The sequence below is a fragment of the Callospermophilus lateralis genome, chromosome 9 (assembly GCF_048772815.1).
Source record: "Callospermophilus lateralis isolate mCalLat2 chromosome 9, mCalLat2.hap1, whole genome shotgun sequence".
NCBI classification, from domain to species: Eukaryota; Metazoa; Chordata; class Mammalia; order Rodentia; family Sciuridae; genus Callospermophilus; species Callospermophilus lateralis.
In genome coordinates, this window is record NC_135313.1 from 108,918,729 (window position 1) to 109,207,086 (window position 288,358).

A 288,358-nucleotide genomic window follows, 5' to 3' on the forward strand; every position below is an offset into this window, starting at 1 on the left:
CCTTCAGCTGCAATGGAAAACCTGCCCATGATGGCAAGCCCTGATTTTGTTGGTGTCGCATGATGACGACTCTCAAAGACTGCCTCGCCGTGCCGTACAAAACAGGTAAAGATCTTTATTGGGCAGACAGTGCTGTGAGAGGTACAGAACACTGCAGGGTAAGGGGAATGGAGTCTACAGAATCTATACCTAACGTTACATAAACGGAGAACATCTTGTTCCTTACAGAGGAGTAAACCATCTCTCACAGTCTGTAATGTATCATTACCACTTGACACAGCATATAGATATATGCATATACGGATAGATTATATAATTATTTATTACAAATAAACTAGTTTCACATCTCTCAAAAATGGATCCTGTTTTACATGGATGTGCAGGTTCTGAGTGTATGAGAAAGGGTCATGTGCTTATTTAGCTCGTCCATGCAAAGCTCATACATATGTCACTAAGTACTTTAAAAAATAGAATGGTCTTCTTTAGAACAAATCTGTTTAGATTTAGGATTAGTAAAACAGTATGAAACTAATGAAACACACTGATAGAAATTAGTGATTCACTGATGGTTCTGGTTACGTAAGGGGATGAGGGACTAAAGGGCCCAGTCTTCCCTTAAAACCTGCCAGGAGAGAAGAATCCTTGGAACTAGGAGGCGGCTGGGGCCACACACAGTCCAGAGGAGAGGGACCTGCTTGCTATCTGTTTCAGGCTTAGAGCACCACAGTTGGGCTTTCTGCCAAGCAGAGATCTTATCCTACCCCCAAGAACGGTTTTACTCCAGAAAACAGAAAATGTCAGTTCCGGCTTGAGATGGGGAAGTGTGTCCCCTCCTGCAGGCATTGTCCTAAGTGTGTGATGGGGGGCAGCGGAGTGAGGGTACAGGGCAGATGCACCCACTGGGCAGACCTTGTCCTGTGATGACAAACTGTATGAAAGAAGACTTTCCAAAAAAAGAAACTGATGTTCCGTTAAATATTGGCACCGTCTGCCTACGTGGAAACTTTTCGTCGTCCTGACGGTCTTCATGCGGAGCAGCCCTCCCGGGTCCCCAGGGCCACCTTCACTCAAACATCTCATAGTGACGCGTCTGCCTCACCCTTGGCACCATGTCGATGAGAAGCCTGCAACGAGGAAGACGGACACCGTCACCGCAACACCGGGCCCACTGCAGTTTGGGGAAGCACAGAAGAGACTCATTTTCTGAGGTCATTCATGTACCATAGGTGTCCAGTCAGTGGTTTCTAATATGTCCATGAATTCGTGTAATCATCCCCATTACCTTAATTCCAGAATGTTTTTATCCCAAAAAGAAACCCATTCCCACTAGCAGTCCTTCACCCCATTAGCAACCAATACTCCACTTCGGCCTGAAATATCCAGAGTAGGCAAATCCAAAGAAATCATCATATAGTATATGGCCACCTTTATCTGGCTTCTCTCATTTGGTATAATGTTTAAAGTTCATCTAAGTCATACTGTGTACCAGTTCTCCATTCCCTTTTAGGGATAAATAATAGCCCCCTGTATTTATTCTTCAGGTAATGGGTGGTTTCTACTTGTGCCCATTATGAAAAACACTGCCATGAACATTTGGGTACAAGTTCTGGCATGGATTTGGCTTCAGTCTTCCAGAGCACATCCCAAGGAGCAGAATTTCGGGGTCGAGTGATAGCTCCATGTTTAACATTTTGAAGAACTGCCAAATTACTCTTCAAAGCAGGCTCACCATTCATGTTCCCATCCTCCCGCTCCTCACCAACACTTGTAACTGCTCCTGGTTTTGAGTATAGGGGTCCTAGTGGGAGCTGGTAAGGGTTTTAACATTTAAAAGCACAATGCCTTTCAGAAACAGATGCTGAATCCAGAGTTGGCCATGCCAGTGTGCCACTTCTTCAGTGAGTGCCCTCCATGTGGGTTTTTCCTCAGCATGCACTGACCATCCCTTTTTACAAAGGGTTCTCCAAATCTACAGCCCAGCCTCTGGCCCAATGGTGCTACCTGGCCTCTCCCAACTCATTTAGAGCATTACCCATGGGTGGCAGGAGGCTGCATGGGTAAGGAAGCCACCCCAAGATGCTAGCCTGGGCATCCTGAAGATCAGCATTATAGAGAAAGAAAGTCTCTATTTCCAAGTCATGAAGGACCATAAAGACATCAGACAAAAGAAAAGGAGACCCTTTGTGGTTTAAACACTTTAATACTCTCGTTGCGATCTTTGCCTCCTGTGCCAACCCCTAGGAAAACTGATCCCTGGTAGGGGCTTTTCCGACCACTTGACAGTTCAGGATCAGGAGAAGCCTGATCTATCATTTTCTGGCTAGGGAAGCAGGTGGCAAGAGTGGCTCTCCTCCTGGCCACCAGGAAAACAAATATGAAAGAAAAAACATACTTGACCCCGTAGGCAAATATGGTGAGGCCGATCAGCACGCCTATGCTGCCATCCAGGTACCAGACCGCCGCATTGTGCTTGAACACCTCCGCACTCAGAAGAATGGAGAAGCCCATCACACCACCCACGAGGGAGTTAAACCCTGCAAAAGGAGGAGAGATGCTGGACGGTGGTGCTCAGAGATCTGTCTTAGCCACTAGCCTGCCTCAATATCCTGGAGTACACGCAGAAAGGATGCGGCCCAGAGCTCTCTCATCACCTAGGACACCAACATGGCTCAAGTCCCTCCTCAATTGTCACCAGGGACCTCCCTGGAGACAGCCATCCCCAGTGTCCACCCTTAACCTGCTTTCACTCTAAGTGCTTTCACTCTAAGCACTTATGCCCATATGAGATGGTGAGTAGGGGAGTGGGGCTCAGCATTGGTACCTACTAGAATGCAGACCTCAGGAGAAAAGCAGGAGCTCAGTTCCCTGTTGAATCCACAGAGCCCAAGACAATGCCTGGCACACAATAGACATTCAAATCCTGGCTTAAACACACATCTGTTGAGCATATGCTGAGCCAGGTACCCATCTGGGTGTTATAGATACATACAAACTTTGTCAATTTGAGGGTATATATATATATGCACTTTACTGATGAAATCACTAAGTAAGGGGGGTTCAATAATTAAACCAAAGTTATCTAGAGCAAGAAAATCAGGGATGGATTCTATCTGAGGCTGTCTGTTCCCTCCAGCATCTGCACTAACATCCCAGAAGAGGAATGCAAAGTTTTGAACTGATGACATAACTGAAGAAATGTCAATAAAAACAGGAAAGGGAAGAAACACAACTTTTACAACTTGAACATCACACTTCCATTTTACCTATGAGTTGTCACAAGCCACACAGAAAGGGAATGGCTTAGGGCAGTTTCTGGAATTTCCCCATGACATAAACCACAAGGGTCCTCACCTGTTTTACCATCATGGTATCCCTGAGAGGAGCTCCAAGCTCCACCTCCTTCCTGGGGTAGCCTCCCCCCAACCCCGTCGTGTAACAGAGCCATGTGTCAAAAGCCCTCATTCTGGCTAGAAAATTGAGATAATACATTCATGCAGTCTGTACTCCTAGGAAAGAGGAGGCAGGTGGGGGACAGGGATGATCTGAGCAAAGCCTGGGTCAGTCCTATTCATGGGCCCCTAGGACAGACCTCCAGGAGCTGCTCCCCATTCATGAGAATGAGACAGCTAAACCTGAGGCCTGCAAGGGCCTCTCAAGGACTGGCCTGGGACACACTGCAATGACCTTACCATCACTCAAAGCGTCAGCTGGTGACTCAGCTGAGCACACAGATTTAGACAAGAATACCTCATCTCACCAGCACCAAGCCCGACACTCACCTGGAACAGCAGCTTCTCTGTGAAAGGCCCACCCCCATCCACCTGGGTCACTATGGCTGGGGTGAACCCCATTCATACCCCCCCCCACCCAACCTCTTCCTTGATTCCCATTTATGTCCCCCTCCTCAACCTCCATGAATTATTGCCCTTTATGAAATCTGCTCAAAGTTGCCTTCTTAAGCCAGTTTCATTTTTGTGCCTCCTATTCTGCTCATAAAACCCTTGCTGAGATCATCCGTGGCTCCATATTGTCACATAGATAGGTAAGTCCCCCTCCCTCTGTAAACTGCCTTCTTCAGCCTCCGTCTCCTGGTTCTCCTGCTTCCTCTCCAGCAATTCCTTCTCCGCTTCCTTTGCTGCTCCTCCTCCACATGCCCACTGGAGTCATTTGGGCTCTTCCTCCTAACTCTCCCTCCATCTAAACTCTCCTCCTATCTCCTAGGCCAGTTCTCTTAAAAGTTCTATTTTTTTTTTTTTAACAACCCTTCCCTTCAGCTACAGACACACATGCTTCTCAAACTGAAAATGCACACATCTCAATTCTTGCCCCTAAACATCTCACCCTCCAACCACCACCTTCTCTGTGTTCAGTGCCACCCTCTTTCCAGGTAAGGAGAACAGAAATTCCAAGAGCCCATTCTTGACCTGTCCCACACCTAAAGTCCAACCATCAGGTGGGTCTTGCTGTTACCTCCCCAGTGGATTTTCAAATCACCCGGCCTCTTGCCACCCCCAAACTCATCGGCACCCACTCCCCTCCTGCCCAGAGTTCCCATAAGCCATGGTCCTGCCAGCAACCACTTGGAGAAGTGGACAAAGCTGAAACTTTCTAAGGAAAGCCAACCATTGCCTATTTCAAATCTCACCCAAACTTTTCACAGCTGACACCATCAGCCCCCTCCTGCCTGTCCCATGCCACCTCTACTGCTCCTCTCTCACTTCACTCTAGCCACCCTGGTCCCCTCAGTGTCTTAGAACTCACTGAGACCCCTTATCTTTGGGGCTCCTTCCCAGGTAGCCACTCAGAGCCCCTAAAGTACTTTGTCTACCCACTGTGCCCACTTACCTCTTCACCCAGGCCTGGTATTTTCTCATAATCCTTGACCACCTGCTATTTTTGCCATTTTTCTTTTACCATCTTTCTCTCTTCACTAAAAACTACTCTTAAGGACAGGAAATTTGTCCTTCAAACTTGCTATCTATATTCCAATAGAGTCTGGCATTTATCAGAGGTGCAAATGAGAGCTGCATTAATTAATTATCAGGGAAGGTGTGGAGGATGACGGTAGCTTTGCTGTCCCCTGTGTGAAGGAGCCAGCCCTTGCCTAGACCAGTCACCTGTGGTCCTGACAATTTGAACCCCAATGGTGCTTAGAAAAGATGCAGAGGCCTGAGGTTCCCCAGATGGCCACTAGATGTCCACTTAGCTCCACCAAGTCAGCCCTGCTCTGCCCACCAGCATCAAGAACCGCCCAGGGGCCAGGGTGTGACCACAGGTATCGGATTCACGCTGAGGATTTCACCTCCTTTGCCCACATCTTCTAGGAAGGAGCTGCTCTCTGCTCTGTTTGGCCCACTGTTTTGTGATTACAAAGCCTCACATCTTAGGATCCTGCAGGAGAACACTGGGACAGGCACACAGGAACTGGGGACAGATTCCATGTCTGCTGCCACATCCCTTAATCTTGGAGGCTTCCCATTCACCCCAAGGGAAGAGCCTGGGCACCAGCCCTCTCACCAACAGCAGCACACCAGGCTCTAGCAGTCACTCACTTGAGCTTGGCCCTGTCCCCTCAGAGCTGTTTTAAAGAATTCTGCTAAAGATGTAGAGTGGCACAAACAATGGTGGGGACCATCTTGATTAGAAGCTTTAATAACAAGATCAGAATCTGTAATTAGGCACATTAACTTGATGCAGGATATTCTAATAGTTTTCCATATGCTTGAAAAATTATCAGAGACTCTTGTTAAGAGTTGGAAGAAAACAGTCACTAGAGGCCCCCTAGGTCAGAGGGGTTTCCTGACTTGCCACAACTGCTCCTATGGACAGGACCAAAGCTGGGGCTCTTGTTCAGAGTTTTCCCCCAGGTGCCCACTCACAGTCTTCCTCCATCTGATTTGGCTACAAACCCATTTTACTCCTAGTCCTGATAGGCACCATATGCATGTTGACTAAATATCAAGCACCAAAACCAGACAAGACCAGAGCTAGTCTGGAACTTACCATGGTCTCCCTCATCCACACCCTGCAGTCCCCTTTCCCTAAAGACCCACTTCCAGGTGTAAAAGAATGTGCGGGTCACAAAGGACCTGGCAGAGTCAGTCTGACCCAGTTCACACAGCTTCAGCACAGGATCCAGACACCCACCAGGTGACAGGTAAGGGCCACCCTCCCTCTCTCCCTGCAAGGAAAGCAGTTTGCCAACTTGCTTCCCCTGGAGAGAAAGTGCTGGGCTCAGCTCTGACAGGGTAGCAGTCCTGGGGTATGTGTTCCAGACCCATCCTTCAGGGAATACCCAACATTAATGATAGCCATGGCTCCCCACACCCACCCTGCCCACCTCCCAAAGGGAGGGAAGAACAGAGAGGAGGTAATTACAGATTGCTCTCCAGTTCTGCTAATCAACAAATGAGTAAAGCCCAGATCCCAGACAATACAATTAGCCAGAGGCTGTAATTACTACTGCATATTTTGCCAGAGACACCTACTCCCACCAAGCAGGGGGCCCCTTCTGGTTAATAGCTTGGACAGCTTCTGGGACAGCACTCATCTCTCTGTATCTTCTCTTGTAAAACCCCCATGGCCATTTATTCCCAAGCCCTACCCATTTTAAACCACTTTCCTCTACCAGGGCCAAGGTCTCATCTCTGCAGAGACTTTCCTGCTTCCATCTCACCTCCTTCCATTGTTCTCCACCACAGACATCCAGAGGGCTCTTTAGAACATGCCAGTGATGTCACGCCCTGTGCCTTAAAGACCTGGGCCAGCACTATGTCCTTCAGAGAGACATAAAGGGACTGCAACAGAGACTGGAAAATCCAAACCCAGACATATGGCCACGCCCACTCATTCTTCCACTGGCTCACAAGCCCCTCTGTGCTGTTCCTTCTTAAGAAAAGCGGGACTCTGCAGCAGAGGGAGGCATTTTCTTTTTCACATTATAAAACTCCAGACCACAAAAATCACCCTTGGGTGAACACTTGACCCAAGTTCTGGATTTGCCTCAGGTAGGAAAGGGCACAGTTCATCCCAGGTCTTATAGGACACTGTATATTAAGGTCAACTTGATACCATTAATGCCATGATGTCTGGGTGGGTGACAGACCTCCTGGGTCTGCTTCTGTCCTTCTCATGAAATGAGAACCATAGGGGTTATTTAACTAGGTTGCAACCCTAGTTGGAGTCCAGGGAAGGACACCTGAAGGGCAGACACCTGAAAGGCATGACTCTGCATGGCGAGCTGGTCTCCCCAGCTCACACAGCACCTAGCAGAGCTCCAGACGCAAGACACGGGACCATAAAACCCACCGATTCAGGGTTCATCGCCATCTCACTCCATCGGCGTTGATCCTCAGGATTCTCACTCCTTCCCACCCTATGGCTGATGAAGGCAGTATCGGGGGCTCATCTGGGCACAGGGAGAACCTGAGGGTCCCCTCCCTGCTCCTCAAACAAGGCCTTCATGCTACTTCAAAGAAGAGCAGGAAGAGCAGGGTTCAGTCCAGGCAGCCAGTTCTGTTACCATTCACACAGTTTTCATGGATTGAAAAGCTTTGGCTGCATACAGGCCAAAGGCCTCCCCAGCCCAGGCTGTATAAGGGCAGAAGCGAACAGAGCACCGGCTGGAGTGGTCCCTTCAAAACTGATTCTGAGAGCTGAGGGCCCAATGGCACACAGGAGCACTGGGCACTGCAGGGTTCACCTTTCCTGGGGTGACACTGTACCTGGCCCCTTGATATGACCATGGAGACAGCACCAAACCTCAGTGTGCCCACATGGGTTGGGACACTGCTGTGAAATGACCATTCCTGGGCCCCAGTCAAGGTCCTGGAACCAGAAACGTCAGGAACCTGATTTTAACAAATATCCCAAGAAAGTTTGATGCCATAAGCTTAATGGTAGTCAGCTGCCTAGCATCTGATCTGGGGGCCTCAGGTTTTGAAGTCAGAACCTCAGATCACATAACTCCCACCTGCATCTATCCATATAGGTGATGCTCTTTCCAGGGCAGCTGTGGCTGTACAGCCTGGGCCTTCTCTTGCCTTCCCAAGAGAAAATGCTGCAGATACAAAAAGTGGAGGGTGAGGAGCCAGTGGTGGGGACTGGGACCATACAGATTCCTGGACTTGAACTGAGTCCCTGAGTGGAAACAGCCCTTCAGTTTCATGTCCCTGTGTCCCACCCCGTGCATCCAAAGCCCAGCTCCACATGGAGCAAAGCATCAATGTGGAACAGGAGGAGGAGTCACAGCCCACACTGTGTCCCCATGCTCCATCACTTGGGCAAGAAGGGCTCTCTGCAGTGCCATCCTCCCAGTCTAAAACCACAATGCAGCCAGCCACCCACATCCCTCTGCATTAATGCATTTCAATTATAACCGCAAGAGTTTCAGAGGATGGAATGTTTCTTGCCTTAAGGAAAAAAAAAAATATCCCAGTTATTTCTGCTCTATTTTGTACAGATACACACCAAGCCTTTGCCCTTTGCCCTCCCTTGCTTTACCCTGACCTCCTAGACTCTATGTGTGCTCAGGAGTGAATAAAAATAAAATGGACATGAAGAATTGCATGTCAAATCTTATTTATATGCCAGTGCTAGTTTGGGATCTGAAATGCACTTTTCCTGCATTCACACACCAGATTCTCTGCATCTCAGAAGTCCACATAGGAAGCTCCTCCTGACCCATGAGGATACACATGGACATTTCTAGCTGGTTTGGCTTTTAAGCAGAGAAATCATGGATGGTTTCCTCAGTGCAAGCACCTGATGACTTTGACCTGAACTCCTGAGTGCAGGCTCACTAGCTGGAGAAAAAGAAACATGGCAAGTACAGAGAGGAAATGCTTGTAGAATGCAGAAAACACAGTTCCTTTTTACTTGAAATAGTGCATCAAACCTAAGACTCCAGGAAACTTTTGTGCTTCCTGATTAAGAGGCTGAGAGGCCCAAGTCTCTCTGTTAAGGGGTCAGGAGTGATTCACAAAGAGTTTATTAAATTTCAGGGCATGAGACATCTGTGCTGATACAAGGGCCAGGAGAGTCATCAAAAGTTTGGGGAGAAAAGGATGGGGACACGTGAATTCCAAATTGTTGAGCTCTCCTGCAAGACAAGCATCTAAAAGTAATCCAAACAGCACCTTTCCTTGCTGTGAGCTCAGCCCCAGAGATCAGGACACAGTGGCCTTACTCACCATCTGTTATGAGTGCTCTGCTGGTCAGAACTTTTCCCAGCATAAACTTCAACACAGCCAGGATGCTGCAAAGGATCCCACTTAAAATGGAGACACTGAACAGGAAATCATCCTAGAAAAGAAAATGCCAGATTTCAACAGTTCATCTCCTGATAGAACAGTTCATTTGCAAACCACTTACATTGAAGATCAGCTTTGCTCCAAGTACAAATAATCAGTCAGTTATGCTGCCACCAACTCGGGGTGTACACTGTGCTTTCCTCTTCAGTTATGTCACTGGAATTTAGAAAAGATAACCAAACGTAGATATCCATGTGTATATTTACTTAGAAATTCATTATGTATTTATTTCCCCATAGGAGATTCACCTTTTCACTACTCTGCTAAAATGAGTGGCAATCATTGATCAATAACAGAGTTGGTTAGAATGCTAATGGCATCTAAGTAGAGTTTTCCACAGATAACTCCCAAAGCAGCTGATTGAAAAATTTGGAACACATCACAGGCCTAAGTATCTTTCAACACAGAGCCACCTGAAATAACCACAGGGTTAATTATGACCAGAGTTCCTTAAAACCTCTTTTTTTTTTCTCTTCTTCAATTCACACAATTGAGAGTTGAAATAAAGCCTTCCGGGTGGGGAAAAATAGCATCTAAAAATACAGTCTGCTATTGACGTTACCTTAACACTTCCTATGAGTTTGTTACCTTACGTTTGCAAGCAAATGAGTGAGTCACCCACACACCACCACCTCCTGACATCAGCCCCAGTGAGTTCAGCTTTGAGCTCCCATGAGACCCAGCCTCCAGATTCTCCAGTATTAAAATGCAGCTGCCAGCAGAAATAGGATATGGCATCACACATCCACAAAGAAATAGGATTCTCCTTAAGCATTTTATTAATAAATTCACTAGCTTTAGTGACAGAAACTGAGAAAAGGGACACATCCTGGGCTCAAAACTGAACAGATCATTTGAAAGAAATATCAATGTCGCATCACGGTGGTACCTCTCCCAAAATACAGGTCAATGGCCTTGCAGTAGTTTTAACCATGTGTGTTGGGGAATTCTCTGCTACTCCTTCCTTCCAACTGTGGAAATCAATCCCCCCTCCCCACTATCTTCCCTTGAGCATGACCTAGACATGGTGACTCAAATCTAACAAAATAGGGCTGGAAAGGGAAAATGATTAGCACCTTTACAGTGGAGAAGCCCAGGACACCCCCTCACTAAGGGACCAAGGCTAATGTCACCATTCTTAAGTTGTGTTGATATGAGTCCTGCAATGTGATGTGACAGGAGGGGCCCTTCACCTCCATGATGTTCTACCCAAAAAAAAAAAAAAAAAAAAAGCCTCAAGTTTAATTGTGAGAAACACTGAAGCAAGTCTGACACAATACCTGACCAGATGTCAAGGTCAGGAAGATGCAGAAGGACCCAGAAACTGTCCTAGACAAGAGTCGGAGGAGATGGGACAACCAAACACAACATGGTGCCCTGAATGAGATCCAGAAAAAGACCTTCAGTGGAAATACAGGGAAATTACAATCAAGTCCCCAGCTTTGTCAATAGCATTGTGGATATGGCGTTGTCCATGCCATAGGAGACATCTGAGTTATCACTGTGCTACCTAGGCTGGAAGCCTTTCTGGCTCTATTCAGTCTCTCTCCAAGCAAAGCCTGACTCGTCCCTACATTTCTAGAGATGGATCAATTCTGCTCACCCCATATAAGCTCTGGGAACTGGGACTTGGTGTGCCCTCCTCGCCCCACCCCCCCAGACACATTTCAAGAAGAGTCACCCATGGCTCTGGTCCTGTCTTGGGGCTGCCAATTCAGGCAGCTCACTGCTGATGGGCAGGCCTGGACACCCACAGCACAGGGATGTGCCTGGGAGATCTGCTCAGCTTCAGACTTCCCCTTACTAGGATTTCGGAGTCCAGCTCTGTACTCTCAGTCCTCTCTTCCATAAGGGGCAGGGAAATACTGCTAAGCAGCTGACTTGCAATAAAAGTAGTGATTCTTGTTGAAGATCCACACACATTATCCACACACTTCTTCCACCAAAGGCTAAATTAAGTACTCTCGGGGAGCTGGAAAAAAGTACAGTAAGCATTCCTATAAAAGGAACACAGGCAACTTATTACCTAGAAAAATATACTCCAGATAGAATGCAAAGACCTGTCAGAGAGTCTGGGAATTAGGATCCACAGTGGCCTATCAAGGGGGATGGGGTCTTGAGGTCCTTCCTTCTCCCGAGAAATAACCTCTCAGAAAAGCCCTCCATGGACTGGGCAACTCTGAGGTCCACTCCTGGAGGACAGGGAGTGGGTTCCTGATGTCATAAAGTGGGAGTGTTGGGCAGTCGTTCCAGGCACCAACTTATTACCTGTGCAATTGTGAGCAAGTCAGCTCCCCTCCCCATTTTCGCCTCTCAGTGTCCCTCTCTACAAAAAGGAAATAAATCCTAGTATCCCTTGTGACCACATACCACGTGCACAGAGCTTGGCTACATGCCTCAGAATTTTCTTCCTAAATGTTTCCAAGTTCAAGTTGGTCCCAGGGACATCTGTGTGACAAGAGGGAAGTAAAAGGGGAATGGCAGCCATCAATCCCTGAAGGTCATGAGGGCATCCAGTCACTGCTGCAGCTCAGGTTTGTGCTGATGGCAGGCTCACCTGGGAGAGCAGCAGCCAGCCCACTGCCCTCTTCCACTTTCTTGGAAGACCTTCTGAAGCTTCCCCCAGGCCTAAGCCAGGCCCCACTGGCAGCTTCACAGCAAGAGCTCCCAGCTTCTTCTGCAGGTTCTCTGTGCTTAGAAGCTGAGAGAGTAAAGGTCAGGCGCGGTTCCAGGCTGGCTTTCCCAGCACCAGTTTGTGCTTGCCCACTCACTGCACGTCTAGGTCTTTTCTGACCACCAGCTTGCTGATTTCAGGCCCAACTTCATCCTCAGGAGAGTTGGCAGCCCTATAGGGACTACTCACCAGCAACCGCCACCATATAAAGTCTCATTCCTCCTGCAAGTGCTTTATTCTGTATCACTTTTAGTAGTCGCCCTTCTCTGCTTGAATCCTGACATAGCCTTCAAAGGGCTATTTCAAAAGACCTCATGCCTGGCACAGAGTGAGTGTCATATAAGTATTTGAAAGCTAAAAATGTGGACAGACAATATGAAGAAGGCAGGTTTTCCTGTCTATAGATTATTTCTACCAACAACCCTCTGTTCCCAGGCCTGGCCCTGAAGGAACAATCCCCTCTGGGGAGACCTTGGCCATCTTTGAGTTTCTCCAAAAGCTCCAGAGTATGGCTCACCACTGCTGAACTAATATGTCTTTGAAAAAAATAAACTCTGCAGCAGAACCCAAGGAGGGCCCGACAGGTGTATACCTGCCAAAGTCTCCCTCCCCAAACCAGCTTGCAAATTTCTAGCAGTTCTGTGGTATTGGGGAAGGCCAAAAATGGCTATAGTTACATTCCCTCACCAAGACATTTAGTGGGTTATGTTATGTTTTTAGTGTGTAGCCAGGGCTGGTAACGACTATGTTATGGTTAGTAAAGGCCAGAAACACTGTGATTCAGATACACACTCAAGTCAGAAACACTGACTTGTGAGCATGTGCCCCTTATGTAACCCATTGGCAGTGTGCCTTCTTTGTTTGGCCTGCATAATAAAATGGGCCTACGGAAAAGACTTGGGGGGCAAGAGGGGCTAAAAATGGAACTGGCTGGGGGCTAGTTAATAGCCATGGCCACCACTGAATAAAGCATGTCCTCTATCCTAACTATGTCTTGCATCTCCTTCCACCTGCCAATCTTCCACCTGAAACCTGTTTCCTGGTTCAGAGCCACTAATCCCCATCCCACAACTTGTGGTTTCCATACCCAGAGCCCGAGGAATCTTCTCAGGGGAAAGTGCTCTTCTCTCCACCCTGCAGCCTCACTGAATACTCATTAGCATGAGCATAATGCCAAGGAAACAGAACCATTAGCCTGATCCAGACACCAGCCCATTAGGGATCCATAGGTTGAAACCCTAGCTCTTAGTGTGGTGGGTTTTGGAGATGGGGCCATTTAGGAGGTGATTAGGGTTAAATTAGATCATGAGGGTTGGCTCCAAATAATGGGATTAGTACCCTTATAAAAAGAAAACAGATGAAATTTTCCTTCCCTACCCACACCAGGGAAAGACCAAGTGTAACCCGAAGATCCCCCACCAGTTTCTGACTGTGCTACCATCATGATCTTGAGCTTTGAGTCTCCAGAATTGTAAGGAATAAATTCCTCTCCTTTAAGCCACCCAGTTGATGACATTTGGTTATGGAAGCACAAGTCAAGACAAGTGTCTTCAAATTTAAAAAAAGAAGGCATTTCTGAGAAGAAGATGCCTTCCTGAATGCCAGAAGCCAGAGCAGGCACGACGAATGGTGAGGACCTGTAGCCTGTGCAGGAATGCACTGCTGGTGATTCTCGCAAAGGACAGCCATGACTGTCATCTCAATTCTCACAGCTGGGCTGTTGGGCACCTGACAAGATGCAAAAACAGACACAAGAAGGTAAATGACTTGCCCAGGATCACTCAGCTGGTGGCAGGACCTGGAAGTACATCTTGTACCAGGATGCTTCATTTATAGCCTCATAATCACCTTGCCTGTCCCTGAACTATGGACTCCATGAAAACAAGGACACCCATTTCCGCCTATGCATTCGGTTCCCACTGTTACCAGTGACTAGCTGCTATAATTTCTCACACTTGAATCTTCACTACCCAATGGAAGATTAGGACAAAAATGTTTATGGAAATTAGCCACCCATTCAGAGCCAAGGATAAGTGTTCGTTAAAGGCAAACCCTACATAAATTATGTTCCCCTTTTTGACCTTGGACTGGTGACAGACTTTTTTTTTTTATAATCAATTCAAAACCATAAAAAAATTGATCTATTTGACTATATGAAAATTAAAACATACAGGGAATGTCATATTCAAATACAAACTGAGAAACATCACATAGGGTTAATCTTAACCTATAAAGCATTCACAGTAGTTCATAAGAAAAAGACCAATGAAATAACATAAAGCAGAAAACACACATGGGCAAAAGACAATTTAACTAGGCACAGTGATACACGCCTGTAATCCCAGCAGTTTGGGAGGCTGAGACAGGAGGATCATGAGTTCAAAGTCAGCCTCAACAAAAGCGAGGCACTAGCAACTCAGTGAGACCCTGTCACTAAATAAAATACAAAAAAGGGTTGGGAATATGGCTCAGTGGTTGAGTGCTCCTGAGTTCAATACCCAGTACCGCCCACCCCCAAAAAAGACAATTTAAATTAATATGAATTTTGAACATATGAAAGATGTTCAAACTCACTTATAAAAGCAATGAAAAAATCAAAACTACAATAAGATATCATTTTTTACCTAAACAAAACTATTGCAAGACTATGGAAAACAGGCTCTCATACAACTCTGATGTCAGTGCAAAATGGTTGAATCTATCAAGTAAACAATTTGGCAATTTCTCTGAAAAGTTCAAGTATATCTACCTTTTGACCAAGCCATCCATATAAGTGAGTTTATCTTACTACTATTTGCATGTATGAAAAATACAATATATACAGCAGCATTCACTGACAGAACTGAAGAGAAAATGGAAAATTTCAAAATTAATTGTTTCACCACTTAGCCACATCAATGGTAGCATGCTTGCCTCTAGATAGAGATGAAGATTCTAATGCTTCACTCTGAGTAATTGATGAAGTAAATAAACAGAAAATCGGTAAGCACACAACACTGTGGAACAATTTGACCTGACAAAGGATCCGTCTTCCCTACCAGAGCAAAATACACATTTGTTTCAACAGCACATGGAATATTAATAAATGGAAACCACATTCTGTTCCAGAAAACAGAACACAGCCAATGAAAAAATTCAAATTATATGAAGTATATTCTCTGACAATATTGGAATTAAGCTAGAAATTAGCAACAGAATCATATACATAATAGCACCATATTTAGAAATATAGAACAAAACAACACACTTTTTAGAAGCTCATAATTCAAAGAAGGAAGAACCAACTTTCTAGAAAGTTATAAAATATTCTAAAGTAAAAGAAAAAACAGCATATTAAAATTAGTGGGGCAAAGCAAAAGCATTTGGCTTAGAGGGAAGTTTATAGTAAATAGTTCATAAGAAAATATTCAAAGGCCCCAAATAAATGATCTAAGCTTTCCCTCTAAGAAAGGATTAAAAGAAAGTCAACTAAATCCCAAAATAAGAGCAGAAATCAATGAAACAGAGCTGAAGGTATAGCTCAATGGTAGACATCTGCTTAGCATGAACAAGACCCTGGATTTGATCCCAGGAAATAAGGAAGGAGAAAAAGAAATAACTGACACAGAAAATGGATAAACAATAGAAAAAAAATCAATAATACAAAATTTGATACTTTGTAAAGACCAATGTATAAATGTTTATTCATAGAATAATCTGTCATCTTGATCCTTATCTTTGTCCATTCGGTTGTTATAACAACATACAAGCTAGGTGGCTTATCAACAATAGAAATTTATCGCTCAGCTCATGGTTCTGGAAACTGGACTGTCCAAGGGGGCAGCAGATTCAGTGTCTGGTAAGGGCCCATCTTCTTCTCAGAGACAAATGTTCTAGCTGTGTGGTAGAAAGGGCAAGGAGCACTATCCCCCTCACAAGAGCTCTGCCCTCACAATCTCCCACCTCTTAGTGACATCATGCTGCAGGTTAGGATTGCAACTGATGCATTTGGGGACATAAGCATTCAGAGCATAGAATGCCCAGTAGAAGTTAGGATTCTAAGGTTGCACACCTACCTCAGGAAAAGCTCATAGGGGCAGGGAAAGGAGAGGCCTCACTTGTACCTCAAGATACCAGACAAGAGCTGGGTATGAACATGTCCCTCCCCTCCCCTCTCTGCCAGTCAAGACATGGGCAGACAAGGCTTGACAGCAACAGCCCTCCCCATGCCCATCACAGGGCTGCTGAGCTCCCCATGCCCTTTGTGGACAGCAGTCCAAGGTCCCTGCTAGAGAGTCAAAGCCCAAAATTCATTTCTTAAACCAGGCTCAGTGGCACACATCTAGAATCCCAACTACTTGAGAGATTGGGGCAGGATCATAAGTTTGAGACCAGCATGGGCAACTCAGTAAAAACCTTGTCTCAAAATTAAATTTTGCAAAGGGCTGGGGGTATGGCTCAGTGGTAGAGTGCTTGCCTAGCACATGCAAGGACCTGGGTTTGATACCAGGAAGGAAGGAAGGAAGAAAGGAAGGAAGGAAGGAAGGAAGGAAGGAAGGAAGGACTTCCTATGTTGAAGCCTAATACCCAAGGCAATTTGATACAAGGAGGGAGAGTACCTGAGAGGTGACTAGGTCATGCAGATAGAACCCTAATGAATGCAATTAGAGACCTTCCTTATAAGGTCTCCTTCCCCATGTGAGGACACAGCAAGAAGACGGCCATTTATGAACCAGAAAACTGACCCTCAAAAACACCAAACCCACTGAAGCCTTGACCTTGGACTTCCCCAACTCCAGAACTGTGAGAATGCCTGTTGTTTAGGAGCCCCCTCAGTTTATGGGATTCAGTTACACCTCGAACGCTCTAAGATGGTCCCCCCAACCCAAACCTGAGGACATAGAAGTAGCCACCTCACCTACTCCCAATCTGCTTTCTACTTTACAGATGGCAAGTGACAGGGGCCACTGATAAGTCCACCTATGAACTAAGGAAGCTTGGACTCCAATTTCCCAACTTCATTGGTCCATATGAAAAACAAAACCCTATCCTGATGGAATAAATTGTTCATGAAGGAATGCCAAGAACCTGACGGACCCCAGTGGTACAAAAAATTTCACATCCCAAAATCTTTGGTCTAGGTCAAGGATAATCCTGTCTTACCTTGGAGAATAAGTCACAGAGACACACTTCTGGGACTCTGAATCTGACTACCACCAAACAAGGAAGAGCATAGCTTCTGCATAAACACAGGGCGATCTTAAAATCACCTAAGATTAAAGTGGGGAAAAGGCTTAGGAAGCATCTAGTTGATGCTTCAATTAGGAAAGTAAACCTTTGAAAGAGACCACGTCTCCCCAGAAAGCAAAGAGATATATGATGGCAGGGCCATATTCCAAGCCAAGGATCCTGTCCCCTCCAGCTCTGCTGTGAAGCCTGACAGTATCCATCCTTTCCAGTTCTCTCAGCCCAGGCTGGAACGTGGTGAGAACCAGAGGCTAATTTTAGAACTCAAAGGCAATTAGGGGAGAGCTGACAAAACCTGATCTGGGTGAGGATTCTTGTGCTGATGTGTGGTATTTGTTGTTGTAAGCTAGCTCAGGAGACCTTGGTCAGCCAGACCAGGGCCTCTGTCAGCTTTTCTCCTGGAAGATGGAAGACACATGACCTATGCACTGTCCCATATACAGTCTAGTGAGCTGGTGAAGAGTTCCCATGACCTGTTACACAACAATAGGATGATATCTTTTCCAGTTTTCCACAGAATAGTCAAACCCAACCAATCTGACTGGATGTCCTTTGTGTCTTATCACTATACCCCTCATTTATTCTGCTTCAGCTATCCTGGTCTCTTCCCTGATCCTCAATAATGACTGGCATGCTCCTACCTCAGGGCCTTTGCATGTGCTATATTCCCTGTCTCTGGAGTCTCTATACATCTACATGGCTTACTACCTTGCCTCTGCTAACTTTTTCTGCTCAAATATCAGCTTCTCAGGGAGAAGCATAAACCCCCTTCATACCCTGATTTTTTAAAAAGTATGCTTAAATTTAAAATGAACTAGAATTAAAAATTAATGCAAGTGAAAACTCAGTTCCTCATTTGACTAATCACATTCAAATATTTAACATGGCTCTGGGCTATCATGTCAGAGTGCAGTTCTAGAACTTTTCTATTGTCACTGAAGGTCCCATTGGATACTGCTAATTCAGAAACAAGCTGGGCTTCCCTCAGAACCTGACATAAAGCAAAGCAAAGCGGTAAGTAGCCAGAGAGAGGTGCAGAAAAGAGCAGGACAGGAGCAGTTAGTGATCATGACCTGGGAAGTGGCCAAAAAGCAGCAAACAAGATAGGTCCTTAAATTCAGCAAACCACAGGGCTAACCTCATCCTGACAGAACAGCACCACAGACGGTTTACTCATTCCTTCTCAGCCTTCTTGCAACCACTTTCTGACTTCAATAACCATGGGTTCCTTTCTCCACAAGGTATGTATTGGTTTTTTAAACCTGGCTTCTTTGGGAATATGTTCTGAAATTCATCCATGATGGTGCAGGTATCAATGGTTTGTTCTGTGTGGTCCTGGGGTCTAACTCTAGTGATTTGTTTCACAGCCCTCCCCATGAAAGGCTTCTCATCATTCAATCTAAATGCCCTCTGCTGACACAGGGCCTTTATTATTTAGGTTCCCAATGGAGTTAGGCAATCATAGGGGCAGGAAATGAAATAGGAGGGAGGCTGCTAGGGTCTAATTTTTTTCCCCTGATTTGGGAGACCATCTGCCTTCAGAAGAGATGTACCTTCAGGTCAAAAGAGTGAAATGAGAGGAGGTGAAGAATCCGCTAGAACAACCTCCCATCCGGGCCTGCAGCAGTCTCTAAAAGGGCCAGTCCAGATCACTGAGGAAGACCTCAGCTCTCAGGACATCTCAATGCAATCCCTCTCCCCTTTCCAACCTGCTCTGCCCATCACTCCCACCCCATCCCCTCTACACCCACAAAGAGGTGGGGGTGTGAGTTAATATCTGTAAAGCTGATTCATCTTCTCATCCATTATCACCCTCATGCAGAGCAGGGGGGGGTCTTTGTTTCTAGCCAGTCTGCATTAGTTTCTAACATAGTAGAGTTTCTCTGTCCTACTGGCTTCCACTCTCATCTTCCCATACAGCCTCATCTTAAAACATTCGTATTCATGGTATTGCTCACTGGAAAACCTGGGATAGATTTTTTTTTTTTCCCCCATCAGTACCAGTTGTCACCTCCTACGTTGAGCTTAAGTTGCAATTCCAGATCACAATGAACTGTGGCCTCTGACACCAGACAGAGACCAAGAATGAAAAAACAACCGGCCTTTCGTCCACACACACCCACATGTTCCTTTTCATAAGATGTGAGACAGCAGGCGGGTAGTTCGGAGGGCTCACTTGCTTATGCCTGCAAAAAGGCATCCTTTACCTTCCTAATGAGAACAAATTTCAAACCATCCTGACACTACATGTGCTTGAGTATCATCCAGGGAAATGCTAGTGCTGGCTGAATAATAAATGAATATTGATTTACAGCCCCAGGTGAAATTAAAACAGTCACTCTCGTCCCTGCATCTTTTCATCACCCCGCTGTCCCACCCCCATCCATGAGAAAAGCTGGCAGATGTAGAGAAAATTATACCAAGCACCAGCCCCCAATTTCCCCTGGTAATTAAATTATATGGACAAATTGCAATGGACTCATATTCAATGACTTCAAAATTTTGAATTAGCATCAGACCATTTGGATGAAGGGGATGGCAAGCACTGATGTTTAGACAAGCAGGTATGCAGACTGGTCACTGGGTAGGGGGGTGGCTCATGGGCAAACTGGGGAGCCCCAGCCCCATGTATCCTGCCAGCTGGCCAACCTGAGAGGTGAGGCCCTGCACAGTGTCAGGAAAGGAGCAGATGCCAGCTCTCCGGGCACCACAAAGCTGAGGTTGATGGTAAGGTCACGGGAAGCCACAAGGAAGGGTGCAGCACTGTCAGCCATGCCCTGACTGGCCAGGGACATGGAGGGCACCTTGAGGCACATGGCTGCTACTCCAAGATGCAGCCTGACTTCTGTCAAATAAGGCATTTGTCAGATTGCTGTTTTCTAACACAGGATAAGTACTGCAGGAGTCTCTGAGGTGAGTGCTCTGATCCCTGAATGTGGCCAGCGAATCTGAGCTGAGCCACGCTGGTGATCCCACCTTCCTCCCCTTTAAATGACCATAGGTATTTAAAGGAAGTGTTACCTTTTGGGTTCACTGAAACCAAGACATCCCCTCAGCAAAGCCCTCATTAACACAGAGGCACTGCCATCCCTGAATAATTCTGCTCTGCGACAAAGTGGAACCTCCTGGCTGTTGGTACGAACACCACGTGGATGCCCCTGTATCAAACTAGAGGATTCCTTAAGTAACAGTAATAACAAGATAATGCCATCTGTTAATTCCCATTACAAATGGGGCTCTTTTCCAAATGCTCAATGCACAATTCAATTTTATTTTTATCTAACCATCGCAAGATCCCTGTTAGGTGGAAACGATGGACCTTAAACAGAGCGGTTCAGTAATCTTCTCCAGGGTCAGGTCCCACAGCTAGCCAGGGATGTTGAAGGCATTTAAAGCCCTATCTACCCAATCTAAAATCCACAGCCCTTTAAACCTTAAAAAAAAAAAAAAAAAAAAAGGATTTTTTTTTTTTGCTCTAACATGGCCAACAGGGCTGAATTTCAGTTTTAGCCAAATAAAAGAAACTCAATCTACAACGTTAGAACATTTGAAAGTGCATGTGCATTCAGCTTTTGCAAGTCGATTAAATGATAGCAGTGTTTGTTGTTCGTTTGTTTGGTTGGTTTTGATTTTTTTTTTTTTTAAGGGATGAACCCACAAGGACAAAGAAAACAAGAGAAGGACAACAGCCACAAAATGATGTGAGGCAGGAAGGCAGATAGCAAGAGTGGTAGCTGCCTTCATGGAGCAGGGCAGAGAGGGGTGGTCAAGAAGCACCATGTCAAAGCCTACCCCAAAACTCCCTGAGGCTCGGGAAGGGATGCCACCAGTCATTCCCTAAATGAGGAAGGCACTAAAAGCCAAAGGATTTATTGACAAAATCTTAAGAAGCCCAGACCTGCTCCACCACTACTCAGGGTATATTTATGCTGGTCTCAGCAGAGGAGAGAGCACACTCATCACAGAGAGAAAAAGAAAGACACCCCCACCCCTACCCAGTCCCCTACCCTCTGCTCACCCCCACACAGGACATATTAGGTTCAGCTGAGGGTGGGGTTACTGCCTGGTATAGAGGGGGGACCAGGGGATTCCTCTAACTTGAGAGAACAAAAAAAATAAAATAAAAATAACTGAGAGTATAAAATACATAGATTCTCAAAGAAAACCAATTATATTAACATACAGTTAATAAAACATAAAAAATTGTGCCTTAGTAACTAAGTATTTCTAGATGTCTAAATTGTAAAATCTAATAGCAGATCTAATAAGTTCGTAATTTTAAGTTATAACCAGCACAAATATTTTGAGATATCCACCAAAACTATTTTCAGATGAAGATTCATAATTTATTAGTGACAAATAACAATGCTCTAGTATATTACTGTGTTTTATTGTCTATTTTTAGGACTGAAGAGATTGCTAAATTTCCAATAGAGGTTAAATGAAAGTAAAGACATTTTGTTCTCTATTCAAATTCACATATCTCTAAATTCCATCCAAATCCAAATGCCAGCTTAAAAACCCTGCCCTAAAATTAAGATCACATTTAAAAAGCATCACCCATACACACACAATATAATCAAATAATAATATAATCAAAATAATAATCTAAATATATTAGCAGGATGGAATAACACACTAGATTATATACACACACACACACACACACATACACACACACACACACATATTCATCCATTTCCAATAATTCCTAGAATTTGGGAAGTCATCTAATATGGAAAAAAAAGAGAGACCAAAACAAATAGAAAAATGTCACCAGGTAAAAGTGATATCCAGGAGAAGAAAATGTTTTAAAATATTATCATTAAACATCATCAGATATAGGTGATATTCTAAATATCAGGAAAATTTAAAATATTTTTAATATTATTTTGAAAATACTATTTTAAAAAAGAATAAACACAAAATAAAGTTCTTAGAATTTAAAAACAACAGAAATAAACAATTCAATAAAAGCATCAAAAAAACCAGCTGGGTTTTGTTTTAAATAAAGTATTAGTTATTGAAATAGCATTAGACATCGCTAAAGTCACAGTGGAAATGAAACAACAACATATGAAAGACCTTAAAATTCTAAGAGTAAATCCATTTCCACCCAAACTTCTACATAAAATATGAGAACAGAACATTTTCAGATATTCAAAGTTGAATTAAAAAAATTGTTTTCTTGTATCTGTTCCCAGGAAGCTACCGGAGGGTATGTTCCTTCAAAACAAGGGAGTAAATCATGAAAGACAATAACACAGGATTGAGTGAGACACATCCCAAGAGAAAAGTAAAATGAATCCCCAGGATTGGAATGGATGGGATCCCAAGATGACAACCGTGGAGTTGATTGGAACATGCCCAGCTCAGACAGGAACACCCATTTATATCACATACTTCTTTATTAGTACCAGGAAACACAAAACAGAATGCAAGAAAGGAATAAAAGACTTCAGAGCTCAGCTATGAATAATATTTATAGTCATAATAACAACATTGAATGCTGATATAATCAAAATAATAATCTAAATACACCAGGAGGATGGAATAATTAGGCAATAGGGGGCTGGTTAAAGGGCCAGCCAGAGTAGATAGTCAATAAATCATGCTTATAACTGAAAAATCAAGAAGCAGAAACGTCTACATGTTGCTGAGAAATTCAGAGGTTGAGGGAGCTAGGGTTAAAGGCTTAGTGGTAGAGAGCTTGCCTAGCACAGGTGAAGCCCTGAGCTCAATCCCCACTATGTTTTTTTTTTTTTTTTTTTTTTTTTTTTGTAAATTAAAACAAGGGATGTGGAGGTTGAAAAGTTTTAAGTGGTTGCCCTGAAGAGGGTTTTTTTTTTTTTTTTTTTTAATATGCGCCTTGAAGAACAATTGGCTATTTAAATTATATACATGTCAAACAAGCAAAATTAAAAGCAAACAACATACTTCAGGGCAGTAATTTCTGGTATATCTGTCAGGTTCAAGCAGAGAAAAAAAAATCATGGGAGATATATATTTATAGCAAGGAAGTGGTCAATGTGATCACTCGGCTCACCAGGCGACAGCTGGATGCTCAAGCCCTAACAAAGGGCAAGGCTAACTTCACCAGGGCTGCTTGCTTCACCCAGCAGGAAGGAGAACTGTCAAACACCCAGCTCCTCAAGGCTGTTTCCTCTTCTAACCTTCCCTGGAGACAACCCACCTCTTTCAAACAGTCAACTTTCCAGAAAATAAAGAGGATGGAGACGCCTCCTCACACAGCTCACCTTCACAAGCACCCACAGCCACCCTGGTTTCATGTTCAACCTGTACTTGGAAAGTTCTTGGGGGAAAAGAGGCTGTATTTAGCCATGCTGGTCTCAGAATTTCTTTATCCCCAACCCCCAACCCCCACCCCAAGGAACCAGAATGATCAAAAAGCTCACTTTAAGAGGATTATTCAAGGCTTAAGAAATTCTACTCAGTGCCTCAAAACAATATCTCCTAAACATATCCAGTGTTTCCCTATCGACCCAGTAACAAATATTTACATGTTGATCACCAGGCGGAACATTCCAAAGTAACATCAGAAAGGAGGATGGAGCGCAAGTCACTTATAGGAGGAGCCCTTGTCACGGGGAAGAACCTATTCTCCACCACTGTGCTGTACTAGGATGTATTGTGTGCACCATATACACAGGCATATTTTAGTCTGAGTTTGGGAAATAAAAAAAGCATTCACTATGATTTCTTCAGTAGCCAAACAATAAACAAAAAGTCTAGAACTATTATGAGGATGGTGTTCTTCATTATATTTAGAGAAGTGAATGGAAAAAAAAAAAAACATTTACATTAAACTGTTAAATAAATACCCTTTGAAATAATTTCTTTTTCTTCTCCAAAAGAAAGCACTCTCAAAACCTCACACAGAAGGGAAAAAAAAAAGTGCTACATTAGTTTGTTCTCACATTCCAGATGGGAGAAAAAGTACCAAGAGATTAAAGAAGTTTCCCAAGGTCAAGTACAGAGGTATTTGAATAGCAAAGTACTCAACCTTCATACAGCAACACCCATCTTTGATAAACACTCCTGTCCTTAAATACACAGATGCCCCTAGTATAGGCTGGGGGTGGAGAGAGAGAGAGCAGAGTTATTATTGTAATGATACTTTCACACCCATGCTTTGTGCAAACTTAGAGGCAGGAGGACAAGACTCCCTCCTCCATTTTGTTCCCCTCTCCTTGAAGCCCCCTAAGATGGATCTTCATGGTACCAGCCAAGGCAGAACCACCATAGCTGCTGTAAATAGGAGGGTTCAGGGGGCTCATTCCCATAGAGTAGAATGTAGGAAAGTCCTGGGCTTGTAATGTATTCAGAATCTTCTGTGAGGCTAAGTGTCTAGGCTGTATTTCCTCCATTGGAAAACAGTGGTAAAAGCTTTTCATGAAGGCTCAAATTCTGTGGTAATACAGGAGGGCAATTTGTAGACCAGAAAGAACCCTCAACTACTTATCAAGAGATCTAATCCCACCTGCCATGTATCTCTGACACTGGTATTATGTAGTCTAGACCGAGATGTTTTCTTTCTTTATCTGAGGATTTGTTTCCTTGTTATAAAATGGCGGTGGGTCTAACGCCTCTGCCTACTTCAGAAACATCATGGATGGCATTAGAGCAGATTATGCTAAGTGAAGCTAGCCAATCCCTTAAAAACAAATGCCAAATGTCTTCTTTGATATAAGGAGAGTAACTAAGAACAGAGTAGGGACAAAGAGCATGAGAAGAAGATTAACATTAAACAGGGATGAGAGGTGGGAGGGAAAGGGAGAGAGAAGGGAAATTGCATGGAAATGGAAGGAGACCCTCAGGGGTATACAAAATTACATACAAGAGGAAGTGAGGGGAAAGGGAAAAAAATATAAGGGGGAGAAATGAATTACAGTAGAGGGGGTAGAGAGAGAAGACGGGAGGGGAGGGGGGGAAGGGGGATAGTAGAGGATAGGAAAGGCAGCAGAATACAACAGACACTAGTATGGCAATATGTAAATCAATGGATGTGTAACTGATGTGATTCTGCAATCTGTATACGGGGTAAAAATGGGAGGTCATATCCCACTTGAATCAAAGTGTGAAATATGATATATCAAGAACTATGTAATGTTTTGAACAACCAACAATAAAAATTAATAATAAAAAAAAGAAACATCATGAAGGTCTAATGGGACATCAAACAAAATGTTTAAAAAAGACACTTTTTTGAGGTGGAAAATACAAAGAGGTATAACAGACAGAATTAAGCAGCATAGCAGACTTTTTATAGACAATATATCCTGATTATAATCCAAGCTTTCTAGAGGGAGGAAAAGAACCAATCAATCAGACTCCTGTACAGTCATGTGCTAGGTAACACTTAACTGATGAACATATTGTACGCAAGAGGCCAAAAGGATTAACTGCCCATGCTTCTTGAGGTTTACTAGGGTTAATGGCCTCAGGAGCCTGAACCACCCACAGGCACTTCATGGGTGTTTCTGGCAACTGGGTGGATCAGTCATGTTTTCACAAAAGCTCCTGTTAATATCTGCCTCTGGTGACAGCTATTATATTTAGCCTACTATTTACATTTGCCCCTATAATTGTACACTTTGTCTTCTTATATTTTCTATTTATAATATAACTTAACAGTGCTGTCAACATCCCAGGTACTAAATGTTCAGATCACACTCAGGAAAATAAAACCTTCCTTCACAGCAAATAATAGGACTCTCCACGGGATTCCTATCTGGCTTAGCAACATAAGGTTCTTTGGGGCCAGGCACAGCCCCCGGATGTACTTGAATGGAAAGTATTTAAAGTGCATGCTTTGATCAACATTAACATATTTTATACCTGTAAAATTATGACCCAAACCAAATATTTCCATCACTCCTAAAGTATCCTTGTGATTCCTTAATAATTCCTCCCTTACTCTACCTATATCCTCAGACAACTGCTATCTGCTTTCTGTCATACAGATAAACTTGTATCTAAAATTTTTTTGCTGGCGCATATTTATCCATACTAGTGAGATTATTATACTATATTCATAATGCAGCTAACTTGTTCACTCTCCTTCCTCAGTGACTTTTCTTTGCTCCCCCATCCACTTTTTCTACTGATTTGCTTTCTATTATTGTTTTATTCCTTTTTCTTATTCCTTCTCTCTCTCTCTCTCTCTCTCTCTCTCTCTCTCTCTCTCTCAGAGAAAACATTCCATCCTTGACTTTCCGAGTCTGGCTTATTTCACTTAGCATGATGTTTTCTAGTTCCATTTACCAGCAGATGACATAATTTCATTCTATTTTATGGCTGAGTAAAATTCCATTGTGTTTACATACCATATTTTGTTTATCCATTCATCTGTTGAAAGGCACCTATGTTGGTTACACAACTTGGCTCTTGGGAATTGTGCTGATATAAAAATGGGTATGACGGTATTATTACAGTATTCACTGGGATAAATACCAAGGACTGAGATGGCTGGGACATACATGGTGGTTCATTCCTAGTCTTCAGAGGAATCTCCATAGTGTTTTCCAGAATGGTTGTACTAATTGGTCCCCCCAACGATGTATAAATGTACCATTTTTTCCTATACCTTCACCAGCATTTATTATTATTTGTATTCTCAGTGATTGTTATTTTAAATGGAGATGAAATCTCAGTATAGATTTGATTTGCATTTCGCTGCTAAGGATGTTGAACATTTTTTCGTGTTTGTTGGTCATTTGTATTTCTTCTGCTCATTTGCCTAACTATTGATTGGATATTCTGGGATTTTTTTTTTTTTTTGGTATTAAGTTTTTTGAGTTCTTGATATATTATGGATATTAATCCCCTGAAGGAAGAGTAGCAGACAAAGATTCTCTCTCATTCTATTGTCTTTTTCTTCACTTCCTTATTGTTTCCTTTATTGTGCAGAAGCTTTTTAATTTGATGCCATCCCACTTACTGATTTTTGGTTTTATTTCTTGAGCTTTAGGGGTTTTGTTAAGGAAGTTGGTGTCTGTGCCAATATTTTGGAATCTTGACCCTATATTTTCTTCTAGCAGTTAGTGTTTTTGGTCTAATTCCTAGGTCTTAGATCCATGGAGTTGACTTTTAGGCAGAGTGAGAGAAAGAGATCTAGTTTCACTCTTCTACATATGAATATCCAGTTTGCCCAGCATATTTGCTAAAAAGGCTATCTTCTCCAACGTATCTTTTTGGCACCCTTGTCAAGGATAAGATGACTGTGCTTACATGGCTTTGTCTCTGTGTCTTCCTTTTCATGCCACTGTCTTTGGGTCTGTGTTTATTCCAGTACCACACTATTTCTGTGACCATAGCTTTGTAGCTTAATTTGAGATTAGGTATTGTAATGTCCCCAGCATAGTTCTTATTACTCAGACTTGCTTTGGCTATTCTGGGTTTTTTATTCTTCCATATGAATTTTAGGACTTATTTATGCTAGTTTTGTGAAGAATGACATTGTCACTGGTATTCTGATATTGCATTGACTCTGTAGCTTACTTTTGGTAATACAGCCATTTTGACAATATTAATTCTGCCTATCCAAGAACATGGAAAGTCTTTCCATCTTCTAGTGTCTTCTACAATTTCTTTCTTCATTGTCCTATAATTTTCATTGTAGAGGTCTTTTACTTCTTCGGATTCATTCCCAAATGTTTTTGAGATTATTGATAATTGTTTTAAATAAATGGAGTCACATAGTATTTACTTTTTTTGCTTGCCTGGATACCCTCATTAATTATTTTGAGATTCACCTGTGCTGATTCATTCAATAGTAGTGCCTTTTTATTGCCAAGTAGCCCATGGTACAGATATACTACAATTGGCTTGTCCATTCACCTGTTGATAAACCTCTAGGTTGTTTCCAACTTTTGACATAAATAAAACTACAACACACATCTGTGCAGTCTTTGTGCAGATATATTTTCATTTCACTTGCATAAATATCTAAAGATGGGATGGGATGACTAGGCCAGGCAGAAAATGGTTAGCTTTTAAAGAAAAATCTGAATTGTTTTCCAAACTGGTTGTACCATTTTAATCTCTTACCATCAGTTTCTGAGAAGTCTAGATGCCCCACACATATTTGGTCTCTGGGAATTTTTGTTTTGTTTTGTTTTAGACATTCTGAATACATAGTGCTTTTTAATTTGTAATTCCATGATGACTAATAATGTTGAACATGTTTATGTGGCTTATTAGACATTCATCTGTCTATTCTTATGAACTATTTGTTTACCTATTTTTCCAATTTTCTTATTGGTTAGTTATCTTCTTATAAAGTGGTTCTCCATAGACATATATGTTGTTTGTGCTACCTTGCTATCTTCTTCCTGGTGTTTGGAAGAACAAAGATTTCTGATTTTTAAGAAGTACAATTTTCATTGTTTTATTTATGTTCATGCTTTGGGGGCCATATCTAAGAAACTTTTGCCTAGCCCAGGATTGTACCAATTTTCTCTTTTTTTATAGATATTTTACAGCTTCAGGTTTTACATTAAGGCTTATACTTTTGTGTAAGAGTTAAAGTCCTTTTTTGTCCATATGGCTATCCAGTTGGTCCAGGACTATGTGTCAAAGAGACTTTCCTTTCCCCCATTGAGTTACCTTGGCACCTTGCCGAAAAACAGTTGACCAGATATGTGTGGGTTTATTTCTGGGCTTTGTGCTCTCCATGAATTAATTCAAGCCAATAATGATCTGCCTTCATCAGTGCTCAGTTCTCTTCTCTCAGAAGTTTCTTGATTCTTGACTCTAAGACAAATAAGAGGCCAATCTTGCTGAGGTGATGGAATTATTCTGTCTGAAGCAACAGGAATGGGAGATGCTGCTGACATTCTGATACCACAAATTGCTGCCTTTCTTTATGCAGTGATGGAAAGATAGAGGCAGGAGCATGCTAAGGGCCTTGTTAAGTACTTGTTAATAATATTTTTCATAAGTACTAGTCAATACCACTCCTAAATTCAATTTAGAGTTATGCGCGATAGCATATCATACTGAAAAATAAGTCTCTATTGCTGATGGAGGATCCAGGAATTATAGGTTACTGCACCAGAAAGCATCTATAACATCACCAACCTGGGCTGAAAAGAGCATCAGTGAAGGCATTTCCTGGATGGCTCAATACAGCCTAATCTTGCAGCACTAAAGACATCAAAAAAGGTCAGCCAGGTTTCTTAGAATCCTCTTCTCTAGCGCAACAATAATTTTAGCCAACACTCATTCAATAGTTATATGCTGAGCAAATCCCTGTTATCTTTTTAATTTTGTTAACAATTGTACCATGAAGGTACCATTCTTTGCATTTTACAACAGACAAACTGAGGTAGAGAAAAATCAAACAACCTGCCCAGGTTCCTTCAGGCAGAAAGTGGCTAAGTTGGTATCTGCCTTCCTGCCTTCAGCTCCCACTGGATTAAGAAATCCCAGTGCTATATAGCCTCAGAGCACTCACTTCGTATACAGCCTTTAGAAACTCAATCCAGGGATGAGGCACTCACTTCAGAAAACCCAGGGATGACAAGCTGACTGAGCAGGAAGCATGCCAGGAAAACACTCACTTTGCCCAAACCTTTACTGCCCTCTCCCTCGTTTCCTTTTTTTCTGTTAAATGTTTCCTCTCTCCAAAGGGATGCCATGAAGATCCACTGGCAGGGGCAGGCTGAGGGGAGGCAGAGTTGGAACTAGAAAAGAATGTGAAGACGGGAGTGTCTGCGGATAAACCACTTTAAGAGTGGTCAAGGAGCTTGAAAGTCAACACCTAGGTAGGAAGTAGCAAGTAAAAAGTAACTGAAGATAGCAGGAAGAGAATGGATGAGTATAAGAGGGAGATTTCCAAGGACATGGGCAAGGAGAGACCTCAGAAGGCTGACTGTGTGGAGGGGAGAAGCCCTGTGTTCAAGAGATGGACCAGAGGGAGAAAGCAAGTGGAACCTTGCACTAAAGACAGGGGCGTGGAAAAGAGGCAGGACAAGCCATTTCCATCCCCCTGCAAGCTGAAGAGTCACTAATAGCCAAGGTAATAATGGCTGAAGAACATAAAAAGAACTCCTACAAACCTGAGTTACAGGCCCAAACACCTGCAAACACAAGAGCCTATAAATCTAAGATTGACTGCCACTTCTACAGCCAGGAAGATCCTTGAGGAAAGTTTTTGGCTACAGACTTACAGACCTAAAACACCTTTATAAGAGTTCTATTTCCTCCTTTGTTCATGAGAGTACAATTCCATCTCAGAGTCTTATGGGAGCACATCCATCCCCACAGGATCAATGGAGAGCTCCCCAGTCTTCAAGAGTGGGACACTTCAGCAAGACTTGTCGGACAAGTCACCCCTGATAGAAAACTACTGCCCTGCTAGACACCACCCTCCCAGTCTACAGGGCCTGGACACAATATGAAGCTAATGTCAGCTGCCTGTAAGAAAATGAGCAATCAAGGGGCTCCCTGTTATTGCTGGAGTGAAGCTGCTTTGCTCTGGTGGGTGGGATGCATTATTAGGCCAAAACAGTGGGGAGACAAACAAAGGGCAGCTTGCAGGGCTCTCCTGGTATTCAAGGGAGAAGAAACAAAATTTTGCTAAGGAATTGTCCCTGATTTACAACACAGTTATTTTGCCTCTTGCTTCCTCTTCTTTTACTCCCCCCCCCCTTCTCTCTGTATACTTCTTATACTCTGAGGCTCTTGTGTAAACAGAGAACAAAGATATGGGAGAAACAAGAGGTTCACCAGAAACCAGTGGCTCCTGCAGCCATTCTGCCTGGAATGGCCACCACCTCCCCCTCCTCCTGCTCCTGCTCCTTCCTCCCACCCTGCTATCACTGGTCTTGCCAACACCCACTTGTCCTTCAGAAGAATGGAGATTCTGCCCTCCGGGAAGTTCCCAGCACAAATCCCCGCGTCCCAGCTGATAGAAAGTCTTCTCTCTGTTCTCATGTGACAGTCTCTATCAAGAGACTTTTCATCTCAAACAGACTATATCAGCTTTGGGGGCTCTCCCCAACTGTGAGCTCCTTGGGAGCAAAATGCAAGTCTTCTGAGAAGTACTCCACAGAGCAATGTAAAATCTTTAGCCATTACTGCTATTTGACTCTGTATCTCCAGTGCCAAGAGACAAAGAGACATTCAAGTAGCAATTATTATTAGTAGCAACATGTGGCCATGTAGGACTACGGTAATCATCATGGGAATCAGCATAATTGACAACATGACCACTTCAGGAGGTTAGGCCCAGACACTGGCCAAGAGCTCAAGGCAAAGAAGTCACGGTCCTCCAAAGGCCGAAGAAGATAACAGGGTGGTCACAGATCAGAACAGTGAGCTCACAAGCAACAACTTGGATTCTAGAGCCTTGGAATCAAATACTACCATCTCCTTCCTGTGCAAAACATGTGACAGTTTATAAGGCAATACCACATTCATTACGTCATTTGCTTTCTACAATCTCTGCTGTGACGTTGGTGGTACTATACCTATTTAACAAGTGAGGAAATGATTCTTACAGAGGAGAAATGGTTTCCTAAAAGTCACCCAGCTAAGGAGTGGTTGGTTAGGTTTCAAAGTCAGGTATTCTGATAGTGCATTCTATGTTCAGTGAGTGTGGCCCAGAGTTAGCTACGGCCACCTGAAGACTGCAGGAGAGCACTATCAACCCATCCCGGAAACCACAGCAAGATCCCCAAGAGTCAGGGGTTCACCAAAGTCAAGCATCAGAGTAGCTGCCAGTGGACAGTGTGGGGTCCTGAATAAGAGGAAGACCAGGAGACAAGAAAAAGGGGCTGAGAGGCCCAGCCTGAAATTACCACACATCTCAAAAGTTGGAGTAACTTTGATTAGCAATTCAGAAACCTCAAAAAGCAGAACCTGAAGAGCCAATTACAGAAGAAATGTCTCCCAGTGGCAGTTATTTCTAATTGCTCATCTGATCCTTATTATAAATCTCTAACCTAAGTATTATGTTAAACATAAGGAAACGAGGGTTCATGGAGGGCATGTGATATGCCTGTGATCATGCAGTAAACAGGGGAAAAGCAGAGAGGAGAGTCACACCTGGACAGGTTCTCAGCAGCCCTGGTGGCTGTGCCTTCCACAGGGTCCAAGTTTCCTATGGCCCCCTGTTCCATACTTGTCCTGCTGAATGTTCTAAGACTTCTTGGTTCACCCCAAGTGGGTCTTTTAAGAGACAAGGTAGCAGAGGTACCTTGGTCCGTGGTCTAGAGTGCAGGGGGTGTTGCTGTGGGGTAAGGGGCAGGGGTGGCAAGAATAGCCAGAAAGACAGGGAAAGTATAGCTAGGGGCCTAGGCACCCTCCCTGTAGCATAACCCTTGGCAGCATGGCCCTCTGGGAGCATAAGGAGGAAGAGAACAGACAGGAGGACCAGGCCCCCAAAAGTACCAGGAGCCAAGACAGCCCTGGACCAGGGTTCAAATCCAGGCTGCCTCCAGTCAGCTGATAACCTCAGAAAGATCACTTCAGCTTTCAAAACCTGTGTGCTAGCAAAAAAGAGAAGTATAACCACCTGCCAGTTCTTATGAAAACAAGGCAGTATCGAGGTAAAAACAGGAAGAGCACCATGCTTCTTTTAAAGCAATCCGTATTTGACATCCACAACCTAGACTCATCAAAACAGCATGTTATGTAACAAGTTTTACTTGTCAATAAATAAATGAAATAAATAAGGTGCAGTAGGTAAGGCAGTCAGAGGGTACCTGCTCATTTTGCTCATTTTTGTTTAGAAGTTGTTCTCTTTCATGCTACAAATAAATAAATAGGAATCCATTAACATAAGGCAAGTATTGACTACTCTATCACAGAACTGCCCAACTTCCGACTTCCAGAAGAACTACAGTCTGGGCATTTTTAGAAGCGGCTCTTTTGGAATCTGTTCCATTAACCAAACAAGGCACTGACTGCAGGAGGTAAGGCTTATCTTACTTGCTTATGAAGGCTCCCAGCTGATTCCCCAGAGTCTGGTTTGGGGTTCCCCAGAGAGCCAGGATGACCTGATTCCTCCCCCAGCAAAGCCCTGAGGGGCTGGCATGGCTGTCAATGCCACAGAGGCTCAGAGCCAGCTGACTTCATGGTTGGGTAATTCCCAACTGCACAGCTCTCTTATTCAAAACTGACCCATTCTTCCATTTACTCTCAGAAAATTGTGCAGCTGAATTAAAAAGAAAGCAGCCCAGGGAACAGGGTTATGGGAGGGAAAACATGGCTTCAGAATAAATAGAAATCAAATGTAAAACTACAGCTCCACAGCTGGGGCAAAGGCCACAGATATAACTGAGAAGGGAGTTCATGACATTAAGGCCCTAAGATCCTGCAGCCTGGTTTCATCCAGATCCTACTTACAGCCTGGCATCCAGGAGAAGTAGCAAACTCCCTGCATTCAGGCAAGAGCCATGTTTTATTTGACCTGCATGAAAGTATCCTCCCACTCCCAGGCAGGGTTTTCATTTTTATTTTTTTAATTAGTTGCCAATTTATTTCACAGTAGACACAGGTTTCTATTTTTTTCCTCAAACCTTGCTGCTAGACCTGACAACACTGGCCCATATTCTGATATAAAAACTCAGGGGGAGGACAGAAACTTCATATCTCCGGTAGCTACAGATCTGGTTGGCTTCTCCTGTTCTTGTTTCAGGACTGGCTTCTGCAGCATCTGAGTGTATGAATCTTAATTTACATAAAGCATTATGGAATAAATGCTCACTCTGATTTACGGCGGGCCAGAGGTTGGGGGCTTGTTGATAGCCTCTTGGAATCCAGAAGCTTCTTGCACAGAGCAAAGAAATCAGAAGACCTGGTATTGAAAAACCTTTGGCCATGACCTGCATTTTATCTGGTCCCTGTGTGCCACTCAAATAGGAGGTCTCCCACTATGCAGGAGGGAGCTTGTGCAGTTTGAAAGCCCCTTTTTAAACTGTTTATAGTGCTGAAGGATCAAATAGATAAATATATATGTATATAATATATAAATGAAATAATATATATGTGTATATATACACACATATATGTATGTATATATGTATATATAAATGTATATATGAATATATACATATATATGCATATAAATGTATATATGTATATATACATATATATGTATGTGTGTGTGTGTATATATATATATATATGAGACATGTTCATAATGTATAAAACACTGCAGTAAGTATGGGTTCCCCAAGGAAGGATTCGTTTTGGGCACAACCATGGAGCTCTTCACCCCCTGTGAACTCTACCTGGAGCAGGACATCACTGTAGATATTTCTACCATGACGTGGAATTTAAGTTGGTTAGCTTTGCTTAAGAGTACACACATGGGCCTGGCATTGTGGTACATACTTGTAATCCCAGTAGGACAGGAGGCTGAGGCAGGAGGATCACGAGTTCAAAGCCAGCCTCAGCAATGGAAAGGTGCTAAGCAATTCAGTGAGACTCTGTCTCTAACAAAATTCAAAATAGGGCTGGGAATGTGGCCCTCTGGTTGAGCACCCCATAGTTCAATCCCCAGTACCTGCCCCCCCAAAAGAAGAGTTGTACACATGGGATAATAAGAGACTGTTCCCTGTGAAAAGTGGTTCACCTACCAAGAAAAACACAAAGAGGCCCTCTACAAGAGCTGTGAACACAGTCATCCATCCAACATCAAGTTAGCCCTGCTGGAAATTGACTTTTAATGCCTAAGTGAATGAATGTGCTGACTGGTTAATGCTGAAAATTTCCACCTATAAACATTTCTTAAAGTTGAAGCATATTTCCCTGCCCTGAAAAATGCAAAAATGTTATCAGTCATTCAACATGTAAAGGTACCCTCAGTGACTTCATAACTTAGATTCAGAAAGACTGGAAAATGGGATAGCAAGCTTGATAGAGGAAAAAGATGGAAGAGTCCAAGGCCCTGGGCAACCAGAAGATCAGAGTGAGAGAATTCACTAATTAGGAGGTGAAGAGCACAAGAGTATTACACTAATATCTGCTTCAGCCAGCTCTATTCTGAGAAAGACTGACTAACCTAAGTGTGCATTCCTACCCTGGCATCCATCTTTCCTCCCTGTCACTGAGTTATTAGAGAATAAGCCTTGGGCCAACTGTGGTAATGAATAATAGTTAAAAGGGATGCTGTTATCTCAGCCTGAGAAGGAGGGAGACAATAACTGAATGCAGCCATGTCAGTGTCTCTACTGAATCCAATAGAATTTTCCTGCTTCATTTACACCATCCCCATCAACACACATGTACACACACATACACACACACACACACACACACACACACAAATGCAATAGATCACCCCAAAAGGATTAGCATGTTCTTCCAAAAGTGAAATAAATGTCTGTCTGGGCCTCATATAAGATGGTACATGTGGCCAAGTTCAAATCAAATCACATCCTGAGGAAAGAGCTGTATTTTGCATTCAAATTGCTTTGAACTTGTACACAGAGAATTATTGTAATGGCAGCATCTTCATCTCCTGGAAACCAAATTGGTTGCCTTCTATGAACATTGCCTGATAGAAGACTCTAAAAATATTTCTTTTCTTAGCATTCAAAAGGGGAGAAGGAAAAAAATGTCAAGGGTTTGGGTAATGACTCTCACCTAGAGGACAAAGCAGTCAAGACACATTTAAATATGAAATTGTATCCTCCAGTTTCTATATTCAAATATCAGCTGTGCTAGAAAAACTCACGTGAACAGATTTATGCAATGAATTGAAGTGCAAAGGAAAAAATAAATAACTCTTATTGCAGAAATCGTTGAATGAATACAGAACAACAGATATAAACAATACCGATTGGATCCCTCTGCTACACAAAATAACCCAATTTTTCTTTATTAAAACAAAGACATCTTATCTTAAAACTAATCAGAAGACCTAAGGAGAAGAACATAGACCCAGTACCAGCTCAATTATTTGGAGTTTCTTCCTCCTGCCCAGTGCTTTGCTCTGCCAACTCATCTGCATCCCCGCCACGAGTTCTTCCAGACCCCCCCAAAATGTTGTACATTATCTCTGAACCTGCCAACCCCCACCAGTAAATCTGTGGTGAGAGGCAGCACAGGAGCTGGTACTGCTGGGAAAAACTGTTAAGGAAGAAGAAGGACCTTACCACTTCTGGGAGCAGCCTCGTTGAGAGGTCATGGATGGCTTTGACCACTATACATATGGATGACAGAAGGAATATCACCCCCAAGATGACACAGGCTCTGCAAAAAAACAAAACATTGAGAGTCTTAACGGGGAGAACTCCACACTGCTGAAGAGTTGGCACAGTTGACCACGAGGAGCACACCATCTGAAAAGTGGATTTTGCCATGATTCACTGCACACTCCCCCCCCCACCCCGAGTCCCAGAATGGACACCAAGTTACTCTGGGAGAACACAGTTCAGGATTTTATCAACAAAGGCAACCTCACAGGTAAGGGGTTCACCATCCTACATCATCTTGCAGTATTCCATGAATGCTGGCAACCGAAGGGTCTGCCATAAAAGCGTCATGAAAAAGCCATCTCCCTTGCCTGGCAAACATGCTGCTTCAATCCTGCTCAGGCTAAAGGATGAAGAGTTTAGTACCAGAATGGAGACTGGCACGGGACATCCCAAGCTCGGCCATTTAACTTGTTGCAGGTTCTTGGTCAAGGAACTGAAACTCTTTTTAGCTTGTATTTTCTCACCTTTTGGATAGGAATAATATGTCCTCCCTGAAGAAGGAAACGAAATGATGAAGTAAACTGTTGATGATTATAAGCTGAGACAAAGGAAGGCAGCTCCCGATGCCTCTTCTGGAGATGACTCTATAAAATACAAACCTTTGGATTTTCCCAGCCAAAAGAAGGAGGAATGATTTGACAATTAGAAAAGACAGAGTGTTTATGGTAAGAGAGAGGAAGGAAAGAAGGACAGAAAGGAGAGGACAGAGCGGATGACAAGAAAGAGAGAAGGAAAAATAAAAAAGGAAAAATAGAAGAAAGGATGAGGTCAAGCAAAATACCCAGCACAGGAGGAGGCAGGAGCAAGTTAGGATGAGGCCAATGATAAGAGTAGATGATACACAACTGGGAAGGTCAGCGGGGAGAGGACTGATAAGAAAATCTATGGGGTTCATGACAGAATCTGGCAATCCAGATACAACAAATCTCAGGAGACAGAAAATGAAAGTAAATAAGAGGAAATGCTAATCCTGATACAAGGGTCAAAATACCAAAATGGAGAGAAAGAATACAAGGACAACTACAATTAGTTTTAGATCATTCCTATCCCAACATGGTGCCTCCATCATTTGGAAACCTCTTCCACCAGGTAGCAAATAAAAATCAATTTTCAGGGCTGGGGTTGTGGCTCAGTGATAGAGCACTTGCCTAGCATGTGTGAGGCCATGGGTTCAATTCTCAGCACCACATATAGATAAATAAACTAGAAAATCAAGGTCCATTGACAACTAAAAATATATCTTTTAAAAAATGTTTTTTCATTATTCTTCTTGGATTCCCTCTTCTAGACTAACAGCACATTCCCAAACTGTTCACCTAATTTTGAAGTGGAACCTACGTACAATCCTAATAAATCCGTGGATAGATACAACCCCCCCTAATTTAGAAGTGAGGAATACAAGCAGGTGAACCCACGGCATGGAATGCACTTAGGAGTCTTCTTACCCACCCTCTAGTGGTAGGTTTTATCCTTTCAAAGACACAGAATGAATCATTGCAGGCTGGAGCAAAAACACACAAAAAATGAACACATAGATAGAGGAAACGGTAATGAATGGGCTAGGATCTTGGTGGAGACTTGAGCAAATGGATGAGTCACCATCAGTGCCATGCATTCTTGTAATGAGCCCCCACGGAAAAACATATGCTCGAGAGGGAGAAAAGAGAATGTGGGCAGTAAAAACACATGGCCATGGCTGACCAGCTCAGTTGAGATGGTGCACCTGGGGCAGGTGACCAAGTGCTCTCAGGCCCTTACTGGAAGGTCCTTTAGTAACTAGGGACTGGAACAAAGGCAGGGATTCCCCGAGTTTCAGGATCAGTTTGAAGCAAATACCAAGCACCTCCTTGGAAGATGGCCAGCTGTACTCAGTGCTTGGAATAACCATTTATACCTGAGAGCAAAGGGGCTGGAAGGGGTCCCAGTACAGACAAAAAGATTAAAGTCAATTAGGCCTCCAACATAAGTTTTTTTTTTTTTTTTTTTGGGGGGGGGTTACTAGGAAAAGAACCCAGGGCCTTGCACGTGTAAGCTAGTGCTGTACCACTGAGCTACATCAGCAGCCTGCAAAATTTTCATTTGTTTTTCCAAGAGTGGAAAAAAAAAGTAGGATTTATTCAAGTGAAAAATAGAAACAGAAGTCTTGCAAGAGCAAGAGGTCAGTTTTGCAATGTGGTTTTTTTCCCCTCCATTCACAAAACTCCTGGGTGACTGGAAAAGACTCCTTTTTAGGTAAATTCAATCACAAACTAAGCACCTCCCAGCCACTGCACTCTTCCAGGGAACTTTTTTTTTTGCTGCCTGACAAACACCCCAGTTCGATATATCAGACTCTCTAGGGTAAACCTAGACCTCTGCATTTTTTTATAAAAGCTTCCGGGCAATTCTAATGTGTACTGGCCTAGTTTAATTTTAATCTAATACTAATGCAAGGCCCAGACCCAAGCGAAGCTCTGTCACCAGGGAGCTCATTCTATGAGGCAAAGCCCATGACTCCCTGGAACAGAGGCAGGGAGAGAGTGGTCACTCAAGCAAGGAGGGAAAGACTGGTCTCATGGCCTTTCCAGGCCCCAGGCCCCACAGAACATGTGTTTACTGATTAGCTTTTTCTCCCTGAGAAACAAATAGGACAGCTAGACCTTCTCTAGGTGATTTGTCCACTATATCCTCTTCTCCATTCTCCTGGGGGGAAAAGGAAACAAATAGCCTCGGCTTCTTCCGGATAGGGAGCAGTGATACACAGGAAATCTACTTCTGTGAGATCACTGCAGGCATGGCTTGATCATGCACAAAAAGTGGGTTTTCATTTTATTAAATTACTTAATATATGTATATTAGTTAAAGCATATATATATTTTAATTTCATTACATTACTCAAGTATATATGCTTAAGACAAGTTTAAACACAGCAAGAGCCTCGAGACATAATTTCTTGCTTACTTATCGTTAAGCAAAGCTACACTATGAATTCCTTAGGTCAAAAAAACATTTTAAAATAAAATTTAAAAATGGACATTTAAAAACACATTTCTATTTCCTAATATCTATAGTAGCATGTGGCAGGATGTCTCCAATGTATCTGTAGAGTGGATATAAACATCAATGGATTGATTAATCACTAACTGATCTGTAAGTTACTCCCTATAGATTCTAAGGGGCATCAACTGTTAGGAAGAAAGAGACTCTTAACCCTTCAGTCAAATGCACATGGAGTAGCCCACACTGTGAAGTAATTCTGAAATATAACAAAAGTCAAAAGAAAATGTGTGATCTGGTTTATTAGACTTGAGTTTCACAGAACTTTAATCATTATTTTCTTCACCGAGACACCTGTGAAAATGCCCAAAAATGTTTCAAGAACTCACTGTCAATTTCTTTTAAATGTGTTACAAATTCAAAAACCACAGTCGCCCCTCCTTCAACACTGCTGGAGCCTGTGTCTTAGGACCCAGCCACTCTGACAGCCCAAAGCAGCTATTAATAGCAGAGGGTGTGATGCTATTTTTTATGGCTTATTAATAATATATTGTGTTTACACAGCAGCTTTCTCCTCAGGCACTCAGAGTTCTGCACATCAGCTCACAAATCCCCTGGAGGCAACTCACCAGACCTAGGTTTTTGTTTTTCTCCTATTTTATTAATGAGGAGGGAGAAAGGTATGTTTCATAAATACAAGGAGTCAAAATCGCATGTTGAGGACTAAGAGGCCTACCCAAGGTCACCCAAGGAGTTTGAAGTCTACTCAGAAATAGAACCCAAGTCAACTAATGCCCTCCCAGTGGCCACTCCCAGTCAATCATTCAACCACTGAAAGACTCTGGATGTTCAAATCACATGCTCAAACCAATAAAGATTCAGGTCAGGAGCAAACATGGCTGCTTCTGCATCTGTGTGAGCTACTTCCAAGCTTAAGGACAGATGGCAGAGGGTGGAAAAGGATACCTACTCCCCTAGCACATGTGGCCTTCACCTGGATAGGCTGGCAAGACAAGAGGACACTGAGGAGCCAGGTCATCAGAAAGCACATCAATATAGTCCCCCGATGGACCCAGACTGAAACTGATCTTAAATTCCCACTGGACCACATCAATGTTTATAGCAGCTCAATTTACAATAGCTGAACTGTGGAACCAATCTAGGTGCTCTTCAACAGATGAACGGATAAAGAAAATGTGGCACATAAACCCAATGGAATATTATTCAGCCTTAAAGAAGATCGAAATTATGGCATTTGCCACTAAATGGGTGGAGCTAGAGAATATCATGCTAACAGAAATAGACCAATCCCCCAAAATCAAAGGCCAAATGTTTTCTCTGATAAGTGGATGCTATTTCACAATAAGGGGACTTGGGGCTAGGGAAGAATAGAGGTCCTTTGGATTAGATAGGGAGAGTCAAGGGACAGGATGGGGTAGAGGGGTAGGAAAGATAACAGAATGAATCAGACCTTATGACGCTATGTGCATATGTGATTACATAAACAGTGTAATCCTACATCATGTACAACAAGAAGAATGAGAAGTTATACTCCATTTATGTATGATGTGTCAAAATGTATTCTATTGTCATATGTAACTAATTAAAACAAATTAAAAAAAATTCCCAAGGGACCAGCAGTTATCACAGTGTGAGCCACAGATCAGTAGCATTCACACCACCTAGGAACTTGATAGAGAAACAAATTCTGAGTAAATCCTCCCCAGCCCTACTGAAGCAGAAGCTCTAGGATAGGGCCTTCCAGTTGATTCTAATGTGTGTTCAAATTTAAGGAACTATATTAAGACACAAAGTTCAAAAGAAACCCTAGTGAAATCCAAAGAGATGGCCAAAGCCATTACAAAGAAATGATTAAAGGGGGTTAAACTCACCTTTTATTTTCCAGCTAAAAACTACGAATTGCTAACTGTGCATAACATTGGAAATCTAGGAATAATCTAGAATCATTTACTTTTTGCCTTTGAAATTATAAGGGCAAAAACCTACTGACAGGTATTCACATCCAAACAGAGGTCAGACTGAAAATTTGGTCCCGTGTCAATTGCAGGTTGAAAGGTCTATAGCTCCTACTCATGAGGCCTAAGTCCTGTCATGCCAATTCTAAGTAACTTCCCCTCAGATCAAAGGAGCCACGCACCAGAAGCTTCTCCCATCACTCTAATTTACAACAAGCCTAAAACACCGTGTAGCCCTGGCAATTAACCAATCCAGGTCACAGTTTAAAGCACAATTATTTTGGTGATCATGTTTTATCATAGTCTCCAAAGCACTTGTAATCTGCGGCACTGTTCAAATGTCAAACAAATAATGAAAAATAAAAGACAGCCAAGTGGTATGAGCATGTTTAGCACTTAGGACTCCACCATTGCGAATGTTCATTTATTCATAGCTCTTTCTCTCCATGAGTTCTGCCATTTCAAAAAAAGCCACAAACCAAAATTGGTTTGGAGGCAGTATAAAAGGAAGGAGAAAGTCAGTAATGAATGGTGGTAAGACAGTCCCCCATTCTCTATGAGAGCTATGCCCAACAAGCACCATTTTGCTTGAGATTCTGCCCCTCCCCTCACTCCATCATTATCACCTCCTGCCTCCTCTCTTCTTCAGCAGCTCCCTCTCTTCTCCTAATATTTTTATATCATCTTCATCTCTTTTCTTGACTCTCCTGGGCTCTAGGTCTCATTTCCTTTCTCTGTTCATGTTCCCATCTCCCCCTCTTCAACTTCATCCACCGGCTGTTTTGTGAATGGGTTACAGCTAGGGTGAGGTTGAACTGGGTTGGGTATGGTCCCTCAGAACAGAGCTCTCCAGGCAAGAGGTCCATACCCCTGTTCATAGTTAGACCATCCGTATCTTCAACATGCAGCCACTAAAGATCTCTCCTTTCTCAACAAGTGGCCATTTGCTTTTATCTGTAATAATACACAAGCTGAACTGAACCAATAGAAATCCCATTCCCCACCCCCCCCACACACCTCCAGGGATAGAAACTAGAGCTTCTTACATACTAGGTCTTTTCCTTAAGAAGTAGGGAGAGGAAGCTTTTAAATCACACAGAAATCTTTCCAGAGGAGCTCTGAGTTGACTTTGAATGAAGTCAAAAGTCAATCCAAAGGAGCTGACTTGGTAAAGAGGGATAAAAAGCAGATTCAAAGGCATATCAGATTCCTTTGTTCAGCACATTTATACTGTGCAACTACTTTGTGCCAAGCACCATTCTAGTGAGCAGGCCATGAAGATATCTGGTGGAAGAACCCTCCAGGCAGAGAGAAGAGCAAGACTCTGAGGCAGAAGGTCTGCCTGACATGAGGGAGATACATCAAGGCAACCACAAAGGGTATGAGAAAGAGGGAAAATGGTAGAGGTGAACTCAGACAGTGAGGATCCTATAAGGTCTTGGAGCCATTACAAGGATGTAGGCATTTACAAAGATGGAAAGCCACAGGGGACTAGAACTTGGAAATAACACTGTGTGGCACATTTTAACCAGATCACTGCTGCTTGGCAACAGCAGAAATGAAGAGAAGAAACTGTTACAGTATTCAGGTCAGCTGAGAGCATGACAAAGGATGTCTTAGGTCAGGATAATCATACTGAAGGAGTGAGGTTTTTGGAGATGGTCTGATTCTGAGTCTTGGTTTGTTCAGGGATATATTCCATTTTATTAATGCATGATATTAAACAACAACAAAAAAGAGTCCAGATGATGCAAGCCTTGGGACCTAAGAAAAGGGAAAGATGGAGCTGCCATTTCCTGAGGTAGGAAGAATGTGGGAAAAGCACGTATTGAAGGGGAAAGATCAGAAGTTCAGTTTTGGACATGCTAGATTTGATATGTCTGTTAGACATCTGTTATGGTTTAGATGGGAGATGTTTCTCAAAAACTCATGTGTGAGACAAGGCAAGGAAGTTTAGAGGTGAAATGATTGGGTTTTGAGGGCCTTCACCCAATCAGCGAATTAATTCCCTGATAGGGATTAACTGAGTGATAACTGAAGGCAGGTCAGGTGTGGCTGAAGGAGGTGGGTCACTGAGGGAGTGCCTTAGGGGTTTATATTTTGTCCCTGGAGAATGGAGTCTCTGTCTCTCTCTTCTTCCTGGTGCCAGGCTGCTTTCCTCCACACTTTTCCACCATGATATTCTGCCCCACCTCAGGCCCAGAGGAAAGAAGCTAGCCCTCTATGCACTAAGACCTCTGAAACTATAAGCCCCCAAATAAACTTCTTCTCTTCTAATTGTTCTTGTCAGGTATTTTTGGTCACAGCAATGAAAAAGCTGATAAAATAACATCCAAGTGGAAGTGTTGAAAAGACAATTGGAGATGGGCACTTAGATTCAGAGATAAGTTTAAGTGGAGGACATAAATTGGGAGTCATCAGCACAAAGACTGCATTTAAGTCTCCGAAGTGGGTAAGATCATTACCCACTGCCAAGAAACCACAAATTCCCTAGTAAAGCTGGAGGACAGGTTTCATGAAGAGTCCCTGCTGGAAAGCTGAGTAGAAAGGTGGGAGTGGGCCATCCCTGAGAAGCCTCATGTGCTTAGCTGAGCTGCTTTAGCTTTCTTACAAAAACCAGAGCTCCAGACAGCTTTGAAAATGATGATGATTAGATTTGCATTTTTTAAAGCTAACTCGGGCAAAAATATATTTTGTGAGCAACTGCAGGGCCTGCTTCCTCCTCTCCATTCTTCTTTCAGGCTCTACTCCCAAGGGTAGGATTGACAGCCACTTCACCCTACCTTGAACCAAGGCACCTGACCCAAACTGAGGTGATCAGTCCCATTCCATGGACTTTGAGACCAAGATGAATGATAGTAAGGACTGAAAACCAAGATGATTCATCTCGTAACAAGGATGAGAGAAGTCCGAGTTTGGCCAAGCTTTCCAACCCGAGTGCTTAACCAATATTCCTTGGGGAAGTTGGGCTTACCACGTGGTGGCTGATTCCCTCTTGAGCTAGTTAGGAAATCTCCCCAAATGAGGCAGAAGTTGCAAGGTCTTGGAAATCATACAGCATCCCACCAGACTATTCTGCTGTCTGGGAGTCACAGGCTTACTGAGATCAAAGTGGGGGAGGAATGAGATATCACTTTTGATGAGTGAGTGACAGGGTAAACATGTAGAAGAGCATATGAGAGGGAGGGATGATATTGCTGTGGTCATCCTCAGAAAACACCATCTGCCACAGCAATGAAGAGGCCCCAGTCTGCATCAGCCATGCGCTAGTTTGGCAAACCTTTGTTTCCAGGTGCTCTTTCCCACAAGGGTCAAAGCAGCTTAGACACAGCCTGGTGCTGAGGCTTCCGTGTTGCAGTAGACAAGGGGATGGACAGATGTCAGGGGGAAACAAGGAGGCCATTTCCCAATAGGCCACGGGATAAAGACATACAAGAACTGAAGCCCCCTTGTGATTTCTGGGACTGCCACGCTGGGTGGAGGAACCAGCACCAGCTGTATGGGAAACAATGAGCTTCAGCACTTTCCACAAGGACTTCTTGGCATGACTTGGTTAATTTAGTCTATTATTTCTTTTTATCTCTACAAAAATATTCTAGCATTACCTTAGTAACCTATTCTCCAGTGTTTCAACCTAGTTGATTCCAGCATTTTAAGTAATTGGCTTAAATTGTTCATTTGCTTTGATCCACTTCTGGGAATCTATCCCTAAAGGAAAAGCTTCTTCTGCAGAAGAATGTTCACAGCAGCATTATTTATACTTACAGATGGGAATTATCAATGTGCCACAAAAAGAGTGTTTAAGTTACTGTGATACATCAATTCAGTTGACAATTGGGTAACATTTAAATTGTTTCCAATAGATCACAAAAATAACTGCCTAAAAATAAAAATAAAAAGTGAAAAAAACAGGATTAAAATTATATCTACAGATTATAAATATGTACAAATAAATGTAAATCTGGGAGGAAATTTGGGGAAGGAAATAAACTTTAAAGTAAGAATGGTAAAAAGATAAACTTTTTCCCTTCTATTTTTCTGAATGCTGAATTTTTTTTTCTTTCTCGCCTTCACCCCAGTACTGGAGACTGAACCCAGCTCTATCACTGAACTACTTCCCCAGTCCTTTTTACATTTTTTTAACATCATTTTAAGTTGCCAAGGCTGTCCCCGAATCTGCAATACTCCTGCCTCAGCCTCCCGAGGGGTTGGAAATACAGACATGTGCTACCACATGTGGCCTAAATGCTGTATTTTTTGATAAAAGTTTCTAGAATGCCTTCTCTAGCTACATCTCTTTTTAACATTTCCATTTATTTATGTTCTCACGTGACAGAAAATGGTGGTCTTTATTAAGTCTCAAACCTGAAAACGTAAAATAATCAGGTTCTGTGAGCACCTATGAAATTGAGCGAGGGGCTCAAGTGTGTACGGTATGGTTTTGTGGATTGTCATACTGTTTCTGGGTAATATGCAGTTGTTCCCCAGTATCTACAGTGAGTTGCAGCAGCCCATCATCTGTGCATGCTCAAGTCCTTTAAGCAAAATAGTATAGTGTTTGCATGGAATCTATGTACATCTTACTGTATACTTTATCTTATCTCTAGATTATTTATAATACCTAATATGATGTAAATGCTATGTAAACAGTTGTTTACTGTATTGTTTAGGGAATAATGACAAGAAAAACATCTGTACATGTTCAGTACACTTTCTTTACCAAATATTTTCAATTCATAGGTTAGTAGATACAGAATTTGTGGGTAGGAAGGCCAAGTGCAGCAAGCATTCACCCAAGCTCAACTGTTCATGTCTCCTTTCCCAAGAACGGGTTTCTGGGCTGGGACTGTAGCTTAGTGGTAGAGCACTCACCTTGCATGCATAAGACCCTGAGTTTGATCCCCAACACCACATAAAAATAAACAAATAAAGATATTGTGTCCATCTATAATTAAAAAAAATATTTTTAAAAAAAGACCTAGTTTCCTTATAATGAAAATAGAAATGATTAAAATAACAAAAACAAAAACAACAACAACAACAGTGTTTTCCCTCTCAGGATTGGTGTGAATATGCCAGTAAGATGACATGGTGCACATATCAAATACCAAAGGTAATATTCAAATTTAATCCTTCTTTCATCACTGGGACTTCTGGTAAACCCACCACAGACAGCCCTTTTTGAGGCCAAGTCTTACAGGGGAAAAATTCCTTGAGCCCAATACCCTGTGATCTGTGAGTAAGAATCTGTGACTTACGGAGAACTCTCATGGCATTCTCGTGTGATTTCCATCCATGCTGCCAAGTGGAGGATGCTCTTTCTTCCTAATCTGACAAATTATGAGGGCTGCAAGAGGGGTAATGGTTAATTTGAATTGCCAATCTGACTGGATTGAGATGCCAAGGATTAAGAGGCTTGTGGGTGTGTCACTGAGGTTGTGTCTAGGGCATGTGGGATAGCCAACTGAAATGAGACCTTCCCTAAGCATGGGCAGCAGCATCTAATAGGATGATGCCTTAGATGGAATAAAGTTGGAAGAACAAGGAAGCAACAGCAGATGCATGCTCCATTCCTCTTGAATGGGCTCTTCATTGCTGCTGTGATTGTCTGAAGATATTGGACTCGCACTTCTCTACTCTTCCAAGGTGGATTCTCTAGAAGCTTTTGGCCTCAGACTAGAATAGCACTGTTGATCCCTCTTGTTCTGGAACTTCAGCCTCTTGGACTGTGCAGCTACTGGTTCTTCCACCTCTCCAGCCTGCAGACAGCCATTGTAGACTATTCATCTTCTGGTCACAGAAGTCAACCTAATAAGTCCCCCTTTTATAATTATACTTCCTGTGGATTCTGTTCCCTTAGAGAACCCTGACTAATATAGAAACATTGGACTTTCTTTATCTGGGTGTTTTGTCTATCCAAACAAACACAAACAACTTTTGAATACAGTTTTATGCACAAATTTTCAAACCTAAACAGAAGTGCTTCTGGAGTCGCTAAGCTGGGGTAGGACTTAGGAGTCCAAGGTTCTAGATCTATCCTTGTCATCAACTTAGAGAAACATAGGAAAACATCTCCAGACCCTGGTTTTCTCAGGTTAGAATTAACAATTTTCACTTAAACACCAAGGTTTTGAGACTTTAAAATTCCAGTGCAGATGTAGCAATGGGAATTCCTGCTCATTAAATATTTTTTTTTTAAAATTTTAAATCAACAGGCTTGAGGGACAGATTTATTTACATAACCAAACCCTAAAAACTTAACAGTAGGTATTAGTTACCCATTGGCAAGTTAGGGTAGAAAACATGAGTCTCCCAATGAGGGAATCTGAAAACTCTAGGTTTCTTTTCATATATCACTATAAGCTTGTCAGATGGGAAAAAAGTGCACCATGTTTTTGGCTGGATCTTACTCATTTCTGAAACATCTCTGTGACCTACAAGCTCTACTATTTTGAAGGGCTGACATTTTCTAGCATAAGAGAAGAAAAAATAGATAACACGGAAAGGGAACATTTTAGAAGAAAATGTTATTCGTCCATTGAGTTGGGAAACTAGTTTTCTAAACAGAACGATGATTTAAAATTATTTGAAAAATTATCAATACCTTGGAGCCCCAACAGGTTGCAATTTGGGAAAAGCACATAAATGATTAAACCTAGAACTTTCACCTGGAGGGAGCAAGTTCCTGTACATTCTGTAACTTAAAAGAAGTTTCATTGAAATCTATCACTGAATTCACAAAATACTAAAAGATGAAGATCTTCTGGTAAAGAGGCTATTAAGAACATCACTGATCACATCATCTGAAAAGGCAAATGCTGGGGTTTACATGACCGCTATCATATTGCCACTAGCATACTTCCCATCTCAGGAATGGAAAAAATTAAGGAACCTAACTGTAACTTGCTATAGTGTTGAATTAATACAGAGACATTATAGAATAAAGACATGTAGGGGGAAATGTTTTAAAGCACTAGGGATCACCTAAAATACTGCAGGGGACAATAAGGTGTAGATGGTGCTTTTGGTGCCACATCTTCGGCCAGCTCAGATTTCCTTCCAAGTCTTAGAAGACACATCCCTGTGTTCTTTAACACAGTTCCATCTCAGCACTCACTGCAGTGGCCTGGTATATACTTCTCAGAGACAGAATCCAGCCCCTCTCCCTGCAGAAAATATCATGATAATGCTTCACACCTTAACTGGCTTTTCATCCATCCCTGTCTAACTCTCCCCACTCCCCGATTGGGCTTTCTGTGAATCCTTCCTGGAATCAGTATCAACTAATCAGCTACTTGCAACCAGGTCTTTGCCTCAGGCCCCAATCCCAGGCAGAAAAATTTCTGGAAGTATTTTTAAAAGGAACAGTTATAGTACACTGTCAAAATTAAGAGCAAGCAAGACCATTTGGAGATTAAATGTACAAACCCAGTCTAACCACAAAAACCTCTGTGAACAAACCAAAGTAGATCCAGGATAGCACCTTCAACATTCTCTTGGTTTTGCAAGTTAAATCTATCCAGGATCCCAAAATTAGGGCATTCTTCCAGACTCAAAAATCCAAACAAATGCAACAGTCCCTGGCACAATTGTTATAATAGCCTATGATTTCATATTGCCATTTAAGATCCTCACAGATCCAAAAGCAAGAACATGACTAAACTAGACCAAATGAATCATGTGAGATAACCAAAGTTAGATTTTTTTTCTCTTTCAATTAATACATATTTTTCTGAAATCCATTGATATTCCCCCTCCTTTGGAGGTAGTCTATAAAATCTTCTATATTATAGAAGGAGTCACTTCCAAGGTTTGTGTCTGCCTCAAATGAGTGCAGTTAACAAAGGTCACATCTAGATGTGATCTAGGAGACAGGGACAAGTTTGGAGCAGAAAAAGACATGAGCTTCTCTTGGAGCTAGATGAACTCAGAAAGGTTGTCATTAGTCCTTCTGAGGCCTGGCACTATCCAGAATGGAGCAGAGGGCCTGAGTGTTCTGTAATCTGTATCGACACAATCAGAAAGACAGAAAAGGAGAAAGATGAGTGAGCTTTGAAACACAGAGATGTCCTCTAGAGGACATCTAGAGGGTGGATGTGAAGGAAGAGGGAAGAGTGGACAACCATGTATCAAAGGAGGAACAAAGATGGTTCAGATCTCCAGCCCTACCTTCAAGGTATTCCTGCAGAAACCAAGCACTTGTGCCAATATAAAGGAAAAGGGGTACAGGGAAAAGAGACCCTTGTTATCAGTCACCTAACTCAACATACTACCTACCACCTTAGAGAAGCAAGGGAGGGAGAGACTTTTGACAACAAACTTGTCACTTTACATTTGATACACCCACACAGAATCAATGTCCTAAAAAGGACTCATTTGTCAATTCATTAATTACAGATGAGGATTGCTCTATAAGGAATTATCGTGCACAATAAATTCTATGAAATCCATCACAATGCCCTAATTTTTGCAGCAACAGTAGAAGCCCTGGGTGACTGTTCTTTCTTGCTGGGAAAAGAGGCAGAAACTAACTACTCAAAGGACAGGCTCTGGAACCAGAGTCTGGCTGCATCCCAACAGCAGCACTCATCAGTGACCTCAGGAAAGCTATTAAGCTATTTAATCCCTCTCTGCCATAGTTTTGTTCTGTTTAGTGGGTATAGTGGTACAATGTTGTTAGTTTATGTACAGAGGTTATTGGCAAAGTGACTGGCACAGAGTTTTTTTTTTAAATGACCTATTTGGATGACACACAAATAAAACTGACCCAAACACATGAACACCCTTTATTTTCTTGGACTACAATCCTGTTTTCCTACAATACGACTCAACTCACCCACAGAAGTCTAAAATGCCTTCTTAAAACTTCCTTCCAAGTTACTAACCCTGTAACTCCACACAGGCAGATACCAACTCACCTTTAGAAGGAAATTGCAAGGGGCAAGTTCACCCAGAGTCACTGGCAAAAGGACCATGACAAGGATAGTCCCTTGATTCCCAAAGTGGTTGCACTTCAGAATCATCTCTGGGGGTCTTTAAAAATTTCACATTAGGAGGCTCCCCTTTGATAGCTTCAAGACTGAAAGATGGCCTGGGAAAATGTTGTTTGCTACTTCTGCTTTGCTTTTAGATTTACAAAGTTCCCCCTGGTATTTTTCTCATGAAGCAAGAGACTTGGGAACTTTGTTTTAAAGCACAGGAATGGCTAAAATCAGTGGTTCTCAACCAGATGTGATTCGGCTCGTAGAATAAGGGGACATTTGACAATATCTGAAGACATTTTCAACTATCACAATTTGGGGAGGGAACTAAGAGTATCTAATGGGTAGAGGCCAGTGATGTTGGTAAACATGCAACACTGCACAGGACAGCCTCCATGGCAAAGGATTATCTGGTCCACAGTGTTAACCATGCCAATGTTGAGAAATTCTGCTCTAAGTCATTAGAGGGCATGGCTTTCTCTAGGTTGGTGCCAGAGAATGGCCTTTAGGTTCCCAAGTTCATCAACTGGGGTCATCCCACAAATCCCAGGGACTTGAATTGGGTAACACATGGACTGGTGACTGGGGAACAGCTTTGAAGGAACCATGATAAATTCACAGAAAGACCAACACAATCTCTGTGCACACAAGATGAACATAAACTTAATTTTAAAAGGATATACCAACAATTCTGACATCAGAGACAGGTCAGAGGCAGAGCTTCTCCTCTGGACCAATAAATACCATGTCCATTTGCTGAACCCCTACTAAGTGATAAGCAGGGGATTCATTTAGGTGTTCAGCGGGTGGTAGAGAAGATACCTTGCCTACATTATTCCATTTATTCATCACAACTGTCTGATAAGGCAGATATTTTGGCAGTTAAGGAAGCATGAGTTGGAAGGAAATAAGAAACATGCCTAAGGCGGCCACTCTGGGCTATGGACCTCATCTGCCCCTGCAGCTGGAGGCCCATCCTCTGGGCACTTACCGCCCTGCTTCCCATCTAATCTTGGCATTTATTTCTCTGAAGTATGGCCTGAGACATCCTAAGTATTATAGGAGAAAGAAATAGGAAAGTCATTTATTATTCTCACTATAATTTTCTACTGGCTTATCCACTAATCATTCTAATTTTCCCTACTGTCATACCCTGTTTACTCCACTGGCCCTGCCCCAGATCTGTAGAAAACTAGGAGGAAGCAGATTCAGATACCGGGGTCTTTATCAACTCCACTGGCAATTCCTGAGCACCCATAAGGCTGAGAACCAACCAGGCAGCCCACTGTGACAGCTTTTGTTTGGGCATACTAATGCCAGGGTGACTGCTGGGGGCTGATTCCTTCAGAGAGGAGAGACTGGCTCTGAGACATAAAGACCACCATCTGATTCTCCTTACAACAAAACATGCTATCTCCATCCATCAAAGATAAGGAAAACATTTGAATCTGTTTCCCTTTATTGAGGGGAAGCCAGCTCCTAAGCAGCTCCTAAAAGGTGAAGCAAAGCAGTTTAGTTGCCAAAAATAAACTAGTTTAACAGAGGTTCCTGCATTCTGGGACCTGTTATGTGCATAGACTGGATGATTCCTCTCATCCCCCAAAATCCCCAAACCAAAAACTATGAGGGCATATTTGTAGGGAATCCACTGTGCTGGTATCGGAGCCACAGACATGATGATAACTTTTTACCAACCACAGCCTTTATTTTGCCAACAAGACAAACAGCCTTATAAGGACAGGTTGCCAGCCACATGGGGCAAATGATTATGGGAGCAAGAAAGAGGAAAGTCATTTATTATTCTCATTATAATTATTCTACTGGCTTATCTATCAATCATTCCAATTTTCCCTACTTTTGCAAGTACCCATTTTGTTCTAATTTGTCTGCCCAATGATTTTGAATTAAAGTAATCTACCATTTGCTTTTTTAAAACAAGGTAGGGGGAGATAGGATGCCATCCATGCTGAAAGAAAAATGTCATGTGGTTTGGAGCAGCCCTTGGGATGCCCATTCCCTTCCTAATTACCAGCCCACTGGCTTTCTGACAGATGGAAAGAAGGACCCGCCCCTTACAGAGCTCACATAATGAGGCGCTGCATAATCACAACTTCACATTCAATCTGCCCCATTAATGCCAGAGGTAGTTCAACCAAGTGAGAGAATTAGGGTCTTATGGATAAGACTGATGTGTGTGTACACAGTAATTTTATTAACCATTAACATGCTTTGTGGAACAAGGCCTTCCAGTTCAAAAGCGTGAAAGAGATATGCAATTTACAACCGCCACTGATTTAATAGCTTGTCAGCGGGTGAGTAGGTGGGGGTTGGAGTGTGTGTGCTACCATTGAACTGCAACTGACACCACAGAATAAAAACATCACCAGCCAGTCAATTAAGGAAATTATTCATGGGCTTGTTAAAAGGTCACATGCCAAAAACTTCACGTAACAGAAAAGAGGTGAGATATGGTGCTCAATTATTTTTCTTTTTAACCCAAAGTTGTCTAGAAATGGAGAAAGCCATTTCCAAATCTGATTTTGTATCTCTCTCTCTCTCTCTCTCTCTCTCTCTCTCTCTCTCACACACACACACACACACACACACACACACACACATATATATATATATATAAATGTGTATAAATACATGTAAATATAACCATATTATTTATTTACATATAAAGCTATTATTGATGGCTTTCAATATCCATCATTGAAAATACTTAGAAAGGCACTCTCTTTCCATTTTCTCAGGCCTCCACTACTTCATCAACATCTTGATCCTTTCTCTGAGTTAAACAAAGGAGCTGCTATTTAATTCATGTTGGTATGAATGACTCTAGTCATCTGCAGGCCTCTTTCAAGCATTTAGGACCAGTCTAGAGGTGGATAAATGGTTTTTCTCTTGATCAAAGGAAGAAAGTTTCCATTAGACAGAGGATTGTGAAGAAGGTGGAAAGGTCCTAAAATCCAGCCTCAGAAGGTGACAATACTCCAATGGTCCATGCCCCCGCCCACAGGATATATTTGGCACTGTCTATAAACATTCTTTGCTGGGTGGGTGAGGTGTTGGTAGCATCTAATGGGTAGAGGCCAGGGATGCTATTGAATACTCCACAGTGCACAAGAGAGACCCAACAAAGAATTATCCAGCCCCAAATTCCCATAGAGCTGAGGTTGAGATCCCTGTTCTACTCCAGTGTTTCAAAGGCTTGCCACCCAAAGTATGGTTCTTAGACCAGCTGTGATATAACCTGAAATCTCATTAGAATCTCAGGATCTTCCCCAAACCTCCAGAACTAGAAATCACATTCTAACAACTTAGAGTGACTTGTAATTACATTGAATTTTGAGCTGCACACTCTTCGAACAATGGTTCTCCAAGTGGCTATACACTGGAATCAGCCTAGGTGCCCATCAATGGAAGAATGGATAAAGAAAATGCAGAATATGTAAAAAACAGAGTTTTACACAGTAATGAAGAACAAAATTATATCATTTGCAGGAAAATGGATGGAATTTGACAGCATTATGTTAAGTGAAATAGGCCTGACTCAAAGTCAAGGGTCATATGTTTTCTCTCATATTTGGAGGTTAGAGAGAAAAAAAGGAAAAGAAGCATGATGGGGATAGGAATCTCATGAAAACAGAAGGTAGATCAGTAGAGTTGGAGGAAGGGGGCCAGAGGCAAAAAAGAGGGGAGAGAAAGAGGAGGTACTGGGAAACGAAATTGACCAAATTATGCACATGTACAAATATGCCACAATAAATCCTACTATTAAGCATAAATATAATGCACCAATTTAAAAAAGAAAATTGAATTCTTAAGAGAACATAAAAGTTCAACAAGGGATCCTTGCTAAGAAACTCCCGGTCACTCCAACCTAGAGGGACCCAAATCCCAAACCCCATCAAATTAAATATTAAATCATAACTCCAGTTGGTGTGGAAAAACTGCAGGCCATCTTTGAAAAAGAGTCAAGGCCAACAGAAAACTATTCTAGAAGTCGAGAAACAGGTCTCACTATTTATTTTTAAGTAGGTCTTATAAACTGAAGATTGATAAAAGGCTTACATCAAATTCTTGCATGACTTATTCAAAAGATTATAAACATTCCAAAATGAAAAAAGATTTTTGTCCAGCTAACTTAGGTTTAAGAGAAATAAATGGGACTGTCCTAATTTCATTCTCTTTATTAATGGCTTCCCAGCCTGATAATTCAGGATGGTGCCTTGGATGGTTTACTTTTATTTTATGAAGTCATTTTCCAAGAGTTTCGCATAACATTCTTAAGAATAATAGAATAGGATAGTGAGGGTACACCTAGGTGAACTGAACTCAGGTTGGACAAATATTCTGGAAGACCTTGATTAGTCAAACAATCAATCTGGAGCCAGGTGTGTATGGTCCTGTCAGAATGATGAAACTTTAGTTTTTAAATAGAAAATATATATTCATTTAAAAATCATGATGTATGTTTTTTACAATTATTTTTCAAAACCTCCAGAAAGGAGAATCACCACAGGTATCCAAGCAGGGGTGTGCAGGGTAACCATGCAGAACTATGAGAGAAGCACCGTAGGGAAATTGGGGACCTTGGATACTCATAAAGGCCACTTCCAATATGGCAGCCAGTGTGGGACTTCACAAGACAATCAGTCTTGCAGGTGTGGAGGCCCTGTGTCCTGTTTGAGTCTGAAACCAACAACAAGAAATATGGGGTAGCATTAGCTACTTCCCAAGCCCAGCTCCCTTAAAAATTCATACTACAAATGCTCTATTTTTTTTTTCAGATACAACCATCCTTCAGGTTGGATTTTCTCAGATTTATTCTCCAAAAGCCAACTGACAAAGAAAAAAATGTTCCATGATTGACTCTCCAATATAAAATGGACCTCAGAGATATTCAAAGAAGATCTTCTAATACATCTACCAAAACTATTTATATTCCACAGAACAATAAAAAAGCCTGAATGACTAGTTTAAGGCTTTTTCATTAACTCAGTAACATATGCCTTCTTTGGAACTAAATCTAATAACCTGGGCTTCCCTCAGGGGTTGGAGAGGGAATAAATCAAAGTAATTATTTCTGAAAGTAGGTAATGTGTAAATTTATTTTGTCCCTCAATAAATTCACCAAGACATACACACATATATGTGCACACACAATACACACTCTTCCTTTATAAAGCTTAGAATCCAAGGAAAAAGTAAGTGGTTTGCACACTTTCACACATTTCTTCAATGATGCTTTCTTTCTGGCCTGAGCTCCAACCACTTTTTTACCATCAGTTTCTATCACAGTCCAATTTTGATGAAGAGAAGAGAGTAAAGGGGTTTATATTTATTCTACTTTGCCATTAAAAAAGAAAAATCTACCTCTTAAAAAGCTTTATCTAATACCCTAAACCTGTTCCTAAAGATTTCCTGAGACTGGACCTACCCTCTTTGCTGTGCAGTGGGTGGTACCAGACAGAAGCTGACAATAATGAGGTGGCATGAACACAGCACATTTCAAATCAAATTTCAGGTCTGTATGATCAACACAAGTCCATGATCCTGTATCCCTGACAAATCAAAATAGAAAAGTCCAGCTCTTATATTTCTATGAGTCAGCCAGACTCATAGAAATACCAGTCTGGCTTAAATCCTAGCTCAGTGAGCTGAATGCACCATAAACAAAAATCATTCCCCAAAATCTACTCCACAAGTTCATGTCCAGATGACACACAGCAGCCCCAAGTGCACAGATTCACAGACACAGTTCCTCCTCAAACATCTCAGTGAGACCAGTCTTCTTGGACTGTTCCAAGGGATTGGATGTAACAACAGATGCAAAAAAACTTACTCATAAGTCATTCTTTCTCTCAAGATCTTTTATTAGCCAAACCTGGCTCCCTAAACTCATTTGCTTCTGATAGATGTGATATTTGCAAAATGTAGATTCGAAAATAAGGGAATGTGTATTTGATGCTGAATGTGCTTGCTAATGCCTCAAAAAATCACAGTTCTGGAAAGGCAGCATTATGGGTTAATTATGCAAAGGGCAAACCCAGTGTTGTGTAGTCTTTTGTTTGTGAGCCTGTCCCTGGCTTTAGTTACTCATGATATTAGGCAAAGCCACCTAATACAGACCTGCAGCTGTGCCCACACGCTGAAGAGTGCTTGGGGAATACTCCAGGCTTCGTGTGCATATAAAATAGGTGAGCTTACCATTCCCTACATATGTTCCTCATTCTTTAGTGTATTTATGGCTGGCAGCATTTCCAATCAGAGCAGTCAAACCATGAACAATCAAGATTACAGATCAGTGGCAAACAAGGGCCCCACCATACTTAGGGACTGACAGGTCTCTGGTATAATGCACACTCTTGCCAACAAACCAGCTTTTGCTCTCATTCAGAAAACAGACTGGTCTAGGACACACTAAGGGATTTTAAAACTCACAATTTAGTTGTCTCCTATGAAAGGAAAAAGTACCCCATATCTCAAACATAGGACCTAAAGGAATAAACAAAGGGGCATGCACAGATTCACAGACAAGCTGAAACAGCAAAAGCTGGAACAACTCATGTTTCCTAATAGATTGTTAAATAAATTATATTATGGCCAACAGCACAATTCCATGAAGTCATTAAAAAGAATGGGTTAGATATATGGGCAGAATATTTCTAAATGACCTTGATTTTGTGTTAGGAGAAAGAAGCATTTTCCAGAACAATATGTATAGAAAGATCCTATTTTTATTTTCACACCAAGCCATGTGTGTGTGTGTGTGTGTGTGTGTGTGTGTGTGTGTGTGTGTGGTGTGTCTATAAAGCATACACATGTGTATCTTATTTAATTTCAAAGAAAATGTTCCGGAAGCAAAGGCACCAAGCTGTGTTCGTCATGATTTTCTTTTATGGAGAAAGGCAAAAAAGGATGAGGATAGAGTGCATGAGAGAAAACTTTCACTTTCAAACTTATATTAATTTAAAGGTATTTGTTCTACATGTACATACCTTAATCACAATCAGCAAAATGAATAAAGTATTTTCATTTTTAAAGAAACAATGGAGGGCCTCACATATTCATAAGAATAGCAGATTTCTCTTACAACAAACCATCTGAGCTCCCCTGTGTTAATTATACAACAAGGTCACTTCACCCCAAGGCTTAATAACTCAGCCCTGGCTTCCTACTGCTCTGATAATCAAAACTTCCTCCAGAGGCTCCCAAAGCCCCAGCTGTGTCTTCCCTTTTCCCTCACCACTTGGGGCCAGCCACAGCAACCCATTTTTCTGACTCTCAAACACAGCAAGCTGGTCCCACCTTAGGGACTTTGTTTGCAGTGATCCCTCTGTCTGGGGATATTTTTTTCCAGGCCCCTTTCTGTCTGGAAAAAAAGGATTCATTCAATTATCACCTCTGCAGAGTGACCTCCCTTAACCCCCAACTTCAGAGAATCCCTCCTCATGCACTCTGTCTCAGTATCCTGGTTTGTTTTATTTTCTTCACAGCTCTTACTACCTCTGCAATTACTTTATTGTCCATTTTCTCCCTTTAGGTATCTAAGACAGGGAGCTGATTTATCTGGTTTCTTCCTGGTGCCTCACCCTAAATAACTCACTGAATAAATGAATACACCTCAGAGTAGGGTATTAGGAAGTGCATCTCTTGATAGGAAACTAATGAGTAAAACCAAACTTTTTCAAAATAAATTTTACCTTCTCATGTACAACACAAAAGGCATGCTTTTTGACAGACATGTATTCAACCAGAAACCAATGATGAGCTCATCACTTACTCACCACTCCAGAACCGAGGAAGTAAACCTAGAAATTCAAAGTAAGCCGAAGCTTCAATTCGCTATCTGCTATAGTAACCTGGAAAAGGTCATGAGGACCCTGTGGCCACATTTCGTGGACTGTCAACTGAAACCGTCAAATCCAACCTGAAGAAGGAGGAGAGAGATAGCCAGATGGGTCTTAGCTGAAGACAACAAAATATCTTGCTCAAAATTAGGGGGTAATAAAAGATACTGAGATCAAGGATTAACTGTGTCATTTTCCAAATGTTTATCCTTTCTCTCAGCCAGAACTTGCCCACAGACAGTGTACACAGCTACTATTCTTGAAAGGCCATCAATTTCAGACTCTAACACATGCTTTCCTATTCTGGAAGAACAACACCTAGAATAACCTGGGTGACCCATGATCTCAGACTTAGTCTCCTTAGGAGAGGAAGAGAATTTGAACTTGGATTTAAGAGCAGGCAAGATCAGCATGCTGTTTATCTATGGGCGGCTTCCACATCACTGATGTATCATGCACTTGAGTTATCTCATTAAAAACAACATGTGCAAAAAGAGAAAATGATTCTCATGGCTGTAGATACCAGAGAAAAAAATTTAGTGGGTGATAACACCCAAACTAAACGAACCATTTGTAGCAACAAATAATAGGAAGAAGCCCTGTTTGGTTGCCCCAGGAGAGCTATGGAAAGAAAGAGTGCTGTATTCTTCCATTTAAACCTTGGAGCAACCTTCTTATGGAAATCCTGAAGTCCTTTAAGAGGTTCCCTCTTGGGTTTTATATTTAAGAATATCAGGCAAGGAAGTGGGGCAAAAAGCAATACTGATTAAAGAGCATAAAGTCAGTTATACAAGATGAAGAAGCTCTGAGATCTCCTGTACAACAGTGTGCCTCTAGTTAATAATACTGCATTGTCTTTTTTTTTTTTAAAGAGAGAGTGAGAGAGGAGAGAGAGAGAGAGAGAGAGAGAGAGAGAGAGAGAGAATTTTTTTTTAATATTTATTTTTTAGTTATCGGCGGACACAACATCTTTGTTTGTACATGGTGCTGAGAATCAAACCCGGGCCGCACGCATGCCAGGTGAGAGTGCTACCACTTGAGCCACATCCCCAGCCCCTGCATTGTCTTTTAAGAGTATAGATCTATTGTTAGGTGTTCATATAATGATAAAATAGTATGTTTAAAAACAATTTAATTGAGGCTGGGGATGTGGCTCAAGCGGTAGCGCGCTCTCCTGGCATGCGTGCGGCCCGGGTTCAATCCTCAGCACCACATACAAAGACGTTGTGTCTGCTGAAAACTAAAAAATAAATATTAAAAATTCTCTCTCTCTCTCTCTCTCTCTCTCTCTCAAAAAAAAAAAATTAATTGCATTTAGGGCTGGGATTATGGCTCAGTGGTAGAGCTCTTGCCTAGCATGTGTGAGTCATCAGGTTCAATCAGAAGGAAGGAAAGAAGGAAGGAAGGAAGTTTAAAAAATACTTTCTTTAAAAAATAAGAATTTAATTGTATTTAAAAACATGATAATTTTATAGATATACATCACATACTTATTGATATGTTGTATTGGATGTGTGTGTGTGTTTGTGTGTGTATGTATTTTCTTGGCTGAATATATATATATATATATATATATATATATATATATATAATTTAAAATATTTACTTAAAATATATAAATATATACATATGTATTTGTATATATTAATAATTATAGAGAGAGAGAGGGAAAGAGCTTACATGCCCACATTCCAAGTCTTTAGAACATATTCTATTTTAATGCTGTTTTTTTTTTTTTAAAGAGAGAGAGGGAGAGAGAGAGAGAGAGAGAGAGAGAGAGAGAGAGAATTTCAATATTTATTTTTCAGTTTTTGGCGTACACAACATCTTTGTTTATATGTGGTGCTGAGGATCGAACCCAGGCCGCACGCATGCCAGGCGAGCGCGCTACCGCTTGAGTCACATCCCCAGCCTCAATTTTAATGCTTTTTATAAGATACCTCCAAGGCAAGTAAGATGAGAAGTTTCAGCCTTAACCTAACAGATGGGAAAATGAAAACAAAGGGTAGCGACATTATGTATATCAGAAACAGACTGAAAAGAAAGAAATTTTTTTTCAAACGGGGAAAACAACTTCTCTCTGGCTACAGGGAAAAGAAAAACAGCACCCTCAGCAGCCCCCGCCCCATCCCCTTCCAGCTGGCCATAAGGATGTGAGACGCTCCTGTGGGGCCTGCTAAGGATTGGGGTGGCTCACAGCTGTTCTCTCCCTCCACTTTCCATGTTCACTGTCACACCTGTCCTCAGCACATGTTGAATCCCTGGGGCCTCTCCTGAGCCGTATGGGCACAGTACTGTTTAGAAATGAAGGCTACACATGCCTTGGGTCATGCAGGCATGGTGCCCATCCTGGATCCACTAGCAGAATCCCAGTTCTACACTCTGGGCAAGCTGCTGTACCTCACTAAGCCTGCATTTCCTCTCCTGTAAAACCTTAACGGTGAAATCTTGGTCTTATAGGATGGTTCTGAGGCTTAAAGGAGACAAAACATAGAAATTACTCAGCAGAGTGCCCAAAGCGTAATAAGAAACTATTAACTCTGAGAGTAGTCTTAACTACCACAGATCAGAGCAGGAACTGTATTCCAACCCCTCGACCCCCAGGCCATAGTTCCCTGCCAAACCGTAAGCACCATGACTCAGTCTAGAGCCAATAGGCACTAAAAAATATGAATTTTTTTTAAAAAAGATAGAAGCCTCAGTTGTCAGCAGATGGTGATAATATCAACATAACTGGAAAAAAAAATAAAATCTCATAGAATAGAAAAAGGAGGGGGGAAGCCACAGAAACAAAAAGGATGCTAATAAAGTGTGGTGCCCAAAGATGGAACCTTAGCCTATCTCAAAGGTGGCTCCTTTCAGACTCAAACAGCACTGCTAGTATACAGCCCCATGTTTCACCAGATATTCAATTCCTCCAACCCCTGCTTGTTCCAATGGCCAGGATTCGTAAGTGGGTCTATCTACAGGGAGGAAAATGAAATAAACCACACACACACTTTCTTAATTGGGGCTGCCATAGCAAAATACCACAAACTGAGGGGGCTTAAAGGACAATTGTTTTCTCACAGCTCTGGAGGTAAAGTCAGATGAGGGTCCGGTATGGTCAGGTTCCGGTTAGGGTTTTCTTCCTAGCTTGCAGACAGGGGCCTTCTCACTATGTCCTCACGTAGGGTAGGAAGTGAGCTCTTCATCTTCCTCACCTCTTCTCTTCTTAGAAGGGTGTTTATGACTTCATCTAAACCTAATTACCTCCCTAAATCCTGATACTTCATAACACAATCATACTGGAAGTTAGGGCTTCAACCTACAAATTTGGAGGCTGGGGGCCACAGCATACAGGCTAAAACAGACACCAGACAATATCTTGTGAAGAATATCTTGTCACTAATAAATGGGAATACTGTTCTTACATGTCATTTCTGTGACTTTATTCTGAGTCCCTGGATTTTGTGCCATTAAAATCAAGCCTCAGCCTGCAGACCTCAAGAGGCCAGGAGGACAAACATCAGTAAGGTAGAGGCCTCTTGGTGAAACCTTCTCCAGCCAATGACATGCCACTTTAATAGAACAGGTAACAGGATTTTTTTTTTTTTTTATGGTACTGGGGATTGAACCCAGGGGCACTACCACTGAGCTACATACCTAGCCCTTTTTTATTTTTTATTTTGAGACAGGATCTCACTAAGTTGTTGAGGCTGGCTTTGAACTCTCAATCTTCCTGCCTTAGCCTCCTGAGCCACTGGGATTACAGGCATGCGCCACCATGCCTAGCTGGGTAACAGAAGTTCTAAAAGGTGGTAGAAACCAAAAAAATCAGACAAGGAAAAGAAAGGTATTTTTTTTTTCAAAGGCATAAAAATCCTCAAGTATAAATCTAAACCACAATCAGATGCCATTTATACCCACTAGATAGGTTAGAATTAAGAGGCAGATAACAAGTGTTGACAAGGATGTGAAGAAACTGGAAACCTCATACCCTGCTGGTAAGAATACAAAATGGTATAAGCACTTTGGAAAATATTTTGGCAGTTTCTTAAAGGTTCAACATAGTTATCACACAACCTAGTGCTACAGTCTGAATGGAATTGTGATTCCACAATTGGAATCCCAATCCTTAAAAGGCTACCAGGTAGGGCCTTTGGGAGGTGATTAGATCATGGGGAGGAGACCTCATGAATGGGATTAGTGCCCTTATAAAAGGGGCCCCAGAGAGCTCCTTGGTTTTCCTACCATAGAAGGACAGAGAAAGAAAATGCCATCTATAAACCAGGAAATGATCTCTCATGGGAACATTGTATCTGCCTTGATCTTGGGCTTCCCAACCCCCATAACTGTCAGAAATAAATTACTATTGTTTACCAGCCATCCAATCTATAGCATTTGATTATAGTAGCCTGAATGGACTAACAATTTCAGCAATTCCACTCTTAGCTCTATACTCACCAAAAGCCCATACTTCCACAAAAACACCTGTAGGCAAATGTTCATAGTTGCATTCTTCCTAAAAGCCCAAAGGTGGAAACAACTCAAATGCCCATCAAATGATGAATGGATAAATAAAACGTGACATGTCCATGTAATAGACAATGGGACAACAGAAAGACATGAAGAACTGACTTGACAACACAGGTGAATACTAAAAACATCACACTGAGTGAATGACTAGGTGAAGGAAGGCCACAATGGACCACATGGTGTGATCCCATTTTTTGTGAAATATTCAAAAGAGTCCACACTCTCCAAAAAGAAAGTAGATTTGTGGTTGCCTAAGCTGGGAGGGTTTACTGATGAAGGGTAAAGAAACTTGGGACTATTTTCTGTGGTAATGGCAATGTTCTAAAATTGATTGAGAGTTACGGATACATAACTCTGAAAATACCAAAAGCCACACTAGCCTCAAGCAAGCCTCCTCTTGTTCTAGTCTCTCAAGTTATTTTAAAAAAAATAACTATCTCTATTTTGCCTGGAAAACCTATTGTTAAAAATAACACTAATTTATCAGATCCCTAGCATAAGTCAAATATGGTTCCAAGCAACTTTCCTATACTATCTCATTTGTTTCTCATAACAATTTTATGAGGTAGGTAGCAACAATGAAAACTGGCCCAAGTATTCCTTTAAATGCCTCCTATCTCACAATTTAGCTATATAAAAAAGCTGACTCAAGATGCAGAGAGACACTGATAAAACCTAAGCTGACTCTGTGCTCAAAGGGTACAACACCTAAAGAAAAGCAGGAGAGATGGAGGAAAATAATGATACCCAGAATTCCATCCCATGCAACTTCACAGACCCAAAGGAGGTCACAATGCACAGAGGGGACTTCCTTTCTAAAAGTAGCAGTCCTATGTGAAAACACCCAGTAGGGCTGATGGCTTAAACCCAATTGCACAATAGAGGATAAGGAAAGCAGTCTCAATGGGGAGGAGATGAAAGCTTTATTCTTTGTCCCCAGATTCACTTCCTTTATTTTATCCCTCAAAAGTATGATTGATAGAATTATAAAACTAACATATGTACCTTGCAAAAAGGGTTTTTCAGGAAATTCCAAAAGTATAAAGTAAATGACAACTATAACCCACATCAGCATTTTGGTGTTGGTCAACAGTCAATGTCAAGTGCTATGTTAAGGCAGATTGGATTAAGAATGTCTAATAGCAAACACACAGAACAAAATATGGGGTCAAGTGAGATAAAAATACATGCCTTAAAAACTGATTCTAAAATTTCAAATATGGCTGTGGAGTAAGCAGGCTCAAAAAATTCTGGGTGAAAAAACGGGACAGCTCAGAGAAGGGAAAGAGCCTGCCCAAACCCCGCTTTAATAAAGGTGGAGAGCGGCAAATTCTTTTTTTTTTTTTTTTTTTAATATTTTAACATAAGCAGTTGCTTTCTTTTTTTTTCTTTTTTTTTTATTGGTTGTTCAAAACATTACAAAGCTCATGATAAATCATCTTTCATACATTTGACTCAATTGGATTATGAACTCCCATTTTTACCCCAAATACATATTGCAGAATCACATCGGTTACACACTCACCTTTTTACATAATGGCATATTAGTGATTGTTGTATTCTGCTACCTTTCCTATCCCCTACTATCCCCCTCCGCTCCCCTCCCAAAAGCGGGGGAAACAAGGGAGAGAATTGAACAACAGCACAAGAGGTAGAGAGGCAATTTCTGATCTCTATCAGGAGGGTGCCTGACTAAGGCCGTCATCTCTACACACCAGCAGCAGTTCCCACCAGGGCAGCACAGAGCAGAGGAAGGAAAGACAATAAGCAATGACACAGCAAGCTCAGGTTTCCGAAAGAGTGGCGGTCCTCAGGGTGAAAGAGAGCCACAGCGCTGGGCATTGGTACCCTCAGGAATAGAGCACTTCTCATGCAGTGAATACCATGTCCTGGCAGCAGGTGCCAGAGGAGAAGCTATATCTATGGACAAAGGCTGGCTCCTCTTCCTTGATGGCAAAGCTAGAGAGCTGAGCCTCAGCCCCGTGTCATGAAAACGGGGCTGTTTCATAGACCATGGAAGAAGTCCGGGTTGCAGGTGAGACTAATGAGCCTCATTTGCAAGGCCTTTGAGACACTGGAAGTGCTTGCCATGGCAGCTATTTGCCATGAAACCCAGGACATGAATGCCAGCTCCTAGTAATGTCTACCAGGCACCTAGGCTGCCCTGTAGTGGCCCAGGCAGTTTGTTTCTGTCTGGCCAATTCCAATCATTTTCCCTGCATTTCAAGTTCAATGATGTTATAATTTTTAATTCTTCTGAATTAACTCCTGCTAAATTAATTGTGGATTCAGCTAATTACCATAAAAAAGTGCTTTTTTTGTTTTTTGGTTTTTTAGGGAGGGGAGGCATATACTGGGAATTGAATCCAGGAGTAGTGCTGTACCACTGTGATACATCCCCAGGCCTTTCTTTTTTTTTTTTTTTTTCTTTTTCTCACAAGTTGCTTAGGGCCTCACTAAGTTGCTGAGGCTGGCCTCAAAGTGGAGATCCTCCTGCCTCAGCCTCCTGAGTCACTGAGATTATAGGCATGCACCACCATGCCCATTAAGAAAAGCTAGTTCAAAAGGGAAGAATGACAAACTGGTAAAACCAAGACCTACAAATGATCATTTGGAGAGGTAGTGTTGCATAGTGGTAAGAAGCAAACTTCAGGGCCATCAAGAGCTGGGTTTACCCAGTTCCATCCATTACTAGCCATGAACCTTCAAGAACAATACTTACCTTCTCTATTGGGTATTAACACCTTTAAGCCAGAGCCCAGCATGATACATGGCATAAATCAGGTGCTTGGTGAATGGTTATTACTAGAATCTTAATAAGGGTTACCAAAAGTTTACATAACTTCAAGGGATCCTATAGTTCAATCTTTCATCTTGCAATTTTTTTTTTTATTAGAGCTTTATAGTTACACATGGTATTTGGGTTCATCCCAACAAACTTATTCATTCTGCAATTCTTTAATGAGCGCCTACTACACGCTAGGGATTAGTCTAGGGCCTGGGAATAAGATAGATAAAAGAAGACTTTTACTCTTGTGAGTTTAAAGTGTTATGAGGAGCTGGACAAACAAATTTACCAATGCATAAATTAAGTTCAGGTAATTAGATCTGTAACAGCAAAAAGTACAGCTGTGCAAAAAAAAAAAGAGAAAGAAAGAAAGAAAGAAGAAAAAGAAGAAGAAAAAAAGAATATAGGTGGTGAGAGGTAAGGTAAGAACTAGCTGATCAATTATGATGCTGTACTTCTTAGTCACCTGAGTTCTAGGAGCTTGAATCTGGGTTCCTTTCCAAAACATAAATGAGAGTCTTCTCATTCCCAATCAAAATTCTGGCAATATATTTCCCAAAAGAAATACAAATGCCCAAGAAGCATATGGGAATTTATCCAACTAGATTGGTAACTAAAGAAATGCATGTTAACATGAGGAATTCAATGTTCCACCTGGACAACTGGCAAATTCAAAAAGAATTATAACACTTGTTGCTGGCAAAGGTGAGTAAACAGACACCCTCAGCTCCTGCTAGTGAGAACATAAGTTAGAATGATATTTTTGGAGCATATTTTAACTCTGCTTGTCAATATTATGGTAGCCTGAACTTTGACCTCAAATTCTAGTACCAGATCCTAAAGAAATAAGAAAAGCATTAAAATACAAATGTATAAAGACAGTTATTTGGGGTTTATAACACCAAGACATTGGAAATAACCCACTTCTTTAGTAGAAATATGCTGAAACAAAATAGACTAAATCCATAGATACCACATAGCTATCAAAAAATAAAAACCTCTATTTATTCTAAGGTGGAAGATGCTCAAAATATAGTATAGGAGAAAAACCACTTTGAGGAACATCTCTATGTTAATACACACACACGTATATATACACACATGCATGTGTGTATGTGTATATATATATATATATATATATATATATATATTATATGTGTATATATACACATATATATGTGTACATATACATATTTAAAGATGTATAACCATGTGCTTGTATGTGTATGCATACATGTTACATATAAAGACCTTAGCTATAGTTTTCCATGGGATGCTCTGTAACTAGTGAGTTTTAATACATTCTTTGTACCTTTATGAATTGCCTCAACTTTTTATAATATCATGAATTACTTCAACTTGCCACACAGAAATCACATTTCTTTGAAGGGGAATGAGATTAAGAAATCAAGGAACAACGTTTTATCACCTCCACTACTTATTCCCCCCCAACAATGTCCCCAAGTCAAAGCAACTTTGTAAATATGCAAAAGTGTCTGCTTCAAATTTAAATTTTTTTTCTTTGTAAGTTCTTTTATTCTGTGCTCTTGAAAAGCAAAACAAAAATAATGGGGACAGATAATATCACACCATTTTAGTACAACAAATTAAAACATTTCCCAAACTCTAAGGATGGAAAATTATTCATCTAACATTTCTGAGCATATATTGAAGTCACATTCAGTGCCAGGCTTCATCTTAACCACAAAGCATCTGGCCACTGCCATAACTCTCCTCCCCTTTCACAGAAGGGAGAGCTGAGGTTTCAAAAGATTGATAAGTTAGTGAAAGACAGAGCTGGTGAGAGACAGCATAGCCCTCATGGAGGACTCTTCTTGAGGACTGTATCAGTTTTCCAGGACAATCTTAATAGCACCACAAACTTGGTGGCTTAAAGAGAACTTCATTGTCTTACAGTTCTGGAAGCTGGAAGTTTGAAATCAAGGTGTCATTAGAGTCACACTCATTTTAAACCTATCCTTTCTGATTCCTTGGCTTATAAATGCACCACTCCAATCTCTGCCTGCATCTCACATAGCTGTCAACTCTGTGTGTCTCTCTCTTATCTCTTCTCTTGGGGCTACTAGTCACACTGGATTAGGGCCACCCTAATAGAGCATGACCTCATCTTAATTTCATGACATCTGCAAAGGCCTTATTTCTAAATACAATCACATTCTGCAGGTTAGAACTTCAACATATCTTTTGGGGGGACATAGTTCAATTACTAATGAGACCAAGTCTACACTTCGTCCTCTAATACCCCGCCCATAATGCACAACCAGTTAGTGTCACGTCTGCATCCTGGCAGGTTTCACATGTCTTTTGATGGATCAAAGGCTTTTGCCAGTTGGAGACCATTCCCTTCTACCCTTCAGGTAAGATAAAATGCAAACTATTTAAGGTAAATGAGCTCATGTCCTGCCATAAAGGCTCTACCTTCTGCCTCAGATCTCACCAGTCATCGAGGGCATCTCTGAAGTTATTTATTCTTCTAGTTCAGGTTCTGCTCTTGAGCTAAAACACATTGAAGAGCTTTATAAAGCTAAGAGCACTAGAGAGATGTAGAGTAAATGGGATTCGCTTCCCCCAGAGTCTTTGAGTTAGGGCCAGATCAAACACCCCATGAGAAGTCAGAGAGACTGATACTATTTTAATATGGTTCTTGGTATAAATCATTGCCTTTGCAGTCCGTTTAGATTAGGCACCAGAAGCAAATTACCAATACATCATTCTCTTGACTGAATTGGTTACTTTTATTTTTAAGTTTTGGACTTGTTTCCAAAAGCAGAAAGGGCACTGCGGAAGTCAGTCATCAAAAGGCTATCATCAAGCAATCCTGTCAACGGGTAGTTTTGAGGCCAAGGAGTTTGGATCAGCAAATTGGAAAAGAAAGCAGAGCAAGTTCCCTGGGTAAGAACCAGGGTACCCCATTTATTTCACATGAGAAGACACACAAAGGATTTATGCTTCTCTAAGAGCATCCATTCCAGAGCTCTCAAACTCGCTTTCCAGCATGCTAGAAATGCCATCTGCAGGTACATTTGAAACAGAAGATCATCATCTCTGGCTGTGTGGCTGACTCTGTTGCAGAATAAGAAGCCTGGAAAGGTGAGCAATGCCTTCCATCTGCCTCCACCCCTCTGTCTCAATGAGCTGACAGATCGCCCAAAGAGACAGCTGGGGCTAGGGCGTCTTCGTGGGACCCCACCTGTGCTGCAACCATATGCAAAATGTCAGAGGCTCCCAAAGAGCATCAAGCTGTACCATCTGTGGCAAGCATCCCGATGGCCCTGGCAGCTGACAGCAGCAGGAGGCTGTCCTTCCTGTGGCCTTACATGGTACACGGGGCTGAGAATGGCTAAGAAGACAGGCGTAAAATTCCCCGTGTCATTCAACCTTGCCAAGTTCCTGGTACACTAATTTCTCCCCACACTCTCCACCTGCAGCACTGCCCTGCTTCTTTCAATATCTTCCTCTCATTTCCAGGTTTTCTATGCTTTGATATTTTTTTTTTTTTTCTCCCAGTGCTGGGGATGGAACCCAGGGCCTTAGGAAGGCTAAGCAAGTGCTCTATCAAGGAACTAAACCCCAGCCCCATGTTTTTGATTTATTAAAACTCTGTTTAAAAAATATACACTGAGGGCTGGGGATGTGGCTCAAGCGGTAGTGCGCTTGCCTGGCATGCGTGCGGCCCGGGTTCAATCCTCAGCACCTCATACAAACAAAGATGTTGTGTCCGCCGAAAACTAAAATAAATAAATAAATATTATAAAAAGTATACATTGAAAGTGATCTAACAAAAGAGGCATTCATCGTCCACTACATTAGCATCTAACCACACATGACTATTTAAATTCTTTAAAGTTAAAAATCCAGTTCCCCCATGGGTATAGCCATATGCAACAAGCTCAATGGCCACGTGTGGCTAATGGCTCTCAGATTGTACGGCACAGATATAGAGCATGTCCACATCATAGTCTATTGGATAGCTTTGGTCTAAAGGACATAAAGAAAACATCTCCTTCCTGCCTCTGTCCCCAGTCCCTCTGCTAGAGGGAAGGCGATCCTGCTGCCAGTCTCCTTTGTGTCCCTGCAGGGATCTTTTATATGCCTGCGCAAGCATGCATGACTATGAACCCTTTATTTTAAAACCAGTGAGAAAAGACCACAGATACTACTTTTCACCATGCTTTCTTTACTTAATGAACCTTGGTGCTCACAATGTAAGTATACAAATACTGCTCCATTCTTTTGAGTGGCTGCATAGCAATTCACTGGCACAGGGCCAATGCTACCACCCTGTCCCTGTCCCCAGGTTCTCTGTACTCCCTCCTCCAGCATGGCCCTGAACCTTCCCACCAAGCAGTCTCCTCAGACCCCGATCTCCACACCTTCGAGCTCTGTTCTGATTGCTCTCTTTACCTTCCTGCCCTAGTGATAACCTGGTTTTCCACTGAGGAAGCTATTGTTTCTACCTTCAAAGAAGAGGCAGTTTTTCTCTTGCTCACTTTCAAAGCCTCTTTCTCCAGACACCAATTTCAAACCATTTCTCCAGCTTGCTCCCGCAACACTGCCTGTTGCCATCCAACTCAACCACTCAGTATACCTCCTTTATTTCATTATCTCCAACCTCCTGGCCGGCCTTCATTTACTGATGATGGCAGTACCTGTTTTACTGCTTGTATCTGCTCCCCAAGTTGGAAACACTCCTGTTAACTTCCATTCCAGATGAAGCATCCAGCCAACTCCTGGCCTCACTCAAACCTCTGACCTTTTATGACCACCCTAACTCAGCCACACTCTCATCCTGAATCTATACCAATGAAACACCTATGAATTCTTGGCTTTTAACTTCTCATTCTCAGATTAGCATTCCCCTCAGACACACACACCAACCATATTTATTTATTTATTTGTTTATTTAGTACCAAGAATTGAACCCAGGGACACTTAACCACTAAGCCACATCCTCAGTGCTCCCTTTCTAAAAAATTTTTTTATTTAGAGGCAGGGTTTCTCTAAGTGGCCTGGGGCCTTGCCATGTTCCTGAGGCTAACTTTGAACCTTCAAACTTCCTGCCTCTGCCTCCCAAGTCACTGGGATTACAGATGTATGTCACTACACTTGGCTCTACACCAACCATTCTTGACCTCATCGGGACTTCTAATCTATGAGGACTGTTCATTAACCTTGTCATTGTCATCCCATCCCTCCTGGCCCAGTTTGGATATTCTGGTCTATTTGATGACTCCTTCCCTTGCACACCTACGTGATTCCATTGCTCTTCCATCTATCATACTCATGTTGAAAACTCAGACCATGAGAAAACCTGATTCTCCATCTGTCCCATACCCATTGTTCACAGAAAAGTGACTGACAAAATTTGGAGCTTGAATAACCAGTCAATGGGATTATAAAATGGTGCAAGTGCTGTGGAAAACACAATGGAAGTTCCTCAAAAATTTTAAGATATGACTTCCATGTGATTCAGGAATGCCACTTCTGGATATATCTCCAAAAGAACTGAAAGCAAGTTCTCAAAGAGATATTTGCACACCCATTCATGGCAGCATTATTCCCAATAAACAAGAGGTGGAAGCAACATAAATAACTATCAGGGAATGAATGGATATACAAAATATGCTATATACATACAGTGGAATATTATTCAATCTTTAGAGAAAGAAATTGTGTCACACAATAAAAGATGGATGAGCCTTGAAGACAGTGTACAAAGCAAAATAAGCTAGTCACAAAAATCAAAGACTTCATGACCCCTTTATGAGGCATCTAGCATTGTCAAACTCATAGAACCAGAAAGTGACTGTTGTTACCAGAGCTGGAGTGAGAAAGAAATGCAGAAGTGTTCAATGGGCATAGAATTTCAGTTTTGCAAAATAAAATAGTTCTGGGTATCTGTTTCACAACAATGTGAATAAAATTAATACAACTGAACTGCACACTTAAAAATGGCAAAGGGGAGTGAGAGGAGGGATGGGATGACAATGACAAGGTTAACCGAGGGGTTATGGGGATAGGAAAGATGGTGGAATGAGATGGACATCATTACCCTAAGTACATGTATGACTGCACATATGGTATAAAGCTATATCATATTCAACCAGAGAAAAGAAAAGTTGTGCTGCAATGTGTATAATGACTCAAAAATACATTCTGCTGTCATATATATCTAAAGAATAAATAAATAATGTTTTTAAAAATGTTAAAAATGGTTAAGAGGAAAATTTTATGCTTTTTTCATATTTTAATTTTTTATTTGTTCTAATTAATTATACATGACAGCAGAATGAATTTCGATTCATTGCACACAAATGGAGCACAACTTTTCATTTATGTGGGTTTTTTTAAACAACAACAACAAAAAAACATTTTAATGCAATAAAACAATTGGGGTTACCCTTCTGTGGTGGTGCAGAAGTGGTATCTCTCTTCCTCTAGCATTAAACACCCCAGCACATGCACAGTCAGGACAGTCAACAGAAAGCAAGATCAAAAAAAGTTTCTATTCTCTTTGCATTGGAAATTCAAACTCATTCAGTGGCTTTGAGTCCAGAACAGAAAAATAAGAAAGCTTAACCAAGGCCCACTTGGATATTTCCATTTCCATCTAATAATCTTCTCTAGCAACAACATGAAAACAAATGGTTTTTCTAGTTATGCTGCTCATAATTCATTTATGCTCATTAATATGCAAACATCAGTTTCTCAGCTGGCAGTGATTTCATGAATTTTTAACTTACATGAGATAAGCCAGAGATTAAAACTTTAAAGTCAACAATACAGAAGACTGTGGATATAATTTTAATCCCTAGATTAGAAATCTCCAAGTGCATTCATTGGCATCTTCTAATGAACAACCACCTAGGAATTATAAAAGCATCATCTCTGAGTTCTGCCTTTAGGATAATAATATAGACTTTCTACAATGGTATTTGTTTGGGTATCATTAAAAACAGTGAAACCAAAGATATTTCTTGTCATTAAACTTGATCTGGGCAAACTTTACAGAGAAACTGACTCTCACAGAAAAGCCACAATAGCTGGGTATGGTAGTAGACACCTATAATCCCATTTACTCAGGAGCCTGAGGCAGGAGGATTACAATTTTGTGAGACCCTGTCTCAAAAATAAAATTAAAAAGGGATGGGGTATAGTTCAGAGATGAAACACTTCCTGGGTGTAATCTTCAACACAGAGGGGGAAAAAAGGAAAAAATCTACAATAATTTATGGCTATAACCAATAAACATGAAAATCATCTGGGCCAAAAGAAAATCCGAAAAAAAGGCAAATTAGAAAAGAGAAATTGGGACACTCTGAACCCAATTCCTCCTGGAACTGTAAATCAAATTCTTGATTAACTCTAAAATAAGAAAGAATAGGCAGAGAGAAGAGTTCTCTACTTAAAATCCTTCTCATTTCTCCTATATATAGAAATAGAATGCAAGACACATAATTTTCAACACCTAGAAACCATATTTAAAAATAAACAGAAGAAAAAATAGTTCTAATAGTTTAGTCCAATATATCTAAAGTATTCTGGTACCAACATGTAATGCAATCAATATTCTCAATATTAATAAAACTTTCACATTCTTTTTTTCTTACTGTCTTGGGAATTTAGTAGGTATTTTACATTTCCAACACATCTCAGTTTGGACAAGCCACAGATCAAGTGCTAAAATATTGCATTAGTGGTAAGAATATTGGATAGTGCAACTATAGAACTGAAGATTACATGTTCTACTGTCAAGACAGTGGCTAGTTCTTGAAATCCAAGAATTTCCCTAGATAATGCTATGGAGACTTCTTTTACTGAATTTCTCAAATACCCACATAACAGATTGGGTAGAAGCATTAGCTGCTCCTTCAGATAGACCAGTGTTAATACAACTTTGATCATTTCAGAACCACTGCTTGTAATTTTATAAAATTAATTTGGTACTTACAATTGTTTTCTTGTTTTTTTTTTCAGCCACAAATTAATGCACTTTTTAAAATTAACTTTCTCTAAAATGATCCATGATATCACAAACTCAATACTTAATATTTGTTAAAAGAGCTAATACACATAAAAAAAGTATTTAACACATAAAAGAAGTTTCTGTGTACTACCCAAAACCAACAATAAAGTAAACTAAAATTCATTAGTGAATTCATTATGGTGTCATCTTTGAATTTTTCATTAGGCAAATTCAATCTCGAGTACATTACTGTCTGCATCTCCTGGCATCAAAGAGACCTCTCAACCTTTGAATGTTAAGAGTACAGCTTACCATCCCATTCAAGAGTACCTTCTAGAAACCAATAGAGTAGAGAAAAGGGATTGAGATGAAGAGAAGAGGGCAGGATATGGGGAAGTACTGGGAATAAAATCTACCAAATTATGCCATGCCTATATACAAATATACCACAATCAATCCCACTTTTACATATAATTATAGTTAATTAAGATTATAATAATAATGGAAGAGAGATCAATTGAGTAAAGCAAGTAGATCAGAGGCAGGAAGGAGGGAAGGGAAAGGGAAGGTACTTGGAAATGAGATCGACCAAATTAGGTCATGTGCATGTACAAAAATGGCATAATGAATCCCATTGTTATGTATGATTATAATGCAACAAAAAAATAAGTTAATTTTAAAAAATACCTTTTCTCCAGGCACTATCATAAACCTCAGCAGGGAGGCATTTGCTCACTTGTGTTGAACCATTCAAAAGCTGCAGAGGCAGGGCAAAACTCTTGCCCTGATACACACACATGCTCATACACATACATATAAACACACAAAAATCAATATATTTATGTACATGCATGTTTATGTATTCGTCACAATGCATAGAGAAGGAATTATTTCCTGATTTTCCAGATGAGGGAATGCAGTATGGAGATAGCAAGTACTGATTCTCAAAACCCAAAATCTGACTCTGGGGGTTTGCAGGGTGTTGCTCGGTGGTAAAGTACTTGCCTAGCATGTGTGTGGTCCTGGGAAAGAAAAAGGAGGGGAAAGAGAGGGAGGGAGGAAGAGAGGGAGGGAGGGAGGAAGGAAGGAAGGACGGACAGACAAGCAAATAAATATTCACTCCAGACTGAAGAGCAGGGAACAGAGAATTAAACAGATACACCCCATCTTTTTAACCATCCCAGGAGAGACTTGTCACGTGGTTAAAAATCACATCAGGTGCCTTCAAAGGCAGTCTGGGGACCTTCTCATTGCATGCCCTCACTTGTAAGAGTTCTGTAGTCTGCAAAAAAGATAAGAATCCACTTACATGTACTCTCTATGAGCAGAGTGTACCGCAGCCGCGTTGCTGTAACGCCACAGGACAATCGCTGATGACAGGACATCCAGGATGGCATCAAACTAGAAGAAAGAAACATGACTTTAGTGGTTTTCCAGAGTTAATGGGGCATGGCTATGAAGACACAGGAGAACTGTGCTGTGATTCGGAATATCTGAATGAGTGATTCGAAGCACTGTTTTTTAGACGCTTTGATGCAGCCATTCAAGATCTTCATGGTAAAATCTGGGGAGACTGGAGCCTCAGTACCCAAGTGCTGAGCTGGTAGCAGCATCAGAGCCCCTGTGTTATTGGTGGGATCTGCTGCCACAGCCCCTGACTCTTAGCACTCTGGAAATGTGGGACAGGGGTACACTGTTTTAGAAGATGTGGCCCTGGTTTCCCCAAGGCCAGCAAGATAATTTCAGCATTTTCCCGCATATCCCAAGCCAACGACCTTGGGTAAGGATCTTTTTACTGGCTGTCAATGGAACTGCTTTACCTGGGTTCAGGGGTAAGGATAGGAGTCACCCAGAGGCTCCAGGAAGTACACCAACACTTCAATATTGCATACAAAATTCAGCACTTTTGCAGAGAGAGAGAGAGAGAAATGGATGGAAGGAGAGGGTGTTCAGGGGAAAGGGGAGATCTTGCTAAAGTGAAGAAAGAAAGTGTGTGTGTGTGTGTGTATATATGTGGTGTGTGTGTGCAGTGATGTGCATTATTCTCGACAATCCACATCCTTCTTCAGATTCTGAAAAGAATCTGCATGCCCGCCAAACATTAAATTCTTAACAACAAAGGGCAGAAGTGGGTTTGGGAACATGCACACATACCCTCAGGTACAGAAAACCCTACCTCTATGCAGAAGGGATGTGAAATGAGCTCTTTTGTGAGTCATCACACCATGTCACACTGCTCATCCAGAAAACTACAAGCACTGACACTCGAAGGGGCATGGGGAATTGTTACCCAATGCTTCAACATACTAACCCTAATCCTGTAAAAAGAGACCTGCTCTCTCTGACCAACTTCCCTCAGGGGGCAGGCTGAGAATTCAGGCAGTCCTAGTTGGGCTACAGACTGGCTTATCCCAACGTGAGTAGTATCGATCCTAACTCTCAAACAGCTCTGTCTACACCAGCAAATGCATCACTCCAGTACAGGCCAGGTCTACACACAACCTGGAAGAGAAAAAAGGACTGAGATTCCTAAAACACCCTCTCAACTAACCACTTTGTTAAAAATGTGGTTCCCTCCCAACTGTGCTGGAGAAATATAGTCTCATTGCAGTTTAATTCTACTGAATTATAATTTTTATAGAAGCTGTTTCCATAAAAGGTGTGTTACCCATTCCAACCACCCTCTTATTTGAGGGCTTAGGGTGAGACTCATGAGCTTGGGAAAATCGTGCAAAATTTCATGAAAGTACATTTCAGATTACTTACTGCAAACCCAAAAGCAGAGGCGCTGTACCTCATAACGGAGACAGCTAAAAAGAAAGAAAATATTATTCAGAATATTTTAAAACCTCATGGACAATTTCTCTCACTTGTGTGTATATCAATACATTTGATACGGCCTTTTAAACAGTGAAAAAGCTCCAAGAGAATAAAAGTAAAAATTAACTGTCCTTGTAAAAATCTGAGAATTTTAAAAAAATTGAGAGTGAAAGATTTCCAAACTCTACCTGCAAGAACTTCCCTCCCCAGCATGTTCAGAAGCACCCAAGAGCCAACTTCAGGATAAGCGTGCTTAAGTAGTTGTCAATCAAATGACTTCGGAGACTTTGAGAATTTAGAAAGTGGTGTTGGGGAACAGGAAAATATGCTAAACTTTCAAAGTGAAACTTCAACCATCCAAACTCCTCCCATAATAAGGTAATTATTATCTAGTAATCTAATGATATCTAATGTGCACATTATTGCTAACATACAATTTTTTTTTTTTTTTTGCCCACTGGAGTTTAATAGATATTGACACAGCTGTTTAAAAAACAAAAAGTGACAAGTGATCTCAGATTAAACAATAGATGTCTGCAGTTACTTAAAACATTTTATCCATATTCAAAAATTAGAGGTACAAGTTAATTGGGTGGCACATTTGTCTAATTATATTTTGTGCCAAAGCAAAGGCCAGCTTTAAAAACTATTCTCAATTTGATTCAATAAAGGCAGATCATAAAACAAAAGCCATATTCAACAAGCAACACCCAGCCTTCAAGGAATGCAACCACCTCTGGGTCAGTAAAGCTTGGAAGCAGCTGGATCCTGAGCCTAGGTATTGCAAGTGAGCACAGATGGGAGGCAGGCACAGAGGTCAGCACCTATATGGACTTCCATTCACCCCAATGTCCCTTTCTGGGGATCTATTTGCCATCCAATCCCCAAAAACAGACTCCAGAAAATCAACTGCTTAAGCATTGTGCTGTGTGCCCCTGCTCCCAGCCACAAAGGGGTCACCCTACCCAAAGCGGAGCAAACATACTCCATTTTCTGTGATTTAATGATTGCTACTACAGGACAGCCTTGTTGGTCAATTTATGTAATTACAGTTGAAGTTGTAAACACTGGAGCTTTCATCAACCCTTGTTTGCTTGAGGAACAAAAAGACAAGCTTGGGGTACAATCAGTAATGGAGACTAAAACTTGGTACCTAATGTTTCTTAGTCCTCCCTGCAACTCAGCCACACTCCAGGGCTCAAGCTATGAGTGGACAACGACCAACTAAACCCCTCACCTTTCTGTCTTTGTCAGGAATAGCTCCTGGTGTTCCTGCTGTTGCTCTTACTAGTTCAGGGAGGGTCTAGAGCCAGCTGTGCAGTGCCCTTCTCAGCAATGCAATACTACAAGACAGTAGTTGGGTGGTATAAAAGGCCACTGGGCCTTCCCAAAGAGCATTAATTCCAGGACCCTGTCAACATGTGTATAAGAGGTAGTTGATCCCCGGCAGCACTGTCCTGAGCACGGGAGAAATGCCCTATGAAACTGGCTTACAGTAACTGCTCAGTCATTGTTAACTAAACTGAACAAAATTTCATCATAAAATTTCATCATAGAGGGTATTTGGGTTTTCCCTTTATGGTCTGTTTTTAGAACATCTCAGCTGTGCTTTCTTGTCAGCACAACTGATAAGAAAGATCCCTACTAAGATCTTGCGCAGACATTATCTAAATGGGATTCAAAGAGAGGTGTCAGGCCAGAGCTCCCACTCTGTCTCCACTTGTGCTCTCCAGCCTGGGCACCAAGGACAACACACAAATAAAACAGAGCTCCCCTCACCTGTCATCACAGATCACCTGTTTTGTAAGTGGTAAGCCATGATTTTTAAATATCTGTTTCTGAGCAATTTGTTTATACTAGACATTTATATAGTAGTCCACAGATTTCAAAAAGGTGGACGCTTACATAATTATAGTGAAATATGTAAGAAACTCATTTCATAAATCAGAAATCAAAGGAGATGCCACTAAACAGCCAACTCCTTGACTCTAGGGGAGCTCAATGTCCATAATTTTGAACACTCTAAATTATACTGGAGAATTCTGCTGTGAGAATTATACCTGCCCAGTAGATGGATAACCGAAGCACAATGGAATATTAATATTCTTCTGTCCCCCGTGTACCATGGAAAATGCAAGAGTCCTTAACACAGATGTATCATTTCCTTATAAATTGCCTCCATCTGATTTCCTTAATGACATGGAAAAGGAGAAATGCCAAAAAATTGCATGGGGAATCAAGAGTACACACTGAAGGGCCCTTCACACAGCCTTGGCTCTGACGACTTCCCCATGTGGCCAGGTCCCCAGGTTTGCTGTTAAATAACAGCAAATAGTCATTAGCACAGGACTCAAATGGAAGAGTTCAGATGGCCTTTGAAGAATTTATGAAGAGTATCAAGTAATAACTTCATTTTCTTTGGTCCACAATTCATCACAATATATCCTAATTCTGGATTATAAATAATCTCAACAGACAAACAAAGTCAGATGGATTTAAACAGTTCTGTTCTGTAAGACTGCAGGGTAATCCATGGGGCATTTTTTGTTGTTGTTGTTGTTGTTGTTGTTGGGGGGCAGTGCTGGGGGCTCATATCCAGGGCCTCTTGTATGCTAGTTAAGTGCTGTACAATTGAACTATATCCCCACCCCTATGGGGTGCTGAGATATTTCCAGCTTCCCACATGCTACAAATGAGTTTCACCTGGGCCAGGAAGATCACCCAAGGCAGATGATGTGTTAGGGGCCCCTGGAGTTCCATGCACATATGACTGAGCATAGCCAAAAGCCACCACGGGGCCAACAAAGTTCAACACTGCCCATAAGGCAGGTGTTAGGTTCAACAGTGGACAACAGACATGGGACCTGTCAACCTTAAATAATTATGCTGCAAACTGGCAAGATCAACAAAGAGAAGGGAAACCAGGAAACAGTGAAGCAGAGTTCTCCCGTGAAGACTGTTCTTATCAAGATAGGGCCCACAGAGCCCATAGAAGTGATAATGATATCACCAAGGCCTTCACTATATAGGTCCAGGTCCTGTTTAATACACCCTGCAGCTGCTCTGGAATGAAGCCCTTGATATCAGCAACCTATCTTTATCTGGATAGTACTATTGCCAGAATTCCTTAGAGGAATCTCCAAGAATGTTTTTGATATTCACAGTAGAACCTGTCTCCATGCCTCATAATTTTGACATGCACTTAGGCTAGTGACCACCAAGAGCCTACAAGGCATGCTATTATAGGTTGGGGAACCTCATTCAATTCCCCAGGGAGCTGTGGCTTGGGCTTCCTCCTCTGCAGCTTTGCCATTGTTAGGCTGGAATTACAAAAATGTAAATACATTTTTACCATGCACTGGGGTCCTTTCTCTTCCCCTCCCTTTCCGCTTCTCACTTTGGTATCAGGGATTGAACCCAGGGGCACCAAATTCCCAGCCCTTATTATTTTTCATTTTGAGACAGGGCCTAACTCAGTTGCTGAGGCTGGCCTTGAACTTGCAATCCTCCTGCCTTGTCTCCCTAGCTGCTAGGATTACAGGCATGTGTCACCATGCCCAGCCATCTCAGCTTTTCCTTTTTACTCAGAGTCTTAAATGTTCATAGCTATAATTTTTGGTGCCCTGCCCAACATCCAATCCTTCTCCTGGTGGCAGCATAGCAATTCTCATCTGGGGACCTGCACCCGCCCTACTCGAAGTGATATGGATAGGACGACATTTTGCCCACTCTGGTATATCCCATTAACTTGTCCCATGTACAAAGTGAACGATTCAAAGCTGTCTAAATTTGATTTGAGGCAATAAGAATCTCTCCCAAGTTTGTCAAAAATTTTGGGAAGAGGATGACTAAGAGACAATTACACAGCTTATAAGACAAAACCAATAGCCATAGGTGGTGAGTTTGACATAAATGGGTAAAGACTACCTCAGAATGAAACCAACACAGAGGAAAAGGAAATGAAAGATCAGAGACAGATCAAAGGCCCAAGGACATCAACTGAACCTCTGCAGTCAGCCTCGTTGGAAATCTAACCCTCTATTCCTCAAATAGCCTCACTCAATAATTCCTCAAATACATCATCCAATGATTATTTCATTTTCTTAAGCCAGTTGTTGAGTTTCTATGACTTGCAGCCAAATGAATCTTAATACAATATAATCTGACCTAATAATCCCATGTCCAAGAATTTCTTTTAATGCCTAAAAAATGCTTTATATTCAAAATATTCATAGCAGGTTCATATGATTTATAATAGCAAAACGCTAGATATGATGTAAATGTCCAGCAGTATGGCAATGGTTCATGTATGGTCTATTCAAAGAATGGGCTACACATAGCTATTTTAAATTGTATACAAAACTTAATGCTTATAGTGGCATATTCAGCAAAATAATGAAGTTGATAATAAACAGACAGGTAGTATGTTGGGTGCCATACTTCCAGGTTGCTATGGGAAATGATGGTCTTTTGGGACAGGGAATTCTGGCTAGTGCAGGTGAAAACTGAGCAAGGAGGTCAGAAGAAGCTTTGCTGAAATTTAAGCAAAGACAAAGGAGAAGGGAGTCAGCCATGTAGTTACCTAGAGAAAGAACCTTGCAGATAATGGAAAGATAATGCAAAGACCCTGAGATAGCCCTCATGGCCTCTGACTTGCCAGGTGCTCTAAGATGAAAGAGAACAGAAAGGCAGTTATGGGAGATTATTAGGATAAGATACAAAATGATGTGATATAACTAAATCTACAGCTGTGCCTTAAAAATGCACCGAAAACCAGGGGGCAGGAAATTCCCTCAAATGATAACAGTGGGTAATCTTAGATAGGAAGGTTTGAATAGATGCTTTTCTTTTCTACTTTTTGTATTTTCCACATTTCCTATAGCCATCATATTTGACCATTCAAATTGGAAAAAAAAATAGTTTTATTTGCAGGAAAAAAAAAAAGTTATCCAACTCATAACAATACAACCCGAGGTCTAAAATAAAAATAGCAAAAATCAGAATTTTGATGGGCCTCCGGGAGTAGGTGCACTGTGCGCTTCCTGAATGCTTCTGGCTGATAGGAAAGTACATTACCATACACATCTTCATCACATCTAAGTTTCTAAAATCCATCTTCCTAGTCAAATGGCCTCCACAGTCAGGGAGCTAATGACCTGAACAGTTCAGGGAAGTGTGGTGGAGGGCCAGGCAAGCCAAGGTGTGGAACATAAGCAAAATGTCACTCCCAATCTGTGAGACCTCCTGCCTCCTAGGATTTCGCTTGTTCTACATTCTACTTTCATTTACACCTCAGGGGGCAGGGGTTGAGGTAATAACAGCTATACTCCCAGAAGCACACAACAGACGTCTTAAATAAATATTTATACAGGTCTGGTTAAAAGACCAGATCTTTTTTTAACTAAGTCACACCAGGCCAAAAAGCACATTGGCTGGAAACTCAAATTCAAACAGAAAGACAGCTGGAAAATGAGGGGGACCCAGGCAACCCATTGTGAAGGCAAAACCAAATGCAAATCCCTCAGCTGAATAAGCAGCAGGCTTTAAAGGAGGGTCAAGGAAGGTTGAAACAAAGAGCCCTGGAAATGCAGAGGGGAGTGTGCCAGCAAGAAAACCAAGGATCAATGGAGAGCCCCCTCAACAACATTAAACAAAGAATGCCAGTTCAATTGCTGGGTAGATTTACAGCAACAATGAGGTCCCATCTGTCATTCTTTCCAAGTCAGGCAATAATTATCTTGAGCCTTAGCACTCTTTAGCAATACCCCAGGCCTCATAACACCTCCAAGTTGTTAAATTATATGACCAGTAAAGCTCTGTTAATAAATCAATCCCACTTTAATTAGACCGCCTCTATCACTCAGAAGCCTGGCAACCACCTCGCCAGCAGTCATGGAACTGACTCAACTGGAGGCCAGCTTTCCCTCGCCCACCTTCAGAGGGTCTCCTGGGCTGCAGAAGAGGAGGAACTAATAGTGGTCAAAAAAATGTATTTATCTATGTTCTAACTCACTTCAGCAGAACTTCCAACAGCTTCCAGACTCTCTGTTCCACTCAAAATAAGATCATCAAGTACTACAAAAATTAGTGACAAGTTGTTGAATTCCATAAAGAGGGGAAAGCTGTTTAAAAAAACAAATCAACAAAACTGATTAGTGCATGAAACCACTCATCTTCAGTTGCAACACAGTGATTTAGCCTCTCATTTGTGTAGCCTAGAATTCTCAAAAGGGCTGTCTCAGGGTAAAATTCAGAAGTTGGCCCACACAGTATTATTAAAATATCAGAATTGGGTAGAAATGTTTTTAAAACTAGAGACTTCACATTCAACAAAAACAAAATGTGAAAAACCTGAATTTTTACTTCTAAAACAACTGAGATCAACACACCAATCTATCTCCCAGCAGTGCCAACATGGTGCTAGAGGGGGCATGAGCTCTTGGGTGTCTCCCTCTCCTGCAGCATAAAAGCCTATCTGCCATTGTGAATTGAGCTGCTGTAAACATTGATATGGTTGTGTCACTGTAGTATGCTGATTATAAGTTCTTTGGGTATATGCCAAGGAGTGGGATAACTGGGTCAAATGGTAGTTCCTTTCCAAGGTTTCTGAGAACTCTCCATACTGCTTTCCACAGTGGTTATGCCAATTTGCAGTTCCATCAGCAATGGTGAGTGAACTGTTTTCTCCAAACATTTATTATTACTTGTATTCTTGATAATTGCCATTCTGAAGCTATGGAACCCACCTAAAATGCCCTTCAACAGATGAACGGATAAAGAAAAGGTGGTATATATACACAATGGATTATTACTCAGCCATAGAAAGAATGAAATGATAGCATTTGCCAGTAAATGGATGAAACTGGAAACTATCATGTTAAATAAAATAAACCAATCCCCCCAAAAAACCAAAGGTCAAATATTCTCTCTGATATGTGGATGCTAATACACAATAAGTGGGGGAGGGGGAAGAATAGAAGTTCACTGGATTAGACAAAGGGAAATGAAGGGAAGAGGAGGAGGATGGGAATAAGAAAGTAGAACAAATTAGACATAACTTTCCTATGTTCAGATATGAATATACGACCAGTGAAACTCCACATCCTGTTCAACCACAAGACTAGGAAGTTACACTCCATGTATGTATAAAACGTCAAAATACACTCTACTGTCATGTGTATCTAAAAATAATAAATAATTTTTAAAAATCCAACCTGCCTCAGTTTCTCCACAGCCTGGGCCTTGTGGTAGCTAGCTGACCCCACAGATTTGAATATGGAACCTCAGATGTAGCCCACAGCAACTGGAGAGAAAGAACATCAGTTTTATCTCTCTATCTGTAAGTCCCAGCCAAGCACCTACCAAACATTCACTGTGCTACATGAACAGCCGCCTCCAGTGTTTCTTCCTATAGGGTGCCTCAGCAAATTACAAAAAGTGGTACTGTGGGCCAGTTTCTCAAAGCCAAAAAACAGTCTTTGAGAGCACTGTTTTTACTAGACAACCCTGACAACCAATCATTAACCCCAAACAGGTTATCAGAACTCTCCACTTACCCTTGGGGCTCTGCTCATCTGTAGACAGTCAAACCACGGGTGAGACTCCAGGTGGGCCAGGAGTCTCTCCTCTCACATAGTCAAAAACAGGGTCTTATACAATAAAGTGACCACATGGTCCCTTCCCAAGACCCATACATACAATAACCTGTGTAATCCCCAGAAAGTGTGACTCAAAGAGGTTACAAAATGCCTCTCGAGCTGCTACTGTGGGAGCAAAGAGTATCATTTGGTAGCATCTGGAACTCTTTTCAGTGAAAGATTCTTTTGAACTCAAATTTCTAACAGGAAACCCAGCAAAATGTCTTACTTCTGCCCCAGCCTACTCTTGGCACACAGTCAGGTTACTTTTATACACATCATACTCCATGTGACGATCAGATTGCTTATGATGGATAAGACTCCCCTACTCTGTCCTCCTCCCCTCAGGCTATACCTACTCAACCACCCAGTCACATGGGCCTCCCTGATAACCTCCCCACCATTAGGCTTGGGCTTGGGCCCTCTGCCTGGAACAAACTTACCTAGGGCTCCACTGACCTGTCCCTCACTTCCTTCAGGGCTTCAAACCCGTCCTGGCTGCCCTATTTAATAGTGAAACCTGCCCAGCACTCCACTCAGCTGCCCCATCCCTCCATGTTTCTTAATCCAGAGCACATATGCTCTACCACATTATTCAATGTACTTATGTGTGAAAACCTGGTGTATCATGTACCCACCCATCACCCCTTAGAAAAGAAGCACTACAAAGGCATAAACTTTGAATTTTTGCTCCCTATCGCCTCCCACATGTCTAGATCAATGCCTGAATGTTTGCAAAGCATTCAGTTTGGTTGATCAATTGCTTACTTCCTTGATCAGAATAACATCTTTCCTCTTAGCTCCAGCTTGCCAGGAAATGGTCTTCAAGGAGAAAGCAGACAGGACCAAACACCAAAAGACCCAGGTATATTACCAAGCAATCATTTCCAAAGCCAAAGGAGCAGAAGCTATCCTCTCTACAGACTTTCCTGCAAGGGGGGAGCCTTGAGGCATCTGCAAATGCAAAGACCTATGGAAAGAGCAATAACTGAGTAGTACAAGAGAACAAAATGGGAAAGAGAGGAACCCAGGACAATCTCCAGGGTAGACCAGAGAGCCCTGGTTCCCTCAACTGCACACCCCATATTAGCTCTGCTCAGTTAGCATCACGTGGAAAGCACATGACCTTCATCCCACAGTGGGAATCAGCATCTCTGGAACACTGGCAGGATGGCGGCCACTTCCCAGGGAGAGATCTGGAGTACAGAGTTCTCAACCCAGGGACCAAAAGCCAAGATTTCAGCTTTTAATGCTGAAATTACTTCAACACCACCACGCCCTTTCATTTTGCTTCTTCTACAGGCCAGAAAGAAAGAGGAGGAAGAGCCCTTGAAGCCAGTTATTCAATGAATGTTTATGGACTATCCTTAGTGGAGTAAATAACCCACCCTCATGGCTGCTAAATTCGTTTCAAAGAACTAGCCGCAGGAGTGAGGTCCTTGCTGAATGTCATTCCCACATTTCTTTTTGGTGTTTTGAGTTTGGGGGGGGGGGGGTTTGCAGTACTAGGGATGGAACCCAGGGCCTCATGCATGCTAGGCAAGCTCTCTACCACTAAGCTATACCCCAGCCCCATATGTGCACATTTCTTTTTTGTTTGTTTGCATTTTCAGGATATCAGGGATTAAACTCAGGTGTACTCAGGCCACTGAGCCACATCCCCAGCCCTATTTTGTATTTTATTTAGAAACAGTTTCTCACTGAATTGCTTAGTGCCTCGCTTTTGCTGAGACTGGCTTTGAACTTGTGATCCTCCTGCCTCCGCCTCCTGAGAGACTTAACTGGGATTACAGGCATATGCCACTGCATCTGGCCATATTTGCACATTTCTAACACTTGCTCTTACACATAATTTTACACAACCCTGTGCTGTGCTTTCTATGATGCCAGCACAGCTATCAAGCAAGTAACCCAATGCCTGTGTGAGGGAGTCTGAGGGTATCCTCAGACTACACTCAGCCCTATCTAGACCAGCATGAGTAGCAAGCCTAAGCTCCCCAATCATTCTTTCATTCAATAAATAAACACTAAATGAGTACCTACTACATGCCAAGCACTGTTGAATGAGAGGAGGATACAGCAGTTACTTCCCAACAATTTGATGAAACATACCTTTTTAAACTCTGTCTTTTCCTTAATTGCAGAATACTGCTATGTAATAAGCATTCATTGGAGAGAGAAACAGAGATAAGAGGGAAATTTACAGAACAGAAGCTTCATATTTGATCGTCTCCAGCCTTCTGCTCTGGGTACCTGTGTGGCTGTTAGGAATTTGAAGATTCTAAGTAAACTCTCATCCTTAGTCTGTTATCTCCAACTTGGCTCAGCATCTCTTCTCTGGCACCCAAAGCCCCTGCTCCTACTGCCTTCATCTTTCAGCACACAAAAATGATCCTTGTCTTCTCCCAACAAGCCTAAAGTCAAGGGTTGAAGCATATTCATCTTTAGCTACAGAGCCAATAAAAGCACAAGTACATTGTTGGTGCTCAAGAAATGCTTAAGAAATTAAAATGGACAAGGCTTGAGAGATCAATAAAAATATCTAGTTGTTAACATAAAATGATGAATTCATGCCAGAACCTAAAGCTAATGCTATGGGCACTAGAGCAATAGTGTGGATATTGTCACCAAGGTCATGCTCCCATACACCAAGGTCATCTTCCCTGGTCTGGTGCTTCTGGTACCATTCTGCACATTGAACCTCTTTGGTTGAAGGCTGCTAAGGGAACACTGAAGAACACAGCATATTGTGAGGAAAAGGAATATATTGAATTAGGCTTTAAAGACTTGGCTTAAAGAAATGGTGCTGAATAAATATTTACTCATTTGAGCTGAATCAAATCATTAGAAGATCATTAACATTACCACTCCGGGAATAAAAGTTAAACATAGTAGAATAAAGCCTTTTTCTCTCTTCCTTCCTGCATTCCTCCTGAAAGAAAACCTACCAAAGTAAGACAGAGCATAGAAAACTAGGGAAAGAATACAGTCAATCCCCAAAGCCCTCACTTAGAAAAGATATCCATATTGGGGCTGGGGTTGTGGCTCAGCAGTAGAGCACTCACCTAGCATGAGTGAGGCCCTGGGTTCAATCCTCAGCACCAGATAAAAATAAATAATTAAATAAATACAGGTATTGTGTCCAACTATAACTAAATTAAAAACAAACAAACAAACAAAAGACATCCACTAACTAAAGTGTAGACTGTACTGGGGGAAGACGCTGAAAGCTGACAACATACCTCATTCGAATCTGAGGTATGACTCAGGTTTTCACAATTAGGTGGCACCAATTACCCCTCTCATGCCAATACCTAGTGTGGGAGTGAGCTACAGCATTTGCTCCTGAGCCCCTTCCCTTATTCCACACACTACACAGTGAAACCTAAGAAGTAACTGCCAGCCAGCCATGGGTATAAGAATCAGGCAGTTGGAATGTCAATGGCATTGTCAACAAGGGGATCCAAGGCTTCCCTGTCAGCCAGGCGGTCTTTTGCTTAAAAGGCAGAAAGATGTTACCAAAGGCAGACAGATGGGGTGTAAAGTGCCCTGAGGAAAAAATACTCAAAGCTGCCTGCTGCTCCCTTCATGCCCAGCTCTCCCTAAAGCCACAATGATTAGAACAGTGAGGTCCTGAAAAACTGGCAAACATAACTAGGGAACCAAAGAGAATGAAGAAGTGAATTCAGCAAGACCCCCACACACCAAGCCAATACACAAATACCAGTTATTTCTATATAGCCATGAATGTTAAGAAAGTGCAATTTTTAAAAGATACTATTTAAACATCATACAAATAAAATACTGAGGAGTAAACTAATGAAACTAAAACAAAAATGCTCAAGACCTCACCTAGAAAAAACAACACACTGGATGAAATGAGACTAAATGTAGGGACAGATACACCATGTTTATAGACTGGAAGACTCAATATTATCAATCAAAATCCAGCCAGTTTTCCTGGGAGAGAAAAAGATAATCCTAAAGTTTACTTGGAAAGTAGAGAGTCAAGAATAACCACGATAATCCTAAACAACAACAAAAACTGGAAGGTAGTCACTACCAGATATCAAGATTTACTTATTTCAAAGCTATAGTTAAAAAAAAAAGAAAAGAAAAGAAAAATGATACTGGTACAAGGATAAACAAAAAGACCATAGAACCAAAGATCCACACACATATGGCCATTTGATTTACATACAAGAAAAGTACATACCTAATGTACACTGGGAAAGAGTTCTCGTCATTTAAAACTGTTGGGTCAATTAGACATTCACATGAAATCACTGAATCTTGACCCTACCTCACACCATATATAAAAACGTACCAATCTGAGCGATAGATTTAAATACATAAGGCAAAGGATGACATCAGAGACATCTGAAATAGTGGAAAGTATTTTAATAATCCTAGGGGAGGAAAAAGTCATAAACAGGACATAAATGTATTCATCCTAAGGGAAGGTAGCAAATAGAACTGCATTAAAAGGCCCCATTAAAAGAGCAAACAGCGAGCTATAGAGTGGGAAAAGATGTTTATAATATTTTACAACCATCAGGGGACTTGTATAGAGAACTCTAAAGAAGTTTTACAAATCAATAGGAGAAAAATAATAGGAAAATGGGTAAAAGACTTAACAGGTTCTTCATGAAAGATGATACACAAATGACCAATAAGCACAGGAAAATATGTTTAACTTCATTAGTAACCAGTAACCAGGGAAAATGCAATTAAAGCCACACAGAGATAACACTATATACCCAGAGATAGGCTAAAGAGGTTGATCTTTTAAAATGCTGAATTGGAACCCTCAAAAACTGGGAACAAAAGTTTAAATTGGTATAAACTTTTTAAAATGTAATATCAGCATCTATAAAAGCTGATCATATTGACTCAACCATTATCCTCTTAGATATATGCTCAATACATATACATATGGATACCAGGAGATACTTACACAAATGCCCACACCAGCATTATTCATGTTGCCCCAAATGGAAACAACACTAATGTTTGTCCATAGTAGAATAGATAAATTGGTCGAGTATCCATCCACTGGAATACTACACAACAATGACAATAAATGAATCACAGCTAATCATGATTATATACATGAACCTCAACAAATACCAAGATCACAAAAGGCAAACACAAAAGCATTGATTAGATTATCTATTATTGATCCTGTTTGAATAAACTTGAAAAACAGACAATGGTCTGTGGTGGTTGAAGACATGATAGTGGTTATATCTGGGGCCGGTGACCAGAAGGGGACATGAGAAGAGTTTCTCAGGTAGGAATATAAGTGAGTTTGAATGATGACTACACAGCTGTTTTCACTGTATGAAGATTTATTAAGCTTCACAATTTTGATCTGTGACTCTTCTCTGGGTCTTTAATTTTTTATTTGATATGTGCAAATTATTTTTTAAAAAGCTCTTAGACTTTTTTGGTAATTTCATTAAAAGTTAAGAAACAGATGGCAAATTGAATAAAGAAGAAGATTAATTCCATTTCTACCTATGACAACGGTAGAAATAAAAGGAATTTTTAAATGCTGAGTGTTGGTGAAAGTATGGGGATGCAGTATCTTTTCTGTAGAGAAATCTCTTTATAAGACAAATTAGAAATATTTATCAAAATGTAGCATACACATTCTTTGCACTCAGCAATTATACTTTAAGAAATATATTCTGTACTTGTGTTGGCACAGATGCCAAAAGAAACATTCAAGTATGTTTATTATAGATACATAAAAGCAAAATATTAAATCACTTCATTGATAAGGGAGTGCTTTAATGAAGTAGTATATATCCATACCTCAGAGGTTATTAAGCTCTTGAAAAAGATAGATGTGTAATGCACAAAATAAGTGAACAAAGCAAGGTCATTAGTAATTGTCAAAGCTCATATGTGTGGGTACATGGGTGTTCATGGAAATAAAATTATATAAATAAAATTTTAGAGAAGCTACAAAAAAAAACTGGGGGTGATGATTACTTTAAAGGAAAGGGAACAAGAGTGCAAGGTTGAAAGGATGTTCTCATTCCACTTCATAACCTATTGTATGCTTTGGATTCTCTTCCTGTGTATGTTGTACATGTACCTGCATGGACTTCCAAGGTGAAAATATAAGTCCATGCACCACAACCAAATAAAGCAGCCTAACCATGGGACAGGGCACCGGCAATCAGCTTCTATGGAGTTGCTTGCCAACACAGGGACAAACTTTTATTTGGCCAAAAATAGCTTGTACAGATAGGGATTTAAGTGGCTGACATCTTAGACTACCTAGGTCTGCTCTCAATTTATAGGATTACAAATCAAATACGTTCTTCAATATCCACAAAGTAAAATTAAAATAGTCAGGAATTTCCCAAAATTAAAATCCCTAGGACAACACCTTTCTCCTTTTGCAATAAAACTTTTCCTTCCTGGTTGAGGACAATGTTAATGGAGAATCAAGGAGGAGGAGGGAGAAGGACAAATGCAAATATTTTCAATGATATTACTGTCCAGGACATTTGCTGAGGAGATATAAAACCCAGACAATATTCTGCAGTGACTAGGAAGGTCAGATCTCCATTTGGCTACATTACCTCTTTTATTAGGTGTTGAAAACCTATGTGGTCTCTTTTTTTTTCAAATTTGCCATCACATCCTAAGCAGTTAACTGCACAATCTTAAGATTATTCTAGATAAAAACATAAAACTAGACTCAAATAAAATTTATACTATAACTAAAATAATTTTCTCAACAAATATGCCTCAATTTATTTGAAATCATATGTCAATGGGTGTATTTTAGGGTAACCTAGATTTATCTATTTCAAGTATACTGTCAGCTTTCATTAACTTGAGCATGAGTTCTTATAGATTTTACAGAAGTAAAAATGGGAATAAAAGAAAGAAATCTGAAGTATGGTTTCCAAATCAACAAATGCATTACCTATCCATATACCCTATGTATACCCTAAAGTGAGAAGAATACAATGACAAAGAAAAGACATCACCAGATCCATCAAATGACCAACCCAATATCACAAGAGAAGCCTGGGGAATCAGTTACAAGAACAAGCATGAAATTCACAAAAGTGAAATTATAGATACTCTATGATGTCACTTTGTCAAATAACCCAGACTGAATTCTAACAGGATTTTATAGCTAAAGAGCTATGTTTGGGGCATTTTACGTGAGCCAGGACAATTTCCCAATGATATTGAGTTATAAATCAAAGATGAATCAGTATTGATGCTCCAAAGGAAAATAAAGAGAGTCATGGTTTTTCTTGATCCAATGACAATAATTCTTCCTTAGTAGCACTAGTTCTATTTCCACTCAGCACTAATAAATAACTCATAACTAGGTATCAGGTCAGAAAATTGAAAGTCTGCAAACTCTCTGCCATGGTTGAAGCACCTACCTCATGGCTCTTCAAAAGGAGTCCCTTAGACCCTGTAGATTTAAGTCTTCCCATCCTGGCCCCATTTCATTTCAATCACAGCAACTTCCTTATCTTCAGAATTAGAATTCTGTCAAAGATTTACCTGCAGAAATCTAGCAAAAAAGAACCCACTGTATACCATCCTTGTAAGAAGAATGAATAATGACGAACCAGAAACAAAGAGAAAAACAAAAGTATTCCTATGAAATATTTGGGTAAAGATCAAAGACATACAAGCAATATATAAGAGAAATATGATGGCAGTAATCAGGACAGTGGTTACCTCTGGAGTGGGACAGTGACTTGCAGAGGACATGAGAAGGACTTGTCAGGTGGGAAGATAAGTGAGTGTGAGTGTGGTTACACAGAAAAGCTCACTTGGTGAAAATTCATTAAGCCTCACAACCTACCCACATTCGTGGTCCACATCAAAACCCCTGCTACAATTACTATCCAATAGGAAAATAAGGCTGATCTAGTTCTATCCTCAAAGATAGTTCTCAGAGACATCTATCAATCACCACCATGCAATGGGTACCATGACCCTCAACTTCAACGCCAGGTAATCCTTTACTGGGATGCACATATATGCAGAGAGTGGACAGTCATTAAGCATCTTTTTTTCATTCATTCTTCCTTCCTTTTTCTGGTAAAAGAAGTTTCCCACTCCTTTTTTAAAATTCTTCCTCTTTCCTCCGTTAGAGGAAAGTACATGACCTGACTGCAGCATATCCCACCCCCCTAGACACAGTGACTGGACAATCAGAATCTTTTTTTTCAGAGAATGAGAAAAATGATGGGACAGAAAAAGTTTTTCTTCTCCTGATATATGGGAGACTTTTGGGGGGGATTATTCAAGGCCACTCAGGTAGAAAGCCAGTCTAAGAATGATGCTGACACAGAAGAAAGAAGAAAAGAGAGGAAAGGAAGGAGGGAGTGAGAACTGAATTCTGACATCATTTGAGCTCATGGATCTGGCCAATTCTATTCTGTAATACATTCTCATTTATTTTGCTTATGCTAAGATGAGGGACTTTCACCGTTTATCCTGGAACTCTCAACTGCTACAACATACATACATCTCTTTCAATCAGAGCGCCTGATGCTCAGACTCATACTACTCCCCTCTCATCTTGGCATCATCCAAAGATAAATTAAGAACCAATTCACATGACGATTTCTTCAAATAAGCTCCCTTCAAATTATAGACACAGGCTCAGTCTTAAAAATCCAATTACATCCAATTCAAAGGCATAGACACACCACCAATATGTAAAATCTACAGCTAACGGGATGATGGCTGAAATGGTATTGCCTAGTTACCACCTCACTTTGTTTTGACCCTTTCTTACAATAAAAAGTTCATCCCTAAAGGCCAACTAGGCTGTGGTTTGACCATAGCACAGGAGCATTTCTGCTATCTCACCTCCATTTGCCTCTTCCATGACCCTTCTTCCCTACCACTGTAAGGGGGACAAAAGTCCAAGATACTAAAATGATTTCTCCTTTGGAAAAAATATCCAAATAATTATACTTACAAAATCTATTTTCAGCAAGTTCTAGAGTATCTATGTCAGGAGTTCCCAAAACACCCCTAAGTTTTGTGAGTCACCAGAAGGACTCCCAAGACTTGGCATATAGTCATATCCATGGCTAAGATTCATTATAACAAAAAGATATAAAGCAAATTGAGCAAAGGGGAGAGGTCCATGGACAAAGTCTGGAGGAAACCAAATGGAAACATCCAAGAGTCTTCTCCCAGAGGAGTCACAGAAGACAGGTTTAATTCCTCCACAGGTTATGACAACAACTTGTTCAAAACTTTAGTGATCAGGGATTTTAGGGGCCCTTTACATAGGTACCCTCCACCTAGTACCTACCAAAACTCCAGACTCCCAGGAGGAAAGCACATGTTGAACATAAACCACATGGGTTGCACAAACAGTTTAGGCACAGTAAGCCGCTTTTATTTGGAGAAAATTTATTTTCTGTGTAGGCAACTATTTACTAGCCAAGCTCCCAAACACTACCAATAGCCAATAAAGCAAGCAAGCACTTTTAGGATAGGCAATCTCCAGCCTGCTCCATTAGCCTTCTCTGCACAGGATCACAGCTAACTCCTCTCATTAAAAGAGAATGGAACCCTGAAACAGAAGCAACTTATCCAAAAATCACATAGTAAGGCAAGAACTGGCACTCAGGTGTCCAGATTCACAGAGAGAAAATGACATCGTCACTCCCAGATACATCTTCCAGAGAAGTCAGTTCACTTCAGAGGCATAGACTAAAAGGAATGGAGATGCAAAAATGACTCTTCTCAGTCCACAAATTTTCCATGGCAACATTAATTAATTACATTCATTGCTTGAATGTTTCACGGATGGAATAAATATAATTTTTAATATCCTTCCACTATCCATCCTTTTAGGAAAAAAAAAAAGTCTCAACTCTAGTATATTTTAAAATACCCAGTTAATTACCACTTTAATTAAAATCATACATTTTCACTTAAAGCTGGAAGAGTCCTTAGAGATGGTCTATCTAATCCAACAGCCTTATGTAAAAGAAAAAGAAATGGTCCAGAGAGGGAAGCTATTTGACGAAGCCTAGTCATCAATGTGTCCAAAACCAGGGCAAGAATCCTCCTGTCCTGACTTCCAGTCATATGCCCATCCTAGCACATGTTGCTGTCTTCCCCCCAGGGCAGACTGTCTGAGAACAGAGGACTATAAGCTTAGTATACACCCTTAAGAGCTTAATGATCTAAAATGAATTCTCAGCAAGGAAGACTGTACAGCCTTGCAAAGAACCAATAATCTTCAAATTGGAGAGAAAAATGATTGTTATCATGGAGGAGATTTTATATGACATTTAGATGCTATTTATATTCATCCCTTTTAAAATATACATGGTTACCCAGAAGCACAATGCAGTGCTGAGTCCGCAAAGATGCAACATGCCCCAGACATCCAGGCCCCACAAGCAAAACTGCTGGACTGGCCACCAGGGACCTTTCACACCCTGTCTAGCCTCTAAGCAATTTGTGATTCCTCCAGGCTCAATCAGCCTGAAAGAAAATTAAGGAGCTTATTTACATGGCCAGAGGAGACAGAGATTCAGTCTTCCTGGGACATCATCATCATGACACCATGCACAGAGAGCCACAGAAATACACGACTACAGAGGACTAGTCATTTCTCTACAGAACAGATTCTCATTGTGTATGTAATCCAGCAACTAGAAAAACCTAAATGAGGGCAGTGTTTCCATTCTAATTTGAAATACATGTAAAATAATAATAATAATAATAATAAAAAAGCTGACAGATGAAAGTCTAGAAGGTGACATTTAAGGTGTACTACTACAAAGGTATAAATCAAGGTTTATCTACTGGGGACACTTTCGCCCCCCTACCCCAGGGCGCATTTGGCAAAGTCTGAGACATTGTTAGTTGTCATGGGGAGAGAAGATGACAACTAATATCTAATGAGTAGAGGCCAGCTTTCCTGATAATGTCCTACAAGGATCATGACAGCCCCCAACAAAGAATTATCCAGCCCAAAATATCAACAACATTAAGGTTGACAAGCTGATGTGAACAGATAAAGACCAATCGACAGCTCTTGATGGTGTGTGGGAATAGATGTGATGCCCAGAGGTCTATACTGTTCTAGTACTGAATATGATGATGATGGAATCAAAACCATAATTCAAATAATCAGAGAATTCCATTTCCCAAAACATTTAGATAGAGTTTTAGTTGGAATATCTTAGTAGGTTTTTAAATTTTTTCATTTGTGCATTAAAATGATACATAGTAGTGAAATCCATTATTCCATATTCATACATGCACATAATTGATCAATTTCATTTCTTAGTACCTTCCCATGCCCTCTACCCTACTCTCCCACTTACTCTATTATTACTGATCTCCCTTCTATAGTTACTATTTTAGTTAATGCATTCCTTATGATATATTCATACATGAACATAGCACAGTTTGGCAGATTTCATTACTTTTCCAGGCCCTCCCTTCCTCCTGCCCCCTACTCTACTGGTCTCCCTTCTATTTTCATATTTCACTTTTTTAAGGCTTGTGTCCTTTCATTCTGCAAAACTTTGAATGTCTTTTAGCTCCAATTTAGCCATTATTCTTGGGATGAAGCTGCAGCTCTACCTCCATACTGGGGCCCAGGAAGCGAAGGGCCCCAGGGTAAACTTTGAAAAGGGACCCACAGTGCAGAGCTTGCCATCATCGATCACGTGGCCTACATTCCAGAGTCTCCAGTTTCCACTCAGCAGTTTGTATTTTTAATTATGTTTCTAATAATTTAGAGTAAAAATTTATGAAAGCACTGGTAAATCAAGACACTAATTAGGAAGAAATGAAACCTGTATTACCAGTGACACAGCAGATCCTGATATCCTAAGGAAGAGTAGGTGATGAAAGATCTGCAAAGCATGAATTTATAGAAAAATAAAATGCCCAAGCATTAAGAGTAAAACAGAACCATGACACAGACAAAGCCAAAAATTTAGGAAGATGTGTTCAATTGTCACTTTCTCTTATATAGTTCTTGTCTTTTGGTGTCCTTTCTTGCACCAAAAACACACACACAAAACAAAAGAGGCTGGGGCTATAGCTCAGTGGCAGAGCATTTGCCTAGCATGTGTGAGGCACTGGGTTCAATCTTCAGCACCACATAAAAATAAACAAATGAAATAAAGGCATGCTGTCCATACACAGCTACCAAAACAAAACAAAAAAAGAAACCTCACAAATTTGGATGAAGAAATCACCTGAAGGCCAAATGGGAGGATAATTAATTAACAGGATTAGAGTGCCTTTAGGCGTCCATCTAGAGTCATTATCCAAAGGATATTGAGGGCAGATCTGATTGCACAAGCGGATAAGTTTGGGGAGCTTTAGGTCCCGGTGGAGAGAAAGAAACCCTAGGATAGTCAGGAGGCCACCTAGGGGATTATGGGAGGGATGGACCAGGAACTACCCATGATGAGAGGAAGGAGGTGAGTTTAGAGATGGGGCCTCGCCAGTCTCTATCATCACCTGTTTGAGGGCAGTTGATGATAGACAACTCAGGGGGGTTGTCTCCACCACTGGGTGAGCATCAGGGCAGGAGCCCATAGAGGCACTTGTGCGCCTGGTGCTGGGGCTGCATAGAGATAGAGTAACCCAAGGCTGGGAGTCAGTCTCACCAGGAGTAGTTCCCTGATTGCCCTCAGAAGTCAAGACTCAGTAGCATTCCTGGACCTTACCTGGAATGTCCAATGATGGGTGGGGAGAGGGCGTTCCGCAGAATGTTGGGCCTGCTTCCACCATGGGATCCAAGTTGGGGTCTGGGGATGCTCAGTGACCCTCAAAGAGGGGAGCAGGCAGGCCGGGGAACCAGATCCCAGGTTTTGGCACCAAAAATAAAAGGAAAATGAGAAAGCGAGAGACGGGGTGGGTAAGAAATGAAGGACCCAGACCACCTCACCCCCTTGCCTCTTATTCTCTAGCTTTCCTTTCAGGCTTGACCTCCAGGAGAGTCTCCAGGCTCATGGGGGGTCCTGGGATCCACCCACACAGTGTTGAGTGGGGGATGGAGGAGTTTTCCAAAGAGGAGCAGGAAGGAGGCCCTGGGGCATGCCTGTGCATAAGAAGTGGGCAAGCACAGGAAAGACAGCATAGGAAACAAAAATCTCAGTGAGCACAGTGAGGTGAGAACCAGAGGAAGAATGCTGACAGGTCAAGGGAGGAGATTCAGGGTGGTGGGCCATAGAAGGTCTCCAAGAACAAGACCCTGAGGAAAGGCCAGCAGTGGGGAGAGGAGGCACAGGGGACACCGAGGAAGAATAGAGGGGATATGTGGATTTTGAAAACTCCTGGAGACTGTAGAGGAAAAGATGCTAAAGAATGAGGTTATGGATAGTGACCTGCCTGTGAAATTCTACAGTGTGGTTTTAATCCTCAGAAAAGCCTGATCCTGCTGTATTTCTCACTAAATAAGGAAAATAAAAGTGCCAATAGGGCCTGTTGCAGCTATGACTGGGAAAAACCTGCATCCCCAGTTGCAAGGGCTTGGTCCCACCTGGCCTACTTTTAGCTTGCAAAATAAGCTTCTCCAACACAAAAGGGCCACGCATTAAGTGGCAGTAAGAATTTTAACCTTGTGCAAATGGCCCAGCAGGATTCCTTACCAATCAGACCAATGCCTCTGAGAGGCCAAGGCTTTCTTTTTCAGAGAGAAAGGTCTCCCACACAAAAAGGAACCCGCAGGGGAGACAGATAATGGCCTGGCCTCTCCTGAGTCTCTCTGCTTACAAAGCTGAAGGCTCTAGGGCCAGCAGGGGTCACACCTTTCTCATGATCTAATGTATTGGCAAGTATTTTCAAGTCCCAAAGAGAAAGGGCAGACTTGGCACCTTGAAAACAAGCCCATCTCCCCTCCCCTGATGCACAGCTGCCTTCCTGCCCCTGCTATCTTCACTGTCTCAGGAGGGAAGGTGGGGACAATCCTGTTAAACCTCCTAAATCAAGCTCACAGTAAACAAAGATGGTATTTACTCCCTGCTAATATGCTACAGAACCAACTCTTCCTAAACCCCCCAAATATTTTTTATCTATGCATTATCCCTTCCCATCCAAGAGACCATGTGAATGTCTCAATTCCCTGGCCTGGAAACTCCCCACAGGTTATGCCCATCTTATTCCTATTTGTGAATCTCTGCTCCAACCTCACCCTAGCACTAAGCAAAGGGGACAGCACAAAATCCAACAGATTTTTCCTGAACTTAACGAAGGTGGCTGCCACTTTTGAGCATTTGGCACACTGACACACAGCTGTCATATATGCACGCATGTATACATACACACATAGAAATGTATGGCCGGACTATATTTCAACTCCTCTCTGGAACCCAAATCTTACCTTTTATCTCTGTGACACGCCTGTGTGCCAGCCAAGATCCCAGCAGGGAATAGAAATCACCCTCAATGGCAAAAATGAAGAGACTTTAACTTACTTTAAATTGTGGGGTGAAGACAGCAAAACTGGGATGTTAAGGCACCAGAAAAGACAGAAGTCGGACTGGAGTGACAAAGGGAAGAAACAGTGTCCCCTGGGCCTGGCAGGAGGTGGCATCCTGCAAGGGTTGCTGTCTAGGAAGGAAGTTATCCTGGAGCTGCTATGGTCAGAGGTGCAAGCCTAGCAGAGATCTCCCCCTCTGCCCCTCTTTCACCAGGAAATCCCAGCAGGTGTCCCTACTCCTCAGGCCACACCCCTCTCAGCTGGAGGCCTTCCCCAGCCTCCATCACCTGCCCAGGCCAGCCAAGCCTGGTGCCCACAGAATATTTACTTCTATCATTAAGAAAAGGAAATTACAACCAAATGACTTTTTCAACCCTCTAATTTTTCTACTTTTGATAATTTGGTTATATTATTTTTATAATTTAAAAATAAAGAGAGAAAGTAAAGTTGTCCAATTAGCTATGCAGGATTCTGGCAGGCTTTCAGTGAAAAGTCTTGAATCACAAAATTTGTTAACTCCAAAAGAAAACTCCACCAATAGATTCTGTTCACATTATTTCCTGTTCTGGATTTGCTGCATTTCAAAAAGATGACTCTCACCAAAGCCAAACAGAAGCACCCAGACATAACCACCTACGGAAGGGAGCAGTTTATTTATGTTAATACCACCACTGTGCTGCTGGAGCCTTTCTAGAACCAGAAATGGAATGTGTGACATTCCTGTTAGCCAGCTATATTTCCAGGTTGCTATCCATTTGAATAGTGAAGCTAGATGTTATGTAGTGGTTAGATTTTGCATGTGTAATGTTGCATGAAGCCATTTGGAAAAGATTAATTTGATAACGAATTGCAAAAGGCATCAGACAACACCTCCCCATGGCACAGTTAATATGAAGAATACTTGCACAACCAAAATAATATCAACATGCAGCTGTGATTACTCTCCTTTCAATGTGTCCTGTAATCTGACACACAGCATAGACTCAGTAATTCTGAGCATGTAAAACGTCACAGCCTAATTGGATAAATAAACGTGTATGTGTGTGTACGTGCACATGAATATAAACCAACAATTTTTTTCTACAGCTAAGTGGAGCCCAACTATATTCTCTGAAAGGGAGGTAAAAGCGATTGCTCTATTCTCCAATAATCTAATTTATTCCCTCTGTCCCCAAATTCCCTACCTCCATCCTGGATGTATCTAACATGTAAATGAAAGACAACCACAAAAGGAAATAGATGGTTCTGTTATTCCTACAGGAGATCAAAAGAAGTTAAAAAAAAAAAAGTCAGGTATAGCACTTGAAAGGAACAAAATAATAATGATAATGATAATGGCAGGACAGCATGAAGCCTCCTGGCTGGGCAGGGGAGTCAGGACCATCATGTCCCACCCCAGTTTTCCACAGCAGGCCCTGTTGTCCTGTGACTAGCTTCTGCCAAACTCCTAAGTCCATTTGAGGTGATACTATAGTATGTATATATATATGAAGGGGCAACAGTTATGCTAAAAGCTTTCAATACAAGGATTACTGGTAAACTTTCTAGTTTATCAAAATATAGGTAGCATAGGATATGAAATTCTTTCACAAACTCATCTAGCTTTTTTTCCCCTAAAAATATAAAGTGAAATTAAAATCACACACAAGGGCTGGGGCTGGGACTCAGCGGTAGAGCATTCGTCTCACTTGTGTGAGGCCCTTGATTCATTCCTCAGTACCACATAAATAAAATAAAGGTATTGTGTCCACCTACAACTAAAAAAATATTTTTTAAAAAAAGAAAGCACACACAAGTATGACTCTAAAGCTACAACGGACTCTGGTAATTTTTCAGGATGATTGCTCCATAATTTTTTTTTTTTTAATTTTAATTTGAAATTTCTAACACTAAGAAGTTCTTTGGATTTCCAAACAAAATGAACAGACTCACAGAATTAAAAGTTCTGGATTCATCCAAGTTCTAAATGATCCTGCTGTTATCACCTGAACCACATGCAACCCTTTCTTTTCCTAATTTCCCTTTAACAAGGGAGCTGATGGGGAAAACACAAGCTCTCCCTTGGGGTGGTGAATCAAGTTAGTGGTTACACAGGACTTTGGGCAGAATTACCCGAATCTGAATCCAAATGCTCTGTACCAGCGTAAGGATGGGAAAATTGCTTAAGGTCTCAAACCCCAAGTTGTGGTTAAAAACTGAAAGACTGTATGTAAGATATCAGTTGTGGAATTAACAATTTACTGCTTACTACAAGAGTATTTCTTGCCAACAACTTGGCCCTTGCACTAAGTAATGATTTCTTGTCTCATACCTAGCATGAAAAACCTCATAGGATACCAAATTGAGAGATCTAGTCTTACAAAAATAAAATGATGAAAAAAAAAATCACCCCTGTGTATCCAAGATCAATTATCAAACCAAGGTACTTGGTAAAATTAGTATTCAGATGAAATCCCAGTCCCAGGTTTTCATCATGCACTTTATTAAACAAAGCAAAAAGTATTTTACCTGCCCAATTACGTGGCAATAAAGGAATTTTCTTAAATTGAAAAGATACATTTTCAGAGCATATTAAATGTTTGCTGTCTATACCTCAAAGACTTTTGTAGTGAAGGAATCAAAGGTGAAGAGAGTTAGAATTCATTAAGGGTTGAAAATTAATTAGACCATCTCAACTCTGTGAGTCACAGTCATCAATTTAAAAGACATAGCACCATATACTGGATTTTAATTAGGAGGGTGATAGAACTGTTTTAAGAGCAAAAACCCAACTGTCAAGCCCAATTAAGCAGGTTGATGGAACATACTATATGCTGTTATAAAGTGTTCGTTTAACAACAGAAACCTATAACAAAGTCCTTATTCCGGAGTTCGTCTACCCCTCCAAAGTATATAGTATATGTAATAAAATTCATTCATTTATTGTGTAAAGGTTGTCAGTCTTTGAGACAAAAATTAATCTGGACTTGGATCCAAGGCCAACATCTTTATAAGTCAAGTCATGGGCAAGATGTGGATGCAGATTAAGGGTCTTTCCAGCTTTGGCTGACCAAAGGGCTCCATGAGATAACCTTTGAGGCTGAATCCAGTTCCAAAATCCTGTACAAAGACAAGTTTCCTGACCATTCAGCTTCTGGTTCCAGTGAGAACAGAGTCAGAGCAGGAAGATTGTGAGTTAAGGGTAAAGGGAGATATTGGAGGAAAATAATTTAGAATCTATTGTGTACCATTAGAATCCTGAGATACCATTTCTGGGTAATCCTAAATTTCCCCTTCTTTTTCTTTCTTTCTTTTCTTTTTTTTTTTTTTTTTTTTTTTTTTTTTTTAATTTTTAAGCCAAGATTCTATCCCCAAAAGTAGTTATTTGAAAGGAAAAAAAAAAAACAAAAAACACATCTGCTTCCTCTTAAAAAAGCCAATTAATATTTTTTAAATTAACTAGAAAATACATACTACAGGAAAAATTTCACATCTTCTTCTTAAGTGTCTATATGCAAATAGCCTCAACAACACATGATGTTTGTCTCTTTCAGAATATAGCTGAAATTCCCTACTTCACTTTGCTGAGAGAAATTGAATGTCAGCATTCACATTTAATCTAAAACTGGGTGCTTTTCTTTCTAAATATCTAAGAGCAGCTGCCATCCCACTCTGGCTGCACAGCTAACCTGACCCTCTCGGGCCTCCCGGAACATTTTTCACACTCTCTGAAGGGGAGAGGCTTTATGAAGTTTCTGAGAAAACAGGTCTGGCAGCCAGATTAGCTCATTTTTAGAGGAAACCACACTACTTTTAGTTTTCCCATTGTATATGTCACCACATACATATACACATGTACACTAATCACACCATATTAACCAAAGAATACTAAAGAACAAAACTATGCAAGAAGCAGTAGACCAAAAAGGCAACTCCCTCTTGCCCTTGGGCCACTGATCATTCATTTTAAATATTCAGTCACTCAAATTGCAGCTACCTGTAATTGAAGACTGTGCTTCTCATGATGTCATGAAGCTGAAAACTTTATAACACCATATAGTAAGTCAACATAGGTGCAGGTAGATGTACCAAGAGGCACTGCAATCAGAACTGCCCTGGATCACACACAGACAGATACAGCAGAGGACCATGAGAGAGTATTAAACATACAAGAGCTTGAGAAAGTGTCCTAGAAAGTATGCTCATTTCAAAAAGGGGCAAAGATGGTCATGTGCTACAGTACCTGATGAGCTATCCCACTCCTCAGTCTATACCCAAAGGACTTAAAATCAGCATCCTATAGTGACACAGCCACATCAATGTTTATAGTAACTCAATTCACAATAGCTAAATTGTGGAAGCAACCCAGATGCCCTTCTATTGATGAACAGATAAAGAAATTGTGGTATATATACATCATGAAGTATTGCTCAGCATTGAAAGAAAATAGAATTATGGCATTTGCAGGTAATGGATGGAGTTGGAGAATATTATGCTAAGCGAAGTGAGCCAATTCCAAAAAACCAAAGGTGGAATGTTCTCTCTGATAAGTGGATGATGATCCATAACAGGGAGGAAGGAGGCATGGGGAAAATGGGAGAACTTTGGGCAAAGGGGAAGGAAAGGAGAGGAAGGGCGTATGGGGGCAGGAAAGATGGTGGAATGAGATAGACATTATTACCCTAGGTACATGTATGACTGCACATATGATACAATGCTACATTGGGTACAATCAGAGAAATGAAAAGTTGTGCTGTAATTGTGTACCATGAATCAAAATGCATTCTGCTTTCAAATATACCCAATTAAAGTAAATAAATAAATTTATTTAAAAAAAATCTCAAAAAAAAAAAAAAAAGAAGAAGAAGAAAGAAAGAAACTAAAGAGAGGTCAAAGGCTGGGACAAAGAAGGTTAGGTTTTGCAAATACAAATCAAAGAGTCACCCTGCCCTAATCAGAAACCCCCAATCCAAGGTAAATGAAGATCCCAGATTGGATCTATTGTGATCACAATGATTTGCATATAACCAATTATTTATAATATATGCTCATCTCTTTGAGAAGGAAGGAAAAAAGAAAAAACTAATCTTGCATCCTGTCAACCCCACAGTTGTTGGTAAAAATGAAGTCACGGATCTGAAGATGAGTTAGTGATAATGTCTCAAGTAGGGGTGTTGGACAGCCTCCACCCTGAGAGAGGGAAAGCAGAGGCAGAGGAACAGCTTCTGGGCTCAAGGGGACTACATACCCTTATGCCTACAAGGAACAGAAAATAATCCACCATCTGGAACACACTCCACATATCTCCTAAGCAATCTTGACTTCTGGGACCATTTTTTTTCCTATAAAAATGGCACTAAAATACATTTCTCTATATTAAGAGGCATCTCTGCAATGATTGGATAAAAAATGAACTAGGATAACTTTATTTCTTTTTACTCCTGTGGGAAGAGAGCTGTGGAGCTTCACTAGAAAGCTACCATCAGTATAGCAGTTACCAGTGCTGTCACTAGCTTTGGAACCCTGCTGCCCAGTTTGAATCCTCATCCCACCTTCTGAGCCATGTAAAACTGGACAATTTATTTAACATCTTTGTGCCTTGGTGTTGTGTGTTTGTGTGTGTGTGTGTGTGTGTGTGTGTGTGTGTGTTGCTGAGCTTTAAATCCAGGAACTTATGTATGCTAGGCAAGCGATCTAACCCTGAGCTATACTCCCTAGGACCCTTCCCCCATTTTCCTTATTCCTACAATGGAAGCATTAGTCTCTAGCTCAGGGAATTACTGTGGAGCTGATATTCATAAAGCATTTGGAGCACATGGCAAGAGCCTGCTGGCATCTGAGCTTCACTAAGTAGATCCCATCATTACCCTCATAACTCTCATATGTGTCATTTACAGTGATAAAACTTTCAGAAGACCACAATCTAAAAAGAGACTCACCAGGTTTGAATAATAAAAAGCAATTAAGCCAAGTCCAAGGCTAATGAGGCCTCTCAGTCAAAATCCTATGGAGAAGGCATCACTCCCAGAAATGACAGGTTGCTTGATCTACCATTGAAACAGAACTGAGTGGGCCAATATGGAAGCCAAAGCTGACAGAATTCTTGGGAAACGGGTCTCCCCACATCAATGGAGATCCCTTCAGGACAACCTTTAAATATTTTAACATTTAACATGAAACAGCCCAGGCTCAGACACTCAATCGCCTCCCATGACCTCATGGCCATTCCCTCTCTCTGCTGGAGCAGCACTGGCCTGGGCACCAGGCCGCTGTGAGAAGCCTCCCCCCATGTCCTTTCTCTTCCATCTGTGGATACTCTCCTCCCAGATATCTGTACGTGGTTCCCTCATTCTCCCCATCTTTGTAACCTTCGAAGTGAAGTTTTCTATGACTGCATTATTTACTGTATAACTGCCATTTCTGTCCTTCTGGCTTCATCTTCCTCCATAGTATCCCTCGCAGCCTGACACATATTATTTTTTCTCTCTCTCTCAAGCTCCATAAAGTCTGTCTTGCTCACTGCTGGACTCTTAGCACCCAACACAAAAGAAGATGCTTAATAGACCAGCTACGGGATTTCTACACAGGAAATGCACACTACTGCTTGGGTAAATATAAAGAAAAAAAGGGTAAATGATAAAGCAAGCACATCACTAAACTCTCCTTCCCCTTTTCCTAGGATGAAGTCATATTCTGGATACCATAATTGATATCCAAGTAAAACTTCTTAATGGATGCCAGGAACAGAACTAATAAACAATGCAAACCCTTGAAATGAAAAACATAAATATATTATATTGGCAAGAGAGGACTGGATCTGGGAAGGTCATCAGTATCAAACAGAAACCTCAAACTCACTGCTACATCCAAAGAGCACGTGTCCATTGAGCTCCCACCAGGCGGGGGTCATGGAATAAAGTCCAGAGAACATTGATGGTTTATATAACCCTTCTACTATCACCCAGATGAAAAACCCTTCCCCCACAAACTAAGTTTCAGGCAAAACATAACCATCAAAGTTTATTTGGAAGGTCAAGTACCCAGAATCACGGATTTGTTGACCATTTCATTTTAGAAGACCTCTCTGAAATTGTTTGTAAAAAGTATTTCAAAGGCACAGGATGAAGATCCAAGATTCTTGCTAAGGAAATAAGAGTCTGGGTAGCAACTTTCACTGGACTCAAACAAAATCATCCATGATATGAAAGTAATGTCCAAGGTGCTGAGCACTGAGATTGGCCTCTAAACACAGAATACGATTTCACTTATAGCTAAGGAAGCTTAGGCCCCCAAGACAATGACTAGTTAGAATCACAGAACTGGGAGGCAGAAGAGTCCAATATCCAGCTCTGAACCCTGACTGTTCATGATGACCACCAACAACCCCACTGCTTTAGTCAGCTTTTTCACCTTTGTGACAAAAAAAGAAAGAAAGAAAGAAAAGAAACCACCACCAACAACAAACTGACAAGAACAATTAGAGGAGGAAAAGTTTATTTGGTGGTTCACAGTTTCAGAGGTTTCAGTCCACAGACAGATAGTTCTATTCCTCAGGGCTCAAGGTGAGGTAGAACATCATAGCAGAAAGGTGTGGCAGAGGAAAGCAGCTCAGGACCCGGCACCAGGAAGCAGAGAGAGATTCTCATCATGAACAGAATAAATACCCCAAAGGTACACCCCAATGACCCAGCTCCCCCAGCCACACCCTACCTGCCTACAGTTAGCACCCAGTCAATCCCTATCAGAGGATCAATGCACTGATTAGGTTAAAGGTCTCATAACCCAATCATTTCACCTCTAAACTTTCCTGCATTTTTTCACGCATGAGCTTTTGGGAGACACTTAATATCTAAACCATAACACCCATAGATACTTCATGGCCAAGATACTTCATGACTTTTGGATATTCTTTAACTAGAACTTGAGAGGCCCTAAAACCGTGAGCTCAGTGGAAAACATTTACATTCTATTATCACCACGTCACTGGTAAAGGTGTCTATTAAATTTATCCATTAAATTTCTATTTCCCTAGAAACAGAGGTTTTTATAAGGCGTCTTTTATAAGGACACCAATCACATTGGATTAGGGGTGTCCTACTCTATCATCTTAACTAATGATATCTACAACAACCCTATTTCCTAACAAGGTCATGCCCTGAAATACTGAGACTTTGATATGTAGAACCTATAACAGAGCTATTAGAGTCCAGTGCTGGTCTACTGGAGCCACCAGTAGGAATGGCTCAGCAGCAATGACCCAGTCACAGGGTGATCCTAAGCACCAGTGCTGGCTCCCTGTGGACTTTAATTAACTATGGAAATGGAATAAGTGGCAAGGGTTATTAGAGCAAGCCATCTTAAGCCTATGGTCCTCTCCACACCTATAAACAGTAAACACAATATTATTCTATTCCCATGAGACCCAGAGAAAATAAGAAGATGGGGAACAGGGGGTTCTCAGAAGGACCACTCATCGACTTAAGATCAAGGTCTCTGCATCCTGAGATGATCTTTAAAGTCCTAAAAACAAAAATGAAACAAACAAACAAACAAACAAAAAGGACCTAAAAAAGGTCTACCTTTGACTTTGAACCAATGAATCACTCCCATCTGGGCAGCTGGATTGAGAACCATTGCATGACTCATAGTCCCCTGAGCCAGCCTTTGCCCATGACCAAGAGTACAGGCCATGCCAAAGGCCAAGGAAGATCCAAAAGAAATGGGACATATGGCTAAATCACACAGGCATCAAGGAACTCTGTCTCCCAAGTATTCTAAAACTGGAATACTAAGACTAAATAAGAAAGTAGCTCCTGAACCAAACTAGACCGAAGCTACCCCAGGGCTTCTGCCTGAAGGGATTTCTCTCATTGCTAACAATTCAGTTTAGCCACAAGATGTCAAAAACCTGGAAAGCTCCAGACACATCCTCCTGGGGACTGATGAAGAGGCATTCAAACAAAATAACAAGAAGGGATGCACTTCAAATGCAATTACTGCAGAGTGTTTATATTTAATTTACTTTTAGGAGGAAAGCAACTTCATAGTGTTCCCTATTGTGTGGTGTGAAAAATAACCCTGTCAGTTATAATCTCTTGGTAAATCGCCACATCCAAAGGGAAGTGAAGTATTAGAAAAGCCCAGGAAAATTTTGAATATGAGTCCTGTCAATGTCAGCCAGATTCCTCTCTAACTTACAACATTTCCATAAACCAAGGTCTACTCATTTTTTGGTCCCGGAATTGACATATCTGGAACCAAGAGGATTCACAGTGTGAATATGGGGACTGTTAGTGTCTTTCCAAAACTTCTACTCCATAGAGCTCTGAGAAGACCTGGAAAATCGGCCAGGCCTCATGCTTGGAAAGCTGTTGTTGTGTTTGTTGTTAATCAAATCTAAAAAAAAAAAAAAAAAAAAATTATCTGGCAACTCCAAATGATTACAGAGAATAAGAAAGGAGGGGAAATAATATGTGATTCTGCATTGGAGGCACCTTCCACCATTAATGTATGCCAATCATGCCTTGTCAACTTATCATTCAGGCCAGAGAAACAAAGCCAAACAAAAGACACAATGGTCACCTTGGAGTCCAATCTGCAGTTCCAATATCAGATGAAAGTGGAATGGCATCACCCCTGAGAAGGAACAAGAGGCCATCTTTGGGGAGAGAAGGGGGCACTAAAGTAACGTGCGTCATCAGCCAAGGAAACACTCCCCTGCCTAAAAGGAGAGCCTTCCATTGGCACAGTCATTAGATACCGGCTGTGTACAAATGCTAGATGGGATAGAAGAGAACCAGCAGGGAATCAGCATGACCCCTAACTCCCAGTGAAGCAAGTGCACTACAGAGCAGTGTTTGCCTCTCACGGGAGCACAGGACCATAGGGCTTATTCCTTGATGACATGAGAATCAAGAAGGGCTGGGAGAAAGAGGTGACACTTGAGCTGGTATGGAAGGGTGAAAAGAAGATTTGCAAAAATTGGGAGAGGAAGAGGCCATTCCAGTGGAGAGAAGAGGACCAGTTACACTGAAACATGGGGTTCATGAAGGGTCTTAAATAGTGGACTAAAGGTAATGGACTTTATTTAGTAGGGAATGGGGGCCATTTCATGTTAGAGAGAGAATAAGAGACATGCTTTTAAAACTTTGTTATCTAACAATCCCCAGGATAAACAGGAAGAGGCAAAACTTAAGACAGAGAGTGTACTAATGAGGCCATCACCATAGTCCATGCACAAGGTCAGGACATCTGTGAGAGGCAGCAGAAAAACCATAGGGACCTGGGTGGGCTCTGAGGTACAGAGAGAATCCACAAGACCCTGGCACTGAAAGAGAATCAGAGAAGGCAATAATCAAAGAAGAGACGAGCATTTATGGAGTGACTATTGTTTATAACACACAGTGATGCGAAAATGAATAAGACATCCAACAATCTTCATATTCATGTGTGAATTTTTTGGGGGGTGTTCTAAATCACCAAGAAACCTGAGGGAGGGGCTGGGGATGTGGCTCAAGCGGTAGCGCGCTCGCTTGGCATGCGTGCGGCCCGGGTTCGATCCTCAGCATCACATACAAACAAAGATGTTGTGTCCACCAAATACTAAAAAATAAATATTAAAATTCTCTCTCTCTTTCCCTCTCTCTCACTCTTTCTTTTTTTTTAAAAAAAAGAAAGAAACCTGAGGGAGATAAAGCATCAGCAGGCACAGTATTAATGACAATAGCTACTAAATTTGGGCTTTGAGGATAAATACACTTGGTCTTATTCATCAGTAATTTAGACTTTACATTTCCATCATCTTTCAGGCTTTCTTCCATCCACTAGACTGAAGCCCCATTGATTTCTGTTTGTTTGGTTTTTTTTCTCCTAAGAGTTGTTGACAAGCTATACCCAACCAAGCTATTCTTATGAAGTTTAAGGTTGAGGTCCTCATTTTTAAGTGGAGATACAGAGAAGCTGAGTAACTTGCCCAAGGTCACCCACCCAGTCAGTGGCCAAACAGCTTGTCTGTCTCTAATTATGTGATGCTAACTGCCTGCCCTCCCTGAAATCTTTCACTCAACTCTTCTTCCCAGTCTCAAAGCCCTTAGCCTGGCCTGACTGTCACTGGGTAGCTGAGCTGCTGTGACTACTCCTAATCATACTCCTCTCTTCTAGTTTCTCCCAGTTTCCACATAAAGCTTGCAGACAAATCTGCCCCAAGTCAGGTTTGCATCATACCATTCTTCTACTTACAAATATTCATGCCTCAAATTCCTCAGCCTCACATCCAGGGACTCCAAGCACTGGTCAAATGCCACCACTTACACATGTTGCTGCCTCCCATTTAGCTCTCAGAAGCAGAAGTCAATTTCTTTTCCTGCAACCTTCACAGCACATCAATGTGCAAGTATAAGGTAGTCATTTAGATAGAACTGTACATAGAGGTATGCAAATATAAAATACAAGCATAAATATAGATGCATGTATGAATGTGAACATATACAGACATATATCACAAATGTATAAACATATATATTGGAAGTGAGAGAATAGGACAAGCATCGTTGTTTATTTCACCTGTTCTTGTACACTGCTCTTCTCCACTTTTTACAAAGCTACTTAGCATCCTCAGGCCCCAGAAGCTTTTGTGCTATTCTGAGTACAGGATATGAAGTTTTTAGGAAGACAAGAGAGCAAGTGAGCAATACCTGGGTTATGTGGAACAGAGTAAGCTACTACAAGTTTAGAAGAGAGAGAAATAAATCATGGGAACTGATAGGACCTAGCATCAGAGGTGGATTTGAACCTGAGCTGGCCTTGGAAAGTGAAGGCAGAATCGAGACCTGGAGGCAGAAGGAAGACCAGCACTTGCAGCCTCTCAGAAAACACACAGATTCCCTAAAAGTTCCAAATCCCCTAAGAGTGATTCCAATTGCATTCACTTAAGATTGTATCAGGAGCCCCTGGCCGTAGCACAGGGCCTGACAGTTGACAGGGAAACCGGACATAATGGCACACCATCCCCTGAGGCTGATGGAAGAAAAGAGCAGCCCAAGCACACAGTCCCCTCTCCCTGGGCCATTAACATCTTGCCGGAACTATGCAGGATGGGTCATGACAGCACTCTGAAAAACTCACATGCCTGGTGCTGTCAGCAGTTCTATTTGGAGCAGATCTCCCGAGAACCGCTATGTTGAGAAGCTGTGTTATGTTCTGCTGGGCGGGAAGGATGGGAGGGCCAAAGGAGAAGAGAATAGCAAGCACTAGTAAGGTGGGGACAGCGTGTGAGGGGTGTGGGGTAAGCCCAGAATTTTTACCTATTATTTCTCCAGTAGGTCTGTCTGGATCCAGGTCACTAGGAACACGGGCTACTGCAGGGTTAATCTTTTCTAGTGCCTAAAAGCTTGATTCATAAAAAATTGAAGATGACTCTGACTCTGGGATTTTTTTTTTTTTTTTTACACACAGGTTTAACTCAATAAGATCCTGGCTGCCTGGTAGCAATTAACCCCTTGAAGAGGAGGCAAAGAAAGACAGCCTTTCTGGAGCATTCCTGAAGGGGAGGCAAAGAAACTCCCATGCCATGCAGGGCAGGAGGTCGCTGAACTAAGCCGTCGGGTTCCCTGGGTGGAGAATTAAAGGTTGTGAGCAACGATTTAAATAAAGAGAAAAATCCAATTATAGGAACGACCCTTGGACAGTGGGAGAACTACCATGGCCGACTTTCCCATCCTCACCTAGAAGCAGAAAACGGGGCATCTGAGTCACTCCAGAAACACTTTTAATCTGCGTCATCCAGTTTATGAAACAGAAGGGGAGGACAGGGGAGAGGGAGGGGGGAGGGATGGAGAGGAACACTCATGCAGGCTAAAGGTTACCTGTTTCATCACCAGACTTCTTTTATTCCATGATAGGTGGGCCTTAACTTTACTGAGAGTTTAGTCAGTGTGATGCAGTCTGTCTCTGCTAGGTGGTAATTACATCCCATAACTTATTAAATAAGAAATCCCATTTCAAAACCAAGAAAGTCATTACCACTAAAAATAAGAGTGGGAGCTAGCTATTTATATGCTGCCTGTCACCATGCCCTCTCACACACACAGCGGGATAAAAACAAAGACATATGGGGCACAAAAAGCTACTCTCCTGTTCCCCGAGAGCCCAGGATGCGGCAGAACTGTAAATTGGGGAGGTTCACCCATTGGCAGAAATCCTGCCTGCTGAGTTTGTTAATTTAGGGCCATTTCCATCTATTAGTTTAGATGATCAGCAAGTAAATATCATTTCATGTAGCACACAAATAGCACTCAGAAGAAAGCATGGTGGCCAATTCTCTGAATCTCAGAGAATCTGCAGAATATAAACTAAGGCACAACATGCTGCATAAATTCAAGGTCTCTCCCTCCTCTCCTTCCTCCCTGCCTTCACCTCTTCTTTCTTTCTCAGGAAAGCAAGAATGACAAAGGTTTCAGCAAAGTAGCAAGTTAATTGGTTTCACTCAACAACAAAAAGCTAGAAAATCTATTTCCAGGCAGCTTGAGGCGCACTCTCAATTACAGCAAAGGCATGATCAATTATACCCAAAGTATGAACTCCTAGACTGACCTCCACTTACCCATTTGCCAGAGCAGCAAACATTCTATTTCCTCTATGAAATGCCTGATTGGTCTAGGCCACGTCTCAGGAAGTTCAATCAGTAGTAGAACCAGCTTTCACTAGTTTTCAGCGGATAAACGGTATTGTCTGCTCTCAAATCTGCTATACCAGCTAGATTTGTTGAACTCATTACATAATACTAAATATTCATAGTAATAATTACAGCTATCCTTGACTGTGCACTAGACATTGTTCTAAGGACTTTGTTTGTAATTTATGATTCTTGCAGCACTGCTTTGAGGCATGTTCAATCATTTTCTTATTTTAGCGTCAAAATATGGAGGCCAAAGCCCAGTTTTAAGCCAGCAAGAGCACAGATCAGAAAAGAGTCCAAGCAGTCTGGCTTCATGGCCCATACTTTTAACTACTCAGTTTTGCTGACTAACTCTTATACAACCTTATATCCGTGAGGGCAAGGCAAAACTGAGGGTCAACTTCTATTACTTAGATACAATGCTTTGAGAAGATTCATGAAAGCCATTATGTTGAAAAATAGTGGAGTTCACAGCAGGTGTGAGCAAGATAATTGTGAAACACTGGAAGGGGAAAAATTTTAAACTTTAGAATAATTCTTAGCTAAACACAATGTTACACACTTGAAATCCCATGAGTCAAGAGGAGTCCCAGTTCAAGGCCAGCCTTGGCAACTTACCAAGACTCTGTCTCAAAATAAAAATAAATAAATCTTGAAAACTTTTTAACTTGGCTCATAAGATATTACCAGTACTTATGTTCTTGCTCTGCTTTAACCTCAAGCAAATGGGAAATCTCAGGCAACATGCTTATTATAGGGTTTATAATAAGAAGTTCAATTCAGAATTCCTGTCACTGAATCCACATTCCAATAAAGGGTTCACATGATTTAGGTGTAGACATACAAACTTTAAACATATAAAGTTTGTTTGAACTGAATGTTTATGTCCTTCCCCCATAATTCATCTGGAAATCCTTGACACCATCACCCTCATTGTGATACTGGAGGAAGGGCCCTTGGTAGATGAACAGGTTATGAAAGTGGAGACTTCATGTCTGGATTAGTGCTCTCATAAAGGGCACCCCAGAGAGCTTTCTCACCCACTATCAGCCCATGTGAGGATATAACAAGAAAGTGGCAGTGTGCCTCCTAGAAGAGGAACCTGAATCACCAAAACCTGATCATACACCCTCAACTTGGGCCTCCAGCTTCTAGAACTGTTAGAAATGAATTTCTTTGGTTTATAAGCCACTCAGTCTATATCTACATCAGCCTGAACTAAGACATAAAGTTAAAATACAACATTAAAGCATTAAAGATCTCTATGTTCCCAGCTTTACCTTAACTTTTTTTTTATTAATTAATCCAACAACAATATCATGGAAAAAGCTGCTACTTTTACATACACACACACACACACACACACACACACACACACACACACATACACACATTATCTATAACCACTAAGATTCTCAAAATAGAAAATACTAACTAAATAATTTTAGTGTTGCCCCAATGGAAAGCAAATTCCTTGACAGTAGGGGTTTGTCTTCTTGATTCACTTCTGAATCCCCAGACCTCAGAAAAAGCCCACCACATAAAAAGCAATCAATCAATATTTTTTTGTTAGAATGATTGCATCACTGAATGAACAAGAATTATGTTCAACCATGATACTGGTTCAGTGAAATGAGGTCTATAAAAGTAAAACAGCTTATAAAACTTGAAAAGTTTCTTAATCTTCACAGGTCATGAAGGCAGATGTGGGTTTTTATGTGGTTTAACTGTTTGGTAGTGCGTTCTCCACTGTCTCTGATCCAACAGGTTAATTAGCAATCAGTGGTACAAGATATTTGTGCAGAGGGCTAAAAATGTTGTCTCATGCAAGGAAGGGAATAAATTAATACCCGAGGGACTATGGAGTACCATATTTTTAAACAAATCATTCTAAAACCAAAAATCAGTGAAATAAGTCTTGGTTTATTAGTAACAGACAGTAAACCAGTAACCAGTAAGACTGAAAAATGGGATGCAAGTGTCACAGTTATTCAGAAGTGACCCCTTTAGGGGTGACCAGGGAATGGAGTGTCAGCAGGCATCTGTTGAATCACGAATGTAACTGAGATATACTTAGAATCTATACTCATCGGAGTTACTTCTTCAGAAGATTTGTCAGGGAAAGGAGCTTGGCATGTGGCAAAGAGCACCAGCAGGTGTTCAGAAGACCCAGCCATGACCATAACAGCTCATACTGTTTTCAGATGGACACCTGCTCTTTGCGCCTCAGCCTCCTCCTCCTCTGTGAGAGAGGGGGGACTACATCTGCCCCATGAACTCAAAGACAATTTGAAGTCTAAGCTCACCATATGCTAGGTGATCCGGGGCAAATCATAACCAGAGCTGCATTATGATTTCTCTGAGTCCTGAGCACTTCTGCCTTCATGGCAAATTAAAAACAAAATTAAATGTCCACTTGAAAATATTGAAATATCCATTAGAAATATTTAAAAAAAATTTTTAATATTAAAAAAATATTTAAATATTTTACAATTCTACTTCTATAAAAAATAGTATGTCTATATTTTAGGATAAGTTAGTATATGCTATGTTATGCTAAATCATGCTCTTTGACCTAAAAGTATTTTTCCTTCTGACTAAAAACAATAAAATATTTTCCTGGGTGCACTGCAATAGTTTGATAGGTCAAAAGCACTCTGTCTGCCATAGCTAAAGAATAAGTCATCTCTGGTCATGGTCTAAACCTACCTCATAGGACAAAAACACCAGCCTCCCCTTCTTCTAAAACTAAACAATGCGTAAGAGGTATGTTCACAGAACACAGTCACAGATCTGGCTTTGCAGGAAGACGCATTCAATGGCATGTGCAAGAGAGGCAGGAGAAGGCAAGCCTGGAGCCCCTGGAGGCCAGTAAGGTAGAAATCAACCTGACAGCCTAGCAGTCACTTAATGATGAGAGTGCTAGGAGACAGATGCCAGGCAACTACCCACGCAACTCTGCCAGGCTTGACCACCAACAGTGTCCTTCCTGGCCTCCCACCTCCTAAACTGGCTCCAAGATTTTCTGGTCTTAGTAATTCAGATCCAGTGCTTACTATAGGCTAGACACTGTTCATGCAACGGAAAAGAGCACTGCCCTGAGAACATTCACCAGCTCTCCAGTGAATCTAAAGAAAAAGCCAGGATACAGAACATAGCATAAGGGATTTATGAGAAATGTGAGTGTGTAGGGGTGCCCTGGAGCTTGGGGTGATTACCACATATTAGGGAAAATCATTGAACTGAAGAACTTCTATATTGACTATAACTTCCACTACAAAACTATATCTTTTGAAAAAGAGAGGTCATCGGCATTAGTTTGAATACCTAGCACACAGGATTCTGTATTCCAGTTGACAAATTAGTTAGAAATAATTGAAAGCAGATGCTTTTCACCCAAGCATTCTGAAAAACCAAAACAAACAAATGAAAGTAAAATTTAAAGGAGAGCTATCCAAAATAGGTAGCAAAAAGTCAGTTACCATCTCTCTCCATTAAAGCAACGATTTCCACCTCACAGAATCCTGACTGTTCTAGGATGTCAAGGATCACTGATCCATGCTTGGGTCTCACCTAATTTTCCCACTCATTCATTCAACACTGAAAAACTACTCAGTGATACAAAATTAATGAGACAGAAATAATGGTCCCTACCTCTAATGGATTCATAGGCTAGAAAGAAGAGACAAATATCTAAGCAACAAACAGAAAGGATAATGATGTGTTAAAAGTGCTGTGACTGCTGTTACTCCAGAGTACAGTGCAGCCATGAAAGAAAGGATGTCATATTTATCTAGGAGAATAGGGAGTGTTAAAGTGTATGTCCACAAAGGCACAGATAACTGATGTAATCTTGGCATATTCAGAGGCATTCTCTAGGAATGGGGGTAGGGAAGGTAGCAAGGAAAGGCATTTCAGAGAGAAAGTGCACAAGAACAAAGATAGATAGGCTAAAATAATAGGAATTACAATATTTGCCTGAAAATAATGATGTATTCAACCCATATAAAACTCTAACACTTTTTTTTTTTTCCTGGAGGAGACCTAGACAATAAACTCTTCATTTTCAATTTACTCCAAGGTTTTCCAGAAAGAAAAATGCCAATCCACCAGAAACCACATGCAGATTCTTCAACTGACTTCCAGAGCAAGTAGTAAAGAAGTGAGCACTATGTTGGAGTGAATGGGTATAAATGACAGACCTTTCCAGGGAAGTGATCCAAACAGTGCTGTAATGACAGCTTTGTAAATGGGCCCAGGAGTTTCCCAGAAAATACTAGCACACCAATTCCTACTCCCTTCTTCACAACAGGGGAAGTAAAGAAACACCAGAAACCTAACCCAGTGCCCTTGGTTGGGAGACAGGACCTCCCCCAGCTACCATTTTGGGGCAGGCTGCTTAACAACCAGTACCCTTGAAGCCACCAAAGGACAGACTGGTTTTGGAGCTACTTAAAAAGCCCCATCCCCAAAGTGTTGTCACTATCTGACCTATCTCAAAGCACCTGAAAAATCCTATTTGAAAGATACTGTGGACATTTGAGCTGACTCAGGAAAGATCCAATCTCCAGCTATTGAAAACAATTAGTAATAGTTGTTTAATACCATAACTTTAGAGGCTACAACACTGGTTAAGGTATAAAAGATCTGAAAAGAAGAACTAGGAAATGAGATGTCTATAGGGAATTTTAGAAAGCTCTAACATATTTCTGAAGAAATAAAAGGTTACACACAGGTGCAGGACTGTGTATGTGCCCAGCTAAGACCCAAAAGAGCTCCAATCTCTCACCAAGACCTGATCTTAAGACCCTATACAAGGTATATTTTTCCATCTTCTAAGATCTTCTTCCATTTCTCTCTTTAGGGTTCTGTAGTTTTCATTGTATAAATCTTTCACCTCTTTTGTTAGTTGATTCCCAAGTATTTTATTTTTTGAGGATATTGTGAATGGAGTGTTTTTCCTCATTTCCGTTTCAAGGGTACTCTTGTACATTGCTGGTGGGACTGCAAATTGGTGCGGCCAATATGGAAAGCAGTATAGAGATTCCTGGTAAAGCTGGGAATGAACCACCATTTGATCCAGCTATTGCCCTTCTCGGACTATTCCCTGAAGACCTTAAAAGAGCGTACTACAGGGATACTGCCACATCGATGTTTATAGCAGCGCAATTAACAATAGCTAGACTGTTGAACCAACCCAGATGCCCTTCAATAGATGAATGGATAAAAAAAATGTGGCATTTATATACCACGGAGTATTACGCAGCACTAAAAAATGACAAAATCATGGAATTTGCAGGGAAATGGATGGCATTAGAGCAGATTATGCTAAGTGAAGCTAGCCAATCCCTAAAAAACAAATGCCAAATGTCTTCTTTGATATAATGAGAGCAACTAAGAACAGAGCAGGGAGGAAGAGCAGGAGGAAAAGATTAACATTTAACAGAGACGTGAGGTGGGAGAGAAAGGAAGAGAGAAGGGAAATTGCATGGAAATGGAAGGAGACCCTCATTGTTATACAAAATTACATATAAGATGCTGTGAGGGGAATGGGAATAAAAACAAGGAGAGAAATGAATTACAGTAGATGGAGTAGAGAGAGAAGATGGGAGGGGAGGGGGGATAGTAGAGGATAGGAAAGGTAGCAGAATACAACAGTTACTAATATGGCATAATGTAAAAATGTGGATGTGTAACTGATGTGATTCTGCAATCTGTTTTTGGGGTAAAAATGGGAGTTCATAACCCACTTGAATCTAATGTATGAAATATGATATGTCAAGAGCTTTGTAATGTTTTGAACAACCAATAGAAAAATAAAAATGAAATAAAGGTATTTAAAAAAAAGACCCTATACAAAGAGGAAGTAAAGGCAAAGCAGGATTATAAACTGATAGAACATTAAAGGTATACTCCAAACCCATACAGAGCTCCTTGCAAAGGTGGAAGACTTATTAGTTAAAGGTGTTTAAGAAAATCTCTGACCACTCATCATCTGACAACTAAACTGAGCAAACACCTAAGTAATCACACACTACAGGAAATAGAGCTTCTCCAGAATGGAACCAACCTAGGTGCCCTTCAATATATGAATGGATAAATATATATATATATATATATATATATATATATATATATATATATATATATATATAAATATTACTGAGCCATAAAGAAGAATGAAATTATGGTATTTGCCAGTAAATGGATGGAACTGAAGGTTATCATGCTAAGTGAAATAAGCCAAACCCAAAAAAACAAAAACTAAATATTCTCTCTGATATGCGGATGCTGATTCACAATACGCAGGGGAAAAGGAAGGAATTGAGGTTCATCAAATTGGAATTGGGGGAAAGGATGGGGCTGGGAATGGGAAAGAGTAGAATGAATTGGATATAACTGTCCTATGTTCTTATATGAACACACAAGCAGTGTAACTCCACATCATGTACAACCACAAGAATGGGAAGTTGTACTCCATGTATGGATTGATAGGTCAAAATACATTCTACTGTCATGTGTAACTAAAAAGAACAACAACAAAAAATATCTTTTGCTAAAAAAAATGAATTTTAATACTGAAAAAAAAGGAAGACTCTAATTCCAGCTATTCATTAGACTGAGGCAGGAGAGTCACAAGATCAAGGCCAGCCTGGGCAACTTAGTGAGACTCTACCTCAAAATAATTTTTTTTTTAAAGGGCTCAGGAACCAGATGCAGCGGCATACGCTTGTAATCCTAGTGACTCAGAAGGCTGAGGGGAGGAGGTTCACAAGTTCAAGGCCAGCCTCAGCAACTTGGGCCCTAAGCAACTTAGCAAGACCCTGTCTCAAAAAAAAAAAAGAAAAAAGAAAAAAAAAACCCGCTGGGAATATTGCTCAATGATTAAGCACTCCTAGGTTCAATCTTCAGAACAACAACAAAAAAAATTCAGGAAGCAGGTTGTTGAAGATATAACTCAATAGTAGAATGCTTGCCTAGCATGCACAAGGCCCTGGGTCCAAGCCCCAGAATGGAAAATAAAAATGCAATAACACTTAATATACTCTGCAGAAAATGAATAACTAAGTATAAACTAACAAATTATTCACAAGGTCTACATGCTAAAAGTTACAAGGTTCTGATAAAAAAAATCAAAAGGGCTTAATTGTAGAGACTACTATGTTCCTGGTTTAGAAGAATCAATATAGTAGAGATGAAAATATTCCAAAATTTATATGTAGGTTTAACTCTGAACAAAATCCCAGTAAGATTCTTTTTAGACAAAGAAAAAAGTTATCCTAAAACTTAGATGAAAGGAAAAGTTCCCAATTGTTAAGAGAGTGAAGAAAGAAGAATGAATTGCTTTTCCCTCTGTGTATGTACACCTGTGTATGTCCATGAGTACACATGTATGTATAAGTATGTATGTGCTTGTAAGTCTGCATTAGATTTTCTTCAGTCCATCAAGCATGGATAAATTAGTACCTTATGTTTTTATTTTTCAGGTACAGAATATTGATTTAAAAGCTCAGCTACAATTGAATTGATGGCCTAAGGCTTATTCTAAAGCTGTCATAATCAAGACAGCAAGACAGACAAAGAGAGAAATTAAAGAGACTGGCAAAAAAGACAGACCAATTGAACAATGAAACACAACAGAAAACTTAGAAATAGACCCACACACATATGTTCAGTTATTTTTGAGACGTGTCCCTCAGTGGATAATGGGTAGCCTTTGCAAATGTGATGGCAGAAATGTCAGACACCATGGGGCACAACAGGCCACAGGCAAGAACAGAGATCCAGTCACACACCTTACACAAAAGTTCACCAAAAGGGACAGTGATCTTTAATGCAAAATATACAACTATCAATCTTTTAAAATAAAAATGAAATTTTATTCAGCAATAAAAGAGAATAAAATCATGGCATTTGCAGGTAAATGGATCGTGTTGGAGAAGATAAGGCTAAGTGAATTTAGCCAATCCCCCCAAAAACAAATGCTGAATGTTTTCTCTAATATAGTGGGGTAGGGAGGGGGAGCATGGGAGGAAGAGATGAATTCTAGATAGGGCAGAGGGGTGAGAGGGGAAGGGAGGGGGGCAGGGGATTAGCAAGAATGGTGGAATGTGATAGGCATTATTATCCAAAGTACATGTATGAAAACACGAATTGGTGTCAACATACTTTACATACAACCAGAGATATGGAAAATTGTGCTGTATACATGTAATAAAAATTGTAATGCATTCTGCTGTCCTTTATTTTTTTAAATCAATAAAAAAGAAATTAAAAATAAGTAAATTTGAAAAATAAAAATAAAAAATGGGTGAAATATTGAAGATCTGTGGGTAGGACATATATTCTTAGGCTTGAGACCAATAGCATGGTCAGTAAAAGACTGTTAAATTGAACCTCACCAAAATTAAAAATATTTGATCTTTGAAAGACTCTGCTAAAAGGATAAAAAGACAGATTACAAACGGGGAGAAAGTAACTGCAAACTGCATACCTGACAAAGGACTTATATCTAGAATATAAAAGGAACTATCAAAACTCAACATTAAAAACCACACAATCCAGTTCAAAGGACAGCAAAACTCATTCATGTAGACCTACAAAAGCATACATACATACAAATGAGTACACGTATTACTGGCAAAATGTGAATGAGCTTTGTGGGTTGTGCCAACACGAATTGCCTGGTTCTGATATTGCATCAATGTCATATAAGACATTAACACTGGGGGAGGCTGGGCTAAAAGTTATGTGAGATTACCCTGTATATTATGCTGCAATTTCTTATAAATTTATAATTATTTTAAAATATTATTTTTCCTAAAAGATATTGCTCTTTTTAAAATTAATTGTTTTATTTATATATGATAGCAGGATGCATTACAATTCTTATTACATATATAGAGCACAATTTTTCATATCTTTGGTTGTATACATAGTACATTCACACCAATTTGTGTCTTCATACATGTACTTTGGATATATTTAAAAATATTTTTTTTTTGAATTAAGGCAAAATAAAGTCATCCCCAGCCACAAGAAAACTGAAAAAATTTGTAGTTAGGAGTAGACCTGCCTTACAAGAAACAGCAATGGAATCTTAAAGGAAATGACTTCATATGGTAGCATGATTGCACAGCAAGAAATAAAAAGCACTAGAACTAGTAATGATTAAGGCAAAAATAAAAGACCATATGAGTACATATTTTCCCTTTTATTATTTTTAAATTTTTTTCAATGGTATAAGTTGTACAAGCATAATATTCTATAGTTTGTTACAGATATAGATACAAAGCCACTGCATAATGGAAAAAAGAAAATGCTATTTGAAGCAGATTCTATATTTCACTAGAATTAAGTTAGTATTAATGTAGATTATGATGCATTAAAATGAATATTGTAATCCCTAGAGCAATCTCTCTCTCCCTCTCTCTCACTCTCACACACCTACTCCCGACTACCACCATTACCTCTACCACCTAGAGAAATTTAAAACTCAAAAGAACTAAAATGTCACAGAAATAACACCAATTGTAGAAATCTCTTCCTGAAAAAATATAAAAGAAAGAAAAACTATTCAATTTATTTTAAGAAGCCAATATTACTCTGATACCAAATCAAGACAGACATCACAAGAAATATGAAAATCAATGTTCTTCATGCTTATAGAGCCAAATGTAATAAGCAATCAAATCCACCAACATATAAACAGGATTATACATGATCACCAAATGAGATTTAGCATAGAAATGCAAGGTTGGTTTAATGTCCAAAATCAATTTATCATACCACAGTACTAATAAGAATGAAAACCATATGGACATATCAATAGATGGAGAAAAGAGCACTTGACAATACCTACTCATGGAAAAAAAATCTCAACAAAAGAGGAATAAAAACTACTTTTCTCGAGTTTATAAAGGGCATCTATGAAAAGCACACAGCTAAATAATACATAATAGTGAAAAGACTGTTTTCCTCCAAGAACAGAAACTAGGTTAAAAATTTTTCCACACCAATCTAACACTCTACTGGACACCTAGATAGAAAAGGGGGTGAAACTGTCTTTATATAGAAAGAACTTGATTCCAACGAATTTGCAAAAACTACTAAATTAAAAAACAATTTTAGTGGGGTTGTAGAACACAAGATCATATACAAATATCAGTTATATGTAATGAATAATTCAGCAATGAAACTAAAAAAACAACCCCATTCTCTATAACTCCAAAAAGGATAAAATACCTAGGAACAAAATTAACAAAAGAAGCACAAGACTGGGGCTGGGGTTGTGGCTCAGTGGTAGAGCACTTGCCTAGCATGTGTGAGGCACTGGGTTCAATTCTTAGCACCACATATAAATAAGTAAATAAAATAATTGTCCATCAACAACTAATAAAAGATATTAAAAAGAAAGAAGCACAAGACTTGTACACTAAAAAATACAAACATAACTGAAAGTATAAATCTAAACAAAAGGAGAGAAATGTCCATGTTAATTTCAAACAACTGACCTATAGATTCTATATACACATTACCAAGTCCCATCAGGTTTATTTGATTTTGTTTTTTGTAGGATAACCCTACGATTTATATGAAATGCAAAGAATCTAAAATAGACAAAACAGAAAAACAGAAAATTTGGAGGATCTGATTTTAAAACTATGAAACTATAGTAATCAAAACAGCATGGCATTGGTGTAAATACAGAAATATGTATGTGAATGCAGAAATATGTATGAATTAAAGAATTGAGAGTCCAAATGGGATTATATACCCATAAGAGTAGCTATAATTAAAAGCTAGACAATAACAAGTGTTGGCATATTGTACAGAAAAACTGGAACCCACATGCACCACTGGCGGGAATGAAAAATAGCATAGCCACTTTGGAAACCTATTTGACAGCTCTTTAAAAGATTAAGTATTAAGACTTACCATTAGATCCAACAATTCCACTCCCAAGTATATATCCAAGAGAAATGAAAATATACACCCACACAAAGTCCTGTATGTGAATATTCAGAGCAGTGTTATTCATAACAGCCCTCAACTGGAAGGAATGCCATGCCATCAACTGAATAGATAAACCAAAGATAGTCTATCTGTACAATGGAGTACCATTCAATAATCAAAAGGATCCAACTACTGACACTTGCTACAACACAGGTAAAATTAAAAAACTTTATGTTGATTAAAAGAGGAAAAAATACAAAAGACTACATATTGCATGTTTCCACTTAAGGAACATTTCCATAGTAGGTAAATTTATAGGAACAGAATGCAGATCTGTGGCTACTTGGGCTCAACAGGGGGAATGAATGCAAATGGGCATCGGGGAACTTTTGGGGGTTTTGAAAATCCTTCACAACTAGATCGTGATGATGGCACAAGTATAAAATTTTTACAACTGATAAATTTTATGATATGTAAATTGGATCTCAATAAAAATAATGACTTGGATGAATACAGCAAATATGTTTTCTTCCCATCCCCATATTGACTCATTACAATTCCACATCAGGGGGTCAATGGCTTCGCTTCAGTACAGGGAAGATGATAATTGCTATAATGAAACATGCCAAGATTTTTTTTTTTTTTTTTTTTTTTGCTAAATTACACCAAAGGCTCTATCTTTGCATCACTAACAAACATACTGCAGTGAAACTGAGTGGTACTGAAGCATTTGGCTTCAAAGTGCAAAGGACGCCAAGAGAATGTGGTCTTGACATTCAGTATCCAAATTATAATGGTTTCTCCTAATCATAGACATTTGATTTTCCCAGAGGAAAATATTATGAGGAGAGAAATTCAAATGCAGCACAGACAGCTCCATTTAAATTAGGGCATATGTTGATTTCCATCATATCAAGTCAAGTTGTTTTCTCAGGTCTCTAGAAACTCTCAGCCTGCTTGTTAAATGGGGTGTTGTCACATGGAAGCAGAGACCATCCCTTGGGGTTTTTAAGCTGAATTCACTTTCCTAGAAATAAATAAAATATCCACTTCTCACCCTAGGAAGAACGTAGGAAGAGTGAAGAGGGCAAAAGCAGAGAGAAGGTATAAAACAACACAAATAAGTAAGCAACAGTCTCTAACTTCTAGTCAACGCACCATCAATTTCCTAAGGATTTCAGTGTACAGCACCAGTTCTTCCCTTTCATGCTATTTTTAAGCTCTCTCTTCTGGAGGTTTTTAATGATAGTTGTAAAAAAAAGATAGAAATAAATGGGGACAGAAAAGAACAAGAACCATTTTTCTCATCAACTTTAGCTTTGATTGTGTATGTGTGTATGTGTGTGTGTGTGTGTGTGTGTGTGTGTGTGTACCTGTGCATGTTTTGTATACAAAATGCAGGCCTCAGATGAATTCTGATGGTATCCACTCAACAAAGACTATGCACCTAATATTACCAAGTACTCCATCTCAGAACTTCCATTTACAGGTTGCCAACGATCACTTACACCTAAGGACTAGATTCAATTAAGAATTCTGAAATGTTAAACATGAGAAGGACCAGAAAGTTCACAATGTTCAAGGTCCCACAGCCAGGACTTGAACCCAGACTGTTAGACCAGAGCCAGCATTTCTAACCAACACCCCATGCTGCCTCTCCTCAGGTGTGCAATTCTGTAGGCGTATTTGTAATATAACTCAAAGTATTAACAGTAATTTCTTCTTGGGAGTGAAATTATAGAAAGATGTGACTTTTACTAGAAATGTGTGCATGTACTACTGTATTTCTGATATAAAAAAGCATAATATATTAATGATATAACTATTATTTTTTACAGCTCAGTAGACCTGTCTTACTTCATGCTCAGTTTTTATAGATACATTGGCAGGGGCTGGTTTTGGTCTATTATCTTTCACTGACCAGCCATTTTACTATTCTATTTTATTCTAACCTCTTCAATTTTAGCTTTTTATAATTCTGATTATACTAGTCTTTTCTGACCAATATTTGTCCAAACTCTAAGTTATTTTGGTATGTTCGCTTTTCTAAATAAACTTTCACATCATTCTATCAAGTTTTCCAATAAAATTCCATTTGTATTATCAACTGAAGCAATGTGCATGGGTTTCACTGGAGAGTACCACCTCATTATCAAAGAAAATGCCAATTCAGCACTTGTGATTTAAATATTAAAAGTTCACACTGCTGTTTGTGAAGAAAGGATTTGGTCACCTGACTGATCATTGTTGACAAAGCATTGCAGATAGACATATGCACTAATGGGAATAGTTAAGTGATAGTCTCTTTTCTATAATTCAATATCAGCATTTATTGATACCTGACCAGGAGCAAATGAATTCATTCCCAAAACACACTTCCTGAGTACCTATGACATGACATGTCAAGACTGTTCTCAGTGCTTGACTGAGTAGCATTCTGGGTTTAATGCCCATCACTTAGAAGTTGTGTGAACTTAGATAAGCTACCTAACCTCCCTGATCCTCATTTTACTCATCTTTAAAATGGGAATAACTATCCACCTTCAGGGATTCCCATGAGGATCAAATGAGACAGCTCATGATAAGTTTCTAGGATGTGACAGGCACCTAAGAAATGGAAGGCATTTTCAGTCCTGATACCACTGCCACACAATCAGACTATATCAAAGTTGTAGCTCATTTCCAAAGAGTAAAAGACGACTCTTCATAATACTTCTATTTCCAGTATCGTCTAATCAGTAATGTCTTCATATATCTGAGTGTCCTCTAGCTGGCCCCTGGTCTCCAAAGCAGCACTGAGCAGAGAGCAAGAGAAGCAGGAATAGAGAGGAGAGCCCCTGATACTAGCATGGGAAAGAAAGGCGTGAGAAAACAGAATTGGCATGAGCACAGACAACAAAGCCCTCCCTACACAGGCATACAATGTGCTCTTAGACAGAAAAATGTCATTCCGAAGACTGTGGTAAGAAATAAGATGCTGCTGAGGGACTGAACAGGGGTCTGCCAGCCAAGTCCTCTCCCCAGACTGCCTCCCTCTCTACCCAGGTTTAGTTATCCTTCACCCGTTACCATGGCAACGTTCCATCAGAAGGCACAGCACCTCCAGTCTGTGGAGCAGGCAGCCTGTCCTCTTGAGCACTGAGGAAATGTCTAGGATGCTTTTTTGAAACGGATTTCATTCTTGATGTGTTCTGAAGGGAGGTGTGTGAGGGGAGGGGATGTTCTGGCTGTTAATCTGTGGCTCAGCAGATTAAACAAAAACAAAACAAAACAAAATACACAACTCAGAGTGAAGACAGACTATGTTAATGATGGAAGGAAAACATTTTGACAGCTTCACTCAGCTAAGCATCAAAAACTGTAGAAAAAGAAAAACTGGCTTTAAAACAAATCGGCAACCCAGTACAATGGGAGCCTAAAAGCAATAGATTGAAAGCAGCCCACACCCTCTTCAAGGCATTGAAAAGGACCTTCTGCTAAAAGGGAAAAAGATGGCCCAAAAGAAGTTTACCAGAGCTTAGACTGGGGCGGGCTAGAGATACATCAAGGGGACACTGAAGTTCTGATTTTCACAGGCAGCTGAAAAGAGTCAAAAGAGTCACAATAAAGTGTGTATAAGTGTAGCCAGGTTTGTGTGCACACCCCTCACAGCACAGTATGCAGCCCTGAAGCCAACACCTGTGTGGCCATCACCACTTACCAGTTTCCACAGAACTGTCTCCAAGCTCCATCCATTGGGGAACAGAACATTCCAGAAACACAGACAACCTGGATGGCCAGATCATCTCTCCCTCACACAGCATCTGTCCATACACTCAACAACCTGAAAGTAGCAAGGGTTTGTATTCCTTGCTCTAGATTAAAAACTGCCCCCACATATTGTTGTATTGTATATATGTACAAATCTGTGACAACAAATCCCATCATTATGTACAACTGTAATGCACCAATTAAAAAATGTGGAAAAATTATGACCCTGTTCTTTAGCCTTTCTCAAGTGATGCAGCATTAAAGGGTCTTTTAGCTAGATTTATGAACCAGAATAGGAAATAAAGACCTTAGTCCTGGCAGGGAAATCAAATGCAGGCTCAGTCTCCTTTATACAAAATGCCTGGAAAGTGTTTTGGATTTGGGATATATTTAAATTTGGGATCATTTTAATACACATATGAGACATCCTGGGAATGGGACCCAAGACTAAGCATGAAATTCATGTTTCATATACACTTTATACACACAGTCAGAAGTTAATTTTATATAATATTTTCAATAATTTTGTGCATGAAACAAGGTTTCATGGTGTGGTATTTTCTATTTGTGGCATCATATCAGTTCTCAAAAAGATTCAGATTTTGGAGCACTTCAGATTTCCCATATTTGGATTAGAAATGTTCAACCTGTATGCAGCACAATGCATATACCAAAAGTCAGTTTTAATGTCTTTCTGGCAACAAAAAGGAATCACAATCCAAGACATCAAATTTTAGCTCAGTAAGTCAAAGAAAAAAGTAATAGGAAAACACAACTCTACTTGTACAACTTTGGTTTTTCTAATCTACTTCTCTAAATCAACAAAGAAATTTATGATCCCTGAGAATGTCTATGGAGTAACAGGCAAGAACACCAAGCTAAAGACACACCTGTTGCCTCCCTTATACCCATTCCCCTGACCCCTTGCCATTAGAACTCCAGTTCCAACAGAGCAGCAGTTGCCTTGTTAAGGATGCCTGATTCCCAGGCCCCCTTTCAACTAGAGGTGCACACATGAACTTGAGCAGGCCAAAGAGATGCCAGCTCTGTGTCCTCTGCCCTTGTGTACTTCTCTCTCCTTTCCTCCAGCAAGTGAGATATTGAAACAATTATCTCAGGAGGATGAAAATGAAATCCATATACCAGTAAGAATGGAGAAGCAAAAGTCAGAGAGCATGGATCCCTGAAAGGCTAGGGATAGTAACCTTCCAGTTGACCAAGTTCCCCTTCATTAGGTTTTCTGCCCCCCTAAAGCTCCAGGTCATCTCTAACTCAAGACCAGCAGAGGAAAACACTGCAGCAATTCTGTCAGGGAATCTCAGAGTCTGAGAGGTCTCCCTCTGATCTACATTGCAGCTAATGGCACTGCAATGTAGATCAGTGTAGATGCCAAATTACCTAATTCTTTTAATTAGTAAGTATTTCCCACTGTTCCAATGTATTTCAGAAATTTTTTTTATAGTTTTGCCAATCATTGCAATTCTGCCAGTGTCATACTTGGTTCTTAGAATGCAGTTCTGAGTTCATTCCAAAACAGCAATTCCCTGTGAATTAAATTATATTTCTTTACAGGTAGTTTTTCCAAAACTTACCTGTGTACAGAAGGATGATGGAAGGGAAGAATCAAGAGCAAATGATCTTGTTTTCCCAATTTGCTTCGAATGCACTCAAGGTAGAAGGTCCCTTTGGTGTCTGCCATTGGCAAGGGACCCAAGCTACATGGTTGGAATCCTAAAGAAACAAATGCTGTACCTGTCACATGATCTACTTTTGTGTACTAAACCACTCATGCTATTTCTACTCCACAGCTTTACTTTTTGATTCTGGTGTTTTTAACAAGACAAACTCTCCAAACTATAATGTACTGATTACATGAGCTAGTCCCAAGCAATGGAAATATTATTACCTTCAAACTTTCCATGTTCTAGTCTTACCAAGCTGCAGGAACTTTCCCAAAAAACACCTGTAATTTTGATTCTTAAGGAATTCAAAGAAAGATTTACTTTAATTCACCCAGTTGTTTAAAGCCCATGTTAATTCCACATATACATGGTTTCCATTTCTTCTGAACTTCCTGCCTGCAAAGTCTTTAAATGTACTAACATTAAGATAGAACTCTGGGAAGTGACGGACCCAGTAAGATGAAGATGACTTTAAATTACACAGTTTTAGGGCCCCCTAATAATGTTCATTTTCCACTTTTCTTATACACTAATAAAACAAAAAAAAATTGAATATCAGGATAACTCTTGATAAAGAATTAGTCATTGCTAAATTAAATTATAATTTAAAATATCAGGCTTACAATAGTCACTCGATTCATTAAAATAAGATTTTAAGTCATATATGCTATACTTTCAGGTTTCTCAAATATAATGACATTTGTACCAGTAATTCTTTGTTGTGGGGGTCATTCTATGCAATAAGGATATTTAGCAGCATTCCTGGCCTAGAAGTACATACCTGCCAAGTAGGGACAAACAAAAATGTCTCTGGACACTGCCAAACGTTCCCCGATAGCGGGGTGCAAAATCACTCCCTAGTGCTGCTGCTCTATTTGAAAAGAATATTTTTCTAGATCCCTTTACAGATGAGAAAAGTAAAGCCCAGAAACATCAAGAGCCAAACTCAATGCCACAGAGCTGAGTTAGTAACTGGTACGGTTTGGATGTGAGGGGTCCCCCAGAAGCTCACGTGTGAGTCAATGCAAGAAGGTTCAGAGGAGAAATGACGGGGTTGTGAAAGTCTTAACCCAATCAGTGAATTAATCCTCTGAAGGGATTAACTGAGTGGTAATTAGAGGCAGGCAGGGTGTGGCTGGAAGAAGTGGTTCACTGGGAGCATGACTATGGGGTATATATTTGTATCTGGTGAGTGGAGTCTCTCTTTACTTTCTGATCATCATGTGAGCTGTTTCCCTCTGCCACACTCTTCCACCATGATGTCCTGTCTTACCCTGAGCCCCGAGGGATGGAGTCAGAGCTGGCTGGCTGTCCATGGATTGAGACCTCTGAAACCATGAGTCCCCAAATGAACTTCTACAATTGTCTGGTCAGATCCCTTAGTCACAGTAGCAAAATAGCTGACTAAAACAGTGACCCAGACAGGGCACCCCATGCCCAGAGCTATTCCTAGATTCGTTATGTTCCAACACACTGAGGCGGTATGTGTCAGGACTTTGGACAAAGACGATATTTAAAATTAAAATAAATGTTACTAAAGAACCACCCGATCAACAATATATTGGGGATACCAGAATGAGACAACTGTTAAATTTCATGGGTAACCACTAAATGGCTAATTCTATTCAGAATAATTCAGCAAATATTCATGAAACATTTCCCAGGCATCTTAAACATCAGATTAGTTAAATCAGAGAAGAATTCCCCCTTTGGTGTATTAGTAGTGCAATGAACAAAGAAGTATATAGCAAGTTCACCAGTCATCACAGCTTTGTCTAAGGCCAAATGCCACAAGAGAAGTCCCACCCAAGAAATGTAGTGACTCGGAGGGAGAAAATTCACGTTGCCTCGAAATCAGTGATTCCATAGAGGAAACAGCAATTGAAACAAGCTTGCAGGATTGAAACCCCATTCTAAGCAATTGTAATAGTATGGAGGTGCTATTAAGACCACTTATTGAGAATACCAAAGTGCCTATTTGCCTAGAACTCAGGGAACATAGTCAATGATCTTCGCCAGAAAAAAAAAAAAAAAAGGAGACCACATACAGGCCAGCTTTGTGTGCTAATCTAGACATTAATAGATTTTAACATTTAATGTGTTCGTCAATAAGAAATCATAGAGTTTCTAAGCAGATAGAAGATAAAAATGAATACAATGACTTCATTATAACTGTATGAAATCAGAGAAGTAATGGATGGGCATGCCTGTGCTGTGTTAAGAACGCATCTTAATCCATTTCTGCTGTTAAAACAAACTACTTGGGACTGGGTAATGGCTATGGCTTGAATATGGGTAGTGTCCCCCAAGGATTCATTGTGATTGAAGGTTTGGTCCCTCAGGTGGCACTATTGGAAGGTGTGCTCTGAAGTAGGAAGTCTGTAAGTCACTGATGAAATACACACTCCTACCATGATGTGCTGCCTTTGCCAGAGGTCTAAAGAATAAGGACACCTCATCTTGGACTGTAACCTCCAGACCCATGTGTCAAAATAAACCCTTTGTCTTTATAAATCTAAATGACTCAGGTATTTCATTATAGTAATTTATTTCTCACAATCCTGGAGGTTGAGAAATCCAAGATCAAGGTGCCAGCAGATCTGGTGTTGAGGGTTCTCTCTCAGGCTCAAAGATGACACTTTGTTGCTGCATCCTCATGAGGCAGAAATGGAGTGTAGCTCCCTTCAACCTCTTTAATAAGCATACCAATCTTGCTCATGAGAGCAGACCCTCACATGTCTTACTCACTCCTAGTTCTTAATACCACCACAATGGGTATTAGATTCCCAATGAATTTTGTAAGGACACATTCAGACCATAACAGAAGGTCAAGAGGAGAGAGTACCCCAAGAGTCTGTCAATCCAAGCCTGGAGCAATAAGGACAGTTAGAAAGAAGCTATGATATCTAGCTAAGCAAAAGGCATTGTGAAAACTGCCAGGGTGAAGTGGCCAGAGTGGAACACAATGAGATGAAGACACAAGGTGTTACAGAATGAGTCATGGGAGGTGATGGAGAAGGAAAAAGGATACAAGACCACTTTTTTCTGAATCTTAGCACATGAAGAATAAGGTGCCCTAAACAGAAACCCTGAGGTCAGGGGGAAACTGATTCTAGGGCAGAAATGAAAGTTCAGGGGGATAACTGAGAAAAATCACAATGATCAATCAGAAAGACTGGGTGGGTGAAGCTCTGGCAAAAATCAGTCCCATGATTTAGTTCACAAAGAAAAGAAGGTTATGGATTAGTAGTCTACTGCATAAAGTTGGTTCTTCAAGGTTGAATCATGGTTAGGATTTCTACAGAAGAAAGGAATGAATAAGACGAGTCTTAAATAATGCTATTTAAGATGTAAAAGTAAGAAGAAGGATAAGAAAAAGAAGCAACATAGGAGTTTCTAGCTCTCCAGGTGGATGATATAGGGGAGCCAAATATAGACATTAGTTCAAGTGCAGCAGGGCTTGGCTTTGATAAGATATTGGCCCAATGGAGAAGTAAGAACTGACCTCTGGAGTCAGACAGACCTTGGTTATATCCAGACTTTCATACTGGCCAGTCATGAGATTTGAGACAAGTCAATGATCTATGTCTCCTTTTCTTCAATAAGGATAAGACCATTTTCTGCTCTTAAGTTGCCAAGAGGTTGAGCAGCTAAAGCACTTAACTTGATGCCTGGTTATGATAACAAGATCATCTGGTCAACACCCGCTACCCCTCCACTGAAGGAGTAAAGGCAGAAACTCAGGGATCATCCACACTGAAAGCCAGGCAAGGGAATCACCGAGGAGGACAGGGCTGCACACATGCAGCTGGTGGGATGTGCTGAGTGATTGGGTATGTCGTGACATAAACACTACAGAAGAATGAACCAAGAAGAAAATATGATCGTGGTGGGGGTTGAGATAAAAATATGAAGTGACAATTTAATACTACACAGTAGGGATCCACAAACTTTTCCTGAAAAGGGCTAGGCAGTGAATACTTTCAGCCTTACAGACAACATATGTTTTTGTTGAAACTACACAACTCCAACCTTGAGTAACATGTATAAGTGAACAAACATGGCAGTGTACCAATAAAACTTTTTTCCCCCAAAACACGCAGTGGTTGGCCTATAGGTCCTAGTGTGATGACCCCTGAAATAAAAGTAGAATAAGGCAAAACAAGGCTGTTATGGTTTAAATAAAACTCCTTTGTTAATGCAGGAACATTCGGAGGTAAAATTGTTGGATTGTGAGAGTTGCGACCTCTTCAGTCCACCCTAGTTTGAATGAACTGACTGGGTGGTAAATATAGGCAAGAGGGCATAGCTGGAGGAGGTGAGTCACTGGGGGTGTACCCCAGAGGTTCACATCTTCCTGTGTTCCCTTCCTCTTCCCTCTTCATCTGCTTTTCTGACCCCACCATGAGCTGAGCAGCTTTTCTCCCCTGGACCACCACCCTGATGTGCTGCCTCACCTTGGGTCCAGAGCAATGGAGTCAACCTCTAGGGACTGAAACTTGTGAAACCCAATAAACCCAATCAAGCCCCAAATAAACTTCTCCTCCTCTAAATTATTTTTGTCATGTACTTGGTTAACAGTGACACAAAAGCTAACTAAAATAAAGGACAATGTTTTAAAACCTCTAACTCTAGAATAGCTGTTAAGTTTAGAGAAAAGGGTAATGGATATACGTGAGAAATTCACACAAATATTAAAAAACTCGAGCCAGAAGACTCCGACGTGTGACAATTGGCTTTTCATGTTTGATGTTTCATTATTCTTGATAGGGAAGAAAGAAAGAAGAAAGACAACAAACAGCTTGGTTGGAAAACATGGAGAATTCTCATGGGAAATATTAAGCAAGTCAGAGAAACATACAAGCAAAAATATTTAAGACAATATTTCTACATTGCAAATTGAGTGAACTCATCTCTGACTTCTTGCTCAGTTTCCTGTGCTAATCTGGAAAAAAAACAGGAATCCTCATTTTTTGGTGATAGGGACTTGTACCCAATGTCCATTGGAGGGCTCTTCCATGCCTTGACTCTACTAATCCCTATGCTCCCCCCTCCCTCACTACACCCCAAAATTGCACTTTAAAATGCCTCCAACTTCCTTTGCTAAAACAACAGAAATTCATTCTTCTCAAGTGGTTTTCCTTCAATCATGTTATGGTTTAGATATTAGGTAGGTGTCCCCAAAAAGCTCATGTGTAAGACAAGGCAAGAAGGCTAAATGGTGAAATAATTGAGAGACTTCAGTGAATTATCCCCTGATAGGGATTAACTAAGTGGTAACTGAAGGCAGGTAGGGTGTGGCTGGAAGAGATAAGGCATTGGGGGCATGCCTTTGGAGTATATATATTTTGTATCTGGAAAGTGGAGTCTCTGTCTGCTTTCTGATCATTATGGGAGCTGCTTCCTTCTATCATACTCCTCTGCCATGTTGTTCTGCCTCACCTGGAGCCCCAAGAAATGCAGCCAGCTGTCAAGGACTGAAACAATGAGCCCTCCAAATAAACGTTTTCCTCCTCTAAAATTGTTCTTGTCAGGTCTTTAGTCACAGCAGTGAAAAAGCTGACTAAATCAAATCATTAGTTCAGTTACCATTTTAAATATTTCAGAGACATGAAATCTCAGATCACTGTACTGGCTATACTCAGAGATACCAGACCACACATTCAACACTGATAGAAGCCTGGAAAAATCCTTTCACTGCAGTAGAGGAAAATACAAAGATGAATGACTCTGGCCTTATCAGCATGTCATTAAAGTCTTTAGCAGGGGAGATAAGATGAGGACAAAAATAATAAGCCCCAGTAGAAAGAGATAAATGGGGAAACCCAGATACAGATAAAGAGCTCCCAGGAGTAAAGGGTGATTACAGTGTTCCTCCCTTATCTGTGGTTTTGCTCTCTATAGTTTCAGTTACCTGTGGTCAACCACAGTCCAAAAACATTAAACGGAGATTTTCGGAAATAAGTTTTAAATTGCACGCTGGTCCAAGTGGCATGATGTGGCCTCACTATTCATTCTGAGTAATGTGATGATTCAATGCCCCACTTCATCCTGCCAGGGATGTAAACCATTCAGTGTATCCATGCTGTATATGCTACCCCAGCCATTAGTCACTTAGTAGTACTCTTGGTTATCAGATGGACTGTTAGAGTATTGCTGTACTTATTTTACTTAATAGTGGTGGTCCCAAAGCACAAGAGTAGTGATGCTGGCTTCTCAGATGTGCCAGAGAATGTGTTAACTGCTTCCTTTAAGTGAAAAGGTGAAACTCCTTAGAAAAGAAAAAAAAATGTGCCAAGATTGCTAAGAACTATTGTAAGAACTAATCTTCTATCTGTAAAATTGTGAGGAAGGAAAAAGAAATTCATGCTAATTTTGCTGTCACACCTCAAACTGTAAAAGTTACTGCCACCATTTGTGATAAGTTTTTAGTTAAAATGGAAAATGCATTAAATCATAGTGTTCATAACTAGCCTTGATTTAATGTATCCACTGGGGTCTTAGAACATATCTCCTGTGGATATGGGGGGACTGCAGAACTGCTATGGTTGGAGCCACGAGCAAGGAAAGATGAATACTTCAACCACCTTTGAAGGAAAGGCAAGACAGGATAGCAGAGATTAGGAAATGGTACTGCAGTTAGAAAAGACCATATGGGCATGGGCACAAGCTCAAGGCAGCAAGCAGAAGCAAACAACAACAACAAAAAGCTCATCTAGGGTTGACATTCAAAAGGGAAATAGAGTAGCCCTCCACAACCTCCATATTAGAAGGTATACAGCTGCCAGCCTGACCCTTACTCTCCTGCCTTCTAAAATTTGTGGCCATCATCCTGGGCAACCTCTATCTCCCTACCTCCATGGAACTCTCCACAAGTCTACAACACAATAATTGAAGTGACAGCACACAGGATACCAGGATCCACCAGGTTCTGATCCAGCACTGAATTTAATGCATAACCTTTTGGGGCTATTGCCCACACCACATCATATCAATGGTTAGAAGTCTGTGCCTTTCTTCCCTGGCTTCAAGGTGGCTATGTAGCTAGGCAAAGAAAAAAAAAATGAAAACAAGGCAAGAAATGCCCATATGTGCCAAATCCAAACGTGCTAGTTCAGAAATCCAGAATTTTTCAATATTCTATAAGAAGATCCTGTAAGGTTTTATTTATGTATTGTTATTCTTTAGGAAAAAATATAATACATATATGATTTGGTTTAGATATGGTGTCCCCCAAAAGCTAGACAATGCAAGAACATTTAGATGAGAGTCTTAACTTAATCAGTGCATTAATCCAGTTGAATGGATTATCTGGATGGTAACCAAAGGCAGTAAGGTGTGGCTGGAGGAGGTGGGTCCTGGGGTGTGCCTTTGGGGTATAAATTTCCTCTCTCTCTCTTTCTGTTTCTCCATAGACTCCATTCTTCAGGGCCTAAGATGAAGCAGAATAACATGGCAGAGGATATGGCAGAAGAAAGTCGCTCAGGACATGACAATCAGGAAGCCAAGAGAGAGAGAAATTAAGCTCAGCTCAAACACTATATACCCCAAAAGCATACCCCTATTGACTACCTTCTCCCAACACATCCTATAACCTGTAGTTAACCACCCAGTTAATCTATTCAAGTGGATTAATGCACTGATTAGGTCAAGGCTCACATAACCCAACATTTCAATCTCTGAACTTTCTTGTATTATTTCACACATGAGTTTTGGGGGACACATGATATCTAAATTGTAACATGATTTTAAAAAGTAAAACAAACAGTTTTAAGAAGCCTTCCACAAATATCTTACAAATATTCAAGGGATGTGTAAAAAAAAATTTCAACACAAATAGAAACATATCAATATATATACTGTTGTGTTCCTTTAACTTTTTTCAACTTACACATCCTGGAGTTGTTCCATATCAGTAAATATATGTGTCTTGTTGTCATTAATAGCCATAGAATATTCTTTTTTTACGTAGTTTTTTTATTTATATGAGACAGCAGAATGCATTACAATTCTTATTACACATATAGAGCACAATTTTTCATATCTCTAGGTATATCTATAGTATATTCACACCAGTTCATGTCTTCATACCTGTACTTTGGATAATAATAATCATTATATTCCACTATCATTAATAACCCCATATCCTCTCCCTTCCCCTCCAACCCCTCTGCCCTATCTAGAGATCATCTATTCCTCCCATGCTCCCGCTCCCTATCCCACTATGAATCGATCTCCTTATATCTAAGAAAACATTCAGCATTTAGTTTTGTGGGATTGGCTAACTTCACTTAGCATTACCTTTTCTAACTCCACCCATTTACCTGCAAATGCCATGATCTTATTCTCTTTTATTGCTGAGTAATATTCCATTGTGTATATATGCCACATTTTTTTTATCCATTCATCTACAGAAGGGCATCTAGGTTAGTTCCACAGTTTAGCTACTGTGAATTGTGCTGCTATAAACATTGATGTGGCTGAGCCACAGGATATTCTATTCATTAAATAACTCTGTCTTTACCCAGTGTCCAACTGGTAGACAGAGGTTATTACCCACTTTCACTATAATGAGCCACATGACAGCAAACACTACTGCTTGTCAGTTTGTGCACACACCTCTGCATCAGTCTACAAGATAAATCCTAGTAGAAATGGAAATGTTCTAAGAACGTGAGGAAACTAAGGTTTTCACAACAAGTGGGAAAGGCACAAAAAAGAGATATCTGTGTTAAGGTGAGAAATCTGGACAGAACAATAAATCAGATTGAAGGAAGGGAGATGATAGAGAAAGACCACTTGGGAGGCTTGAGCAATGTGCAGGAAAGAGAATCTAAATGAGGGCACAAGAACAATCGAGGGACTCAAGACCCATGCAGGAGAAACAGAAAAGAACTCAGTGAGTTCATGACTAGTGATGTTGGGACAAGGGCAAGGTACCGAGCAAGTAGGTCAGCAGAAAGGAAGGGGGAGAGCCAAAGGCTTATAGCACTTTCACGCCTGATATGGCAGGAAGATGAAGCACTCACCATGGGGGATGCTGGCCTGAACAAAGGAGAGGTCCTGTCACTTGTGGTGACCTTAGATGTCTACAGAACACCTAGGGGAAGGAATGGGGATGGAAATGGGGATTTAGACACTACCACCACCCCCAACCCCCCAACCCCTGCCCAAAGGGGATGGCTATAGCCTGGGTTGGAAACCAGGGAGGGAAGGGTACAGAGTACACATGTCACCTCTCTCAGATCGCTAACATTAAGGGAGCCAGGACTGGGCAAGCAGCCAGCCAGAGCAAGTAAAAGAGACAGTAGTGTGTCAACAGAGTGGCATGTAAGAGGCAGAGGTGGCCGGAAGGAAGATGAAAACCCCTTAGAGTGGAAGAAAGGGACAGTTAGACAGCCCAGCTCCACACTTGTCTTTCAACACAACCTGGTAAGTTCCCAAAGGAAACAAGACGGGGGCTGCATTCAATAGACCTGGTACCGAGCAGAATCGTGGCAATAGAAGAGCAGAAATGTCACAGCGGGTTTTTTCCATAAGCTGGGACACCTACTTCGAGTGCAGAAGCTGAGGAGAAGGCTTACGTAGAGAAGGCAGAGGGCTAAAGAAAAGTCCAAGGATGCAGCTGAGAAAGCAAACTCTCAGGACAACTGGCCCCAAATGCCTCATTATCACAACTGACAAGAGATGTCCATCATCTGAAAATCAATCCACTGTCATGGTTCAGATACTGCCATGGTTCCTTTTTTTGTGATTTCTGTTCCCAACTCCAATTTTCCAGTTTCTAGGAGCTGTTGCTTCCACTGGCGATACCCTGAGCTACAAATCTTAATTTTCAGGAAGAGGCTTCTCACAAAGAGGCTCACTGAAAAATGTCACCAATGCAAGCTGCCGTCAAAATGTACAGTGTCTGCATGATCTTGTCTATGGAGGACTGTTGTCTAGTTATACAACAAATCTGCTAAATCAGAAAGAAAGAGCTAGAAAATGCCACAAAAGCAAGTGGTAATGTAAAAGATCATATCCAGCTCTTCCCAAGGCTCAGGGATTATATACTGTCCAAGCTACTGCTGAAACTGAAATGAAAGGTTTGTTTGTTTTCAGAATAAACCCCATTTCTCCCAAGAGAGACGTTAATGTCTTTCTGGCTCCTTCCTTTATTGTCAGGTCAGAAATAGCATAAAGTAAACAAATTACTTTTTTTTTTTTCTTAAATCAGGGATTAAACCCAGGGACACTTTGCCACTGAGCCACATCCCCAGACCTTTTTATTTTTTGTTTTGAGACAGGGTTTCACTAAGTTGCTCAGGGCCTCTCTAAGTTGTTGAATCTGGCTTTCAACTTGTGATCCTCCTGCCTCAGTCTCCTGAGCTGCTGGGATTACAAGTATGTGCCATCATGCCTGGCAACAAGTTACTTTTAGATATTAAGTTTTCTTCTATTTAATTCTTTCCCAGACACAATGAGTACTTATAATTCAACTTCCCATTAAAAATCTAGTTTCCACCAGGTGTCATGGAGCATACCTGTAATTCCAGCTGCTGAGGCAGGAAGATTACAAATTCAAGGACAGCCTTTGCAACTTAGCAAGACTCTGTCTCAAAATTCTAAAGAAAAGAAAAAAGGTTGGGTTTGTAGCTCGGTGGTAGAGAACCTCTGGGTTCAACTCCAGTATTACAACAACAACAACAAGAAAAAAAGGGCTGGGGTTGTGGCTCAGTGGTACAGCGCTCTTCTAGCACATGCAAGGTTTGATCCTCAGCACCACATAAATACATAAATAAATAAATAAATACATACATACATAAAGGCATTGTGTTCAACTACAACTAAATTTTTTTTTAAAAAAGACTCTTCTTTAAAAAACAAACAAACAAACAAAACTGGTTTCCCCAGATTATAGTTTATCCAAGATTTTGATTCCCTATACTCCCACTTCTATTTACCAGTTACAAAGCACTAATTTTGAAAGTACCAATCCTGCAATCTGTACTTAAAAAGGTTAAAATTCCAGTTAACAAGATGTAACATGAAATATAAAATCACCTCTGGTTCTAAAATTCTAAATAGTCCCAAGCTGATGAGAGTGCGGGTGGATATGATGATTCATTCTATGAGACCTGTAGGTTAAAGATGGCAGAGATTAAGGAATGGGGTCCCTCAATTACTACATAACCAAATGATGAAAATAAATAAAGCACTCCCCTACAAAAATATACAAAGAAACCTCAAATTAAAAAGAAATGGTCTTCGTAGTATGCCTACCTGTAGAAGACAACAACATATAGAAAGTTCTCACCATCACACTTGAGTTTAGAGATCAGCAAGATGAGAAACTGGATAACAGCCTAGAAAAGTCAAGCAAAGTAGCATTGGTAGAAACGAGTTTCAATCATCTATGCCGGATTTCTAGACCTCAGTGGAGGCCAGAGAAACTGCTAAAGTGTTTTTCCTGTACAGCTCCAGGAGAACTAGGGAAATGCTTCAGGCCCAGGAGTAGCCCCCACCGGATGGGAACAGATGCCCTCCTAACTCTAGGGAAACAAACCCTGGTTTAAAACCTTTATCCAAACCTCAGAAGACAAGACAAAGCTCAGATTATTCCAAACAGGCTGTACCCAGCCTCAGCCAGGCTCCCTTTTCCATACCTCTTTCACTACCATGCACCACTGAAAACTTAAATAAATGCAATATTCAATGTCCTCAAACTGCAACTCAGAGAGGAAGGCACACAGGTCTCATTTAAGCCATACAGGATATCACACAGAAATCAGCTGCTCTTTATTAAAACAAAGGATAGATGTAGAGAGCACTGTCCACGCTAAGCCGAGAAACGAACAGCAAGTCAACTTACTAATATACTACAAAACAGGAAAAGAAATTTTCATAGCTGCTTAAGAAATGAATGAAGGATGCAATCAGAAATAAAATACAATTAGAAAAACAAAAGGAAATTGCCCCTGAGTGCAAAATTTCAGTCATAATTAAAATTAATATAAGGATAGTGAAGTAAACAATGGCAAAGAATATTAAGTACCAAAATAGGCCCACATGTATATGGTCAATTGATTTTCAGTGAAGGTGCCAAAGTATTTCAAGGGCAAGAGAAAAATCTTTAAAACAAATATTGGTGGAAGAACTGGATATTCAACTGAAAGGGGAAAAAAAAAAAAAAGCCCTCACACCATACACAAAAATTACCTTGAAAATATACTGTAGGCATAAGCATAAAAACTAAAACTATAAAACTTCTGTAAGAAAACGTGAGAAAATATCTAACTAAAATGAGAATAGACAATGATTTCTTAAGTACAATACAGAAAACAATACCATTCAAAAATGAAACTTCAAAATTTCTCAGAATAAAAAAGCATTTTTGAGAAACAAAATAGCAAGGAACAGACTGGGCAAGTAAGTACGTACAGCACATACATCTGACAGGAACCACCATTCACAGTGCGTGCACACACACACAGACAGTCAAAACACAATAGTTAAATGAAAACTGGAATATTAAAATATATTCAAATAACTAAAAAAGGGCAGGAAAGGACAAGTAGAAGAACAAAAACATAACAAAATGGCATAGCACATAAGTCATTACATTAGACGTGAATGCACTACACATACTAATTGAAAAACTGAGATATCAAAATTGAATTTCTAAAATAACCCAACTTTCTGCTATCTACAGAAAACTCACTTCAAATATAGACATATCAATAGGTTAATAATAAAATGTGAAAATGATAAACCATATCAACACAAATTAAAAGAACATTGAAGTGTTCAAACAAACTACACTTCAGTGCAAAAACCACTACCAAGCTGATATAGGGACATTACATAACAGTGAATAGTCAATTCAACAAGAAAACATAACATTCTAAATACCTATGCACCTAGTGGGAGAGCTTTAAATTGAAAGAAGGACTGAAAAGAGAAATAAATCAATTACCATTATAGATGGAAATTTCTATGCTACTCTTTGTAATAAAACCAGTAAGAAAATCAGAAAGGAAATAGAATATCTTAACAATACCAATATCCAGCTAGAACTAATTGACATTTCTAGAATAACCCAAAACAAGAGAACATACATCTATTCAAGTGTACATGGAACATTCACCAAAACAGATCATATCCTACCAGTGCCAGCCACTTCCAGAAACATAAAACAAATCTTAATGTAAAATAATCAAAATTATATGAAGTATATTATATGACAAGAATTGTATTGAATGAGCAACCAATAATGGAATGATAATAAGAAAACTTCTAAAATTTAGAAATTAAACACCAAAATTCTAAAAAGTTCAAGACTTAGAAGAGGATACCTCAAAAGAAACTGGAAAATATTTTGAAAGAAATAAAAATGAAAACATTTCAAAATTTGTGAGATGCAGACAGAGCAGTGCTTCAAGGGACATTTATATTATTAAATGCTTAGAGAAGAAGACAGGTCTCAAATAAATGACATTAGTGTCTACCTTACAAAAATGAAAAGAGATAATTAAAATAAGCAGGGCAAGCAGAAGTAAAAAAAAAAAACTATAAAGATTAAAAAAATGAATGAAATTTGGGCTGGGGTTGCAGCTCAGTGGTAGAACACATGCCAATCATGTGTGAGGCATTGGGTTCAATCCTCAACAGCACATATAAATAAATAAATAATGAAGATTCATTGACAAATAAAAATATATTTTAAAAATAATAAAATAAATGAAATTTAAAACATTAAAAAGAAAAGATAAGTCCAACCAAAAGCTGGTTCTTTGAAAAATAAATTGATACATAAACCTTTAGCAAGGTTGACAGAGAGAAAGAGGGAGCAAGAGAGAGAAAGAGAGTGACAGACAGAGAGAGACAGAGACAGAGAAGATACGAATTATTACTACAGGCAACAAAAGAGGAGACATAATTACAGAATCCATTACATTAAAAACAATAATAAGTAATATATGTAATTCATGTACATAGAACTTTTTGATTTAGATAAAATTGATCAATTCCTCCCAAATCTTAAACTACCAAATGTCACTCAAAATGAAACTCAAAAATGAAAAACGATAAACTGAATACCAATAGATCATAGAAACAGAATTCATAATAATCCTTCTGAAACATAAATCTCCAGTTCCAGAATTTTTTTACTGGAAAATTTTGCCACACATTTAAAAAAGAAATAATTTCAGCTCCACACAAAACCTTACAGAAAGCAAAGCAAAACAAAAGAAAAAAAAAAAAAAGAGGGAACACACTTCAAATTATTTCATGAGATCAACAGTATCCTGATTCACCAAAACCAGTAAAAGTATAAAAAGAGAAAATTGTAATCCAATATTCTTCATGAACATAGATGCAAAATGTTCAATAAATATTAGTAAAAGAAATCCAGCTCTAAATATAAAAGAATAATATGCCATAAACAAGTGGACAAGTGGAGTTTATTCCAGGAATGGAAAGCTGGTTCAATGTTCAAAAATCAACCAGTATCATCCAACATATTAATGATGTAAAAAATAAAAACTACACATTTGCATCAATTAACAATTCTCAAAACTCAACAGCTATTAATGTTGAAAACTACACATTTGCACCAATTAACAATTCTCAAAACTCAACATCTATTAATGTTAAAAACTCTTAAAAAACTACAAATAAAAGGGGACCTTGCCACTAAAATGGATGTTTGCTGTTGTAACTTCTATTCGACATTATACAAAATTTCAGCTAATGCAGCAAGAAAAAGAAAATAAAAGGCTGTATACAGCTTGGAAAGGAAGAAATAAAACTGTTCCTATTTGCAGATTATGTAATTGTTTATATAGAAAAATCTCAAAAAATCCACAAAATAATACTAGAATTAGTATGTACAATTATTAATAAGTGTGCAGAATACAAGATCAATACACAAAAATCAACCATAATGCTATACATTAATAAGTATACAGTGAAAAAAAATTAAAATCACTTGAAATACTTCTAAAAATTAAATACAGGGAAATTTAATAAAATATGTACAGCAACAGTGTGCTAAAAACTCTAAAGTGCTGATGAAAAAAGTTGAAGGCCTAAATAAATGACAAGACATACTGTGTTTAGAGATTGAAAGACCAAACATAATAAATCTGCCAGTCCCTCCAAAAAAAAATCCATAGACTTAACTCCAATCAAATTCTGGTGGGATTTCTCTAGATATATACAAGTTGATTCTAAAATTTATATAGAAAGGTGAAGGAACTAGAATAGCTAAAGCATTTTTGAAAAAGAAAAATAATGTTAAAGATATACACTATTCCATTTGCAGAGGTATTATAAAACTATAGTAATAAAGACATAAGGCAAAAGTGTAGGCTTGTGTATCAGTGGAACAGAAAAAAGAGTCCAGAAATGAAACAACACAAATATGGCCATATGACTTCTTACAAATGTACCAAAACAATTCAGTAATAAAAAGGTGATCTCTTCAACAAATGATGTTACAATAATTGGACATTCATATGCAAAAAGAAGAGCTCTAATTTATACTCACATATCATACAAAAACTAAAACACACACACAAAAAGATCATAGATCTAAATGTAAAGCATAAAACTATCAAAGTTTTAGGGAAAAAAAAAACTAGGGGAAATTCTTTAGGACCTGAAGTTGAGCAAAGAGTTCTTAGATATAATACCAAAGACACGCTCCCCAGAAGAAAAAACTAAAAAACTGAATTTATTAAAATTTAAAACATTTTTTCTGTAAAAGATACTACAAAGAGCATGCAAAAAAGGGTAAAGACTTGGAGGTAATATTTTCAAGCCATATATCTGACAAAGGAGTTGTACCCAGAATATATTTTATAACCTGTCAGAACTCAACTATAAGTAAACAACAATCCAATTTTTAAAATAAGGACAAAAGACTTGGAAACCCACTTCACTAAAGAAGATATATAGATGGCAAATAAGCACTTGAAAATGTGCTTTATATCATTCACTATTCACTAAGAAAATACAAACAAAACTGTGATGTTACTCCACACATTAGTATGGCATAAATTAGAAGTACCACTTATATGGAGTACTTCCAAGACTGTGGAGAAATTAGAACTCTCACACACTGATGGTAGGAATACAAAATAGTATAACCACTCTGGAAAACAGTTTGACAATTTCTTATGAATTTAAACATATACTTGACATATGACCCAGCTACTCCAAAGTATCTATCCTTGTGTAGGGTTCCATCACTCTATTTGCCCAGGTCAAATCCAGCAGCAGCCCAAATTTGCCCAGTGCCCATTCATTTACATATTATTTATGACTGCTTCCTTGTACAACAGCATAATTAAATAGCTGCCAGCAAACCCCAATATATTTGCTATCTTTCTGGCCCTTAAAGAAAAACTTTGCTCTCAAGAGTCACACCTGCCATCAGGTGAGTGATCCTAGCCAAATAATCAACTTCTACCTGCCACAATTCCCTCATTCATAAAAGAGAGAGATCCACAATATCCCTCACATTCCCTTCCAGCTCAAATGGAGTTTATGTTATTGTTAGTCTACCAGCCCCTTAGTCAAAATACCCATGAACTACATTTATTAAACATTAAGAATAAAGTGATATGGAGGAAGCATTGATGCCCAAAGGAAATGAGAAAAAGAATACTCTGAGCCTTTTTATGAAATGTAAACAAAAAAACTTAGTTTCTCCCAGTATACTTCACCTCTCAGGAAGAACTGGAAACTAAGTCACTGGATGTCCTAACAATCTCTAAAATCATTTATAGAAGATTCTTGTTTTAATCATTTTTGTTTTGCTGTCACCAAAAGACCTGACAAGGACAACTTGAAGGAGGGAAAGTTTATTTTGGTTCACACTTTTAGAGGTTCAGTCCATGGTCAGCTGACTCCATAGCTCTGGGTCCAAGGTGAGGCAGAACATCTTGGCAGAAAGCTAAAGGATATGGCAACCAGAAAGTAGAGAGATCTCTGCTTGTCACCAGGAATAAAATATAAATGCCAAAGATACCTCCAGTGACCCACCTCCAACAGTCACACTCCACCTGACCAGGTACCACCAGTTAATCCATAGCAATGAATTAATCCACTGATTAGGTTACAACTCTCACCATCCAATCATTTCACCCTGAATATTCCTGCATTGTCTCACACATGAGCTTTTAGGGACATCTCATATCTAAACCATAACATTTTCCCTCAATTCCTGAGTACTTATGTACAGTGTTTAGCCACTCATTCTGTCTGTATTACAGACAGAATGAGTGGCCTTTTAGCACAACTGATAGATTTATATTCTCTGCACCTCACAAATATTAATAAAATAGCCAACAGACCAAAAACACATTATTAACCACCAATTCTGAGCCTCTGGAAAATTTTGCTGGTAAGTAGGCACACACTAAAGATATAAAAAATCACCATCCAGCTAGCTACAATAAAAAATCATCGTATTTATATTTCCATTCGAACTGTATACACAAAGATCTAAAGGGAAAAGACAACAACCCCACATAGACTTATAACTAGTCAATCTATATAAGCACTGCTGCTTCTAATTATGAGGCTTTCTGAGCTGGGTGGCATGATTCACAGTGCTAAGAACTGGCTTCCTGCCAATAGTATTAAATTGTAATATTTCTTATATCCATTTAGGCCTTGCTGATACAGGAGGAAAAACATTCACTTCAACCAGAAGTAAACACTTCCTCAGGGTATTGCTGTTGGCTGATGGCTAAAATCTTCCAAGGTGCTGAAGTATCATTTCAATAAGTCAATAGTCATTAAGTATCCATTTATTCGGAGTTGGGGGGAAATAAACGAAGAGAAAGAACTGCACATCAGAACTCTGGAGACACAATTCTCTGACCTGTGATGTACCAAAAGAGAACTTTAATACATTTGAGTCTATCAAAGTAAAAAAGTCTATGCAACAAAATAATAAACAAAAAGGCTGAAGAAAACATTTATGTGAAATGTAACAAAGTATATCTAGAATATGTAAAAATTTCAAACTCACTAAAAAACAACGTTTCAAAAGATGAAAAAAATAAATATATACAATTACAGGAAAAAAATATACACTAAAAATGCTTAGTCTCAAGTAATAATCAAACAAAATTTGAGGCTCCTCATGCCTGGTAGGACACAAACAATTGTACCCATGAACAGTGTCATCGACCAATGCCAGTGACCCACACACTCTGAGGGCTAGCTGCACCAGAAATGTCTACCAACCCTTTTGCAAACAATAATGTAATATATCCCAGGATGATATAGGAATTTCATCTCCATAAAACTGTTTGATTTTTAAGAATGAAGCATTCTTTATAGTAGTGAGAAGGAGGAATTCAGGAGCATAACAGTTGGGTTATTATTTACGTGCTTATTGGCTGAAACATGTCTGTCTTAAACAACTGTGAAAGGGAAACATGGATAAATGTTTTTAATTGTTTAAAAATAGACTGAAGTTACATTTTAAAATGCATTCATACATACCTTAATAACCCCAAATTTGAAACCATTTAAATGTCAACCAGTATTGGAATGGGTAAAATAACACAAGGCCTTTCTAAAGAACACTATTCAGCCATGATAAAGGAGTTCTGCATGTTCTAGCATGTAAACATGTCCACAGCATACTGTTGGGTCATACAAAAGAATATTGAGGTCAATATGCACAGTATAAACAAATTTTCATATACCAAATAATTACGCTATGTGACTGATTATGTATATGTATGTATCTTTTAAAAATCTAAAATTATATATTTCAAATTACCAATATATTAAACAGGAGCTTATGAGCTCTAATTTTATCTTTATACCTTTTTCATCATATGTTTAATAATCTGAATTTATATGTCAAGCTTCAAAAGTTTATTTCTAAGTAAAAGATTTTTTGTTTGTTTGTTTATTGGGTTTGTTTGTTTGTTTTAAGAAATAGGGACAGTCAAGCATTTCTTAATGACTAGGAGACATTATATTCTGAGAAATGTGTCATTAGGTATTTTCATTGTGTGAACAAGTGTACATACACAAACAAAAACAGCTACAACTTCATCTGGTGATGTAATCTTATGGGAACACTGTTGTACATGCAAATATGCGGTCAATTGTTGACCAAAAGTATGTAGTTATGTGAAACATAACTATAACAGGTAGGCATGGAAATCAAATATTTCATTGTTGCCCTTATTGATTGGTAGGCTGGTCATAGCTATCCACATGCAGATTCCTATAGCCTTAGGTAAGCTTCTAGGTAAAAGCCCATGAGAACACAAAGCAGCATCCCCAAATACCAACAGAAAACTCAGAAAGCAAGCAGCTTAAAAAAAATTCAGTATTGTACATTGTTCCCACTTAGCTCCAAGGTCACACACAAAAAAGTCTAGTTTTCAATTCAGGATTCTATTTGTTTTGGAGAACAAAAGCAACATGCAAAGCATTTGTGAGGTTTCGCTTAAGTGACAAATTCTCCCTGGTTCAGCACTATGTAGAAAGGTAATCAATATATAAATCAGAAAATTATGAATTTTTCATGAATTTTTCAGAACATATATCCTGGCCTTATTCTAAGTATTGATACAAGCAAATAGCCTAATCCTCAATAGTCATTCTAATGGCGGAAAAGTGGAATGTATATTCCAAGGAAGTGGATAACATAAAAATCATTTTTAAAAAGTGAAGCTCTGCTTTGCAAAGGAACTCAAAATACTTCAAAAAGAATAAGAAAGATTTAATGAGGATAACAAGCTTTGAAGTCCAAGAGTCCAGGGCTATATCAAGTCCCTACCTCCCCCTGCACATTGCCCATTGATACTGTAACAATATCTCAGGCTCTGGCAGGGATGACCCTGAGAGTGGCCCTGGGTGTGCCACCATCCATGTCACCCAGGAACAAGTGGGAATGGGCAGGGACTTCTCACCATTGGAATGGAAGGCAGGAATTCCTCTGACAGGTAGCTTATTCACTCTACAAATATTTGCCAAGTGCCCACCGTTTGTTATAAGCTTTGAGGATGCCATGACTAAAAAGAAAGACAAGTCCCTGTCCCCATCCTCAAACAGTGCAAAAGTCAACAAAGACAAGAAAATAGCTCCACATAATGTTTAATTTATTTTTTTTAAGGCAGGGAGTTTGATCAGTTGATACCAGAGCTATGATTGGGGAAGGAGGATTTTAAAGTAAGAGAGTGGGAAGACTCACTTATAACTAAAAGATGACTCCATTATAGGAGAGTGCAGGCGACCACTGGAATGGTGCAGACAAGCAATGATGGTGGTCCAAAGCAGCAGAGATGGAGAGGAAGGGGTTGATTAGGGACACAGTTTGGATCATTGCTGATAAAATTCACAAATGGACTAGATATAATGATAGGAAAAGGGGTGATTTAAAGTCATATGTAGAAGCTAAGAGATTACTTTGAAAAGAATTATTTTTAAATAAAAAATAATAGCTTCCTGATCCAAACATCAGTAGAAAATGCTTCAGGAGGTCCCTCTGGGATGGGTACAGATTTGCCTCATCTTCTAAACATGCCCACCTGGTAACTTACAGCTGGCTTTAGAAAGTCTGTCATCTAGATCCACCACAATGAAGTCAGTCCATGGCTGAGAGAAGCAAGAGAAACAAGGCTATGAGACAAATTCAAATCAGACTCTCCTGCACATTAAACAGAGAAGTAGTCACATGCATACCCAGTGATGTTACTGAAGATCTCAGAAAAAAGTGCTCAGTCACTTAAAAAGGGGGGTGGGCATAGGATATGGTGTTGGTAGTATTTTTCTGATAGTTCAGAAATAAAGGAGGTCCTGGGGAAAAAAGCACTTTCCCAATGCTATGGTTTGAATGTGTGAACCAGAGTTCCTGTGTTGGAACTTGACTCCTAATGCAGCAGTGTTGGGAGATGAGACTTTTAAGAAGTAATTGGGTCATCATTGTCATGAATAGATTAATGTCACAGGAGTGGGTTCCTTCTAAAAGAATGAGTTCAGTCCCCTCTTGCAAATTGTGTACTATCTTGGACACATGTGCTCTCTCACTTTCATTCACGTTCTCTCTCTCTCTCTGTCTCTCTCTCTGTCTCTCTCTCTCTCTCTCTCTGTCTCTCTCTCTGTCTCTCTCTCTCTCTCTCTCTCTCTCTCTCTCTCTCTCACACACACACACACACACACACACACACATATGATTCCTCTCTGCCATGATGTTATGATGGCAAAAAGTCCTTCACCAGATGCCAGTGCCTTGATCTTGGCCATCCCAGTCTCCAAAACTGTGAGGAAATAAATATCTCTTCTTTGTAAATTACCCTAACTTAGGTATTCTGTTATAGCAGCACAAAATACCACATACAAATGCATACAAATTCACCAGGTACTACTAAAAAGGAGAATTTATATGAACAGACAAAAGAAATCTGTACCCATAATCATGTTTCAAAGCACTATATATCCAAGTATTCTTTTGCAACAGATCTACATGAAGTTTATGCTACCCTATTCAAAGAATTTGAAACTTTATGGCTCCTTAACCTTCCATATGGGACACGGCAACATTTGTTAAATTCAAAGAGTTTATGATGACCTCACGAAGCCATTCACTATTGACAGCCCATTTAAATTCTACAGATAAAGATTATTGCAAATTTTTCATTCATGTGTTAAGAATTAAGCAAATGTACACGAAACTCAGACATGCACATTCTTGAGAAGACATTTTGCTGATCCACAGTTAGAAATTTGAAGGCTCTAGCTTTGCATAATTTCTGGAGATTTACAAGATTTTCAAAAGGGGAGTTTTAATGGAGTCAGAGTTGGAAATAAATAACAAAATTTTACAGTCTTAAAAGGAGGTAGTAATAGGTATATTAGTTTTCAGTTTCCACCCGTGGGACCAATAAACAATATATATATATTCACACACACACATACACACACACACACACACACATACACACACACACACACACACACATATATATATATGTACACATGTGCTCTCTCACAGTTTCTCCTTAAGATAGACATTTTAAACTGGGTAAAAAGTGATCCCTTTATACACAAAGATGTAAGGAAAGATATAATAAAAGGACAAAAAAAATATATGCCATACTCATAAAAGCAAATACCTTTAGACCTGATGGAGGCAAGGCCAGAATGGGCTGTTGGTCAAAAAAGTGTAGCCTCTCTGTGCATAGTGGTACATGCCTATAATCCCAGTAGTTTGGAAGGCTGAGACAGGAGGATTGCAAGTAAAAGGACAGCCTCAGAGAATTGGTGAGTCCCTAAGTAACTTAGCAAGATCCTGTCTCAAAATAATGTGGGATGTGGTTCCATGGTTAAGTGCCTCTGGGTTAAATCTCCAATAAAAAAAAATTTACCCTCATCTGTAATGCTATATAAATATAACTGAAATGTTAATAGTGATTCATACTGGGATTTAGGAGGTAATTATTATTCTCCCCTTTGTATTTTTTCTTCTAGAAGGGGAAAAAGGAAGAGAGAGCTGAATATGTTTGTTTTAATCTTTTGGCATCACTGACCTGGTATCCAACAGTATTCCCAAGATCATGGGCTTCAAAAGAGAGAGAAAGAAAAAGAAGCTTTCAGCTGGCTTTCAAATCACAGGGCACCTCATAACCAAATGACAGTTTCTCCGTGCCATGCCTGGCAGGTTTGGGACTGTCTGCTCGGCTGGAAAAAAAAAAAAAAAATTCTCTGGGAATGATAGTGCCTTCTCCATGCATACTCCAGGCGGTGGCTTGTGTAATGGTACCCATAGGTCCCCATCTCCCCAGGACACAGCTGAGAGATGTCTTGAATCAGGCACCCACCACCCAGGTCAATCACATTCTGGCCTGAGACAGAGTTGAATTGGGCCTACAGGACTATTGGCTCTCTTTGTGTGACCACCCTCTACCACAGGTAGCCATACTTCACTGTATGGTCTGAGGAATGAAGGCTGACTACAGAGAATGAAGAACTAAACAGACCTGCCGAGAGGCACAGATGTGAAGACAATGGCCAGAATCCCACTCCTTAGAAATAACCTTAGGATGGGGCTGGGGATGTGGCTCAAGCGGTAGCGCGCTCGCCTGGCATGCGTGCGGCCCGGGTTGGATCCTCAGCACCACATACAAACAAAGATGTTGTGCCCGTCGAAAACTAAAAAAATAAATATTAAAAAAAATCTCTCTCTTAAAAAAAAAAAAAGAAAAAAGAAATAACCTTAGGATTAAGTCCTGATTATGGCTTAAGGCAGCTCAGGCTGGTTTCTCTTATTTACATATTCTGTTAGATCTGATATTTCAAAGCTTGTCAGGTGGCCCCCAAGGTCCTAGGCCCAGCAAACGAGGCAACTCTCAGGACAGAATTCCGCAGAAGCCCAGAGGCTCATCAGATTTCTCATCAATTTCATGCTACTTCTAAAAAAAAAAAAAAAAAAAAAAAAAAAAAAAAACAAAGATAATAAATCCTTTGCGGGAGACCCATACATTGGCCATTTGCTTCATTTGATTCTGGGACAAGTCTGAAAAGTGACGTCTTATGAGCCATGGTCAAGTGTTGTAGGTGAACATTCCACAGCTCCCCATCTGCCTGATCCCTGCTATGTCCTCCTTTAGTCGTATCCTCAGGTCTATGTTGATCTCCATGTTGGACACAGATACTGGACGCTCTTGAACGCATCCTGCAAGGAAGAGGACCTCCATCCCACAGGTGAGGACAGGGAGATGCTATGAGTGAGGCAAAACACCTAGGATGCCCAGCTACTAGGTGGCAAAACCAGAACTACACATCCAACTTCTGCCCATTCCACCATGCCTGTCTCCTCTCAGATGCTCCCAAACCTGCTAGTGAAGATTTCATTTTTCCCAAACACCTCAAGGCCTCTCTGACAGGTAAGGACCATACCTGGCCAGCCTGCTGATCCTCAGTAACTCCACAGGAATGGGCTCATCCAGAGGATCCAAGCAAAATGTCATGTTTCCCATTGTTGTTCCACGGCTCTCCTCTTGTCCCATCTGTATCATGGCATTTTCACTGAGACCAAGTGCCCCTTTCCTCCTTCATAAATTCCAGGTCTGGATTTCTCAGACCAGTTTTCCTCATGAGCAGCAAAGACAAGCTTCCATCATGGCTAGTGATAAAGCTTTTGGGTTCTTGTTACTACTTTATATCCTTGTAGAAAGATTAAGATGCCCATACCTTTACATCACTTGCCCTGGCTCAGCTCAGTGAATGGTTTAATTAGAGGCTGAGCATTGTGAGCTCAATGTCAACTTCAGAGTGCATCAGAATCACCTGGAGGCTTATTAAAACTGCTATAGTTTGAATCCTGAAAGTCATCCAAAACCCCATATGTTACAGGCCTATTCTCAAGGGTGGCACTATTAGGAGGTAGTAGAACACTCAAGAGATGGAGCCATAGCAAGTCTTTAGGTCATTGCAGGGATCCCCTTTAAGGGGATTGTTGTACCCCAGTTCTTCCCTCCCTCTTTTGTTTCCTGGCCATTAAATGATCAATTTTGCTCTGTCACACATACACACACACTGGCCAAGATGTGCTGTCTTGCCACAGGTCCAAAGAAGCAGGGCCAACTGATCATACACTGTAACCTCCAAAACTAGAGCAAAAAAAACCAAACATTTTTTCATTGATTATCTCAGGTATTTCATTATAGTGATTGAAAGCTAACACAAAAACAAAGAATTCTGGCCCTATAATCTCTGATTTTGTAGGTCTAGGGTAGGGTCTAAGAATTTATGTTTCTAACAAATTCCCAGGTGTGGTAGGCTGAATAATAGTCCCCAAAAACTATTCTATCTAGGTCTAAATTCTTAGAACCTGTAAATGTTATCTTGTATGTCAAAAGGGACTTTTCAGATGTGATTTTGGTTAAGGATCTGGAGATAGGGAAATTACCCTGAATTATTGGGTGGGTCATAAATAGGAAGGGTCTTTATGAGAGAAAGGCAGGAACATTAGATGACTGAAGATGAGAGGGCAATGTGACATTAAGAAGTAGAAACCGTAATGATATAATCACAAACCGAGGAATGCTGACAATCATCAGAAGCTGGAAGGGGCAAGGAATGAATTCTCAGATGGAACTTGTACAAGGAATCAACCCTGCTAACATCTTGACTTTCACCCCGTAAGATTCATCTCAGGCTTCTCAGCTTCAGAATGGAAAGAGAAGAAGTAGTTTTAAGCCACTAAATTTGTGGTGGTTTGTAACAACAGTCACAGGCAACTACATCAACAGAGGATGATGCTGATATTGCTTGTCAGGGTACACACTTTACAACCACTTCGCTATATCTGTCCCTGGGCACACCAAATGCCACTTGGAGGACCAGAGTCTGTGGGAATGGTTCTCTGGAAGATCTGATGATGATTCTTGACAGTGTGCTACAAGGTGGGTACACACCACACACCTCACCCCTCCCTTCCCTTGAACTCATACAGTGGTAAGCACAAGGGTCAGTGGCTCCATTGCTCACTGAATCTCTCTATCCTCAGTTTCTGCATCTGTAACTCAGATATAATACCCCCATCCTCAAAGTACCATCAAGAGTTTTAAATGTAACAGTGTGTCTAAGCTCTGCCTGGCTCATTGAAAGCACTCTCCAAATGTCTGCTACTATAGTATTTTTATTTTGTTGACTAAAAACTGCTTTTAAAATAACTGAATGCACATTCCCCATAGATCAACAGAAAGTGGAAAGCTAACAAAAAAAGTAGGCTGATCAGATGTAGTTCAATGGCAGAGGGCTTGCCTAGCATGTGCAAGACCCTGGGTTTAACCCCAGCACCATAAAAAAATAGTAGGAAGAAAAAAAAAATCATATCCTCTACCCTGTTTAACACACACAGCTATTAAGACTAAACCCTGGCCACCACTACCATCCACCAGAAAATCACAAGGGTCAACTTCTATCTGCTCATTCCCTTCTTCTCATCTCTTCCATCCCATTCTCCACTTGATACCACATCTCTAATCATACTTTTTCTATAACACCCAACTGCCTACAGAATGAACCAAGTTCCTAGAGATATACCTCCTCCACCAGGCACCTGCCCATGTCTCCAGTCTAATTTCTCATTGCTCTTCCTCACCCACAGAGACCATCTACTCCAAGCTTATCAGATGCCTTCCAGTTCCTCAGGATCTATTCTTCTTTCTGCCTCCACATACACTACCTCCTTTACCTTTAAAGCCCTTCAACACCATCTCCACCTTTGGCACAATCATGATGGCCTGAACTTCTCCAGAGAGGAATCCTCCATGTTCCTGCATGTGGGGAGGGGACAGGGATAAGCCCAGCTATCCCTATTCTGGAACAAAGTGGGAGAAGGTGACTTGGGAGATTGGGAGCTTCACCATTTGGGGGGTAGACTTTCACTTAAGGCTAAAAGCAGTAATGCTGAAGTTCAAAACCTAGTTCCACCAATTCCTCATTTTATGACCTTGAGCAATTTGCTCCAATATCCTTATCTATAAAAAAAGGGATCATAATGGTATCTGTCTGCCATCTGAATATTTTCTGTGTATTCAGTGACATAACCTCCTACATAATAAATGATGTCTAGCATATAATAAGTGTTCAACAAACTGCAAAGTGACTTTTTCCCTTGAAAAACATCAAGACTGTCTTCTTCCCCATCCAAGTTTGCCACTCCTCAGAACGTCACAGAAGCCCCTCTGTGATGCTGTGGCTTTCAGAACCAGTGTGTGAGCCACACTAGAAAAACCTATTCATCACTCATGATTGGCCCTGTTTATCCTGGCAGGAGTGTGACCTAGTGCTTGAACATCCTTATTCACCAGTCCCAACTGGCTCAAATTGTCCAATGATACTCAAGTTGAACCCACACCCAACTAAGTGCTCCTTCCAGGAATTGTCAAAGGCAATATTTTGGCAGAAGCTGCTGGTTATCCTCTGATATGGAGTCTTTGGAGACCCTGAATGTTCCCTAAAGGTCCACATGTTGAAAATCTTTTTCCCCAGCCTGTGGCACTATTGGGATGTGGTGGGACTTTAAGGAGGTGGGGCCTAGTGGGAGGAAGTTAGGTCATCACAGCACATTCTTGAAGAAGAAACTGGGACCCTTGACCTGCTTTTCTCTCTTTGCTTCCCAGCCACTGTGAGGTGAGCAGCTTCTTCCACCACTGCTCCTGCCATGATGGGCTACTTCACACAGGCCCAAAGCAACAGAGTCAATTGATCATGAACTGCAACCTCCAAAGCTATGAGTCCAAATAAACTGTCTCTTGATAAGTTGTTTATCTCAGTTGTTTATCTTTATGTTACAAAAACATAAAACTTATTAACACATTTCTCCTTTCTTCTATAGTAACAGCACTCCCCAGTTTTCGGCTGAGCACATGGTATCCAGAATAGTCACTTGATTTTCAGCTTTCTAAGCAGCGGGGGATGGCCATCTGATGAAGTTGTAGTTGATAGGAACTGGGTGTGGACTGCATTTTTCAGGTGATCCCTGTGTAGAGAAAGGGCATGTTTTTTTTTTTTTCCTCTTCTCCCTTATTGGCATGTGTCATGGTAGACAGGGAATGTAGAATACGGAAGGACCTTCTATCATGTGGATGCAGTCAACATTCTAGAAGAGTAGAGCAAAATGAAGGGAATAGTGCCTCTGATATAACATCATGACAGCCCTGGGCCTCTATGCCCAGGCTACTTGCTTAACATGATTATTTGTGGTCTCTTACAATAACTGAAACCCTATTCCAACTAATTCAAACATATAACAGCTTCTAAAAATACCAGCAAGAGAAAAGTTTAAAATATATTTTAGGCAGAGATTACATTAGGTGAATTTTCCCAAAGTGACTCTATACAAGAGCACTCATTGAGCCAGGGCACCCATGCCTTATTTGTCTAATGAGTCACACCATTGTTACATCTTCTGAAATGGAAAAAAAAATTATTATCTAAATCCACCAATATCACCTAAACACATTCTGTGACATTTATGATTTTTTCTTCTAGGAAACTTTTGAACACCACAATTAGAACTATACTATCGGCTATTTTAATAGATAAAGCTCTGGGCCAGTTGCTAAGGGAACTGGTCTGTGAACCAGACCTGCCAAGGCCAGCAAGATCTGCAGGGCCTCTTCTATTCTATAAATATTAAAACTGTGGGAGTTAGAAGGAGTCAGAGGTCAAATCAGAGAAAGAAATGCCCCCAAAAGTAGTAACTTGAAGAAGAAAACAAAACTACTAAAGACAAACCTGAAATTGAAAAAACCTGAAATTGAAAGATCTGTCCATCTAACCTATAAGTCACTGTCACATTACTGCCCCTTGTTCCCAATAACACACAGTCTTCTGCTGGAAAAGATGAGTCTGTGTTCACCTCCTCTCTCCAATATGACCAAGTTGGTGTCAAGGGGCTGGAAGGGGAAGGACTGAGGGTATGTTTGGATCAATAAAATCTTATCTCTTGCTTATTGGCCTTAATTCTCCCCCAAATTTTCAGACCCCAAACACAAGTTCCTGAGGCCCAGAGATCCAGCCCTCATGGTAGGGGTGGGGGAGGTCTTCTCTACTATTTTGTGTTCCTCTTCCACTTGGCTTATAACACAGGTCTTATAAACAATAGGCTCTCTGGTGCCTTTCTCTTCTCCATGCCATAATGTGGGCTAATGCATAGTAAGCACATAGTTAATTGAATAGATTTTTTTAAACAAGTGTCTGATCTGTTAAGAACCCAACCACCAAAAAAAGCTACAATGGAGGCTAAGTGTGCAGAGCACTTTCCTTTGGAGACAGGGTGGGCCAGTGCTCAGGTGTGGCCCTTTCTCCACTTCAGTTACTGAACATCCACATTTCCTAAAGTAACTCTCACAGGAAATACACACTGGCTCATAGCCTCCAGCTCGTGCTACATGAAAGGGACCACCACCAAGGAGTGAATCAAACAGGAGGCCCGGCGCCCCGTGGCCACTTCCTAACCAGAGTAACATCCGCAAGAGCAGAGCCTGGGGCTGCTCCCCTTTGCTTCTGAGGAAGGGGAGGGTAAATGAAAAGTCTTTTGATCACTTCCAGGATATGCCAGCACTATAAAGACCAAAGTCCCTTCCCTAGGCAAATACCTATCCCTTTGGAAGCCTGCTCCAAAAGGGAAAGTCTTCCTAACCATTTTCTCTTGGGTGATTCTTCCTACCTTGCTCAATGGCCTACTCTTTCTCTCTAGGCCTAGTTCCATTCACCAGGCACATGGAAAAGAAAAAAAAAATTATAATTATATCACAATGGATTCTGCTGTCATGACATCTAAAAAGAACCAATAAATTAACAAATAAATAAATAAAGAGTCAAGAGCCCCTGCTTCTTCCCCTCTTTCTTTTTCACTTTCATTTCTGATTACCTCCAGATGGAACAAAGAAACCAGATTCCGAATGAGGATTCCCTAACCCTTTAGTTCCAAAGCTTGTCAGCCTTATCAAGTACATTGCAATGAAATTCCCCATCCCAGCGTGCAGCAGATTGTTTTTTGGAAATTGCTACACCAATATCTTTCCCAACACACGTGCATGTTTCACAATGTGACACTGACCTTCTCCTATTGAGAAGTGGGTCTAGTGCCCTTCCTTTGAACTTGGGCTGCCACTTATGACTTCTTTGACAAGTAAATGTGGTCCAAAGGATGCAGCACAACTTCTGAGGCCATGTTCCATGGGGCAAATCAGTTTCTGCCTGGTTCTCTCTGGGGACACGTGCCTTCAGAGCCCTCAGCCATCCTTAAAGAAGCCACTTTGCGGGAGAGACAATGTGGTGAGACTGCACAGGGATGTTTGTGGGGACTATTTGTTCTAGTCCCCAGCTGTCCATACTGTCCTAACCAAACACCAGACCTGGAGATAAGAAGCCTGTGAGATGACACTGGTCATAGTGCCCTCTGACAGCAACCTGGGCCAGAGCACCCAGCTGAGCGGATCCCAAATTCCTGATAACAATGATTACTATTGTTTTAAGCCACTGTGTTGGGGAGATTTGCTACACAGCCATAGTGGCTGGATCACAGTATCTTTAGTAGACATGGCCCTGCTCCCAAAACAGCAATTTTTTACCTCTGGGTAGGTTTAAAACATCTTGTCAGTGTTTAATGTCACAACCCTCCTTCCTGGTAGAGCAAATGGCACCCTTTAAAAAAATAAAATAAAATAAGGGTTTAAGTTTCTACTTCAAGATCTTGAGAATGTCACAATACCACTTTCAAGGTCACTTGAGAGGCCTTACAGCATCTCAAGCAGGGTTGGTCCATCAGCACAGCTAGAAGTATATGACCCTGTGAGTGTTGAAAGGGATAGACTTCTAAGGTGGGGGGCCAGGGAGCTGGGTGAGATTTTGGGCTTCCACTCCCTGAGCATTCTATCCCTGACCTCTGCTGTCCTTGGCCTTGATAGCCACACCAAAGTGCAGGCCTCTGAAAGCACAGAATCAGGTACACTTATGAATAAGCAAAGCAGAACTACTAATATCATGTGAAGTGGCTGGAGAGTGGATGGAATGCAAGGCCCTGGGGTAGGGGAAAAAAAGGTGGAGTAATGAGCTAAGGTGAGAGCTGAGAAGGGGAAGGGGCATGTCATGGGAGTGGGAGCTTACATTTCAGAAAGCCAAAGGCTTGCCCTTTTAACTGTTTGGCTGGAATCTGAGATCACCTGCTCCCCATTTGTAACTGGAAACCTTTCCATAAAGAGCCAATTACTTGACATTAAAGTCCCTGATTTTAAAGGACTTTGAAACCAACACCACATAAGTGCTTGAATAAACAAAAATCCATCTGTGATATTCTGGCTCATTTCTTTTCTTTCCACCACTCCTTAGATCCTATTAGTTGGTATGTCTCCACAGGACTCTAGGAACTCAGTCTCTGTTCAGTAGAAGGCCTGCCTTCTGCACACTGTGCTGCTTTCAAAAGTTTTCCTCTGGAGATGTCTGCTCCCATACGGCCACATCAGCAGCCCTGCATTTAAGACTGCGTCCCTTCTCCTTCCACACTAGCAATGCTGGCCCTCCACTAAAGCTAATGTAAGCAAATAATGCAAAGCCTAGCATCTGGCCCACAGTGCTCGTGTTCCCAGAGGCTGTGAATCCAAGCCAGCAATTCAGAATCGTCGTCAGCAGCATCAGCAATCCAGCAGGTCCAGTGGTAACAAGCTAATTCTTATGGCACACGTATCCCTCAGAGGCAGGCCCAGCCTACTCCCCAACTCCTGGCTCCTGAAGTCTCTAGGACCAGTCACTAACTTCTTCCCAAACTACATGGATCCATCCAGAAATGTTCAAGGTAACACACTCGCTTTACCAGATCCAGTATCCTTCTCTTCAACCTGGCTATGCAAGTATAGCAAACTCCCTGGGTTAAAGCCCAACACAGACTCCTCTGCCCAAGGCTGGTGACCCAGGCATCTTCCATCATTCTGTAGCTATGTAGATGCCATAGCTCTCTGGCTGTGCTGACACTACCCCCAACCACTCTCTTCTGGGATCCATTTCTTCCCACCAGGGGATTTGAAACAGAAATACCACTGTCATCCACTCTGATGTGGCTGTCTCAGTTGCACACCTCCCTGGAGGGAGAACAAAGCAAAATGGAAGGGACACAAGGACTGAGGGTAAGTGTGATTGTGAGCTAAGTCACACCACTGATGGGTCAGACACAGGCTCAAGAGCCCAATTGAGTTCTAAGGCTCATTCTACCTCTCACTGGCTATGTGACTTAGGGAACCCTACTCATCCTCTCTGGAATCTGGGTACCTTAGGTATAATAATAAAAACAACTCTCTCATAGGGCTACTGTGAGGAAGAATTGAGCTTTGCCTAGGTACAAAGTGCTTAGAACCTAGCCATGATAAATGTTTACTGTGTATTACATACAGTTGTTATTTGTTCATTATCATCCCCATGTCAATTACAGTTCATCCACCACCTCTCACCAAAATGCCATGAGGATAAAAGAGAATTTGGTTTGTCAAAAGTATACTATAAATGTTAAAAGTAATTAGCTATTACTACTCTGTCAAAAAAAAAAAAAAAATCCTACTCACATCCTGCACAGTTTAAGGATTGAGCATTATTGCAAAGGAATGTAGTGCAGGGTATAAGGTAAGGGCAAATGAAAATATAGAAAGATGGCTAGTTTATTTCTATCTCTCTGGACTGTAGAAATTGCTGTGCCATATACTGTGTACTATTCATCTCCATTTGAATGTCCCCGAGACCCTATGACATGAATATTCATAATACTGAATTTTTCAACCTTCCTCATGTCCCATTGTAACTCAAACCTACTCACTTTCCTAGATGCTTAAGTCCACTAATATGGCCCTCGTCCTTCAGAACTCTGGTCAATTGTTCTCTACCCTGTTCATTCATGAAGTCATTCAAGATAAGTTCTGCTTACCTATCTTAGACCCAGTTTCACTGCTCTGCTCCTATTATCTGCCACACCATCATCTTCTTGGGTTCTCATTACTCTACTAATACCCCTTACCCTAGGATAAGAAGCCCTGGTACACAATAGACAGTCCCATTCCATAAACTCACACAAGAACTTATTGGTCTGGCTTGGACTTGTCCAATAACTTCACTTCTAGCCACCTCGCACCTTGTACCTGAAGCTCAGCCACTATGAATGACCTGCAGAGCCTCTGATACAACTTTCTTTCACAAATCCTCCTCTCCCTTCAAGGCTATAACCCCCTGAAAAACAAAATAGGAAAGTTTACTACAAGATAGCAGTTTGCTTAATTATGCAGTTAACAAAATAATGTTCCCCAAAGATATCCACATCATAACCCCCAGGACCTGTGAATATGCAGACTTGCACGCCTAAAGGAATTTTGCAGATGTTAAGGATTTTTGAGAAGGGGAAACTATGCTGAATTATGAGGGACAGTGTGCTTGGAATTTCAAAGGTCTTTACAAAGGAAATAGGAAGTAGGAGAGTCAGGGAATATGACAAGGAAAGCAGAGGCTGGAGTGAAGTAATTGCTGGATGAATGGAGGACAGGAGCCAAGGAACAAAGGTAGCCTCCAGAGGTTGGAAAAGGCCAGAAACAGATTCTCTCCAGAGCCTCCAGAAGGAACACAAGCCTGCTGACACCTTGATTTTTGTCCACTGAGATTCTGGACTTCTGACCTCCAGAACTATAAGGTAATACGTTTGTGTTGTTTTAAGTTTGTGGTCAACTGTCAGAGCAGCAATAGGAAACAAATATAAATTATTATACATAACCACATTGTTTTATATCCTCATTACATGACTTTAAAATTCTAAAAGTATAATATCCTGAGCATCTATCAATAGGGGACTGGTTAAATAAATTATGGTAAACATACACAATGCAGCCATTAGGAAGGAAAAGGTCACTATTTGTATTTTGCTCATTGAAATGCGCACACTAATTCACACTTTTGTCAAGGGTATACCTTCTTCCATATTTGAAGACATACTTTCAGTACATAAATTGGATCATGCTATACTGCTCTCTCACCAGCCTTTTGCACTTAATACATCATATCACATCAAGGTATCACCCCAAGTTAGTATAAAAGTATCTCTTATCTCTAGAGGATAGGATTGAGCATCGACTTTCACTTTCTATGTACTAATTGAATTTCACAGTACGGGTTCTCAAAAATAAATCTGTAGACATATTTCCATTTGGAGGGAAAAGACCCATTCTCAAAAAAGTTTCATGTCAAAATTTCATTTTGACCATTACAGAGAAAAATGTCAGGCCAAATACTAGTAAAAATTTAATGAAATAGACCATCCACCCATTTTCTTTTAAATAAAAAATAATCAACTAATATAAGAAATCTGAACCATGCAGGCATAAAGAGAATTATATATGAGTTTAAACTTTAGCCACTGGTATTACCTGAGGGTTTTTTTTCCCCAAAATTCTATTATGTCTATAACTTCCAGGGTAGCTATCTAATTTACTAATCTCACTGAGAAATGTTGACAAACTAACACCTAGGAACAGCAGTAAGATGCGTAGCAGTGATTTCTCCATGGACCAATATGCCTGGCTCATGATGGGAAGGATATGAATAATTCAGATATTTCCTGTCTGGGAAAAAAATGACTTTTAGATATCCAAGTCTAAATCAGATTGAATTAATTAAAGAAGATGAATAAGAAGTAAAGTGGATTCTGTTGCTTAGCTTCAGAAGTTTCCATTGCAAATTTCATCTAGAATTCACAATAGGGCAGACTTCAAGTGAAAGAGCAGTACTAATTAACAAATCTAGTCTCAGGATCTGGGAATCAATTTTTTTTTTCAAAAGCAGAATGGCCATATAAAAGCAATCACTGATGACTGGCAGAAATTCCACAAAGCATAGCTCCCACAAAAAGAGAAGACCTCTCAGGTTAGCCTCCAGACCCTAAAGAGATATGTTAGCTTGATGCCTTCTGACAAAAGAAATGTGAGAACCTAACAGAGTCCCCATCCATCCTCCTCAGTCCCATTGAGACAAGTCTCCTAAATTCAGTTGTTAAATCTAGATCCAGGAGGAAAGCCTACTTTCTATGATGTAGCATACTGTATGAGGCAATGCTAAATGAGAAAATTAACTACTCTCCCCTTCCATAGAGGGGAGGGGGCAGGAATATGAAGGGAAATGGCCCCCTAGCTCTTCAGGATGATAAAAAGGTCCTGACTTGAAACTTCTACCAATTTTCATGGTAAAAATGTACTACCTCGTTGCTGATTTAAAGCCACTGACTTGATATAAACTAGCTTGTAAAAATCCTGGGAAATTTAACAATCAGTTTTCATGAGGCAAACCACTCCAGTTATAACACTTTATCTCCCTTATCTCTTCTCAAAAAATGAATAACCTTCTGATGCCTGAATCTGCACTCATTCTTATAGGTAAAGCATTGTGGTTTTGTGTGTTCTTTCTTTAAGGGACATGCCCTTCCAATGGATCATAGATTAACTGTTCAGAACTGTAGTGGATATACATATATTCATAGAGACCTGTTCTAAAGGCTTGAGATATCACTTACATACCATCAATTCAGAGATATAGAGTGTATAATTCAATGATTTATTGTGTATTCAGAGTTGCACAACCATCACATTTAATTTTAGAACACTGTCATTACCCTAAAAAGAAACTCCCTACTCCTTAGACGTGACCTCTCATTCCCACCAACACCCAAGTCCTACACAACCATTAAACTATTTTTTGCCTCTATATATTTACCTATTGTGGATAGTTCACATTCATGGAATCATACAATATTATACATTTATTTTTAAATATAAAAATACTTAAGATAAATGAATCACAACGATACTGTATAAGGCAGTGCTAAATGCAAAAACTACCCTCCTTGTCATTTTACAGAGCTAACTGATAAAACTCCATCAATAGGATTGGAAAAACTGCACAAGGGTCTAATACATGTTTGGTTTCTGCTGGTAATTTTTTCTTATTCAAGTTCTCTGAAGAAAGCAGATGGCACAGGAAAAAGATATGTAAAATATCATTAAAATGTCCACATTTCACTAGTGTACCTTGTGACACTTCAAAATCAAAGCAGACCAGCTTCTAATGACCTTGCTCCTCTCTTTGACTGCACAAAGAATAAGGCTTTAAAGATGATCCAGATCCACAGTGGGATAGAGTGCAGGACAAGAGTGAGGCCCTGCGGACTGTGATGATGGGGCTATTTTTAAAGGTGTCTCTGAAGTGTCAGCAACAGAGCTTGCCATCCCCTCCCCCTCAACATGAAATCCCATTGCTAAAAGACACACACCACAGACAAAAAGCTGCTGCAATTTAAAGGTGTGGGAAAGACAAAAATAAAAGTAGCAGTGGCTTGTTGAATTGAGAAGAAACTACTGGCTTTCTAAATAGTTGGATTTTTATAAAAGTCATACTATGTATAACTTTTATAAGCAAAAGGAAAAAGCCCCAGCAGCTCAGGAGGCAGAGGCAGGAGGATTAAGAGTTCAAAGCCAGCCTCAGCAACTTAGTGAGACCCTAAATAACTCAGTGAGATCCTGTCTCTAAATAAAATAAAAAAGGGCTGGGGATGTGGCTCAGTGGTTAAGAACCCCTGGGTTAAATCCCCAGTACCAAAAAAAAAAAAAAAAAAAAAAAAAGAAGAAGAAGAAGAAGAAGAAGAAGAAAAAGCCAATTCCATCTTGGGGATGGAGAAGTAGTTTAAATTTCTGAAAGATCTTTTTTGTAACGAAGTCACCCAAAACCAGCAGAAAGCAAAACTATATTTGTAATATGACCACAGCTTTATGTTTCTTAACATAGATTAGAAAATATGTGGGCTGGGGATGTGGCTCAAGCGGTAGCGTGCTCGCCTGGCATGCGTGCGGCCCGGATTTGATCCTCAGCACCACATACAAACAAAGATGTTGTGCCTGCCGATAACTAAAAAAAAAATAAATATTAAAATTCATTCTCTCTCTCTCTACCTCTCTCTCTTTTAAAAAAATGTATTGATGAACAAAAAATATTAATATGTTTCTCCCTGGGATATGGAAAAGGATTATTGTTCTTTTTTTTCAAAATGACATATTACTTATATAACATAATTTTGCAATGAGTACCTTAGTAATTTTTACCTTTTTAACTAAGTGCAACTGTGTCACCAGTTCATCATGAAATGGATAACAGTTCTCCCACTGTCCCTGGATAGGTAGGAAGGAAGAAACTCACAAGGCCATTCATTATCCATGCATAGTTTAAACCAGAAGAGAATCTGGACATAAGACCCCTTCCCCTTCCAGGGAGATCCTCTGCAGCCAGGCACAGAAAAAAAAAAGGTAGCCTGGTGGTGTCCCAACCCAGCTGCAGTTCCCTCTTTGTTATGATTTTTTCCTAGTCTCAGGAAAGCAGCTTGTGAAACCTGACTAATTAATTCTGGGGTTTCAGTTCCAGAATGTGTATTCCCTGGAACTGTACTAGATCATCTAAGATCATTTTTAACACACTTGCCCCTTTCCCCATGACAAAATTCTTTGCTTGGCCAAACTTTAATCTAGCTTCTAAACCTTTTCCCAGTCCCATCTATGTACTTTTTTATAAAGCCTAGCTTCAGCAGAGTCCTCACATAGGTCAGCTAAGCCAGAACCTCCACCCTCGAAATCTGATCATCATCAATATCTGATCAGGTTCTTCACCCTCTGCTATCCCCAGGCAACACCTGATCACCCAGCCATGTTTATAGTAAGAACCCTGGAAGGTCAAGCTAGCCAAGAGACCCTGTAACCCAGTGTTTCCTCTTACTAGTTTTCCATACACTGACCCCCACCCTGCTCCTTGGCTATCAATCTCCACTTGTCTACACTCTATTCACAGTCAAGCACCTCTCCCCCAACTGCAAAACCATGCTTCAGTTGTCCCCATACCTATCTCCATGGTCCTGAATAAAATTTCCCCAGGGCTTTAGCAAGTGTTAGTGAATATTATGTTTCTTTAACACCAGCACAGTAATAAACACCCACGGATCAAGGGAACTACAGAGTGACTCTAGAAGCTCTGAAGCTTAACATCCAAAAGCTGGGTCCAGTCAGGAAGAATCTCACTGTTAAATCCAGACAGATGTCAGTGGACCCTGAAGGTCAAGCAGTAGCAAAAGTCCTGCCCTGCCTCATTCTCATGCTCACATGAACAGAGGAGTCGTTACTGATTGGCTCCCTTTGTCAGACTTTATGAGTTGTAAATGGTTCCAGAGAAGAAAAGGTTAAGGTTTTGTCTTTTTAAAATAGCATAGGATTGTGGGGACTATTCCTATTTGCAAATACCTCCTTCCTACTAGAATGAGGAAAGGACAGTAGCAGCCTGGTCTTACTCTCCTTTTCCTTGGACATCTCCAGTGGGAGCAAAGAGGAAGGTCAGAGCAGAGACTCTGCAATCTTCAGACGTGGGTCTACTCACAAACTGTGTCACCAAAGGGACCTCTTTCACATACTAGAACTTATAAAACAGGAACCAAAACACAAACTAGGTGCCAGAAGTACCAGAAACAAAACAGCAAGCTCTGGCACACTGATATAATGATATAATGTTTGAGATAAGCAGGTGATGAACAAATGTCTGCTAAATAAATTAGCCATTTCAAATTGCTAGTATTTTGTTGCTTTAATGTGAATTTTTATTGAGATATTTTGTTCTAACTTCAAGTAAATAAGCTACATTTTAACAAGGCTTCTGTATTTGAGAACAACTGTTAATTAAACTGTTGAAATGTCAGTCTTTCACCAAGCAAAAAAAAAAAAAACAACTCTCCCAATATCCATTTATGTACATGAAAATAAGGGATTCGTACACAGAGGTGACAAGCAACACATTTAATAGCTAACAGAGCTCTGGCTTCCATCAGGTATAAGAGACAGTGTTTGCTCCTTAGCTGGGGCAGGCCCTGGAGCCCACATCTGGCATTAGCCCTTTCAGCTACTAGCTAGTGGATATATGCAGAGGCCCCAGGGATGAGGTGAGCAAAAGGGTGGAGATGGCGTCCATGAGCAGTGGCTGATTCCCAAGTGGTGTTTTAACAACCCAGAGCCACCCTGGCAGGTCCATACTGAATGCCAGCCCTGTGGTTACTGTGTAGGTACATATACATGTATACCCAGACTCTTCTCTTTCCATCCATCGACTTTAGGTCAAATTCATTCACTTTCAGTCACATATCAAAACATGAGGAGAGGTTTTCTTCAATCAGAGCTAAATTGTAGGGGACAGGCAGGTGGCAGGCCTACGCCATTCATTTCAACCATTTTCATACCTGCTTAGTCTCTGCAAAAATCTGCACTTAGAGCAATTTCACCCCAGTGACACAGGGAATGACACAGGGTTGAAAAGAAATCAAAAGGTGAGGAACTGCAGACTGATTCAGTCCCTACCAGGGGCTTTTGACAGATTTTAGGTGAGTTTTACACCTATCTTGGAAAGAACCTAAGAAAGGTAAGGTCCTTAATATTGAGAGCCACAGCCGAAGGGGTCCCAGCAAACTTCCAGCTGATTGGCTCACTGTGGCCCCAGCAAACTTCCAGCTGCCAGCTGATTGGCTCCTCTGTGGTGATGCTCATTGGGCTGTTTCCCCGCCCTTTCAGACCACGGAGCTGCTCATTGGGGGACTCTTTTGGCTCCACCCACACTACCCAGCCAATCGGCCTCAAGAGCAGGAGGAGTGGGGGGTTGAGAGGCTGTGGAAGTTGGTGGTGGCAGTTGGGCTCTGAGGGAATTCCTGAAGAGCTCCTGTGGTGCAGCGTGTGTTCATTTCTGCTTGATAAGTGGCTAGTGAATTGTGCCCAGCCAGACTGTGGCACCTTAAAGTAAGGATCATTACACCGCTTCTAAAAATGACCAAAGAGGCTCTCAGAGACTCAATGTCCTACACATGATCACAAAGCTAGTAAGTGGGTACTGCCTAAAAACAAACTTCTAACCCCTACTCTCTCACCCCACCTCCCTAACAACTGGGAGTCAGCTAGGTTACATGGCTCTGGGCCATAAAGAAGGTTACTGACTGTTCAGAAGTCTTTTAACTATCTAAAGTGTTACATGGGAAAATAAGTTTCTCTACATAATATTTTGGAATAAAAAAATTAAAAACAAGGCCTTAAAATAACTTTTCATCATTTTAAAAACTGATAATTAACTATTTAATTTTCATGGAATGGATATTTACCCTCAGGGGATAAATAAAAGGATCAAATATAAAAACAAAAATCAAAGGAAGGATTGATTTCACTTGCAACAATGAAATTTATAAAAACTAATCCTTTACAATCACGGGTCAAATTTAGCTGAACATCACCCTCCACAAATTTTTCATTTTTTTTAACTCAGTCACCAAAACTTTATAACTCTCCTCTGGTGTTATATTCCCAGAGCTCATACATACTCCCAGACAGCCTCCCTGTCCTTGCTCAGAAGGTCAGGGAAGGTTTGGAGAAGTCAGGGTTTATTCCTAGTAGAAGAGGATGGACTGTGCTCTGAAACCAGGAGTCTGTGTTCAAACCCAGCTCCACCGTATGTCAGTTACGAGACCTTGTGGCATCCCTGCTTGTTTCCATTTCTTCATGGAGTTGTCATGAGTTTTAGACAAAACACACAGGGTTTAGCTGATTGCTGGCACATAGTAAGGGCTCAATAAAAGTCAGCTTTACAACCTCTACAGACTATCTGAATAAAAACAGTTCAACATATCACATTTGATGACCTTAAATAGAAAGGTAATTGTAACTGTAGCTTTATTATATTTTTGCTTTTTAAATTAGTTCTTCCCTGTATGCTACTTACTATATTGATCAATGTTTTTGCCCTTCCTTAATGTTACTTCATTTCTTCCCTTCTATTAATATGTTTTATTTCCTATTGTGGTTTCACACAAATGAATTATGCAAATGAAACATTAAGTCTAAAGTTATCCAGCACCTCTTTTTTTTCCCAGTAACTGAACAATTTTAAAATGTTTTAATCCTCTAGCCTTTTCCTGTGTAAATGTTATTATAGTATGATGGATCTATCTTTTTGAGTTTTTTTTAACACACACATATCAATAAGAATAGGACTTTATCTTGTTTTAATATACCCTTGCAGTTACTCATTACTTATGAAATCAAGACATTCAGTGTATGCCCTATGTATTTATCTAAGCATGTTTGTATTTCAGACACCCTTGATGATAGCTTAGCTGGGAATCAAATTCTAGTTTGATTACTTTCACACAGTTTAAGGATACAATATAATTGTATTCTGGTTTCTACTACTGATATTGAATAATAAATAATACATTTATGAGAAAGAAAGAAAGGAAGAAAGAAAGAAAGAAAGAAAGAAAGAAAGAAAGAAAGAAAGAAAGAAAGAAAGAAAGAAAGAAAACAAATTGTAACTGTATGCCTTCACCCATCTTTAGGACCATTTGGATCAACTGCTAAGGTTCTTGGGTCACCAAAGGTGACTTGACAGTTACCATTATTTCTTAAATTATCCTCTTCTCTCCAGTCAACTTATACTACACTCTCACTGAAACCACCCTTTCTGCAAACGCTGGACACAACCATCCAGCAGGATGCCCTGCTCCATTTTCCAGAGGGTCACCCTAACAATCCAGACATGCACACACCTTATGCCACAATTTAGTCTGACTTCCTTTGGTGACCATGCTCAGTACTGGGCAGAATCTCAACTCCATGCCAGGCAGTCTGGCCCTTTATCTCCAGGTCCCCAGGCTTTTCTGCAGTTTAACTCCTTGGAGCTCCTCCCACATAAACACTCCCCTGTGTTCCTGCCAAACTGAACTAATCGCCTGCAATTCCTCAAAGACACTAGGCTTTGGAGAACCCTGACTCCTTGGCCCCCACCATGACATATACACACTCATTACCAACCATCCATATCTCTTTCTCCCCTCCCCCCTTCTCTTTATCTCCTTCCCCCTGTCCCTCTCTCTTTCTTGCTTTCTTTGCCCCTCTCCTTCATACACACAGAAGCAGAAGACAACATCTGTAAGTTCCACTACTAAGCTTCCACAACTAGGGGCAGTCATCGTGCCTCTTTTAGCAAAGCATCACCCACAGTACACAGGTTTCTCCTGGTTTACAGATCATCTGGCCCTACATACTTCCTAACAAACTCTGGCATTCTGCACACAGAGGCTTCTCACTAGTTACCTATCATCCATTCCACACACTAGTTACCTATTATCCATTCCACAGATTGTGTGGAATGTATGACAGGTGACTAGTGAGCACCTTCTTCTTCTAGGAGCAAATCAATCCAATGTCCATATATTACCATATATTTGGTTTTCATGTACCCCACACACGATGGCAGTAGGCATATTTTCAGAAGTGTAAATTCAGAAACCAAAGTTTTACAAAGAAAACTTTTATGATATGGGGGAAGGGCACCAATTATACATGGAAATTAACCTTAGTTCATCAAATACTTATTTAATAAGAGATACTTAAGAAAACAAATATAGAATATCTATGCAATTAACACAAAGGATTCTATTTAGTCTTGTAACTTCTCTCAACCAGGATTTCTCACCTGAATCACAGAACATAGAAAATGAGCATACCAAGCATGGTTCATGGCTACTACTAGTCTGGATGTATGAGAGAGAAGTTCTTTCATTGCATACAACATTCTGCTCAGGGCAATGGAGCTTAATTCTCTTGCAGAATCCAGGTGGAGAAAGGCTAAAGGGAGAGTTTATTGCAATTTTTAAATTCACTTTCCTTCTAACATTTCACTAAAACATTTCACATCTCTCCCAGCATAGGGAGAGGCCAGAAACACACACCTGTTCATGACCGGTTAATTCTGAGGGGTCAAAGATACGGCTCAGGCAGCTGCCCATTTCGTGCCTCAGTAGCAGCAGCAGTAGTAAACTGAGGTAAACAATGCTCATCTTTTAATGAGGAATATAAGGGAAGAAAATTAATGAGAAAGTAGGTTCAAGTCCTTAGAACCACAGAAGAGCTGGAAGAGCTTCAGAGAGTTCTTGGAGCTACAGTCTTTCATTCTTACATGCCTGTTAGAAAGGCCAAAATCCAGAATACTGACAACACCAAAGGCTGAAAAGGATGTAGAGGAACAGGAATTCTCATTCATTGCTGACGGGAACACAAACTGGTACAGCCACTTCACCAGCAGCCACACTCCTAGGTATTTACCCAAAGAAGCTGAAAACTCACATCCACACAAAAATCTGCACAGGGATGTTTTTGCAGCTTTATTCATAATTGCCAAGACTTGGAAGCAACCAAGATGTCCTTCGGTTGGTGAATAGATAATTAAACTGGTATAGCCAGACAACACAATATTTTTCAGCACTAAAATGAAACAAGCTATCAAGACATGAAATGATGCAGAGGAAACTTAAATGCATATTTTCAGAGTGAATGAAGCCAATCTGAAAAACAACATTCTCTACCTCTTCAATGAAATGATATTTTGGGAAAGGCAAAACTATCAGCAAAAAGATTGATAGTTATGAGGGGTTTGTGGGGAGAAATGGGTCAATGGTAGAATCAGAGGACTTTTAGGGCAGTGAAGCTACTCTGTATATTATAATGTACATACATGTCATTGTGCATTCATCTAAACCCATAGAATATACAGCATCCAGTATGGGCCCTAAGGTCAACTATGGACTTTGGGTAATAATGAAATGTCAATATGGGTTATTAATTTTAACAGTACCACTCTGATGAAGGATGGTGGTAATGGGGAAGGTTACTGCACATGTGAGGGCAGTGAGTATGTGAAAATTCCCTGTATCAAATTTCCTGTGAACCTAAACTCCTCTAAAAAAAATTAAAACATTATTTAAAAAAAAAGGATTTGGAAACGAAATCTCAAGGATTTGAAATTATTTCCAGTGCACCAAAGCTGGGACCTCAAATTACCTGACTGCTCTACTGAACACAATTTCTTAATTTAAGAATTGTTAAGCCATAAACAACCAGAGCAACTTTCCTGATCACAGAGTAAACAACAGGGATAACAATTATAAAGTATGAATAACTTGACCCTCAAACTTGAATTGTTTTATATTCTGTCAGTCTACTGGTTAAATCTGTAATGAGTCATGCTAATTTCTGGGCATGCTGAATGACAGGTAGCATGTCATACTCATCCCTATTCCCAAGGCACAGCCCCTGGTTAACAGCAGATATTTGGTAATACAGGGATACAGGGAGGAGGCAGTTTATCAGATTTTGCTATGAAAACAAATATAGCCAGCCACAAGCAAAAGAACAATGAAGGCTTCAGTGTGACTTGTTTTCAGCAGTCCCCTAATCTTCATACCACCAGTGGGAAACACACTGGTGTTTTATGACACTGAGTGACTATAGCAAACCTATAGACTATAAGTTTGCCCTCAACTTCTAACATCTCCAAAGCATATGGTTTAACTTATGGTAAATTCAAACCAGTAAAGTAGCAATGACTGATGATAATCATTGCCATTTTTTTGTACCACAATGACCTAAATAGCTGAATGTGTTGGCTCCTATATAGACCACATCTCTGAGGTAAGTACTATATTATCTTGCTTTACAGATGAGGAAAGAAAGACCTATAAAAAGTAACTTCTTCAAGATCACAGAGAAGAGAAGCAGCACTTGGTCTCTGACTTGTGATATATATCACTATTCATGCATTCCCTTGACAAATGTTGAACTGATCAACTTCTATCTACTAATAATTGAAAAGATTCATCAAGCACCAGCTTTACTATCCAAAGGTTTTTTTAGTAAAGAATTAACAGATGCATCTACCTACCACCCACAAGGCAAAATAAAATACGGCCCAACTAAAACCCTAAGCAGTAGTGCTGGAGGGAAGTGATTAATTCCATAAGCATGAGAGAAGGCTCAGTTGGGACCTTGAAGAAGCTTAACCTTCTCCCAAGGCCAAGGACAGTGGGAACAGCAATTCCTTCTGAGGGATATCCATTAGCATGGGGCACCCTTAGGACTGAGCTACCTGGTGAGGTTGGTCTCCAGAGGGTCCAAACAAAAAGGTACCATAGCAAGGTAGAGCCCTCCAACTTCAGTATTCTGGAAACAGAAAGAGACATTATGAGAAGAATGAATCAAAGTCCCCAAAACAAGGTCCACACAAAACATGGCACTTAAGAGCTGGCACTTGCCTCGAATGCTTGAGGCCCTGGATTCCATCCTCAGCTCTGCAAAAACAAACACCGCAGCACTCCACAAATATCCACTCTCTCCTACCTACCTCTCAACCTTCACGTTGTCACCTGGCTAATGTCATAACTAAAATATGATAGAAGCTGCTTCTTCAAACCCTCGCTTGGGTGCTGAGGTGATAAGGAAATTGGTAGAATGTGTGTCTTTCTAAAGCCAACAGAATTACATCTAAATATCCTGGCTGAATCTGCTCCTAAAGCCACATTACTACACCTTAAAAATGTTTGACCCTCAAACAGATTGTTTTCAATTTAATTGCTCTAGGTTTCCATGTCATCAAAATATACTAAATATCACATCAATTCTAATCCAGAAAGAGCTGTGAATATGTAGGCAACAATGGACCAACAATCCAATCAGCTACTAGAAGTCTTTTATCTTGAGCAGGTTGGGGGAGCAATGTTTCTCTTTGTTAAGAGCAGCAGCTCAGAATGTGAGGAATGTCAAATTATGTAAATGAATTATTTATGAGTAATAAATCATAACTTAGCATCATGTTACACCATCTGAGTTATAAAGTAAGGAGTTTTCCAGAAAGTCACTGTGAGGTCCAAGCAATAGCTTCATTAGGTCTTGAGCCTTGCTACCTCAACCTTACTCTTCCACCTGTCTCCATCAGCATATCATGCTAAAAGGAACAGAGTTTATAAATAACAGATGGAACATTGGGAAGGGTTGTCTCTAGGGTAAGAAATAACTATATAAGATGGAGGAAGGGAAAGGGATCCACAGAAGACACTGTTTGTTACTTAAAACTTTAGCGCTATTTGACTTAAATAATGAGCATATATTATTTTGATAAACAATTTGTCTTAAAATGCATTCAAATTTACAACAAAATACAACTAATGTGCATTCATCTCTAGCTACAATTTCAACAAGGTCATTCACATGCCCAATGAAAGGCGAGTGACTTACCCGAGACAGAGATTCAACCAAGAGATTCTATTGGGGGGCTGCCGGAAGGGGAAGAAAAGGAGAGGCAGAGAGCAGAGAGAAAGAGAAAGAGAGTAGAGGGAGGAGAGAAAGAGGAAATGCACAGAAAGCAGAGAGGAAGAGGGCAGAGAGCATGAGCTCACAAGCTTCACTTAAGAAGGGTTGCATAGGCGACTTGGCCAGTGCCAATTGGCAGAGAGACCCAGGAACAGCGAGCGGACACTGTGTTCTGCAGAGATTGGTCAAGAAAACTTTAAATTTGGCGCCCTTCACCCTTGGCTTGGCGCCCTTCAGAGAGGAGGGGGTGGTCAGGGATTCTGTGATGTTCTTGCTAGATGGAAACTTAACTTCAGTGGGGAGTCTCCCACACACCCAACAACCCAACACTAGAGATCTCTGTAAAAGCAATATACTGTGGCTATGACAACATGCATGTAGCAGATATGGCAATACTCATATTTAAATGGCATTCAACTGTGAGATGCATGACCCAGGTGACCGGCAAGTAAAGCTATTATAATTGGAGGTCAATTCTTTATAAAACACACACTCCATGATTAACATTCCATTTAGGTACCCTGTGCTGTTTTCATCAGAAAAAAAAAATGGATCACTGGTAAAAAAGCAAAACTTAGTTTATTAACCTAATAACAGAAAACTATATACAAAGCATCAGGGGATGAAACACAGAAGTTGTCAAAACAATTCTCAAACTTAAGGCACTCAGTTCTTCATTGCCAACAACACACACCAATTCTGATTAACAGAGAAGAGATTCACATAGGAGTTCAGAATTCACTGAACTGACAAGAAGACTGGCAAAATGAGCTTTAGAAGCTGGCAGACCCAAGTGAGGCTGAATGCTGAAAACAGAGCTGAGGGCTAAGGCCATCTCACTCCAGGGACAATGCCACCACTGGCTGCCCAACACCAAGCCACCTGACTCCTGACTGAGCTTCTACCAAGAACAAAATCAGATGCTGTTGTCATCTCTAATGCCATGGGGAACCTCAAAAATGCACTCTGGCCAGACTCAAAGCCCTAAGCAAGAATTGCAAATTGGTTTTGCTTCAGTTATGTGCCTTAGCCCTGGCTGTAAGCATCCAGTTTCCTCTAGCCTTTCAGAGCCAGAACTCCACTCCCACCAAGATGTAAATGGTGCAGGTGTTTCCAAACATATGATTTCAAAGCTTGGAAGGCAGAAAATAAAACAAAACGAATGTTCACCATGGTGGGAATATAGAATTCATATGAAAAGTCAGCAGTCAAACCAATGAAAAAAATTTAAATCTAAAAATCCCTATTCCTTATAAATTTCCTTTTTATATAAATTCCTAGATTCTTTTAGTCATCCTATGTAAAAGTATATTAATCCTCAAAATAATTTTAAACATGTAAAAATAATGAGGTCATATAACAGTGAGTTTGGAGAAGAAACAATTTCAGTTCTCTCATCACCCAAAACACTCAGCTATAACTAAATTTTCAGTGGAAGAATTCAGTCTCTTCTTTATATATTTCCAAGAAAGCAGCAGTAGAAAAAATGACCTTCAATTTTAACCAAAATATTAAAGATATTCAAATATCTCATTAATGCTGAGCAATGGAACACTCTCTCTCAGGACATAAAAACACGCTCACTCTCTCTATAGAACTATGCTGTACATATGGTAGCCACTAGCCACATGCTGTTACCCACAACTGAAACATGGCAGGTCCAAACTGAAATGTTTTATAAGTGTAAAGTACACATTGGATTTCAAAGATTGTACATGAAAAATAGAATGTAATATATCTCAATAATTCTTTTTTTTTTAATTAATTTTTATTGTAGGTTGTTCAAAACATTACATAGTTCTTGATATATCATATTTCACACTTTGATTCAAGTGGGATATGAGCTCCCATTTTTACCCCATATACAGATTGCAGAATCACTTCAGTTGCACAACCATTGATTTACATATTGCCATTCTGGAGTCTGTTGTATTCTGCTGCCTTTCCTATCCTCTACTATCCCCCCTCCCCCCTCCCCTCCCCTCTTCTCTCTCTACCCCCTCTACTGTAATTCATTTCTCCCCCTTATATTTTCCCTCCTTTCCCCTCACTTCCTCTTGTATGTAATTTTGTATACCCCTGAGGGTCTCCTTCCATTTACATGCAATTTCCCTTCTCTCTCCCTTTCCCTCCCACCTCTCATCCCTGTTTAATGTTAATCTTCTTCTCATGCTCTTCTTCCCTACTCTGTTCTTAGTTACACTCCTTATATCAAAGAAGACATTTGGCATTTGTTTTTAAGGGATTGGCTAGCTTCACTTAGCATAATCTGCTCTAATGCCATCCATTTCCCTCCAAATTCTATGATTTTGTCATTTCTTAATGCAGAGTAATACTCCATTGTGTATAAATGCCACATTTTTTTTATCCATTCGTCTATTGAAGGGCATCTAGGTTGGTTCCACAGTCTTGCTATTGTGAATTGTGCTGCTATGAACATGGATGTAGCAGTGTCCCTATAGTGTGCTCTTTTTAGGTCTTTTTTTTTTTTTAATTAATTTTTATTGTAGGTTGTTCAAAACATTACATAGTTCTTGATATATCATATTTCACACTTTGATTCAAGTGGGATATGCGCTCCCATTTTTACCCCATATACAGATTGCAGAATCACATCATTTGCACAACAATTGATTTACATATTGCCATTCTGGTGTCTGTTGTATTCTGCTGCCTTTCCTATCCTCTACTATCCCTCCTCCCCCCTCCCCTCCCCTCTTCTCTCTCTACCCCCTCTACTGTAATTCATTTCTCCCCCTTATATTCTTATATTTTCATTACCAAATGTTGATAGACCATTTTGGATATATTAGGGTAGATAAAATATATCAATAAAATTAATGCAGTTTCTTCTTACTTTTTAATGTAGTTTTTAGAAAATTTTTGATTATACATGTGGTTCACATGTGTGTCTAGAATTATTTCATTTCTATTAGATAACACTGGTATAGAGACCCAGGTTTCATCCAGCTCACTCCCCTAAATGATTAGCCTGGTGACATCCCCAACAACCTGCTCCCTCTCAAGAAGATTGCCACCACTCAAGGAAACTTCAGGGCTTGGAAACTTCCAGACAGTTCTGCTCCAGGGCTGGAGTCCAGAAGGCAATAGAGCCAAGAGAGGTGAGGGAAAAGTTTGCAGTTCATCTTCCTGGTACAAAGGAATGATTTCAGAGGGAAAGATACAGCTAGAAAAACTAACAGTTTGCCTTTAATGACCAAATATTGTGACTTCCTAACTCTCAACAGCTGTGTGTACCATAAAGTTACTATATAGGTACTTTATTTCAAATGAATGTCCAAGCAAATATAGACCTCCCTCCAAAATGTGGTTTCTCCAAAGCATTGCATGCATAGCCTAAAAGTAAAGTTCACCCTGGCCCTCTGTTTTCACATACACCAGATAGCCCGTTGATTTGTCAAATTTAAGTTATATAAGCAATTATGAAAACATAGATCAATAATCAGTTTTTATGGATGGATTTAATTAATCACAGGAAAAAACACTGAATTCTTCAGAGCCTTGAGCAAACTATGAGACAAACCTCTGACTTCACCTCAACACAATTAAAAACATTATGATCTTTGCTCTCTTTACACTGTTTTCTCAAGGCTATAACTAATTAGCCCTTGTATAATCAAAATTATGGCTGCTTCCACCAGTGTAAAGACAAATACCGGCAAAATGCAAATACCAATGAAACTCAAATACACTACCAAAATAAATACAGAGCCCTGAATCACAACTCGAATAGGCAATGGTACTCATTACTTTATTCACAAACCTTGACTGCCCATCTACCTGCTCCAAGCAGGCAGTGTCCTGGGTGCTGGTGATACAAAACATAACAGTCAATGCTTACGATGGGATCACAGTGTGGCTGGAGGAGATAGTAAAGGGGAGACAATTGCAATCAAGAGGAAGACAGGAGGGTGGCAAGATATCCACACAAACAGGGAATTTTTGACTCCTTCAGTGTCAGACTTCAGGAACAGCAGCCAAGCAACTGAAAGGCTTGGTGGTTCCAAGCACAAGTGGACCAAAGGCCCTTCCTCATCCCTCAACAGTCAGACCCCAGAAGAAAAGTTGCCCCTCATGAGCTGAGCAGGACAGCCTGCATCCCAGAAGTGGGAAGCTACCAAGTTGCAAGGTCTTTGAATTTAGGTAACAATTGTGAAGAATTCTGTGTGTTGCATCAACTGCCCCATTCTGCAATCCGGGCTATCATCAATAAAGCTAATATTTTGCTTTCTGTTTGATCTATCTCTCTCTCTCTCTCTCTCTCTCTCTCTCTCTCTCTCTCTCTCAAATGGGAGTTATTCACTGCATCCTACCTCCCCCCAAAAGCCGTAAACACACTTGCATTCATGTGTGCACACAGGCATGCACAAATGGGCACACATCCTAAACCCTGGAGAGTCCCAAATTCCTCCAAGAAACAACACTATGCTGTTATTCCCTTTCCTTCTCCAATGCTCATTCCCACCTCTGGGCAATTTGACTCTAGGGCTCACCACTCTGACACAATGTTCTCTGCAAGTTCACAGGTGACACTTGAACACGGACTCCTATAGCAGTCTCTCCTACTTTGACCCTGGGCGGTGGATAAGATCACTGGCCAAACCTGCTTAAAGTGTTTTCTTGGGCTTTCCATATCCCTGTACAGTGCTTGCTCCCTGGGCAGACTGAGAAATAGCCTCAAAAAAGACATCCACACCCTCACACCTGGGAAACAGTGCAAGTTACCTCATATGGCAACAAATGGGGACAGGAGAAGAGTCTTTGCAGATGTGATTTGATTTAGAACCTTAGATGGGGAGATTATCCTGGATTATCCAAGGAGCCCTACATGCCATTACAGGTGTCCTTATAAAAGATATGTGTGGGGGGAAATCTGACACATAAGGAGACAATGATATGAAGATGGAGCAGAGAGAGATTTGCAGATGCTGGCTTTGAAGACCCCAGCACTGCAATGACAAGCCAAGGAATCCTAGCAACCACCAGAAACTGATGGAGGCAAACAGCAGATTCTTCCCTAGAGCCTCTGAGGAAATAGTACAGTCTATGATACTTGACTTCAGCCCAGTGATGCGGATTTTGGACTTCCAGCCTCTAGAACATAAGAGAATAAATTCTAAATTTCTCCTGAAGAACTGTTTGTAGTAATTGGTTACAGTAGTCACACACACACAAAAAAAAACAACTAATGTATTCCCTTCGATTCTCCTACCTTCTCAGTCTTCTGTTAGTTCTTTTTCATATTTCCTCCCAAAATGAGATTCCAAATTCTGTCCTCTGCCTGGTCCCCTCCTGTCTTAGTCTTCTCAGGCTGCCATAACAAAATATCAGGCTGTGTGACTTAAACAACAAGAATTTATTTCTCACTGTTCTAGAGTCTGGAAATTCCAGATCAAGGTACCTCATTAAGGATAATGAGATGTGCTTGAGGGCTCTCTGCCTGCTGTGTCTACACACAACCATTCCTCAGTGTATGTAACTGGAGAGAGGAAGCAATCCTTTGATGTCTCCTCTTATGAGGGCCCATAATGACAGCCCCCCTCCTTAAACCTAATTACTTTTGAAAGGCCACCAGACTCTCACCTCCAGGGGTTAGGGCTTCAACACATGAATTTGGGGGTGGAGGACAATTCAGCTCATTGAACTTCCTCTTCTCCTATCATGATCCTAGGCAGTCTTTCCTACTGCCCACTACTGCCCTCATGCAGAATGCTAAGCCCATCTTTCTTCCTGTAACGATGTCACTCTCCAATCCATATTCCCATTGTCCACCAGTTTTACTTTCAAGCCATACACTTGGCATCAGGAAACCAAACCCATCTCTGGTCCCTGTTCTACCTCACCCTCAGTGCAGCCACCAGAATTTGGGTGTTTTCTGTAATCCCTTAGTTCTGTTGGAGATTCTGTCCCTGCCCCATACTCCAGGCTCTGGATCTCCTGATCCTTTCAACCAGATACCTCGAGTATTAGCAGGCAGTGATATGGACCCCGCTTGAAGAGTAAAACACAAACAATAAAATAAATTTAAAAAATAAGCCGGAAGTACTGGCAAAAACCTTTAATCCTAGCAACTCAGAAACCAAGACAGGAATATCCTAAGTTCAAGATTAGCCTGTACAATACAGCAAGAACCCTACCTTAAAATAAAATAAAAATTTCTATAGCAGACCATTTGCCTAGCATGCACAGGGGCTTGTTATCCCCAACACTGAAAGAAAAAAAAAAAAGAATGTGAAATTTTCAGCAATTTTAGGTGATAAAACCTACACCAGAGTCAAAAGTATGGTGGAGTTTCTGAAAAACAGTGCAACCTTCCCCACACTGATGTGAATCCAGCAACAGGTGCTTTCCATTCCCTGATGATAACTTAACTTACACGACATCTCTGTGCATTGCTTTTAACAGGATACCTATGGATCAGGCAAGGTTGACTGAGATAGTGTGTTCCAGAAATAAGCTTACACAAGGAACATGTAGGAAAGGCCAGGGATACTTCAGAAGAGGCAACAAGACAACATGATAAGCTCACACTGAAGATATGCCTTGTAGGGAATGGAGATCTGGCCCTGGTTGACAGCACAGGTGCCACAGTTCAAGAAGACCAGGATATGAATATATATTCTACCTCCTCTTAGCTGGGGGACCTCAGAAAAGTCCTACAACTTTTCTTAAAACTCCCGTCTACAAAATGAGAACAATAACATGACCTCAGAGCACAGTGATGAGGATTAAGTGTAGCCATTTATATGAACCCTTTAGTTAGCACTGCACCTGGCATCTCCATGTTGGCTAAATATTCACAAAGAACATAATAACTAAGAAGAATTCATTAGCAAAAGTCAAATTTCAGCTGGCCATTAAAAAATGCTTTTTAAATTTAGGATTGGGCAATATAAACTGGGTCTCACTAAATTACTAAAATCCCAGTTCTAGGTAAATTCAAACAAAGGCTGGAGAAATATTAGAACTGACCTAAAGCTGATAGAAATCACTTATGATGGCAATTTAGACATAGTGGTATCTGGAAAGAAGGACCCTTCCCTCTGTCCAGTGGCACTGCCAATATGATAGAACTGAAGGAAGGACTAGTGTCACTGTCATGGTAATCTTACCACTCAAAGGTCTTCACCTGAGGATCTACTCTTATTTTATCAGAAATAAATCACATGTGTCCTCCCAAAGACCAAAAAACAAAAAACAACAAAATAGGCATCTTTGGTCATTAAAAAGTCGTTGCTTAAGAATATTCTCTTTATGGGACACACAAGAGTTCCAGCTTCTGCTTTCAGGAGACTGGCACATCAATTACTCTACAATAAACATCTATTCACTGCTGATACCATATCTTCTTGTTCACACTAAAGATAACTGGGATTAGATCCAAACTCTCACAAAATGACTACATCTACACATTAGTCTTTTCCAGAAAAAAAAAATCAGAAAGTCTCCATTTTGAAAATGAACTCCTCAAGTAAATAAGGGTTACTTGCCCCCTTAAAATGCAACAATGCTTCTAAGTGCCATTAATAGTAATGTCAGAAATCTCCCTGTATAAATAAAGGCATAATGGAAAAGGTACCTAGGTGTAGAAATACAAATTATTTTGTAAATAGAAAAGGTGGTGAAATAATTTTTTAATCTCCTTAAATTATCCCATAAAAACATCATAGAAAGTGGAATAGCAAAACCAAAAACTCATGCATTCACAACAAAGCTACGTGAAAGGTACTGCCATAAAACAAAAGAGAGGAGCCAAGATAGCTACAAGGCCTGCATACTACCAGAAAAGATCAGCAGAAGCCAAGGAAGGAAAAAAGAATCCCCAACACTTTCTAGAACGAACAATAGGTCAACCTGAGAAAGGCAGTCAAAACTGACAGGAAGTGGTACAAGCACCAGTTGCCAGGCAAAGACACAGGAAAAACCATACAGTGTAATGGTGTGACACCATGTGCACTCCATGCACTAGTAAGTCAAAATTCCTTTCCAAGAAGAACTCACAATGAGAAGAAAGGGTTACTGGAAACAGGATCCAAACTGAATAGGCCAGAGACAACTAGGGAAAAGGAAACCTTGATTATAATGAAAAATGGGAGACCCAAAGGCAGGGGAGCGGAGCATTTTTTTTTTTTTTATCATTTTGTTGGGGGGAGGAAGAGCAAGAAAAGGGAGCTTTAGAGCCACAATGCTCAAAAATCTCTCCAGACTTACTCTTTATTGTAAAAGAACAGGAAGACTCATTTCACCTGAATAACAGAAAGACTGTACCCAAATACCCAGCATTAAGTAAAAAAGAATGAGAAGCAACATATAAAGAAAGAACACCATGCAAACAAAAATGATATAAACCTAGTGCAGCATCTTGAAGCTAATGAAAAGAAAACATGAAAATGATACATATATAGAAATCATAATTTAAAACTTCAGAAATGTATGACTGAAAAAAATGAAACTTTTAAAAATTGAAAATAAGACTCAGAAAGGGCTTTTAATTTCCTTTTCAGCAATGAAGAGAGAACTAGAAGGAATAAAAGAGGAAAAAAGTAATTAGTACTTTTAAAGAATTAGGTGTTGGAAAGAAGTAAAAATTTCAAATAAAAAATAAATGAAAGGTTAAAAGAATTTTAGGGAAAGTGACAGATATAGATTACAAAGAAGATACAATATACATACAATAGAAATGTCTAAGGAATATAATTAAAGCAATAAAACAGAACAAATACTAAAAACTACAGTTCAAGAAAATTTTCAAAAAGTAAAAAAACACCTTAGATCTGGAAAATGTTGACTCACAATAGGCACAATCAAGACATGGTTTGGCAAAACTCTTGGACATTATAAAAAGAATAATAATGTGGGTGCCCAAGAGAAAGGTCAAGTAACTTTTTAGAAAAAGAAAATAGAATTGCCATCAAACACTGACAGCAATGCTTTTTGCCATCATATTTAAAATATTTGGGAAAGAAAATGGAAACCAAGGATTTTCTATTCAGCCAAAATTCAAGAACAAAGGACACAGAGAAAATATTTTAAACATACAAGAGCTCTTGCTCAGTGAGCTCTTGAATAATACAGTGGAGAAAGTGCTGCAATGAAGCATCATTATAAGAATTGGCAGTGATGATTAAAAATGTTTATTCGTAGAACTAAGACTAACTGATGGTTCTAAGGAAAACAGTAGAATACATAATGTCAACCTGATCTGACAACATAGATACTGTGGAATATTTTAAAAGGTAAGAGGCACTGGAAAAAGCATACAAAAATGACAAATAATATATGAAAGTATATGAAAAATTCATAAGAAGTATATGAAAAATAATAAATCCACTTATTTCCTTATAGGTAGACTGTTGAGTAAAAGGATATTATTTAAGATTAGATGCTGCATGAAAAAGAGGAAAAAGGAAAGAAAAGGTTATTAAATCATTGTAAAGAACCATTAGAAAACAGCATAAAAAAAGAAAAAAAAAGTGAAGGAGGCTAAGGTGTCATTCAAAGGTACAGATACAATAATAACCATTAAATGAGCTAATCTTTTTTAAAATTTTTATTTGTTCTTTTTTTGTTATACTTGACAGTAGAATGTATTTTGACGTTATCATACATACATAGAGTATAACTTCCCATTCTTGTGGTTGTACATGATGTGGAGTTACACTGGTTGTGTATTCATACATGAACATAGGAAAGCTATATCCAATTCATTCTACTGTCTTTCCTATTCCCGTTGCCCTCTCTTCCCTTCATTCCCTTTGCCTAATCCAATGAACTTCTATGCTTCCCTCCCCTCCTTATTGTGTATTAGCATCCGCATATTAAAGAGAACATTCAGCCTTTGTTTTTTTGTTTTTTTTTTTTTTGAGAATGGCTTATTTTACATAGGATGACAGTCTCCATTTCCATCCATTTACTGGAAAATACCATAATTTCATTCTTCTTTATGGCCAAGTAAAATTCCATTGTGTATATATACTACATTTTATTTCTCCATTTATCTGTCAGAGGGCGCCTAGGTTGGTTCCATAGCTTAGTTATTGTGAATTGAGCTGCCACAAATATTGATGTGGCTGCATCACTATAGTATGCTGGTGGGAGCAAAGGTACACTCGTACATTGCTGGTGGAACTGCAAATTGGTGCAACCATTCTGGAAAGCAGCATAAAGATTCCTCAGAAAATTTGGAATGGAACCCATCTGACCCATTACCCCACTTCTCGTTACATACCCAAATAAACTTATCTTATTCAGCCTCATGCTTTGTTGTAAGGTTTTAAGCATATGAGGAGCTATAGGGTAATAAAAACAAAACAAAACAACAACAACAATAAAACAACATCAATAAGTTGCCCACCCAGTTTTGACAAATCCTGACAGCTATTACAATTATAGTTGAAGCATATGGTTGAAGCTTCCTGCACATTCTCCATGGATCCCTTGTCTCTGACCATCCCAAGATAGTCACTCTTTGGAGTTCAATTCATCATTCTCATCCACAAGCAATAGGTTGTATTAAGATTATTAAATTGGTAGTCTTACAACTTCTTTTATTCCTAACATAGGCTTTCAGATTCATCCATGTTAATTGCTCTACTTCCCCAGCTCTCAGTGGACACTGCTGTCCTTGGGTGCATGTTGGACATTGGTAGGGTTGTCACTGTTTGTTACAATTTCAGACTACAGATATCATGGCATTTAGTGGGTGGGAGGGAGTCGAGGATCTTAATATCCCAAAATATTCAAGACAGTCATGAAGAGTGAAGATCCGGGCTGGAGACGTGGCTCAAGCGGTAGCGTGCTCACCTGGCATGCGTGTGGCCCAGGTTTGATCCTCAGCACCACATACAAACAAAGATGTTGTGTCCGCGGAAAACTAAAAAATAAATATTAAAAATTCTCTCTCTCTCTTTAAAAAAAAAAAAGAGTGAAGATCCTTCTCTTGTTCCACAGAACTTTCAGATAACTCAAAAGATATTAATTTATACAAAAAAATATCTGAGTGTAGAACTCTAAATTGAAGAGTTTGTTTTGTTTCATTCTGACAAGTTTTAAAGGATCATGGATTTTTTCCCCAGGAATTTAACTACCACATAAATCATGAGAAAAGCAGGTTTAGTTTTATTCAGATCTTGACAGTTATAAACCAATTTAAAAAATTAGGTCATCAATGGCAACTCCACTCAAGGTAATGAAAACAGACAACAAAACATTCATATTAGTGTGTTCTTGTAGCTGCTGCGTTCATGATGATTCCATATACGCCTACCAATATAACTACTTAGCCCTGTTTCAAAATGTTGTGCAGAGGAAAATGTCATCAGGGATGATTCTTCCTGCCTCTTAAATCCAAACCTATTCATCTTATGCAGGTGTCAACAACTTAGCTGTGTCTATCAATATTGTCATACTATGCATGTACATATTTAATTATACTTTTTACTCAAATTACCTTCCTTTATTTCTCCATTATATTACATTTAGGATGCAATACTATTTTTATAAGTGATGTGTATAGATAGTTCAAGACTGTAAAAAAAGGAAGGATAAAATATTGGTTGTAAAAAAGGTACATTAGGTTTGATACAGCAGAAAACTACTGCTAAATATAGATTCACTATATTAAGACAATGCAATATGTCTTTCAAATTTCCTTTTAATGGACATCTGTCACCCTCTTAGTTTTTTTTTTTTCCTGTTACAAACAAAAGTGCTACAACAGTCTTGTCTGTTTTGTCACTCATACAAAAGCCAATGCTTTGTAAATATCTTGAGTATTATTTAATAGAGTGCTTTCCAATGCACAAAGTTGTTGGTGTGCTTAATAAATCTTATTGATGTTTTCCTTCATACTTCAAGCTTTCAGTGTCTTAAGAAAACTTTCTTTACATCCAGGTCATATGGATAGTCTCTTATTTTTCTCTATTTAAGTTTTAAATCCTTGCTGTCAGGTTCGGTTTCTGTGTGTGTGTGTGTGTGTGTGTATTTCTGGCAATTGATTATAGGGGTGCTCTACCACTGAGTTACTGCCTCCCAACCCCAGGTCTCTTTATTTTTGCTTTGGGATAAGTCTCACTAAGGTGTCCAGGCTGACCTCCTGAGTAGCTGGAATGTGCCACCAAGCCCAGCTCAAGTTTGGTTTCTTAATTCACATGGATTTTATATTTGTATACATGGGAAGTTAAAATTTATTTTCTTTATTTCTAGAGAGACAATCAGTTATCCGGGTACCATCATTCCCTCCCTGATGTACGATGCAGCCTCATATATATCCAATTTCCATATCTGAGTGGTCTATTTCTAGACTCACTAGTCAACTTCCTTGGTCTATATGTCCCTAAAAATATCACAATCTCTACTGCTCTAGTTTTAGAAGTTCTGACAAGGGCATGTACAGTTTTCTGAAAAATTACCTTATCTATTCTTAGTCTTTTATTCCTCCATATATATTTTAGAGCTCACCAACTTCATTGAAAAAAAATTAGAATTATTAGTGAAACTGCAGGTTAATCTAAGGAGAAATGGTATCTTTATTATATTGCTTTCCTAACTGTGAGCATGAGAGTAGGGTTTCTCAACCATGGCACTAATGGCTTTTGGAGTCACAGAACTCTTTGTTCTGAGAGACTCTCCTGTGCATCCTAAGATGTTTAGCATCAGTCCTGCCCTCTACCCATGAGATTCCAGGAGCACCTCCACTCCCAAATGTGACAACCAAAATGTCTCCTGACGCTGCCAGATGCCACCTAGGAAGGGAGGGAAGTACAGAAGCACACTTGATAGAGAACCACTGCGGGGAGTAAATGCTTTCACGGTCTGTGACCACTTTAGTGATTTTTCTTTAGTGGTCACATACCACTCAGATCAATTTTCTTTTCGCTTGAGCCAATCAGAGAAGGTAATTATTTTACGAAACTGTGCATTTTACGTAAGTTTTCAAATTTATAGGCATAAAATTATGAAAAATAATCTCAGTTCCTAAAGTTTTCTTCATTATGTATTACACCTATCATTTCATTTCTAATTACCTTTCATTCATTCATTTTCTTTTTAAATCAATCTTACCAGAATTCAGATTCATTTACCAGTCTTAAAACAATGGCTTTGCTTTTAATGATTTTCTTGTATACTTTTTTCTTTCTTAAATGTATTGTTTAAATGTATTCTTAAATGTATTTCCTTGTAGCTGTTACATTCATGATGTCTACTATTTTTTCTGCTTCTTAGCTTCCTAGTTTTGACAGTTTATCAACTTTCAATTTCTCATTTTAAATTATAAGTAATTATTTTTTCATTTAATTTTTTTATTTGTTATGACTAGTTATACATGACAGTAGAATGCATTTATGCACTTTGATATACTATACATAAATATAGTATAATTTCTCATTTTTCTGGTTGTACATGATGTAGGATTACACTGGTCATGTAATCATATATGCATGTAGGTTCATAATGTCTGATTCATTCTATTATCTTTCCCACCCCAAGACCCCCTTCCCTCCCTTCACTCCCCTCTATCTAATCCAGAGTACCTCTATTCTTCTCTAGCCTGCTCTTCACCCTCTTGTTGTACATAAGCATCCACACATTAGAGAAAACAATCAGGCTTTGGTTCTTTGGAATTGGATTATTTGTGTTAGCATGATATTCTCCAGCTCCATCCATTTACCTGCAAATGCCATAATTTCATTCTTCTTTAAGGCAGAGTAATATTCCATTGTGAATATATACCACATTTTCTTTATCCATTCGTCTGTTGAAGGGCACCTAGTGATAGTTTGAGTTCTTCTTTACCTATTTCTAAATAATTCTTAATATTTAAATTAACTTTCATCCATGTGCTACTCAGAAATGTGCTGCTTTATTTCCCATTATATATATAATTATATACAGGAGTATTTTAGCTAAATTCGACTTCAAATTATCATTTTAACATGTTCAAGGATCTTTGCAAAATACAGATTCCTAGAAATTTTAATGAGATTTCTGCTGTGATGATGGAAGTGGTGACACTGTATACAAGTTCATGATGTTGAAGCAAACTTGTTGGGTGCATGGTTTCATAGTGACACATTGAGTCAGTGTTCTTTAAACTGACAGTTCCAAATCACTATTGGGGCATGAAGTCAATTTGATAGGTTATGACCAGCAGTTTTAAAATAAGAGAGGATAGAAATTATCAAAGTGAATTTTTTTTCACATTTTAACAACTCTGACATTGAGTAGCTCACACAATGAACAGCATGATATCATTTAATGTCAGCATTTTTATTTCCTAGTGGCACCAAGAAATAATGTCATATCATAATCAAAAGTGTCTTAGTTATGATAACATACAGTATGTATACACATAATACATTTTCTATGTCACATATGCATTTCTTACTATGGAGAGCAGTCAAAAATGTTGAAAAATACTGAAGTACATAAGTCAAATCTTTCATGTCTTCACTAAATTTTTGGTTTTTTCTATCAACTAGTAGAAGGGGATCTATAAAAGTCTACCATTAAAATTATGATCTGTCAATTTCTACCTAGAATTCCATCCATTTTTGATTGGGTGCTTTGAGGTTTGTTATTTGATATTGACAAGTGTTTTATATTCTCAGTAAAATGAACCTTTTATTTCTATAGTACCACTCTTTATGCCTAATAATGCTTTTGGTCTTCATGTGTTTTTTTTTTCTTGATTGGTATATAGCTACAAAAACTTTTTACTAGTATCTGTTTCAGACTTTTAAATTTAATTTAATTTAATTTTTATTTTTTGAAACTGCTGGGGCTTGAACCCCAAGGCTTCAAATCCAGGATCTCATGCATGCTAGGCAAGCACTCTACCACTGAGCTACACCCCGAAATCCCCTTCTCTAACTTTTACCTGGTTTAAGAAACACATTTATACTTTCTGTAACTGAAGAAACGTTGGTTTTGTTCCTACATTTTATTTTGCAAAGTATATACTTTTTTCTGTGTCATTTACTTCACTTTTGTCATCTACTGAATAAGGTAAATGTTCTAATTCTTTTTTCTCTGCCATGGTTTGAATCATATGTCCTCAATCTCTCCCATCAGTTCCCAAACAGTTTCAGACACCTCTAAAACATTGACTATTTTCTGTTTCCTCTCTTTCTGCTTTTGGAATTCTTAATTGTTCACATTGGAACTTATCCTGTCTTCCATGTCTCCTAGTAAACATGAGAGACAAGAACCACTTTGTCATATATTCTATATTTTGGTTCACTAGCTACTTCTGGTTTCTGGTTCGCTTAGCATATTTTTCATTACAAACTGTTCTCTGACACTTCCAGAGAAATATGGCAGGGTGGTTCCTCACATTTACTTTTGCTTCTTCTAAACATCCCACTACACTAGGAGACCAGGAATTTTTTAAGAAGACAAACCCATTAGGGAAAAAATGAAAGAGGCAACAAAAACAATTTTTAGAAGCTAGAAAACATATGGGCAAGTGGTAATTGATTTAACAGACTCCAGAAAGCAAATGCAGTGTGAAAGCAAAAAGGCAGCCCATTTATATATACCTTAGGACACCCAGAAAAGGGGGGAATTGGTAAGACAATAAAATAAAGAGAAGAGGAGAGTGTTCAAAGTCTATTTTAAAAAGAAAATTTTCCAAACCTGAATACCCCTATGTAGAAGAATGAAGCTAGATCCCTATCTCTCACCCTGCACAAAAGTCAAATCAAAATGGATCAAAATCTTAGGAATTAGACCAGAAACCTTGCAACTGAAAGAAGAAAACATAAGGTCAAGTCTTCATCATATTGGTGCTGGCACTGACTTCCTTAACAAGACCCCTAAAACTCAAAAAAATAAAACCAAAAATCAATAAGTGGAATGCCATCAAATTAAAAAGCTTTAGAAAAGCAAATGAAAGGATTAAGAGAGTAAAGAGAGAGCCTACAGAATGGGAAAAAAAATCTTTGCTAGCTACTCTTCCTACAGGAGATTAATATACAGAAAAAAGAAACTCAAAAATCTTTACACCCAAAAAAACAAGTAACTGAACCAATAAATGGGCAAAAAAACTAAACAGAAATTTTTAAAAACTTTTTTAATATTTATTTTTTTTAATTGTACACAATACCTTTATTTTGTTTATTTATTTTTATGTGGTGCTGAGGATCGAACCCAGGGCCTCACACATGCTAGACGAGCATTCTACCACTGGGCCACAACCTCAGCCCAAACAGAAATTTTTCAAAAGAAGAAGTGCAAAGGACCAACAAATTCATGAAAAAATGTTTAACATCTCTAGCAATTAGGAAAATGAAAATCAATCAAAACTACACTAAGATTTTATCTCACTACAGCAAGAATGGCAATAATCAAGAACATGAATAATAATAAATGCTGGAGAGGTTATGGGGGGAAGGGTACACTCATACATTGTTGCTAGGTTTGCAAAGTTGTACAACCATCTGGAAAGCAGTATGGAGATTCCTCAAAAAAACTAAGAATGGTATAACCATAGGACCCAGCTATGACACTCCTTGGTATTTATCCAAAGGAACTAAAATCAGCATACTATAGAGATATATCCATTTCTATGTTTATAGCAGCACAATTCACAATAGTAAAATTATGCTATCAACTCAGATGCCCATCAATAGATGAATGGCTCAAGAAAATGTTATATGTATGTGTGTGTGTGTATGTGTGTGTGTGTACATGCTACTTTTATTCAGATATAAGAAAAGTGAAATAACAGCATTTGCAAGTAAATGGATGGAAATGGAGAAGATCATGCTAAGTGAAATAAGCCAGAATCAGAAAATCAAGGGTCGAATGTTTTCTCTCCTATGAAGCAAGAGCAAAATAACAGAAAGAAGGCAGTGGGGGGGATCAGATATCATACATATATAAGGAAGATCAGTGGAGTAGAACAAGGGGGAAGGAGGAGGAAAGGGAAAATTATGGAATGAATTTAACAAAATAAAGTTATATACATATATAAATGTACCAAGGGGAATTTCACCTTTATGTACCAATTGAAAGTAAAGAAGGAGTGAAAGGAAGATCAATAGAGTAGATGAGGGAAAAAAAGGGGGAGGGAGAAGGGGAGGAAAAGTGGGGGGGAATGGAGATCAAAATCGAATTCCTTACATGTATCATTTTGTCAAAATGAACCCAAATACAATGTACAATTAAAATGCTCTAATTTTAAAAATCCAAAATTTTTTGCAGTTTTCCAGATTCCCTCCCCAACTCTCCACAGAAGGGCAATACCCACTCAGCCACAATTTCCCTACCAGACACTTAGAGAAAAAATGCAAGATTAGGGCCTAGATGCACCAAAATGGAATTTACCAACAAAAGAGACCAGTTACATCATCCTACAGTGGACACCAACCACAGCTCATAGCTCCCATCAGCATTTTAATTGCTCTTTCTTTGTGGGGGTAATACCCAAGATTGAACCCAGGGGTGCTTAACCACTGAGCCACATCTCCAGCCCCCACCCTTTTTTTTCTTAAGTGATTTGCTAAGTTGCTGAGGCTGGTTTTGAACTCATGGTCCTCCTGCCTCAGCTTCCTGAGTCACTAGAATTACAGGAATGCCCGACCGCACCCAGCAACCCATTCTTAATATAAGCAGATATCTAAGATCACCACTCACAGGATTCATCTTCTAACAAGAACTAAGTCTTAGAGGAAGACAGTGCAAGAAATAGAAAAGTTTCTTTAAAAAAAATCAAAAAACATTTCCAGAATATAAGAAAGGATCTATTTTTAAAATCCATATATTAAGAGATGTACAATTTTTTAAATGAGCACACTCATGCAATTAGAAGAAAAAACTCGGTGGTGAAAATTAAAAACAGAAAAACAGGATGAGTTGAGGAAATTTCATAGGAAGAAAAAACAGAACCTAGGGGTACCTCTGGATAAAAGAGATCCCCAGCACAGCAAGGCTCAGGAAAAGGATTAGGATTCAGAATAATTTAGGACTTAAACAGCAACACTAGAAATTATAGGAAAATAGAGTAAAACCTTCAGACCTCGTAAGGACTATTATTTGCTCCCCGAGAATTTTTTATCCAGCCATTAATCAAATGTCAGGATTTTTAAAGACATTTCAGGCCTTGCACAGCTTGAAAGTTACACTTCCCATGGGCCTGTTCCTAGGGAGCTAAGAGAAAATATGTCCCCCCCTCCCATCATGGAGAGCGAACCGAAGAGAAAAACCTGGTATCCAGCAAAACGGTAGCCCAACAAGAAAGAAAAATAAAGGCAAATCCTCAAAAAACATAGTAAAGAAAGATGCAAGGATACAGCTGTGCAGTAGAAAGGGCAACCAGAATGGATCAGCAGTACTCAAATGGATCCAAATGATCATTCTGCAAGAAGAAACAAGTGGAATTATCTGTGCGTCTGTAAGTATCTCAGAGAAGTTGAGATTAGAACAGAAAATAAGAAGTAGAGCTTAACAAGAAATAAATACACAGAAAAGTAAACACAGGAATAAACATATTAAATCCAGAGTAAAAAAAAAAACTGTGCAAGAAAGAAGTAATCATGCTCCACTGATGGCTCAATGAGTAGGAGTCATTAAATGAAAAAAAATAGTTATTTTGCATGGAAATAATTTCATAAAATCAGTGTGATTGTGTGGGTCCAGGAGAATAAAAGAATAAATCACCGTCTTTCATCTTAGGAAGCCAATAAATAATGTTTAACCTTGAAAAAAAGAATCAAGAATTAGCATTAGTAGCCTGTTATTGTACACATACAAGTAAACAAAGAATTAACTACATAAGTAAAGTGGTTTCTAGTAAAAGGACTAGAGGGAAACAGGAGAAAGAATGGAGATTGTTATAGTTCTTAATTTTTTTTGTGACTACATCCAGGTTAAACCTCAATAAAAATATCAAAAATACATTGATTATTTTCCAATTGCTCTGTTCAGTCTTCTTTAGTATGCTTGATTCATTTTAATTGTCTATCATATTAAACATACTTATTTTCAGATTTTGTCAGACAATTCTCTCATCTGGAATTCATTTCTCATCATGCTGTTTATATGGCTCTCAATCATGGGAGACCCTTTTCCTGGGAACTCTCTAATATTGGCTTGTGAGCTTATCTTTGGTGTGGTTACATCTGTGGAACACCTGCAGGCCTTTGGTCAGTGTTCTGCACCTGCTTCTTTCACATGCTCCAGTTGTATTTACAACCTAGGACCACATCCATGTTAATAGCTCAACAATATTAACTGAGATAGCATTATGGGTTTCCGGGTAAAATAGAGTGTATAAACCTAGAATGTGCTGGGGTAGAGCGCTTGCCTAGCATGAGTGAGACGTTGGGTTCCATTCCCAGCTCTGGAGTTCCAGAGGGATCTTTAAGGGAAAAAAAAACAAAAAAAAAAAACCTGGAGTGAATGCCTTGACATGTCTCCCTGACCCTTCTTCAAGGTGTAGGCACTCATTCCCTCAGCTGCCCGGAGTGAGTTCTGTGACAACTGCATCCCTCTCTTGGAATGTGGAACAGTCCTCTACTAAAGGAAGTTGCCTCCCAAGGTTATACCTGTCCCTGGAGCAGCCTATACCTAGGACCAGTCTGGTCTCCTGGCATCCATTGGACATCTCCAGAGGAGCATCCCAGTTTGCAAGTCCCTACAGGATGAGCTCCAAGGCAACGGCATTGCAGTTCAACTCTTCCCTCTGTCCTCCTGCTCCCGGCTCCCTTCCCAGGGTTATTCTTTTTTACTTTTTTAAAAAGTTGTAGATGGTTATAATACGTTTATTTTATTTGTTTGTTTTTATGAGGTGCTGAGAATCAAACTCAGTGCCTCTCACATGCTAGGCAAGCACTCTACCCCTGAGCTACAGCCCCAGCCCCCAAGCGTATAAGAGTTCCTCTCAGCCCTTAGATCCTGCCCCCAATAAACCTCCTCCAGTACATCTCAGAGTCTCCAGGTTTATTTCCCAAGGAATCCACCTTAGAAAATTCCAACCATAAATTTATATGAGTTCTGCCTCATGGTTATGAATTCTAGTGAAAAGCCGCATACCCCCACCTCATCCGCACCTCATGCAGAGCTATTAAACAGAGAGCTTCCTCATTGTCCTCCTGGGCTGGTGCATGTGTTTATTTCAGTCTGCCCTTTCATTGAAAGTGATTTTTTTTTTTAGGAATTTATTGAGTTTAAATTTATTAAATATTTAAATCTGATTACAAATTCCTTGTTGCCTTTAGAAAAAAAATAAAACAAATTTCAGTGGAAGGCCCTTGACTTGGTTGCTGATGTCCTCAAATAATGTAATTTTTTTTTTTTTTTTTTAAGGAATTTACTTTACTCTGGGATCTTAGCTTCCTCCAACTGCCTGGTGCTGGGCAAGGATATTGCTATGGGCTAAAACTTATCTTCCCCAAAATTCATATGCTGAAACTCTAAACTCCGGTACTGCAGAATGTTGTCTGTATTTGGAGACGGGGTCTTTAAGGAGGTGAATAATTTAAAATGAAGTCATGACAATGGGCCCTAATCCAACATGACTGGTGCCTCTAGAGAAGGAAGAAATTAGGGCACAGACACACAGGGAAGATGGTGTGAAGACATGGAGAGAGGACAAACAGCTATGAGTCACGCAAAGAGGCTCAAAAGGAACCAACCCCACAGACACCTTGATCTCCAACTTCTGGCCTCCAGAATTATGAGAAAATAATTTCTGTTGTTTAAGTCACTGAATTTGTGGTACTTTGCTGCTGCCGCCTGGGCACACTAAAACAGCCATATGGACATCATAACCCAAGCTCCTCTTACCGAGACCAGCAATCTTTCCCCACTCCTTCCACTCCAGGGCAGCCTTAGCTTCTACACAGATAGCGCCAATTCACTTTCTATCCTCTGGAAGGTTGGGTAGCTGCTGGGGATGGCAGACAATCTGTACAAGATCAGTGATGCCCTCTCCTGAGCACCCCTGTACAACCAATGTAGGAGGTCTGGATTTATTCCTGCTGCCTGGTCATCACCTGCCCACTTAGACCCAAGTTCTTCAAGGGGACAGACTGTTCAAATTCTTGACATCCTGTGTGGATGTCACACAAGAAGAGTGTTCTTCACAGACAGGCACTAATGATTGGATGAATATGTTCCCCCGCTGGAAGGAGGGATGGGTGTCAGGCATGGAGGAAGGTGGAAATGAGAAACAGCTTATTTTATTGGAATGAAAGAAGGTTCTCTCCTTCCCTCTGACTTCATCTGCTCCTTCCAAATCTTAGTGCTCCTATATCTCAGAACAAGGCACAGGACCCAGCAAAGTCATCTCCTGTCCAGGAGGACCTCCTGCAGACATTCACCTTACAAAGGCAGTACCCAGAGGATCAAATCACAGTTTAGCACAGGAGCACACCAGAAAACCCCTTCTCATTCAACTGGCTCATAAATATGATTGGAAAGAGACTGAGAGGCAAAAGGGAAAGACCTCACAGATCTCCCAAGAAGCCTCCACCCCTTTGGACCCAAACAAAAAGGCAGTATGCCCCACGTGGAATCTAGCCAGGTTTGTCACCCAGCTCCCCTAAGACCCCACCATGGCTGTGAGGCAAGGACACCCTCCTGCTAATGTGCCCTGGCCACATTTTTAATTAGATGCTGTGTGCAGAATGCAACAAGAAAAGAGGCAGAACAGGCAGGCAGCTGCTGAGACCACGCCTCCACTCCTGGCTGGAAACAGCAGCTCTTTGTGAGCTTGGGGACTAGGGAAGATGTGCTCCAACAAAGGCAGGCAGGCGAGGCCCTGTTAATGGAAGCCTGGATCTTTCAGTCCAAGTGGCAGTGAAAGGAGAGGGAAACACCAGGGAGCCAGTAGGGAGCAGAAAGGAGAGAGAAGGAGTTCCTGCAACCTAGACATTTACAAAGTTGAAAATTCCATCTTGCAGTTTCCCTCTTTGCTTCCACTCACCTGAGAAAGCTGCTATTCCTTTGTCTGCCACCTCTATTTGCAAACATCAATCCTCAACCTGATGCACCCAGGGTAGCTGAGGAATTCATCAAAATTGACTCCATTCTGAGCAATATCTGCAGGCCAACTGTGTTAGGACTGAGAACACTGACCGAAGGCAGAGGCCCCAGCACAGAGGAGTGTATATTAGTACAGAAAGCAATATTGAGACACTCCACGTATTGTGCATTGAGTGTCTAATCTATGGTGTCTGTGGGGCTATAAGGGAAAGGGGGCTTCCTGGAAGAGGTGATCTTTCATCTTAATTTTGAGAAATAAGTAAAATTTGCCTAGAAAATGAGGGTGGGAGTCAGGAGGCAAAGATGTCTGAGACCAAGGAAAGAGAAGGCATGAATAAAAGGGCAAAGAGCAGAGTGTATATTTGGGGACCACGAGATGCATGTGTGAGCTGGAGTAGCCATAAGTTGGGGGGATGGGAGGAGATGAGTCCAACCAGGAAGAAGCAGGCAAGATAATGATGGGCCTCATAGGAAGCAAAGGGCCAGACTAAAACAACTGCTTCGATCCCCAGCACCATAATAATAACAACAACAACACCGCTCCTCATTTCATGATGTGCTGTCAGTAGCTAGCAGCACAGAGGGTGGCCAGCACAGGATCTTTGATGACTTGACCACAAGGGTATAAAGAAGGAACCCAGAGGTGCAGAAAATTTTCATGGTGTGGTTCTCAAACCTCATTTCTGCCTGGTCCTCCCTCTGGTTTCCACCTCTCAGAAACCGCCTCCTTAGTTATCATTCGAAGAACACACTTACAGGGAGCAAGTTATCCCACTAAACATCACCAGGATGTGGTTCACAACTTCCTGGCCACATCCCCCAACCCGCTGCCTCATCACCGGGATCAGCAGCAGCAGGCAGACATTCATGGGGAGGTTATTCCTGAAGATTCTTCACTTCCATTCCACTTCATACAAAACAGCAAAAGCAGTCACTTGTGAAGAAGCCCAGGCTGTTTAAAAGACCAGCAAAGATAAGATACTACATCTAGGACTAGAGTGGCAGCCCAGTGGTAGAACACTCACTTTGCACATGTGATGCACTGGGTTCAATCCTCAGCACCACATAAAAACAAGTGAACAAAATAAAGGTATTGTGTACATGTGTAACTAAAAAAGATTTTTTTAAAAAAGGATACTATATCTAACAGTAGGAAAAACTGGAAGGTACATATAGAAACCACACCTGGACTTCTGTGTTTACAGAAAATGTCTTGCAGACCCCGCAGGGCACTGATGAGAAAGGCTGTCTGTGGGGAGCAGGAACTGAGAGTCAGAGATGAGCACCAAGTATCCATGGTCTTGTGAGGTTTTTATCACATGTATACACTGCTTTTTTAAATAAACAGTAAATATGAGAGCAGCAAACAACACAAAGGATCATTCTACAAGCAGAATGTGTGCTGCAGACTTAAGTCTTTGGTTCATGGCAGTATTTCAGAGGTAGAAGCTCTCAGGCATAAGAGATCAGGGGGGCTTCACAAACTTCATTACCAAATGGAGGAAGGAACAGAAAGGGAAGAACTGTGAGGAAGAAAACAGGCAGTGTAATAGATAAAAATCACTTGGAGGCATGAGGCCACATGGATGGGGAGGCCTCTTTAAGGAGGAATTCATGATGTGAGACCCTGGAGATGCAGAGCTGTATCAAAGGACATGGACTGCAGTCCTGACAAGAAGAAAAGGGTCCCCAAAAGAGAGGGCCAGGTCAGGTTGAACCTTTAAGTCCACTATAACTATATTCAGATGTTACACTTGGGGTCTCAGAAAGACCCCGGGAGGTCTTGGGCTTTTTTCTACCTGACAATGTGTCAGCCAGGTGAAAGAAAGTTGCCAGGCATTTTTTGCTGCATGTATGAACAAGTCATGTAATTTCATTTTATCTACATATCAACTCTTGGCCTCACATTTTAGAATAAGTGCACATTATTCTATCATTTTTAAAGGTTAAGAATTTATACTAAAATTGAATAAATTATTTATATCCCCACATATAAAAAGAAAATCACACCTTTCAAAGATTTTTTTTTTCCTAATTCTTAAATCCACTGATGCACTCAATTTTTGAGTGGGTTTTTTCTGAGATGATTTTGGTCTAGAGTGCTTTTCTTTAATGGAGCTATGTATTTTAGAAAAGCATTCCCCTGAGAATATTTCAAATATATCTTCATTTCCCACAGAACAAGCACTGAGTGCCTAAAAATTAACTTGTACTCAAACCTCAAAAATTGAATCAGAATATATTTTCCTCAATCATTCTAATAAAGACATCAATAATGTCAAAACCCTGAATTTTGAAACTGAACTTCTGTTCTCTCTCTAGCCTCATTATTAAAACAGATATCTTTCCACAGTTGTTCATAACAGGATTGCCATTTTCCATGCTGCCTGCCGATTATAAACAGAATCAATTTTAAAACCAAACTAGGCCCTGTCTGAAATATTCCAAGATGCATTACCATCTGGTTTTATATCAGCATTCAAACAGGCCAAAATCACTGTATTACCAAGGCTTATCAAAAATAGTTCACATATCATTCAATGCACTTTCAAGTCACAAACTTTGAAAGTCCTCCTAATTTTTCAAATGATTTATCACAAATTAACTAGCAATAGGTCTTTTAGTAATTATTAATTTGAGGAAACACAGCATACTAAAAACATTTACAAATAAATAGAAAGTGGCAATCCAGTAGGTAAGATAACAATTCCTACTGATCCAAGCAAATGCAGTTGCCAGACACTGTCCTGAGCAAGATAATTTTCACAGGATGACCCAAATGTCTTCAAAAACTGTAACTGACACCTAAGCCTGGCACCTAAATGTACATTTAGGTACAGTTTATCATTTTCCAAGAAATATTTTCCTTTCAAACAAGTCTTTAAAAGATATTTTTTAATATCTCTCTCAATTCATTTATTTAACAGTCTGGACTATAGATTCCATGCAAAGATAGACGCTGGGCATGCCCCCAACTTTTTATCATCCAACAGTAGAAAGAAGCCATGAACATAAATACAACCCACTTCTCTTCATCATGATTAACACTCCCAACCAGCCACACACAAACACACACACATGACATACACACATGTATGTGCATCCACAGTAGCACACACTCCAAAGACATTTCTGACACACCAAAGCATCACCTACAGTAATCTGTAGTAATTCTCTTATTAACGCTAGTTGGTTCAACCTGATAATTTTACTGGATAGGACAGGGATTCACCAAGCCAGTTTTTCATTTCATCTAACTCTCTGTCAACCATTTCCTTGGAAAATAAAAGATTGGGGGGGGGGGCTCTATGGGACACTTAAAAAATATAGATATTTATTGTCACTTCTGAAATGTAGAATTTTCCTTTAGACACTGACTCAAATATAACTTCAAAAGTCAGTTACATTGCTTAATCCCTATTTATTTTCTTTCCATTCTAAACTATGAAGAGGATTACAAAAAAAATGATCAACAAGTAAATTATTTTAAACATTTCACATTACAAATAACATTTAGGAATCTAAAGTGAAACTAACAACTCTAACAACATAGAGATCATACACACTCACACGCATGCACACACACACACACACACACACACACACGCAGAGAAGCTACTCTGTAATGCAAGTGGGGGAAAACTTTATCTTCAAAATTTTTTGGTTTAACTAAACCAGAAGTTGAAGACAACTTAAATGTACTATAGAAAATAACACAGCTCATGACATTATATGCCAATGCCTATGTGTTCTAGGCAAGAAGTTAGAGATTTAAATACTTGCTGTACCAAAGGGGTGATATCAAGTTTAAAAGAAAAGGAAAAGGAAACTCTTTGCCCAAAGCAACATCCTAACTCTGTAGGCATTATGCAAGTTTTTTTCCTAAAGGAAATGGACCAACATATTTAAGATAACACAAATGATAAAGTATAACAAGTGAAAACAAAATTTCCTCATAATTTTTCTCTATTGTGAGATTTAAGTATATCAAATGTAACAATATTCTCCCCAAGGAAAGACTTGCTTTTGATTTCTTCACACTCAGGTCTTCATTCAAACACCCACACAAGTAATAACAGCTCTACTGGGCACATGCACAAGTCTGAGTAACTATTATTTCATCTGTAAATCACCTCCCTTCATTCCATTCCTCTTCCTTTACATATGTAAATTATGGTGTCTGATCTAGAGCTCCCTACCAGCCACCACAACCAAATTACCCTCCAGGGACATCAATCGGCTTGTTATTCTTGTTTCAGTATTTTTATTTAAAGGGAGGAAAGGGGAAGGAGTGGCTGTTTTCAGGAATCAGAATTCCTCTTGATTAAATTTCTGGCTCACTGAAATTTCCTGAAATGCACTACCCTCTGCTTCTAAATGTTTGGCTTTTCTAGAGCCAAGATACAATGTTTTCAATATAAATTGTTTCAAGTAATATATGTCTAGTTTTGCAGGGAGCATTTGGTCAAATTCTAATATTTCCTCTTGGGAGCCAATCCCTTTCAACAGCAGATCCAATCTGACAGAATAGAATTTTAAACAACACACACAGAGCTATAGTTTCTGATGGACACAATTCTTTTTTTTCTCCTACTCTGAGACAACTTGTATGATGCTCATCACTTGGAATACAGATCTTATTAGGTAATAAATTTATCATAAAATGTACAAAATACATACTTCTTCTCCCCATCATTAAAAAAATTACAAAACAGAAAGCATGGATTCTACTAAGGTTGAGCGGTAGCTGTCACTACTTGGGTTTGTGAATCATTGCATGATTAATAAGAACAAATAGCACATGCACATTTCCATAGGCTGCAAATGTTGATTGAGAATACACATGCCACAGAGCTTCCTAGTCCCCAATGAGATTATCTGTAGGCAGAAATTGTTCCATTTTCATAGTTTTCCTTGATTTTAATAAAGGATTGTATTTCTGTGGTCACTGAAAACTTGAGAGAAGACCCTCCTATTTTTTCTTTCATTAAAATGTAATATGATCTTATTCCAAATTTTATGCAAGATATAATTGGTGGGGGCAGGGAGAGGGCTCACTGCTATATTGCACTCATCTTGTTGCATCAGACTCAAAAGCTCAAGGATATATATTTGTCACATGTCAGTCCAAGCTAAAGGCGTCCACCAAGAGAATATATATTTTCACTGTTCAGCTGGCAGCCAGAATCTACTTCCACAAACCAGCATACTGATGAAAGCCAAGGCTCTCAGCTTTGCTTTCCATTTCTTTGTCATAATACCTCTTCCCTCTGCAGAGAAGAGAAGCCATTTTACTAATTTATAAGTACCCTGAGTATCCAACCATCTAAAAAAAAATTTACTCATCAATAACAGTCAAGTAAAAGCAAAAGTGCATCCCACAGGGTTAGAGAATAAGACAGGCAACACCAGCATGTATTGATCAGCAGACTCCTGATACTCACTGAAGGCAGCTACTGCAAGGGCCAGTGTGACAATAATGGAGAACCAGGATACCCACAATGCCTTCTTTCTGTAGTTCTGAGCTTCATGAGGTTTCAGCCGGGTGCTGCTTTCTAGTAAGCCTGACAAAAACAAGGAGAAAGGATTCCTTATTAAGAAACCCACAGCCAGAGCTACAATTTCTTATCCAAAGATTGCAAACTGACAGCCCGTGGGCCAAGATGTGTTTTGTTTGGCCCACACTGTGTTTTCACAATTAGGAGATTTCACATGAAAAAAATCAAGCATTCTGGCATCTCTTGAGAAATCACAGGCATTTGCAATATGAGGCATGTATTTTCTGCAAGGTGATAGCAGCTGTCCTCTTTAGAAAAACTCCACAGACCCCTACCACTCCCTGATATCACACCAGACCATTTCCTTGCCCTGCATCAACTCATGTGTCTCAGGCAGATGCTGCTCCATCCAACCAGGTCCTTCCATCAGAAAGACAGTACAACAATCAATCATTCAGGCTCCTGGGCTGTGGGTACTGATTTGCCCTGACCCAACAGCACAATCCCATCTGGAGGACTGGTTTTACCCAAAGCAAAGAATCCTGTACTACAAAAGCCCTCACCACACCTTCTGACAATTAACAGAAGGAAATACACAATTTGTTTTTCTTTAACTACAACCAACATCAACCCAAATTACATGTCACATTTTTTGTCCTCCTTCCTTTGGATCAAGAACACATCAAAAATTCTCAGAATGTTTAAGTGGAGTAAAACTGTTCCACTTAAATTAAGGAGGGAGCTTCTTAGGTAGAACATGGGTAAGACAGATTTTATTTTTGTCTCCTGTTTTGCACATTGAGAGTCCTTGACAACAGACATCTGTGACAAATCCCAGGCAATGCCCAAGTTTCACCTGCCTTGGGTCAAAGATTAAAACATCCTCAGTGTGATCCTGATTTATATTTCTTTGTTCTCCTTTGAAATAAGTCATATATGGCATCTCTTAGTTACACAGACAATCAAATTTTCAGTCATGTGTTCTACCCAAGCACAAGCTTGTTTATGCCATTCTTGGCTAAACAACCCACAATATTCCTTTTAGAAATTGAGCAGTCTTATCACACCAGTTCCAAATAATGAAGGAATTGGTAGCCAAAGCTCAGGCCCATTTGTAAAATATCACAGTGTGAGATATATCAGTCCCACACATCGCCTCTTATGTCTGACCAGCCATCACATGAAGCCTTTAGCTGCTATGGGGGCAGGAAGGGTGTGAGACTTTTCCTTACCTATGATAAAGGACATGGCCTACTTGCCCACAAGAAGACAGGTTAACAGGGGAAAAAAAGCATAACAAACGTATTTATTCAGAGTTCTAAATGACATAGGAGCCTGCAGAAATGAAGACTCAAGGATTGGGGGAAATCTAGTATTTTTATGCTTAGATTGGATGAAAAACAACCATAAAGAAATGTGATTACACAAAATAGTATGAGCTAATGGTAGTAAACCAAGTATGGAACTCAGCAAGGACTGTCCAGATTCTTCTTGGTGTCTCTCCATGGCATTTCTTCCTCTTGGGTGTGGGGCAGGACCCCTTCTGGAATGAAGGTCATATGATCTGCTATCATAAGACAAGGTACATCTTGTGGCCACATTGAATTTCGGTTATGATCAGCTATGATACAGAAAGGTGGTGTGTGACATGGAAAAGTGGCAGGCAGAAATTAGAGTAATACTGCTTGGTGTTATGGCTGAGTTTAGGGAATAGGACTCTAGTTTCTGTGACCTGCCTTGGGGAAAAAAAAAAAAAGAATTCTGCCTTGGAAGAGAAGGGGAAACAGGAGGAAGAAGGGCAGGAGGTGGTCAGAAGACATTTTGCTTCTAAGGGTCCTTCAGTTCAGAGGACTCAGCATGCCAAAGTGCCATATTTGGGGTATCATTTTTCTGAGCCCAAATATTGCCCAAAACCACATCCTGTTCAAAAATTATACCAAGGACCCTGCTAACACTTCTTTTCTGTTTCATTTATTTCCCAGACCTAAGTATCAACACTCAGCAAAGCAAGCAGCAGTGTCGAAAAGGCTGCTTAATGACAGCCCAGAGGATGTTTAAGTGATTGAAACCTGTGGGCTTATGTATGATCAAAAGATAGATGAGAATGCAAATGGCAAGTATAAGCACCATTGCCATCATCTCACTGTAAAAGTCTCCCCAAATCCTCCTTCACAAATGCACTTGGATGGGAAAAAGACAAACCTTCACTCTTGTCAAATTCCACCCTAGGTATAGGTATTACAAATGAAGAGACAGCATATCCCTTTGTCTCTTCTTCCTTAGCTACTGGAAAAACACCCAATTCTAATTGTTAACTATAAACACCCTGGTCTCCAGGTGAAGTCATAACCTAAAATAAGCAAATTCCACATACCCCAATAATTTCTTTTCCTTTTCTCGAATGATGGAAAGATCTTCCTCTCCTCCAAGCCAATTGATTTTCAGGAGAAGTAAAGCTATAATGTTTAAGTATTGACTGAAATAAGCAGGTGATTTGGTAGGTATATGGACAGGAATGATTTCAAGATGCTGATCCACTGGGGGCAAAAACAAGGTTTCTTTTCAAAGCAAATTTAGTTTTACAAGAGGCACAATCATGATCTGAGTTTTCCATTCTGCCATATAACATTTTCTTTTTCTTCCAAAGCAAGTTGGACTCAATAATATACCTAATTGGACCACACATATGGACCCATCCAAATACCTCACCCACCAGTGCTCCCCTAAAAGGAATTTCAGATGACAGTGATATGGTCGCAAGGTAGCAGTTGGGTGTTCTTATCAGTAGGTCTGGAGGTCCCTCCCGAGATCTGATTCTTGGTGTGAGTTCCCCACAAGATTTAAAAAAAAAAAATTTAAGATTATATATATTTATTGTACACATGGTGGAATGGTTCAATCATACTAATTTACATATGCATTAACTACCTCATAGTTTTTTTTAAAGAGAGAGAGAGAGAGAGAGAGAGAGAGAGAGAGAGAAAGAGAAAGAATTTTAATATTTATTTGTTTATTTTTTTTAGTTTTTGGCAGACACAACATCTTTGTTTGTATGTGGTGCTGAGAATCGAACCCGGTCCCCATGCATGCCAGGCGAGTGTGCTACCACTTGAGTCACATACCCAGCCCCTTTTAAAAATTTTTAATTGAAGTAATTGCAATGGGAACACTAACCAAAAGAGGAAAGACTTCCCCCATTTCTGGCCAGCTTATTTTTCCCTTTAAAAATATAGCCAAAACCAAAAATGGAAAACTTTGTACTACTCAAAGAGAAGTGGAACATGAAAACTTTAACAACCTGGCTCATAAGTGAATAGTCCACTCAGGTTCCTGGACACCATGTTGGATGCATATGCACTCACAAGTTACAAAGATGTGGTGAGAATTCCTAAAGTGCTCAGGAAGCTGTGCTTCAGAGGTCTTCAGAGGTAGAAGAAGGCTAGTGTGGAAAGGCAGAATGGGCCAGCAGAGCAAGCAGGGCTGGATTCTCCCTACTCATGCTTGGCCTCCACATCAGAATTTCTAACTCCATTTAAATTTCACATATTTGCAATTTGGTGTTCTCTTCATGCTAAGCATAGGCCTTTATTAATGAAGAACCAATTCCTTTGCCGAGGTGGATACAAATATAAGTGGGAGGTTTAAGCCATACTGGTATCAATTAGTTCCCATTGCTTTCTTCTAAGAGTCTATCAAACTTTAATTATCTGCAGGAAGGGGAATTTTTATTAAATAGGAAACTAATGAGAAATAATAAAATATATTACTCTTTGGTTAAACCACATCCTAAAGTTTGGGACAGAATGATGGGAAAACACTAATGGAGAGAAAACTGAGCATTCAAAGTGGGAGGTAGAAATGTTTTAAACAAACTTGGCCTATTGTGTGTGTGTGTGTGTGTGTGTGTGTGTGTATTTAATTCCTTTGAGGTCTTAAACCACAGAGCTCTTGCTCCCTCAACCACAGGCTCAACCAAATGGCACTACAGTACTGACATTCTGAGATGGCAAGGTGTCTAGGAACTAGCCCATGTCACTTCTAAAGGCAAAATGTCTCCAAAATTCCAACACAGAGATTATAAAGCAATGCTTTTATTTCAGTGTGAAGTGGTCCCCAACAGGGTCCAAATAGCTCAGAAGAAAGTTAGAATAAAAGAGAACACCAAATATAGGTACACATCAAGAGTATTCATCCCCTCAGATTCTACAGGTATGTAGGCCCAGAAGAAAGCCAGCCTGGCAGGGCTGAGAGCTGCAAAGCTACCAACTGCCCAGACTTCTTCTTCCCCAATCCTCTCACCATTAGGAAAAAGTAGCAGCACTAGAACTATTCCTAAGGGATAACAAAAATTGATATTGGAAAGATGAAACCCCACATGAAAAAAAGTAACACAAATACAAAATATCACAATAATCCTCCCCAGGTAATCTTCTGATTTATTTATCTGAAATGACTCACTTATCATTAACTCTTTGCTGTCGGGAGTGTGTCAAACAAAAGAATGTCACATTGACTTTCAGTTAGCTCTCAATGGCACAGGGCACTGGGTTCTTGGGGGGACAGGATTCATTCTAACAGAGAGGCTGTGTGTGATATCCAATTCTGTCACACAGTGATAGTTTATGAACAGTGCATGCTTTCAGGCTACAATATAATAGAAAATAAAATTCAGTTAACCACTGGCAAATAACCTTGAGAATAAATTCAGAAAGGCTTTTTACACTTGAGCATGTGCTGCAAAATTATGCTAAATATTAACTCACCCTAGCACTCCCTCCACCATCATTTTGTGGGGTGGGGAGAAACAGGCCCGGTAGGCAGAAACAGGCCATTTCTTACAGATGACCCACCATGCTACAAAATTAAGCTCAACACAGATTTTTGTGTTTCTTCAAAATAAAAAAAAATTAATCCTACACTATTAATTACAGAGGGGCAAAGGTAATTTAACACACCCTGTGGTAAAATGTTAAGTTTTGCTGGGCGCTGGTAATTCACCAGTCGTCAGGTCTCAAAGGATATCTAGTTCTGTGAGAAGAGTGGGAGAGACCGCAATCTAGGTGCAGAACTCATTGCAACCCGAGCAGCTCCAGTTCCTGCAGAGCATCTCTAGCGATTCCACGGAAATCACTGTTTCCATGTCACTATTTCACATGCTATAGTTTAGAATTTCTAACGGAGAAAGATCGTGCATCCCAACACGAAACGGAATAAAAATGTACAGGAGATACTAAGAATAGGACAGAAACCTGCTAAGACTAAAATATATAAACCCTCCAGAGCCGACAAAATAAAGCTTCCAAGAGAAGGGGGTGGAGGTGCAAAGCGCTGGCTCCCCATGGAGGGCCTGGCTGCAAGGATCCGATTTCGGCCACTGCGGTTTAACCATTGATTCTTTTCAAGGGGTCCAATTTGAAAGCAGCAAGAAACAGAAAAGGTGTAAATGCAGCCAAGAGCTGGACATTCTCCGCAAGGAATCCAAGTCGAAGGAAACGAAAAAGGGATGGAGGAAGACGAAAGAAACGCGGGAATGAACAGGAGAGTCCTCGCGTTCCATGCGGGCAACTCAAAAAGGACATTGGTTGTAGGTCAGAGGTAGAGTTCGGCCTCTCAGGGTGTTTGCGGAGTGTGAGGCCAGTGTCCTGGGAAGGATTCTGAAAGGGCTGGAGAGGCGCTCTGCGGGAATTAGCAGGTTTCGATGGCATCCATTCAGAAGAGGTTAGTGACCCAACCCCCCCCCCCCCCGCCTCCCGCAAATATCCCAACCCTCTGCCCCCTCTCCACACAGCAGGGCTGACTATGGGAAACCCGGGTCCCGGTGAGGGCGCGGGAGTCCAATGGCAGTCCTGGCCGAGATTCGCTTCCCTAGTCCTGGCGGTCACCGAGAAAACACCTCGAGGCCAAATCCGCAGGGGGAAGTTTCCCCGGGTAGCCGGCGGGGCAGGATAAGGATCTGGAAAGGGGGCGTAAGGAACCCAGGTCCCTCCGAGATAAGCGGGCCCTGCAGTCCCCCGGGAGCGCTCAACGACGAAGGCAAAAAGAAAAAAAGAATGAGAGAAAGAAACCGGCTACAGCAAACTTTTCCAGCGGGCGTCGGAGGGGCTGGGGTTGGCTGAAAGAAGGGAGCTCGCCCAGGCGGGGTGGGCCTGCAGCCGGCTTCTTAGGGTTGCAAAAAGGAGCCGCTCCGAGGCAGCACGGGCCGCGGAGGTGGGGATGCAGCCCTCAGCTCTCCGCGCCTTTCCAGGGAAGTCCTGGTTCCGTGCCCCTGCACGCTCAGAGGCGCCCGCCCGGGTTCAACCCATGAGTAGGGAGAAGCTGGCCCTGAGCACGCTCCCCATCAAACGAGCCCCGTGCGGGATAGGGGTCCGGGAGGCCCTGGGCGGTGCCCGCTCACCTCGATCCTCCAGTCCGTCGCTGAACTGGCCGCTTTCGCTGATCCGCGGCTGCCGCTCCTCCTCGGGGTGCGGCGGCTCGCGCGCCGGGTTGCTCAGCTGGCCCGGGCTGGGGGCGGCAACCAGGGGCGCTTGGCCCCGCTGCGGCGGCGGGACTGCCGGGCCAGAGGGGCTGCGGCGCTCGCTGCCCGAGGCAGGTTCCATGGCGCGGGGCTCCAGATCCCAGCGGCAGAGGCGGCAGCGGCGGTGGCGGCGGCGACGAGCACAGCAGAGACTAGAGTCAGAAGTGCGAGGCGCCGCGGCTCTGGCGGGCGGAGAGACGGACAGACAGACCGCGTGGAGAGGAAGGGAGGGCAGGAACCACGGAGTGGAGGTGCACGGGGGCGGGAATGGGGGGCAGGTCCGCAAGCGGTGGGGCTAGAGCGACCGGCGGCGGAGGCTGGGGCCACGCTGTCGCCGCTGCGCTCCGCCCCTGGGGGCAGGTGTGGGTGACTGGGACCCGCCCCAAGGCGCTGCGCCTGAGCTGGTGCACCGAGGTCGGTGCACAGAGGCCAGTGAAAAGCAAGGGACCGGTTCTGGTCAGAAGAGCTGAAGATAGAGAGGCTACTGGTATCTTTGGAAGAGGCAGGCGGCTTGGGTAGCACTTAGCGAGGTCGTGACAGGGGATGCGACCCACCCGTGCGACGGATTGGTACCCAAAAGGACCCTTCAGACCCAATTCCTCTGCCGTCCGCAAAGCCAGCTGCAGCTCGGGGACAGGAGAATGAGCAGCGCCCCTCATTTGGCATCTTTCTTTTCCGGAGCCTTACAGGCTTCGGAGACGAACCGGGTCCCTGCCTGCCTGGGCCGCCACACTCGCCGTCCATCCCGAGAAAACGGGGTTCACCTGCCCGAAAGCCTGTTTGTCTCCTGCTTTTAACTCCCCTCTCAGTTTCTCTGGAGCACCAACTTAGCCAAGAGGTGGAGAGTCTGATGGACCAACAGCGCTGTTGAAAACACTTGGACCCCACGGCTTCCCCACTGCGACCTGTCACTCTGTCTTTCTCAACCTGTTCCCTCACCAGCTCATTTCTCCCTCTGAGAATCCTCCTAAAAGTCTCTCCCGCCTGCCCCAGTCCCATCCCTGTTTTCCACCTCCTATCACCCAGAGCTGGTACCCCTGCGCGGTCGCACTGGTCTCCCCAGCAAAGCCACAGCCTAGTCCACGCCCTGCGGACACCTGCTCTCTTGGAGACCGGAGAGGCGCAGAGGAGACCCGGCGGCTGAACAGATTCAGCTTGAATTTAATGGTATCAACATCCAAGCTCTAGAGTCTAGATTTCATCTTTAGGTTGATATCAGTCTCTAAATTTAATCTGAGTACTCTAAATTGCCAATTCCTCTTTTAAAGGAATACGCCCTGTTTTTTTAAGAGTAACCGGTTTCCTTTCTCATTTCCGCTTTACTTGTGATCGAAATCAGGGTTGAATTTAAATGCCTTTGTGATGCAGTGGAAAAATCACAGAAATGAGGAGAGTCTCATTTTATTTTATCCTTGTTGTTAATCAGTATCGCATAGGAGTTGATTTTGGTTTCCTTTATCTTTTGACCACTAATTTCTTCAACTACAAACTAAGAGTTGATCTAGGTCATTTCAAATGTCCCTCTTGCCCCAAAAGAAAAAGGAAATCGTTATGATTGTTTGACTTTAAAACATTAAAAATTTCTACGCACTAATCCTTGTTCTGTCCTCTGAAGTAGACAATCCTTCACATATATTTGCAGACACACTTCTCTCTGTCTCTGTCTCTGTGTGTCTCTGTCTCTCTGTATCTCTCTCTCTCACACACACACACACACACTCACACACACACTTGATTTTATTTCTTTATATAAATTATTGAGAGGAGTTTTATAGAGGATTCCTTTGGTCATGTAGTCAATGACTTTCAAAGAAACGCTTGGAGACTAAACAAAAATGTCCAGGCCTCCACAACTGCTAGAAATTCTGATATCATATTTGATATCATATTGATGTGATAGATCTGGGCTGAAATCTTGACATGAGTATTTTGTAAAGCTCCTCTCCCCATTCTGACAGACATCTGTTTTTTTCTTTTGTTGGAGGATGGAACCAGGATCCAACATCCCTTCAGCATGCTAAGCACAGGCTTTACCACTGCTACATCCCCAGCCTTCATGTGTTTGTGAGTTTATCGTTTGTTTATCTAAATACCCATTTCTCCCTGACTCTTGGAAATTCTGGTTCAGTAGATGAAGTCTAGTCAGAAATCTTTGAAACACACACACTCACGCACACACACACACACACACACACACACACACACACTCACATTCTGGTGTAGATTATTCTGGAACTACTACTATTGTCATTCTCACTACTTAACTACTCTCCACAGTGTGGACCCTGTAGCTCTTCTGCATTCATACACACACACACACACACACACACATACACACACACACATCAGGTCTACAGCGGGCTCTCACAAAAAATGAAACAGTATTATTGTTCATTCTTCTGGTTTCTCGTTATAGTCCAGTGAACCTCAAACTTGAATTTACAGATGCACATGTTGGAGTTCAGAATACAATACCCCAAAGTCTTTGCATGCTTAGTACTTTGAACTGAAGAAAAAGCATTTAGAAATAAGATCTTTCTGACTTCTCCCCTACTTTCTCCTGCTTTCCTTCCCTGTCCCTCTCCCCCAGGCAGTCCAGAGGCAATAGAATTCCTCTTCCCCCAAGGTGGTTCAGAGAAACTGGAACACATCTCCAATCTTTCAAAACCAGTCACAAGGCTGGAGTTGTGGCTCAGTGGTAGAGCACTTCCATAGCATGTGTGAGGCACTGGGTTCAATTCTCAGGACTGCATATAAAATAAAATAAACAAAATAAAGTTCCATCAACAACTAAAAAAAAAAAAATTTAAAGCTATAAAACCTAGAAATGTCATTCTAACTTTTCAGCCCTTCTGGGTAGGAGCTACCAAATAGAAATTCCCTGACCTACCTTGTCTGATAGTTCATAAAACCCCATTCCAGAAGGAGTCCTGCTCTGTACCCAGGAGGAAGGAATAACACGGAGAGAAGCCAAGAAAAATGCAAACAGAAAGCACTTGCTGGGTTTCCCCAGTCGATTACCATTAGCTCATGCCCTTTTGTCCAATCATATTCAAACATGGCTGTCCATTCATCATTAAATCTAAGCATAAAAATCAACAGTTCCCCTAGGCTTTGGGATTTATATTTCTGAAGGCTCCTGTGTCACATAAAATGTTGATTAAATAAATTTGTTGTGTTTTTCTCCTATTAACCTGTCTTTTGTTATAGGGGTGTCAGTCTTGACCCTTATGTTGGACGGGGAAACATACCATACCCTTTCTGCTCCTATGAACACCTGGGATTCTTGCTAAAATGCTGAGTCTGAATCAGTGGGACTGAGATAGAGGCTGAGATTTTGAGATTTCTAACAACCCCAAGGTGCTGCCAGTGCTACTGGTCTGAAGAACACATTTTGAGAAGTAAGGGTCTAGGAGCTATATTTTTTATTCATGGGGTAAATGTATATTTCCTTAATGTTTCAGTTGCCTGGTTCAATAAGCTACTATTGTCCTCTCCAGAAAGATTTCTTTGACTCTGGCTCACTCCTGGGAGCTCCCTTTTCCAAATGTAAGTGATTAATAATTCATTGTTTATTTCATGTGTGAGGCAGGGATTGGCAGTACTTGCCTGATCTGCATTCCCCACTCACACACAACTACCTGGATGCCCAGGATACTATATTCTCCCAAACAACCCTGCTGATTAACTGGAAGATATTAACTACATTCTTGGAAAACATACAAAGTACTAGGCACCTCGGTAAGTGTTTTTTGTATGCCTTGTCTCTGGCACTCAGCAACTGCTGAACTCTTCACAAAGAAACCAACACTTCCGTTAAACTGTCTAGCACCACAATCCACAGCAGTACCACCCCCTAGGGGACATTTTGGAAAACTGCAGGTGCTTTCATTGGTTATGACAATGATAGGAGGAGGGGACCACTGGCATTTAGTGGAAGGTGGCCCAGAATGTAAGACCATAATGTACAAACCAAATGGCCTTCATATGTCACATTGAACCTTTAGGTTCTGGTTAAAATGCATTTCTGATTGCATTAGGACTTTAACTCTGTTTTACACATAAATGTAAAAGATGTTCGTACCTTTTGAATATACACAGAATTTTCTGGAAATACATCTACTATAAAAGTCTACAAAAGATGGTACTGTTTTCCACTTAAGAAAATCAAGACACTGAAGCCACTTCCATTCATGGCATCTGTGACAGTAACCAACACATCTGTGCCTGTCACATGCATAACTGCCTAGTAATTCCATGTGTATCTAAATATATTTATTCAGTTCTTGTTGCAAAATGTTAAAAATGAAGGAAAGTGTCAATAATATTGCAGAGTTTTGTCATCTTTCTAAAGTTATAAGTAGGTACAAATACCTAACTACTTCTTTATAACTTCTGAGTGAACATTTAAAATAAAAGCAAAATGCACATTAATTATGTATAGCCTTTTATTCCTCCTCTGTTATAATTTAGATCATTACATTGATTTTTAAATTGAGTGTGTATATTATCCGTGAATTCATTTCATAATCACAATAGTGGATAATCCAAAGGAATTATTATAAAAAGAGAGATGATCATTACAGGAAGAAGATTCTAAAGAGACACAAAAAGTAAAAGTAATATGGCATTCTGAATAAGATCCTGGAACAGGAAAAAGACCTTAGGTAAAAATTAAGGAACACTGAATAAAGCATGGGTTTCAGTTATCAATAATTTATCAAGTATGGTTCATTGATTGCAATAAATATACATTAATAGAAGATACTATTAATAGGAAAAAACTGATGTGGTAAATACTAAAATCTGTAGTGCCTTCTCAATTTTACAAGAATCTAAAACAATTCTAAGAAAATTAAGTGTGCTTTTAAAAAGTAAAAAAAAAAATTAAAATGTGGGAAGATGCTAGGTGGACTTTAGAATGAGGTAGACATTCTAACCTTGAACTTTGCCTGTTGCAGAAGAGACACAATGGAAGGACAAACTACTTACAAACTTTAATATGATTGTGGGGAGTAAAATATTCATCATCATTAGTAATAAAGATGGACTATTTTAAGAATTAAACTTGTCAATCAAGAATTCATAATTTCAAACCAGTTCCACCGACTTTTATTAGGTCTCATTTTTTGTGTATATAATATTTTCACAATTTTGTGAATTTCATGAAATCTTAAATTCTCAAAATTGTGGGCTTCTATCAGGACATTTTAGAAAGTCATATATGGGTAACAGCAGGTGAACAGAAAACCTGAGTATTGAAAGATTATAAATTGAGTTGTGTCTTCTTTTGTCCTCAACCATTCCTTCTTTCATTTTCAGTAATGTCCCAAATCTCCAATCCCAGAGATGCACAAAAGAAAGGAAGAAAGACCAAGAGGTCAAAGAAAACAAAGTAGACAGGAGGAGAATTAAAGTCACAGTTACCTCTGGTGGAGCCACCTGCTAAGGCTCAAGCGTATTCTAAAGACAGTGTACATAAGAATCCACTTAGTTCTCACAAGCTTATAAAACAGGTATGGTATCTTTAGTATCCCCATTTTAAAGATAAGAAAACTGAGGCCTAGATTAAAGAACATTGGTAATGAACTCAGGAGTTGATCTTGAGGCTTACTTTTAAATATTGCACTGTATGTTGTCTGTCATGTGTCCTCTGCACATGATACTGCTACATCAGATTTCAGACTAAGGTATACTTACTTTTACTTTGTATATGTGTGGGATTTGGGAAACTGAATATAAACACATTAGTCATCTTTTGGAAGTCTTGAAGAAACACAAGCAACACCTGAGAGCTAGTGTCCCCATTCAGACATGAGCTCCAGGGCTGAGCTGGATACATGGAGCTATCTAGGAGTAGAGTGTCTCAGTTGGCTGACAAAGTCAACCTCAACAGCATTTATTGGGAGAACTCTAAGATCTCTTGGAGAGTGAGATGTGTGTTTATGTACTTTTGCCTGCAGATATAAGTATCAAATTTATAAACTCCCTTTCCCATTAAAAAAAAAATTGTAAACTAGGATCTGAATACAGAACATTTGGAGAAACACCATGTTGGTGATAAGCATTATTTAGAGACTTGGTAAGGAAATATTGTATAGTCATCCTCAATATTCATGGGTTCTGCATCTGTGTTTCAACCAACCACAAAGCACAAATATATATTTTAAAAATCACATTTAGACTGAACATGATTAGACTTTTTTCTTGATATTATTCCCTGAACAATACAGAATAACAATTATTTGAATAACACACATTGTATTGGGTATCACTGAATAAACTAGAGATGATGAAGCATACAGTAAGAATTGTATGAGTTATATGCAAATACTATACTATACCATTTTAAATAAGAGACTTGAGCATCCTTGGATTCTGGTATCCACAATGGGGTCCTGGAATCAATCCCCCTAGACTGCCAAGGGACAACTATAAGACATCTCAAAAGAATTTTTTTACAGTACTGGGGACTGAACCCAGAGGTGCTCTATCACTAGGTCACATCTCCCAGCCTTTGATTTTTTATTTTTAGACAGAGTCTCATCTGAATTGCTCAGGATGACCTCAAACTTGCAATCTTCCTGCCTTGGCCTCCTGAATAGGTAGGATTATAGACCTGCCCCATTGAACCTTGCCCCAAAAGAATTTTTAAATGCCATTTCTGCCTTTAAGGGACTTGGAATATAAACAGGATAGTAGAATTATATATTGCCATCCTTTGCCATGCACTCTCTGGAGCAGCAGGCTTCAACTTTGTCTACAACTTACCATTATCAGGGATAGAACAAATTACTCATTCTCCTCAGCTAACTATGTTCTTTTGGCATTGAAGATTCAGTGTCTTGGGACTCTCCCCCAATCTCAGAAAAATGACTACAGTCACCCTATGTGGATACTTTTCAAAATCTTGATATCCAACCCCCTCTTCCCCAGGTAAATTGCATCAGAATCCCTGGGGTTGGGGACCTGGACATAAGTGTTTAGGAAAGATTTCCAGCTGATTCCAACGTACAACCAACCATGAAAAAGTACTGCTTGAGGGCAGGGTTCCTCACCTTGAATGTGCACAAGAATCACCTGGCGATCATGGGAAAAATGCAGAGTCTAATTCAGGTCTGGCTGGGGCCCAATTTTCTGCAGTTCTAACAAGCTTCCTGTTGATACTAATGCTACTGGGTAATGAACCACCCTCTAAGTGGCAAAGGTTTGAAAGACATGAGTAGAAGGGCTTGTTTCTTTTTTGATAATCTCTGTAATAGGGTCAGTGAGGGGTAGGAGATGTGGGGAAAAAATTAACAAAAGATTGGGGTCCCAATATCCCCTTCAAGGGTGTGCCCAGAGTGGCCTAACTTCCTCCCATTATGCCCCACCTCCTAACAGCACAAGAGGCTCAAGACCAAGACTTAAACACATCAGCCTGTGGAAGATATTTTCTATCCAAACTATAGCACAAATCTCTGCTGATCTCACCACCATAACAGCCCTTGCTCCTTGATTCTAGTCAAGTTCCCATTGCTCTGTTGCAGACCCCCACACACCTGTTATAGGTATTGTTGCAGAGGTCCCCTTGGCCAGTCTGTGTTCCCCAGTCTAGTTCTCTTCAACACTCTAAAGATTCCTGTTATAGTGCTCTCTCCAAGAAATTACTCTATTGATGATGCTCTTCTATTCAACATTATTTCTAGAATAAGGCCCTTAAATGTTTTAGGTTGCTAGGAGAAGCCCTCATAATCTATGTCCTCCAACCCCCATCTCTCCAACTGGACAAAATATCTTTGGTTTCCCAAACTTGCCTGAATAATTCAGTCATACCTCTGTGCTTTTGCCCTTGATATTCTCTCATTCTGGAAGGACCTTCTGGGTTGTCCCTCAGTTCTAGCCAAATGCAACCCTGGTAGCTTCTGCTCTTTCAAGAGTACCATTCTCTACACGTCTTTCCTATACACCACCCACTAAGGGGCCCTGATCTCTCCCTCTGTTTCTTACTCATAATTTATACTCTATGCATATTTCTGTTACAGCCCCTATAACATTTTATTTCTGTAATTTTGTTAACATGCCAATTTCTTTCTGTTGGATGGAAAATTTCTTGAGGCATAAATACAGTATATTCACCCTAGTGTTTCAGGCATTTGCCACAATAGAGGCATAAAGTAAGTGCTCAGGAAAAAAAAGAAAAGATTCTGGAAGAAATAAATGGATAAACTCTTAATTGCTCCCATATCATCCCTTAGAACTGACGAGATCATTTGTGACTGACTTTACAGCCAGCCACTGAAGCAGATTAGAGATCACATCTCCCTCCCAGCCCCTTCTTTTCCCCCTCTATCATTAGGAAAAGAAAAAGAAAACTTATGTTTTATTGAAGTTAAAGATACATGTAGGACAATGTACAAACCCTAAGGTTATAGTTCAATAAATTTTCACAAAGTGATCACATATGCCACAGTCTGGCTGGGCACAAAATCATGAGCCACTCACAGCCTTGTAGATTCAAACAGCAATTCTTTATTCCCGAACTCACACCGGCACTCTACACACACGTTCTGGGCAAAATCCACCGGCACTCTACAAGCACGTTCTGGGGAAATCCACACTCTCCACCGGGCTCTGAATCCCAAATACTCTCTGAATCCCACAAGAACTCAACGGGAACTCAAGGAGCGGGCGGGCGCTTGAGGCAGCAGGATACGCCCTATTCCCAGCAGGGTCCACCTTAAACCTGGAACCGCCCTAAACCCGAACCCCCTAAACCCCAATCCGCCCTGGTCCTTGAGCAAAGTCACCTTTCATGCAAAGTCACTGCAAATGACCTGGGTCCACTATGGAGAGTCCTTCCTCTAAGCAACATGGGGTAGGCTGACAAAGAAATTGCCATGTGTCATTCCTACTTGGCAATGGCTTTCAGCACACAAACATGGAACCATTTCAATATGAAATGTTATTAGTATCTGCAAAAGCTTCTCCTTTATTCTTCCAGTCACTAACACCTCCCCCAAAGGAGGCTGAACTATTTCCAACATTGCTTTGACACAAACTATTTTTTCCAATATTTCTTTGTTTTCCAACACAATTTATTTAAAAATCAATTTTTAATAATAAAAGAAAGCAACACGTGCTCATTGTAATGAATCACAGCTATAATCCCAGCTACACAGGATGCTGAAGCAGGAGAATCACAATTTGAGGCAAGTCTGGGCAATTTAGGCCCTATCTCAAAATAAAATAAAAAAGGGCTGGGGATGTAGTTCAGCAGTAGACCACTTTCCCGGCATGTATGAGGGCCTTTGGGAATGAGCTAAAGGAATTGTCAAGTCTAAAGGGTTTGATCCAGCTGGGTTTGATCTCCAGGGCCACAAAGGTAAACAAATAAACAAATAGAAGCACAAAAGTGTAGAAGGCAAAAGAGTTTCCCTATCCAACTTTGACCACCCTCCCCCATATACATGCGGGCGCACACACACATTATTCCAAGGGTTGAACGCATAACAATATGGTACATGTATAAATTAAGACTACATAACAAGTAAGGAAAAAAACAATTCAAAGTGGACAAAACAATAAGAGAATATATTAGCTCACTTTAGTTATTTGATTGTTTTTCTGAGAGAACCTTTAGGTTGTTTCCAGTGTTTTGCTTTTATAAACAATGTCACATTGATCCTTTTATTTTGAACATATTAAACAGCAAGCATAAAGAATGCTGAAAGTCCAGAGGCAGGGCTGGTTTAGGGATTTGTTTAGTTAAATCATGCAACCATGTCATCAAAGACTCAGTTTCTTCCTAGTTTTTTGCTCTGCCTTTTGAGTTATCAGTTTCACCCTAACACTGGCTTAGCTCATAGTTGTAAAATAGCTGCCAACAGTATAATATATTTCATCAGAGATGGGTAGGGAGGGAATGAAAAGAAAATTGGGGAAGAGAAAGAAAGAAATGCAACCACTGTGGAGTGAACATCCTAGTCTTCATTATGAGTGATCCAACTTTGGTCATGTGCCTACTTATAGCCAGCATGAAAGTCTGAGGAGTGCTAAGTACAGATTGCATCAGTTTCCATCCTCAAATCAATCTCTGTAACAGAAAGTGTGTTATTATCCTAATTGGCTCCATGAATAGGGTCAATCTCTGGAGCTGGATGTGGGATCAACTCTAACTAAAACACACAATTGGCTGCTACACAAGGAGTTACAGTTGTAATGAATGCTGGGAAAACCACCATATTATGCATTACTTTGAATATCCTTTGAGAGCATTTTTTTTTGGTTGAAGCACATATTCACATATACATGAACATATACATTTAATTTGAACTAAAATAGAATCACATTACTCTACCATTTTATGTACATATAAATCTCATTTTTTGCAAGATATCCTATTATGTTAGTAAGCAATAATTTATCTATTTTTAGAACTGATTAATGCTTAGGTTGTTTTAAAATTGCCTCTACAAAAATTTTATGTTGACCATTTCATTTTGAACAATATCTTTGTGATACAACCTAGGGCCTCACACTTGCTAGGCAAGTGCTCTACCTCTGAGCTACATCCCTAGCCCACTGAACAATATCTTAAAACAGAAAACATAAAGTAGTTTTGGGAAAAGATATTTTAAAATGATTCTATTGTACCTAAAGTTCATGGATACAAGAGAACATCACGTTCTTTAAAAGCTAACTAGAAAGCCAGTGTGGTAGCTCATGCCTTGTATTCTCATGGACTTGGGTGGCTGAGGCAGTAGGATCACAAGTTCCAGGCCAGTCTCAGCAAGTTAGTGAGACCCTCAGCAACTTAGTCAAATCCAAAATAATAATAATAAAAAATCCCTGAATAACTGGGGATGTAGCTCAGTGGTAAAATGCCTCTGGGTTCAATCCTCAACACAAATAAACAAAAAGTTGGCTAGATACCACTCTATCTAGTCTATCTAAAGAATGTCCTTTTCCTTTATCATTTCATTTAATATAGATATGAGTTACACTGTCTCTGTCAAGAAAGCAGTTGATAGTTCATTGTCGCTTTAGATTGAAAGGAAATAAGAGCCAGTTATAGTAATAGAATTCAGATTGGGAGATGTGAAAATGTTATCTGGTCAAGGAGATATGTGAAATTGATGGAATCACAGAACTAAAATGAAGCCTAGAGGTCCCCGAGCCTATTCCCCTGCCTTCAAGCCCCAATTCATTCAAATATATGTAGACTCTTAGTTAGAAAGTCACCTGGGAATGATCTAGACTCTTACTACAAAATATTGATATGTGGAATTTTCCATTAAATAACCAAACTACTGCATTCAACCATAAACACAATTTTTAATTTTCTCTCTATAATATTGCTCCTAGTTTTTATTATTATAACTATTGTCCCTTTTACTCATCTTCCTAATAGTTTACTCAGTCCCTGAAGAAGGGGTTCCAGCATCCTGTTATTTCCTGTTCCAGGGTTTCTGAAATCTTATCTAAAACTCCCTTGCTGTAGTTCAGGGTTGTGTCCCTCACCTGTCCTGGATGGAAATGTTCTGTGTGCTAGTGTATTCCACCTTGACTGTGCCTAGAGTCACCTGGGGAGTTTTATATAAACACCAATGCCCCACAAAAAATAATTTTAATAGCACATCAAAAGCAAAAGTAGACAAATAGGAGTTCATTAAACTAAAAACAAAATCTGCACAGCAAAGGAAATAATCAACAGAGTGAAGAAACAATCTACCGAATGGGAAAATACATTTACAATCTGTATATTTGATAAGGATATATAATTAATACCTAAAATATTTAAGAAACTCAAACAACTCAATAGCAATAATAGTAATACAAAAACCCAACTAAAAAATGAGCAAAAGGCCAGGTATGGTGTCACATGCTTATAATCCTAGGCAGAGGTTAGAGGATTGCAAATTTGGGCCAGACTCAGCAACTTAGACAGGCCCTAAGCAAGGTAACAAGAGCCTGTCTCAAAATTTAAAAAGGGATGGGGATGTATCTCAGTGCTAAATCTGATTGAACCTTTGGGTTCAATCCCCAGTACCCACCCCACCCCCACCCCCACTCCACCCCCCAAAAAAACAAAGCAAAAGATCTAAACGAACATTTCTCAAAGGAAGAAACACAAATGGCCAACACCAATATGAAAAAATAAACAACATGACTCCTCAGGGCAATGCAAATGAAAACCATAATGAAATATCACCTCACTTTTGTTAGGATTGCTATATAGCTATTGTTTTAAAAAAAAGATAACTGTTGGCAAGAAAGTTGGGAAAAGGGAACCCTTACACACTGTTGATGGGATTTTAAGTTAGATTAGCCATTATGGGAAATTGTTTGGAAAATTCTTTTTAAAAAAGTAAAAAGAAAACTACCATACGATCCATCAATCCCACTTCTGGGTATATATCCAAAGGAAATGAAATCAGTATATAAAAGACACATCTCTACTTCCACATTTATTGTAGCACTATGCACAATTGCTAGAATTGTAAACTAATTATCCATCAAGTGATGAATGGATAAAGAAAATACGGTACACAACTTACAATGGAATACTATTTATCCACCAATAGAATGAAATATATTAAAATATCACATTGTACCCTATAAATATATACAATTATTATATCAATTATCTATCAATCAATTATTCACGGTCAGGCCTTGCCTAATCAGGATGAATTAGTTTGGAATGGAGCCTGGGCACCAGTATTGTGTAAAACTATCATTGGCCCAGCCCTCTTGCCATTTTCCCTGAGTTAGGAAGATATGGCTTGAGAAGGGTGAGAAAGTGCCTCCTATTGGCTCACTCTGCCGCCACTTTTAGTGCTCTTCCAGTCCCTCTCATCCTCCATGTTGAAGCAAGACTGATATTGCTAAAAATGAATTTAGTCTTGTCTTTTCCATTCTAAAATAAAGCTCTTCATTATGTCAGGTAAACTCATTAGCCTGACATCCAAAGCCATCCACATTCTGGCCTCTGAGAATCTCTTTACCTTCACACCTTCCACCTTGATCCTAAACTCTAGTCACTCACATCTTAGTTCCCAAACAACGAAGCCTTCATCCCTGCTTTCCCTCCTGTCTGAACACCCTTCTACTGAGCTAATGCCTTCTGTTCAGGGATGTTCTGGGAAACCTTCTCTGATGCTCTGCATGCCCAGCCTGGAAGATGGGCTCCCTCCTTTTCCAGAAGCCCATCAATACATTTCTTTCTCAGAATATGTGTCTCACTGCATTGTATTGGTTTATACCTGTCTCCTTTTCCTGATGCCAGTCTTTTTTTCCAGCCTCCTGGGTCCCAGAGCAGTGCCTGGCATGCACACAGCAAGCCTTGGTGAACAATTTGTTCAATGTGTGAATGAATACCATGCCCTCTTCCTACCAATGCCCAGTACCTGCTGTCTGGTTATAACTCACAAATGGGCTTAGCTCTCCCTGCTCTGAAATTCCCTTAGCACTAACTTCCACATCTGCTTAAACCCCAGAGTAACTGTTTATACCAGAGTTGCTCCAGTCCATAATTAGGAGTGAGAACAGGTGGGACTCATAGCTACTCTGAGCCAGCCACTTCCCATTCTTTAACACTCAAAAGAGCAATACAAAGTAATAATCATCTACATTTAATTGAAGAAAAAATCTGAGGTTTCAGAGAGGTTGAAAGTAGCTTTTCTGAGGTCACACTGCCAGGAAGCACCTGAGCCAAAATTGGAACCATATAATATGGATCCACAGGCTGCAGCCTTTCCTGCTCAGCCTTGTACTCATCCATTGAAAGGAGATGGGGATGAGTGCTGGTGAGGGTCAGGGGGTGCTCTGTGTTCTGCTATGTGATGGTCAGTCAAGTGAGGCCACATGAGAGGACACAGAACAGGCTTAGGAAGGCAAAAAGTATTATATGCATAAGACCTGAGGACAGGAGGCTCACCACAAAGGGCCACATGGGGAAGATACCAGGATGGCTGGAAAGCAGAAGATAGGAACAAGGAAAGGTTTAGGCTGCCTTTACTGGGGTTTCCTCAGCAGGAAAGAGCAAATAAGTTACAACTGAGTAGTTTGAATTATTTTGGTGGGCTCTGCGCTATAGCATTGAATCCTAGTTGCTTGACACCTGGTTCTTTGACAATTAAGACCCAAGAATGTTGCCTCCCAGGGTGTGGGCGTTAGACAGAGGAGCTAGAGCTCTAGATTGACTAGTTAGAATGCCAAAGACAGGTCCCTAGGGCTGAACTCTTTGTCTAAGAAGACTCCCCAGCTAACCCCCAGGAGGCAGTCTCTTTCCAGCCAGAAAAGTTTTTAAAGAGTTAAAGACATAATATATACAAAAAAATTTTAAATTTATTTCAGGGGGGAGGAGCTCCAAACTACTGAAGATTCAGGCTGACAAAGTGGCTCAGTTTCCTGGAAGAGATCCTGGGCAGTCTCCTAATTCTACAGTTATCAGTGTTTCCAGAATGGGTCATGTTGTTTTCCAATGACCTATTCACAATGCCACACACTGTCAAATATATTTTGAATGGTGACCCACAAGGACAAGGGAATTGGCCAGTTTTATTCACTAGTATAACACAAGTTGCCTAGAGCAATTCTTGTTATAAGGTAGATAAACATTTACAAAGTAGAAAAACATTTGTTGGTTTAAGGAAATAAATATTGAATTAACAATTATTCTACTTAAAGAACTCAGTGTAGTCTTCTCCCTGCTGCACAGGCTTTTAGAACCCAATTTTTCAAGGAACCCATTCATAAGGGCTGAACATCTTTTCACATGTGGAGACTGGAAATTATAGGTATCCGTTAGGTAGACATGCACATCAAAATCTTCAGATGAAAATCCCCTTAATAGATTAAAAAATAAAGTTTTGATAGTACTTTAATTCTAAAATAGTAATCTAGGGTGACACCTGCTTGGGAGACCGTGAAGCTTCGTAGCTGTTTATAAACTCGAAAATTGGTTCTAATTTATCACTGCCCATTAGAGGAAAAGTTGTTGCTCATCACCTTGATTCTGAATTTCAAGTCTTCTCTGCATTTGAATTGGAGTTCTTCTCTTGTGATGCCAACACCATTGGAATAGGCTGAAAATGTTCTACGTTCAAACAAAACATAAACAAGAAAGGTCCCTTCTAGGACTTTCTAAGCTAATGGAGATGGAGAATTGAATGCCAGATTCTAGTTTGTCCCGGCCATATCTGCGTGTCCTTACTAAACCTCTCTGGACCACAATTTCTTTTCTTTTCTTTCTTTTTCTTTTTTTTTCTTTCTTTCTTTTTTTTTTTTTTTTTTTTTTTTTGGTACTGAGGATTGAACTCAGGAGCACTCAGCCACTGAGCCACATTCCCAGTCCTTTTTCGTATTTTATTTAGAGACAGGGTCTCACTGAGTTCCTTAGCACCTTGCTTTTTGCTGAGGCTAGCTTTGAACTCAAGTCTCCTGTCTCAGCCTCCCAAGTGCTAGGGTTACAGGTATGTGCCACCAAGCCTGGCCTCAATTTCTTAATGTCTAAAAAAAAATCAGTTCATAGAAACCTATTCTACCTAGCCCAAAAGAAAGCTAAGAAAATAATTACTGAATGCAAACATGAGAAAGGGAGTTATATGGGGGTATCAGAGGCTTTACTTTACAGAGGAGGAACTTGAGTCATATCAGGGTCTATCAGTTTCATTTGGCCACCATAACAAAATTACCACAGATTTGGTGCCTCAAAAACAATGCAGATCTATTCCATGAGTCAGAAGTCTAAAATGAGTCTTAAGGGGGCTAAAAGTGAGGTTTCCAAGGGACTGAGGAGACTCCAGGGGGAGATGCACTTTCTTGCCTCTTCCAGCTCATAGAGGCAGCTGTCACTCCTTGGCCCCCAGATGCATCTCTTCATCTCTGCTTTCATCACCTTCTTCTCTCTGATTCTCCTGCTTCCCTCTTAAAAAGATTTGCACAATTAAAACCATCAGGATAATCATTCCATCTCAAGACCCTTAATTTAATCACACTTACAAAGTACATTTTGCCATATAAAGTTACATCCAAAGGACCTGGAGATTTGACATGGATTTCTTTGGGGACTGTTATCTGGCCTACCACATGAGATAAAGAGATTTGCATAAATTGATACCATATGGGAGGGCCAAGGGGACCCTAGGACAAGGTCTCTCTGCTGTACCTCTCTGCTTACTGCCTGGATATTTGTTGAGGCCTCTTTGTTGAGACTAAGTAAAATGAAAATGAGTTCCCCTCCCAGGTTCTATGAGAAGTTTGTGTGCTACGCAAGATTCAGCTAATGTCCAGATATACCTCTCAGGTCACCTCTCTCCCATGCCCCCTGAGCCCCTACTACCATGAAACTACTAAGTTTATTGGCTTCTCAGCTCCTACAGCAGTTCTCTTCTCTCTGCCCCTTGTCTTCTCCCACTGTGCACTGATCTAGGAATTGGACTCAGCTCTTTCTCTGATTTACCTCAATTACTCAGAGGCCATTGCTTTTATTCATGCATTCAGAGTGCTCCAAGGGGGTGGAATCGAAATTGCCCACAGGGTAGCTGACTTGATGAAGTGCTACACGATTGTTTCCATCCCTTCTCTGTCTTGTTTTCCTACTCAGTCTGTGTTTCCTGATGTCACTTCTCAAATGAATTTATTCCCTTTAGATCCTCATCAAGGCTCTACGTCTGGGGCAACTCAGACCCATGCAGAGTCAGTCCATCAGAACTGACAAGATCAGTGAGGATAGAGTTTCCAAAAGGCACCTGTGATCATAGCTTTGAACTTCCGGAAAGAGGACAAAGATATCCACAGCACATTTAACCAACCATATCCTTATATACATAAATAAGTACTTCTGGAAGGATTCTATTTTTTCCCCAGTCGCACCAAGAATACCCATTACTTCCTCTCATGGACTGAATGTTTGTGTTCCCCTGCCCTGAAATTCAAATATTATAGTTCTAGCCCCCAGAATGATGGCATTAGTGGCTAAGGCCACTACTACATATTAGGCCCGAGATAGTTCTCTCACCCCTTCAACTATGTAAGGACACAGTGAGAAAGTGCCAAAAAGCAAACTTTCACCCAACACCAAATCTGTGCCTTGATCCTGGATTTCCTGATATCCAGAACTGGAAGAAACAAACGCCTATAGTTTGTAAATCACTAAGATTATAGTAATTATTTATAGTATCTTGATAGGGATAAGACACTTCCTGAAATCTTTTAATGAGGAACAGTATATTTATTACCCAAATAAATATCTGGCTTTCAAATTCACTTAGAGAAAGTATGCAATATTTCAAATATGCATAAAGGTGTAGTTGACTGATTGTTCTCAGATCCTCTCCTGAGAATAGACTTTAATGAGGGGAAGGCATAAGAACATAATATGCAGGTCACACAATGTGGAGGAAGGCGAGCAGAGAAAGAAAACTGGAATTCTCTACTTCACCCTGTAGCACTGTAGCCATCTCCCATCAGCACAGATTCACTGATCAGAACCTCATCCTGAGCAGACTGTTAAACTTTCCCCAAAGGTGTAAACATAGAAGGAAAAATAAATAGGACAGAAAGCACCATGAGGATTCTGTTCCTGGATGAGGTTGACAAAGATCAAAAATATCTCTGGGACATGCCTTTTATCTGCCCCCTTGCAGCTTCAGCTCCTGACTTTGGCTGCTGAGAAGACCTAGATAAGACATCTCTGCCATTTAGCTGATCCCCATCCTAGTCATTCACCACCCATGTGCAAGATCTGATCATTATTCCCTGGAAAAGCTGGAAAAATAGGACCCCTGAATCAGAAGTCCTGCTTTCTCCTCTTAATTCTCACCTTTCAACAATGGAGGTGCTGATATCCCTTGGGAGATGATAGCCTGACTCCTGGAATTCTTTCAGCTGGAAGCAACATCTAGCTCAGAGTATTCAGAACTCTCTCAGGTGCTAGACAGAGGGTAAGGAAAGTCCTCTCTGACTTGTGTGAGTTGGAAGGACAGGGTGGTTAGGGGTGACAGACAGGTCTGCCTTGCTGTTGTCAAGATGGCTGTGATCTCTCTCCACCTCTCGGCACTTTTACTCCATGGGTGTTGGCTTTAATGTTCCATTACCCCAGGAGAGCTTTTTCCATAGGGAGAGGGAAGATGGCCCCATAGCCCCAGATTGGAATACTTTCAGCATCTCAGAGCAGGAGGCCATCTTTACACTTGAACGGCTCCAATCATCCTGGGTCAATCATGTGCACAAAAGTTTCTAAGTCTGGCAGAATGTTTTGCACAAACCCAGCTTCCAGAGTTCTGCAAAGGTTTTTACTTTGTCAGAGATTCAAGGCAGCCCCAGCTGCTGGGAGCCATCAGCCAAGTAGGTATGACAATCTCCTTGCCAGCTTACTCCCATGCTGTCTAGTGGAAGGACTTCTGAAAGGTGACCTTGCTCAAGGACCAGGGCGGTTTAGCATAATAGGAGATTAGGGTGTTCCCCCTTTAGAATAGGGCAGTTTAGCATAATAGGAGATTAGGGTGTTCCCCCTTTAGAATAGGGCGTATCCTGCTGCTGAGTTCCTCTTGAGTTCTTAGGGTCAGATAGTATACTTTGGGAGACAGAAGCCCAGGAGAGTGGATTTGGGCAGAGAGTGGATTTGGGCAGAGTGTGATTTTGGGCAGAGAACGTGGATTCCCCCAGAACCTGTTTGTAGAAGGCCGGTGTGAGATCGGGAATAAAGAATTGCTGTTTGAATCTACAAGCTGTGTGGAGACTCGTGATTTGTGCCCAGCCAGAGACTGCGGCACCCAGCTGCTATAGCAGGCTGGATACCATGAGAGCAACTGTAGCCCCAAACCTCTACTATTCTCAGGCTTTCTTAGGTCTAATCCAGTGAGACAAAAACACATGTACAGGTGTCAAAAAAAGATAACTTTATCATGACAGAGAGGCATCAAGAATCAACAGAAGCCCAGGGTGTATGGCAAGCCAGTCTTTCAAAGCTCAGGAAAACTGACCAGAGTAAATGGAATCTCATTTGCAGATGCCCCACAATATTATTATGGTTGAGGAGTCCTGGAAGTGCTCCACCCTGAGTTCTGGTGTAATCATTGTAATTAAGTATTACAGAACACCCTGCTCTGGGAAGAATGAGAACTCAGTCCAGGTTGCTCTGGACACGTCATCATTATCTCTGGATGTTGCATTTGTCTTATGTTCTGCCCAGAAATTGTTAGAAAGAAAGGAAGGAGCTGGGCTGACCAAGGTTATCCAGGATTCAATTTCTGTAATCAGCAGGGATGGTCCTTGGTCCATCCTGGGTCATGTGTTTACCTGTGGCTAATGATTGTCAAGGGGGAACGGGATGTGCTATCAGAAGAAGGGACAGGAGGAAAATTATTCCAACCAACCAAACTCAATAGCTACCTCAGCCTCCAGCTTCTCTGTGAGTATCCAGTAGTCCATGGTAGGTGATAGATAATGATAAGACAGAAGCCAGGGAAGGAATGAGAACCCAAAAATGTGAGTCCAGAGATAGATATCCTGTGAAATTGCTCCTGTGATCCTTGGGAGGCAGGGGCTTCAATGAGGGAAAGTAAGGAAGAATGCTGCCCACATGGGTAGGGAGCCCAGAGGCATATCACACCTCGGGTAGAAGGAGAGAGTGCCTTTGTGCAGACAACCATCTCCCCCTTCAGATTCCTCTCTGTGAAAGACAGAGAGTATTTCTGGACTAGGGGCTTGCTAGAAGTTCTATGAAAGCAGGACCCAAGGCAGAGATTCTTCTTGTGAGTGAGGGAAGGAGGGAACTGTGATAGAACAGAAGGACAGTGGGGACAAGAAAAATGTAGACTCATTTGAATGCTAAGCTCAATCTGATCCCACAGGGAGTTCTGCAGCACAGAGGGCAGAGTTTCACAGCCTTGAGATATGAGACCAGCCTTTTGCACGCCTTATCTCTCTGTCTTTTGCTGGGGCCACACCCACAGGGAAAGCAGTCATTCCTAGACAAGGTGGCTCTTGTTAGCTCAGAGCTCAGAACAAGGAAGCAGCTGAACTGCGAGCAGCCAATAGGCACAGCAGCTAAAGGTATCTGTATTAAAGGGGGTATGGGTGGGGCCCAACAAGGCTACTATGATGTAATATATTTTATGTCAATCCCAATGCTGGGAGTTATCATTGTCAGCATCATGATTTTGTGCCAGTTGCAGAAGTTATAGTAAGCATCGTAGAATGCATGACTCTGGCCCAAATTCTGCATAGGCATGCACAGGCATTAGGAGTTGTCAGCTATATTCATCCCCTATGCCAGCCCTGCTCTTAACTAGTTATGTCATTTGGGGTGCATAATTTAACCCGTTTGAGCTGTAGGGTTCTCATTCACAAAATGGGCTACTAACCATAGCTTCATCTTGGCACCTTTGCAAGGAAGACACGAGATGAGGCAGTACTTGGAAAAAAGGAAGTACTTAAGTGATTCTGGGTTATTATTAGCTTCTGTGGTCAAACTGTCTAAACCAGTCAGTACTTTAGCTGATATACACGTGGAGGTCATGGGCACACTAGTTTCATAAAAGACAGGAATAAGGATTTGCATTATGTAAAAGATGAAGCCAACTGTGTTTAAGGAAGCAAATTCAATTTCAAAAAGAGGATGTGAAAACTCTACCTCTGAAGATAGATGTGATTCATCAAGATGGTGTGCAGAGCCTTCACTTGGTGGCAGCCCTGCAAGCCCTCACAGATCTCTACCAAGGGCCTTGCCCTGGGCTTCCACAAAGATTTATTAGCCTGAGGTCACTACCTTCAATTTGGTGGATCAGCTTTTCCTGCCTGTTAACCAAAGGGTGAGAAATGTGTGTCAAGACTGAGGCGCTGACATTAGATGAGCACGGGACTGCCCTGCTCTGCGCCCTAACAGCTGTGTGGCAGGGAACATATTTCACATCTCTGAGCTTCATTTCCTTCTCGGTTAATAGGGGAAATAATATCTGAATTTAGGGTTATTTTAGAGAACTAAAATGGTATTTGTAAACACTTCAATCAGTAGCTGGTTCTTAAATCAGTGCATTTAAGTCTGCCTGCTCCCAAAGAGCAGCTATTATTGTTGTTAATGATGTTGATTTGTTCAACCACTACTTATCAATTACTTACTCCATGTCAACACTATTTCTGGCCATGGGAAGGCACTAGCAAGAGAAAACACAAGGTTCTTGCTCATCAGAACCTTATATTCAAATGAAGAGAGATACTTAACAAACAAGAAAAACTCTAGGATATGATTTAGTGTGATGCAGAAAATTAAAATAGGGTGATGAGACAGAGTGATGAATTGGATCCTTCCTCTTTAGAAAGGCCTTTCTGAGGAGATGAGGTTCAGGCTGAGATCTGAAAAGGCAAGTTATTAGTGTCATGGCTGAGAAGAGAGAACATGAGTGTTAGTTAAAGGGCACAGAGGGAAGGGAGCTTGTTGTTATTGCTAATATGATAGCCTGGGGGAAAGGGAGAGTAGAGAAGTAGGATTTTCAGACCACACTGTCCAGGGCCAAGTCCAGGTCTCATCATTCACACCGCACTGTTAATAAAAGTGTCACCCCTGCAGCTGTGCAATGTAGTGACCCCCAAGCACCCAAGAAGGGAGTGACTTCTTGGGAGAGGAATAGAAGGCTCCACCTAGAGCACAGGTTGGCTGTTCCAGGTGGTTGCCCTTCGAGACTGGACAAGAGGAGATATTAGGGTTAAGGTGGAAGACAGAAAATTAGGGCATTTTCAGGCCCAATGGTCTGATCTTTTGGTTATCTAGGAGATGAAGTCATCTGGTTATAGGAGGGTTGGCTGTGTGAGGGCTTGAGGTATGTGAGGAGGGTTTGAAGGGGGAAAAGAGTTGAGTAGAAACAAATAAAAGGATGTAACTAAATCACATGGTATGTCCTAGGACTAGAGACAGGGTCCAGGAGACTTGAGAATCTTCAGAGGGAAAGGAAGTGAGGCTGGAAATGAAGGGGGGAAGTGGTGAAGCTGGAAGGATGTCTTCCATTCACAACCTCCAACTCACAAGTGGTTACAGAACTCTTTCATTTTAAAATATTTTTATTTTCTTGTGTGTTTGTGTTTGATGCTGAGGATCAAACTTAGGGCCTCACACATGCTAGGCAAGCACTCTACTGCTATTCGATATCCTCAACCCACAAAACTCATATTTTAGTTAATTGTTTGGACTTAGCATTGTCTTAGGGCTGTGGATATAGCTCAGTGGTAGAGTGCTTTCTTAGCCTGTGTGAGGCCTTGGGTTTGAGCTCCAGTACTGGAAACAAAACAAAACAAAACAAAACAAACAAACAAAACACCATGGTCTTATCAGAATTATTGCTTACAGTGGTTACATTGTCAAAGACTGTTTATTTTTTAAAATCCCTGAAGTCTTGAGTTAATGCTGTACTATTAATACATATTATTAATGCCACCTCCCATTATTATTAATTATAACTTTCATATGGGGAAATATATTCCAAGTTTTTCTAAACTTTAAGTGCCAGCTCCATGGGTGGGACCAAGACTCTCTGCAACCAGACCTTGTTAATTCCATTCACTCATCCAAGGACTGGACTTATAAGCATTTCTAAATGGATTGAGAACTCCCCCAGGACTCCTGAGTTCTAGATAAATGGCAGCAGCCACCATTTGGGCCTGGGGAAGATAGTACTTGAGAGGGGGACATTCTCAGACAAATTGCTCTTTGATGGAGAGGTCATTTCTATATCATGATACTTCATCATTGAAAGAACTTTTTGACTTTGACCCAATTGTCCTATTTCCTGGAATTTATGTAGTTGACATATTTGCATACAGGTTATCCCCAACAGCATTATTTATAATTAAGTAAAACTGGAGAAATGAAGAAAATATTCATCCAGGGGAAATGGGTAAATTAGTTGTGGTATCCCAATTTTCCCATACAGTGGGCCATAATGTGATCTTCAAGAGTAAGGTAGATCGACAGGTATTGACATGGTATATGATTAATGAACTAACTGGGTTAGAAATGGTTTGTGATATAAAGTTAGACATAGCTATATAACAAAAGATCTGCCTGCAAAGATGTATGTGCATGCATGTACACAAATATAATTATTAAATTCACCTTAAGAGCAACAACACCTCAATATTAACAGGGGTTGCCTCTAAGGGAAGAGTTAGAAGGGAAAAAAATGGGACTTTTGTACTCTACCTCACACATTACAGAATTGCCAGAATTTTTGTTTTTTTGCAGTGAACATGTATTACATTTATAATAAAAATGACATTTTAAACCAATTTAAAAGGCTATATGAGCACTGTGAATATGTTAGTGTACCATAAATTAATCTATAAATACAATGTTTCCCAGTGAAAATACCAACAGGGAACAGGGGCTTTTTTTTTTAGAATATAACAAGCTGATTCTGAAGTTCGTATGGAAAAATAAACATTCTAAAATAAACAGCAATTTTCCAAAAAGAAAGAAATGAGAGAAGGCAAACCCTAGCAGGCATTAAAATGCACTGTTAGAACCACAATAATTAACAAAATTACATGAGTAGTGAATTGGGTAGTAGACAGGCAGTTCAATTCAATTTAATAGAAAAGAGCCCCAAAGTAGACACAAATACTTCTGAAAATTTTGTTTTTCAATAAAGATGGCACCTCAAACTGGGGGAGGAGAGGACAAATATTCCAATAATGTTTTGGGACAACTGGGTGCCAATATTGGGGCAAAAGAACTGAATCCCTCAAGTAATGATATTCCAGGTGAGCATGGATTTAAACATACAAGATAATAATTATAAAAGCATTAGAACAGAGAATAACAGAATATAAGACTTTTGTAACACATGAACATAGAGTGCTATTCGAAGCAATATGCAAAGGCCAGAAGCCATAAAGGAAGTTATTGATGTATTTGACTTGATGAAATTAAAGTTTTACATGGTTACAAATATCATGAGTAAAATAAAACAGACAAACTGCAGACTGGAATATATGTACATAGTAACTCTCAGGAGGTTAACTTTCTTAATGTAGAGATTACTTCTAAGTCAATTTTAAGAAGAATTCAAGGAACCAACAACAACAAAAAGTAAGCAAAACCATGAATAGAAATTTCTTATAAATATAAATATAGTGTGAGGGAGGTCTCATGAAAATTGAAGAGAGATTGGTAGAGGAAAAGGACCAGGGGAAGTGGCGGGGGGGGGGGAATACTGGGGACTTTATTGGCCAAATTATATTGTTATATTTTGTGTATGTACCAATGAATTTCACCTTATAATTATAACACACCAATAAAAACATGGGAAAAAAGAAATATAAATACAAAGGACTCATGACCACATAAAAGGCAGTGATCCTCACAATTTCACATTGTCATTTTGCATCTATTAGGTTGACAAATAATAAAAAAATTGTAATAAAGTTTTGGTAAGACCATGAGATAACAGACTCCTATACTGTTGGTAAGAGTAAGTACATGTTCTTTGGAAGATAATTTAGCAATATTATAATAAAATGTGTATCTATCCCTTGACCCTGCATTCCACTTCTAAGAGTTCATCCTTCAGATATGCATGCATGCATGCATGCATTTACATTCAAAGGCTGTAGAACTAAATAGACTAAATACAACCTAACTTCTATCACCAGAGAAGTGAATAAACAGATTAAGGCACTGCTGTACCAGGAATGGAACATTATACAGATACAAACAAAAAAGATTGCCCCTTCTATAATCTTCACATATCTTTTATTGACAAAAGCAATGAGCAAAACAATGTGCATAATAGACTGCTATTTATGGACAAAGAGGGCAACCATATGTATATTCATAGAATCTCTGAAAGCATGCCCAATAAACTGGCATCTGCTTGCAGCTGAGCAGGGAGACCAAGGACAGCAAGTCTGAGGTAGAAGAGAAACTTACTTTATCATACACTTTATTCAAGCTATGAATTGTTTACCAAGTACATTCTTTTTTTTGGTACCAGGCATTGAACCCAGGGGTGCTTTACCATTGAACTATAAGCCCAGCCTACCTTGTTTTTTATTTTTTATTTTTTTGAGACAGGGTCTTACTGCATTGCTTAGGGCCTTGCTAAGTTGCTGAGGCTGCTGAAAGAAAAAAAGAGTTTGCCTTCATTTCTTGGCTCATGGCCTCTTCCACAATCCCACAATTCCAACCTTGCTTTTATCCTCACATCTCCATCTCTGCTCTGACCCTCAGGCCAATCCTCTTACAAGGACATTTTGATTATGTTGGATCTATCTAGATAATCTTCCTATCCCCAAATCCTTATTTTAGTCACATCTGCAAAGTCCCTTTTGCTGTGTAAGGTAACATAATCACAGGCTTTGGGGATTAGGATGCAGACTTTTGGGGGAAACATCATCCTGCCTATAAGTACCCTCCCCAGTCTGGTGCCTACTCTGACCCAGACACAGAGCATACAGCAGTGTCAACAGACACACCATCCCTCACTCATAAAGTTCCCAACCAATTAGAGCAAGAGATGATAAACAACATATGTCAATCAAATCAATAATGTTAGATAATTATTAGTGCTATAGCAAGATAGTAGGAAAGGGGATGAACGAGAGCTGGATTTGGGGTGGAAGGATTTCAAACCAGGAAGCCTTCACTGGGAAGGGGGCATTGGTAGGAAGAGCTAGAAGAGGTAAGGAAGTGGTCATGCAGACATTTAGAATAAGAGCAGTCCAGGAAGAGGGAACAGCAAGTACAAAGGCCCTGAGGCTATAGTGCATCTGATGTATTCATGGAGCCTGAGATGATAAGTGTGACTGGAAAAGAGGGAGGGATGTGGTAGGGGATGAGGTCAGAGAGAGCTGGGAAGGAGCACGTGGTGTAGAATCTTATAGGCCATTGTAAACTTGCTGGATCCTCTGGAGGAAGTTTGAGCAGACATCAAAAGATCTCTATTTATTAGAATTCTGTTAAAATGCAAGGGAGCAAGCCAGGAAATGGCTGCAGAAATCCAGGCAGTAGAGGGTGGTTGCATGGTTCCTAGTAGTAGGGGCAGTGAAGAGAACTACTGGATTTTATGAGATGACAAGCTATGAGATATATATGCCAGCCAGATTTACAGACAGGCTGGATGTAACATGTGAGAGAAAGTGGCAAGTTGAGAATAACACCAAAGGTTTTGGTCTGAACAATTGGAAAGATGGAACTTCCATTGGAGAAGGGGAAGAGCTTCAAAAGAAGCAGATTTGGTCTGGGGGTTGTAGGGATGATTAGGAACTATGTTGGAGGCATGTTAACTTTGAGAATCTGTAAAATATCCAAGTGGAGATGAATATACAGTTGTAAATCCAAATCTTGAGTTCAGGAGAGTGGGCCAACTGAAGATAAAAATTGGAAGTTAGAGTAATGGCATTTAAAACTTGAGCTTTAGGCTGGGCATGGTGGCTCATGCCTATTATTTCAGCAACTTGGGAGGCTGAGGCAGGAGGATCACAAATTTAAGGCCAGCCAGAGAAATTTGCCAAGACCCTGTCTCAAAAATAGACCAAGGCCTGGGAATGTAGCTCAGTGGTAGAGTGGCTCTGAGTTCAATCCCCAGTACCACAAAAACAGCAAAAAAAACATGAGCTTGAACATGGTCACTCGCTGAAAAAGCCAAATTTCGCTCCTGCATTTCTTTCTTGATGATTTGCACTGGAGAAAGGACTGCATATCTTATTCGTTATCTAGTTTTGTTTACCAAGGGCATGCATTCATTTGTTTACTTAAAAATTTAACTTAATTATAATGCACCAATAAAAATCATGGAAAAGATGAACTTATTTCACAATTTAGAGACCTTGAAGAAAATAAACATCAAAAATAAAAATTTCCTATAATTTCATCCATTGCAAATAATCACTTGTAACCCTTTGACATATTTACTTTCAGAATCTTGCCAAGGTAGAGTGCCTATTTGGTATGTTGTCCAACGTTCAAAAACCATTAGTTGATGTTGCTTTTTTTATTTTATGAAGGAACTTGAGAAGGGAGGTTGGTGGCCCCCTGGAATGCTTACCACTATCCTGTCACTATTCCAAATGCAGGGATTCTGCCCAGAGATGCTCTATTTTGCCCAGGGATGGTTAGGGTTCTGTCCCTGGTTGTGTGTCCACTTGACTGTGCCAGTTGGTGAGTAGATGCTGGGTGTCTGATTTGTGCATGCACCTCGGGCACATGGTGCATAAACAAGTAACAGGCTCTTGGCTGGTGTGACTTCCTCATCCTCACAGACCTGAGCCAGGGTTTCCACCCTGCCTCTTATTGGGTAAGTGAGAGGCGTTGCTGTGGCAGCAAGTAATTTGCTTCCTCACCCAAACTGTGAGGTTCAGAAAAGGTGATTCTGCAGTGGTTTCACAGTGGAAAGAGAAAATCATCTCAGACAAAAGGGAGAAAAAAATCTCCGGGAATTCATTGTGTCTTTTCAGCTCCCAGAACATCTCATTCAGAGGGGAGCTGTCATCTTCCTATTCCTGATCTAGTTTGAAGCTCAGAACTCACAGCCTGCCTGCCTTTAGCCTGAATTTCTCTGCAAATGTGAAGCCCAAAGGGAGAGTCCCCAGGGAGCAACTGCTCCAAATACTGATTAGCAAGGAGATCAAAGGTGTGCAGCAAAACTTACTTGTAGGTCCCTCTGCCGCCAACATCCCTACCACTACACCACATACACACAGCCTGCCCTGCCCTCCCAGTTGCTTCCACCAAGATAAGGTAAGACTATGACAGCAACAGAGGCCCCAGGCTCAGGGATTTCATTAACATGGAGGTCAGTCACATTTTAGCACAAGGACTTTAGGACAATTAGCCTTATTCACCTCTGCAAGATCTTGGCATTATGCACTGGTAAAAGCTTAGATTTTTAGAGGCAGCATGCATGGGCTCAGATCCCACTCAGAGCAAGTTCCTCAACCTTCTTTGAAATTCAGTTTCCACACCTGCAAAATGGCGGATGTTATGAACCCAAGTATCAATTCTGTGGAACAGACTAAAGATATGGCTGCAGAGCCCCTGGCTTGCAGTAGGCTCACAACAAATTCTATTTCCCTCCCCTGTGCAGGGCAGCCAGCCTTGTCCATGTGGACACCCTCTCTCTATATGTTCCTCTTGGAGACCTCAAAAGGTCAGCTGGTCATACACTTCTCTTTTAGCATCTTCAACAGTGCTCCAGACAAGGAATCCCACGTCACTACCTTGGAATTTCCAGTCCATACTAAAATAGAAAGTAATGTGAAGTGCAAAGACTAAAAGTCACAGTGCAGGCATCTAATACTTGTTCAAAATAAAAATTACCAGGGGCAAGATTACTTTGGGAAAATGTGAGTAACTCTCTTTGGGGGAGGATGTAGATGCCTCCTGAAGCTGCCTGGATTTCCAGCAATACTCAGCAATGAGAGCAGCCTGCAGGTGGCCTGGGATAAGAAGGGGAGTCCCCAGCCCCTGGATCTAGGATTTCCTGGATCAGGACCCTGTTCAGGTCCAGTTGTGGCCTCCTGAAGAAGCATGCACCTGAGACCCTAAGAAGCGCCTGAGCCCTGCTGTTATGAATGGCTCCATCAGACAATCTTGCTGACACCCCATAGAGTCTTTCCCAGAGAAAACGGGGGAGATAAGTGATCTTATCCTTTTCACTTAGGCATCCTTAGGAGATACAGAGTAGAAAGCAATGGTAAATGAAAAACGCTTTCAGTTTAAAGTACAGATTCTAGTTTCAAGACTATTACTGAGTACATATAGTGTGACAGATGAAATGAAGGCCAACTCCTCGACAAAGCACAGTGTGCCCCTGTCCCACTTCTGCATTGTCCACACCAGCCACCTACATCTCAGGTGACCACAGAAACCCTTCCTTCTTGAACATCTCAGCTCCAAGGGTGAATGTTGGTATTGCCTCAAGCCAATCCAATTGTCCCAATTCCTTTGTGGGTGGGTCTGAGCATGGGCATAGAATTGAGTTCTGGAAAAAAAAAAAAAAACAGAAGGAAAATGGGGAATAAGGGAAGAAAGGGGAACCAAAAAGCATGTTAAACAAAAATTCCTCTTATCTATTAGGCATTGTCATGTCTGCATAGGAAGCCTGGAATGCTGGCAGCCCTTTTGTAACAGGAAGGGAGCTAACCTTTTATGACAGGATGGTGAAGTGAAAGGGTGGGAAGAATCTGGTTCTGCTTTTGTTTTCTGCACTGGCAATCAAACCCAGGACCCTATGCATGCTAGGCAATTGCTCTCTGACTGAGCTAACCCCAGCCCTAGAATCTAGTTTTTTGATAATATTGTTTGAGCCACTATTCAGCCCCACAGTTGTCCTACATCAGGGCTTCTTGCTAAGTAAGATAAAATATTCTCATTCTATCTGTTCCATTTTAACCTGTGTTTTCTGTTCATTGACACAAAACACATCTTAATTGATAAGGGCCTCATGCACTTGATTTTTTTTGTATGTTCAAATTTTTTATGTTCAAACTTGTTATCATATAACAAGTCACAAGACAAACCTGTCTTACTCTGAATTTTCTATTTTGCTTTTCAAGAGAGTAGGAGAAATAGGGGGCATAAGGAGGGGAAGAACAATTTTCCTTAGCTATTCATAAAGTGAGACCAGCCTGCTCCTCAATGATTGATTCTGCAGATAGGCAATTGCTTCTTTTCGTGTGTGTGTGTGTGTGTGTGTGTGTGTGTGTGTGTGTTTTGGAGGAGAGAATGAACTCAGAGATAGTTTGCAAAAGATGGGGATATAAAAGAAAAATTGAAGGATTGTAGGGACTGTTTTTTTATGAGAGGTTTTATGGAAGTCTATACATGGACATTTGGGCTGGCTAGGGGAGTGAGTGGGGCACTCACACACAGCCCACTTGCTACTCACTGAGCTGGCACTGGCTCCACCTACCTGGAGGAAAGATCTAATATGCACAAAGATCCTCTAAAGATTAGTCGTATTCTTATGAGCAATGTTGCTTCAAGGCCAGGCCACAAACTGTGGCATAGAGATCAGGGTCCTATCTCCATTTCTAGCTCAAGGCTGTTCTAAAGTCCATTCCAGAAGCTGGGACTTTGGCAATAGCAAGGGAGCTCCTTGGAACAGATATTCTCAAGATCTTGAAGCGCATTCTCCTGTGTCTGCAAATTGCTTTAAACATGTCATCACAAATCAGAGTGATTACATATAGGCTCTTTGGTTCAAACATCATCTCTAAGTATGTCCATTGTCCTAGTCAAGAATGTGTGTTCCAGGGGTGATCAGCTTGGTTTTACATCAGACAGGCCATGACAAACATTCTAATATCTGTGTTTTCATCAACATCTTGCTAATTAGAGTAGTGAATATCAGAAATGGCTTCTTCATGATGAAATTAGTAACCTATCAATCAACATGATTTGTGGTTAGAGATGCATTCCCTTTGGTAGAATTGGTGTGTTAGTCAGCTTTCTGTCCCTGTGACCAAGATACCTGATGAGGACAATTTAAAGGAAGGATGGTTTATTTGGGGTTTGTGGTTTCAGAGGTGTTAATGTTGGCTGGCTGACCCCATTGCTCTGGGTCTGAGGTATGGGGGAGCCTTGCAGCAGCAAGGCATGGTAGAAGAAAGCTGCTTAACTTGAGGAAGCTAGGAGCAGAGAAGAAGTGTCCTGAAGGAGTTCAGACCCTGGGGAAAGGTTTACATAAGTGAACATGTACTCATAAGCAGATATATATGACCTTTAGTACATATGCTAAATCAGGATATTTATGAACTTGATTACATACTAAATCAGAGTGACCTAACCATAGCCATCTTGAGCCTACCCCACAGAAAGAGAGAAAGAGAGACAGACAGAGACAGAGAGAGGGGAGCCAGGGACAAGATATAGTTCAAGGTCACACCCCAGTGACCTATTTTCTCCAGCCAAGCCCCACTTTCCTACAGTTACCACCCTGGTAGTTCATTCAAATTATTAACCCATCAAATGGCTTAATCCACTGATGAGGTTACAACTCTTGTAATCTAATCACTTTACCTCTGAATATTCCTGCATTGCCTAATATTTGAGCTTTTTGGGGGAAATTTTATATTCAAACCATAATAAATGGTATTTAAGATATGTGGACTAGATAAAATATTTTAGAGATAAACAGACAACTGAAACCCAGATTACTGAATACTAGGATACAGAGTCACCAGCCAGTTTAGAGGAAAAACATCAAGATACAGAGGCTGCAAGGCTGACGCCACTCAGCTGGATCTTGAAGGCTAGGCTGCCAGGGCAGGGTGAGGGAACAGGATGAAAGGCCTTGAGAAAGGTTGGCAACTGTGCAGGGAACTGCTGGGTGTCTGCAGGACCCCCGGGCGTCTGCATGTAATTGGGCTTTTTGGCAACAGGACACAGGGTGACCTGGGAGATGAGGGTGGAGGGTCTGGCAACCCCTGATAAAGCTGAAGCTTCAGGCACAGAGGATATTGAACTTGATCCTGAAAGTGATAAGAAATTGAAGCATTTAAAACAGAGAAGAAACTTTTTACAAAATATTCTTGTAAAAATTATTTGACAGGAAACAAAGCTATGGTAGTGATTTATGGTGTGATTTTTTTAAAAGTTGGGTATATGTAGATTTATTTACCTGTAATATCCATCTCTTCCTGTAAGTCATTTATAATTAAGGTGTTTTTTAAAGCTGAAGGCTCATTATCCTCTTATACTAGTATTTCAATCAAGGAATGCTATTTATCTTCTTAGTAAATCATGTTGCTGAGGACTCCCCACCTGTTGAAGAAGAGGCTTTCTTTGCTTCTGAGGAAGGCAGACCCCACTGAGATCAAAGAAATCAGAGTCCAGCTTGAAGCTTCAAATAGATTTGAAGTCCATGGTGAAGACAATAATCTTGAAAGCAGGGCTTGAAAGATAAAAGTATTTTCTAAATTCTGAACCCTTCCCTTCAAATAAGAAGCAGCAAAACTTAGATCATAGAGAAGGGAAGACTAGGATAAGGAGGAACATTTGAAAGGGGAAAGGGGGAGAGTCAAAAGATCACATGCAAATGTCTTGATTAGTCCTGTGGGTAGAAACTTCCAGAATAGGCAGGCATAAGGAACCCATTCTCATGTTTTGAGAAACTTGAGAACACTGGGAGGTCTATGCCAGAGGGGACCGCAGGACATTCAAAGGTGTCCCACATTAGACAGTGGTCCTCACTCAATGGCACAGGAGAGTGGAGGAACTTAATTCAAGTGGAGTTAGGAATCCCAATGGACCACAGTGTATGACTCATGCAGGGCTCTAGGAGGATCTACAAGTACCAGTATGGGATCAGAAGTGCTACAGGGACTGGTAGGCCAGAGGAAACATGGATTTCCAAAGAGAAGGCCACGGAGCACAGGGCTTGTGACTGAAAGAACCCTCAACTTTTGCAGTGACATCCAAAATTCCAACCAGGACCCCTTACTCAATGACCCACAGGACTCGCAGGATGAGGGCCATCTAGTGGACAGTGGGAGGAATCCCAAGGACTTAGGCCTCTACCCAGGTGCCCATAGAGAGCAGAGGTACAGCTTGAAGAGAGAAAGAATGAGTTTGAATCCATAGATCTACAGTTTACCCCCAACTGACAGCTTTAAACTGGAAGAGACTGAGTTAAATATCATAATGAGGTTTAAGTGTTTTCCTCAGCAGAGGCAAGAAGGGGGAGAAGGATGGGCTCATTGAATATAAGGTTATTATTATTATTTTTTAGTACCTGTATTATAGTATGTAAACCTCAAACCTGCTTTATGTATGAATTGGTACATATGTGCATGTTCACACACACACACACACACACACACACACACACACACACACACTCTGGCTTTTTGGATCTTTTCTCAGACAAAAATTACCAAGTCACAAAATATGTTCCAAAATATCAGGCAACAAATCCTAGAGAGTGTTGGTTATCAAATAAAAGGGCAAGGATTCGTTTGTTTTATTGCATGGGAAGCGATGAGTATAATTATTAGAACCAAACAGCCAGACTTGTAGTCTTTAAACCCTGGTTCCACCGCTGACAGGTTGTGGCATTAGACGAGTTGCTGATACCTCAGCGCTTCAGTTTCTTTCTCCATAAAATGGAATAGTAACAACTCCATAGTGTTGTTTTGAATATTAAATGAGCTGATATTTGGAAAGAACTTGGAAAAGCGCCTGGAACGTGATTGGTGCTGTGTAAGTACCTAACGCACTTAGCTCTCAGAGCCTCAAGCTCCTGAGGGTCTTGACATTAAAGTGTAGGACATGTGCAAGAAGATGATTTAGAATTAAAAAAACATAAGCTTCATGTTCAGACTTCTGAATCTGGGCAGGTCCTTTGGCTACAACCTTCTGCTTCCCTAAATCTGTCTGTTTATACTGTGGATATAAGATTCTTTTGTAGCCAATTATGGTGGAGCATGCATGTAATCCCAGTGGCTCAGGAGGCTGAGGCAGGAGGATCGTGGATTCAAAGCCAGCCTCAGCAAAAGAAAGGTGCTAAGCAACTCAGCAAGACCCTGTCTCTAAATAAAATACAAAATAGGGCTGGGGATGTGGCTCAGTGGTTGAGTACCCCTGAGTTCATCCCTGGTATCCTTCTCGCCCCCCAAAATAGATTCTTCTTTTTGTTTATTTTATGTCAATGACAGTGGAAACGAATGGGGAAGATGTCTAATGAAGTTTTTTTAATTGAAGAAAATGTGTGTCATAAATATAAAACAATATAATCTAGAGGCATTTTTCCCACAATCTGTAAAGTTTGATTATTGTATTGTTGTCTTTCTTCTGGTATTCTCTATATATCTACCAATTGAAAAAAAGAAATGAAAAAGAAAAGGGAATCTTTCATGAAATGTTTGTCATTATTAATCTCTCATAAAACTTAGAGCTGAATGGTCTACAGTATGTGTTTAATATATTTGCTGGCAGAAATTTTTTTAAATTCATGACAATGGTAGCATTTAACATATGAGAATTTCTCTTCTGTCTGAATCCAGAAAATTAATCTAACATCTATCTAAAAATAGAGTTGGTTTCTTTCTTCTGTGTCCCTTTCTCTATTTTTAAAAACCCATTGCTTTTCTTCTCCCTTTCCAGATGTTAGCTAGGAAATTGAAACCTTTTTTAAAAAGCCTAGCTGGAAGAACTCACAGATATGCAGAAGTGTCAATAACACCAAAGGTGCAACTTGCATCAACATCTCACAGAATTCAAAATTTTAAGGATCTGCAGTCTCTACTTGGACTCCCATTATTAAATGCATAAAAATCACAAGGTGTGTACCTGTGAGAATTGCTTGAATTAACAAACATCCAAAATGTAGAACTAATGGGGCTGACATTTAGGCTTTGAAGTAGAGCTAAATGCAGATTTTAAAAGGTTGGTCAGCTGTTCAATGCAGATGTTGCTTTTAATCTAGTGCTATGATCTTTTCATCAGAAAGTGTGTTCCTTGAAGTGGCAGGAAACTGGGGGTTTGAGGTATTTTTAGAAAGGGTAGTTCTTATGATCCTTCCAATGCACACATGTATTACACCATATCTACACTCCCATGATCTACAGCAGCATTTTTTTTTCAAACTGAGTCATGACCCGTTCATAGATCCTCAAATAAACTTGTGAATCAAAACCAGCATTTTAAAATAGGAGATGCTAGAAAACACAACACCAAAGTAATGCATTATATGTTGAAATATAAAACTGTGTTTCAGTTTGTGTGTACGTGTTGTGTTGTGATATAAAATGTATTTTATAGGGTTTGCTACACTTAGATGAATTTGAAAATCACGGATCTAAGATTATTACATGCAGACTTCCCAGACAATATATACTACTATAGAAGAGGAATTTAGTACAATCCTAATGGAAAATAATTTTTTAGTAAGTTTCATAGACCTTGAAATGATCCACAACTTCTAAAATAGTTATTCCCTCTTTGGACATTTATCTTAAGGAAATAATCCAAAATTCAGATGCTGTGTTCAGATGTGGTTTGTTCCCCAAAGGTTCAGGTGCTGGAATCTTGGTCCTCCATATGGCAAATTTGAAAGGTTGTTCATCTTTAAGGGGTAGGGCTTGGTTTATGGTTACTAGGATGCAGTGGGGGATTCACATTTGGAAAAGATTAATGTAGTTCTCACAGGACTGGGTTAGTTCTCAAGAGACTAGGTTGTTATTAAGTAAGTCATACCACATGATTTTCCACTGTGTTGTGACATAGTCAAGGGGGCCCTTATCAGACATGATGCTCTTTAGACTTTCCAGCCAAGAAAGCTGTGAGCTAAGCAAACCTCTTTTCTTTACAAATTATTTGACCTCAGGTATTTTGTTACAGCAAAACAAAATGGACTAAGATAAGATCAAAGATTTTTGCATAAAATGTACACTACACAGTTATTGATTATACTGGAAGCCACAAACAACCTAAATGTTCAACAACAAGGCAAATTTAAGTCAATTTCAGAAAACAAACTTGTGTTGTAACTAAAAGCAGTATTTTCAGTGAACTTACAGTGATGTGAAAAATGTTCAAAATATAATATTAAATAAGAAAGAATTTCAAACTGCTCATACCATGTCATCTTAACAATCACAAAAATGGGTGAAGAGAAAAATGCTAACAGCAATTTTGTAAGTGATTGAGTTATGAGCAATTTTATTCTACAGTGTATGTATAATGTAGTCTAGAGAAAAAAAATGTCTCTCCTCCTAGAGACATTGTGTTCTAGTCAGCAGATAACAATGGTGTGTTCTTCATCACTTGACTCTCCTCTTGGGCAAGATGGAAAATCTTGCTTCTTCATAGTGTAAAGATGGTCAAGGATCCATTTCACATTCTTCCTGGGTGATGGTCACAGAAGCAGCAGTGCAGGGTCAGGGTTCAGACCTTCCCAGCTGTGTGCCTGGATATGCTTTCTTTTCTCCAGACCAGTCTATCATTTCCCATTGCACTGTAACAAATTGCCTCTAACCTGGTGGCTTAAAACACACACTTATTATCTTACATTTCAGAAGATTGAAACTCTAAATGGGTCTCACTGAGCTACAATTAAGGTGTCAGCCATCCTGGTTCCCCCTGGAGGCTCCAGTGAAATTCCTTCCCTTCTCTTTTCCAGCTTGAAGAAGCTGTCTGTTCCTATGGCTCATGGTGCCTTCTGCCATCTTCCACTCTCTGCTTCTATCATGTCACCTTCTCTGACTCTGACCCTCCTACCTCCTTCTTAATAAGGACTCTTGTGATTACATGGGGCCCAGCCAGATAATCCAGGGTAACTTTGCATCTCAATATCCTTAATTTAATGACATCTGCAAGGTTCCTTCCCCACATTTGGTAATGTATTCATGGGATTCTGAGGATAAGGTCGTGGGCATTTTTAGTGGCCACCATTCTGTTTACCAAACCAGATTGACAGAATAGCTTGAAACTGGGGAGGTTTATCCCTTCTGCATTACAGAGTGGTTTGAAAATTGTACTGTGCCCAGATAGCTGTCCCAAATGTGTCTGGGCCTGTGGATTTTCCACTAGGGGGCAATATCTATTAATAACGGAATCCCTTTCACTCAGCACTGGCACTGGCTTAAATAAAGGTTAAACAAAGAGAGACACCCCCCGTGCCTGCAAGGTAGGCACACCTGCCACCCACCGGCAGGTCAGGCCCAGCAACCTGCGGAGGGGCACAGCTGCCCCACGTGCCTGCAAGGTAGGCGGAACCGTGACCACCGACAGAACAGGCCCAGCAGCCTGCCAGACACATCGCCCTGGTTGGGGGAGAGGCAGAGCCGCCGGGCGCCTGCAAGGTAGGCAGACCTGCGACTCATCAGCAGATCAAGCCCAGCAACCCGCGGAGCGGCAGAGCCACCCCCCGCACCTGCAAGGTAGGCGCACCTGCCACCCACTGGCAGGTCAGGCCCAGCAAACCGCAGAGGGGCACAGCTGCTCCACGCACCTGCAAGGTAGGCGGAACCATGACCACTGACAAAACAGGCCCAGTGGCCCGCCAGACACATCGCCCTGGTTGGGGGAGGGGCAGAGCTGCCACCAGTGCCTGCTAGGTAGACAGACCTGCAACTGACAGACAGAACAGGCCTAGTGGCCAGTGGAGGGTCTGAGCCGCCGCCCGCGCCTGCAAGGTAGGCGGTCCTGCGACCACCGAAAGAACAGGCCCACTGAAAGTACAGGCTCAGCGGCCTGCTGGCGTGGTAGGCACATTGCCCCAATTGGAGGAGGGGCAGAACCACCGCCAAAGCCTGCGAGGGAGACTTTGCAACTATACAAGAGCAATATAAATATATAGGGGGAAAAATCAATAACACAACAGTTTCACCAAGCAGAAAGAAATGCGATCAGTATGAAAAGACAAGGAAAGAAAGGACCACAAGCAATGCAGGTCAACTCAACTTTAGAAGAGGTAATATCTGCAGCTGATGGAATATCAGATAAAGAATTCAGGAATATACATGCTTCAGATGATCTGGAGTCTCAAGGAAGACATTAGACAGCAAAATCAGACAATGAAAGACCACTTCGACCACTTCGACAATGAATTACATAAACAAATCCAAGAAGCAAAAGATCAATTATACAGGGAGATAGAGGTTATAAAAAACAAACAAACAGAAATCCTAGAAATGCAGGAAGCAATAAACCAACTTAAAAACTCAATTGAGAATACTACCAGCAGAGTAGAACACTTAGAAGATAGAACATCAGACAATGAACACAAAGTATTTCAACTGGAGAAGAACATAGACAGCTCAGCAAAACTGTTAAGAAACCATAAGCAGAACATTCAAGAAATATGGGATAACATAAAGAGATCAAACTTAAGAGTCATTGGGATACAGGAAGGTATAGAGGTCCAAACCAAAGGAATGAGCAACTATTCAATGAAATAATAGGAGAAAACTTCCCAGACTTGAAGAATGAGACAGAATCCCAAATCCTAGAAGCCTACAGGACTCCGAACGTGCAAAATCATAAGAGATCCACACCTAGACACATTATAATGAAGATGCCCAACATACAGAATAAGGAGAGAATTTTAAAAGCTACAAGAGAAAGGAAGCAGATTACATTTAGGGGTAAACCAATCAGGATAACAGCTGATCTTTCAACACAGACTCTGAAAGCTAGAAGATCCTGGAATAACATATTTCAAACACTGAAAGAAAATGGGTTCCAACCAAGAATTGTGTATCCAGTGAAATTAAGCTTCAGGATGGAAGATGAAATTAAAACCTTCCATGATAAACAAAAGTTAAAAGAATTTGCAGCTAGAAAACCATCTCTTCAAAACATCCTCAGCAAAATATTACAGGAAGAGGAAATGGAAAATATCATTGAAAACCAACAGTGGGAGGTAGTACAGTAAAGGGGGGGGATAATCAAAGAGGAAAACAAACCATGTTTAGTAACATAAATAAACAAATATGGCTGGAAGAACAACCCATATCTCAATAATAACCCTAAATGTTAATGGCTTAAACTCACCAATTAAGAGACACAGGCTAGTAGAATGGATCACAAAACAAGACCCAACAATATGCTGCCTTCAGGAGACACATTTGATAGGAAAAGACATACATAGACTGAAGGTGAAAGGTTGGGAAAAATCATATCACTCATATGGACTTCGGAAAAAAGCAGGAGTGTCAATACTCATATCAAATAAAATAGATTTTAAGCCAAAGTTAATCAAAAGGGATAAAGAGGGATACTACATACTGCTCAAGGGAACCATACACCAACAAGACATAACAATCATAAATATATATGCCCCAAACAATGGTGCAGCTGTGTTCATCAAACAAACTCTTCTCAAGTTCAAGAGTCTAATAGACCACCATACAATAATCATGGGAGACTTCAACACACCTCTCTCACCACTGGACAGATCTTCCAAACAAAAGTTGAATAAGGAAACTATAGAACTCAATAACATAATCAATAACCTAGACTTAATTGACATATATAGAATATACCACCCAACATTAAGCAGTTACACTTTTTTCTCAGCAGCACATGGATCCTTCTCAAAAATAGATCATATACTATGTCACAGGGCAACTCTTAGACAATATAAAGGAGTAGAGATAATACCATGCATCTTATCTGATCATAATGGAATGAAATTGAAAATCAACGATAAAAGAAGTAAGGAAAAATCATGCATCACTTGGAGAATGAACAATAGGTTACTGAATGATCAATGGGTCATAGAAGACATCAAGGAGGAAATTAAAAAATTCTTAGAGATAAATGAAAACACAGACACAACATATCGGAATCTATGGGACACATTGAAAGCAGTTCTAAGAGGAAAATTTATTGCTTGGAGTTCATTCCTTAAAAAAAGAAAAAACCAACAAATAAATGATCTAATACTTCATCTCAAAATCCTAGAAAAAGAAGAGCAAAACAACAGCAAAAGAAGTAGAAGGCAAGAAATAATTAAAATCAGAGCTGAAATTAATGAAATCGAAACAAAAGAAACAATTGAAAAAATTGACAAAACTAAAAGTTGGTTCTTTGAAAAAATAAATAAAATCGACAGACCCTTAGCCACGCTAACAAAGAGAAGAAGAGAGAGAACTCAAATTACTAGCATACGGGATGAAAAAGGCAATATCACAACAGACACTTAAGAATTACAGAAGATTATCAGAAATTATTTTGAATCCTTATACTCCAATAAAATAGAAGATAGTGAAGGCATCGATAAATTTCTTAAGTCATATGATCTGCCCAGATTGAGTCAGGAGGATATTGACAACCTAAACAGACCAATATCAATTGAGGAAATAGAAGAAACCATCAAAAGACTACCAACTAAGAAAAGCCCAGGACCGGATGGGTATACAGCAGAGTTTTAAAAAATCTTTAAAGAGGAAATAATACCAATACTTTTCAAGCTATTTCAGGAAATAGAAAAAGAGAGAGAACTTCCAAATTCATTCTACGAGGCCAACATCACCCTGATTCCTAAACCAGACAAAGACACTTCAAAGAAAGAAAACTACAGACCAATATCTCTAATGAACCTAGATGCAAAAATCCTCAATAAAATTCTGGCGAACCGGATACAAAAACATATCAAAAAAATTGTGCACCATGATCAGGTAGGATTTATCCCTGGAATGCAAGGTTGGTTCAATATATGGAAATCAATAAATGTTATTCACCACATCAATAGGCTTAAAAATTAGAACCATATGATCATCTCGATAGATGTGGAAAAAGCATTCAACAAAGTACAGCATCCCTTTATGTTCAAAACTCTAGAAAAACTAGGGATAACAGGAACATACCTCAATATTGTAAAAGCATCTATGCTAAGCCTCAGGCTAGCATCATTCTGAATGGAGAAAAACTGAAGGCATTCCCTCTGAAATCTGGAACAAGACAGGGATGCCCTCTCTCACCACTTCTGTTCAACATAGTTCTCAAATCACTGGCCAGAGCAATTAGACAGACGAAAGAAATTAAAGGCATAAAAATAGGAAAAGAAGAACTCAAATTATCATTATTTGCAGATGACATGATTCTATACCTAGCAGACCCAAAAGGGTCTACAAAGAAACTATTAGAGCTAATAAATGAATTCAGCAAAGTGGCAGGATATAAAATCAACACCAATAAATCAAAGGCATTCCTGTATATCAGCGACAAATCCTCTGAAATGGAAATGAGGACAACCACTCCATTCACAATATCCTCAAAAAAAATAAAATACTTGGGAATCAATCTAACAAAAGAGGTGAAATATTTATAAAATGAAAACTACAGAACCCTAAAGAGAGAAATAGAAGAAGATCTTAGAAGATGGAAAAATATACCCTGTTCATGGATAGGTAGAACTAACATCATCAAAATGGCGATATTACCAAAAGTTCTATATAGGTTTAATGCAATGCCAATCAAAACCCCAACGGCATTTCTTGTAGAAATAGAGAAAGCAATCATGAAATTCATATGGAAAAATAAAAGACCCAGAATAGCAAAAGCAACTCTAAGCAGGAAGTGTGAATCAGGCGGTATAGCTATACCAGACTTCAAACTATACTACAGAGCAATAGTAACAAAAACAGCATGGTACTGGTACCAAAACAGGCAGGTGGACCAATGGTACAGAATAGAGGACACAGAAACCAATCCACAAAATTACAACTATCTTATATTTGATAAAGGGGCTAAAAGCATGCAATGGAGGAAGGATAGCATCTTCAACAAATGGTGTTGGGAAAACTGGAAATCCATATGCAACAAAATGAAACTGAATCCCTTTCTCTCGCCATGCACAAAAGTTAACTCAAAGTGGATCAAGGAACTTGATATCAAATCAGAGACATGGCGTCTGATAGAAGAAAAAGTTGGCTATGATCTACATACTGTAGGGTCGGGCTCCAAATTCCTCAATAGGACACCCATAGCACAAGAGTTAATAACTAGAATCAACAAATGGGACTTACTCAAACTAAAAAGTTTTTTCTCAGCAAAAGAAACAATAAGAGAGGTAAATAGGGAGCCTACGTCCTGGGAACAAATCTTTACTCCTCACACTTCAGACAGAGCCCTAATATCCAGAATATACAAAGAACTAAAAAAAATAGAACATAAGATAAGAAATAACCCAATCAACAAATGGGCCAAGGACCTGAACAGACATTTCTCAGAGGAGGACATACAATCAATCAACAAGTACATGAAAAAATGCTCATCATCTCTAGCAGTCAGAGAAATGCAAATCAAAACCACCCTAAGATACCATCTCACTCCAGTAAGATTGGCAGCCATTAGGAAGTCAAACAACAACAAGTGCTGGAGAGGATGTGGGGAAAAGGGTTCACTTGTACATTGCTGGTGGGACTGCAAATTGGTGCAGCCAATTTGGAAAGCAGTATGGAGATTTCTTGGAAAGCTCAGAATGGAACCACCATTTGACCCAGCTATTCCCCTACTCGGTCTATTCCCTAAAGACCTAAAAAGAGCACACTATAGGGACACTGCTACATCCATGTTCATAGCAGCACAATTCACAATAGCAAGACTGTGGAACCAACCTAGATGCCCTTCAATAGATGAATGGATAAAAAAAATTGTGGCATTTATACACAATGGAGTATTACTCTGCATTAAAAAATGACAAAATCATAGAATTTGGAGGGAAATGGATGGCATTAGAGCAGATTATGCTAAGTGAAGCTAGCCAATCCCTTAAAAACAAATGCCAAATGTCTTCTTTGATATAAGTAGAGTAACTAAGAACAGAGTAGGGACAAAGAGCATGAGAAGAAGATTAACATTAAACAGGGATGAGAGGTGGGAGGGAAAGGGATAGAGAAGGGAAATTGCATGTAAATGGAAGGAGACCCTCAGGGGTATACAAAATTACATACAAGAGGAAGTGAGGGGAAAGGGGGAAAAATATAAGGGGGAGAAATGAATTACAGTAGAGTGGGTAGAGAGAGAAGAGGGGAGGGGAGGGGGAGGGGGGATAGTAGAGGATAGGAAAGGCAGCAGAATACAACAGATACTAGTATGGCAATATGTAAATCAATGGATGTGCAACTGATGTGATTCTGCAATCTGTATACGGGGTAAAAATGGGAGTTCATATCCCACTTGAATCAAAGTGTGAAATATGATATATCAAGAACTATGTAATGTTTTGAACAACCAACAATAAAAATTAATTAAAAAAAGGTTAAACAAAGAAGACATGATATCTAAGTTCATGGTTATTGTGCAACTCTATCACACACACACACACACACACACACACACACACACACACACAAAATGTAGACAAGGTGCAGAAACATTCATGATGGCCTCCTGATGCTGGAGGCCCTGCAAGTATTATATTTCTTGTTATTTATATGTAGGAGGCAAATTAACCAGAGAAGGGAGATGAAGGGTTCAAGAAATTTGGAGCTTATTGTTACTTACCTTTATTTTTATTTTAGGATTTTAAAATTACTAAAATAATGCCACATTGTAGAAAAACTAGAAAATATAGATAAGCAATAAAAAGATTTTTTTGTTTTTTTTTAAGTTGGTTTCAGTTTTTAAAAGCTGAATACAAAACAACTGTCAATGTTTTACTTTTTTAAAAAAACCTTTTAAAAATAAAAATTGAGATGCAGACTTAGAGAATTAAAAGGCATTTAAACAAAATTTAATTTCAAAACAATGAAAACATTTGTTGTTAGCTTACCTAGCTTTGTATCCACTGTTTTTGGCTTGTTTTCAATTCAACAGTGTGCTGTTTCTTTAAAAAATCAAATTTCAATGTCATTGAATTTTAGAGTCACATTAGTCTCCAGGTTTGGAGAGTCCCCCTTCTTCCCTCCCCCCTCTCTCTCTGTATATATATCCTGCAATTAGTGTTTGCTCTTCCTTCCCTTAAAGCAGAGATAGGAAATAAAATACCAATATTTACAATCCAATCAACTTTTCCTTTTAATTCTTTCTTTCTTTCTTTCTTTTTTTGGTACAAGGTATTGAATCCGCTTCCCCACCATTTAAAAAAATGTCATTTAGAGACAGGTCTCACTGAGTTGCTTAGGGCCTTGCTAAATTGTTGATGCTGGCTTTGAACTTGAGATCCTCCTGCCTTAGCCTCCCAAAATGCTGGGATTATGGGAGTATACTACCTTGTCTGAATCCTTGTAATTCTTTTTGGGTCAAGATAGTAAAGAAATTTGATTCTTTTCCCGTGTATTTATTTCCTTTAAGCATTGTCTTCTTCAGACATTCTGTTGGGAACAGTCTGTTTCCACCATGCGATCAGCACACTGGTTTCATTAAAGAGGTTCTTGGCATAAAAGTTAGCTAGTGAGATCAAAATAAACACACAGACTCAATTGCCTTTTTCTATGACCAGGTCCAAGACGGCTCTCCCTCTGACTCTCACCTCGAACCACCTGGTAGGGCAGCAAGGCTTATTCAGGGCTAGCAGGAGAGAGAGAGGCAGAGCATGCCAGGGAGTAGCCTTTTATTGGGGAACAAGAAATTCAGGGGAGAATTCCATCTAATGAAGGTTGAGGGGGGCAGCACTCCAAGGTCAGGGTCAGTGATTGGCCTCAGGATCAGTGGTCAGTGACATCCCCACATGGACAGGCTCTCGCACTAGGAGAGGGTCTGGAAAGCTCTGACACAGTTTAGCCAGAACATCTCACACCCTATCCGGGAGTTGCCCAATCATGTGTGAGAATGACTCCCCACAGTCTTCCCTCCCCTCCACTTCCCTAATCCCTGCCCACCCTCTCATTTCACAATTCAGATACTGCCTCTTTCAAATTGCCAAGGGGACCACAAGGGCCCCAGTTGATTTCTTTCCTCTGAGAATCTCCAGAACTGAAGACCTACCCAAATGCTGACACTTCATCACCAGTGTGTTTATCAAGCATTTTCATGGGGCACAGCGCACCCTTTTACAGGGAAGAAAATCCCATCTCAAAGAGGTTAGGCAACTGTCCCTGAGTCTCTAGAAACCTCAGCATCAGTGCTGCCCAGTCACATCCTCCCCCTCATGCCCAAAATATCATAAAAAACTAGGTCTTTATATTTTACAAAACTAACTTTGAAGGTTTATATCTCTTCACCCTATAGTCCCTGTAAACTGCTTGAAGGTGGAGATCATATTTATTTATGCAAAGTACAGCAAACATATATTGAGTTCCTGCTATTTGCCAGACACTGTGCTTAGCACTAGGTATAAGGATAAACCAATACAATTCTTACCACCAAAGTTTGTAGAGTCTGGGACAGAACAGAGAAGAAAACCTGCACTGCAGAGTGGAAAGTGTCCTAATAAGGAAAATGTGGGGGTGGCCCAGATGGGAAAGCCTTTCCAAAGAAAAAGTCCTTGAACTGAGCCTTGAAAGGAAAGAAAGGCAGAAGGGAGGGGAACTCACTTGTATTCAGCAGGTACTATGTGCTCAGCATGAACCAAGTGCCTTTTTAACACTCATAGCCACCCTCTGAAATATGCAGCAAGGGCAGAGGATGGCAGGCTTTTCAATTCATGCTGTGTTTCACCATCCATTACCAAGGACAACAAACTCTTAAGTACTATTTATGTGGCAGTACCATTCTAGATACTTCATGTATGTCACCTAATTATTACAACAATAGTGCTACAAGATAAGCACTGTTTTACAAATCAGTACAACAGGCACAGAAAGGTAAAGAAAGCAACTTGCCCGCAGTCACATAGTAAGTGGATGAGCTGGATTTAAACGAGGTATTCTGACTCTAGAGTCTGAGCTTCTAGCCACCATCCTAGGCCATGTCACCAGACATTTTTTCCAACCTTTGAAACACCTTTATTGACAAAAGTAATGTACAGTCTTACTAAATAAGTCCATAATTTAAATGTCTGAAACCTAAGTTCCTTCCTCATACTTTACCTCATTCTGTTTCTCAAAAGGAAATAGTATTAACAGTTCGGTAAGTATGAAAGCTAAATATCATTATTACCATTTTACAGATGGGAGAGTTGAGTCTTGGAAATGTCAAGTGACTCACCTGGGGTCACAGAGTTGGTAGGTGGTAAAACTGGGATTCAGAACCAAATCTTTATGCCTCTAACAATTGTATGGAAACTACCAGACAAACAGGTAGCTTAGTAGAGGGACCCTTCAAAGAAGCCTGGCATGTGCATTGCAGGCAGGATCAAGAAAGAGTGCAAGGGGTATGTGATTCCATTGGCCTTTTAGGAAAGTCTCTCTGGTGACAGCTTTGGGGTGGAAAGTCAGAAACTAGAAGTACACAGTATCTCATGTTCCAGGTGATGCTATGCTATTTTATCATCATTTTACCTGGCAATAAAGCAAAATAGTTATCAAAAGAATTTCCTCCCAGATGTCTAGAAATGTAAACTTGTTTTAAATTGTCTCCATGGACATAGTTCAGGAGCCTAGAAATGGGCTCCTCATGAGCTGAGTAGAAGATGGGAGCTGGGTCCTTGTCCCTATCCCTGCTGTGTTGTTTTCTGTAATTTCCTTTCCCTCTAAATCTGCCCTTGATCTTTACTTTACCCTTTCACTGGGATCAGTGTAACACAGAAGACAGTGTATCATCAGATCCGCCTCTGAAGAAAAGGCCTTTTACCTCCCAGGAGCCCCAGACTCATGTGCCCCATGCCCCTTGGCCAGGGAGGGAAGATAAATGTGTGAAGCAGTCAGCGGTAAACAACTGGGAGTGGTGGGAAATGTGGTAAGTTGGAGGAGGCACCAGCAATCTTGAACAGGCCAACTCAATTTTTTTTTGGCAACAACATGCTAGTCAAACAAAATATAGTCAAATTCTCATTGTTTGCAGGTTCTGTATTTGTGAATTTGCCTACTTGCTAAAATGTATTTGCAACTCCAAAATCAATACTTGATCATTTTGGGGTCATTCACAGACATGCACAGAATAACAAAAAATTCTAAGGCTTCCCCTCACCACAGTCCCCAACTGTAGTGAAGCCGACATTCTGCCTTCTCATTTCATACTGTAAACGAGTATCCTTTCCATGATCTATCTATTGGCACATTTTCATGTCCTGGATGATAATTTTACTGCTTAAAACAGCCCCCAAATCATAGGGTTGAAGCACTCTTTAGTGTTCCTAAGGCTGAGAAGGCAGGGTTAGGCCTTATGAGAAAACACATGTGCTTCGTAAGCCTCATGTAGGTGTGAGTCATGGTACTGATAGCTGTGAGTTCAACATTCATGAAACAACAATATATATTAAATGAGGTGCCTTTAAACAGAGAACAAGGTTGTGGATTGATTGGCAGACAAAAAGTGTTGTGACCAGACTCTAGAGGAGCCCAGCCTTTATACTCTTAGGAGAATTCACTGTTTGGGATTTGCCAATTCCGTATTAGCTGCAACTTAATTGAATATGACTACTGATAATAGCAGGAATCATCTGGATCTGAAAGACAGTCATTTGGTGTCAGTTTCTCCAAGTTCTCTATGGCAGGATGTCTAAGGTATGACAGGTTATCACTGGTTCTATAATTAAGTACTGAAGTTTGTGTGTGGTTTTTCCAAATTATGAAAGGAAATTCCAGAATTCACATTCTGGAATGCCTTATAGAATTAAAGGATGCATCAATCACAGCCCCCAAAGAAAAAATGCTTTCCACTCTCCCAAGTGCTTCCCAGTGGTCCACCCCAACCAGAAGCCAACTGAAAAGGAGCCCAGGTCCAACCTCCAGGGCACAGAGAAGGGCAAGGAGTGGGTCTGCAGGAGGGTGAAATGGAGAATTAAGTAGAAGTTGCACCCCCTTTCTCCACAGAAAAGTTTTAACTGGGCTTCTCTAGAAATCTTCACCATGGCTGATTTTAGGACTATGAGCAAAAGAGTCTCTGCAAAAGAGTTCAATGTAGATAAACTTCCTATTTTCATGTCACTCTGTTTTACTTGGCTGCTGGCCAAGAAGATACCAGCACTCAAGGAGCTGGACACCCCCTTACTAGTTTTTCACAAACATATCCAGTATAGTAGTTTGTAGAAATGTGCAAACAAGGCCTCTGGCCTTGAGCTGGGCTTCACAGAGATGTCTACATTTTTAAGATAAGAGAAGTTGCCAATTGGGCTCCATGGTAACAGCTGGCAGGGGGAGGGAAGAAAGGGGAGAAGAAGCTCTCCTCTTCTCAGGTGCTGTCCTTGAAGGGTTAAATTGCCCATAACAGTAAAAGAAAAAGCTGATTTTGTGTGAATTCTGCAGACATGAACTTCTGAGCCCCTCCCCTTACATGCTACATATAAAACTCTAAAACTACCTGAAATCAGGGTTCAGGGGATTGATTGATTACAGCAAAAGCTGTGCCCTCTGAACCTGGCTGCAGCTAAATAAAACTGTTTTCTGCTATCTTTGGTGCTTTGCCTCGTTGGTCCCTACAACAAAACCAACCCAGGGAGCTAGATATTAATGAAGCAATCCCATAATTAATGTATAGATACAGTTAATGCATTGACCAGCTTGATATTCTGACAGTATTGGTTACAACAGCAGGAACTGATGGGGTGAGAAAGTCTCTACAAGGAAGCAAAGCTTGAGCTGATCTGAAAGATGAGTAAAGGTCAAGCAGCTCAATGAGAGGGATAACAAATGCAGAGGCCCTTAGAGAGGAAGGAGCAGGGTGCTCACAGCAGGTAAAAAGGTAAAAATTTGGTCTTTTGAGAGGCTATTTGGCAATTGCTACAATTTTTCAAACCTGTAAACATTACAAGTCAGCAAAACTCTTTTAGACATTTATTCTAGAAAAACTACTTGCACGTGGGCCCAGAGTAGCATTAACCTGTTGTCAAGGGGAGTGAAACTGAGAGAAAACCTGAATAAACCCTCTAGCTTCACTTGCTTTTTAGTTACTTGCCCTTATCCCACGTAGCTAAGCAGTGTGCTCCTGTTAGCTTTTCTGAGCACCAAACCTCTGCCATGGGGTTCACAATGGTAACAGTAGCCTCAGTTGATTTCAGGAACCTGGAGGTAGCCTTTGTCTCTCTCCAACTGGTTAAAGTCACCGACCCTTCCCTTGGGCCTGTTGAAGTATGGAGGGATGACCTTTAGAGATCAGAAGGCCAAAACGCGGCCCTCAGAGTGCTAATGTTGCCATTTTCTAACATTCATTCTAGGAAGTATCATGAGGTTTGATTACACATGTGCAGAACACCAATTTTACTTTTCCTTACCTGTAAGCCCCTTTCCCTATGCCTTAGACCACCTGCTTCTTCATCCTATAAACACCCCTAGGAGCCTATCCTTAGGGAGGCAGTTTGAGTCTGGAATTCCTACTTCCTGGTGTTTGGTGGCCTTGTGAGTACTTTTTTTTTTTTTTTTAACAAAACATTATTTCAGGCTTGGCAATGGGAAGCCAGGGGGCGACACAGGTCAGAATCTCGGTTACATCCTCTCAGATTGCCTCTACCACCCAATTGTCCCTTTCCAACCCATGAGGACCTGCCCTGGCAACTCCTCTCAGTTTAGTCCTTTCCTAGGATGAGAGGAGGCATCTTATGGAACCACTTGAAACCCATGCATCCCAATGTTTGTCCTGTTGTTGAAACCTGGCCCAGTGTCCTTAAGTTGCAACATCCAAACCTTCCTTCCAGTGCCTCTGTATAATAAGTGATTCCACAAACGTGTTCTAGGACTTTAAAAACCTTAGAAATTCATGGTTCACAGGCCTGAGTGCCTGACCTAAAATAAGAAAAAAGTAAGACTTAAAATTTTTCTTTGTAAAAGGGCAGAGCTGGTTATGGGTGTGCTGACTCCTCACAACTTGTGATTTTCCACTGACAGCTGAAGTGCAAGGACTGTGGGGCTTTTGGACACACTGCAAGAGCAGAAGTTGCCCCATCAAGTGCTGGGATGGTGCACTGGCCCCAGAACCCTTGGGCCCAGAGAAGGAGAAGGAGAACCAGGCACCAAGTAAGCCTGAGAATTTCCAGAACACAGGGGGCTGTGAGCAGCCAGCCAGGCCCAAGGGCCAGGTGCAGAGGTGAGGGATGGGGAAGGTGAGATCCAAGCCTCAGGCACGAAACTCCAGGGGGATGGTGTCTCTCCTTCTCCACACAGTCATCTCTACACATCCACATGCAGCTAATGACTGGGTCAATGGAGAGAGATAGACAAGGATTCCACATCACAAAGCCGCAGCCTGCAGCTCATTCTCCTGTGCATTCAATTCAGAAAGGGGAGGGAGTCAGGGCAGCACTAGTTACATGAACACGGTAGGCACAAAGGCAATGTGTCCACCTGGAACCACTTAGTGGGAAATGAGAAAGGCTGCCTGGATGTAGGGACTGAGTGTTGTAGAAGGAAAGGCACAGACTTGGGGGAGATCCCAGGGTAGCACAGGAGACACTAAGAAAATGGACACCTCTCATTTCACTCCCTCCTCTGCATCCATCCAAATACCATCATGTGTTCTGCAGGCAAGAAGAGGAACAGGGGAATGCTCTACTCCAGACATGGAGTGTTAGAGTCTGTAAACAAGTCTGGATGGCGCCTGGCAAAATGCCAGAGGGAGTGGTTTGTGAAGTAACGCCAGTGAGCCATTAAGTGTGGAGATTCCTTATTGGTTGACTGCTGTATCTAGTTTATGTTAATTAGATAAGCTGTGTGGAATGTATAAATACCTCTGTTGTCCTACAATAAACGGCTTCCACTCCTGCTGTATCAATCTACACAAGTTGCTCATCACCCCCTGGTTATTTTGCTGCAGCCGGACTGTGGCAATGGAATACCAATAGGAGACCACAGGAGAGGCAGCAACACAAATGGAAGAAAGTGACAGAACCCAGTGCCTTCCTAAGGGTGAGTAAAACATGGTTGCCTGCTCTTTTGGTGTCCTGGATAAGCCTGATATGTTCTTCTCTGTGGGCCTTCTGCCTGAGGGATTTGCTATCCACATTTAAACCCAATGGGACTCAAGCTTGGATGTTTTTCACATTTGCTCTTTCCAATTTTGTGTGGTATTTTTTTCATATTCCCCATGATGTGGTACATGGGCTCATGGGGGCAGAGTTGACTCCAACTTCTCAAAGGAGACAGTGTCCAATGCAGGCATATTCCTACTGAAAGTGGGGGAACACTCTCAACTTCTGTGGACCAACTCCTCTGCAGTCACACTCTGCTGAAAGGAGCATTAGCCATGGATATCCCATGGAAGAACACACAAAAGAGCCCTGTCCATCTCAATGCATGAGACCTCCAATTAAGAACGGGATATTTCCCAATATGCCCTGAAACATGTCAAGTCATTCTTGTAATGGGTCTTTGGCTGATCGCCACATGGAGGTGAAGCACCCCTTATCTTTTCCCGGGCTGATGACTTGTCTTCCTCTTCCACTCTATGTTCTATAGCCGAATTCCTGTTTAGGTGGGCCTTGTTGGTGCTTGAGAGAGAGCAGGGACTCAGGAAAGTTTTCTCTGTTTGTCTTTTCCTCCAGAAACCCAGCAGGCCACTGCCCATCCACACGACCAGGACGAGGTGTGTCCTGGGCTCTGTGTTTGAGAGTAAGCCATGTGTTCAGAACTCGGATGAGAGTCTTACCTTCACTAGCGAACACCCCTTTCAGAGACCCGAACTTGGACTCCACTCAGGTCCTGGGATCCAGAAAAAACAGGATGTGACCATCCCTGGCACCATCCATCCGGCATCAAGGCACTCAGGGCAGAACCCTGCCCTCCTTAGGAAGAAAGCTACTGAAACGCCAGAGATTGTCTCCTCTAAAACTGCCCAGACTTCTGCCAAAAGTCTCGGATGGGGCCATGTGCTCCACCCTCCGTCACTAGCCAGGTGTCCTGATGTGAGCAAAGAGCCCTGCCTGCAGCCTGCAGCATGTCCACAGGGCCAGGACCACAAACTCAGCCTCCGGCCCCCAGGCAAGAGACAATCTCAGGTCCACATCCAGACTGGCCAGAATGCCCCAAAGAAACTCAGGCTGGGGCACAGTCTCACTCCACAGGGGAACACCTGTGGGCCAGGCTCGGAGGCTGGGAAGTCTCTGCCTGCTTGGCAAGATACAAGTGGTATTGGACTAAAAGGGTCATCCCAAGTGACCATAAAAACTCCAGCCCATGATTTCAGCATGGATCTTTGCCCTCCCAAGGAAAGCCCTTTCTTGAATCTAGTCAAGCCCTGCACCAAATCTAGTCCACCAGCACCCAGCTGTGTTCCCCGACAGCCCCTCCGAATGGTCTTCAAGAGAATGCATGAGAACTGGTGGAGGTAAAACGGGCCTCATTTTGGTAACAGCTGCAGTGTTTGTTTCAACAAAACTCTGGAAACAGCTTGTGCCCATTAACTAGGAATGTGAAATGAACTCCCAATTTGGGAGATTAAGCAATTAAAAGGAATAAAGTAAACATAGATAGGGTAGCTTAGAAATATCTAGAAGACTTAATGTCTAAGGAGAAAGAAAATTTGAAAACAATGTAAAAAGCATTACCAAATTTATGTAAAAAAAATCTGTGTGTATATACACATATACAAATATATTAGGAAAGGTCTGAATGGATGTACCCCATGCTAACAAGAGGTTTACTTCTGGAATAGGAGCAAGAAAGAATGATTTTTTGCTTTCAAAAAAATTCTACCTATGAACTTTTAAACTTCTGAAGCTTTTCAAAGGTAATTTGTGTCTAATTCTCATAATTAAAAATAAGTGCAGCTGGGCACTGTTGCTTAGGAGGCGAAGGCAGGAGGCTCATGAGTTCAAAGCCAGCCCCAGCAAAACCAAGGCGCTAAGCAACTCAGTGAGACCCTGTCTCTAAGTTAAAAAAAAAAAAAAAGGGCTGGGGATGTGGCTCAGTGATCAAGTACCTCTGAGTTCAATCCCTGGTACACATCCCCACCCCCCAAAAAGTACAGTATATGTTTAAAAACAGAAGGCAAGATTTTTTTTTAACTAAAGCAATGCTAGCATCTATGGGTTTTATTCTGGGAAATATAAATTTTTCTAGAATCATTTATGTTCTGTAGCTCATCTTAGTCCCATACAATCCTTCAGGTCAGTAGTTTTCAACCTTGACTGAATGTAGGGGAAACCCAGGGAGACTTTTTAAATGCTGATGCTCAGGCCCCATCTCTAGAGATTCTGAGTTAATTTTTCAGGGTGGGGACCAACCATGGGAATTATTTTCAAATTCCTAAGTGATTCCATTTTGCAGCCATGGTTGAGAACCTCTGCTCTTTGGTGTCTATATCTCCTGGGTCTCTAAAGTCAAAACCTGGCTCTGAGATTTTAGCCAGCCCAGAACCACCAATCCCTTTGCAAAGAATGGTGTCTGGAAAGGGTGTGGGTGAAGATACTATCATACAGCCCTGATATTTTCATCAGAGGCAGCAGGATACATGTTGGCCTCAGAGTCGAGAAGGTACAGGCCTGGACCGTAAAAGATACACAGGCAAGGAAAGAGCTTTGAGGACAAACATAGTTAGACTATCCTTATCATTATTTATTAAGCACCAACTGTGCTTTAGACCCTTTAGAACAGAACACAGACTGCTGACAAGAGGGTCAAGAAAGACTGTGAATCAGGTGAGTAATTCATTCTGGTTTACCTGGAACTTTGCTGATTGAGGTGTGTTTGAGACTGTGTTTACAAGATAAGACAGGTTATTGGTTAATTACCTTAGATGCAAGCAGATAATTGTCCATTTGATGCTTAGCCAAAGTGGGCTAGTCCAATGAGAAAGTTAAAAGGAGAAAGAAAAAGGAAATACATCTGTATGTTGGAGAAGTGTATTCTCTATTTCTAAGAAAGTATTACAAAGGTGACCAATGGGGAAGATGGGTCTTCCAGAGATGACTAACTGTCCCAGTTTGCCTCATGTTATGGACGGAATGTGTTCCCCCAAATTCATATACTTTGGGAGGTAATCAGATGAGATTATGAGTACAAAATCCTCATGATGAGCTTATTATTTTTGTAAGAAGAAACCAGAGTGTTCTCAAAATCAACACCCCCCTCATTCTTTCTTATGTAGGAAAAACCAAGAAGGCAGCCATCTACAAGCCAAGACTAACCAGAGCCTAACCACAATGGTGCCTGATCTCCTGATACTGGGCTCTTAATTAAGCTACCCAGTCTATGGAATTTCATGACAGCCATGCAAATAGGCTGAAATAATTGAGATGTGGGATTTTCCCTTTTAAAAGACAGGCAGTCTTGGCAAACTGTCCCAGGTTTCCTAGGATTTGGACATTCAATGCCAAAACCAGGAAAGTTCCAGGTAAGCCAGGATGAATTACTCACATGATTCACTACATATGGTGTTCCTCTTTCTAAATGAGAATTTCTTCTTTTCATTAGGCAAAGGCAAAATTATTGGCAACTGCTTCCAGAATGTATCTCACATTCTACCATCTCCATGATTTGACCCCCAGGTAGAGACATCTGCAAACAAGGCTAATCTTTCCTTGGCATTGGACATGCTGCTTTAAAAAAATTAAAGTGGAAGGCTCTTTTATGAGCAAAACCTTTATTGCTCTCATAACTAGTCAGACTGAGGAAGGTCCATTGAGGGGTGCCTAAAATTATATTTATTTATTTTCTATTAATAAATTTGGGCTTCTCTTGAAGCACCAAGGTAAGCTTGTTTAAAGTTCTCTTGCAAATGATCCCCAAGTGATCTGTTCCGTGCCTGTAATTCAATGTCAAGAGCAGCTCCTTGTCAAATGGTTGCCAGGAGATAGCCCAGAATGCAACTCCCCATCTCCTCTGCCATGGCAACGTGCTGCTAGTTCTTCCTTTGTCTTCTATCTGTGGGAGTCTAGATTTCTGAGAGTAGTATGCTACCCTTGATTATCTAGTTAATCTTGCAGAAGAGAAAAGAACCTTTCTAACATTCCTCCTGCACAAAGAGACATTACCAGTCTATCACTGACTGCTCCTTTGTGACCTTGAACTGTGGCTGCCATCATTCTTTCTTATCCTCTCAAGGCTTCCTTGAGACACTTCTGCAAGCACTGTGAACCCTTAAAAATACAATAACCCACTTAAATGATGGCTTCTCAAATAGGAGGTGTGATCTTTATAATATTGTCCTGATCTAACAACAGGAAGTATGTTGAACCTGGGGTTGATGGAAATGGGGCTAAGTGCAGTTTCTCCATTTGTGAACTAGGGAGATACTTGTAGGTTATTATGAGAATTAAATGCCTTTAGAAAATGTATTTAATGTAAGCTTTTAAAACAGTCACTGTCACATAGTTGGTATTCAATAAATGTTAGATCTTATTATCTGAGAATTATTCAATTTGATATTTTGCCAAATTTACAGAAAAAATATAAACTCTCACACAATTGCATTTATAAGTGACTACTCAAGTTGGCCTATGTAAAGATATTGTACTGGCTCTAAGTAGAGTCCTATGAGTGTGGTAGTTCAGTGAAGTCTAATTCCAAGTCTTCAAAAGGTGCTTATCCTATAGTTTAGATTCCTAGTGAAAGCTTTCGCTCCTGACAAGTATTTCTACAGATCATCCAGGTGATGCTTGTGAGCCAGGGAACATAGAAATGTTGACTCAGAACTGTCTCAAGTGCTGTATGTCCAATGTGTTTTCCTGTGGAACTGTCTGATAAAGGCTGGGGCTAGAATCTCTGGGATGACAATGCCGACCATCAGAAAATCTCCATCATCATCCTGGGAGAAAATTTTCTTTTTCAATCTTAAACCACTTATTTTCATGTTGGGAATATGTTGGTTCCCATTCTGTTAGACAGTTGGTTAGGAAGAAGGTCAGCATTTAAACCTGGGACTGGATTTTCTTCCCGTTTCTTGCAGGCAGCTAACCTGGACTCTCTGTTAGCTATCCAGTTGCCCTAAGCAACCACAGTGTTTCCCTTTTGATGACTTTGGCAATATATAATCACAACGTTTCTGGGAGCCCACACAGTGTCCAAAAGTTTAAGAATTTCTTGCCCATACATTTTACTTTTTTTTCTCCTGAGTTAATTAGCCCCCTTTCCTTACATAAAGCCCCATGAACATGAAGGATAGTGAACACATATTTTGAGTCTATGTAAATTTCCACACAGACTCCTGCTGTCAACTGAGGTGCTTGAGTCAAAGCAATAAGTTTTGCTTTTTGTGCTAAAATTCCCTGAGGCAGAGGTTCTGCCTTGAGAGTGGAGTCCAGAGTGACCACTGCATATTCAGCAAAGCATACCCCATCTTTTATAAAACTGCTTCTTTCTGTGAAGTACTCCACATCAGAGTCCCTGAGGGCTGGTTTGCCAGGTGTGGTCTGCTGGAGAACATTTCATCCATGACTTCAATACAGTTGTGATCAGGTTGTCCAGGTCCAAGGGGCAGCAAAGTTGCTGGGTTTAGAGTCCGGATAACTTCAACAAGGACATGTGGGTTGTCACATAACATGTCCTGGTATTGACCAATGTCTCATTAATCAACCAATATTGTCCTTTGTACTCTAACAATGTCAAAATTGAATGAGGAACCCTGAAAACCAATTTTTGTTCCATAGCCAGTTTATCAACTTCCAACACCAGCAGATCTGTAAGCTACAAGGGCTCATAACCAAGGTGGCCAGCCTTGGGCTATAAAGTCCAGCTATTTGAATACCTGAGTCAAGACTCCTACAGTCACTCCAGACTATTCATGGATGTATAGAAAGAAAAGCTTCTGTGAGATCAGGGAGCCCTGTCCAGATGCACTGGGAGTGCTTGTTTAATGTCCTCAAAGGCCCAGTTGCTGTTGTCTGTTCGGTTGCTGAATCAGATGATAACCAAGTTATGTGACTTTTTCCTTGATAAATGTGGTCTTTTAAGTCAGAGTTCAGTGCTGTCCCCAAAAATGATGTACTCAAGCACCTGGGAGGAACTGTCATTTTGGGAAGGGAAGTATACACAGAGCCTCTGACACTTTAAGATGCAGGATTTTTTTTTGTTATCTCCCAGTGCAGGATGTTGGCTGATGAGATTCTCCAACTCTTAAATCTAATGTAATCTCTTAGCAGAGATTGATGACCTAAGACATCATTTGTATAAAAAGCACCTATGTAAATCTCACCATGGGCTGTCTGCCAAGGTTGGAGGGTAGTGGTGTTGTCCTGTGCAGATCCCAGTGTGGCAGCCACATTGTGCCCACCTAGGTGTGAAAGTGTGACTTTCTCCTCCTGCCAGGTGGTAGTCTGCTCTAATTGTATATAGTAGCTGCCTTGCTTGTGTTTTTGTTTGCTATGCCTGGGTGCATGGGGCTCTGTGGCCCTTCCTGCTGGTGGCTCACAGCTTGTGGCTTGGAGCCAGGGTGCCATGTCCTTTTGGAGTGTGCACCCTATGGCCCACTATTGGCTGTTAACATGAACTTATTCCCAGTGTATTCTTGGGCTTGCAGCAACTGAGCCCTCTTTAGGCCCTGGGTTCTGTGCATCAGATACAGCTGTGTGTGTGTGTGTGTGTGTGTGTGTGTGTGTGTGTGTGTGTCTATAGAACCCCTGCCATTTTTGGCAATCATCAACTTATGAGCAAGTGGGAAGAAACTGAAAAGAGGGGCTGGGGCAAAAGGGTGGAAGAAAGCATTTGCTCCTTCTCAGTTCAAGGCTTAATTTTTGAGCATGGTAGTAGGTGCTTGCCTGCCAGGACCATGGAGACTTTTTTGTCCTTTATAAACATTTGGGCCATTGGCTTTGTTCTGTTGAGACCCCCCTTTGAGTGACCTCTGGGTTTGTGGTGAGGGCAGTTGTAAGGAGATCCATCTCCTCTTATCTTTTTGGTCTGCCTGTCTTTGAGCCTCTGGGTCTCGAATGATGAAAACTGTGGTGGCTGTTTTATTCAGCTCTCTGACACACTTTTCAGTAAAGCCCTCTCTGGCACACTTCTCAGTAAAGCCCTCTAGGTTTGTAATTTTTGGCAAATGGCTCTCTGAGCCTGTCCCACAAAGGCTGAATTGATCACCTGTAGTTTGAGTCTCTGCATCTTTTAGCTGGCAAACTTGCATTGCAGCTGCTACACATGTATAGTGTTCCTCCTCCCCCAGGTGCCCCTAGGCAGGGAAAGGGGTGGCAGCAGTGGTGACCCAGACACTCAGCTCTGAGTCAGTTGGGCCCATCTCTTTTGATTATTTCTGCCTATTTCATAAGGCAAAAGAGCCTTAGGCAGATGTGGGGCCCAGAGAAATGTTCAGTGCTATCAAGGGTGCAAGAGGGGAGATCCTGGAGCAGAAGGAGGCTTTGCTCAGCTCTGTTTATCTGCAGATGCACTCTGGCTTAAGGCTAGGGCTTAGGGCTGGCTCTGATTCCTTCTAACTCTTGGGCACAGTATTTTTTCCCCTTTCTCTTAGACTTCCTATGAGGACTTCTTGATATCTCTTTATCTTTAGATCTTCTATGTTGGGGCCCCATCCTAGGTCTGGATAATGGGCTGCATCAGATCAGTCATGACCCAGGGTTTCTCCATTTAGGAGGGAGTGTGATTTTTCCATCTTATAAACACATTGGTGGTGAAAGACTGGCACATAAATCTGCCCCAACATGGGCAGATCCTTTAGTCCCTTGCAGGGGCATCTAGAGAGTTCTCATCTGAATTGTGGCTCTGGTCTTAGGACAAATCTCCCACCTTAATCTTGAGAGGTAAAAGAGTCTTTGGTTCTAAGAAGCCCTTGGCTCTGAGGGCATCATGGAGGAAAGAATAGCCAGTATTAGGGGCCATCATTTGTTGCCTTTGAGGATGACGGGCTGAGGAGACAGTCTGTTTTTCCAATGGTCTTGGCAAAGTTGGGTAGAGTGGCATATAAGGTAGTAGATTCTCTTCTGACTGGGGGATCGGGGGCGGTTTCCCTTCCTGTCTTTTCGGTGTCAGGTTCTCTGTTTAGCTGCTTTCTGCTGGGTCTTACAGACCACTATGTTCCTGGCTAACATCAGCTTGATCTGTCCATCTAGACAAGGTCTCAACTAAGGGGGCTGTTTCTGTATTATCTCTTGCGAGCAATCAATATAAGAGAATTGGTTCAGGGGATCCAACAACAATCAAAAGGACCTCAGCAATGACTCTCTTATCTAAAGATCTTCTGGTGGTCAGCCCACTCTTGGGAGGGCTATTCTAACTCACAGAGAGTATGCAACCTTTGTGAAGTGAGTTTCATCCCACAGTTACCAGGAAAACCTTCCTAAAGGTTTTTAACACACATTTCAAAAGGATCAGTTTCCTTTGTGTGCCTCCCATGTTCCACTTTGCATTGGTGTCACACATCTGGCCATTCCCCTTTCAGGGACTTAGGGTCCTTTTAGCCTTGCAGGTCAGTATCAACCCCCAACCTGAAGCTTTCACTTAGACATTGGTTGGTGAAATTCCTCCATAGACTGTATGAGGTGCCAGGGAACTGCAGATCGGAACTCTGCACTCGCTTAGGCCCTAGGATAATATTGGAACCTTGAACCTTGGTCCGTCTCTTTCATGCACTTTCACACAGACATGGCCAGAACAAAATTTCTATACTTCCCAAATTCCAACAATTCCAAACCAAATAAAAAGGGAGTCAAGATTTTCTCTCTGCTTGCTGACCCCAAACAGAGACTATCGGGTGACACCCTGGGTCCATTTCAGCTCCAACCACTTTGGAGGGTACTCAGAACCCAACAGAGGTTGTTGATAAAGCCTCTCTTCCATCTGCTTAGGCCAATTAGGGAAGTCAGGTGGGCTTCCAAAACAAATGGACCCGGGTCCCACCTTTTCAGTTGGGCGGTACTGCAAAACCCTAATTCTGGTTCCTGCTTCCTGGGGGTTCTCTTGTGCTCAGGGTGCTGGGTGAGTTGATCCTCCTTCAGACAAATAGGGGCCTGGATGTGCCAAGGGGAACTCTGTTCACCACTGCCCCAGGGAAGCTGGTCCCTGGAGACAAGAGAGGCAGAATAGCCTTCCTTTCCTGCTCTGACCATCTAGGTCACCAAAATCGCTGTAGAGATAGACAAGACAAGGCACTAAAGATAGCAGAAAACAGTTTTATTTGGCTGCAGCCAGGTTCATAGGGCACAGCTTTTGCTGTAATCAAAATTACAAATCAATTCCCTGAACCCCACATTCAGGTAGTTTTAGAGTTTTATACCCAGCATGTAAGGGGAGGGGCTCAGAAGTTCACAATCTGCAGAAGTTCACATAAAAGCAGCTTTTTCTTTTACTGTTCTGGGCAAGTTAGCCCTTCAAGGACAGAACCTGAGAAGGGGAGAGCTTATTCTCCCCTTCTTCCCTCCCCCTGCCAGCTGTTACCATGGAGCCCAATTGGCAACTTGTCTTATCTTAAAAATGTAAACATCTCTGTGAAGCCCAGCTCAAGGCCAGAGGCCTTGTTTGCACATTTCTACAAACTACTATACTGGATATGTTTGTGAAAAACTAGTACGGGGATGTTCATCTCCTGGAGTGCTGATATCTTCTGGGCCAGTGGCCAAGTAAAACAGGGTGACATGAAAATAGAAAGTTTATCTACATTGAACACTTTGACTATCTTTTGCTGATAGTCCTAAAATCAACCATGGTGAAGATTTCTGGAGAAACCTAGTTAAGACTTTTTTTGTGGAGAAAGGAGGTGTTACTTCATTATTACTAGAACAAGGGGAAAGTGTCACTTTATTATTACTAGAACATGCTAGGAAGAAAAAACCCAACAGATATGTGCTGCAATATCACTTCTTCTTCAGTTCTTATCTACATTAATAAATTTGTAAACATGTTACCTTGAATAATAAAGAGTTTTAATAAAGAGTAAACAACATAATTATTTATGGAGTATTACAATTTCAGATATCCAGATATAGGAAGTCTGATTTAGTATTCCTAGAGTGAAGTCCAGCTATCTGCATTTTAAAGACAACTTCCCAGGCAAGCCTGATATAATGTGTAATGTGTAAAGTGGTAAGTATATAAGTGCTAGTTTGTGTTCTATTTTTATCTTATATTTGACAAAGGTGACATGCATGTCACACATACTTCCAGAACTTTTAATTCCATTCCCATGAATCTACAGAAAGATAAAATACTATAGAGCAAGCTTAAATACTTAAGAGCGCCTTCCTCCTGCTGCCACTGCATCATCTATGGAGATCAATTATAGTCTTTTTCGTATTCATGTGTTCGTTCCTCTTTTCCTCTTTGCTTGGGGTGAGAGATCTTGTGATCAGAGAATACATCCTGACTCCAAGGAGCTCCTAAATGAGGGAGCCTCCTCCTGGTAAGGAGGAAGGCAGATGCTGACAGGACGAATATGACAAGTACCGTGGTGGAGAACACTTGCATGAGGTGTGTAGGACACAGAACACTGCCATGTGGCGACTATGGGGATGCTGCCACTGTTTGCCCATCTGTATCCCCTCACTAGACCTAAGTCCCTTGAGGACAGAGATTGCATTTTCATTTAAGTTTCTCACAAGTTCGACAGAAGGTGGAGGGTGAGTGAGGTTGAGGCAAACCCAGGGTTTCTGAAGCCCAAAGCTAATACAATTTTGGAGGCACTCTCTAAGAAAAATACAGAATCACCAATACATAATTAGATGTAATTATGACTATTTATCTAAAATGAGTAAAGAAATCAGAGCAAACTACAGAAGCCTTAGTGATTCCTGTCCGTATAGTCTGAATCTCTTTAGATAACTTATCAAAAACACTTAAAGGGAAATGCTTCCAATTGCTGACTGGTTTTACTTTCTCGCACACAAGCCTTTATAACCCAGGAGCAATTGGCACCCTAGGGGCCCATGTGACCAGATGACCACAGCAATGCCACAGTGAAGCTGAGAAGAAGTGAATTTGTAGGACAAAGCTACACATGGACACCAATGACCGAATTTGGCAGTTCAGTCTGTCAAAAAATATAAAACACTTGGCCAGGTGCAGTAACATATGCCTGTAATCCCAGCAGTTTAGGAGACTGAGGCAGGAGGATCTCAAGTTCAAAGCCAGCCTCAGCAAAATCAAGGCACTAAGCAACTCAGTGAGGCCCTATCTCTAAATAAAATACAAAATAAGGCTAAGGATGTGGCTCAGTGGCTAAGTGCCCCTGAGTTGAATCCCTGGGACCTCCTTCCCAAAAAAGTTAATAAATGAAACCCTTGATACCAGACAGCAATTGAATTTGGTTTGCTATTTCAGCAAAATATCCATCAACACCACTGCTTCCTTTTCTATAGAAATCAGCAACTCCAATTAGAACAGACCCCACTCAGCCCCTGAGGCCTGGGATGAAATCCTTGCTGCCTGATCTAGAGCTGGAAGTGGGGAATGACTAGCAGATTTTGCCTTATGGTTCCAATCTTGTTTTTGCCAAGTGGGTGATAAAATCAGGAAACAGAACAAGAATGTTTAGACAATGACTTGTTTACTGGTTTCTGGTTCAATTGATTGTCTGCTTAGTTACCAAGGGAATCCACTACACATGATTTAAGTGTATTTGTGAAATGCTGTCCACCAATAATGAAACAGAACTTCACTGAAATCCTCTCTTCCTGCTCTAAAGTTACCCTGAATTTCTAGGTAAGTAACAGCATCTGTTTTGTTTTACATCAGTGATTCTTCACCTTTTTGGTTTCAGGACCACTTTACACACTTAAAAATTAATGAGGAAACCAAAGAACATTTTTTTATAATGTAGGTTAGTTCTATGAATATTTATCATGTTAGGAATGAAAACTGAAAACTATTTAAAAATATTTACTAACTCACAAAAAATAACCCCATTTTATAGTAATATAACTTCTTATTGAAAAGTAAAAATGTTTTCCAAAACAAAAAAAAAAAAAGAGAGAGAGAGAGAATGATAATAATTAATGTCTCTCAGTTTTTCAAATCTCTTTAATGTCTGGTTTAGTAGAAGACTGCAGATTTGCACACCTGCTTCTTTACTCAATCTGATGATATGTTGTTTTGGTTGAGGATATGAAGATTATTTGCATAACACAGAGATATATAGTTAGAAAGGTAAAAACCATTATAATAGCATATTCAGATAGTTATGAATATTCTTTGATTCTATGCCAAAACTTGATAAGTGGTAGTTTCTGTTTTGCCTTAGATTTGAGGTATCCCCCAAAGGCTTAGGTGTGAGACAATGCAACAAAGTTTATAGGTGAAATGTTTGGGTTTTGAGAACTTTAACCTAACCAGTTCATTAATTCACTGATAGGGATTAACTGGATGGTAACTGTAGGCAGGTGGGGAGTGGCTGGAGAAGGTGGGTCACTGGGGATATGATTTTGGGGTTTGTATTTTGTCTCTGGTGAATGAAACTCTCTCTGCCTCCTGCTTGCCATGTCCTGAGCTGCTCTCCTCTACCATGCCTTTCTGCCATGATGTTCTGTGCACCTTAGGCCTTAAAGTGGAGTTGGCTGTCCGTGGACTCAGACCTCTGAAACCATGAGTCCCAATATAAACTTTTTCTCCTCTATGTTGTTCTTGTCTGGTCTTTTGGTCACAGTTTCATAAAAGTTAGTTGCAATGTGGAATCTGAAACCATGTCAATGGACATGATCTATCTTGCATTTTGAGTGATTTTGTGAAACTCATCATACTTTAACCAACATTGTGACCAATATCTGACACCTAGAAAATATTATTTCACTGACTTATGCAGATTTTCCAAATGATGACACTTTACATTACCCAAAATTTAAAAAGTCATTTTTATTATATCACTAACAAAAAAAAGTATTTTAAGTATTAGGAAGCTGATGAGCTCATAGAGAAGGATGTAAGTTTTCCAAAATTTTCATTTTTGCTTAGCAAATATATTGATTGTTTTCATTGAAGTCACAAATTCATTTTGTTAATTTTCAAAAAGCTGTGTGAAATACAAAAAACCAATAGCTATAGTTTGTCATTCTTTTAAGTGAAAGAATGGAAAAGATGGCTAGTTGAGCTCATTACTCAGATCATCACATGAGTACTTCCTCAGGATATGCATTCTTCAATTGGTTGCATTTCTTGATGCAGAATCCCATTTTTCTACACAGAATATTAAAAAGATATATGATCAAGAGTTTAGATTTAATAAAATTGAGTAATTTTTTTTACTGTTTTAGGAAGGACATTTTTTAAGTGACACTTTTTTAAAGTGTATAATGGTGAAGATACAATCACTGCTAGTATAACCCAGTTCTATTGTTTTAATTCCTACTAAAGCATTAGAAGTTTCACCAACCATTCAAAGAAGCAGTTCCAACCCCAGCAGCAGTGACCCAGCTGCAGGTCCCTGTATCCCAGTTCTCCAGCAGGCAGGCACTTGACAATGAAGATCTCAATGGAGGGTACTGTTCAAGGGTGAACCCAGAAATCTAAGGTGAAAAGAAGACTTAACCAGAAGGCACTTGGAAGAGTGAAAAGCTGAAAATATTGCCCAAGGAAAATCTCATCAAGTTTCCCAAGAGGGAATGATGCTTATTACAGAAAGCTAATTAAAGGTGTACAGAATTGGGGGAAATGGAAGAACTCAAGTCAAAACCTGTTTATGGAAGAAGTGATGATATCACTAATATCTGGCTGAGTTTCTAAATCTTCAAATTGGGCTTGAAAAGTTCTGTTTTCTACTCTTATCATTGGACTTAGAGTAGGGCCATCTTGCCCACAACATACTCAATCCTCCCTAGGAGCAGAGAGAGAAATGCTCTCAGGACCACACTCCTCACCTGGCCTTGAGGACAGCCCTATTGGTGTGGCACCTCAAGTCATGGAAAAGTCCCACTCACCACTATTACCTGGGATTTAGGATATAAGGGACTTGTCAGGAAGGAGTATTTAGGGAATGAAAAGGGCAACTAAATATTTGTATGGAAATAAAAAACATGTTTACTGGACAGGTATGGTGGCGCACGCCTGTAATCCTAGTGGCTCAGGAAGCTGAGAGAGGAGAATCATGATTTCAAAGCAAGCCTCAGCAAAAGTGGGGTGCTAAGCAACTCAGTGAGACCCTGTCTCTAAATAAAAATACAAAATAGGGATGGGGATGTGGCTCAGCAGTTGAATGTGCCTGAGTTCAATCCCTGGTACCCCACCAAAATTATGTTTATTTATTGGAATGGGACAATAATTATTTATAAATAGAAAGTGCTAGAATTCAATATTGATTAAAATCCTGCTTCTTCTACTACAAAAATAAAAGTAGTTTCACCAACCATTGCTTTTATAGTATCAGTGCAAATGTCAATATAATGAAAAAGGCAAATAGTAGCTTAGTATTTAAATAGTTTTGACATGCACTGATACGTAACTTTCTCCATTTGCTGTTAACAGCTTAAGTCCTGGGATAAACAAGTAGCTGGGTGTAACAAAGTCTAGGGTTCTTCCAGGCAGATATAAAAGACAATACCAAGGAAGTCAAAGGTGTTAAAGGAGAGTACAGTTTGTGCTTGGGAATCTAAATTGGGAAAGAAAGAAAATGAGAATGGGGGCAATAGATAGTGAGAAAGTGGCATGCTCAACAGAAATATGGAGGGGAAGGTCCAAGTTGTACGGTACCACGGAGATGAAAGAGACACTATAATTATTGATTTCAAATCCTGTGTTTGACTCTGGGAGAGATAATAAGAATGACTCATTATAATAAAAACAGTAGCTGGCTTTCATTGAGACACTATGCTGAGAACTTTACAAATGGTATATCAGTTAATCTCTGCCAGTTCTATGAAAGAGGTACTACTATTATTTACTGACAAAAAATAGGGGGGGGGGCGGTTTAGGAAATTTAAATACTTTAGTCCAGATCACTTTGTATTGGAATTGAATTTCAAACCCAGGTCTATACAGAGTCCATCTTTTTTATTATGCAATGTTTTCCTATACCTCACAAAGCCAGGGAACATGGAGTCAGGCTTGGTCAGGTACAAGAAAGTTGGTATTAGTGAAGTGCCCCCCCCAAAAAAAAAAGAAAAGAAAAGAAAAGAAAACCCTGCAGTGAAGACCTAGATAGACAGGTAAGAAGTGGGAGCACATGGCTTTTTTCCTAGCTGTCACCTCCAATTTTTCTTGCTTCCCTTCAATGCACAGATACTGAGTTCTTCTCTGCTTGTGTATTCTTAGTTTTATTTCTGTCTGTTCCTTGGGTCCATGGACATGTGGCTCAGTGACATGAGCCTGGAAAAAGTGAGGTAGACTATTTCCACATTAATTTGAAATTGAAAAAAATTATTTTGAGATACAGATAGATGCATTTTGCTTCATTGAGATATAAAGCATATGTTTTGGATAAGAACATATTGTATTACTGATTCCCCCAAGTTGACAAAATAATGGCTCAAGAATTTATGGTTGTCTTACTCTCTATTTCCGTTTACTGAGATAAGCTTTCTTTCCAACTAGGATATAGATCCCCTTTTTAAAAAATAAACAATAATGTTTTTTTTTGCATAGTGTTTAATATTTTTCAAAGAATTTAATTAATTCCTTCATACATTAAAAGTTTCAAATATATAGAGGGTCTACTCTGACTAGGTGGTATCAGTCATAGACAGAGAATAATGAGCTGAACCAAACACAGCACTCTTATCCTTCTAGTCTCCTTGGGAAGAAACAAGGGCACAGCCAACTGTATACCTTTCCTTAATAATTCCTGTCTTGATTTTCATAATATTCTGGGCAGCAGGCAGTTATAGTGGGTAGAACAATGGCTCCCCAAAGACATCTATCTCTTAAACCTGTGATTATGTTCTGACACAGCAGAAGAGACTCTGCAGATGTCATTAAGTTAAAGATCTTGAGATGAGGACATTCTGAATTATCTGAGTGGGCCCACTGAAATCACAGTAGTCTGCTAAGAGGGCTACAGGAGAATCAGTGAGAGGAGATGTGACAACAGAAACCAAAGTCAGAGTATTGGGGGGCCATGGACCAAGGAAAAGCAAGGAGGCCCATTCTTCCCTAGAGAGTCTAAAAGGAATGCAAGCCAGCCAACATTCTTATTTTAGCCCACTGAAGCCCATCTTGGACTTCTGACTTCCAGAATTATGAAATAAAAAATTCATGTTGTTTAAAACAGTCAAGTTTGTGGTAACACAGTATAGTAGCAGTAGGAAGCTAATACAACTGGGCACTGATTTTAGACCTATGTAGCAGATTAATAATCTGAGTGAAAAGCTCACAAGAATTAAATCTCAAACAATGCAAAATGGTGCAACCACCACAGACACGTTGGTTGGCATTATCTATCAAAATTGTCTACGTATTTGCTCCACTTACTCCCATCCTAGAGATATGCCTGCTTTGAATGAAATGGCACATGTTCTAGTTCATTCACAGCAGCCTTGTTCATTAGAGTAAAATACCAGAAACATCCAATTGTTTATCTCTTGTGGAGTAGTGAAATAAACTTCACAGTGGAACAGGTTACAGCTATAAAAAAGAATGAGGAAGTTCTCTACATACTGAGAGAGTAAGAGCCTCAAGATATACTGTTAAGTCAGGTATGTGCCACATGCCTGTAATCCCAGCAACTTGGGAAACTGAGGCAGGAGGATCTCCAAAGTTTGAAGCCAGCCTCAGCAATGTAGCAAAGCCCTAAGTAACTTAACAAGACCCTGTCTCAAAATAAAATATAAAAAGGGCTGGGATGTGGCTCAGTGGTTAAGCACCCCTGAGTTCAATTCCTGGCACAAGTACATGCACACACACACACACACACACACACACACACACACATGCCGCAGTCTCTGGCTGGGCACAAATCACGAGCCTCCACACAGCTTGTAGATTCAAACAGCAATTCTTTATTCCCGAACTCACACTGGCCGTCTACAAACACGTTCTGGGGAAATCCACGTTCTCTGCCCAAATCCACTCTCTGCCCAAATCCACTCTCTGCCCAAATCCACTACTCCTGGGCTTCTGTCTCCCAAAATATACTGTCTGACCCTAAGAACTCAAGAGGAAACCAGGCAGCAGGATACGCCCTATTCTAAAGAGGGAACACCCTAATCTCCTATTATGCTAAACTGCCCTATTCTAAAGGGGGAACACCCTAATCTCCTATTATGCTAAACCGCCCTGGTCCTTGAGCAAGGTCACCTTTCAGAAGTCCTTCCACTAGACAGCATGGGAGTAAGCTGGCAAGGAGATTGTCATACCTACTTGGCTGATGGCTCCCAGCACACACACACTTATATTGTTAAGTGAAGAAAAGGATAGTAAAAAACATTATACATAGAGTGTGCTAGCTTTTGTAAGTGAAAAGGGATTAAATAAGTACATTCATATTTTCCTATATATGAGGAAAGAAGCACTAGAAGGGTATCCAAGAACCACCAAAATTAGGTGAAATGAAGTGGATAGGGATAGGGAAGAAGGTGAGAAATATTTTTCAAAGTGCAAATTTTTATATCTAACTTTTAACAATGTGAATGTGCTCTGTATTTTACTTTATTTATTTTTTTAATTTTTGGTATAGGGGATTGAATTCAGGGCCACTTGACCATTGAGCCACATCCCTAGTTTTTTTATTTTTTGAGACTGAGTCTCATTAAATTGCTTGGTACCTTGTTAAGTTGCTGAGGATGGTTATGAACTTGTGATCCTCCTGCCTCAACTTCACAAGCTGTTAAGATTATAGGCTTGTGTCACCACAACTGGTTGAAGTTAAAATTCTTAAACCCCAGAAGTTCTGAGCCCTGGCCCAAGAACTATGTTCCTTCTCTGCCCACCCCTGAATCCCCTTCATGCCACAATGGGCCTCAAAAATTCCAGCCTAAAAAAATATCCCAGCCTACATGTTCAATATCCATCATTAAACCCACAAACAGACACTCGTGGCCACCCTTTGGACCTAGGGGTTTTCACGGAGTGGCATATTCTGTCTTTCAGAAGATGAACCCAGAGATTCATGCAGATTCTACAGCAGTCTTAGGGCTATTGGGAATTCCAGAACAATGGATCACAAGGTAAGAGGGATGGTTATAAGTGGGTATAACCTCTTGGCCTCTGGAACTCCTTGCCTTAGGGGGCCGGCAGAGGTCAAAAGAGAGCCAGAGCCAAAGTCCACTAATGCATGAAGCCTAGAGAAAGAATTCCTCTTTATCCATTCCAAAAGAATCCTGCCTTCTCCAGAAGTGTCCACAAAAGGGATTCTGGAAGATATATATTCAGGATTTGAACTCAATCAATCACTTAATGAACAGAGAGGACAGTGATAAGAAAGAATCATGGTAAACTCAAAGTGTCAGATAGTGAGGGAAAGCAACTAGTTCAGAACCAACATAGTGGTGATTATTTAGATATGTCTAAGCTGAAAGTTAAATGATTGACAGTTGAATAATGATGAAAGTTACCATTCTCCTTTCCATTGTTAATGTTATCAGAATATTTGAGCCTCCCTAGCCAACTAAATTTATTCCCTTAGAATTCATTTGCTCTTGACATGAGTCTTTTTATGGGTTGCTTATGCTCTCTTGATGATCAGACCCCATGGGTGAAGGCTTCACCAACTTTCAGGTGTACATAGAAATAATGATGCTTGGAATCTCCTAGGAACATGAGTGCCTCCCATGGTGACCAGAATTTAGTGCAACAAACTTAGATGTGTTTCAAAACAAAAGCAGTTTCAACAACCATCATATCATAAACCCATAGCATAATTTGGTCAATACACACACACACACACACACAGCTCCTACCATTAGATGACTCTGCTCCTCTATGCCTCTGCTTCTACTACTCACCAACCTACCAGCATCTTTCTAAATTTGTGACTCCTGTGTTATCATGGCCAGCATGCTGCTCTTTTTCTGTGTGTCATTTTTAATTTCAGCCCTATGTGGTCATTGGAGCAGTTCCCAAATTTTCTGGCCCTCTCTCCCTCCAAGCAAATGGTAATATCTATACTATGTCCCTGCTCCACTAGAAACTAGGTGTGGCTGTATGATTTTTTTTTTGGCCACTGAAATAGAGTAGAAGACACCCATGTCACCTTCAAGGGGAATCTTTAGGGTCAAGGTATGCTTCACCAAAATCTATCTTTTTCCTTCATTTGGGTGGCCAAAACATTCTAGATAGTTCTCTAAAACCTGTATTCCAGAGTGAAGAAATAAATATTTTGAATGAGAGAACTCAGCCAACACATGATGAAACAACCACAAACAATGAATCTGTTTTGTTTTGTTAAGCCACTGAGATTTGGAGCTTGTAACTCCAATAATTCTCAAACTGTGGTCTCTAAATTAAAAAAAAAAGCAGCAGAAGAAGCATCTGAAAAATTAGTAAAAATGCAAATTCTTGGATCCAGCCCAGAATTTTGATGTTAGAGCCAAAAATCTGTGTTTTAATAAATCCTGCAAATTATTCTAATGTTCCTTAAATTTTGAGAGTCTCTGACCTAACCCATCCCTCTGATTCTTCTTCATTACCTATCATCTGACTCTCTGTATCCAGAAATACAATGCACCCAGAGAATATAGTCTAATTTAATCATCATCACCCTATTAGGCAGAGTTCTTATACCATACCATCTCATAGGCCATGTCCAAACTATGAACTGACTCTTAAATCATGTGTCTGTCTTAGGTTCTGTTAGCTCCTATCTCAGTAGCCAACATTTGGAAAGGAAAGGAGGTTTATATGGAACCTGGCATAACATGGCCTCATAATAAGCATCTGGAATTGCCCACTCAGCAGGGGCTCAGGGCTTGGCAGATTCTAGGAAGGTAGTGTAGGAGAAGGCACCATGACAGTTCCTCTTAGTAGGTAATTACATATACAGAATAACACAGACAATACATAGGTTAATAAAATAGAAGATTTTCAAGGAGCTAGGATGGGTTCTGTTGGTCCATCTTAAAAATCCTTTCCTGCCAGGCATGGTGGCTCACACCTGTAATCCCTGTGGTTCAGGAGGCTGAGGCAGGAAGATCATGAGTTCAAAGCCAGCCCCCCAAATTTATCAAGGCCCTAAGCAACTCAGTGAGACCCTCTCTATATATAAAATAAAAAATAGGGCTAGGGATGTGGCTCAGTGGTTGAATGCCCCTGAGTTCAATCCCAGTACAAAAAAATAAATAATTTCCGATCCTTCTCAAATCTATTTTAGTTTGTCCTTTACCAACCTCAACCTACAGAGGAAACCTTTCAAGGTTTAGCCATCTTTCTTCATCTTGGTGCACATTAAAACCAAATGAGGAACTTAAAAAAGATCAGACCTATTCATTCTAAATCTAGGTTGACAAATACAGCGAATAAAAATATATTCTAAAATATACTAATAAGCTGGGTGTGGTGGGTGCATGCCTGTAATCACAGCTGCTCAGAAGGCTGAGGCAGAAAGATCTCAAGTTCAAAGGCAGCCTCAGCAAAAGCAATGTGCTAAGTAACTCAGAGAGTCCCTGTCTCTAAATAAAACTCAAAATCGGTCTGGGGATGTGGCTCAGTGTTTGAGTGCCCCTGAGTTCAATCCCCAGTACCCCCCAAATACTATTAAAATAGTATATCCTCTTAAATGTATTATAAAATTTTATATTTTGATATTAATAGAATATTATAAAATACATTATAAAATATTTTGGTATAAATATAACCCTCGTGATATTTGAAATATGTTTATACTGAAAATACTATTCATTGTTTATTTGAAGTTCAAATTTAACTAAGAATTATTAGGTAACTGTGGGAAGATTGGGAGGGAGCTGTGCCAGCAGAGATAGATATCAGTATTTTTAAAATTCCCCTATTTGATATTTAATATAAAAAACTCTAATTTTGCACAACTATCCTCAACCCCACAGGAAAAATAAGTATTATTTTCTGTCATCAGAGGTCTATGTATAGAGTGGCATTCATTCTGTTTGAAATCATATGAGATGATGGATTTCATACTCACTTATTTTTTATGCCTCTCTCCTTTATAGTATTGTAAGGGAATGCAATGATTGACAACCCTAGCATTGTCATTTGTGTGAATAGCACATGATTTTCCATTCTGTAAATGCCCACCCCTTTTTTATGAATTAATCATCGATTATAATGAATGAAGTGAATAAAGAGACTTAGTCAGAGGAAAGCTGACATCTGAGTCAAAGTCACAATGGAAAAAAAAGATGAATAAAATTTTAGGGTACCATAGTTTTAGGGAGCACTCATATATCTGACTTAAATTGAGCCAATCATTCTTTCTGAGTTCTAACAGGTATAGCTCGTTTCTACAAGTGAAGAACCTTATTAGGTTACTCTGATCCAGCAAAAGCTAATACAATCAGAGAAACCCTGGATTGAATCTCAATTCTTGGTCACTGCAATTGATTGAAAAGATTTCAGAGGCAATTGGAGTAGAAAAAACAGGGCTGTGGGGTTACTGACTCACTTAGTGAGGCAAACAGGTAAGTGATACCATGTGTAGGTTATCAGAGAGTGGATGAGAACATTGGATTAAATGATGACTAAACAACTCAGAGGTAAACCATTGTGTTCCTGGTCAAGGATGACATTAGTGATGGTGACTTGTGAACATTGACAGTGTGACACATTCTAAATTTTCTTTAAAATATACTTCAATAAACCTTTCAAATAATTAGACTGTTATAACTTTGTTATAAAATATTTAGAAAATATAGAGAAAGTCTTTCATAATCTTGCTTCTCTAATAGAACCATAGTGTATATTTGGCTGCACTTTCTTCTAAATTTTGAAAAAGAGTTCTTTTGCATGTTTCCAAGTGGTGGTCCCTTGAACATTCTGAAAGTCTGGCTACACTATACCCCTGGTGCTACTGTTTATCACTGAGCAAGCAACCCAAATTCCATTTTAAAGCTGTTCCTTTCTTTTTAATCTCTGTTTCAGTGGATGACCTTGCTTCCTATCCCAGAGGGACCATAAGTAATTGCAGCTCTCCATTGTTGATTGCCTTCAGCTCAATACATCATGGTCCTTTCAAATTCTTTTATCTTTTTCCTTCACCATCAAAAGGACAGGCTAGGGCTGGGGACATAGCTCAGTAGAGTGCTTGCCTTTAATGTACAAGGTCCTGGGTTCAACCCCCAGCACCACACACACACACACACACACACACACACACACAAACAAACAAACAAACAAAAACAAACAACAAACAAACAGGCTAGTCAGGTGTGGTGGAAGATGCCTGTAATCACATTGAATTGGGAGGCTAAGGGGAAAGAGGATCACAAGTCCAATGCCAGCCTCAGCAACTTAGAAAGGCCCTAAGCAACTCAGTAAGACCCTGTCTCAAAATGAAAAATGAGAAGGTCTTGGGGTGGGGCACAGTGGTCAAGGACCCCTGGGTCCTACTACCACCCCCCTCCAAAAAAAAAGAACAAACAAAAAAAACTAGAGGCTTCTTCCTCTTCAAAGCATAGCCATCACCTGGTGTCACTCACTCCTTTTCCACCTGACCTAAACTTCTACATGATCCCTAGTCCCCCATAGTTCCATGCCTCCTCAGAGAGATTACATCTGTTGATAACATGGCCTCTGACAGTTATATTATTACTCCCAACCTCCCCCTAACACTTCTATGCATATAATGATGTCTAGAATTCCTAGATGAGCAAACAATCATTGTAGGTGTATCAATGAATGCAAAAATGTTACTTTCTCTACTTTCCTATAATTCTGCTCAATTTTTAATTAAACCTTATGACAGCAGATGGCAGAAACTTAATCTTAGTTATTTAAGGATTGGATTTCTTTTATTCATGTATATATTTTCCTGGAGGTTCTTTCTAAATTCTGGCAGGCTAAAGTGCCAATAGCAATATGAAAAATATGTACCACTTACTCTATGCTGGCCATTGTTTGTATGCCTCCCTTGTTTTAACTCACCTAATTTTCCCAACAGCCCCAAGGTAGATTCCAATATCATGTCCTATTTTATGTGCAGGATAAAGATAGTAGGGAATTAACTAAATTTACCCAAAGAATCAAAATTCATATGTACTAGAATTGGTGCTCCCCCAGACTCCCAGGTTAGAGGGACACTCCGACCTGGAAGGGGGAGTGCACCACTACCTTGGGTGCAATGCTGGTATCTGAGCTCCCACTAGCACCCAGGGTAGAGGGGCACTCCCCACCCTGGAGGGGGGAGTGCACCTCTAACTGGGTTCCTTGCTGGTATCCAAGTCCCCCCCACACAGGTTAGAGGGGCACTTTCGCCTGGAGTGGGGAGTGCCCCTCTACCCTGGGTACCGGGCTTGTATCCAAACTGCCTTAGACACCCAGGTTAGAGGGGCACTCCAGCCTGGAGGAGGGAGTGCCCTTCTACCCTGGGTGCCTTGTTAGTATCCAAGCTCCTCCTGAGACTGAGGTTAGAGGGGCACTCCCGCCTGGAGGGGGAGTGCCCCTCTATTCTGGGTGACATGCTGGTATCCAAGCTCCCCCCAAACACCCAGGTTAGAGGGGCACACCCACCTGGAAGGGGGAGTGCCCCTCTAACCTGGGTGCCATCCTGGTATCTGAGCTCCCCCTGACACACAGATTAGAGGGGCACTCCTGCCTGGAGTCGGGAGTGCCCCCCTTCCCTGGGTGCCAAGCTGGTATCCCAGCTCCCATGGGAGGGGGGAGTGCCCCTCTACCTGGGTTGCTGGCAGGTATCTGAGCTCCCCGGAAACCCAGGGAAGAGGGGCACTTTCCAGCCTGGAGGGGGGAGTGCCCCTCAAACCTGGGTGTCTTTCTGGTATCGAAGCTCCCACCTACACCCAGGATAGAGGGGCACTCCCATGTGGAGTGGGGAGTGCCCTTCTACGCTGGAGTCCTGCTGGTATCCAAGCTACCACAGACACCCAGGATAGAGGGGCACTCCTGCCTGGAGGGGGAGTGCCACTCTACCCTGGGTGCCCTGCTGGTATCCGAGCTCCTGCACACACCCAGGTTAGAGGGGCACTCCCGCCTAGAGGGGGAGTGCTCCTCTACCCTGGGTGCCATGTGGGTATCCAAGCTGCCCCCATACCCAGGTTAGAGGGGCAATCCTGCCTGGAGCGGGGAGTGCCCCTCTACCCTGGGTGCTTTGCTGGTATCTGAGCTCCCCCCCCCCACACACCAAGGTTACAAGGGCACTCTTGTCTGGAAGGTGGAGTGCCAGTCTACCCTGGGTGCCATGCTGGTATTCGAGCTCCCCCCCCACACCCATGGTAGAGGGGCACTCCCCGCCCTGGAGGTGGGAGTGTCCCTCCACCTGGGTGCCTTGCTTGTATCCGAGTCCCCCCCCCCCCCGGCACCCAGGTTAGAGGGGCACTTTTGCCTGGAGTGGGGAGTGCCCCTCTACCTTGGGTGCCAGGCTGGTATCCCAGCTCACCCCAGACACTTAGGTTAGAGGGGCACTCCTGCCTGCAGGGGTAGTGCCCTTCTACGTGGGCGCCTTGCTGGTATCCAAGCTCCTCTGGACACTCAGTTTAGAGGGGTAGCACCACCTGGAGGGAGGAGTGCCCCTCAATTCTGGGTGCTCTGATGGTATCCAAGCTAACTCTGACACCCAGGTTGGAGGCTGCACTCCCCCCTGGAGGTGGGAGTGCAGCCTCTAACCTTGGTGCCCTGCTGGTATAGAAGCTCCCCCTGACATCCAGATTAAAGGGGCACTCCAGCTTGGAGGGGGGAGTGCCCCTCTAATATGGGTGCCTTCTGGTATCCAAGCTCCCCCGACACCCAGGTTAGAGGGGCACTCACACCTGGAGGGGGGAGTGCTCCTCTACCCTGGGTGCCATGTGGGTATCCGCGCTGCCCCCACAGCCAGGTTAGAGGGGCACTGCCACCTGGAGTGGGGAGTGCCCCTCTACCCAGGGTGCTTTGCTGGTATCTGAGCTCCCTCCCCCCACCACACACACACCAAGGTTACAAGGGCACTCTTGTCTGGAGGGGGGAGTGCCCCTCTAATCTGGGTATCCAAGCTCCCGCGACACCCAGGTTAGAGGGGCACTCACACCTGGAGGGGGGAGTGCTCCTCTACCCTGGGTGCCATGTGGGTATCCATGCTGCCCCCACACCCAGGTTAGAGGGGCCCTTTCGCCTGGAGTTGAGAGTGCCCCTCTACCCTGGGTGCCATGATGGTATCCTAGCTCCCCATTACACCAAGGTTAGCGGGGCACTCTGACCTGGAGGGGGGAGTGCCCTTCTACCTTGGGTGCCATATGGGTATCCTAGCTCCCCCTGACACCCAGGGTAGAGGGGGCACTCCCCCCACTGGAGGTGGGAGTGCCCCTCTAACCTGGGTGCCTTGCTTGTATCCGAGTTCCCCACCCCCTGACACCCAGGTTAGAGGGGCACTTTCGCCTGGAATGGAGAGTGCCCCTATACCCTGGGTGCTAGGCTGGTATCCCAGCTCACCTAGACCCTTAGGTTAGAGGGGCACTCCCCGCTCCAGGCAGGAGAAGATGTCCAGTTTTGAGAAGGTGTCTCAAAGGTGTCCCTTTTCTATTTATGATTGTGCCTGAAATTTTGAAAGGATGGAGGGCCCTCTCATGAGGTGCCCCTCCTCTAGGGATAGGTCACATGCTCCAACTTCCTAGAGATATATTTCCCTTCTTAAGGTGTGCCACTTCTTTATGGCATGGGTTGCCCCTCCTCTAGGGATTGGGTCACCTAATGGAGAGGTGCCCTTTACTTTGGGTTGGGGTTCCCAATCAATAAGGATGGTGTCACTTTTCCAAGCAAGCAGCTTCTCTAGGGGATACGGGCATGGCTCCTCCACGAAGGATGAGGTCCAAGGGTGTGCCCTCTTCTAGGGAATGGTGTACCTCTCATTTGGAAATGGTGACTCTCTCTGGAGGGGCACTCCTCTAGTAGGGAATTGGGGCTCCCATCCCTCATTAACAATTAAATCCTTCACTAATGAAGTGCCAATCCTCTAAAGGATCAGGTGTTCCTCCTCTACAGAGTGGGTCCCCCTAAAGAGGGGTACCCTTCCTCTACAAACTGAGTCCTCATATAGAGGGGTGCCCTGTTATAAGAAAAGTATTGCTCCTCCACAAGAAATTAGGTTCCTATCTAAAAGGGTGCTCCTCCTGTAAAAAAAGGGCCTCTCCTTTCCAGGGTTCCCCTTCCTCTAGTGGGATGGGCCCTGGTGCCCCTGGCCCCACAACCAATGGGGCTCTCCCTCTCGGGGTGCAGTCTCAAAGGGGGCCCCTCTTGTAAAAAACAGGGCTCCCTCTCTCGGAGGTTGCCCCTCCTATAGGAAGATGAGCCTGCCCTTGGCCCCTTGAGGGATGGGGCTCCCCCACTCTGGGGTCCCTCTTTTACTGAATGGTTGCTGCTCTCCTATTTCCATTTTGGAAGCCTTTTCTCTAGGGATGAATTTCCTATTGCCAGGGATGCCCATCTCTAGGGGATTCGAGCACCCTTCTTTCTCTAGAGATGTGGTGCATCTCTTGGGGGTATTCTGCTTTGTGGGATTTGGACAGCCCTTCCTCTAGCATGTGGTCCCCCTCTCCGGGAGACCCACCTTGAAGGGATGGGGGGCCTGGGCCCTGCCTGCTCAAGGGATGGAGAAAACTTCTCGGGGGGTGTCCCTCTTTTATATATGGTTATGTCTGAAAAGGATGGGGTGCCTTCTCACTGGGTGCCCCTCCTCTAGAGAACGGGGTGTGGAACCCCTCATCCTGCAAGGGATGGGGCTCCCCATCTCGGGGATTATCCCCTCCTCTAGAGGGATGGGCCCTGGCACCATTCACCACTTTGAGGGAGGGGACCTGCCACCTCGAGGGTGGCTCATCTCTTTAGGGGCACTCCTGGCACCCTTATCGCTACAAGGGATGGGGCTCCCCTTCTTTGGAGTTATCCCTCTTCTACTGGATGGTTGCCGCTCTATTGTCAGAGTCCCCTTCTTTTTGGAAGTCTTTTCTTTAGGGATGGGTTTCCTATTGGCAGGGGTGCCCTATCCTTAGGGGATTCCAGACCCATCTTTCTCTAGAGATGTGGTGCATGGCTTGGGGTGTTCTTCTTTGTGGGATTTGGATAGCCCTTCTTTAGCATGTGGTTCCCCTCCTCTAGGGAGACCCACCTCGAGGGGATGGGGGCCTGTGCTCTGCCTCCTAGAGGGATGAGGTCAACTTCTTGGGGGTTCCCTCACTTCTCTATATGGTTGTGCCTGGAATTTTGGAAGGATGGGGGGGCCCTCCCACGGGGTGCCCTCCTCAAGGGATGGGTCACATGCCCCCAACCTTTTAGAGATACATTTCTTTTCTTAGGTATGCCACTTCTTTAGGGCATGGGGTGCCCCTCCAATAGGGATAGGGGCACTTACTGGAGTGGTGACCCTTTACTTAGGTTTGGGTTCCCAATCAATAGGATGGTGTTACTTTTCTAATCATGCAGCTGGAGGAAACAAGAAGCACTGCTTCTCCACCGAGGATGGAGTCCAAGGGGTTGCACCTCTTTGAGGGAATGGTATGCCCCTTAATTAGAAATGGTGACTCTCTCTGGAGTGGTGCTCCTCTAGTAGGGAATTGGGGGGACACCCATCTCCTCTGGTTGTTGAGGGAGCTACCATCGCACCCAGAAGAGAGGGGAATCCCCCCCCTACAGGAGGAAAGACCCCTCTCCCCTGGGTGTGGAGTAGAATTTCCATCACACTTAAGGGTGAGGGGATTCCCTCCTACATGAGGGAGATCCCTCTCCCATAACTGTGAGGGGAACTTGGAACCACTGCAACCAGGGTTGAGGGGAATCCCTCTACAGGAAGGTAATTCATCACCCCTGTGTCAAGGGGTGCTTGGAACTATCACACCCAACAGTGAGGGGACTCCCCGATACAGGAGGGAGACCCCTCTGCCGCAGTCTGGCTGGGAACAAATCACAAGCCACTGAAGCAGGAACAAACTTTATTTTTGAACTCCACCAGCAACTCCTCCCGAACGCCACACGGCTCGTCCAGGAACCAGCCACGGGAAATATCTCCTCTGGAAATTTACCTCCTCCTGCACTTCCCCAACCAATGGGAACTCTTGGGGAATCCCCAGGAATCCCCACGAGAACTTCAAAGTAGTGCAAGACCTCAAAAGTAGCGGCCGAGGCAGATAGTAATGCCTCGCCTGTCAACCAATACGGTTGGCAAAATGCCAGGGGCCATACCAACTCGGCTGTGGCTCTTAGCATCTCCCCCCTTCTGTTTAATTAAACAACAAGCAATGTGGCTTAGGGACCATGCCTGTTAGGTTGTCCAATACAACATATGGTCCTTACCCGTCATCAGATGAGCTGACCTCTAGGCGTCAGCCTCCTGTCTTAGGTTGGTACCACTGCAATTGGATCATACCCATCACTGAATATCAGTCCAGCATACAGCCATACTTGTGGATAGCCCTTTGCACCAGGGGGTGAGGTTCTTTGTCTCACCTCTGTTGACCCCCAAATTTGGCCTTGGTGCCAGTGGGGGGGTGAGGTTCTTTGCCTCACCTATGTTGGCCCCCAAATTTTAGACCATCACTAGTAGAAGGGAGGAGGATGCAAAATGCCATGACACTCAGCCAATTGAGGGCTCCTTTGAAAAATTGTACCACCAGTGACATCATCAGCAAAGATACTCCAGCACTACCACAATTCGCTGCACCAACAGATAGATCACAATGCATACAAGTGATACATAGTCCAGGCAAGTTCTGCAAGCAGTTCAAAGCAGAGGAATCCATCAATAGGTCCATTTTCCCCCAAAGTAAATCGACTTCTTGATTGAGCATCATTTGTTGAGTTATTATTCATTGGTGCATCAGTTTATATAGTTTGTTGTGATAACTATCGAAGAAGCTGTAGTTAGGTTTTATCTTTGTCTTCACTGGCACTGGGATGAATATAGGAATTCTGGCAATGATGCTAAAAAAATATGTAACATTCCAACAGGCACTAAGAAAACAATTTTTTGAACAATTTACATTATCCTGAACAGAATTATTAAATATAATGAAAAGGAAAGGTGAAAGTAAACAAACAGATCTGTTAACCTCCTTATTTGTACACATATTAAAACAATCCTCAACAGCTGTTTACCCAATTTAAATTAAACCATTTAAATCATGTGAATAAAAAAGTTTGGATCCATTGTTTCATGACCACTCCTCATATATGATATATGAACATACGCACATACAGACATACAACACCAAACACAAGTGTGCACACAAACGTACAACACATAAAACAATAGTAAAGGCCTTGTAGCTTTACACAGGTGAAATTTCCATTGCAATGTTGAAAAACTCCATAGTCAAAAAATAAAACTGATCAGAAAAACATTAGCCTAGGTCTATATGAGCTCAAAAAATAAAATAGAACTTTATGATGTGGGAAAAGGCAATAATAAAATAGATATTGAAAAAGCAGCCTGGTTAGTCACTGTCACAGATGTAAGAATAGCCAAGCTGGAGCTCTGGATATCAGCTGTTATGGATTTGAGTCAAATCATCTTCTTTTTGGTCTATAGAAATTGCTTTGGTTAGTCTCTCTGGAATCCAAATTGGCTGCTGTTCTCCCTGTGAAAACACACAGACAGAACCCCGATTCCAGACAATCACTGGGTCAGGACCTTTCCATTGTCCTGTTAGAGTATAATTCCAAAGTACCTTAGGCTTATGTTCATTTTTTGGACACATATGCCTTTCCGCAGCACGAAGCCCTGATGAATCCAAATTTAAAAAGTTTAGAGTAAAAAGCGTTATTTTAAGTT

The 288,358-nt window shown here is 40.8% G+C and overlaps 1 protein-coding gene across 1 annotated transcript; it reads right to left on the bottom strand.

Moving 5' to 3' along the window:
* Nucleotides 1–591: 591 nt before the first annotated feature.
* Tmem163 (transmembrane protein 163) lies at nt 592–208,366 on the bottom strand. Its single transcript, XM_076866581.2, has 8 exons — nt 208,165–208,366; nt 201,717–201,836; nt 76,295–76,338; nt 74,838–74,929; nt 36,342–36,438; nt 9,192–9,303; nt 2,393–2,534; nt 592–1,124 (listed from the first exon to the last, which is right to left on the bottom strand). The coding sequence occupies exons 1-8, from the start codon at nt 208,364–208,366 to the stop codon at nt 1,064–1,066; spliced, it is 870 nt and encodes a 289-aa protein (XP_076722696.1). The 3' UTR covers nt 592–1,063.
* Nucleotides 208,367–288,358: the final 79,992 nt, after the last annotated feature.

Bases quoted from the DNA above. Each gene is read 5' to 3' on its own strand.
- Tmem163 (XM_076866581.2), bottom strand. From the start codon at position 208,366: ATGGAACCTGCCTCGGGCAGCGAGCGCCGCAGCCCCTCTGGCCCGGCA. The intron at 74,930-76,294 runs GTAAGTAATCTG...TCTTTCTTCTAG, and splicing joins CCTCTGCTTTTGGGTTTGCA to TTTGATGCCATCCTGGATGT. The intron at 1,125-2,392 runs GTATGTTTTTTC...TCCTCGTTGCAG, and splicing joins ATATTTGCCTACGGGGTCAA to GCTTCTCATCGACATGGTGC.